The following is a 227,147-nucleotide window of genomic DNA, read 5'->3' as shown; positions in this document are numbered from 1 at the left end:
GGTGCACAAATACTACAGTTTCCTGGGCCTTGCATTTAACAAATGGTGTCATGGAATTTTTCAGCCCTAGACTGACTTGGGACTCAATTATTGTAGGTTAGATGCCCATATTGTGAAAATTATTTTGGAAAATGAGCATCTCATTCTAATACTGTGCAGAGCAGCCAACTTCCTATTTAACTAAAGACAAAAAAAAACCTGCAAACAAATTTCACGTCACATGCCGGTGATAATAAACCTGATTCTGATTCCGAGATGCTGGAAATCCAAGCAACACCAGTGTCAGTGAAGTGGCCAGCCACTTCAATTTTACTTCCCATTCCGACATGTCATTCCATGGCCTCCTATACTGCTGCAATGAGACCACACTCAGGTTGGAGAAGCAAAACCTTATATTCCATCTGGATAGCCTCCATCCTGATTGCATGAACACCAATTTATCGAATTTCTGTGAATTGCCCCCACCCCTTACCATTCCATTCCTGTTTCCCTCTCTCACCTCATCTCTTTACCTGCATGTCAACTCCCTCTGGTGCTTCTCCCCTTTTCCTTTCTTCCATGGTCTTCTACCCTCTCCTATCAGATTCCCCCTTCTCCAGCCCTTTATCTCTTTCACCTATCAGCTTCCCAGCTCTTCACCCCTCTCCCTCTCCTGGTTTCACCAATTACCTTGTACTTCTTCCTCTCCTGCCCCCCCACCTTTTTGGTCTAACTTCTTATCTATTTTTCCCAACCCTGATGAAAGCTCTCGGCCCAAAACATCGGCTGTTTACTCTTTTTCCATAGATGGTGCCTGGCCTGCTGAGTTCTTCCAGCATTGTGTGTGTGTTGCTTCCTATTTAACTAGTGGACATTCAAACCAATAAGGGAGCTGCTGGTAAACTTATTCTTCCCTCCTTTCCTCCTTCTCTTTCTGATCACATTTGAAGTACTGCATTCAAATCTAAGCTCAACATTTTAAGACTAATTGGAAATGGCCTCCTAAGAATGCTAAACGCAATCGATTCTAAAGATTTTGGAAATCTTGAGCAACACACATAGATACGCTGGAGGAAACAGCAATTCAGGCAGCATCTGTGGAGGGAATAAATGGTCAATGTTCCGGGCTGAGACCCCTCATCAGGACACACTAATAAGTCTTGATAAATAGTCTTGGCCCACAATGTCAACTGATTATTCTTTTCCATAGATACTGCCTGACTTGCTGACTTCTTCATATATTTTGTGCATGTTGGTAAATGCTGTTAGATGTAAATAGGTTGGGTTGAATGTTTACTTTAGATTGTAGATAGATACTGTTATTTTTGTAGCATTGTTATATTTAGTATATTGTTATATTTTGTGTTACTGGTATACTTATTAAAATAAAGATACTGACAAGCTAAATGACTGGTCGGCCTGACTGTTCAGATAATTTATTCAACTTATCATCATACCAACAGTTCATGAAAGATGAGGACTTGATGAAGAATAGTGCCCTTCTTAATGGAAGAAATGGGTATCATAATTATAATTTTACTGTACAGGATAGATTATTTACATTAGGTTAAATGCTGCAATATAGAGCCAGGCATTCAGCCCAACAGTTCTCAACCAGCAAGAGAAAATCTGTAGATGCCGGAAATCCAAAGCAACACACATGAAATGCCAGAGGAGCTCAGCAGGCCAGGCAGCATCTGTGGAAAAGAGTGGACAGTCGACGTTTTGGGCCGAGACCCTTCATCAAGATTGAAAAGGAAGAGCTCAGTGTAAGAAGGTGAGGGAAGGAGAGGAAGAAGTACAAGGTAGTAGTTGAGTGGGAGGGGTGAAGTAAAGAGATGCATATGCCTCCTCCTATTTAGTTTAATTATCTCAGTATTGCATTCTAATTTCATGCAAACTTGTTAAACCACAAATGCTCATTACAAGTTTCCCTCAAAATCACTTACTCAAAAAATAGTTTAAGTATTAATGCCAAATGAATAAATTTGGTAAGTGGCTTTAAGAAGTAATTGATGTTATGCACTTGGATTTAAAAAAAATCATTTGTCATGTAGGAGATTCTCACTCAAAACCAGCTCTGGCACTGACTGCAATAAATTTGCATGAATTAAAAATTCATGAAGAATAAACTGAAAGGACCAAATAATCCAATCCTATCCTTCCGGTAATATCTTTTGGAAGCATTTACCAGTTAAATGTTCTGAAGAATGACACTGTCATAATGAAACACAATTTCCACTTATTCTGTTTATGAATGGAGGTTTATCTTATGAATCTAAATGTCCTCAAAGTTGATTCTTTGCACTACTTGGAATTAATATTTAATTACTAGTTCTTCGTATATTAAAGGTTGACGAGTTCACGTCCGCATGTCTCAACAGTGCGCATGCCTCGATCAGCGCGGCGTGACATAACGGGGGGGCGGGGTCGGTTGACGGAGTCGGGCGGAATACACGTGATTTGCGCGATGACGTCACTCGCCAGCGGGTAAGATGGCGTCCTGCAATGAAGCAGGAAATAATGTCAAATTTGTCTAGTTTCAATACCAAAAAGTTATTATTTTTCGGAATATCGAATCAAACGTGCCAGAAGATAGAAAACTCGTGGGTGAGTGTTGGGTCTGCTGGCAGTAGGCGTTGATTGTTTGGTTGTGAGGAAGTGCAGCCTTTACCCTGTCGGTTAAAGGTACAGAGTCACTAGTCAACGGGTAGAAGTAAACTTAAACCCGCAGACCGTAAATACTGCGATCTAGTCTTGAAACCGCCCTGCAGTTCATTTCTTCAGCGTCAAACACCCCTCTTAGCACGGTAGTGTCCCAACACTGGAGCTTCTGTTATTGATTGGGATACGAGGCCCTTCGAAACGCCCGTTGACACTTCGCAGATCGTTTCATCAGCCAACATTAGAAAAGGGATTAACAACCGATCACTTTGGGTAATCTATAATTATGTCCTAAATATTACGTTTTTATTTAACACTCTGTCTGGATTGCCTGAAATACGTAAGTTTTCTATTTTTCTCCTTTCGTCTGGTTCTTAAATATATTATGGAAGTGAAGCAAGTGATAAATCATAATTGAAGGAACGTTTCCAACAAAATAACATTTTTAATTGCTAGAAAAGTTATCTCGATTATGTTTTGATGATGATCTTTTCAAAGTTTCATTTTGTAGATTGCTGCAGTGCGAAAAGTTTTTTACGTTGATGTTCCTTCTTTTTTCCCCGGTATCTCCCTATATAGGTGACAGAATTTTGAATTTTCCTTTAACAAGTCTCGCAGTTTCTTTGTAAATGTTCTTTGAGAGGGATTTAAATTGCTTTCTCACAAGTTCATAAACCTTTATTAGGTCGCTGCCAGGAAATACAATATTGGATTTCTAATAGCTTGACTTCTCTTTTTCCCTGGATTTAAATCTCACATTTGGTTAGGGTGTTGGGAGCCACAGGATCCTTTGCAGTGGGATTTCACCATTAGTTAGTATCTTCAGAAGAGGGATAATTACATTCTTTTTTCCTTTCTATCTGCATTTGATTTTTTTTCTTTCTTTTTTTTGCTTTTTACTTATTTTAACCACATTTTATCTTTGTCTCCTTGTGATTATTTATTTTACCTGGGATTTTATTTATTCTTTATCTTTCTGTTTTTCCTTGGTTATCTGATACTAGCATAATGCATTTTTTTTTGCATTTTCATGGTTCAGTTCCCATAGTGATAGATTAAGAATAATACGTTTATACTTGATTTCTGTATTGCTTTGTTTCTTATTTTCAAAATTTTGGCAATCCATTATACGGAATTTATATATAGGAAAACCATTACATGATTTATTGGAAAGGCACACAACGGGTGATGAAATCATTGGTTTTGGGAATTGGATGAGCTTTGATATTTTCAACACACTGTACTCATGCTGTTAGTCTATTGTGATCTGTATACTGTAATGGGAAAAATAATTGTGGTGTAACATCGTCAATGAAACAGTTGTAAGCATAGACTAGACTGAGCTTACAGCTAGGTTGACATTGCCCATTATTGAAGTTATCACCCCAGTAGGAAATTTAAGAGTTGAGGCAATTCACAGTGTTAATTAATATTAATTCCACTGTCAAGAGTGCGACCTACCGACTGCCTATTTACGCTGCTGGCATTTAGATCCTCCTCTCCAGTGGTGTTCGGGGCTTCCTTCATCATGTCAGTAGCTCGGTTTTTGCTGCTGTCAGTCATGCAAGGCCTGCATGGAGGCCTAGGAGTACTGTCACACGCAGATGTAGAGGATTCTTTATTGCTGTTTCCATAACAGGTTTTTTCACCAGTCAGGGTTGTAAACTGTGAGCTGAACTCCACAAACTTGGTGGACCACTCTTCGCCTGGCCTCTACCCTTTCACCTGTTTGACATGGGTGACCCTACCAAGAACCAAAGCATAACACCCTGACTCCAACCACCATAGCTGTCTGGGTCATTGAAGCACGCAAGCCTCCAAATCCTACGGCAAAGTTGTAGTCCTCTTGGAGTTCGAGACTGTGAAGTAAAGAAATGAAGTTATGATAGTGTATTGTGTCTAGGAACTCTGCAAAAAAAAAGATAATGTATGCATTGAATATCTGTGATTTACAGTAAAGCAATGATTGAAGTGAAAAGGGTAAAGTGCCACAGAATATACAAGCTAATATTTCCATTAAGAAGTCAGATGCATCTTATTAATGAAAATCTTTTTCTTCCAGATAACTCATCACTTGTTTGTCCAGCACCATACCACAAATGGAGCAAATGCTGATGTAAAATGCAAATTGTATAGTTTGTGAGTTAATGGAGCATTTTAGTCCAATTGATTGAAGACAGAGCGGGTACACAATTCACACTGAATAATCAAAAGTGTAAGATAATTCACCTCTACTAATTGTGGATATTTGCATTTTTATATATGTGCAGTTTTTCAAATAAGAAAATTGCATTAATCCAGATTCTCAGTAACTCAATGGCTCAATTTAATTCCTGAGAATGTATAATATACAATCTGAAATCCTCACTGTTCACAGTCATTCATGAAACAGAAAAAAAACAAAGAATAAATGACAGAAGATGTTAGAACCCCGAAGTCCCCCTGTGCTGTCCTATGCATTAGATACAGCAAGGCATCAACCCTCCCCCGACCACTTGCTCCAACAAAAAGCATCAGCCCGCCCCAACCAACCATGCGAGCAATAGCACACCCCCAGAGACCATGATCTAGAGTCCATCAAAAACTACGGACCATCCCAACACTTCGACTTCTTAACAGGCTCTCTCTCTCTCTCAAATGAGGGGGAGAGAGAGAGAGATCACTCCAGCCACAGCAAGAGGGGAGGGAAACAGCTCTCTGTTTCGATGCTACAATCTTTATTCAAGTTCCCTTGACTTGAGACTCACCATGGAGACAGTGATCACTCGAGTACAGAGGCCTCTGACTGCTGTATCAATCTTTAACAGTGCTTGCCAGAGCAAAGGGCACACATCAAAAGCATTAGCTGTAAAGCATTTGAGGATGGAAATGGGTTTATTATTGCCACATGTACTATTGTACAATGAAAAACGTTGTTTTGCATGCCATCCATACAGTTGATTTCATTATGTCAATATATTGAGGTAGTGCAAGAGAAAAGCAGTAACAGCATGTAATAGTTACAAGAGAAGTGCAGTGCAGGCAGACAATAAAGAGCAAGGTCATGACAAGATCGATTATGAGGTCAAGAATCCATCTTGCTGTACAAGGAGACCATTCGATCATCTTATAACAGAGGGATAGAAGCTGTCCTTGAGCCTGGTGGAAAGTGCCTTCAGGCTTTTGTATCATCTACCCCGGGAGAGTGTGAAGAGATAATGTCTAGGGTAGGTGGGGTCTTTGATTATGTTGGCTACTTTACCAAGGCAGTGAAAAATGTAGAAAGAAATGCAAGCTATGAAGAAGAGGCTAAACTGTGTTTGAATAGTTTTTATTTTTTTAATTTTATTTAGCGATACAGCACTGAGATTTAGAGATTCAGGAACAGCTTCTTTCCCTCTGCCATCCGATTTCTGAATGCTCATTGAACCCATGAACACTACCTCACTGCTTTTTTATTTCTGTTATTTTCACACTACTTATTTAACTTAACTATTTAATAGATATTTATATACTTAATGTAACTCAGTTTTTTTCTATATTTATCATGTATTGCATTATACTGTTGCCACAAAGTTAACATATTTTGCGACACATGCCAGTGATACTAAACCTGATTCTAATTCTGAATAATACGCATAAAATGCTGGATGAACTCAGCAGGCCAGGCAGCATCTATGTGCTTTTTTTCCATAAATGCAGCCTGACCTGCTGAATTCCTCCAGCATTTTATGTGTGTTGCTTGGATCTCCAGCATTTGCAGGTTTTCTCTTGTTTGTGATCTGTTTCTGAATAGGCCATTCCAGCTGCACTGCCCAGCAACCCGCAATTTAACCCTAGCCTAATCGTGGAACAGTTTAAAATAACCAACTAACCTACTAACTGGTATGACTTTGGACTGTGGGAGGAAATTAGAGGTCCCAGACGAAACCCATTCCTTCCAGAGGAAGGACATATAGACTCCTTACAGATGATGTCGGAATTGAACTCCAAACTCCGATGCCCAAAGCTGTAATGTCATCGTGCTAACTGCCACACTACCATGATCAGAACTTTTCTTGGCATCATATTTTGCTTTGAAAGGGTTGAGAGAACCTAGTTGTTTCTAAACTTACTTGTCTGGTTTTCTCGGAATGCACTAAACTTAGTTTGGCAGCTTCAGAATAGTTTCTGGGGGGATAAAAATGCTAATTGCTTTAGTTGAGAATCGAAAAGGGCCAAAATATGTCCATCTTGAAAAGTTGCCAGCTGAGTTGATGACTTGCGTTTCACCCTTTGGCTGTTGGAGCCTTGTATAGGCAACATATGTTGGACCTTTCAGTATTTTAAGTCATTGTTTTCATGTAAGCAGAGTTTAAAATAATTTATTCATTTAGTGATGTAGCATGGAGTAGGCCCTTCTAACCCTTTGAGCCATGCCACCCAGCATCCCCCAACAACTCCGATTAACCCTAACCTAATCATGGGACAATTTCCTATGATCAGTTAACCTATACGGTACGTCTTTGGACTGCAGGAGGAAACTGGAGCACGTGGGGAAAGCCCACACATTCCATGCAGAGGACATACAGAGACTGCTTTCTGGAATTGAACTCTGAACTCCAGAATGCCCCAAACTGTAAGAGAGCCGCACTAACTGCTATGCTAAAGGCACCAAATAACTCAAATTTAAGATGAATAGTTTTCACCTGAGGGAAACTACCGATCAGAATCTCATTTAAGTGTTTTGTATTTAACAAAAACAATCTAATGACTTGCAAATGTGTGGCAAGACAATGATGATATTTGTACTCTACTTCAGGGTATATAGGTAAGACGAGTGAAGGGGCAAAAGGCAAATGGAGTTTCATGTAGCAAAGTGTGAGGTCGTGCACCAGTAGAATTCAAAAGGTAGACCGTTACCTAAATAGATGCTGCAAATGATTGGGCGCAGAGGAATCTATGTATTCTTGAGGAAACTGACTATGCAGGTGCAAACACGAGAAGGTCTGAAGATGCTGAAAATCCAAATGGAGGTGTATTATTTCAAATTTACAGAATGCAGCCTCATCTGAAGTACTATGTAAAGTTTTGGTCAACTTATTAGAATCTGAATACAGTACAGTTATATTGTCGACAGGTATGGATAATTTTAGTTATAGGATTGCATTCTAGATAATTCTGAAAAATGTGATGGGCTTTGTGTGATCACTCTTATTCTACTAAGCATAACAAAATAGGGCTGTTGTATGGAAAATGAAAAATAATTTCAAATATATAAACTTGGCTACAGTTGCCTTACTCCTGTGGTTTTAAAGAAAGGCTGTCAACAAAGGTTTAATGTTTCATTACTTTTTATTGCTACTAAAATTCTTTTGAAAAATGTATTTTTGAAGTAATATTAAAACGTGTTGAAGGTATTCTTCTCTTCAAATTTTTTGACACTTTGAAGCCTCTTCTTTTAAAAAAAAGTAATTGGTACAGGAACATTCCTTTCAGCCAATGATGTGTGTGATGACTAGGATGCCAAGTTAAATTAACCCCACCTGCCTGTTTATGTGACTGTCTAATTTCCAATTGTTTGCTATTATACTCCTTGTAGTACTTCCCCTTGTAGCATATTCCAGAGACAGTCTTTGTGTAAAAGAAACTTGTCTTAAATCTGCTTTAATCTTGCCCCAGCCCCTCTCTCCAGCTTTAATGCTGTGCCCTCTAGTATTTTCACTCATGCCATTCTAGGAAAAAAAATTACTTATCTATCCAATTTTTGCTTCTCAATTATTTTGTTTTGTTCTCAGTCATCTCTCAGATGTCATGTTTGCCTGGTCCTTTGATTTTCCTCCTTTTGAAGTGACCATTCCTGAAAGTGAAGCAATATGCCTGAAATGTTCCCTTTTTTTTCCAGAGAAAGAGAAATTGCAGTTTCATAAAGCTATTCAAAGTTCAAAGTGAACTTGAACCGTAGTGTAGTGGTTAACACAACGTTTTACAGTACCAGCAATCTGTGTTCAATTCCCGCTGCTGTCTGTCTGTTCTTCCTGTGGCCACATGCATTTCCTCTCACAGTAGGGTAATTGGTCATTGTAAATTCTCCCATGATTAGACTGATCAAACTGGGGGATTGCTGGGCAGTGTGGCTCAATTTTTTAAAAAAATAACTAAGTTTGTACAATATGTCACCATACACTACCGAACAAAGAAATACATTAGAATCAATGAAAAACTCAATTAGTTTAATATGAGAGTCATATGTTGTGAAATAGATTTTAAAAAAACATAGTGTGGTGGCGTACAGAGGTTCATTGTCCATTCAGAAATCTGATTGTGAAGGGGAAGAGGCTGTCATAAAATGTTGAGTGTATCTTCATGCAGTTGTACTTTCCTCCCTGATGGTAGCAATGAGAAATGAGCATGTCCTGGGTGATGGAGTCCTTAATGATGGATGCTGTCTTTTTGAGACATCGCCTTTTGAAGGTGTCCCGGATGCTGGGGACACTAGTGCCTATGATCAGGCTGGCTGAGTTGACAACTTTCTACAGCTTTTTCCAATCCTGTGCAGTAGCCATTCCATACCAGACAATGATGCAACCAGTTAGAATGCTCACCATGGTACCTGTAGAAATTTGCGAGTGTCTTTGGTGACATACCAATTCTCCTCAACCTTCTAATGAAATATGGCTGCTGTACAGGATAGATTCGAGTACAGGAGCAGGGAGGTACTACTGCAGTTGTACAAGGCCTTGGTGAGACCACACCTGGAGTATTGTGTGCAGTTTTGATCCCCTAATCTGAGGAAAGACATCCTTGCCATAGAGGGAGTACAAAGAAGGTTCACCAGATTGATTCCTGGGATGGCAGGACTTTCATATGAAGAAAGACTGGATGAACTAGGCTTGTACTCGTTGGAATTTAGAAGATTGAGGGGGGATCTGATTGAAACGTATAAGATCCTAAAGGGATTGGACAGGCTAGATGCAGGAAGATTGTTCCCGATGTTGGGGAAGTCCAGAACGAGGGGTCACAGTTTGAGGATAAAGGGGAAGCCTTTTAGGACTGAGATTAGGAAAAACTTCTTCACACAGAGAGTGGTGAATCTGTGGAATTCTCTGCCACGGGAAACAGTTGAGGCCAGTTCATTGGCTATATTTAAGAGGGAGTTAGATATGGCCCTTGTGGCTACGGGGGTCAGGGGTTATGGAGGGAAGGCTGGTGCAGAGTTCTTTGTTGGATGATCAGCCATGATCATAATAAATGGCGGTGCAGGCTCGAAGGGCCGAATGGCCTACAACTGCACCTATTTTCTATGTTTCTATGTCATGCCTTCCTTATAATTGCATCAATATGTTGGGCCCAGGATGATCTTCAGAGATGTTAACACCCAGAAGCTTGAAACTGCTTGCCCTTTCCATTTTTGATCCCTTGATGAGGACTTGTGTGTGTTCCCTTGACTTACCCTTCCTGAAGTACGCAATCAATTCCTTGGTCTTGTACTACACAAAGACTGACAAACAGCCAATGAGCAAATTAAATAAATAATAATGAGGACAGCACTTGAAAGTCCTTGAAAGTGTATCTGTAGGTTGTGGAATCAGTTCAAATTTGAGGTGAGTGTGGTTATCTGCTCTGGTTCAGGAGCCGGATGGATTAAATATAATAACTGTTCATAAACTTGGTGGTGTGGGACATAAGGCTGTTGTACCTCCTTCCCGATGGCAGTAGCGAGAAGAAAGCATGATCAGGGAGGTGGGGGTCCTTGTGCTGTTTTCTTGTGGAAGCACTCCTTGTAGATGTGCTCAGTAGGCAGAGGAGAGCTTTACCTGTGATGGACGGGGCTGTATTCACTACTTTTTGTAGGTTTTTCCATCTCAGGCATTGGTGTTGCCATACCAGACTGTGATACAAGCAGTCAGGATACTTTCCACTGTGCATCTATAGAAAGTTGTCAGTTCAGTTTGCCATTCCGCTGCATATTGCTGCTATAGTATACAAAACATGGATACCCTCTTGCTTGCTGTCTGTTTCCAGCTTTTTGTTTTGAACTTAAGCTGTAATTTGACTTTTATTTCACTTCCTTTAACAAATCTAGAAACTCTTGTACGATATCTAGACTAAAAAGTTTGTTTCGGTTGATTTGTTTATCTGCAATTTCTATCTAAAATTTTAAGGGGAATATGAATGAAATGCTTCACTTTCTGTTTCACTTTTTGTTTCACTTTGTGTTCGTGCATTATTAAGATTAAGTTTTCATATGTTGGGTATAATACTAGAAAGAACATCAATATTTACTTAACTCGTAAACTTTTCAGAACCATTTTGTGTGATAACGAAAGTTCAGGAGAAGTTTTAATCCTGCCATTTCAGCTTCATTTCAAAACATGGCCTGCAGCAAAAATAAACTGCATCACTGATTTCTTTTTTTTTAAAAAAATATACATCATATTAAGGATAATTGGTTTAAAATACTTTCAATATGCAATTACGTTGAATGTTGATCTCTGGTAGAAATGTGCAAGTAGACAGTGTATTTTTCCTCTTTTACACGCTGAATTTGTAAACGTATTTTTTACTTGGGTACAATGTGGAACAAGTGTTTCCAGCTTGGCAAGCTGCACCACTCAGCAACCACCTATTTCCACTAGCCTGATCACAAGACAATTTACAAAGACCAATTAATCTACAAGCTGGTACCTCTTTGGATTGGGCGAGGAAACTGGAGCATCCAGAGCAAACGCACGGTCACAGGGAGAACGTACAAGCGCCTTACCGATGGTGTTGGTATACTAGTTAATTGAGTGAAATTTGTAAGATTTTGTGGAGACAGCAGTAGTGATATCTTTCAGTGCCTTGAGATGGTCCAGGTCTTAGAAATATATTGGAGAACACCAACAATGCCTGTTAAACTATGAGTTTTGTGCCAGCTCTGAATTCATTTTCAAATTCCCTTATCCTTCTCAATCAAAGACTGGCATGCTGAAGTTGGTGGACAACACTGATGCCCACCTTTACCAAGAGATATTTCCTGAGCTGTGAAAAATGGTCTATGTTTTCCAAGGTGTTGCCTGAGCCTTAATTTTTGCAAGACGTTGTGGTGTAGCAGAGCAGATTAGCAGAACATCTTAGTCTTGCAGACGTTGATTGTAAGTCTCAGCCTCCCGTATATATGCTTCAGTAAAAGCATCAGTGATGGCCTGGAGTTCACCTCCTAGCATGTGCAAACAAGGGTCATCTGCATTTTGCAGTGCGGGGATGCTGTGGAGGAGAGGCAGAGGGTGCTCAGTGTTTGGCTCTATGCTAATTGCCTGAGTCAATCAGCAATGTGGGCAACATGGCAGCTGTGACTATAGGAAGGATAGTGTGTGTTCATCGTATCTTTTTGGCAAGATGGCTGGATTGCGGCTTTAGAACAGGCATAATGTATTTCGGTATCAAACTGGCTACTTGGATCTGTCGAGGATGAAAAGTCATGACAAATCCAGTACAATTCAGGTTGGAATCGTACCTGACACAAAGGAAGATGGTTGGAGGCCAATCATCTCATCCTCAGGTGTTCCTCAGGGAAGTGTCTCAGGCCCAACCATCTTCGGCTGCTTCCTCAGTGACCTTCCTTCCATCATACGGTCAGAAGCGGGGATATTCACAGATGACTGCACTATGTTCTGCACCATCCTCAGATAGTGAAGCAGTACATACCCAAATGCAGCAGGACCTGGACAGCAATTAGGCTTGGGCTGACAAGTGGCAAGTAACATTTCAGCCACACAAGTGCCAGGCAATGACCGTCTCCAACAAGAGAGCCTCTAACCATCGTCCCTTTACATTCAGTGGCATCTCATCACTAAATCCCCCTACCGTTAACATCCTGAGGGTTACCATTGACGGGAAACTGAACTGGTCCAGCCATATAAACACCGTGGCGACCAGAGCAGGTCAAAGACTAGGAATCCTGTGGTGTGTAACTCACCTCCTGACTCCCCAAAGCCTGTCCACCATACAAAGCTCAAGTCAGGAGTGTAATGGAATACTTGCCACTCGCCTGGATGAGTTCAGCTCCATCAACACTCAAGAAGCTTGACGCCATCCAGTACAAGGCAGTCCACTTGATTGATACCCCTTCCGCAAGCATCCAGTCCCTCCACCATCGACGAGCAGTTGCAGCAGTGTGTACTATCTACAAGATGCACTGCAACAACACAAAGTTCCTAAGGCAGCACCTTACTGACCCACAACCACTACCATCTAGGACAAGAACAGCAGATACCTGGGAACACCAGCACCTTGAAATCCCCCTCCAAGTCACTCACCATCCTCACCTTCTTTGATTGGGTTTCTTTGATCATCGTTCCTTCATTGTCACTGGATCAAAATCATGGAATTCCCTCCCTAACAGCACTGTGGGTGTACCTACACCTCAGGGACTCAGCGGTTCAAGGAGGCAGCTCATCACCACCTTCTCAAGGGCAACTAGGGATGGGCAATAAATGCTGGCTTAGTTGGTGACGCTCACATCCTGTAAGTTAATATATTTTTTTAAAAATATGCTTTGACTGTCTTCACACAACCACGAAAACCATGGAACCCGATCAAAGAAAAACATCAAACCCCCTAACACTCAAAAAGGGAAAAAATTGGCAAACAGCAAAAAAAACAAGCAAAAAGTACAGAATATAAAACACTGAACCACAAAGTCACCGAAAGAGCCCAGTGTATTCAGTTTAGTTCAATCTAACACTGTGTTGTTCATTATCTGCAGACCGCAGAGTCAGTCTGACCCGATCAAAATCGCACAATTACGTGTTATTGGCAATAAATTTTTAACTTTATCATAACAAACCCATTATAGTACAAACATAAGCACTAAATCTTGCATTTGACACAGTATATAGCATAGTGTGTTTGCTTTGCCACACTATCGTTTCTAATGAGCATTACTTTTTTTCCCAGATTCTAAATGGCCTCTAGGAAATCAGGATCAGATTTTCAGAACTCTGGTAAGTTTTTAATTGCATTGCCTTTAACAGGGCCTAGTTTTTTCTCTCCCCCCCCCCCCCCCCAGCATTTAAGTAAACTATTGCTAACTGAATAAATGTTAATAATTTCTTCAGCAATATACTTTGATAAATAGTTCCACAATTTAATGATTCCTCTCTCTATTTTTAAATTTTTTTCTTGAGTTCCTCTTTTTTTTCAGTGCAACTTTTGTTTCCATTTGGTCATAGGGTCATAGAAAAGTACAGCACAGAAACAGGCCTTTTGGCCCATCTAGTCCTTGCTGAACCATTTAAACTGCCTAGTCCCTTTGACCTGGACTATAGCCCCTACCCAAATTTCTCTTAAATGTTGAAGTTGAGCTCACATGCACCACTTGTGCTGGCAGCTCGTTCCACACTCTCCTGACCCGCTGAGTGAGGAAGTTTCCCCTCATGTTCCCTTTAAATTTTTCACCTTTCACCCTTAACCCATGATCTCTCGTGGTAGTTCCATCCAACCTGAGTGAAAAAAGTCTGCTTCCATTTACCTTATTAATACTCCTCAAAACTTTGTATGTCTCTATCAAATCTCCCCTCAATCTTCCACATTCCAAGGAATAAAGTCCTAACCTTTTCAATTTTTGCATATAACTCTGGTCCTCAAGTCCCAGTAACAACCTTGTACATTTCCTCTGTACTCTTTTCAACCTTGTTTCCACCTTTCCTGTAGGGAAATAATGTGATTCTATGTCATTTACGGCATTGGAATAATCAAATTTGAAAAGGATAAGCAAATGTATGTAGTCACATATCAACCACTTTGTAGGAGAAGAGAAATCTACTCTTCTTATCCCTGAAATATTTCCTCTTTTAAATATTGATTCAGCTCTCTTTAAGAGGCTACATTTCAATTAGCATCTACCATCTTATTTTGCTGAGCACTCTAAACCATAACCACATATTGTTTGAAGGTTTTTTTATCTTTGTGTTTTCTCTGGTTCTTTTGTGAATCTCATCCTAAAGCTCCAGCCTTTGGTTATGGGCCCTTGAGCCAATGATTACATGTTGATTTCTAACTGCTTTTGTTAACATGGCCTGAGACTTTGAAGATTTGTGCACAACCAACCCACATCTCTGCACTTACTTTTGAAACTGGGCAAGTTTTATTGAAAAAAGTTTTGCTGTGGTAACTTTTGCCCCACTGGCTTTAATTTTCCTGACATGTGGTACTTCGCAAAATGCCTTGTGAAAATTCAACTCTACATTTTGTGTACCTGTTACCTCATTTAAAAACACTTATTCCTTAACAATATATGCTGGCTCTTCTGAATTAGTCGAAACTTGAGCAAATGGCTACAAATTTTCTCCCTAATTGTTGCCTGATCTTTGCTCTTTACCTGATGTTCTGCTGTCTATCAATTTTGATGACCGGCTTAGGGAAATACTTCAATTGGAGAGTTTCTATTTGAATTAAGGAACCCTTGAAAGTGATCCGCAGCACCCAAAACATTCTCAATCAATCGTCTTGAAGAACCCCCACAGAAATGCAGAATACAAAGCAGAAAGATTTTTGACTAGCTGATATTAGCTTTATTTCTTCAAGCGTTTTAGTTGAATTTAAAGACTAAGAGTACATTTATTATCAAATGTGTTTTTAATGTACATCCCTGTGATCAGAATTAGCTTTGAGAGCCAAGATGTACAAACTACTGATGCATACACTTTGCTGCTTTTACTTACGAATTGTCTTTAATGTGCTGGTGAAAATTATTTTGCTTACATTACATGAGCGGTACATTACTGTACAGCAGTCTTTGGCACATATACAGTATATAGCTAGAGAGCCTAAGACTTTTACAAATACTGTGGTAATGTTATGTATTTCACTGTGCTGCTGCAGAAAAATAGAAATTTCATCACGTAGGTGAGTGATAAATCTGTTTCTGATATCGGTCTGTATGGTGGACTGAAAGTTGGAAGGGGGCAGACAGAGAGGAATCATGGTTGGGAAAAGGGGAAGGGAGAAGGAAGGGAGCAGGAAGCACCAGAGAGATTCTGTAATGATCAATAAACCAATTGTTTGGAATCAAATGACCTTGCCTGGTGTCTCAGAGCTGAGTGGGTTTGAACCCTCGCCACCCTCTGCTCTTGGCACTCCTTCTCTGTATCTCTTGTTGCACTCCATCCTCACCATTCCCAGCATCCTTTTTTTCTCGTCAGATTTACAAACTATATATACCTAAGACTTTTGCACAGTACTGTATGTTTCAAAGTTACTTCATTAAATATACTATGATAAACTTTGGTTCTTTGCTGGTTTTAATCCATCAGAGTGAAGGAGAGTAAAGATCGTGGCCATTTTTGTAATCATCTTTTTAAAACAAAGGAAGATATTTTCTTAAGTAACTTTACTGGTTAAAGTTAGCTTTGTTCCTGAAGTGCAGTTTTACAATGGCAGTCTAAATTTAGCATTTTCAATGATTGCAGATGTCCTTCTGTCAAAACTCCAGACTCCTCCTATATCCTGCTAAATGAATAGAACTGTCTGTGTCTTCATTATACTTGTATTATGAAATAAAATAGCTTCTGATAGCAGCATGGTGACATGGGACATGTTTATTTATAAATAAAATTAAATTCCTTAAGGCAATTCAGCAAATTAGAGCAAAGGCCCAGATTGTGTAATAACTAGCTAGCAAGTAAATAGAAAACTGATGGCTAACTACTTGGGTAGATTTCTGCTCCTCACTGTGCTGTGTGGAACTATGAAGTATGCTGGAAGTCAGCAGATCCAGTTTCTCCCTCTGAACCAAGGAGCACTGTAATGGTCTGAGCTGAAAGATTACATACACTCCAAATCTGAAAGCAAATTTAAAAGAAAACTGCAGATGAGATATAAACAGGAAACAACTTTGTTGGAGAGAGAAAAACAGGAGTACTGCTTCAGGTCCTTTCAGCAAAATAGTCATTTCATATCTGGTGCATGTAGCATTCCTCCATTCACTGCCGTTCATTTAAAAAGCAAGTAGTTTGACGTTCTACTTGAATAATTTACCTCAGTTAATTAGTCGGCCAGTGGTGAAGTGACATCAGCACCAGACTTCGAGGCAAGTGATCCCGGGTTCAAGTCCAGCCAGCTCCTTGCATACTTTCCATCCGTACTGGATTAAACATCGAGCTAAAAACTGTGCCTCAAAACAAAACAGACAAAATGCTAAAGAAACGGCAAGGTTGCCACCCGATACACCTCAAGGTGCAGCAAGGAAAAATAATAAATTATATTTTTAATTATTTTTCAACTGTTTCTGAATGCCTTTGATCTTCATAAACGTTTAGATTAGTTTATTGTCATATACACCAGGGTGCAGTGAAATTCTGCATTCCTGTGAAGCTCAGAAACACTATGTGACAAATGGAAAAATGGCAGAATGATGGAAAGATTGCAGTTCAATCAAAAGTGGTGCAACAAAAAAATACCAGATAGCCCACCTCTCCCAGAAGTTCTGGGAGTCTCCCGCATATTGATAGCGGCTCCCTGATGCCCGCAAATTATATACACTATCCCGGAAATCGTTTTTTTTTATTTGAGCGAGAGAGTGAGCACGAGATAGAGAGAGAGTGCACGCACGCCATGGCAGAGTGTTCCAAAAAAAAAGACAATATAAAACATACGTCATCCCAGACTACACTAAAGTGTACCCCTGCCTAATAGGGGTCAAAAATAATGACAGTGTTGCTCGCTGCACTGTTTGCAACAGTGACTTTTCTATTGCCCATGGTGGGTTAAGACTGTAAAAGACATGTTGAAGTGAGTTTAACAGGTGTCATTTGTTCATTAGCATAGCTAACATTATTTAAACTAGCTGTCTAGCTGCTAAGGAGCTACTCTTATTGCAGACATCTCACTTCTCCCGGAAGTTCCAGGAGTCTCCCACAAATTGATTGTGCTACCTCCCTGAAATGAGTTTTTGCAGGGTGGGATGTCTGAAATACTACAGTAACATGTACAGTATAACTTAAAACTAAGAGTACAAGAATGTATAGCCACCACTTGGGAGGGGTTGGTGAGGGTGAAACTGATGATTGGTTCAGAGAATCTCAATGAAGTGACTTGGAAGCAATAAATGAACCTTGTCAAAACACCATCAGAGCTGTACGCACAAAATGATTGAGAAACTCGGCCGGTCAGGCAGCATCTGGATCAGGACCGATGAAGGGTCCCGGCCCGAAACATAGCCTGTTTATTCCTTAACGTAAATGCTGCCTGACCTGAGTTTCTCCAGCATTTTATGTGTGTTGCCCTGGATTTCCAGCATCTGCAGAAACTCTTAATTTACCAAGGCGGTGATGTGTTTTTACAGACCAACACCAGTATTGCTTATGGCCCACTCTGCCTCATGGACTGAGTGCAGCAGTGAGGCCTTGAGGACTTTGAGACTTGCTCACCTCCTGAAGCTTCTTTCAGCTGCGGGGCTAGAACACAGTAATTGCGAGGTGCATGCTAGGTACAGTGCAATCTGTGTTCCTGTTGAATATGAAGGAACCTGAGACAACTTCTCCTAAGTGCTATCCCAGATTACAGAAACAAATGGCGATACAGATGACCCCACTTTACAACTAAGTGTTATGAAAGTTTGCTCTTGAGAATCACTACCTAAAAGTTTGACGTGCAGAGTGAAATTCACTCTTGTGGATTTAGTGTGGAGGGGAGAGGGGAAGTAAATAGATGAACACCAGTATTGTTTTTCAGCTCTCCCTCTTGATGCATTACAGAAGCTGTAGCTTTATATTACAGAAAATCATGACATAGTCTGTTCTCTAAGAAAGCCTCCTCCATATTGTGGGAGTCTGCTGTACTATGTTGTGAATTGAAACTGTCATTTTAACTACTACCCACTACCCAATGTACAAGGTTAAAAGGATAAAAAGGAAACTAATTGAATTCTTAGGCATTTGGATAGATTAATACCAATGTATATGCTGGTGGGAATGGAATACAATTAAATTAGAGATGTGTAACAAAGTGTTTATGGAATTAAGGTGAATTTAAAGATGTTCTTCCATTTCAGAAACTTAAATTTATGAACTCACGTCAATGATAAGAAAAACAAATACAAGTACAAATACTCTGGTCAATTTTGAGGAAGAATAAATATCAGTTTGAATGCTTTATTAGCATATGATTTTTTTTTAAACAGGTGCAGGTGTTAGTTATTTGGATGATGTCACATTTAAGATTGGTGATAAATTCAAGATTCCAACCAAAGTGGGATTTCCTATTGGACTTTGTATACCAGACTACTCTACACGACTTGGAGAGTTCCATGTAAGTATAACAAATCTTAAGTTGTTTTATATATCTGATTTTCTGACCTGAATACAATACCAATATTTATATTGTAAAGAAGGCATTCTTTTTCAGACTAGTATTGATTTGATTGTTTTGTGCAGCTTTCTATTTTAAAAGATCCAGCACTAATATTGCTTATTAAGTGTAGAAATAGTAGATTTCTTTCATTGTCTATTTTTGTACAGTTGACTAAATGTCAACTTTCTCCTGTTCTCAAGTTGTAATGTCTTTGGTATAGTCATAGTCATACTTTATTAATCTCGGGGGTTTCACTGTAGCTAAACAAGACTTGCAGCATAGTTTAGCAGAGGAGCATAAAACTTGCATGTGTAAGTCTCTGTCTTAACTGGATCAGATTTCTGAATGGACAATGCACCCATGTACACTACCTCACTACTTTTTCTCCCCTTTCTGCACTACTTATCTAATTTAATATGTATTTTATTGTAATTTATAGTATTTTAATGTATTGCACTGTACTGCCACCACAAAACATTAAATTTCTCAACCTGTGCCAATGATATTAAACTTGATTCTGATTCTAACTGCACTGTTCAGCGGTTTATTTGTTCCTGTTGTCACAGTTTACCTTTAAAATCTATTATTCCTCATCATTAGCTATTTCAGTATATGTAGTATTTAGTATTTTAAAAATTAATCTATGAAGTCTGTCTTTTTACACAATCTGTTTAATATTTCTACTGTTCACAGCTACTACTGCAGATTTAATTCTTCCCTGTTTGACTCTATATTTGATAATTTGCATCAAACGAAACTATTTAAATCAGAAAACTTAGGGTATCTGGGACAACTTACTAAACAGTTATCTCAGCATAATTTCTTATTTGTTGTGATGTTTATTCAGTGATCATTTTCTGATCCATTCACGTGGCCTTGAATGCCTCCCATGTAAAGTGAGATTAAATACAAGAAGTACAATTCTTCAATGTTTTTGACAGATTAGATAATAATTTGCATGTGGGAGCTAGATATCTATTTGAAAATTTTTAATTTGCAGGGCACTTGGCAAGCAGCAAGGTGACAGGATTAACCAGTCACGGCTCTAATGGTCAATATTTTACTTACTGTGCTTCCTGTAATTTTAATTCCAGTTTGTAATGTAAGCTTTGTTTGTCTGAAGAAAATTGTTCTGATTTTTGTTTTGTTTTAAAGACACTCGAAACAAAGTGATCCAATAGAGGTGTTTTTTTTTTTGTCCTATGAAGCTTTGCTACACCAGAGTAAGGTGATGAAGTCTATTGTCTAAATGGAATAACTTAAAGTAATACCAAATATCAAAAGAAATACAAGAAATCTGTCATTAATGTGCATTTTCAAAAGCAGTGAGGAAAAATCTAAAGATCAGACAGCATCTGCAGAAGGAAAACCTGAGTTGATGTTTGGTGGATGGAGCAGAGGTCAAGCCAAACATTTTAATTCTTGATTCCTATTCCCATTCTGACATGTCAGTCCATGGCAGCCTTTTGTGCCAAGATGAGGAAACTCTCAGAGTGGAGGGGCTGCAACTTGCATTCCAATCTCCTGTCATGAATGTCGATTTCTCCTTCTGGTTTAAAAAAATTCCCTCCTCCTCCCCTCTTCTTCTATTTCCTATTCTGGCCCTTTACCTCTTCTCACCAGCCTATCACCTCCCCCTAGCTTCCCTTCTCCTTCCCTTTCCCCTATGGTCCTCTCCAGCCCTTTTACCTTTCCTATCCACCTGGCTTCACCTATCACCTAGCTATCTCACTTCTCTCCCCCACCCCCCAACCATTTTATTTTGGTGTCTTCTCACTTCCTTTCCAATCCTGAACAAGGGTCTTCCGATCCCAGAGGTTGGCTCAGCTGGCATAGAGGAGATCAGTGAGCCCTGATTCGAAGGTCTGTATGGGTGGTAGGCATGAGGATTGGGACCTCCTAGAGGTCTGTGCAAGTCCAGAAGTCAAGGCCCGAAAGTCAAACCCATGATCAGCAACTCCTGAGGTCAAAGACCAAAGGTCAAACCTGTGATTAGCGAGTCGATACCCAGAGATCAGTGAAGTCGAGAGGGTAAAGCTGAAGGTTGAAGTCCAGAACGTGGTGAGTCCAGAGGAAGGAGCCTGACTGTCAAGTCTATCAGTCTGGTCCATGGACTGGCAGTTGGCAGCCTAACATCTGAGAGTCTGGTACCAAGGACTGGAGATCCAGAGGTGGCCTGTTTGTGTGGAAGGGTGGGAAAGAAGCTTCTTTTGCCTCTGTTGTCTTTTTTTTTTGTTGTTGTTGTTGTTGTTGCTGCAGCTTGTATGTTACTATTGAACATTCTGATCATGCTCTGTTGGTGCCAGAATATGTAGCAACACTTGCAGGCTGCTCCCAGCATGTCCTTGAGTGTGTTGATTGTTAATACAAGTGGCACATTTCACTGATTGTTTCAATGTACATGTGATAAATAAATCTGAATCTGGTATACCGGAAAGATAAAATTGTTGAGATTCTTAGCAAAGAAGATACTATTTAACTTCATTTCTGTTTGCATGCTGCTAAGTATGGGCAAATTTGTTACCAGAACTGGAGGTTTGGAAGCTAGTTTTGAACCTATATGTATTGAGGAAGTGATTTTAGATAAATTCATCCTGAAAGTTGAAAATGTTTCATGACAGAAATCCCCAGAAGTATTTATTTTCTGACATAACGAATACAGGTCTGAATGTGTTATTTTTGAATGCTCACAATATACGGAATGCAGTAGATGATCTTGTATTGCAGTTAGAGATTGGCAGGTATGACATTATGGACATCACTGAGAAGTGACAGAAAGAGGATCATAGTTGGGAGCTTGTATTGAAAGGACAGGAAGGTAGGCAGAGGGTTGAGGTGGTTCTTTTGGTAAAATTAAATCATACCCTTTGAAAGAGGTGGCTTAGGACTGTAAGATATAGAATCCTTGTGGGTAGAATTAAGAAACTGCTGGGGTAAAAAGATATTGAGGGGAGTTATGCATGAGACCCAAACAATAGCCAGGATGTGAGATATAAATTTCAACAGGAAATAGAAAAGGCATGTAATGAGAGCAATAGTCATGGGGGATTTAAATATGCATGTGGATTGGGAAAATCAGCCTTTTTTAGAGCAGCTTGTGGATGAGCCCACTCAGGGAGAGGCAATTCTGGACTTGGTGTTGTGTTATGAACTGAATTTGATTTAGGAGCTTTAAGGTAAAGGAACCCTTGGGAGGCGGTGATCATAATATGATAGAATTCACCCTGCACTTTGAGAGGGAGAAGATAAAGTCAAATGTGTCAGTATTACATTGGAGTAAAGGGAATAACAGGCATGAGAGAGGAGCAAGTCAAAGTTGATTGGAAGGGAATATTAGCAGGCGTGATGGCAGACAGCAATGGGTGGAGTTTCTGGGAAAACTTCAGAAGGCATGAGACAGATGCATCCCAAAGCTGAAGTAGTACACTAAAGGCAGGGTGAGTCCATCGTGGGTGACAAGACAGCATAAAAGCAAAAGAGAGGTCTTATAGTATAGTAAAAATTAGTGGGAAATTAGAGGATTGGGAAGCTTTTTAAAGCAATAGATGCAACTTAAAAAACCCATCAGGAGAGAAAAGATGAAATATTAAGGTAAGCTAGCCAAAAATATCAGAGAATACCAGAATATTGGACCACTGGAAAATTCTGAGTTCCTCCAGTATTTTATGTGTGTTGCTCTGGATTTCCAGCACCTGCAGAATTTCTTGTTTATGTCATGAATTTGTTGTTTTGCAGCAGTGGTATGGTGCAAATTACACTATATATTACAAAATAAATGGTGCAAAGAATAATGAAGTAGTGTTCATGAGCTATTCAGAAACCTGCTGGCAGATAGGAAGAAGCTATTTCTGAATCAATGAGTGTGGGTCTTCAGCTTCCTGTACCACCTCCCTGATGGTGATAATGAGAAGAAGGCATATCCTGGGTGTGGAGGGTTCCAGGAGGTGGATGCCCTCTTCTTGAGGCATTGCCTGTTGAAGATGTCTGCAGTAACAGGGAGGGTTGTGTCTGTGATGGAACTACAACCCTTTGCAGCCTCTTGCAATCTCGTACAATGTCTGAACAATAAAGAATAAAGCATGAAACTAACAATTTTTGTTATAATTTTAAAAAACCATTTACACCACTAACTCTCCAACATATTCACGTCTACTTTGTAAAGCTTATACATTTATCCTGGTTAATATTCTGATTTGACTATAAATTGTAGGTCAAAAAAATTGCAAGTCTGGTTCCCTCAGTTTGGCCTGCCTCTCCCTTTAATTCTCTACCCCATTTCCACTTTCTTTTGTCCTATTCATCTCTCCTCTGTTCTGTGTCAGCTTTATTCTGACCTTACTTTGTCTCAGTTCCAGTTCTAATGGAGGGTCTTTACTAAAAATGATCACCTCCAACACCCTCCCGCCCCCGTTGCTGCTTGACCTGCTGAGTATTTCTGTCATATTTGTCCATGTTGGGTGTATAGGCCAGCTCAGTTAGACTGCTTTACAGTGAGTTTAAAGCTGGAAATTGAATGCAATTAAACCATAAACAGAGTGCCAGTCAATGAGGCTATCATAAGGGGAATTCCATGTCTTGGGGGAAAAAAAACTTTTCTAAAATTCACAGTGGTTGATTCACATTTCCTGTATAATTATTTTATTTTACCTGGGTAATTTTCTTGGCTGGTTTAGCAAAGGGATTGTCAGCTATGTTTTAAAGTTATTTACTGTTTTTAATCGTGCTGTTTTCTCTCTTATTTTTGTAGTACGATTTCTCTTTGGAGAAGCGAACAATAAAATGGGCTGAAGAGACAAAACGGATTAAAGCTGCACAAAAGGCAGCAAGTTTAAACAGGGAAGCTCCTTCCATGACACCTGAAAGTGAGGTATTCACGGGGAGAAAAGGTGAAATCCAATCCACTGATGGATCACACTCTTCAACGGTTCCACTGCCTTTTAATCCGTTATTTGCCGGCTTAAGGCACAGCAAAATTTTAACTCCATTGCCAGCTAACAGCAATATGGTGAAGCAAAAAGATCCAAGTCCCCCCTACACAAGTAAATTCAATATTGCAGACTTTGAAAGTGAAGAGGATCCTTTTGATAAACTGGAATTGAAAACACTCAATGATAAAGAAGAACTCAAAAATATTCTCGCTGTTCAAGCAAGTTCACGGCCAATGATCATTCCACAATTGAATAATGGCCTGGACGTGCAGATTGTGGGACACACAGATGCACTACCAAGCCCAGAAGGGCAGGCCTCGTCTGAGGAGGCTGTCTCAGATTTCAAATCTCTTCATAAGCCAAATGGCCTCATCAATTTGCCACAGTTGGAGAGCTGTGAAAAAGTGCCCTTTACTGCCAAAGTATCTCTCCCACATGCTTCATCTGTCAGCAATATCAAATCTTTGTCCTTTCCTAAATTGGATTCTGATGAAAGTGAGCAGAAGACTGCTAAGCTTGCTGGCACTTTCCACAGCACAAGCCTACCCAATGGCACTTTGTTTAGTTCAGTAAAGAACTGTGAACAGTACAAAGGTAGTGGTTTGAATGGACATGACCTCCCTGTTGTATCCACGCGTTCCTCGTCAAGTTTTGACCTCGGGATTGATAACATAGCAGCGTCGTCTTCCAAATGTGGGGTTCCGCCGGTTATTTCAACAACTGGAACAGAGCAGTCCTCTCAACATGTAGCAAAAGTGGTAAGAAACTGTTTTCAAGTTAGCTTTTAACTCTGATTGTTGGTTCCTCAAACAAATTCTCAGTTGTTCACAGGGGTGCAGGGGTAGCCGGAGCACACCCAGCACACCTTTAAGAAAAAAGCCGAAATAAACAAACTAATTAATTAGGTGCCGCCCGGCACGTAAATGTCAGCCCAGATCAGAAGCGATTGCCGATTTCGCTTGCTCTACACGATGTTCACTCCTCTTTCCAGGGCGCTGGAGCCTTTAGCTGTTCCATTGTTTGGTCAATTTAATCGCCAGCACAGACAGGCTGAAAAGTCAGGGCTGTCAGGATCGAAGTGACATGTTGAATCTACACAAACTTCTAATAAAGTGTAGACGCTGCCATGCTTTCTTTGTAATGACAGTTACGTGCTGGTCCCAGGACAGATCCTCTGACACTTTTCAGAGAGAGAAACGTCGATCCTTAATGCAGAAGAATTTAAAATTATTGACCCTCTCCACCGCAGTTCCTGTAATGAAGACTGGCTTCTGGGCGGCACCTAATTAATTAGCTTGTTTATTTCGGCTTTTTTCTTAAAAGATGTGTTGGGTGCGCTCCGGCTACCATCTGCACCCCTGGTTGTTCAAATCTTTAAGAATAGTGACAAAAATATTTTGTTTCCTGTTGTACAGTTCACTGCAATGAAGTTGATTGAATCAGTTAATTTTTGAATCTAACATAGTTCTTTCAGAACATTAGTATCCTATAGTCCAATTACTGTTCTTGGCTTTTGCCTGCCTGAAGAAGATGCTATCTATACATTCAGCATTGCACTAGAAAATGGATATTTTGTACTACACTTTCCTCCACACATGACCCTCCACAGGTTTATTTTAATTTGGTAGTGTACATGAAACAAACCGCTGTTTGTTTCAGTGTTGCATGTATATATTTACATTGAATCACATCAGTGCAGTAAGTTATATTTTCCACCCAGTTGATTTGTGTTAATGTTATGGATGTGTTTCATTTTATTTAGGGATACAGTGTGGAACAGGCCCTTCTGGCCCAACAAGCCACACCGCCCAGCAACCCCTATTTAACCCTAACTTAATCACAGGACAATTTACAATGACCAAATTAACCCAACAGCAGGTATGTCTTTTGAATGCAGGAGAAAACTAGAACATCTGAAGAAACTTGCGAGCTCACGGGGAGGACCTCCAAACTCATTACAGACAGCATTCAAGTTGAATTCCGAACTCTGATGCCCTGAGCTATAATAACGTTGCTTTCAAAACTCGTTAGATTCTGGACTAGTTCCTAAGGATTGGAGGGTGGCTAATGTAACCCCACTTTTTAAAAAAGGAGGGAGAGAGAAACCAGGGAATTATAGACCGGTTAGCCTAACATCGGTGGTGGGGAAACTGCTGGAGTCAGTTATCAAAGATGTGATAACAGCACATTTGGAAAGCGGTGAAATCATCGGACAAAGTCAGCATGGATTTGTGAAAGGAAAATCATGTCTGACAAATCTCATAGAATTTTTTGAGGATGTAACTAGTAGAGTGGATAGGGGAGAACCAGTGGATGTGGTATATTTGGATTTTCAAAAGGCTTTTGACAAGGTCCCACACAGGAGATTAGTGTGCAAACTTAAAGCACACAGTATTGGGGGTAAGGTATTGATGTGGATAGAGAATTGGTTAGCAGACAGGAAGCAAAGAGTGGGAATAAACGGGACCTTTTCAGAATGGCAGGCAGTGACTAGTGGGGTACCGCAAGGCTCAGTGCTGGGACCCCAGTTGTTTACAATATATATTAATGACTTGGATGAGGGAATTAAATGCAGCATCTCCAAGTTTGCGGATGACACGAAGCTGGGTGGCAGTGTTAGCTGTGAGGAGGATGCTAAGAGGATGCAGGGTGACTTGGATAGGTTGGGTGAGTGGGCAAATTCATGGCAGATGCAATTTAATGTGGATAAATGTGAAGTTATCCACTTTGGTGGCAAAAATAGGAAAACAGATTATTATCTGAATGGTGGCCGATTAGTTAAAAGGGAGGTGCAACGAGACCTGGGTGTCATTATACACCAGTCATTGAAAGTGGGCATGCAGGTACAGCAGACGGTGAAAAAGGCGAATGGTATGCTGGCACTTATAGCGAGAGGATTCGAGTACAGGAGCAGGGAGGTACTACTGCAGTTGTACCAGGCCTTGGTGAGAGCACACCTGGAGTATTGTGTGCAGTTTTGGTCCCCTAATCTGAGGAAAGACATCCTTGCCATAGAGGGAGTACAAAGAAGGTTCACCAGATTGATTCCTGGGATGGCAGGACTTTCATATGAAGAAAGACTGGATGAACTAGGCTTGTACTCGTTGGAATTTAGAAGATTGAGAGGGGATCTGATTGAAACATATAAAATCCTAAAGAGATTGGACAGGCTAGATGCAGGAAGATTGTTCCCGATGTTGGAGAAGTCCAGAACGAGGGGTCACAGTTTGAGGATAAAGGGGAAGCCTTTTAGGACTGAGATTAGGAAAAACTTCTTCACACAGAGAGTGGTGAACCTGTGGAATTCTCTGCCACAGGAAACAGTTGAGGCCAGTTCACTGGCTATATTTAAGAGGGAGTTAGATATGGCCCTTGTGGCTACGGGGATCAGGGGGTATGGAGGGAAGGCAGGTACAGGGTTCTGAGTTGGATGATCAGCCATGATCATAATAAATGGCGGTGCAGGCTCAAAGGGCCGAATGGCCTACTCCTGCACCTATTTTCTATGTTCTATGTTTCTATGTTTAATCGCTACAGTACTGTAGGGCCTATTCATTCCTGAGGAGTAGCATCACTGCAAAACTTTTATTAACCATTCCCAATTGCCCCTAAGAACATGGATGCAGCCTACCACCTTGAACAGCAGTAAATCAGATCTTGTGGTGAGGGCCCTCCCGCAGTTCCTTTTGGGTAAGGAGTTCCAAAGTTTTCACCAAGCCACAATGTGTCACCCGCCATCGTGTTGTATGGCCATACAATCTTGATTAAAGTAATATTGCAGAACTGTCAGCTAAAAGCTGGGCACACATGAGGCACTGTGGCAGTGAAAGAAATGAACACTGCTACTATTGGCACCAACGTGGACAGGCATAACCTTTGCTCTCTCATTACAGTGAACACTAGTGCAATGAAGAATGCAGAGGGGCATGCTAGGAGCAGCACCGGCATACCTACAAATAAGCTGCAGCCGTCTTCTGACAAGAGGGCTTGCTAGTACCACTGGAGACTGAGTCGGCTGAATGTCACAGCAGGCAGTGAGCACATCAACACAACAGATAAATGTATAATAATTCATATGCCCATGATTACATTAGTAGAAATAACACATCACACAGTTCATCAGGTGACAGAATCCCCTCTTCATACTGAAAACACTTTCCATCGTGTTGTGTGGCTCGATTACCATGCTTAGATGAGTAAAATAGAACCATCAGCTGAAAACCGTGCTCTCAGGAGGCACTGTGGCAGGAGAAGAAATGAACGTGGCCAACATTGGCAACCATGTAGTTTATCATTCATTCTACTGATACACTCAACACTGGTTTAATGAAGCGAACAGAAGGCAATGCTAAGAGCAGTCCTTGACAGACCTGCTGCAAGTCTGATGTCAACCCGATGAAGCTGCAGCTGGTGCTATTACAGAACCAGCAACCCAGGTTCATTTCTGTTGCTCTGCAGGGAGTTTGCATGTTCTCCAGTTTCGTCCCGCAGTCCAAAGATGTGCGGGTTAGTAGGTTAATTGGTCACGTGGGTGCAATTCGGCAGCGTGGGCTCATTGGGCTAGAAGGACCGGTCACTGTGCTATATCTCTAAATGAACTAAATTTTTAAAAAACTAGGGTTTCAGATCAAAGCTCAATAGTTTCTCCCACATCTAGTTGTGAATGATCATAGACACTTATGGGAGGAGTGAGCACCAGGAGTATACCCATTCTTAATGAAGTCAGGGTCCATGTGAATGCTAAAGAGGGCTAAAATTTCCACAACAATGATTAACCAGAAGTGTGAGAAGCCATTTTGCTTTCCTCCTGAAACCTAACCATCGTAGAAGCCAATTAGATTCATACTATGCAATTTGAGGGGTGGGAAAAAAAAAGGCTGATGGCATTTGATGCAGGAAAATTTATGGAAGCAGTTATTATCCTAGCTGTAGCATTGAAGTCTTTTACTCCAGAATTGACTGTACCGGTCGACAAACTGTTCCAGTTCATTTAAAAGACTGGCATTTGCCTGACATTGTGGAAGATTGCCAGAAATACATCCAATGGGACAATTAACTGCCACAAACAGTCTCATCTCAGTCATCGCTCAGTAACAAGTCAAAGTCAAGATAAAATGTATTACTAGAGTACATACTAATTCTAATCCTAACATCAATGTTCAAAAAGCAGAAAGGAATGAATACACAACCATTTGTATGTTCCCTTTCAGGCAGTGCAGCATTTTGACTTGAAATTACAACACTGTTCCTTCATCTTGGAACTCCATACTCAACAGTCTTTTTGAGAATTTTTCACAATAAGGACTGCAACAGTTCAAAAAGTTTGCTCACTACCTCTTCTCAGGAGCTGTTGGGGTGGAAAAGACATAGATAACATTGGGGTATGGCTGATGAGTAATAAGAAACATTTGCTCCAAAAAGTGAAAAGCCATAATTATTATCTACAATAACCCAAATGATTATCTGAACACTTGTTTTTGACATTCAGCACCAGTATCACCTATATAACAAAATGAAAAATACCATAGTCATTGTCCTTCTTGGTTAGCAGGGGGCCAATAAAAAGAAAGGAGGTGTTAGCAGAGCAACCATTGTATGAGTGGGGCAGTATTAGAGTGGTCTGGTTTTGGCTCAAGAGGCTTAGGTGAGAATAGGCACAGGCAGAGGTTCTAAGTAAGTTTTTAGAAAGTTTTTTTTTAATGTTATTTCCTAGCTACTGCACTGAGAATAGGTCTGGAAGTAGTGGTATTTTCTTTCTGTGAGATGTGGGAACTTTGGGAGACCTTCAGTCTCTCTGATAACTACAAACATTTGTACATCTGCATGAAGTGCATTGAGCTGCAGCTCGATGACCTTTGGCTGATATGGGAAACTGAGAAGGTGCTAGGTGGGAGCTACAGGGAGGTAGTCACCCCTAGGTTGCAGGAGGCATGTACCTGCATGACTGTCAGGAGAGGGAAAGGGAATAGGCAGCCAGTGCAGAGCACCCCTGTGGCCATTCCCCCCAGTAATAAGTATACTGCTTTGGATAATGTTTGGTGACAACTACCGGGTGGAAGCCACAGCGACTGGGTCTTTGGCACTGAGTGTGGCTCTGTGGCTTAGAAGGGCAGAGGGAGAAGAGTAGTGCAGTAGTGATAGGGGATTCCATATTTAGAAGAGCAAAAAGCAAGTTTTGTACATGTGAACGAGACACCTGGATGGTATGTTGCTTCCAAGGTGCCAGGGTCAGGGACGTCTCGGATCAGGTCCACAGCATTCTAAAAGGGTGGGGGGAGGTGAACAACCATAAGTCAAAGTACCAACGACATAGATTTAAAAAAAAAAGGAGGAGGTCCTGAAGAAAGAATATAGATAGAAAGCTGAAAAGCATGAAATCCAGGGTAGTAATCTCTGGATTGCTGGCTGTGCCACATGTCAGTGGGGATAAGACTAGGATGATTTGGTGGATTAATTGGTGTGGGGGGCAGGGTTTCAGATTTCTGGATCACTGGGATCTATTCTGGGGAAGTTATGACCTGTACAAAAAGGATAGGTTACACCTGAACCCGAGGGGGACCAGTACACTTGTGGGCAGGTTTTCTAGAGCTGTTGGGAAGGGCTCAGACTAATTTGGCTGGGGGCTAAGAACCAGAGTGATAGGGCTAAGGATTGGGCAGTTGGTGTACAACTAGATTCAGTGAGGAAGGACAGGCAGATGATATGGCAAAATAGCAGTTAGTGGGATGAGTTAAAGTGTAACGGGGGCCAATATCAAAAAGTGTGATGAATACAGTACTGAAGGTATTATATTTGAATGCATGCAGTATACGGAATAAGGTAGATGGTCTTGTACCACAATTAGAGACTGACAGGTATGATGTTGATATTTCTGAGTGGTGTCTGAAAGTTCATAGTTGGGGGGGTTCAACATCCAAGGATACACAATGTATTGAATGGATAGGCAGATAGAGGGGTGGAGTGGCTCTGTTTGGGGGGGGACTGAAATCAAATCCTTAGAAGGAGGTGACGCAGGATTGGAAGATATCGAATCCTTGAGGGTAGAGTTAAGAAACTAAGGGTTAAATGGCCGTGATGGGAGTTACGTACAGGCCTCCGAACAGTAGCCAGGATGTCAGCTACAACTTACAATGACAAATAGAAAAGGAATGCTGTATAAAAAGGCAATGTTGCAATAATCATTGGGGATTTCAATAGGAAAGTAGATTTGCAAGTAAATCAGGTTGGTGCTGCTAAATCAGGTTTGCAAGAGATGGAATTTGTAGAATGCCTATAAGGTGGCTTTTTAGAGCATCTTGTGGTTGAGCCCACTAGGGGAAAGACAGTTCTAGGTTGGGTGTTGGGTAATGACCCAAATTTGATTAGGGAGCTTAAGGTAAAGGAATCTTTCAGAGGCAGTGATCATAATATGATAGAATTCACCTTGCAGTTTGAGAAGGAGAAGCTAAAATCAAATGTATCGGTATTGCATTGGAGTAAAGGGAATTACAGAAGCATGAGAGAGGAGCTGGCCAAAGTTGATTGGAAGCAGATACTGCCAAGGATGACAGCAGAACAGCAATGGCAGATGTTTCTGGGGGAAATTCGGAAGGTGCAGAAATTATACATCCCAAAGATGAAGATGTATTCTAAAAGGAGCATGAGGCAACCGTGGCTGACAAGGGAAGTCAAAAATAGCATAAAAGCAAGAGGGCATATATTGCAAGAATTAGTAGGAAGGTAGAGGATTGGAAAGCTTTATATTTAAAAAAAAAGACGGCAACTAAAAAAGCCATAAACAGAGAAGATAAAATGCTAGTCAATAATGTAAAGTAAGATACAAAAAGTTTTTTTCAGATTACTTGTATACAAAGAGTAAAAGAGATGTGAGAATGTATATTGGACTGCTGAAAAATGACACTAGAGCAATATTAATAGGGGACAAAAAATGGTGGACAAATTGAACAAGTATTTTGCAGTAGTCTTCGCGTTAGAAGTCACTAGCAGAATGCAAGAAATGTGAGATTGTTAGGGCAGGATTGCTTTTACTAAGGAAAAAGGTGCTTGGAAAGTTGAAAAGTCTGAAGTTAGATCAATCACCTGGACTAGATGGACGATATCCCAGGGTTCTGAACGAGGTAGTTGAAGAGATTGTGGAGGCATTAGTTATGCGCTTACAAGAATCTCTAGATTTTGGAGTGGTTCCTGAGGACTGGAAAATTACATATGTCACTCTACTCTTTAAGAAGATAGACAGAAGAAAGGAAATTATAGGCAATTAGCCTGACTTAAGTGGTTGGGAAGGTGTTGGAGTCTATTACTAAGGATGGCTTTTGGGGTACTTGGAGACACATGACAAAAGAGGCAAATGTCAGCATGGTTTCAAGGGCAAATCCTGCCTGACAAATCTTTTTGAATACTTTGAGGAAATAACAGGTAAGTTAGACAAAGAAGAGTCAATAGATGTTGTTTATTTGGATTTGCAGAAGTCATTTGAAAAGATGCTGCCCATGAAGCTGCTTAACAAGATAAGAACGCATGGTATTACGGGAAGGGTAGTAGCAGAAGGACAGATGCTTTGAAATGATAAAGCTGATGAATTTAATGTTTCTGAGCCTTTCCACCTCATATCCCCTGATGAGGACTAGCTCATAGACTTCAGTTTCCTCCTCCTGTAGTCAACAATAAGCTCTTTGGTTTTTCTGACATTTGAGTGAGAAGTTGTGCCACCATTCAGCCAGATTTTCAATCTCCTTCCATCTGCTAATTCGTCGCCCCTTTTGATTCGGCAAGCAACAATGGTGTCATTAGCAAATTTAAATATGATATTAGAGTTGTATTTAGCCTCACAGTCATAAGTAAAAAGTGATCGAGGTGTGTAAGATGTTAAAGATTGATAGAATATACAGCCAGTGCCATTTTCCCAGGATGAAAATGGCTAATATGAGAGGTCATAATTTTAAGGTGAATAAATTTACAAAGTAAATAATAAATTTTCTTTGAACTTTAAAAAGGCAATGGATCAATTACTGAGCTGTATGCTACTTTTCCTTGAATAAAGTAGATTTATTTTCTAAATGCGTGTATGTTACTATAGCCCACTTTGAGATTCATTTTCTTGCAGACATTATGGGATAAAATAAATACAATAGAATTTATGTACAACTATACATTAACCAGCAAAGACTCTCAAACGACCAATGTGCAAAAGAATGTTTAGAACATGAGTTGCAAACAGTTCTTGAAAGTGAGTCTGCAGTTTGTAGAATCAGTTCAGAGTAATGGTATGTGAAGCTATCCACATTGGTTTAGGAGCCTGTTTGTTGTAGGGTAATAACTGTTCCTGAACCTGAAGGTTGGATCCTAAGGCTTTTGTACTTCCTGCCCGATGGTAGTCATGAGAAGAGCGTCAAGCACACTGCCCTATGCAATTCCTGCAGCTGAGATTTCCTGAATTTAGGATTAATTGACCTCCACTAACCCCAGTCACAAATCACAGATTGTGGACGTGGTTTGGGACCAAGTTGCAAATTACAGTACATGTATCACATACGACACAAAATAATAACATAATATTAATAGATAATAAAAGTATTCAATAGATGTACAAGTTGACAGAGTGCACATACAACATGCAACAGTATTATTATTATTACTGGCACCGTCATATATACTGTGTACAGGGTGGTAGCAGGGTGTTCATCAGTCTCACAGCTTGGGGGAAAGGAGCTGTTAGCCTTGTTCTTGTACTGTGGTACCTTCTGCCCAACAGTAGGACACTAAAGAAATTGTGAAACGGATGAGAGAAGTCCTGGATAATGCTGGGGGTGCTGCAAACGCAGCGCTTCTGGTTTCTGGTGGTGGGGGGTGACCCCAATAATTCACTCAGCAGTCCTCACAATCTATTGCAAGGAGGTTTTGGCATCAACTGCCTTGCAATTCCTATTCTAGAGGTGATTTAGCTGGGCAGGACACTCTGGATGGTACTCTGGTAAAACGTGGCTCGAATGGGGGGGTGGATGAAACCAAACCACAATGTATATTGGCAAATTTACTGCTCAGTATTTTTTAATGTTGCTAATTCCTTTCCAAAATTGAAATCGGTTGACTGCAGTTGAGTTCTCCATAAATGGTCATTTGTTTGGCCTGTTGGTGTCCAAAAATACTGATTGCAGAAATCTGAGACTTGCTATTTATTCACAGAAGTAGTGTGATCACTCAAGTTGTGTTCTCCGAAGGGGTTGTGTATTGGTGGCTGTAGAGGCCACTCTGGGATCCGCATAGGTACAGTGTGGACATAAGTAAGTGGTGGTTGTGGTTAGTGGTTGGGTTTTTTGGTTGTTCATTCTCTCCTTTTGCAGCTGTCGCTTGTCCCTCTCAAACAGATTTGCTCCAGGTGCATCTATTGAGTGCAATGTCTTCCCAGCTTTTAGACAAAATGTTGACTTTCTTCAGGCTGATTTTTGATGTAATCCTTGAATTAATTCCTTCGCCCACCAAGGGTCTCTATGACCTTCAACTGAGAGTAAAGGATCTGCTTGGGGATTCTTGAGTTAGGCATCCAAATGGCATGGCCTATCCATCGGAGTTGGTGTTGCAACACCAACTCCAATTTTCTGATGACTGTATTCAGGTACAGTCATGGGAATAAAAAGCCTACAAGGCCTTTATACTGGAGCCACACTAAGTTTCAATTGACTGTCATTTCATGGGATTAAAAAAGACAAAATAGTACTTCAAATGGAAATGAATTCAGTCAATGCTATCAGTACTCAACAGCTCAGTCTTCATCTGTGGGAAGAGAAACGGGGCTAACAATTCAGGCTGCATGTCAGAATTGAGAAGAAGCTCATCAGACATGTCCTCCACGCACAAAAGGAAACAAAAAGAGAAAGACACAAACAGGCTGATGTCAGATGATGCAGACAGTGGAACTGAGCTACCTGAAGTTGTGGAATCTAGTGTGAGTGTAGAAGGCTGCACCTTGCCCAAAATAAAGTTGAGGTGCTTTTCTTCAAGTTTGTGTTGACCCTCGTTGTAAGTGTTCTCAGCAGGCCACAGATCAATCTACCAGAGTTGGATGGAGAATTAATGCAAAGCTCTGGATCAACACTGCAGTTCAACCTACCTTCAGGATTGACGATCATTTGCTGTTAGTAGTTGACAAGGTTTCAATATGTTGTGCTAAAATAAGCTAGATTTACTAGAGAATCAGAATCAGGTTTATTATCATTGGCATGTGACGTGAAATTTGTTAACTTAGCAGCAGTTCAATGCAATACATAACAGAAAAAAAACAATAAAATAATAATAAATAAATAAATTGCAGTGTATGCATATTGAATAGATTAAAAATCGTACAAAAAAAATAATATTTTTAAAAAAGTGAGGTAGTGTCCAAGGGTTCAATGTCCATTTAGGCATCGGATGGCAGAGGGGAAGAAGCTGTTCCTGAATCGCTGAGTGTGTGCCTTCAGGCTTCTGTACCTCCTACCTGATGGTAACAGTGAGAAAAGGGCATGCCCTGGGTGCTGGAGGTCCTTAATTATGGACGCTGCCTTTCTGAGACACTACTACTTGAAGATGTCCTGGGTGCTTTGTAGGCTAGTACCCAAGATGGAGCCGACTAAATTTACAACCCTCTGCAGCTTCTTTCGGTCCTGTGCAGTAGACCCCCCACCCCCATACCAGACAGAGATGCAGCCTGTCAGAATGCTCTCCACAGTACATCTATAGAAGTTTCTGAGTGTATTTGTTGACATACCAAATCTGTATGCCTAGCCACACAGTCATGGGTATATAGAGACTGGAGCAGTGGGCTAAGCACACACCCCTGAGGTGCACCAGTGCTGATCGTCAGCGAGGAGGAAATGTTATCACCAATCCGCACAGATTGTGGTCTTCCGGTTAGGAAGTCGTGGATCCAATTGCAGAGGGAGGTACAGAGGCCCAGGTTCTGCAACTTCTCAATCAGGATTGTGGGAATGATGGTATTAAATGCTGTGCTATAGTCAATGAACAGCATCCTGACATAGGTGTTTGTCTTGTCCAGGTGCTCTAAAGCCGTGTGAAGAGCCATTGAGATTGCGTCTGCCATTGGCCTATTGTGGTGATAGGCAAATTGCAATGGATCCAGGTCCTTGCTGAGGCAGGAGTTCAGTCTAGTCATGACCAACCTCTCAAAGCTTTTCATCACTGTCGATGTGAGTGCTACCGGGTGATAGTCATTAAGGTAGCTCACATTATTCTTCTTAGCCACTGGTATAATTGTTGCCTTTTTGAAGCAAGTGGGAACTTCCACCCGTAGCAGTGAGAGGTTGAAAATGTCCTTGAATACTCCCGCCAGTTGGTTGGCACAGGTTTTCAGAACCTTACCAGGTACTCCATTGGGACCTTCTGCCTTGTGAGGATTCACTCTCTTTAAAGACAGCCTAACATCACCCTCTGAGACAGAGATCACAGGGTCATCAGGTGCAGCAGGGATCTTCACAGCTGTAGTTATATTCTCCATTTCAAAGTGGGCATAGAAGGCATGGAATTCATCTGGTAGTGAAGCATGCTATTGGGTTTCACTTTGTTGGAAGTAATGCTTTGCAACCCTGCCAGAGTTGTCGTACTTCCGATGTCACCTCCAACCTCATTCAATATTGTCTCTTAGCCCTTGAAATAGACTCCCGCAAATCATACCTGGTTTTCTGGTACAGGCCTGGGTCGCCAGACTTGAATGCCACAGATCTAGCTCTCAGTTAACAACATACCTCCTGGTTCATCCACGGCTTTTGGTTTGGGAATGTATTACTATTTTTTAGAAAAATCCTATTTCATCTTTGAAAAATCAAGCATGAACATTAATATCAAAGGCAATTTCTTTTTAAGCTTTTACTCAAATATCTGTAGATTGATCATGGCATACTCTTTAAAAACCACGATAGATCTTATGCAGGGTTATTTTGAAATGGTTACTTGACTATTTTCAAGAGTCAATATTGTTTAATGTCATGATAAGATAAGATAAAACTTTATTTATCCTGAAGGAGATTATTGTTGCAAGATTGCTCAGTCAGAAATTGATACTTTAAAATACAAAATGTAAGCACTGAGGTATAAAAAAGAATACAAAATGTGCATTAAACAGTAATGGTGCAAAATACAGATGTGCAATGAAACCATCTACTTATATACTTGAGTAGGTGGAGTTGTAGAGTCTTATAGCCATAGGGAAAAAGGATCTCCTGTGGCATTCAGTGGTGCACTTCGGTGGAATCAGTCTGTTACTAAAGGTGCTCCTCTGTTTGTCCAGTATGTCATGGAGGAGGTGAGAGAGATTGTCCATATTACTTCAAAGCTTCTGCAGCATCCTCCTCTCAGACACAACCACCAGGGAATCCAGTTCCAGCCCCAGAACAGAGCCAGCCTTCCTGACCAACTTATTGATCTTCATGGCGTCAGCCGCTCTCACCCTGCTGTCCCTGCAGACTACAACGTAGAATAGAATGCTGGCCACCACTGAGTTGTAGAACATCTGCAGCATAGTACGGCAGACACTGAATGACTGAAGCCACCTGCGGAAGTACCATCAGCTCTGTGCCTTCTTGTACGGAGCCCCTGTATTTTTAATCCAGTCTAGTTTATTGTCCAGGTGAGTTCCCAGGTATTTGTAGCCCCGGACGACTTCTGCATCTGTTTCCTTGATGGAGATGGGAATGCAGGGCGTTTTCACCTTCCTGAAGTCCACCAGCAACTCCTCTGTCTTAGTGACGATGAGCTGCAGGTGACGCAGCTCACACCACTCAACAAAGTTGTCCACCATTCTTCTGTACTCAGCCTGTTGACCCAGCCCACAGCTGCTAAATTGTCCAGAAACGTCTGCAGGTGGCAGGACTTTGAGTTGTATCTGAAGTCAGAGGTGTAGACGGTGAACAGGAAGAGGGACAGGACAGTCCCTTGAGGTGCCCAAGTGTTGTTAACCACAGTATCTCATACACAGCTCTACAATCTCACATACTGTGGCCGTCTGGACAAGTACTCTCTAATAATGTCGCATCCACCTGCATCTCTGTGAGCTTACTCTCTAGTAAAGCAGGTCACATGGTATTAAAAGCCTGGCTCATCCAGATGGGTGCAAGCCTGTTGAAGCAGGAAGATAATGGTGTCCTCAACTCCAATATGTGGTTGGTAAGCAAACTGCAGAGGGTCCAGTGATGGATTTACAATAGTCCGGAGGTGTGTCAGGACCAGTCTTTCTAATGATTTCGTAACTTGTGAGGTCAGTGCCACTGGTCTGTAGTCACTGGTGTGGTGGGACATGTGTTCTTGGGCACACAAGTATAATCAGCACAAAAAGCACAATAAGATAAAAATGTTACAAATATAAAAAAAAAATAGCTTAGTACATAGATTGTCCATAAAGTGGCTCTAGGCACTGTATACAAGGTGCCTCTGATGGGAAATGATAAAGTAGTGGTTGGGGAGGGAGTGTAGAGGGGTGGGTTAGTAGGTGGAGGTGGTGATCAGCCTTTGTGCTTGGGGAAAGGAACTGTTTTTGAATTTGGTGCTCCTGGTGTGGATGCTCCGAAGCCGCCTCCATGATGGGAGTGGGACAAACAGTCCATGAGCAAGGTGGGTGGGATCCCTCCTGATGTTACTGGACCTTTTCTGGCACTTCTCTGTATATATGTCTTTGGTGGGTAGTCTGGTGCCAGTGATGCATCGGGAAGTTCTGACTATCTGTCGTAGAGCCTTCCTGTGCTAACTTTAAAAAATTGCACTTCTAGCAAATAGTGCCCTTCTAGATTTTTGTAGCATTGCACAAGTTAAAGTGATGCTCATTTCTGCACAGCTACACAAGGCTGGTCATATTGAATGAATGCAGAATTCATCCATTTTGTATTAATGATGTGACACAGTGAACAGTTGCAATGGCCAAAGTTCCAAACTCTAGTATCATAGTAACATGTGCTTCATCAAAATGAAGAATTGGCATTGGTATTTTCAACACATAAACCATTGCTGTGCTCAATCATGGATCACTTGTCAGCGGGTTGAGCTTTGCTTGCATTGCACAAAATGATCAATGCTGAATGAGATCCATTGTGTCAGCAGTTTGTTCAGGAGTGAGACTGGAACAGCAAACAAATCTTATAAGCATGTCTTCAAAAGTATTTTCATAATGTTGGGACTCACTGGAAGCCAGTATGTCTCATCTACTTGGCACCTATGGCTGATGTATTTTCCCCATTGCATGCTAGTCTCTGCAAATATTAAGGATGAATATACACAAGAGTTCACCTAGCCATCTTAATTGTCCACTTGGAATTCTGCTGCAGGGCAGACTGTTGATATCATCCAATAGGTTCTAGGTTGCTTAGCTCTTTATAGTTTGCTGCTTGTATTGTTGAGCATGCATGTAGCTATGTGTTGTAGTTTCACTAGATTGGTACTTGTGCTTAATATCTGATTCTATACCTTTAAAGCTGAGTTGGTCTGCTAGCTTGAGGGATGGACAGGCTAAGTGGATAGGCAAGTTGGAATATAATGTGAGGGAGTGCAGCAGAGATTCACTGGGTTGATGTCTGGAATGGAGGCAATTAAATGGACCTATTATTCTGCCCTTGCTCAAGAGTTGTCCCATTTTATTAAGCTAGGCAGATGGGTAGATTGCAGCCCTGTGTAGTTGTAGTTTGAAGGCAGTTTTGTTATTCACCGGTACATTATAGTACGCAAGGATCTGAGTAAAAAGGCAGTACTTCTCTGTGTTCTTATGAAAGATAGATTCAGATATTGATTAAAATTCCTTTGACTCCCAACAAAGTGCTTCAAACTAATAGTGACTAAATATATAAAGGATATAAAAGTGGCCTGGCGACGAAGGTTAATTTCTTAACAGTCAATAATAAATAGTCAACAACAGCTATGAACTTACAAGTAAGCAGTGAGATCTAGTAATTAGAAACAAAATAACAAACCATATCAGTAAAGACATAACACCTATATTCTTAACTTTGGAAAAATGAGAGGGAGGTCTCATTGATATGCTGAGCAGAGATTTGACACAGTGGATGTGAAGTTAATGTTTTCGTACTCAGCTGTCAAAGTAAAGGTTTGGCCAATCGAGAAATTGGGAAAAAAATTCTTTAACAAAAGGGTGGTGAATCCTTGGAAATCTCTTCAAGAGAACAACAGATATTGAGGAAGAATTATTAGATGTCAAGGGGTATGAAGTTCATGCAAAAAAGAATGCTTAGATAAAAGATCAACCATGAACTTACTGAATGGTGGTGCAGCCTCAAGAGCCCAAAAGGCATGCTTGCTTCTGGTTCTTATATTCTTTATAAAATTTAACTCTGTTTTACACTAACCTTGGAGAGTCTTGAATTTGACAGAAGGGAAGACTGTGATGATTCTGTATTAAATTAGTTTGGGTACCCTGAGTTTGCCTATGGTATAAAATTGCTGATAATTTGAAAAGCAAGCTGACAATTTCATTTATAATGGTAAAAAAGAATATACAATAAACTTATTTGGTCTGTTCTTTTTAGGCTGCAGGAAGGCTTAGTATTTAAGTAACTTAATTCCATGTCTCCTTTGAACAAAACGAATATCGAATTAGGTTATAAACACAAGAAATTCTGCAGATGCTGGAAATCCAAAGCAACTTGCACAAAATGCTGGAGAAACTCAGCAGGTCAGGCAGCATCTATGGAATGGCCAAACAGTCAATGTTTTAGGCCGAGACCCTTCTTCAGGACTGAAAAGTTTTATTAGGTTTATAGGTTTGAATTTAATTAGGTAAATAATTTTCTTCAGATTGTATCAAGCAAAGTGCTTTATTTTGCTCTCCCTATAAATATTTTTGCTTAAATTTCAATTTTGGAGAGGTCTTTAGAAATGTATCCAAATATTTTGTAATTCAGCTATATCAAACTGTATTTTGGTTATCTCTTTATTGTCTTCTGAATAGGTTAGTTCTCAAGACCATCCCACTGCAGAATTGTTCACCACAAATGTTGGAGATGCCTCAAAGAGACTGGAGTGTGTTGATCCATTTCAAACATTAACTCCAAGTGAGAGGCAGTGTGCAGAAACTATAGTTAGCATGGGATACTCCTGCGAGAATGTAATAAAAGCCATGCAGAAAAAAGGAGAAAACCTAGAACAGGTAAGGACATGCATCTTTTTTCAAGGTTCAATGCAGGACAAATTTTATCTCTGTATTCTTTTCAAATAACAGCTGGATCAATTTGTTGAATTAATTTACGTCAGACTTGTTTAGAGTTTCAAATGAATCAGCTCATAAGGGTGAAAGTGATTCTCTTCATTTAGGTTCTCTTTGTTGATGGAGATGGAAGTTTCCAGTTTTTAAAGGAAATTGACATGGTTCAATAGTCTGTTATATGTGTTTTGAAGTAGGTGGATAGAGTATCTGCTGTAGATATATTTGATATATCTTCCTGCAAAGATTCAAGTGGGTTTTCATGGATGAACAGATTAGGAGTAGTGCTGGGTCTTTAAAATTCTGTTGTAACTTGCATTAAAAGAATTGTAAACTAACTCTGTAATGAAGAAAATATTTGGCTTATGATCACTATTCCATTGATACTTCTAATGGACCTGTTGTGTGAGGTGCAGGTGTATTCATAATTTGAATTTCCATAGGAAATTTATTCAAATATCTTGAGCATTTTATTATATTATTGCTCAATTAGTTAAAACTGATCACAAGCTTATTTCTGAAGAATTCCTTTTTACCACATGAAATTGATAAAAATGGTCAGGTAAGTTAGCCTGTGTTTGTCCTGTAACACATCACTTGTGATAAAATAGAATTGTTCCAATGTTCTGAAGAAGGTCATTTGCTTGAAATATCAACAATGTTTCTGTCTTTGCAAATACTCCTTGTCCTTTGACTATTTCCAGCACCTATAGTAGTATTTTGTTTTATTCCCTATCTATATGTGAGGTTCAGCTGAAACAGCCTGTAACCCACTCTTACACAGCACCTTATTTAGATTATTTATCAATGCTGATGAAGGGCCTCGGTCCAAATCATCAACAGTTTATTTCCCTCCATAGATGTTGCCTGACTTGCAGAGTTCCTCCTTCATGTTCGAGGTCTAGTACAACTTTATTGTCATTCAACCATTTACATGCAGTACTGTGCAAAAGTCTTAGATCTCAAGTCCAGCCGTGAGACACCAAACAAGGTCAATTGGTTTGTTGATCATTACAGAATATCTCTCTGATGTTTCCTGCTCCCTCCCCTCTCATTTCCTCTTTTCCAACTATGATTTCCCTCTCCCTGCCCCCTTCCCACTCTCAATCCACAATAGAAACCCATATCAGAATCAGGTTTTAGATTATGAGAACACTCAGTCCTCTTTTATTGTCATTTAGAAATGCATACATGCATTAAGAAATGGTACAATGTTTCTCCGGAGTGATATCACAGAAAACAGGACAGACCAAAGGCTAACACTGACAGAACCACATAATTATAACATATAGTTACAGCAGTGCAAAGCAATACCGTAACTTGATAAAGAACAGACCATGGGCACAGTAAAAAGAAGTCTCAAAGTCCCGAGTCAATCGATTCCCGAGTCCCCGATAGCAGGCGGCAAAAGGGAGAAACACCCTGCCATAAACCTCCAGGCACCGTCAACTTGCCGATACCTTGGAAGCAGCTGACCCCAGCCAACCCCGAGTCCATCCGTCGGAAAACTCCGAGCTTCTGAGCAGCCTCTCTGATACAGCCTCCCGAGCGCCATCCTCTGCTGAGCACCTTCGACCTCTCCCCGGCCGCTGAAACACGCAAAACCGAGGATTTCGGGGCCTTCAACTCCGGAGATCCCGGTTACCACACAGTAGCAGCGGTAGCAAAGCAGCCATTTCAGAAGTTTTCCAGATGTTCCGCTGTGCTCTGACATCTGTCTCCATCAAATCAGGATTGTGCACGGTCCCCTACTTGACAGAGTAGGGTTTTTTTCATCACTCTCATATGTCGTGGAATTTGTTGTGTGTTTTTTTTTGAAGCAGCAGTACAGTGCAATACATAAGATTATTACAGTTCTGTGCAAAAGTCTTAGGCTCCCCTGCTAAGACTTTTACGAAAGTCTTATGTGCCTAAGACCTTTACAAAATAAGTCAAAAAGTAAACAGTACACACTACTGACACTTCATGTGTGATGGGGTGAAGGGATCTGGGTGGTGCCAGGAAGTTCAGTAGTCTTACAGTCTTGGGAAAGAAGCTGTTTTCCATCAAAATAGTTCTTGTCTTAATGCTACAGTACCTCCTGCCTGATGGTAGGAGTACAAAGAGATTGCTGGACGGCTGGGAGGGCCCATTGACAATGCTAAGGGTCCTGCATTATGTAGTGCTTCTCATAAATATCTCGGATGGGTGGAAGAGATTATCCATTCAACAGATGATCCTCACAATTAGTGTGTATTTTTCCTTATTTAGATTATTCTCTTTAGGGAGAGACAGAATTGGCAGTAATTCTAAATTAAGTCTGATAATTACTTAAATATTGAAGAGCCAAAAGCATTTTGTCTTTACCAGAACTGGCAGTCGTGCAGTGCAGAAAACAGGCCTTTAGGCCAACTATACCCAGGCAAACCAGTGTATCAATCCAAACAATCACATTCACAGCACTTGGGCTCTGGTCTGTACTTTCCAGAATTCATCAAAATATTTACATAAAGTAGTAGTATAGCAAAGGAACAGGTACATCATTCCACAGGACCTTTGCCAAAATAGACTAATCCTGTCTACACATAGAATATAAGAACAGACCGTTTGGACCACAACGTTGTGCTGAACCAATTAAATAAGTAATCAAATGGCCAAGTAGGCAAATCCCTTCTGCCTACAAAATGTCCATATCCTTCCGTTTCCCTTACATTTTAAACTTCTCTTAAAAGCCCTAAATGTACCTGCTTCTGCCACCACTCCAGGCAGTGCATTCCAGGCACCCACCACTCTTTGTGGTAATTAAAAAAACAACTTGTCCCTCACATCTCCTTTCAGCGTAACCTCTCTCACCTTAAATGCATGTTTTCTGGTTTTAGATATTTCAACCCTGGGAAAAAGATACTGTCTGTCTATTCTATGTGTGCATCTCATAATCTTTAAAACTCAATCAGATCTCCCCTCAGTGTCCGCCACTCCAGCAAAAACAACCCAAATTTGTCCATCCTCTTGTTGTAGCACTTCTAATCCAGGCAGCATCCTGGTAAATCTCTTCTGCATCCTCTCTAAAGCCTCAACATCCTTCTATAATAGGGCAGCATGCTACATACCTTCCTAACCACCCTATCAACCTGTGTAACCACTTTCAGGGAGCTATGACCTTGGACCCCAAGATCCCTCTGCTCATCATCTGTTAGAGTCCTGCCCTTCACAGTGTACTGTCTCTTTACATTTGACCTATCAAGGTACAACACCTCACATTTGACCAGGTTCAACTCCACTTTGCCGTTCCTCCACCCATATCTGCAGCTGATCTGTATCCCACTGTATTCTTTGTTAGTCTTCGACGCTATCTACAGCAGCACCAATCTTGGTAAATTTACAAACTCACCCATCTGCATTTTCATCCAGCTACTACTTTATTGTCGCCAAACAATTGGTACTAGAACGTACAATCATCACAGTGATATTTGATTCTGCGCTTCCCGCTCCCTGGATTACAAATATTAAATATTAAAAATAGTAAAAATTAGTAAATATAAAAATTTAAATTATAAATCATAAATAGAAAATAGAAAAATGGGAAGTAAGGTAGTGCAAAAAAACTGAGAGGCAGGTCCGGATATTTGGAGGGTACGGCCCAGATCCGGGTCAGGATCCTTATCACAGTTGGAAAGAAGCTGTTCCCAAATCTGGCCGTACGAGTCTTCAAGCTCCTGAGCCTTCTGCCGGTGGGAAGAGGGATGAAAAGTGTGTTGGCTGGGTGGGTCGTGTCCTTGATTATCCTGGCCGCACTGCTCCGACAGTGTGCGGTGTAAAGTGAGTCCGAGGGCGGAAGATTGGTTTGTGTGATGTGCTGGGCTGTGTTCACGATCTTCTGCAGCTTCTTCTATACCAGGTTGTGATGCACCCTAGAAGAATGCTTTCTATGGTGCATCTATAAAAATTAAGGTTTTAGGGGACAGGCCAAATTTCTTCAGTTTTCTCATGAAGTAAAGGTGCTGGTGGGCCTTCTTGGCAGTGGACTCTGCTTGGTTGGACCAAGTCAGGTCATTTGTGATATTGACCCCGAGGAACTTAAAGCTTTTGACCTGTTCCACTTGCGCACCACCCTAATGCAAGGTCATTTATATATCACAAACAACAGAGGTCCCAGTACACCAGTAATCACAGACCTCCTGCTATAATTAGTCCCTTCGACCACTAACTTCTTTCTTCTATGGGCAAACCATTTCCAAATCCAAACAGCCAATACACTGAGTCTCATGCATCTTAATCTCCTGGATAAGCCTCCCATGACAGACCATACTAAAACCTATACAACAATATCATATCTATTTCCACTGACCCTGCCCCACAGCACATTCCAGGCATCCACCACTCCCTGTGTAAAAAGACTTGCTTTGCACATTTCATTTAGACTTCGCCCACTAATTAGACTGGAAAATGGACTGACAACCTATCCTTTCTATGCCCCTCATAACTTTATATACTTCTGTCCAGTCACTCCTTAGCCTCTGACACTCCAGAGAAAACAATTGAAGATTGTCCAGCCTCTCCTTATGGATGATGCTTTCTAAATCAGGCCACATCCCAGTGAACCTCTTCTGCACCCTTTTCAAAGCCTCCATGTCTTTTTCATAGTGCAGCAACTGCATAGTACTCATCTGTGACCTACCGAAAGTTTACACAAATGTAACATAACTTCCTCACTGTTATACTCAGTGCCTTGACTGATAAAGGCCAGAAAGCTCTGTGCCTTCTTTATCACACTATCTGATTGTGTAATCACTTTCAGGAAAGTACCCAAGATCATCCTGTATATCAGTGCTCCTAAGGATCATGCTACCTTATATGTGTCCTTGCGTATGACTTTCCAAAAAGCAATATCCCAATCCTTGAACTTTGTACTAAGCTCAACTCCTTAGCACTTTATCGTCCATTATGTATGCCCTGCCCTTATTAGTTATTCCAAAGTGTATCACGCTCTACATATCAGGATTGAATTCCATCTGCCTTTGCTCTTGGTGCCAGAATGTTGACAATTCCTTCCCCACCCTCCATCTGCACTTACATTGCTGCTACTTGACCCACTGTGTTACTCCAGCAGTTAGTTTCTTGCTCTAGATCCCAACATCTACAGTCTTTTTGTCACTGATATGCTCTGCTTCATATTACGGAGCGAATTTGGAATCCAATTTGCTAACTTGCCTTAGGTCTCATGGCTCTGACCTTTTTGGATATGTTTCTTAGGTGGGACCTTGTCAAATTCCATATCAGCTGCACTGCACTCGTTAATAAATGTTCGTACCTTATTAAGCAGGTTCAGGAACAGTTATAAACCCCCTCAACCATCAGGCTCTTGAAGCAAAAGGGATAATAACTTCATTTTCCCATTACTGAAATGTCCCCACAACCTATGGATTCACCTTCAAGGACTCTTCATTTCATGTTCTCAATATTTATTGCTTATTAACCATATAACAATTACAGCATGGAAACAGGCCACCTCGGCCCGTCTAGTCTGTGCCGAACTCTTACTCTCACCTGGTCCCACCGACCTGCACTCAGCCCATAACCCTCCATTCCTTTCCTGTCCATATAGCTATCAAATTTAACTTTAAATGACAACATCGAACCTGCCTCAACCACTTCTGCTGGAAGCTCGTTCCACACAGCTATCACTCTCTGAGTAAAGAAGTTCCCTCTCATGTTACCCCTAAACTTTTGCCCTTTAACTCTCAACTCACGTCCTGTTGTTTGAATCTCCCCTACTCTCAATGGAAAAAGCCTATCCACGTCAACTCTATCTATCCCCCTCATAATTTTAAATACCACTATCAAGTCCCCCCTCAACCTTCTACGCTCCAAAGAATAAAGACCCAACTTGTTCAACTTTTCTCTCTAACTTAGGAGATGAAACCCAGGCAACATTCTAGTAAATCTCCTCTGTACTCTCTGAATTTGTTGACATCTTTCCTATAATTCAGTGACCAGAATTGTACACAATACTCCAAATTTGACCTTAACGATGCCTTGTACAATTTCAACACTACATCCCAACTCCTATACTCAATGCTCTGATTTATAAAGGCCAGCATACCAAAAGCTTTCTTCACCACCCTATCCACATGAGATTCCACCTTCAGGGAACTATGCACCATTATTACTAGATCCCTCTGTTCTACTGCATTCTTCAATGCCCTACCGTTTACCATGTATGTCCTATTTTGATTAGTCCTACCAAAATGTAGCACCTCACATTTATCAGCATTAAACTCCATCTGCCATCTTTCAGCCCACTCTTCTAACTGGCCTAAATCTCTCTGCAAGCTTTGAAAACCTACTTCATTATCCACGGCGCCACCTATCTTAGTATCATCTGCATACTTACTAATCCAATTTACCACCCCATCATCCAGATCATTAATATATATAACAAACAACATTGGACCCAGTACAGATCCCTGAGGCACACCGCTAGACGCTGGCCTCCAATCTGACAAGTTATCCACCACTACTCTCTGGCGTCTCCTGTCCAGCCACTACTGAATCCATTTTACTACTTCGATATTAATAACTAACAATTGAACGTTCCTACCTAACCTTCCGTGTGGAACCTTGTCGAAGACCTTACTGAAGTCCATATAGACAACATCCACCGCTTTACCCTCATCAATTTTCCTAGTAACCTCTTCAAAAAATTCAATAAGATTTGTCAAGCATGACCTTCCACACACAAATCCAAGTTGACTGTTCCTAATCAGACCCTGTCTATTCAGATAATTATATATACCATCTCTAAGAATACTTTCCATCAATTTACCCACCACTGACGTCAAACTCCCAGGTCAATAATTGCTAAGTTTATTCTTAGAACCCTTTTTAGACAATGGAACAACATGAGCAATACGCCAATCCTCCGGCACCATCCCCGTTTCTATTGACATATGAAATATTTCTGTCAGAGCCCCTGCTATTTCCACACTAACTTCCCTCAAGGTCCTAGGGAATATCCTGTCAGGACCCCGAGACTTATCCACTTTTATATTCCTTAAAAACACCAGTATTTCCTCTTCTTTAATCATCATACTTTCCATAACTACCCTTCTTGTTTCCCTTACCTTACACAATTCAACATCCTTCTCCTTAGTGAATACTGAAGAAAAGAAATTGTTCAAAATCTCCCCCATCACTTTTGGCTCTGCACATAGCTGTCCGCTCTGATTCTCTAAGGGACCAATTTTATCCCTCACTATCCTTTTGCTATTAATATAACTGTAAAAACCCTTTGGATTTATTTTCACCTTACTTGCTGCCAAAGCAGCCTCATATCTTCTTTTAGCTTTTCTAATTTCTTTCTTAAGATTCTTTTTACATTCTTTATATTCCTCGAGCACTTCATTTACTCCAAGCTGCCTATATTTATTGTAGATCCCTCTCTTTTTCCGAACCAAGTTTCCAATATCCCTTGAAAGCCATGGCTCTCTCAAACTTTTAACCTTTCCTTTCAAGCTAACAGGATCATAAAGATCCTGTACCCTCAAAATTTCACCTTTAAATGACCTCCATTTCTCTATTACATCCTTCCCAGAAAACAAATTGTCCCAATCCACTCCTTCTAAATCCTTTCACATCTCCTCAAAGTTAGACTTTCTCCAATCAAAAATCTCAACCCTGGGTCCAGTCCTATCCTTCTCCATAATTATATTGAAACTAATGGAATTGTGATCACTGGACCCAAAGTGCTCGCCAGTACATACCTCTGTCACCTGCCCTATCTCATTCCCTAACAGGAGATCCAACACTGCCCCTTCTGTAGTTGGTACCTCTATGTATTGCTGCACATTTTACAAACTCCAAACCATCCAGCCCTTTTACAGAATGGGCTTCCCCCCAGTCTATGTGTGGAAAATTAAAATCTCCCACAATCACAACCTTGTGCTTACTACAAATACCTGCTATCTCCTTACAAATTTGCTCCTCCAATTCTCGCTCCCCATTAGGTGATCTATAATACACCCCTATAAGCGTTACTACACCTTTTCATTCCTCAATTCCACCCAAATAGCCTCCCTAGACGAATCCTCTAATCTATCCTGCCAAAGCACCGCTGTTGTATTTTCTCTGACAAGTAATGCAACACCTCCCCCTCTTGCCCCTCCAATTCTATCACACCTGAAGCAATGAAATCCAGGAATATTTAGTGGCCAATCACACCCCTCCTGCAACCACATTTCACTAATAGCTACAACATCATATTTTCAGGTATCAATCCATGCTCTAAGCTCTTGTACCTTTCTTACAATGCTCCTAGCATTAAAATAGATGCATTTAAGAAACTCTCCACCTCTTACTCTCTGTTTATCCCTAATGGTGCAAACCTTAATCATTCAAAACAATCATTACTGATCTGTTCTCCGTAGCGAAAATCTCACGCAAGCGCTGTTGGCTAAAACACTCTCTCCAGTAACCTTTAAACTATGAAGCTGCCAAATCATACCAAATAACACGTAAAAATACACGGCCAATATAAAGTAGAAATAATGTATGTACAGTGTAGTATCACGAGAATCGGGAAGACAGCTTGCCGAGCACACTGATGATGGTGTGTTAGACTGAGTCGTTGCAGATTGGGTGGTGCAGTGGCCCCTACCCTCCGGGCCGCCGACCGATACATTGCCGCGAAGCACGCAGGAATGCAGCAGTAGCCAGGAGGCACACAGCACATCTTTAAGAAAAAAACCGAAATAAACAAGCTAATTAATTAGGTGCTGCCCGACACGTAATTGTCGGCCCAGATCAGTGCCAACTGCCGATTGCATCGCCTCTGATCTGGGCCAACAATTATGTGTCGGCGGCACCTAATTAATTAGCATGTTTATTTCGGCTTTTTTCTTAAAAATGTGCTGTGTGCCTCCCGGCTACAGTTGCATTCTCTGCAAATCGGTATCTGTCCATGGCGTGGGGGTTGGGGTGGTGGGACACTGGGGTGTCGTCTGTTTCTATTAGGGCAGGCAGCTCATCTTCTACCTCTGCCCACCTTGATGTCGAAGGTCGTGGTTCATTGTCTGCTGTGGCTGATGTGGAAGGCTTGCTTGACTGCTGAGCCTCGCGCATTTTTCTATCACACAGTTCTTTGTAAGGACTCAAACCATCCTGCAAGTATCTCCTAAACCGACGTACCCTTTCAAAATTAAAGTCGTACTTTATCATTACTCATTCGGTTTCGATTGTTATCCTTTTTTCTTCCAATTGCATCAGCTCTTCATCTGTCAGTTCTTGGTCATGGGATGCCAAAACCTCTTCAACATCATGTTCGTCAGCTTCCACAAGCCAAACTCACTTTGTCCTTATTTTGTTCACCATGATCAAAACGCTTAATTATGTCTATTTTTACGCTAAGTGTAACACCCTTACGAGCTCTTTCAGGCTTTTCGGATACTTTAGATCTCATCTTGTAAACGGCTGCTCACAGGCTCGTGTTAAAGCAGTGCTGTTCCGAATCCGGGGGGGAGCGGCTGCTTGGGGCGCGCGCTGCCTTTTATCGCGCGCTGATTTTTTTTTCGTAACAGTGAAAACACCTTCTGAAAGCGAAATCGGTACTAATGTAGGTCTTTCGTAACAGTGAGGTTTCGTAAAGCAAACATTCGAAAAGCGGGGGACACCTGTACTATAAAACTGTGTTTTAATTCCTAACAACTTATCGACAGAGGAATTCATCCAGTGTATGCCACTGTGTTCTTTTGAATGACTGTAAATGAACAAAATCGGCACAGACACCTAGTGCAGATAATGGACTGCCTTCATACAATGCCTTCTACAGATGCATCTTCCCAATCTTCATTTTCATTGCAACGTTCCAAGATGATTGTCTGTATCTTCAAGGTTTTTGAAATTCCTAACTTGCTGAAGAAGTAAAATTGTTTCATTTTCACTCCTATCCGTTTCTGGCATTTCGAAGCCTGAATGCTTGAAACCTCAGTGTTGCAAAACAGTTCTGAATCGTCCTGCTGCTTATTTCTTGCCATCCATCAGTGACAAAAATCACTGCTTTTTGAACACAAACACACATGACTAACACTATTTTAAAACTGTTTGCTATAACAGCTGCACAAATTTATACAACTGGCACTAGTTAGAAACTGTTTGACAACAGTCTCCTGTCCCAATTAAGTGACTTAGTGTCCCAAATAAACAAAGTGAATCCTGGCTATTTTCTTGATTAGCTTTTGTTCTTTAAGAGTTGTCCCAAATAAGTAGCTGTAACTTGCCCACTACTGACATTAGGCTCTTTGGCCTATAATTTCTCAGTTTATTGTTGGAGACTTTCTTAAACAACAGATTAACATTAGCAATCTTCCATCCTCTGGCACCTCACCCATAGCTAAGGATGTTTTAAATAGCTCTGCTAGGACCTCTGCAATTTCTGTACTAGCCTCCTGCAAGGTCCAGGGGAACATCTTCCTAGGGCCTGCAGATTTATGCACCTTAATTTGCTTCAAGACTGCAAGCATCGCCTCCTCTTTATACAGTCATGACCTCAATGCTGTTTTAGCTCACTTCTATAGACTCTGTGTCTGTCTCCCAAGTAAATAAAGATGCAAAAAGATCAATTTATGGTCTGTCCCATCTCTTTCAACTTCATGAATAGATGACCATGCTGATCTTCAAGAGGATTAATTTTGTCCCTTACTATCCTTTTGCTTTTAATATATCTCTAGAAGCCCTTAGGATTCTCCTTCACGTAGTCTGCGAGAGGAACCTCATGCCTTCTTTTAGCCTTCCTGCTTTCTCTATTAAGTGTTCTCTTGCATTTTTATACTCTTCAAGTACTTAATTTGTTCCTTTCTGCTTGTACCTCCTTTTTAACCAGAGTCTCAATATATCCCAAAAACCAAGGTTCCCCTAAGTCTGTTAGCCTTGCCTTTCGTTCTGACAGGAAAATTACCAACTCAATGTGGAACAAAGTTTCACTAAGCTGATATTACATTGAAATAAATATGTCAGGAAATCCTAATTAGACATCTTAAATTTCATGTCAATTTCTAGAAAATCTTTGTTTAACTGTGTCATCTAAATCATTTAACATGATTTATATATTTGTTGCCCTTGCTCTGTATCATTTCAAAACTCTGTTGAAAAGAAGTTCAGCTTTGAGTTTTTGCCTCCTCTTAAAAATTCTGTCATTTTTAGAGGATGTGACAGTCACTGAAGTTTGAAAAAGAAATTTAAGATATTAGTAAGAGTCAGTAAAATTCCTTCAATTGATTTTAATGTGAAATTTGTGCTTACAAAACATTTCTGTGATTATGGAACAATTCTTGAAAGAAAATAATTTTGGTTGGTGTTCCTCTAAAATTTATTTTCACCTTTCCAGGTCCTTGATTACTTGTTTATTCATGGACGACTCTGTGAGCAAGGCTTTGAACCAACACTCGTAGAGGAAAGCCTAGAAATCAATCAGTGTTCAGAGCCAAAGGTCAGTTGAGCTTTTCCTTAATTGCTTATTGTATTTATTTTCATATCTAATAAGAAACTTAAATTTGTTACAAGTTAGAGGCAAGGGTCCCATGCCATATGCTGTAAAACTGAATTTGTTAAATTTAGTTAATTCATGGCATAGAGGGCATACAGGAGTGAGATATATCAGCTAGTTCAGTGGTGTCGTAGCAATAATCTTGCAGTCAACATCGGTACTTGCCACTACTCGAATTCGTATGATGCTTTAAAGTAGTTGGACACGTGTTGTGCCTTGGATAAGTAACCAAAACTAATCCAAAAGATCGACTTCAAGGAAGCTTTTGATATTGGAGGTTACTATGGGAACACTTGAGGAATTTCCAAGAATAGGAAAAATATACACAATTGTCTGATGTTAGTTAGCAAGGGCAAGGATTGGATCTCTTGTGAGTCACTGATAAAATCTGGCTGCGTGGTGCATAACAACAACCTCTCACAATGTCAGCAAGACCAAGGAGCTGATTATCGACTTCAAGGGAAGGAAAAAGAGGTCCATGACTCTGTCTTCATCAGGGGATCAGAGGTAGACAGGGTCAGCAACTTAAAATTCCTTGGTGTTATTATTTAGGAGGATCTGTCCTGGACCCAGCATGGAGGTACGATTATGAAGAAAGCACAACAGCACTTGTACTTCCTTCGGAGTTTGCAAAGATTCAGCATGAAATCTAAAACTTTGACAAGCTTCTATAGATGTGTAGTGAAGAATATATTGACTGGCTGCATCACTGAAGAGCCTTAGCAATTCAAGTCAGAATAACTGATGCGAAGAGTAAGGAAGGCATTTTTGTTGGTGCACAAATCAAACAGGTTATTAACGACAGGCAATTTGAAGAAGTTCTAGAGGTACAAAGAGGGTTTTTTTTTTGGTTTCTCAGGTAACTTAATTCCTGAATATTCTCACTTAATTCTTGTGTATTCTATAGATGTGCAGTAGAGGTGCTTGATTACTATTAATTGTCTAGTGTGAAACCTGTTCTATCACCTTTCACTTGCCTTGCATCTTTTTCAGACCCTGGAATTTCTTCACCTCATGACTAAGTTCAGAGAAATGGGCTTTGAGCAAGGCGTTATTAAAGAAGTCCTCGTTGTTCACAAAAACGACCAGGAGAAAGCTCTGGAAGACTTAATGACCCGTGCAGGAGCCAGCTGAAAGCATCTCTTCTATCTCAGCTTCATTGAGGGTGTAGAGGGGAAAGAAGTTCATCCCACATACGATTCATTTTCCAGTTCTGTTTTATACACACGGCTGTGTATTTCTTTATTTTTATTTGGAATGGGATTGGAAGGGATGGGCAGGCATTAGGAAACAAACTCTGCTTTATAAGGAAGTCTAAGCTGAAGAAGACACAAGTACAGGATGTCTGTGGTAGAACTCTTAATGTTTTTACAGCTTCCCTGGATCAAAGGAACCTGAAATAGTACGGCTGAAGTATTTTTCACTCGTCTTTCCAAACATAAGAGATCAATATATTCAATGTTAAGTTTTTCTGAGTTCTCCACCCCATCCAAATTCCCTTCCAACAACAATACTACAAATTGTGCATTGCCATTCTCGCAGTGGAGTTTAGTTTGGTATGTGGAAAAGCTGGATAATAATTTTCTAAGGTTAAAGCTGCTTTTTTTGTCCTTTGTGAAAGGATACATTTACTGGACTGTAGGCTATTTTAAAGTTGTTTATGATTACATACCCTATAGTGCAATAGGAATTAATAGATTGGGACTAGTCTGTCATCTGTCACTGGCTGGGTGTTGCGTTACTAAATGAATGGGCAGAGAGAGCAAAACTCTCATTCTTAACAAACAAACAACAAGAAAATGAGCAAACCCAGCAGTGATTTGCGCTCCATCCCTGTGTGGGTCAAATTCACATAGATTCCCTTATAGGAAATCTATTCCTAGACTCTTAAAAGAATTGCAGCGTGAGGTAAATTTTACATCTACTTTAAGCACTTTCTTTAAATTGTCTTGTTGCCGCTGCACTTGTTTCATTCTCACTGTTGTCAAATGTTACATTATGTCTTCCTCACCGCTGTAGTTCTGGAGTGTTTCCTTTACTATTAATCTTCATTATTAACAGCAACAAATTAATTTTCTTTTCATATAAGAACAGAAATCACATTGTTCTGTATTTTACATTTCACAAGACTTCAAACATCGGAAGCATTTCTGAATCTTAAATGCTAAAAAGTTTGATTCTGCAGAAACAGGTACTAATAAAACTTCAAAAATGTGTTTCACTTCTTTGATTAAAGTTTTAACTCTGATTATTCTAACTTTCAATGATTGAACAATTTAATATAACAAATTAGGTTTTGATCAAACTTCAAACTGAACTCTAGGAAAGGATTTTTTCTCATAGATTGGTGGAGTATTTTTCTGTTCTTGGTGAAACTAGTTAAATTGCAGTCTTCTGGAAATATTAGATTTCTGCTGCAGTTTTTTTTTGGCCCAGGTGGTAGCCAGGTCATCCCTCAACCTCTCAACACTGTGCATAACCCACTCACTTCCCCCCCCCCCCCCCGGAGCTGCCTGCAGATGTTAAGTGTTTGTGACAAACAAGTTTTACATAGTTTATCAATCCAAGCGAATATGCCTCATGGTGTTTGCAAATTACTATAATGAACAGAACATCAATTCTACATTTTTGGAATTTTCTCAGTCTGGTCTGCATTTTTTATATGTTTGGATTCTCAAATTTACTTGTGCTCTTTTAACAATTATTCTTGGTAAGAATTCACATTAATTGAGTTAGAATGTTAATATAGGTAGGTTGGATGCTTTTGCATCTGCAGAAGATGCAAGTGTGTACTTTAGAAATAACTTTCGAAGGACAATCATTTTTATAATTGGATCTGCTCAGTTCATAACTTTTTGAATGGTTTCTGTTTCCAGATACCTTCTGAATCAAACCTTGGCTTATCCAAAAGGCTGTTGTTTCTCCATAATGCCCTGCATTAGATTTTATTGACACATAACCCAAGCCTTGTTGACCTTTGCTAACTCAAATGCACACAAAGCGTCGTCTTTAGTCGATTGCTTATTCCATTCACCACTCCGGGTTTCTCTTCTAGTAACAGTAATGTGTTTACATGGCACCTTGCACATAGTAAAGTTTTATAAGATGTTTCACAGGTATAGCAAACCAGATTTGACACTGAGACCCTTGGGAAGTATTTCCATCATTTTCTGTTTCAATTAGTAGCACCATGTCTTCTGAAGCCATTGGCACCAATGAGGAAAAATTAAGAATTGCCATGACTAATCCAATCTTCATGTACCAGCTCCAGAACCTGTAGCTTATTGCTCTTCAAGCACATGTGCAAAGACTCCAGTATTTTGAAGTTTTTTGTCTTGACTACATTTTCAGTATATTTCTGATCTCTACCACTCACCTTAAACACTTAATGGATGCTGCATTTAATGGTGTCTTAAGCTACTAATTTTTAAAAAATAATATCATTATCATTTTGAAAGTTATTTTGGTATTAGGGAATTAAAGTTTTTGGCTGAGCTGCTTTGTCGCTGTGGAGTTCCTCTTTTGATGGGTTATCCTCATAGCATTGGTCCATCTATGGAAAAACCTAAAGCTCCTCTCCTTCCATTTCCCTCTGAGTGTAAAGAACTCTTCAAACCCCACCTTTTCTTAGTTCAGTTGTCTTGCACCTTGCCTAAATTATTTGCTACATGAACCATAACTCGCTATTGTTCATCTGAGAAAAGTTTGATATACTGTCAGCAAACAAGTATGAATTATTAGTAAACTGGAATCTTATGCACATGAAACATGTCTTTTGGAATCAAATTGTGGATAGACCAACATAAATAAAGTTCATTTTTCTCTCTTTGAAGCTAATTCAAAGTATCAAACGTCACAAATCAGTTTGTGGTAAATTGGATGTTTCAATCCATTAGTGGAAGTCTAATTTCAAGATAACTTTTTAATTGGATTAATGAATGCTTTAGGAAAACCTGCTTCATTATTTAGTGGGTAAAATATTCTAATATGCCTATATATACATACTCAGTGGCCGCTTTATCAGGTATGCCTTTACATCTGCTCATTAATGCAAATATCTAATCAGCTAATCATGTAGCAGCAACCCAGTGCATAAAGGCATACAGAGATGGTCAAGAGGTTCAGTTGCTGTTCAGACCAAACATCAGAATGCGGAAGAATGTGACTTTGACTGTGGAATGATTGCTGATGCCAAACAGAGTGGTTTGAGTATCTCAAAAACTGCTGACCTCCTGGGATTTTCAGGCACCACAGTCTCTTAGAGTTTACAGAGAATGGTGCGAAAAAAAATATCAATTGAGCGGCAGTTCTGTGGGCAAACACACCTTGTTAATGAGAGCGGGCAGAGGAGAATGGCCAGACTGGTTCAAGCTGACAGGAAGATAACTAACTCAAATAACCACACATTACAACAGTGGTGTGCAGAAAAGTATCTCTGAATGCACAACACATCAATCCTTGAAGTAGATGGGTTACAGCAGTAGAAGACCTCACTGGATCCAACTCCTAAACCTAATAAAGAGGCCCCTGAGTGTATGTAGTATACTGTCACCAGTGGAGGGTATCAATCAAAGATTCTAGCTTCATACCTCACTCTCCACTGCTTAAACTTACTGATAGAATAGATTTTGTTGACATTCTGCAAGAATAAATGAATTTAACTCTACCAATATCACTCAACTGGAAAGTTTGTGAAATTCACATTATGAATATCTTTTCAATGTTTTCCAAATAAGTCAAAGTTGACAGTAAAACTCTCTCTACGGCTATCATCAGGATTTTTGGTTGTTAGCAAGACACATAAAAAATGCTGGTAAGCGCAGCAGGCCAGGCAGCATCTATAGGGAGAGGTACAGTCGACGTTTTGGGCTGAGACTCTTTGTCAGGACTAACGGAAAGAAGAGGATGCTGCCTGGCCTGCTGCGTTTACCAGCAGATTTTATGTGTGTTGCTTGAATTTCCAGCATCTGCAAATTTCCTCGTGTTTTGGTTGTTAGTACAGTTTTGATTGTATTTTCAATTCTGTTCTTTTTCTAACTTTGGTTGAAATAAAACAATATATTCTTACCCACCCAATACATTTGCTACTTCTGGGGGAAAAAATGTGGGGAAACATTTGGCAAGGAGTTTCATATTTTCCCTCACACTCTCTTACTTTGGTAATCCTGTATGATAGATGGAAAAAGACTGCAGAGAGACTCGTGAGACAATGTAGGACTGGGGATAGGAGAGACAAAGGAGGTGTGGTTTCATATAAGGGCTTATCAATTTAGGGTGAGGAGAATGTCTTCTCAAGGAATAGCAAATCTTTGGAATTCTCTATCTCTGAGAGTCATAGAAGCTGAATCATTGAATATATTCAAGGTTGAAATGGACAGATTGGTGATCTACAGGGGAGTTGAGGGTTATATATCATGGGTCCAAGTTTACACAAGTCACAACCTGAATGAATGTTGGAGCAGGCTTGAGAGGTTATATTGTCAATTCCTGCACTTACCATAGTCATAGTCTTGGAGCCATACAGTATGAAGTCAGGAAATTCAGCCCGATTAGTTCACACCAGTCTCAGTCCAAAACATTAACTGTTCATTTCCCTCAATAGATGCTATCTGAGTTCCTCCAGCATTTTATGTGTGTAGTTCATACTGAGCAAGGTTTTAGTTCAAGGGTTCCCAATCTGAGCTCCATGGACCCCTTGCTTAAATATTGGTCCTTGGCATGTAAAAGGTTGGGAACTCTTGTTTTAATTAGTCTTATTTCCTACATTTAGCACTTTCCTATTCTGTGTACTGGTCCAAATGCTCTTTAAACTTCACTGTGGTAGTGTAGCGGTCAGTGCAATGCTATTACAGCTCGGCTGTCAGAGTTCAGAATTCAATTCCAACGTCGTCTATATGGAGTCTGTCTGTCCGTCCGTCCGTCCTCCCCGTGGAATGTGTGGGTTTTCTCCAGGTGTTCCGGTTTCCTCCCACTGTCCAAAGTTGTACCAGTTGGTAGGTTATTTGGTCATTGTAAATTGTCTGTGATTAGGCTATGGTTGAATTGCAGGTTGTTGGGGCAGCACACTTCAAATGTATGGAAGGGCCTTTTTTGCGCCGTATCTCTAAATTAAAGAAAAATAAACTTTGTAATTGTACCTGCCTCCACCACCCTCTGCAAAAATTTGCCCTTCAGCTTCCTTTAAATCTTGCCCTCTCATCTTAAAGTTGTGAATCTTTCCTGTACCCTCCAGCTTAATCACAACAATATGGCCCAGGACTGCACAAAATAATCTGGGTGTGGCCTTGCCAATGTCTTGTAGAGCTATGATGTCCTTATACTTCTACTCTATGCCCTATCTGCTGAAGACAAGCATGCCATGTTTCTCTTCCACCACCTTGCCTAACTGTATCATCATTTTTCAAGGAACTCTTTCTTTTTATATCCTTTCCCTATCATTCTCTGTACATTGTGCCTTAGTTCAGCTTCCCAAAATGTGTCACTTTGTACCTGTCCAAGTCAAAGTCCATTTGCCAATCCTTTGCCCACTTTTCCAGTGGATCTAGATCCTGTTGTAACTGTTCTCACTGTCCACCACACCACCAACTGTGGTGTCTTCCGCAGTCTTACAAGCCATTCCAACCACATTCTCATCCAAGTTGTAAATATGGATGACAAACAACAAAGGACGCAGCACACTGAGTCACAACCCTCCACTTCCACTCTCTAACTCCTCCTACGTATGTCTTATGGTCCTGTGATCTGGTCTGCAAATTTTGCCAGTGTTGTCTGGTTGGATATGGGCCAATTAACATATCTACAGATTTGTTAAGAGCAAATTGATTTCAAAGGACCAGATTGGTCCTCTGGAAGTTCAGAATGGCTGTCTATGCCAAAAGAGATGAGGGAGATATCTTAAATGGACTATTTACATTTGTATTTACTTGGGAGGTGGACACAGGTCCATGGAAGTGAGGCAAAACAGCAGCAAGGTCGTGGACCCTATCAGTTTTTATTTATTGACATACAACATGCAATAGGCCCTTACGGCCCTTCAAGCCACGCTGCCCATTAACCGTCGATCTAACCTCAGCCTAATCAAAGGACAATTTACAATTTCCAATTAACCTACCAACAGGTACGTCTTTGGACTGTGGGAGGAAACCGGGGCATCCGGAGAAAACCTAGGCAGCCACAGGGAGAACGTACAAACTCCTTATGTGCAGCTGCGGGAATTGAACCTGGGTCGCTGGAACTGTAAAGTGTTGTGCTAACCATACGCTTTGCTGTCCTGAGGCAAATCAGGATGGACAAATTCCCAGGGCCTAACAAGGTGTTCCCTTGGACCCTGTGGGAGACAAGTACAGAAATTACAGGGACCCTACAGAGATATTTAAATCATCCTAAGCAACGGGTGAGGTCCCAGAAGACTGGAAGATAGCTAATGTTCTTCTGTTGTTTAAGAAAGGCTCTAAGAATAAACCAGGAATAGACCAGTGAACCTGACATCAGTAGCGGGAAAATTATTGGAAGGTACTCTAAGGTCATTGGGTATATGAGTATTTGGATAGACGTGGACTGATTAGAGATGGTCAGCATAACTTGGTCATGTCTAATCAATCTTGTAGAATTTTTTTTCAGGGTGTTAGCAGGAAAGTTGATGAAGGTAAGGCAGTTAATATTGTCTACATGGACTTCAGCAAGGCATTTGACAAGATCCCGCATGGGATGTTGGTCAAGAATGTTTAGTCACTTGGCATTCAAGGTGAGGTAGTAAATTGGATTAGACATTAGCTTTGTGGGAGAAGCCAGAGAGTGGTAGTGTTACTAGTAGTGTGCTGTAGGGATCGGTGTTCTGTGGTAGAACGAAGGGAGCTGGGAATACAGGCCCATAATTCATTGAAAGTGGCGTCACAGGTAAATAGGGTTGTACAGAAAGCTTTTGGCACATTTGCCTTGATAGATCAAAGTATTGAGTACAGGAGTTGGGATGGTATGTTGAAGTTGTATAAGACATTGGTGAGGCCTGATTTGGAGTATTGTGTGCAGTTTTAGTCACCTACCTAAAGAAAAGATGTAAATAAGATTGAAAGAGTTCAGGAAAATTTACAAGGATGTTGCTGGAACAGGAAGACCTGAGTTGTAAGGAAAGATTGAATAAGTTTGAACTTTATTCCCTAGAACATAGAAGATTGAGGAGAGATTTGATAGAGGTATACAAAATTATGAGTGGCATAGATAGGGTAAATGCAAGCAGGCTTTTTCCACTGAGGTTGGGTGAGACTGCAACTAGAGGTCATGGGTGAGCGTCTATCGGAAGTCATGGGGGTAGTTCTAGTGCTGGCTTCTTTCTGGCTGGTCTACTTTAGATTTAGCTTTGGGGTCACAGGGGAGTGGTGGGAGGGGCTTCACTTTTTAGTTTTTTTCTTCTTGGGCTACTTACTTTACCGAAGTATTGGTCGTGTTCTCCTTCCCGTTATCTCTTGTTTGTTCTGTTCCCTTTCCAGGTTCGTGGGTCGAACCTATTGTCAATCCTTTTTTTTGCGGGTTGACTTTAGGGTTTATGGAGTCTACTATTAATTTTGCCTCTTGGAATACTAACGGTCTTAACCATCCAATTAAAAGGAAAGAAGTTTTTAAAGTATTCAGGAGACTTAAAGCACATGTCTTATTCTTACAAGAGACCCATGTGCGGAGGGGGGACAGACTACATCTTTTTAAATTTTGGAAGGATCAACACTTCCATTCGAATTCTAACGCTAAGATTCAAGGAGTTTCTATTTTTATACATCCCTCAATCACTTTTGTACAACACGATATTATTTCTGATCCAAATGGTAGGTTTCTATTGGTTAGTGTTCTACTCTTTAATAAGAAGGTAGTTTTGGTTAACATCTATGTTCCTAACATGGACTGTCCGGAATTTTATAAATCATTATTTAATCTGTTCCCAAATTCGAATGAGTTTTCACTAATCTAGGGCGGGGATCTTAATACTTGTTTATCCCCAGCTTTGGACCGTTCGGCTCCTTTACTGACCTTACCCAATAAATCTGCAACCTTGATTAACTCATTCCTTTCAGATTCCGGGTCGACGGACATTTGGCGTTTTTTGCATCCTCAGGAAAACGATTTTTCTTTTTTTTTCACATGTTCACTGTTTCTATTCAAGAATTGATTATTTTTTTATTGACTCTCGTTTTATTTCTTCAGTGGTTAAATGTGAATATGACTCTATAACCATTTCGGATCATGCTCCACTTAAGCTTTCTAATAAAATTCAGGCCAATACACAAAATAATAGACAATGGTGTTTTAATTCGCTGTTGCTTCAGGACTCGGATTTTGTTAACTTTATGAATGAACAGATTGATCTCTTTTTTACAATCAACTATACAGAAGATATTTCTATGAACATCCTTTGGGATACTTTTAAAGCTTATATTCGTGGTCAGATCAACTCGTACTCTGCTGCTTTGAGGAAGAAGCTGAAGCAGGAGGAGCAGCTGGTTATTGTGGACAAGATTAAGGAAATTGATAAGACATACACTACAGCTCCCTCTGAGAAGTTGTATAAACAAAGAACTGAACTTCAAATGGAACATAGTTTATTACTTTGTCCTCAATTGCAAATCAATTAATGAAAACAAGAAGCGAATTTTATGTACATAGTGACAAAGTTGGTAAACTGTTGGCTAATCAGTTGAAGGCTAATTATACTAAATTTCAAATTAATCAGATTTATAATCAAAAAGATCGACATATTTGATCAAGCTGAGATTAATCAATCCTTTTTTGATTTTTATTCCTCCTTATATCAATCAGAGTCTCCACGAGACTCTAAATATATGTATGACTTTTTAGATAACCTAGATTTTCCTAAGATTTCACAGGATATGTCTCTATGCTAGACACTTCCTTTACCACTGATGAGATTAAGAATGTTATTTTCTCTATGAACCCGGAGAAAGCTCCTGGCCCTGATGGGTTTACAGCGGAATTTTATAAATTTTTTGCATCCTCATTAATTCCTTGGTTATTTAGGATCCTGGAGGCCTCATTAAAACTTGGTAAACTTCCCGAATCCCTCTATATTAGAACAATTATCTAACAAATATAATTTATCAAGAACACATTTTTTTAGATATCTCCAAGTTAGAAATTTCCTAAGTACTATACTCTCTTCCTTTCCGACGCTACCTCCTACATATATTTTAGGTACTATAATTAACCTTAATCCATGTCAGAAAGGTGTAACGGCTATTATTTATAATACTATTATGAAACTTAGGAAAGCTCCATTCGATAAGATTAGGTCAGATTGGGAAAAGGAATTGGGCTTTATTATTTTGGCGGATGACTGAGCGTATATTTTACAACTAGTCAATACTTCCTCTATCTGTTCTAAACACTCCCTAATTCAATTTAAGGTTATCCATAGAGCACATATGTCTAAAGATAAATTAACTCGTTTTTATTCTCATATTAATCCTCTTTGTGACAGATATCATGGGGAGATAGCCTCCTTAACTCATATGTTTTGGTCCTGTCCTACTCTGGAAACTTTTTGGAGAGACATTTTTAATATTATTTCAAAGGTATTGAATATAGATATCTCTCCCCATCCTATTACTGCTATCTTTGGATTACCTAAAATTTCCAGTAACCTTTCTCCTTCAGCCCGTAGAATGATTGCATTTCTTGCTTTAATGGCAAAAAGATGTATTTTACAACATTGGAAGGAGACTAATGTTCCAACTACATTCCTTTGGTTTTCCCAGACGATACTATGTTTAAATTTGGAGAAAATTAGAAGTAATCTTTATGATTCTTCAGCTAAATTTGAACAGACCTGGAGATCTTTTATTCAACATTTTCATTTAATGTAATTTTTTTTCTCTCTCGGTCCATATTTATATTCCCTTCTTGCTTTTTAACTGTTTTTAAAGGAGGTCGGGTTTGAGGACGTGATTGTTTTAAGTTGTTTAACTCTACTTGATACCTAGTTAGCCCATTGCTTTGCTTTTTAGATTAGTTGCACGGTGGGTTTTTTTGGGGTTTTTTTTTGGTTTTTTTAAAATTTCCTTATTGACATGTATGAAAATTAGTATACTATTATATTACCCTGTTATTTTATATCTAAACTGCACTGTTTGTACTAATTTTTTTGTGTATTAATATCTCTTGTAAAGTTATATTGCAACAGTGTATTAGTGCCTATATGGTTTACCTTTTGTGTACTAATTCAATAAAAAGATTTAAAAAGAAAAGTACATAGGAGTCCCAATGAGAGAGCTTGTGATACTAGATCTGCTATGAAAGAATGAGACAGGGCAGGTGACAGAAGTTTGTGTAGGGGAAAACTTTGCAACCAGTGACTACAATGCCATTGGTTTCAAAGTAAATATGCAAAAAGATAGGTCTGGTCCATGGGTTGAAATTCTAAATTGGAGAAAGGCCAATTTTAATGGTATCAGAAATGACCTGGCAAGTGTGACCAGAAAGGCTATTTTCTGGTAAAGGTGTACTTGGAAAGTGGAGACCTTCAGAAACAAAATTTTGAGAGTAGAAACCTTGTATGTGCCTGTCAGAAAAAATGTACAGATATCAAGGGAAGGGAACCTTAGTTTTCAAGAGATACTGATGCCCTTGTTAAGAAAAAAAAAGGAGGTACATAGTAGGTATAGGTAAGTAGGAACAATTGAGGTGCTTATGGAGTATAAGATAACACTTTAAGAAAAAAATCAGGAAGGCTTAAGAAAAGAAGGCAAGAAATTGCTCTAGCAGATAAGGTGAAGGAAAATCCTAGGGGATTCTACAGATATGTTAAGAGCAAAAGGATTGCACAGAATAAACCTGGTCCTCTGGAACACCAGGTATGGCAATCCATATGTGGAGCCGAAACAGATGGGTGAGATCATAAATGAATTCTTGGCATCTGCATTTACTTGGGAGATGGATACAGAGTCTAACAAAGTGAGGCAAAGTGGAATCAACTTCATGGACCCTGTACAGATTACAGAGATGTTTGCTACCCTGAGGCAAATCAGGGTGGATAAATCCCCTGGGCCTGACAAGGTTTTCCCTCGGATTCTACAGGACGTAAGTGCAGAAATTTAAAACACCAACAAGAGAAAATCTGCAGATGCTGGAAATCCAAGAAGCACACACATGAGATGCTGGAGGAACTCAGCAGGCCAGGCAGCACCTATGGAAAAAAGTACAGTCAGGCTGAAACCCTTTGGCAGGACTGAAGAAAACAAGCTGAGGAGTACATTTGAAGCATACTTAAAACATCCTTAGGTCATGATTAACATCTTATAGTGTTGTTTCAGGAAGTTACCAGGAAAGTGGATGAAAGCAAGGCAGTGGATGAAAGCAAGGCAGTGGATGTTGTCTACGTGGATTTTAGTAAGGCATTTGACAAGGTCCCGCATGGGAGGCTGGTCAAGAAGGTTCAGTCGCTCAGCACTCCGGATGAGGTAGTAAATTGGATTAGATATGGCTTTGTTGGAGAAGCCAGAGAGTAGTAGTAAAGAGATGCCTTTCTCACTGGAGGCCTGCGACTAGTGGGGTGCTACAGGGATCAGTGCTGGGTTCTTTGTCATCTATTATCAATGATCTGGATGTTAATGTGGTTAACTGGATCAGCAGATTTGCAGATGACACCAAGAATGGTGTGTAGTTGACAGTGAGGAACGTTATCACAGCTTGCAGAGGGATCTGGATCAGCTGGAAAAATGGGCAAGTTGGAGTACTGTGCGCAATTTTGGACACCTACCTAGAGGAAAGATAGAGCACAGAGAAAACTTACAAGGATGTTGCCGGGTCTGGAAGATGTGAGTTATAAGGAAAGGTTAGGAATGTATTTTTTAGAACATAGAAGACTGAAAGGAGATTTGCTGGAGGTATACAAAATTCTAAGGAGTATAGATCGTGTAAATGCAAATAGGCTTTTCCCACTGAGGTTCGGCAGGAGTGCAACCAGAAGTCATGGGTTTAGGGTGAAAGGTGAGAAGTTTAAGGGGAACCTGAGGGGACACTTCTTCACTCAGAGGGTCATTAGAGTGTGGACTGACCTGCAAGTGGTGCACGCAAACTGAATTTCAACGTTTAAGAGAAGTTTTGATAAATATATAGATAGTAGGGCAAATAGAGGACTACAGTCCTGGTGCAGGTAGTTGGTGAGGCAGTTTAAGTGGTTTTAGCATGGATTGGATAGGCCAAAAAGCCTGTTTCTGTGCTGTACTTTACGACTCTATGCAACCTTGTGTGCTAAATGCTCTTTTCACCATCCTGCCTACCTGTAGTGCCACCTTCAACAAACTATGACCTTGTACTACCTTATCCTCCCCAGTGCCCTACCATTCATAGCACGTCCTGCAGTAGATTGACTTTCCAAAATGCATCACATCACAAAAATCATCTGCCTTATTCTTTAACCTTAATATTTTAAATTATTTTTCTTAATTGTGCTAAACACTTCATTTCAAAATGAAGTGGCCGCACTGGAAATATCATCGACCACTATATCCTGTGTGCTGCATGTGACCGTACATACTGTGTTTTGAACCTTAGGTCACCACTCCCACCCCACCCCACCTCACAAAGGAACCCTGTTTCTTTTAGCTTTACAGTATATATGTGTATGGTTGAATGACAATTAAACCTGAACTTGAAATTTGAGTGTATTATTCCAAACTTATCCACATTAACACAGAGGGTTGTAAAGAAAGCTTTTGACACATTGGTGTACAAAATCAAAGTATTGAGAACAGGAAAAGGGATGTTACGTTGAAATTGTATAAGACATTGATGAGGCCTAATTTGGAGTACTGCATGCAGTTTTAATCACCTACCTACAGGAAGGATGTAAATAAGGTTGAAAGAGTACAGGGAAAATTTATAAGAATGTTACTGGGTCTGGAGGACCTGAGTTATAAGGAACCATTAAACACGTTAGGACTTTATACTTGGAACGTACGATATTGAAAGGAGATTTGATAGAGGTATACAACATTAAGAGGGAGATACATAGGATAAATGCAAGAAGACATTTTTCCACTGAGGTTAGGTGGAACTACAATGAGACATGGGCTAAGGGTGAAAGGTGAAAAGTTTAAGGGTAACATAAGGGGAAACTTCATCACTCAAAGGGTGGTGAGAGTGTGGAACGAGCTGCTAGCATAAGTAGTGCATGTGAGCTCGATTTCAATGGTTAAGAGAAGTTTGGATAGGTACATGGATGGTAGGGGTATGGAGGGCTATGGTCCCAGTGCAAGTTGATGGCATAAGGCTGTTTAAATTGTTATGCATGCACTAGATGGACCAAAGGGTCTGTTTCTTTTGTGAGGGGATCCAGGAGTGCCCCTATTAACTGTTTGAAGAGAGACAGAGAGAGACATTTATCATTGATGGTTTGTTTGGAAAGGAGAGAGAGAGACCAAGATTGACGGTTGGACTGACACGGGAGTTAACTTTGGAGTTTTACTTTGGAGATAAAAACTGAGCAGCTCGAAGGTTGTTATGGTGACCAACAGGACATTATTGATGTTACTTCCAAGGATTTGTTGCCTGCTCGCATTCCTTTACAGACAAAGGAGGGACTCTTTGAATGACAGGTGATGCTCAGCCTGGTGAAATAAATGGGAGGTCAGATGATACAGACCTCAGGACACATGATCGGGACACTGAATGAGCATTGTTGTGCCCACAGAGAAAGTGGGTTTTGGAGGATCGATCCAAATTGCTAATCCAGCGGTGAAGAAGGGGTTGACTGGTGGGGAGTTGTCTATGTGTCCACCCTTGCTGGGGTGATAGCTCCACCACAGGAAAACCGGACCCCTGGTTAAAGTCACAGTCGGTGACTCGTAAAGGATTTCGGAGGACGACGAGAAAATCGACAGCATCAGCTCACCTGAAGACTCAACTCACTCTCTCTCTCTCTCTCTCTCTCTCTCTCCATCACTACTCAAATAAATACCACGAACTCAACTGAACTGAACTTTACTCAACATCATAAGACTGTACCTTTTTACCCCTAGACTTAAAGAAGTTTGGTTTTCATACATATATATTCCACACTTACTTTTATATATAATCATTGCTAACCTGTGTGATTTATTTACATTGATATTACTGCATTGCGTAGTTACTAATAAATATTATTAGTTTATAGCAATACGAGACTCCAAAGTGTTTTCCATCTCTGCTGGTTCTTTATCCCCGTCACAGGGTCCGTGACACTTTGTTGTATTTTTCTATGACTCTAACCATCATTTGGTCATTTAGATGATCCAACTTCCTAGTTACATCTATACCTATTTACTGATACTCCTAATTATTTTATATTAAACTACTAAATTTTGTTTCTTGGTCCATCAAACTTTACAACATTCAGTAACTCTATTGGTAAATGTTCAATTACAATTGTGATTTAGCATTTATTCAAATGCAACCAGTGTACTTTAAATGAAAGAAGCAAACTTTGAACAGAAATACAATAACATTAAGTTTATCATTAGTTGTGATTTCCAAAATAGATATCATCAGGAAGAACCTCAGTTCCAGTCCAGTTGCCTGTCATTTTGAATTGAATGTCAAAGGATTATTGTTTGTCATAATGTTTCTGATGGAGTTTAAACAAACTGAAAATATTTTTGAAATTGGTGTAAATATAAGAATTTTATTGACCATGAGGTTCTTTGTTACACAAAGCATAGCAGTGATATAGTAAGTTCTGCTTCTGCATAGATACATTTATTAATGCTCTACAGTTAGAATGCCTTTAAACTACTTAGTACTCAACACATTTTGAAATGCTAAACATGATATCTTTAAGTTTTGGAAGTGACACTGAATTTTAATTACTAATCTGCAGTCAATTTTAAGAAGGCAAACTTGCAAAAATGTTCACTTTTCAGTTTATTTAAAATACAATTAATTAATCAACATTTTCATTAAACTATCCATTACAAACTTCAAACTGCAAATACAAGGAAATTACACAAATGGAGGTGAACAACATTCAAAGGAAGTGCATAGGTTCAATACAGTAAATGGTTTTTCTTTCACTGCTTGTCGTGTGTGCCCATATATAATTTAATGAAGTATTGCATTTTTGAAATAGCAAGACTTGGTTTAATCAGTTATTACTTGCTAATGATTCTTGCTTATCGGGTGGGGGAGGGGGTAATTTCTAAGTGCAGGTGTTGGAAATTTTGCACTTCCCTGATGGAACTCTAATAAGGAATATCAGATTGCGGTAATTTATGTCAAATTTCTTTTAAAACAATTGTCTGTATTAGTGTGTTTTGCCACAGAGATAGACACAAAGCTTTAATTTTGCTCTGACATTCAAGGATTGCAATATTAGCATTGTTTCAACAGTATATTAACATATATAATAAAGTGAAAACAAGGGAAGTTGAAAAGTGAAATAATGCCTTTGATTAGTTTGGATTATTCAGTGAATAGTCAAGAAACACAATTTGACATTCTTTTTTCCCAGACAAAGGTCAATGAGGACTTTGGTGAAGAAGTGATATTTATTGCTCGGGTGCCATGTTTCTAAAATTAGTAGAATCACTTTCTAATGTTCAGTAATCCTCAATCACTGCAAAATAAATGCAAGCTTACATCTCCTTAAAATGGAGTGTGCCTGCATACAGTCCATTATACTGATACATTTAAACTTGTCACTGCACAGCCTAGCTAACGACTGATTGACAAAAAAAAGACATTTACTTAACAATATTACGATATTTGCAACTTATTAAAACATTTCTAATTGTAGGAGAAAATATTAGTTTGCCTTATATTGTAGTGTGTCTGCAGGAGTACACACTACAAGTGAGAGGAAGGATCTTTGACTGAATTACGAAGTTGTGCACCTCCCAATCAATCAATGCAATGTCCTCACTAAGTGGTATGGAGTGCATGTTAACCCACCTAAATCAAAGATCAACTACTGACTCAATTCCAGTTTTCTTCAGATAGGTAATGATGAGCAAGACTATTCCACCACTCAACAATTCCATTATTTACTGTTCCCAGTGTTTGGTTTCACCACTTCATCTGGGTTTTTTTTCATGTTTTTACTGAAGCAAAATTTCAAGAAATTAATTCCAAATCTAAGTCTTATTCTCAGTTTATTTAAAAATGCATATTTAATGTTGCATATTGTTAATTAATCTACCACTATAATATAACCTTAATATTTTGTTTTCTTTCCAAATGTGCAATCTATAACTCATTTACCTAATACTCTTAACACTGGAATCAACCCCTTTTTAAGGACTTATCTTTTCTGTATCCAACCTGAATTGGCGTTGAGACTGTTTGGTCTGATTGTGTGAATTTCTGACATGGTACACCCTTTCTGAGTTTTCATCCTCTCTCTCAATGGCAGAACAGCTCCCTCTTTTGTGCGTAATTCACCAGTTTATGACTGTACAATAATGATTGAACATACGAGTCAAGCCTGTTAAGCATTATGACCCTGATGCGAGCATGTATTTTTCCTCTGTAATCATTACCTGGTGAACACATAAATAATGAACACTTGCATAGGATCCAGACAGAAGCAACCATGAACAGAGTTGAGAGGGGAAACTGTAATCTTCAAATTATATTGGACTGTACCCACACAGAAAGTTCAAAATTAGATTTCAGAATTAAGAAATATAAAGATTTATTTTTGTATCTTGTATTTAAATAATAATTGCTCCGAAACTTATAGAAAGGTCAGATATATGCACGGATAGTCTCTTGCTTTACCACTACAATTTACACTAAAGCTAAGATTCAGGATCATTAAATTATTGCTTTGTCCTGGGAGGATTATGATACTTATGGATCTCGCCTTGCAGATGCTGGATGCTTTTAGCTTTTAGCATCAGGATCTCTTCTAGTTGTGTTACATAATCATTGAAGTCCTGCCAAGTAAAAGAATTCTTTGTTCAGGCAATTTTAACCACATTGAAAACAATTATTAGCAGTATTCATACATCTAGTATATATCAGTGCAGTGTTAATCAATTATCTATAAACATCCCTTAAATATCCATATAAAAACAGCTAATCCACCCAACATTAACAATGTTTTTCATGGAACTATAAGGAATCTATTCATCCACTCATTATTGATTTTCTGTAACTTCTCCAACATAAGAAATTAAGGCTATTGTCTATGATTTAATCTGCCATGTGTTGTATTGCAAATTGATTCAGAGTTACACCCCACAGAAATAGGCTGTTCAGCCTACTGAGGTTTACACTACCAAGCACCCATTTACACGAAAGCCACACTAATCCCATTTTATTCTCCCCAATCTGCCATCGATGGCATAGTGATTAGTGAAACAGTTTAAGGTGCTAGCAATCTGGGTTCAATCCTACTGCTGCCTGGAAGGACTTTGTACGGTTTCCTCATTGCAGTGTGTGTTTCTTCCAGGTGCTCCAGTTTTCTCCCACATTCTAAAGACATCGGTTAAAGTTAGGGTTAGTAAGTTGCAGGTATGCCATGCTGGCACCAGAAGCATGGTGACACTTGCTGGCTGCCCCCAGCATATCTGCAGATTGATGCAAAAGACATATTCCACTGTATGTTTCGATATACTACATATGTGACAAATAAAGATAATCTTTAACATCCCATTCTGACATGTGATCCATGGCCTCTTTCCTCCACTGCCACGATGAGGCTCCAGATTCCACCATTCACCCACGCAATGGGCAATTTACAATGAGAAGAATAATGCAAATTAATTTTAAACTTCTATATTTATTTACATCTGCTGAAATAAGGACCTTCAAAAGAATTGTTTGTTTAAGCTAAAAGTGCAAATGTGCTGAAAGCATTTAGAACACGGGTTCCCAACCTCTTTATATGCCATGGACCAATACCATTAAGCAAGGGGTCCATACATCCCAGGTTGGGAATCCCTAATTTAGAGGTAAGCGAACTTAGGACTGTTAACAAGATGATAGAACAACAGTGACTATCTGTGCACAATAATTATAGTCCGCCAAATGCACATCATCCTACCAGTGACTGATCAAATGAAAGACATGGATATGTGATGATGTGCATAAATCTGACCGTGTCTCAATGCTCCCAGACACTGGCTGGGTAACAGCCAGGATAACAGAGACCACCTTCTGTGATCTATTTCAGAGAAGAACCGGAAACAGAATCATGAGGTTTTTAAGGGAACAAATCTGGTCCAGAAGTTCGAAGAGGTTTTCGTTCCATTCCAGATGTTTGACTATATGTTTGACTATAAGTCACAATCCAAGCTTAATTCTTAAATTAAGTGAAGAATAGGTCTTTTCAAAGTTTGTGTCAATAAAGGAGATTTATAACTGAATTTTCCAAACTCCACCCTCCTCCAGTCGGAGTAATCCACTCTCTTCATGTTGACCAACCTCCAAAGTGACAATGTATGTTGCTCATGTGCCTCCCCCTTTGGCTTTGACAGCATGAATTCCATAATTCCCAAGTTCAACCTACCCCGTTTTAGTGGTGCTAGGAAGTTTGTGAACCCTGTAGAATTTTCTCTATCTCGACATAAATATGACCTAAAATGCAATCAGATCTTCACGCAAGTCCTAAAACTAGATAAAGATACTCAATTAAATAAATCTGTTCATTTATTTATTGAGAAAAATTATCCACTATTACATGTGTAACCCTGAGGTTTGGCCAGCATACATTTGTCTAGGGTAAGATAGCCTCCGGCCCAGCCAAACTGCGAAATCTTGTTAGTGTGGATGCTGCATTATGTGTTGCCCAATTACAAATCCAAACCGCAAAATATCAGACAGTCAACCATATGCAATTAAACGATTGAAGTTTATAAATCTTAATCTGACTATAGGAGCATAGAAAACCTACAGCACAATACAGGCCCTTCGGACCACAAAATTGTGCCGAACATGTCCCTACCTTAGAAACTACTAGGCTTACCTATAGCCCTCTATTTTTCTAAGCTCCATGTACCTATCCAAAAGTCTCTTAAAAGACTCTATCGTATCTGCCTCCACCACCGTTGCCGGCAGCCCATTCCACTCTCATCATCTTATACACCTCTATCAGGTCACCTCTCATCCTCCATCGCTCCAAGGAGAAAAGGCCGAGTTCACTCAACCTATTCTCATAGGCATGCTCCCCAATTCAGGCAATATCCTTGTAAATCTCCTCTGTACCCTTTCTATGGCTTCTACATCCTTCCTGTAGTGAGGAGACCAGAACTGAGCACAGTACTCCAAGTGGGGTCTGACCAGGGTCCTATATAGCTGCAACATTACCTCTCGGCACCAAAATTCAATTCCACGATTGATGAAGGCCAATACACCATATGCCTTCTTAACCACAGAGTCAACCAGCGCAGCTGCTTTGAGTGTCCTATGGACTTGGACCCCAAGATCCCTCAGATCCTCCACACTGCCAAGAGTCTTACCATTAATACTATATTCTGCCATCATATTTGACCAACCAAAATGAACCACTTCACACTTATCTGGGTTGAACTCCATCTGCCACTTCTCAGCCCAGTTTTGCATATCAATGTCCCACTGCAACCTCTGACAGCCCTCCACACTATCCACAACACCTCCAACCTTTGTGTCATCTGCAAACTTACTAACCTATCCCTCCTCTTCCTCATCCAGGTCATTTATAAAAATCACGAAGAGTAAGGGTCCCAGAACAAATCCCTGAGGCACTCCACTGGTGACCGACCTCTATGCAGAATATGACCAGTCTACAACCACTCTTTGCCTTCTGTGAGCAAGCCAGTTCTGGATCCACAAAGCAATGTCCCCTTGGATCCCATGCCTCCTTACTTTCTCAATAAGCCTTGCATAGGGTACCTTATCAAATGCCTTGCTGAAATCCATATACACTACATCCACTACTCTTCCTTCATCAACGTGTTTAGTCACATCCTCAAAAAATTCAATCAGGCTTGTAAGGCACAACCTGCCCTTGACAAAGCCATGCTGACTATTCCTAATCATATTATACCTCTCCAAATGTTCATAAATCCTGCCTCTCAGGATCTTCTCCACCAACTTACCAACCACGGAGGTAAGACTCACTGGTCTATAATTTCCTGGGCTATCTCTACTCCCTTTCTTGAATAAAGGAACAACATCCCAACCCTCCAATCCTCTGGAACCTCTCCCGCCCCCATTGATAATGCAAAGATCATTGGCAGAGGCTCAGCAATCTCCTTCCTTGCCTCCCACAGTAGCCTGGGGTACAACTCATCCGGTCCCGGCAACTTATCCGACTTGATACTTTCCAAAAGCTCCAGCACATCCTCTTTCTTAATATCTACATGCTCAAGCTTTTCAGTCTGCTGCAAGTCTGCACTACAATCACCAAGATCCTTTTCCATAGTGAATACTGAAGTAAAGTATTCATTAAGTACCTCCACTATTTCCTCCGGTTCCATACACACATTCCCACTGTCACACTTGATTGGTCCTATTCTTTCACATCTTATCTTCTTGCTCTTCACATACTTGTAGAATGCCTTGGGGGTTTCCTTCATCCTGCCCACCAAGGCCTTCTCATGCCCCTTCTGGCTCTCCTAATTTCATTCTTAAACTCCTTCCTATTAGCCTTATAATCTTCTAGATCCCTAACATTACCGAGCTCTCTGAACCTTTTGTAAGCTTTTCTTTCCTTCTTGACTAGATTTATTACAGTCTTTGTACACCACGGTTCCTGTACCCTACCGTAACTTCCCTGTCTCACTGGAACGTACCTCCACACAAATATCCCCTGAACGTTTGCCACATTTCTTCCGTACTTTTCCCTGAGAACATCTGTTTTCAACTTAAGCTTCCAATTTCCTGCCTGATAGCCTCATAATTCCCCTTACTCCAATTAAACACTTTTCTAACTTGTCTGTTCCTATCCCTCTGCAATGCTATTGTAAAGGAGATAGAATTATGATCACTATCTCCAAAATGCTCTCCCACTGAGAGATCTGACAACTGACCAGGTTCATTTCCCAATACCAAGTCAAGTACAGCCTCTCCTTTTGTAGGCTTTTCTACATATTATGTCAAGAAACCTTCCTGAACACACCTAACAAGTTCCACCCCATCTAAACCCCTTGTTCTAGGGAGATGCCAATCGGCATTTGGGAAATTAAAATCTCCCATCATGCCAACTCTGTTATTATTACACATTTCCAGGATCTGTTTCCCTACTTGCTCCTCGATATCCCTGTTACTATTGGGCGGCCTATAAAAAACACCAAGTTATTGATCCCTTCCTGTTCCTAACTTCCATCCACAGAGACTCTGTAGACAATCCCTCCGTGGCGTCCACCTTTTCTGCAGCCGTGACACTATCTCTGATCAACAGTGCCATGCCCCCACCTCTTTTGCCTCCCTCCCTGTCCTTTCTGAAACATCTGAAACCCGGAACTTGAAGTAACCATTCCCGTCCCGGAGCCATCCAAGTCTCTGTAATGGGCACCACATCATATCTCCAAGTACTGATCCATGCTCTAAGCTCATCCGCTTTGTTCAAAACACTCCTTGCGTTAAAATAGACGCATCTCAAACCTTCGGTCTGAGGACGTCCCTTTTCTATCACCTGCCTATCCTCCCTCTCGCACTGTCTGCAAGCTTTCTCTATTTGTGAGCCAACCTCCTCTTCCCCAGTCTCTTCAGTTCGGTTCCCACCCCCCCAACAATTCTAGATTAAACACTCCCCAGTAGCCTTAGCAAACCTCCCCGCCAGGATATTGGTCGTCCTGGGATTCAAGTGTGACCCATCCTTTTTGTAAAGGTCACACCTGCCCCAAAAGAGGTCCCAATGATCCAGAAATCTGAATCCCTGCCCCCTAATCCGGAGGAAAGCACACAGAGGGGGAATCACAAAGCCAAGGAAAGAGGACCGAGTCGAGACAACACAGACCTTTGGAGAAGAGGAGTTCGGTGGGTAATACCGCTCCGCCTGACCGGAAGTTCACCGAGAGCAGTAAGCGGCGTGAAGGAGTGGGGTGCTTACTGTTCTGGCTAACAACGGATGGTGAAATCCGGGGTATATTACGATCGAGGAACGTGTTTGCAGACTGGATATTGAACTTTTTACTGTTGGACTTCGGCCTCATTCCACCGTGATACAACACTTGGCGGCGCGGGAGGTCGTTCCTGCCTGTGGCCATCGAACGTGCAGCTCCTCCCGTGGAGGGTCAGACACCCTGAGCCAATAGACTGGTCCTGGACTTATTTTCCATCTGGCATAGTTTTGCATTTTGTTGTTTGATTGTTGGGGTTTTTTGTATTGCTATATTTACGCTCTATTCTTGGTTGGTGCGGCTGTAACGAAACCCAATTTCCCTCGGGATTAATAAAGTATATTTATCTATCTATGCTCCAATCCCTCAGCCATGCATTTATCCTCCACCTCATTCTATTCCTATATACTCACTGTCGCGTGGCACAGGCAGTAATCCCAAGATTACTACCTTTGCGGTCCTGCTTCTCAACTTCCTTCCCAACTCCTGTACTCTTTTTTCAGGACCTCTTCCCTTTTCCCACCTATCTCATTGTTACCAATATGTACCACGACCTCTGGCTGTTCTCCCTCCCAGTGCAGGATATCTTGGACACAATCTGAAACATCCTGGAACCTGTCACCTGGGAGGCAAACTACCATCCGAGTTTCTTTCCTGTGTCCACAGAATCGCCTGTCTGACCCTCTAACTATAGAGTCCCCTATCACTACTGCCTTCCTCTTTCTTTCCCTACCCTTCTGAGCCACAGGGCTAGACTCTGTGCCAGAGGCACGGCCACTGTTGCTTCCCCCAGGTGGGCTGTCCCCACCCCCCCCAACAGTACTCAAACAGGAGTACTTATTGTCAAGGGGTACAGCCACAGGGTTACTCTCTCGAACCTGACTCTTCCCCTTCCCCTTCCTGACTGTGACCCACTTGTCTGTCTCCTGTGTCCCCGGTGTGACCACCTGCCTATAACTCCTTACTATCACCTCCTCGCTCTCCCTGACCAGGCGAAGGTCCTTGAGCTGCATATTCAGTTCCCTAACTCGGTCCCTTAGGAGTGGCAGCTCGACACACCTGGTGCAGCTATGGCTGTCCGGGAGGCTGGGAGACTCCAGGGCCTCCCACATCTGACACCAAGCACAGAAAACTGGCCTCACACAAATACTTCCTCCTTTCCGCAAATAACACCAGTAAACCTACCTCGCCTCATCCCGTTACCGCCAAAGCCCGTTGAGCCAAAGCCCTAATACTCTGCTGTCTCTCACTCCACTGCCCACTCCGAACGCTGCCTGCTGGATATGCCAGTCTTCTTTTTAAACCTTTTGTGCTCTACTGGCTGATGTCATGCGCCTGCGCAGTCTTGCCTTTCTTTTACCCTGAGTGGTAAAAAACTGCCTTGGCTCCGAAAATCAGCCGTTCACTTGCAGCCTTCTTGCTCCGAATACAGGGTTAGTAAAGAAAATAAGAAGAAAAAAGGCCCATTTTAATGAAACAGACTAAAGTGCACATTGGAGCTCACAGAATCGTCCATTCGTCCCCCATCAACTTCCTCCAAGCGTCACTGACCGTCGGACCCTCGCTTTGAGACCACTCCGTCCGGTGGCCTACCAACTCTTTCCATTCGCGTCTTCTCTCTTCATCTCTCGCTGACAAAAGACCACAAAATCCCTGCTCCCAGACCCATAAGACAGAACAATGCCTCTCATTGGCTAGCATACATTCCAAAGCCCCCGTTATCTCTAGTCATAACCCAAACATTGCAGCTACAGAGAAACCATTACCTTAGCAGTGAAACATTACAGACAGGTCATTGCATCAGCAGTGAAACTGTACAGTGCGTTACACATGTATTTGTTGGGAAAAGGATGTGACTCTCTGGGGTACTGCCTTCTACAAAAGCTATTTGGAGTCAGGTGTTCCAATCAATGAGATGAGATTGGAGTTGGGGATTGTAGAGGTGTCCTGCCCTATAAAGACACACAAAGTCAGGTTACTGACAGAGCCTGCTCTTCTCAAAAGATCTGTTTATGTGCAGCATGTCTTGATCAAAACAACTTTCAGAGGACCTTAGAAGAATTGTAGAGATGCATGAAGTTGGAAAAGGCTATAACAGCATTTCTAAAGATCTGAGTGTTCATCAATCCACAGTAAGAGAAATTGTCTAGAAATGGAGGAAACTCGTTACTCTCCCTACAAGTGGGTATTCTGCAAAGATCACATCAAGAGCACTGAACAAGAATGATGTCCGTGAAAGGACACAATGGAAGAAACCACTGTTCTCAACAAACAAAAAAAAATACTGCATGTGTCAAATTTGCAAAAGACTACCTGGACATTCTACAATGCTTCTGAGACAATGGTCTGTGTACAGATGAGACAAAAGTTGAACTTTCTGGCAGAAATGCACATTGCTATGTTTGGAGGAAAAAGGGCACTGCACACCAACACCAAAACCTCATCCCAACTGTGAAGATTGATGGAAGGAGCATCATGGTCTGGGCTGCAATGTTGCCTCAGGGCCTGGACAGCTTGCTATCATTGAGGGAACAATGAATTCAAATTGTATCAAGACATTTTACAGGAGGATGTCAACGTAGCAGTCCATCACCTGAAGCTCAATAGAAGTTGTATAATGCAACGAGACAACAATCTGAAGACAAGAGTAAATCAACAACAGAATGGTTTAAAAAGAAGAAAATTTTGTGTTTTGGAATGGCCGAGTCAAAGTCCTGACCTTTATCCAACAGAGATGTTGTGGAGGGACCTGAAGCAAGCAGTTCATGCAAGGAAGCCCATCAACATCTCAGAGTTGAAGCAATTTTGTAAGGAAGAATGGTCTAAAATTCTTCCAAGCAGGACTAATCAACAGTTACCGGAAATGTTTTGCTGAGGTTATGGATTTACAAGTTACTGAAAGCAAAGGTTCACGTACTTTTTCTAATAAATATATGTAACCTCCCGGGAGGGGGGAGAAGATGGCGGCGCGACAGCAGCGCGCATGGTCACTTCAGTGATGATATCTGCTATCTGTCAAGTAGGGGACAGTGCACAATTCTGATTTGATGGAGACAGACGTGAGAGCACGGAGGAACATCTGGAAAATTTCTGAAATGCCCGCTTCGTTGCCGCTGCTACTGTGTGGTAACTGGAATCTCTGGAGCTGAAGGCCTCAAAATCCTCGGTTTTGCGTGCTTCCTCGGTCGGGAAGAAGTTGAAGGCGCTCGGGAGGCTGTATCAGAGAGGCTGGTCGGAAGCTCGGAGTTTTCGGACGGGTGGACTCCCTGTCGGCTGTGGTTGGGTGCTTCCAAGGTATCGGCAAGTTGACGGTGCCTGGAGGTTTATGGCAGGGAGTTTGTCCCTTTTGCCGCCTGCTATCGGGGACTCGGGAGTCGATCGACTCGGGACTTTGAGACTTTTTTTTTAACTGTGCCCATGGTTTGTTTTTCATCAAATTATGGTATTGTTTTGCACTGCTGTAACTATATGTTATAATTATATGGTTCTGTCAGTGTTAGTCTTTGGTCTGTCCTGTTTTCTGTGATATCACTCCAGAGAAACATTGTACCATTTCTTAATGTATGTATGCATTTCTAAATGACAATAAAAGAGGACTGAGTGTTCTCATAATCTAATAGTGGATCATTTTTCTCAATAAATAAATGAACAATTATAATGTTTTTGTGTTGTTTATTTAATTGGGTTCTCTTTATTTAAATTTAGGACTTCTGTGAAGATCTAATCACATCTTAGGTCATATTTATGGAGAAATAGAGAAAATTCGACAGGGTTCACAAACTTTCTAACACCACTGTATTTAGTCCTAGCCTAATCACAAGACAATATACAAAAACCAATTGAGTTACTAACAGTATCTCTTTGCACTGTGGGAAGAAACCACAATACCCGCAGGAAACTCACACAGTCATGGGGAAAACGTATAAACTCCTTTCAGACGATGCTGGAAACGAACTCTGAACTCCAGAACACCCACGAGCTGTAATAGCATTGCACTAACTGCTACACTAACGTGGTGCCCATAATTTATCATTTCACTTTGAAATTTTATTGTTTACCAAATTATATTTTATTATGTCAGATTCTTGCAATCAAAATTCTGGAGCCCCTGTTTCTGCACTGAAAATAAAGGAAAAGCTTTTTCACTTATCCCAAACTTTTACTGGAATGTAATCCTTGTGCAAATGAATGGTATTTGTATTAAAGAATATATTTGTGCAAAAAAAACCCAAAACAACTTCTAGTTTTTGGATTATTAAGAAAATTCTTACCAATATCGTTAGTTTGTTGAGCAGATATTCTTCTTTTTCAAAAAGAGCTAACGTTTCTTCTAGCTGTTTACAGTGCGATTGGACAACAAGTTTCCTGCAGTGCAAAGAACAAAATGGTTTGTAATTTACTGCAAACCTCTGTGTAAATTTGAGAAATTGGATCTCATCCTCTAAATCTGTTTGGTACACTCTTCCAAACTCTATGAATCCAATTTTAGATAATCTTTTCTAGGTTGTGTGGGAACTGGCCAGCTCTGAAGTAAGATTTTTAGGCAGACTGTTACAGATTCCCACATCAGCAGGTTTTTCCATCTCCCCAACAACCTTCTGCCAATTTAAATCTATATCTCCTGGTGTTTGAACAACCCATTGAGAGAAATAGGCTCTTGCTCTTTATACCACCTTGACCCTGATAAGCTTCTTTCAGCCTCCTCTGCTCATGATAAAGAGTGCTGGGCCTCTTAAGGAGCAGTAAGATGGATAAGTCCCCAGAGCCTGATGGGATATAATCCAGGTTATTGTGAGAGGCAAGTGAAGCGATTGCTAAGGCCCTAACAAATATCTTCATGTCCTTTCAAGGCACAGGTGAGGCTCCAGAGGACTGTTGACTAGCTAATGTTGTTCCAATATTCAAGAAGGGAACCAGGGATAACCCTGAAAAATATAGAGCAGCGAGTCTCACATCAGCGATAGGGAAGTTACCTGACAGAACTTGAAGGAAATTTTTGACACGGTGCTGATGGTGATTGATGAAAGTAGCTCTATGGATGATGTTTACGTGGATTTTAGTAAGGAGTTTGACAAGGTCCCTTATGGAAAGCTCATCCAGATTAAGATGCATGGGATCCATGGCAAATTGGCCTTTTGGATTCAAAACAGATTTGCCCATAGGAGACAGAGGGTGGTGGTCAATGGGACTAATACTAGCTGGAGGTCTGTGATTAGTGGTATTCCACAGGAACCTGTGCTGGGACCTGGGTGAAAATAAACGTAGCTTGGTAGGTTAGAAAGTTTGCAGGTGATATGAAGATTGGTGGTGTGGATAGCTTAGAAGACTGGCACAGAATACAATGGGACATAGGTCAGTTTCAGATAGAAACCATAGAAACTACAGCACAGAAACAGGACTTTTGGCCCTTCTTGGCTGTGCCGAACCATTTTCTGCCTAGCCCCACTGACCTGCACACGGACCATATCCCTCCATACACCTCCCATCCATGTATCTGTCCAATTTATTCTTAAACGTTAAAAAAGAACCCGCATTTATCACCTCGTCTGGCAGCTCATTCCATACTCCCACCACTCTCTGTGTGAAGAAGCCCCCACTAATGTTCCCTTTAAACTTTTCCCCCCTCACCCTTAACCCATGTCCTCTGGTTTTTTTCTCCCCTTGCCTCAGTGGAAAAAGCCTGCTTGCATTCACTCTAACTATACCCGTCATAATTTTATATACGTCTATCAAATCTCCCCTCATTCTTCTACGCTCCAGGGAATAAAGTCCTAACCTATTCAACCTTTCTCTGTAACTGAGTTTCTCAAGTCCTGGCAACAACCTTGTAAACTTTCTCTGTACCCTTTCAACCTTATTTACATCCTTCCTGTAATTTGGTGACCAAAACTGAACACAATACTCCAGATTTGGCCTCACCAATGCCTTATACAACCTCATCATAACATTCCAGCTCTTATACTCAATACTTTGATTAATAAAGGCCAATGTACCAAAAGCTCTCTTTACGACCCTATCTACCTGTGATGCCACTTTTAGGGAATTTTGTATCTGTATTCCCAGATCCCTCTGTTCCACTGCGTTCCTCAGTGCCATACCATTAACCCTGTATGTTCTACCTTGGTTTGTCCTTCCAACGTGCAATACCTCACACTTGTCTGCATTAAACTCCATCTGCCATTTTTCAGCCCATTTTTCCAGCTGGTCCAAGTCCCTCTGCAGGCTCTGAAAACCTTCCTCGCTGTCTACTACACCTCCAATCTTTGTATCATCAGCAAATTTGCTGATCCAATTTACCACATGGTATAGGTGGAGAAATAGCAGATAGAATTTAATCCAGCCAAGTGTGAAGTGTTGCACCTTGGTAGGTCAAATGTAAAGAGACAGTATACCGTTAAGGGCGAGATCCTTAACAGTGTTGATGAGCAGAGGGATCTTGGGGTCCAAGTTCACACCTCCCTGAAAGTGGCTACACAGGTTGATCGGGCGGTTAAAAAGGCATAGAGCATGCTTGTCTTTATTAGTCAAGGCACTGAGTTCAAAGTTACGAGCCTGTGTTGCAGTTTTATAAAACTCCAGTTAGGCTGCATCTGGAGTATTACATACAGTTCTGATCGCCTCATTACAGGAAGGAAATCAAGGCTTTAGAGAGGGTGTAGAAGAGGTTTACCACAATGTTGTCTGAGTTAGAGAGCATGTGCTATCATGAGAGGTTGGACAAACTTGGGTTGTTTCCTCTGGAATGGCTGAAGGGAAAATCTGCTAAGATTATGAGAGGCATACATAGAATAGACAGACAATATCTTTTTCCAAGGGTTGAAATATTTGATACCAGAGGGCATATATTTAAGGAGAGAGGGGATCATTTCAAAGAGATGTGAGGGCCAGGCTTTTTGTTATACACAGAGTGTACTGCCTGCAGCGTGAGTACAATCGAAGGATACAAACATTGTGTAGGCAGAACAGAGTAATTTAGTTAACCATTTGATTACTCATGTAATTGGTTCGGCACAACATTGAGGGCTGAAGAGCCTGTTCCTGTGCTGTACTGTTCTACGTCCTATGTTCTAATATCCCACGGGCTTTTATTTTTGACCAACCTTCTAAGTGGGACCTTGCCAAAGGACTTATTAATATCCATCCAGACTACATCAATGCTCCTCTCTTCTGTCCACTTGGTGTCCTCCTACCATGCCATAACTTTACAAATCAGAATTGTCCTCCTGTGAAGTCCATTACAAAATATTCAATAAGAATATTATCTAAATACTCCACAACCATGCACAGGTGATCTTTTTGCACTCAAAAAAGCCTATATAATTATCTCTTTTACTGTATATTCTTGCTCATTATATATCAATAAAGTATCTTCAGACTTTTGGATTTTACTTGCCGTCTTTTTCATATCTTTACCTGGTCATTGGGCTGGGGGAGGGCTCTCATCTGCCAGTCTTTAATGGACTGTTTAACATGAAGTTCTCACAGAAAGTCTCTCATTGCTCTGAGAATGCTTTGCTCTCAAGAAGTTCTTGCCAGTCCATCCATGGTCTCAATTCATGGCCCTTTTCATTACTCATTCAAAAGCTCAAATTGAACTTATTATCAAAGTATGTACAGTTGAAGTCAGGAGTTTAAATATACTTTAGCCAAATATATTTAAACTCAGTTTTTCACAATTCCTGACATTTAATCCTAGAAAACGTTCCCTGTCTTAGGTCAGTTAGGATCACTACTTTATTTTAAGAATGTGAGATGTCAGAATAATAGGAGAGAGAATGATTTATTTCAGCTTTTATTTCTTTCATCACTTTCCCAGTGGGTCAGAAGTTTATATACACTTTGTTAGTATTTGGTAGCGTTGCCTTTAAATTGTTTAACTTGGGTCAAACGTTTTGGGTAGCCTTCCACAAGCTTCTCACAGTAAATTGCTGGAATTTTGTTCCATTCCTCCAGACAGAACTGGTGTAACTGAGTCAGGTTTGTAGGCCTCCTTGCTCACACACGCTTTTTCAGTTCTGCCCACAAATTTTCTATCGGATTGAGGTCAGAAAATGATGTCCAGTCTGGTTCATCCTTGGGAGCAATTTCCAAACTCCTGAAGGTACCACGTTCATCTGTACAAACAATAGTACGCAAGTATAAACACCATGTGATCGCGCAGCTGTCATACCGCTCAGGAAGGAGACGCAATCTGTCTCCTAGAGATGATCGTACTTTGGCGTGAAAAGTGCAAATCAATCCCAGAGGAACAGCAAAGGACCTTGTGAAGACACTGGAGGAAACAGGTAGACAGGTATCTACATCCACAGTAATACAAGCCCTATATCGACATAATCTGCTCAGCAAGGAAGAAGCCACTGCTCCAAAACCACCATAAAAAACCAGACTACAGTTTGCAGACAAAGTCCTCACTTTTTGGAGAAATGTCCTCTGGTCCGATGAAACAAAGATTGAACTGTTTGCCATAATGACTATCGTTATGTTTGGAGGAAAAAGGGTGAGGCTTGCAAGCTGAAGAACACCATCCCAACTGTGAAGCATGGGGGTGGCAGCATCATGTTGCGGGGGTGCTTTGCTGCAGGAGGAACTGGTGCACTTCACAAAATAAATGGCATCATGAGGAAGGAAAATTATGTGGATATATTGAAGCAACATCTCAAGACATCAGCCAGGAAGTTAAAGCTCGGTCGCAAATGGGTCTTCCAAATGGACAATGACCCCAAGCATGCCTCCAAAGTTGTGGCAAAATTGCTTAAGGACAACAAAGTCAAGGTATTGGAGTGGCCATCACAAAGTCCTGACCTCAATCTGATAGAAAATTTGTGGGCAGAACTGAAAGACCATGTGCGAGCAAGGAGGCCTACAAACCTGACTCAGTTACACCAGTTCTGTCTGGAGGAATGGAACAAAATTCCAGCAATTTACTGTGAGAAGCTTGTGGAAGGCTACCCAAAACGTTTGACCCAAGTTAAACAATTTAAAGGCAACGCTACCAAATACTAACAAAGTGTATATAAACTTCTGACCCACTGGGAAAGTGATGAAAGAAATAAAAGCTGAAATAAATCATTCTCTCTCCTATTATTCTGACATCTCACATTCTTAAGATAAAGTAGTGATCCTAACTGACCTAAGACAGGGAATGTTTTCTAGGATTAAATGTCAGGAATTGTGAAAAACTGAGTTTAAATGTATTTGGCTAAGGTGACTGTAAACTTCTGACTTCACTATATACTTCCTTGCAATTCATTTTCATGCAACCATTTACAGGAAAAAATAAACAAATACAATAGAGAGTCACAGAACAGTACAGCACAGAACAGGCCCATTGGCCTAGTGCATGCTGAACCATTTAAACCTAGTGCATGCTGACTCCAATCAATCTGCACCGGGTCCATAACTCTTCATACCCCTACTATCCATGTACCAACCCAAACTTCTCTTAAACATTGAAATCGAGCTCACATGCACCACATGCTGGCAGCTCATCCCATGCGCTCATGACACTGAGTGAAGAAGTTTCCTCTCATGTTCCCCTTAAACTTCTCACCATTCACCCTTAAGCCATGACCACTAGTTGCTGTACCACCAACCTCAGTGGATAAAAGCTGCTTGCATTCACCCTATCTATAGTCCTTTGTAATTTTGTATACCGCTATCAAATCTCCTCTGAATCTTCTACATTTTAAAGAATACAGTCCTAAACTACTCAGTCTTTCCTTATAACTCAGGTCCTCTAGTCCCAACAACACCCTTCTAAATTTTCTCTGTCGACCTTGTTTACATCATTCCTCTAGGTAAGTGATGAAAGCTGCACACAATACTCCAAGTTAGGCCTCATCAAGGTCTTATACAATTTCAACATAACATCCCATCTCCTGTACCCAATACTTTGATTAATGAAGGCCAAAGTGCCAAAAGCTTTCTTTACAGCCCTGTCTACCTGTGACACCACTTCCAATGAATTATGGACATGTATTCCAAGATCCCTTTGTTCCACCATACTCCTCAGTGCCCTACTGTTCTCTGTGTAGACCTACCTTGGTTGGTCCTACCAAAGTGCAACACATTGCACTTAGCTGCATTAAATTCTTTCTGCCATTTTTCAGCCTATTTTCCCAGCTGATTCAGATCCCTCTGCAAGCCACGATAGTCTTCCTCACTGTCCACTACACCCACAATCTTGGTGTCATCTGCAGATTTACTGATACAGTTAACCACATTATCATTCAGATCATTGATATAGATGACAAACAAAGGACCCAGCACTGATCCCTGTGGCACACCACTAGTCACAGGCCTCCAGTCAAAGAAGCAACTCTCTACTACCATGCTCTGGCTTCTGCCACAATGCCAATGTCTAATCCATTTACCACTTCATCCTGAATGCTGAGTGACTGAACCTTCTTGACCAGCCTTCCACGAGGAACCTTGCCAAATGCCTTACTAAAGTTTATGTAGACAACATCCACTGCTTTGCCTTCATCCACCTTGCTTGTAACTTCCTCAAAAAATTCTATAAGATGGGGTCGACATGATTGACCAGGTACAAAGCCATGTTGATTATACTTAATCAGTCCATGACTAACTAAATACTTATATATCTGGTCCCTTAGAATACCTTACAATAACTTTCCCACAACTGATGTCAGACTCACCGACCAATAATTTCTGGTTTATGCTTAAAGCCTTTTTTAAAGGGCGGAACAACATTGGCTATCCTCCACTCCTCTGGTACCCAAGGATGTTTTAAATATCTCTGTTAGGGCCCCAGCAATTTCTGCACTTGCTTCCCGTAGGGTCCAGACCCTGGGGGTTATCCACCTTGATTTGCCTCAGGGGAGCACACACCTCCTACTCTGTAATCTGTACAGGGTCAATGAACAGTCGATATTGTTCTATCTCACTTCTATAAACTCTATTTACCCAGGAGATGGACACACAGATTAATTCATTTAAGATCTCCTCCGTCCATTTTGGCTCCACACATAGATTACCATTTTGGTATTCCAGAAGTCGAAATTTATCCCTTGCAATGCTTTTATTTTCAAAATATCTGCAAAATCCCTTACGATCCTCCTTCACATTGTCTGCTGGAGCAACATCATGTCTTCATTTAGCCTTCCTGATTTCTTAAGTGTTCTCTTGCATTTCTTATACTCCCTAAGTACCTCATTTGTTTCTACTTGCCTATACCTGCTATGCACTTCCTTTTTTCTCTTAACCAGGTCCTTAATATCTCTTGAAAACCAAGATTCCCAACACTTGTTGTCCTGATCTTTTATTCTGGCAGGCACATACAAGCTTTGTAATCTCAAAATTTCATTTCTAAAAGCCTCCCACTTTCGAAGTGCACCTTTGCCAGAAAACAGCCTGTCCCAATCCACACTTGCATGCAACAAGATCTAGACAACATTAACAAATAGACTGCTAAATGGCAAGTAACATTTGTATCACAGAAGTGGCAGCCTCTGACCATCAACAACAAGAGGGATAAAACCAGCCAAAGGGATTCAGTGTAATTACCACTGTTTTAAGTACATAAGGGGTAAAAGAGAGCTGGGGGTAGACATAGGACCATAATAAAATGACGCTGGAGATATTCTAATGAGAGATGCAGAGATGGCAGAGGAACTGAATGCGTATTTTACATCAAACTTCACAGTGGAAGATGTCTGTAGTATACCGGACATCCAACAGTGTCAGGGAAGTGAAGTTTCTGCAGTGAAAATTACGACTGAGAAGGTGTTCAGGAAGCTTAATGGTCTGAGGGTGAATAAATCTCCTGGAGCTGGAGAGATTACAGAGTCATTAACGAAGATCTTTCAAGAATCCAAAGATTCTGGCATTGTGCTGGATGATGGGAAAATTGCAAACGTTACTCCACTATTTAAGAAGGGTGGGAGGCAGCAGAAAGGAAACTATAGACCTGTTAGCCTGACATTAGTGGCAGTATAGACAAAGGAGATACAGTAGATGTGGTGTACTTGGATTTTCAGAAGGCCTTTGACAAGGTGCTGCACATGAGGCTGCTTAGCCCATGGAATTACACAGAAGTTACTAGCGTAGGTGGAGCATTGGCTGGTCAGCAGAAAACAGAGAGTGGGAATAAAGGCATCTTATTCTGGCTGGCTGCCAGTTACCAGTAGAGTTCCACAGGGATCCGTGTTGGGACCACTGCTTTTTACGATGTGTGTCAATGATTTGGACTACGGTATTAATGGATTTGTGGCTAAATTTGCCGATGATACAAAGATAGGTGGAGGAGCGAGTAGTGTTGAGGAAACAGAAAGCCTTAGATAGTTTAGGGGAATGGGCAAAGAAGTGGCAAGTGAAATACAATGTTGGAAAGTGTCTGGTCATGAACTTTGGTGGAAGAAATAAATGGGCAGACTATAATTTAGATGGGGAGAGAATTCAAAATGCAGAGATGCAAAGGGACTTGGGAGTCCTTGTGCAAGATACCCTAATAGTTAACCTCCAGGTTGAATCAGTTGTGAAGAAGGCAAATGCAACGTTGGCATTCATTTCTGGAGGTATAGAATATAAGAGCAGGGATGTGATGTTGAGGCTCTATAAGGCACTCGTGAGACCACGTTTGGAGTACTGTGTGCAGCTTTGGGCTCCTTGTTTTAGAAAGGATATACTGACATTGCAGAGGGTTCAGAGAAGATTCACGAGAATGATTCCAGGAATAAAATGATTACCGTATGAAGAGCATCTAGCAGCTATTGGGCTGTATTCCCTGGAGTTCAGGAGAATGAGGGGGGATTTCATAGAAACATTCTGAATGTTAAAAGGCTTGAACAGATTAGATATGGCAAAGTTATTTCCCATGGCAGGGGATTCGAGGACAAGAGGTTTAGAACTGAGATGTGGAGAAATTACTTCAGTCAGAGGGTGATAAATCTGTGGAATTTGTTGCCACGAGTGGCTGTGAAGAACAAATCATTGGGTGTATTTAAGGCAGAGATAGATAGGTTCTTAATCAGCCAGGACATCAAAGGGTATGGGGTGAAAGCAGGGGAGTGGGGATGACTAGAAGAATTGGATCAGCCCATGATTGAATGGTGGAGCAGAATGGATGGGCCGAATGGCCTACTTCAGCTCCTACATCTTATGGTCTTGTGGCTGAGTGTCTCCCCCAACTCCACCAACCTGAGGTCACCAATGATCAGGCACTCAGCTCCAACAGCTATAAAAATAATGTGGACACAAGTCAGGATCTTGGGATCCTGTGGTAACTCACCCACACAAGAGATTTTGCTGATGCTGGAAGTCCAGAGCAACACACACAAAATGCTGGAGGAACTCAGCAAGCCATACAGCATCTATGGAGGGAACTGGGCAGTCAATGTTTTGAGCCGAGACCTTTCATCAGTCCTCCAGCATTTTGTCTATGATGCTTGTGTCTAATTCAACACCTGACACTCCATTGCCTTTCCTCAATCTCTAACGGACAAGCCAAGAATTTGCTTGGGTGAGAGCAGTGCCGATATCTTTCAAGAAGCTTCAAACCATCCAGAACAAAGCAGCTCGCTGGACTGGGACCCATCCTCCACACTACGTATTCATGTCCTCCACCATTTGCTCCCAGTGGAGGATATGTGTGGAGTATCTACAAAATGCACTGTAGTTACTCACCCAAGCTAACTGGAAACACACCTCAATCCCATAACTTCTACCAGAAGGGCAAAGAGATGCTTTGATAGGCACATGGATGAAAGAAAAATGGAGGGATATGTGGGAGGAAAAGGTTAGATTGATTTTGGAGTAGGGTAAAAGGTTGGAACGATGTCATGAGCCAAAGGGTCTGTATTATGCCCTACTGTTCTATGGCAACATCACTATCAGTAATTTCTCCTCTGAGTCATACACCACTCTAATGTGGAACTGCATCACCACCTTCATTGCTGGGTCTGAAGCATGGAATTCCAACAGCACAAACAGTATGGTTCAAGGCAGCAGCTCACCACTACGTTCAAGGACAATCAGAAATGAGCACAAGAAAAGAAATGTTGTCCTTCTCAGCAACACACAAGTTTCCAAACACAGTTAAGAAACCCTGCCAAGCAGTTGTATGAATAGCAGAACCATTCCAAGGAAAGGATTCTTGACCATGGTAAGGAACAGCAATTCTGGCCTGTGCAGGATCCCCCACCCCCTCCCCAGCTCCAATGCCCCAGGAGAAAGAACAAGCAGGAGTTTGAGAGAGTGGACACACAGGATTGGTGAAATCTCCAACAAAACAGAGGGACACAGGCTCAGTCAGAAAAGAGGGGAGTTTAGGAGAACAGGCACAGCTTGGTGAGGAAGACTGAGACTCTGGAAAAACAGTGAGACATGCTTAGTGACCTGGGAGTACAAGTACACAGTTTGCTGAAAATGGCCACACAAATAGACAGGATGGTGAAGAACAGAGTATACAAGCGTAAGTCCACCTCCAAATGGAGTCACAGTCAGAGAGGATAAAGAAAGATAAAAAAATGATGAAAACATTTCACATTAGGTTAGTATAAGGATTTTAAATTGCTGTATTACTGTTAAATATACTGAGATACGTAAAAAATACCTTGTCTTGCATACTGTTCACGCAGATCAATTTATTGCAACAGTGCATTGAGGTTGTACAAGATAAAACAATAACAGAGGGCACAATAAAGTGTCAGTTACATGAGAGAAGGAAATGAAATAACTAAAATTAATATAGATGAGTAGTAAATCATTACTATTAATAGTAAATTAAATCAATAGTATTTATTGATTAAATACTATCGAATACAGATAGTATTTATTTATAACATACTATTATAAATAATTTATACTATTTAATAGCATAAATAATAATATGAATATCAGCATTCACTTTGAGTCCAGTGCTCAGAAATTAATTACTCTTAAAATTGGATAAGAATACAACTGGTTCACTGGTTAAGGTCCTGAACAGGGGTTGAGCAAATTTTGGAGCCATTAGGCAAAATCTTGTGGAGATTAAGACAGAAGTTAGGGGGGAAAAGTCCAGATAAATGCAAGGTATTGTATTTTGAGAGATCAAACAAGCAGTGAATGGTGGGACACTGAAGAATGTTATGGAATAGAGGGATCTAGGCATGCAAGTGTATAGTTCACTAAAAGCAGCATCAAAGATAGATAAAGTGGTGAAGAAGGCATTTAGCATGCTGGCCTTCATCAGTCAGGGCACTGAGTGAAGGAAATAAGAAGTTATGTTTCAGTTGTACAAGATGTTGGTGAGGCCACATTTAGAGTTTTGTGTACAGTTTTGGTTACCATGTTATAGGAAATATGTTATTAGAAAAAGAGTGCAAAGAAGATTCACCATGACATTACCTGGGGATGGGAGCTGGAGTCCAAAGGAGAAGTTGTGAAGCTTAGGACTTTAGTCCCTGGAATGCAGGAGATTGAAACATGAGCTGATAGAGGTTTACAAGATCATGAGGGACTTAGGTAGGGTGAAATACCGTCTTTTTCACATATGGTGTGCTAAAAACATGGGGACAAAGATCAGAGACAAAAGATTCAAAAACAGAAAACATCAGGGGCAGCTTTTTCCACACAAAGGGGGGTGCATATTTGGAATGAGCGGCCAGAATTAGTGGTACATTTAAAAACAATCTAGCTAAGTAGGAGGGGTTTAGAGGGCTATAGGACAAACTCTGGCCCAACTTGTCCATGCTAAGCTCGTCCCATCTGCCTAAGGCCCTATTTTCAAGCTGTATGACTCTAATACACAGTAAAGACATTTCACGCTGATAGTTTATTACTATACTTCTGTGCCTCTCTTCCTCCACCCCTACAGAAGTGACACCTTAACTTTCAAACCAAATATCAAAGGTCGTCAAGAGGAATGTTCTGAGAACGTGAGATAAAACTTTGCATATTTAAGTACTTCTAAATAAAATATTTTGCGGTATTAAATTCTACCTATTTTTGTCTCAAACAGAAAAAAATACCGTATTCTGGATTTAATGAGCAGCCAGAGAATTATTTCAATTAAGTATTGATGTGATTAAAGATTATTACAGTATTGTCCAATTTTTAACATGAGGAAATTCTTTAAGTTTGCTGTTTTCATACTTACTTTGATTTTTTCATTGTCTCTAGCTGCTGGGCAATTAAATGCTTAGATTGGTTACCATCTGTCACAAGTCCACATGCTTTGTTACTGTTTTCACTGTGGCTGACAAACACTTCAATGGGAATTGAATTGTCTTCTTCATAAAGATGGTTTAATATATTGTGCAGTAACTTTTCTTTAATTAAGTCCTTATCAATGGACTTGCAACAAGGCTGAAACCCATCTTCATTACGGCAGTTATCAAGCATCCCTTCAGTACAGCTTCTAGCCACCAAAACCTCCGTTTTTTCTTGTGATTCTCTAATTTCGGAGATGTTAATTGGTTCTGTTATTTTGCTAGAAGCGATTCTACAATTAGAAATGCCTTTCTGCCTACTCACTTGATTAAGAAGCATATCTGTAGAGCTCTGGTTTCCAGTATCTGAAGCCTCAGCTTCAATAATGGACATTACACCGTGATGCAAGTGTAAAATTGAAGAATTAATTACAGTTTCTTCAGTACCTGAATCATAAGGTTCACTTTTCAAACGTTTAATTTCTTGTTTGTAATTATGACATTCACTCGTCTGGCTGATGGCTTTAGAGGGTAGACTTCCACTCAGTGGTTCGTCCTGCTTCAGACCATGCTTTGGTGGATTCAGAAAACCTGTACAATTACTAGTTGGCAAATCGGTAGTTAAAATGTTGACATCTTTATAAGTAGGCTCTACACGGTTAATATTTGAACAGTGGTCATTTTCATCTTTTGCAACTGTTTGCTTTTCAGTTCCATCATTCAAAATAAGGCACTGATCGTGACTAGCACTTTTTGTACTGACAAAAAGATCATCTGATGAAAATTTCTGAATTTTATCAGAATCAGTTGCGAAATCCTCCATTTCAGCAAAGTACTGGTTACATGAGATTGTCATTCTTTGGTCAGTAAGAAGTGTATTTTGAGATAGTGGCCTCTCCATGGAAAGACGAGCATCAGAAACATTCATCAAATCTTCAGAAATACAGTTAGTGGATCGAAACATATTACTGGAGATTTTACATACCTGCTCATCTTTTGCTACTTCTGTTACAGAATTCAAATGGAGATCCATATTACTGTTAGATTGAAACAAAATATTGCTTCCAATTTTCACACTTTTCAAATCTGTAGCAATAGGGAAACTATTGTCCATTTGTGAGATCTTTGAAATAGCACAGTTATCTTGACAATCAGCTGAATAATTCTGCAAACTGTTTTTTGAATCAAATGATAAGTACCTTGGCTTCATTTGAGCATTATCACTATTATTCTGAGAGCACAACATTTCTGTGCCATGATCTCCTGAAGAACAGTGACTTGCGCATTCTTCTGTACTCCACAGTGAGCTACAGAAACTGCCATCTTCTATCCTTGGGTTACAGCTTTGATCTTGAAAACAGTGAAAAGCTTGCACATTGTTTCCTCCATTCGCTCTTTCTATTTCATACAGGGAATTGTGATTACAGGTTTGATTCTGTGTGTCATCCATGCTTTGGCAGACAGAACACGGATCACAGCGATAACTGTATTCGGTCTGAACATCTGACTTTTGGACTGCAGGTTCCAGTGAGGAAGTGTGATCATTTCCTTCATTGCTCATTTCAATTTTATGTTGATAAAATTGCCTGAGGAGCTCCTTTAAAGGTTGATAAGTTAGCTTCTTCTGCAATAATGGTGGCTGCTGAAGTTGTTGAAGCTGCTGGTGATAAAGACGCAAGTGCTTTTCCCTTTCCTTTTGGAGAAAAAGTTCATTCTCTGGTGACTTGGGACTCTTTTGATATTCACTTTCAAAATTTTTATTACTATTTTCTTTATTGGGAGAGTAATTTTTTGTCTGTCTAGTAAAGTGAAATCCATCTCTTGGAATTACTTCTTTTTGAATGGGATGAACTGCTTGAACCTTCACATTTTTATTTACTTGTCCACGATGCATTCTTCTGGGTGTTCTAGATTTATTCAGAAATGCCTCTTTTGTAATAATGCCCTTCCCAGTTAGCCTTTCATCTGTCGTGTTCTTGCTGGCATCTGAGCAATTTTTCTTAAACACCCCTTTAAGAGGAGTAGAATGATTTTGCCACACAAATTTTGAGGTAGTTGGAGAAAAGACATTTTTATTCGACATTCTTGGTGTGGAAAAGGGAAGACCATTATGTGGACGCAACACTACTGGTGAGAATTTAGGCTGGGTTGCATTTTTATCTGAACATTGGGATTGTTCTATTCCTGGCTTTACTTCCTTTGGTACGGATTTGTCCCCATATGCTTTGGTTTGTTTTGGAGATGGGCTTCTACCTCCTTGACATCTTGAAAGGTTTACGCTGGATGTTTTGGAGCCTCTCTTTATTTCTTTTACCCTGAGGATAAATAACAGATTTGCTGAAAAGAAACCATTCTAATTTTTTAAATGATGTGATTCAATCCATTTATCTATTTATTCATTTACTTATTGGGTTACCACACTGAATAGGACCTTCCAGCCCTTCAGGCTGCACTGCCTGGCATCCCGCAAATTAACCCTAGCCTAATCACAGGACAATTTACAATGACCAATTAACCATCAACTGATACATCTAGGGACTGTGGGAGGAAACCGGAGCACCTGGAGGAAACAAACACCACGCGGTCACACAGAGAATATATAAACTCCTTACAGGGAATTTAACCCAATCGCAGGTACTATAGTGTTGTGCTAACCACTATGCTACTGTATTTTAAAGCTGCCAACATGAATAACATTTTTCGCTTAGCTAGGCACATAAATGTGAGAAAAATGGAAGGATATGGGCCTTGTGTTGGCAAACCAGATTAGATTAGATGGCCATTTGATCACTTATTTAACTGGTTCAGCACAACGTGGGCCGAAGGGCCTGTTCCTGTGCTGTACTGTACTAAAATTAATTCTAAAGACATAGAATAAACCTATTTTATTTATTAATGGACATGAGGAATCATTGGCAAAGGCATCATTTATTGCTGTGCCCTGTTCAGTTACATGAAAAAGGTCCAGGGCTGTACTTGAACAGACAGTGCCTGCTATGGTGCTTCCGGACAGATACCATAACCTTAAACCGGCAATGACGAATAAACAACAGTTTGTGGCCTTCTATATATTGGCGAGACCCGACGCAGACTGGGAGACCGCTTTGCTGAACATCTACGCTCTGTCCGCCAGAGAAAGCAGGATCTCCCAGTGGCCACACATTTTAATTCCACATCCCATTCCCATTCTGACATGTCTATCCACGGCCTCCTCTACAGTAAAGATGAAGCCACACTCAGGTTGGAGGAACAACACCTTATATTCCGTCTGGGTAGCCTCCAACCTGATGGCATGAACATTGACTTCTCTAACTTCCGCTAATGCCCCACCTCCCCCTTGTACCCCATCTGTTATTTATTTTTATACACACATTCTTTCTCTCACTCTCCTTTTTCTCCCTCTGTCCCTCTGACTATACCCCTTGCCCATCCTCTGGGCTCCCCCCCCCTTGTCTTTCTCCCCGGACCTCCTGTCCCATGATCCTCTCATATCCCATTGCCAATCACCTGTCCAGCTCTTGGCTCTATCCCTCCCCCTCCTGTCTTCTCCTATCATTTTGGATCTCCCCCTCCCCCTCCCACTTTCAAATCTCTTACTAGCTCTTCTTTCGGATAGTCCTGACGAAGGGTCTCGGCCTGAAACGTCGACTGTACCTCTTCCAATAGATGCTGCCTGGCCTGCTGCGTTCACCAGCAACTTTGATGTGTGTTGGTTGACTAAATTTAAAAGTCTTGATAGTGTGTAAATTGTAGAATAGTAACTTAGCTCTTCTGCATCAATTCTCTATAGCAGAAATGCAGTTGTCTTACTGTTTCTTGGAGGTGAATTGCAAGTAATAAAAATTTATTGTTTTTTTTTAACTAGTATGCTTTCTTTCCTTTTTGAACTGATCGATTTGCACCTTCTAACCTGAGATTGATTGATTCAGTCAGCTGTCAGCATGGATCAACTGGTAGGACTGTCACAATCAAGACAAAAAGCAGTAGATCATGATCTATCTCAGAGGCTTGAGCAAAAAGAAAATCTAGGCCTCTTCAGTTGAGTACTGAAGGAATGCTGCACTGTTACAATTGCATCCCAATCTACTGTAGCTCAGTAAAAATCTGATTATCAACAAGTCACTGAATAAAGATGAGAAATATCACTAAATACTTTTTGCTTACCACTCTACTGCCTCAAGAAAATTGCAGTGTTCTACTTAATCCAAATTAACTGACTCATACACTGGGAGCTACCAGTTAATGTAACTGAATTATTGTCCTAGATGCAAGAAAATAAGTTCAAGAACCATAAGGTGAAGTACCACAAAAAATGTGGTTTTATTGGCTTTGGTCACATACTGTTATTGTGGTGCATTCTGATTTCACTGACAGGAAAGTACTCATGGCAAAGACTTGAGTAAAGATTTACATGGGATCTCTAAATCATAGCTAAGTATGGCAGCAAAAAGATTTTCCCTGAAGTTAGGATTAATGTTTACTTTTATTTCACAGGAAGAAATGAGACATTAAACCAGGGCCTTATCAGATATTTTTTGTAATCATAACACATTCAAGAACAGCTTTTTCCCCTCCATCATCAGATTTCTAAACACTCCAACAACATTACCTCATTATTCATCTTTTGAACTACTTACTAATTTTTGTAACTTATGGTAATTTTTATCTTGCACAGTACTGTTGCCACAAAACAACAAAACGAACGACATACATCAGTGATAATAAACATGATTCTGAACAGATATGACACCATTTGAAAAACAAATGCAAGAGGTTTATTCTCAGTATCCTGGATATCTCTTTCATTCTTGAAATGCCAAAACTTAATTTCTTTCAGCATTGCTCATTAAGGTCTGTAATGTATTTAATCATTCAGCTCTCCAAATTAAATTGAAAACACATACATAATTTTTAAAAAAGATTTTATAACTATCCAATCACAATATTAAATTATTTCACTAACTATTCCAAGATGGTTACTTCTAATATGAAGTAAATTCTGGTTGAATCCCCAGGTGAAGAAAAAGTAACATCTTTTTCATGGATGCAAAGTGCAGAAACAGGCCCCTAAAGGACCATTTCATCCATGCTGACTGTAATACCCATCTACACTCATCCCAATTGCCCACATTTTGCTCACATCATTCTACTCCTTTCCTGTTCAAGTACCCGTCCTAATGTGTCAATATGGTTGTTGTGCTGCATCTAGCATGGCAGTGTAGTGGGAGCAGTTATTGCTCTCACATTCAGCTTCCACTGCTGGCTAACAGTCTTGTGAAAAGGAGAGCTGAATGTGTAAGTCTCTCCCTGCCAATACATAGCCTCTCCAATAGCAAGCCTCATGTACTGCCTTCTTGCCGGCGACACACAGAGACTGAACAGGCTGAACTACAGAGGATGGGGAGGAGATCTGGCCCCTGCACAAGTAGCATGCAGGCCCACTGGTGTGTGGACACACCCAGATGTTTGTGAACCAGATTCCCAGCTATGGGTAAATAGCCTCATGGCCTTGCGGCTATGGGAGTAAACACAGACGGCAAATCTGAAGTGGAGCTGCCCCTAAGGCAGCTGGACGTCTTTAAACATCCTTCCGGCAGCTCCTACAGCCAAGCTGGTGCCAAATGCATTGCTTCATAAACTTTCCTTTGGACTACCCCGGTGAGGCCGAGAGAGGGTTCTTGATGACTGGGCATCTCAGGATCTCCATACCTTCCACCCAGGCTTGTGATGATCATCATCACCACCAATTGTCCTTCGAGACAGATGGATGCCAACAACCTGTCCTAATGTATTGTAAAGTATCTACCCTCACTACCTCCTCTGGTGCTCTTTCCAAATATCCACTGCCTTCAGTGTCAAGAACATACCCCAGAGATCTTCCTTAAGTTTTTCCTTTTCGCATATAAACTGTGCCCTCTAACTCTAGGTTCCCCTGCCCTGGGAGAAAGACCTGTGATAATTTTGTAAATCTTTACTGGTGACACCTCAGTTTCCTTTGTTCCAGTAAGAATAAACCCAGTCTCTCCTTACAACTATAGCTCTCTATTCCAGGCAATATCCTGGCACTGGCAAATCTCTTTTGCACTCTCTCTGTTGCTACCACATCCTTCCTGTAATGTGCCCACCAGAAATGCACCCAATACTCGCTGGCAGCAATGAAGGTTCTCTATCTCAGTCTGTCCTTGGCCAACTTCTCTATTGTGCCCCAGGTGTAGTTCAGGGTCCTCATTATGGTACAGTGTGTACATTCCAAAAGTCAATTTTGGTAATGGTCTTGGTGGTGTTTAGGGCTTCCTTCATCATGCCAGTAGCTTCCTCTCCTTTTTCACTATTGTCAGTCATGCAAGTCCTGAGTGAAGACTCAGGAATACTGTCACACATAGATATAGAAGGATTCTTCATTGTTGTTTCCGTAACAGTCTCGGTTAGCACTGAGCTGAATCACCGAATCTGGAAGACCATGGACCACTCTTCCCTCTGACCTGTTTGGCAATGGTGAGCCAACCAAGAGCCAAAGCACAAGGCCCTGACTCCAATCAACATTGTTCTCTGGTTCATTGAGGCACGCAAGCCTCCAAACCCTGCGACAAAGTTGTGGTCCTCTTGGAGGTCCAAGTATGGATTCTGTGCTCCTTAATCTTCTGGGTGACCATGAAGGATTAGATTATTAGGACACGCAGCCCTCTTTTATTGTCATTTAGTAATGCATGCATTAAGAAATGATACAATGTTTCTCCAGAATGATATCACAGACACACGACAAACCGACTGAAAAACTGACAAAAACCACATAATTATAACATATAGTTACAACAGTGCAAAGCAATACTGTAAATTGATAAGGACAGACCATGGCACAGTAAAAGTCTCGAAGTCTCTAGAAAGTCCCATCGTCTCATGCAGACGGTGAACCTCCAGCGCCGCAAATTTGCCGATGCAGCATCCTGGAAGCATCCGACCACAGTCCGACTCAGAATCCATCCGAAAACTCCGTGCCTCCGACCAGTTCTCTGACACCGAGCACCGAGCACCATCTCTGCCGAGTGCTTCGACCCCGGCCCCAGCAACAGGCGATAGGCAAAGCCAAGGATTTGGGGCCTTCCCCTCCGGAGATTCTTGATCGCACAGTAGCAGTGGCAGCGAAGTGGGCATTTCAGAAGTTTCTCCAGCTATTCCTCCATGCTTCTCAAGGCTGTCTCCATCAAATCAGGATTGTGCACGGCATCCTAGTTAACACATACGATATCATTCAGAACGGTCGTGCACGCTGCGTCGCGCCGCCATCTTCTCCTCCCTCCTCCTAGGATCGTATCAAATTGGAACTAACTCAGAAAATGTGTAGCTTGTGTGGTTGATTGTTGGGTTGAGTTGTTTTCTGATCTTGGCAACCCATTTTTAACGTTTTCTCACATACGAGTAGACATCACCAAGTCCTTTTATACAACATCCACTGCCCTATCCTCAACAATCATCTTTAAAATATCTTTGTTGTTATACATGGCTACAATTCCTGAGATCCTGTGGTTTAAATTGCCCATCATTTAATACAACAATTACAGTAAAAAAAAGAAATTGTTGCTCACCGGTCTGCATAGCGCAAGGTGTTCAGTGTGTGGTCTGTGGCCGTGTGGCTAGGTGAAATATTAGCAATCATACAAGTCTTAGAATTCCCAATAAAAGAGTCTTTCAATACCTCAAAAAAAACATACACAAATTTTACATACAAAATGCAAAAAAGCCACAAGCACAAGAAGAATAAAACTTTTGTACTTACTATTAGAAAATGAACAAGGAAAGTGTATTTTGTAGTCCCAAATAATTCAATTGATTTGCATTTTAAGTTCAAAAGGATTTTTAGATTAAAATGTGATTAAGATTACTATTTTTCATTCTTGTTTACTAATAAACAAGGAAAACATGAATTATAGTCTAAAATTTTTAGATTAAAGTTCAAAGATTAAAATTCAAAGTAAAATTTATTATCAAAGTACATACATGTCACCACATACAACCCTGAGATTCTTTTTCTCCGGACATACTTAGCACATCTATAGACCAGTGATTGTAAACAGTAAACATCAGGAACTGTAAACTGAAAATGAACTGTGCAAATGCAGATATAAATAAGCAGGATTATATAACAAGCAAGTGAAATAACAATATAACAGAGTCCTTAAATGAGTGTAGCTATTCCCTTTTGTTCCAGAACCTGACGGTTGAGGGGTAGTGACTATTCTTGAACCTGCTGGTGTGAGTCCTGAGGCACTTGTACCTTTTACCTGATGGCAGTAGCGAGAAAACAGCATGGCCTGAATGGTGAGGATCTTTGATGATGGATGCTGCTTTTCTACAGGAACATTTCATGTAGATGTGCTGAATGGTTTGGAGGGTTTTACCCACGATGTAATGGGGCGAATCCACCAATCTTCGTAAGATTTTCTGCTCAAAGGCCTTAGTGTTCCTATACTAGGCCATAATGGAGCCAGTCAGCGCATGTTCCACCAGACATCTATGTAAGTTTGCCAAAGTTGTTGATGACATGCCAAACCTCCGCAGACTCCTGAGGAAATAGAGGCGCAGTCATGCTTTCTTCACAATAATATTTATATGATGGGTTAAATGCCGAGCTGTAATCCATAAAAAGCATCCTGATATATACATCTTTGCTGTCCAGATGTTCCAGGATTGTGTGAAGAGCCAACAAGGTAGCATCTGCTGTAGACCTGTTGCTTCAATAGGCAAATTGGAGCAGATCCAAGTCACCATTCAGACAGGAACTGATGTGCTTCAACACCAGTCTCTCAAAACACTTAACCACTGTGGATGTAAGTGCCACTGGGTGATAGTCATGTAGATAGGTTGCCACGCTCTTTTGGGGTCGCGGTAGAGCGAGTGGCTGAAGATATCCGTGAATACACCAGCCAGTTGGTCGGTACAGGTCTTCACTACTCAGCCAGGTATTCTGTCCAGACCAGATGCTTTCCTTAGATTCACTCTCAGATAATGTTTTTATAATAATAAAAAGCGGAAAATGGTTTCTAAAGTGAACAGAGGTCCCTTGGAGGACCAGAAGGGGGAATTAATATTGGGTATTGAGGAAATAGCCAAGGTTCTGAATGACTACTTTGTGTCAGTCTTCACTCTCCTGAAGATACTAAGACCAAAGGATTATCGGGAAACCTGAGGCTGCTTGATGGTTCCTCCCTGTTCTGGTGATTAAAACGAGCATAGAAGGCATTGAGCTCATCTGGAAGTGAAACTCTGCTGTCCCCTATGTCGCTGGATTCAAACCCTGCCACAGCTGTCGAGCATCCCTCGTGGATTCCAGTCTAATCCAGAATCTCAACCGCCCAAGAGATGGCTTTCCAGAGGTCATGCCTGCATCTCTTGCAAAACACTGCCTCATCCAATGTTGACATTTTGAGAACAGATTTTTCAAACAGATGTGCTTGGTTGATATATTCCCTGGAATTCATAATACAATCTCTATTTCTCACTATTATGGTAACAAACCAGCATTTCTTTATATCCAACAAAAGGCAAGATATTTATACGCTTTGTTGCCATTACAAGTGGGAAAGCCTAGCAAAGCTAACATTACAACATTCAGACAAAAAGCAGTAAATGAAGTAAAGGGACCTAAAATACTAGAAGAGATTAAATACTTTTTTGTATGAAGCATATTACAATTTTAATAATAATTCAAATACCAAATTACAATACATATAATGAAAAAGTGATCCTTGTTGTTTTATTCCCAATTGAATGAACAAGAAATTTATACTTTTATTCATTACTAAATACAACATAGGTACAAACAAATGTATTGAAGAATTCAGGAGAAATATCTTTACCCAATCTGTTGATACCATGTGGAACCTGGTACCACAAGCCACAATTGAGTAAAATAATAGAAACACGCTCAATGGAAAACTAGATATGAAGGAGAAGTGTTGTAGGAAATTATGCTGAAATTGAAGGATGCATAGGAAGAGATATTTTGAATGTAAACATTGACAAAGACCAAATGGGTCAAATGCCAACAGCAAACAACATGGTTGTTACCACATTTCACTCCAAAGGAGAAAAAATAACTTTCAATGCAAGACACTTAAACAAGTGGTATTGTACTTTTGACTTTCTAGGCAACCGTATTTCCCACAAATACATTATAAGACCATAAGACATAGGAGCAGAATTAGCCCATCTGGGCCATCAAGTCTGCTCTGCCATTCAATCATGGCTGATCATTTTTTCCCCTCCTCAGTCCCACTCCCCGGCCTTCTCCCCGTAACCTTTTGCCATGTCCAATCAAGAACCTATCAATCTCTGCCTTAAATACACCCAACAACCTGGCCTCCACAGCTGCCTGTGGTAACAAATTCCACAAATCTACCACCCTCTGGCTAAAGTAGTTTCTCCGCATCTCTGTCTTAAACGGATGGCCCTTTATCCTGAGGCTGTGTCCTCTTGCCCTAGACTCCCCCACCATGGGAAACATCATCTTCACATCTACTCTGTCTCGGCCTTTCAACATTCACAAGGTTTCGATGAGATCCTCTTCATCCTTCTAAATTCCAGCAAATACAGACCCAGAGCCATCAGACGTTCCTAGTATGATAACCCTTTCAAACCAGAAATCATCCTTGTGAACCTCCTCTGAACCCTTTCCAATGCCAGCACATCTTTTCTTAGATGAGGTCTTTGACTGGACATGACAACAAAGGTTACAGTCCACTTTTATCTCTCTTTTATCGTTTACACACTTGAAAATGCTTTTACTATCCACTTTGATATTGTTTGGTAGTTTGCTTTAATATTTCATATGTTCTAATAATTCTTTTAGTTGCTCTCTTTAGGTTTTTAAAACCTTCCCAATCCTCTATCTTCCAGCTAATTTTTGCTTTTACATTCGCTTTGACTTCTCTTACCAGCAACGATTGAACTATTTTGCCATTTGAGTATTTCTTCATTTTTGGAATACATCGATCCTTCACCTTCCTCATTTTTCCTAGAAATTCACACCATTGCTGCTCTGCTATCATCCCAGTCAGCATCTCTTTCCAATTTACTTTGGCCACTGTAGTTTCCTTTACTCCACTGAAATACTGCTACATCAGACTTTACTTTCTCCCTATCAAATTTCAAGTTGAACTCAATCATATTGTGATCACTGCCTCCTAAGGGTTATTTTACCTTAAGCTCCCCAATTGCCTCCGGTTCATTACATAACACCCAATCCATTATAGCTGAACCCCTAGTAGGCTCAACAGCAAACTTCTCTAAAAAGCAAGCTCTTAGGCCTTCAACAAATGCACTCAAGATCCATCACCGACCTGATTTTCCCAATCTGCCTGAATGTTGAAATCTCCCATGACTATCATAACATTGCCCTTTTAACATGCCTCTTTTATTTCCCGTTGTAATCTGTGATCCACATCCCAGCTTTTGTTGGAAGTTGTATATATAACTGCCATCAGGATCCTTTTACCCTTGCAGTTTCTTAACTCAACCCACAAGGATTCAACATCTTCTGATCCTATGTTACATCTTTCTGCTGATTTGATGCCTTTTTTTTCACCAGCAGAGCCTCACCACCCCCTATGCCTACCTTCCTATCCCTCCGATACAATGTACACATACCTTGGACATTCAGCTCCTAACTATAACCATCCTTCAGCCATGATTCAGAGATGGCCACCACAACATCATACCTGACAATCTGTAATAGTGCAACAAGATCATCCACCTTATTTCTTTTACTCCATGCATTGAGATATAACACTTTAAGTACATTTTTTTTGATTTTGAGTCCTCATTTATTGTCATTTAGAAATGCATGCATTAAAAAATGATACAATGTTCCTCCAGAATGATATCACAAGAAAAACACAGGACAAGCCAAGACTAAAACTGACAAAACCACATAATTATAACATATAGTTACAACAGTGCAAAGCAATACCATAGTTTGATAAAGAGCAGACCATGGGCACGGTAAAAAAAAAAGTCTCAAAGTCTCAATAACCTCATCATCTCACGCAGGTGGCAGAAGGGAGAAACTCTCTCTGCCATGAACCTCCAAGCGCCGCAAACTTGCCGATGCAGCACCACTGGAAGCACCCAACCGCAGCGGACTCTGAGTCTGTCCGAAAACTTCGAGCCTCTGACCAGCCCCTCCAACACAGCCTCTCCAAGCACCATCCTCTGCCGAGCGCTTCAACCCCACCCCGGCCGCCGAGCAACAAGCAAAGCCGAGGACTCGGGGCCTTGCCCTCTGGAGATCCTGGACCACACAGTAGCAGCCGCAGCGAAGCAGGCATTTCAGAAGTTCCTCCGTGCGCTCATGTCCGTCTCCATCAAATCAGGATTATGCACGGCACCCTACTTGACAAATTGCTGCTGCGAGCTGCGTCGTGCCGCCATCTTCTCCTCCCGCCTATTTACTACCCTTTTTGATTCTGCATCCTTAATGCACTGATACTCACCCTGCTGGCTGCAATTTTGTCCTATCATCTGCCTGCCCTTCTTGACAGCCTGACTGCACACCACCTTTGCTTTTTTTAAATCTCGGGACAGTAAGACTGCTTGTCACATTTCTTAAAATTGTCTGATTATTGCAAGAGGAACTAAATTAATCCCTTTCATTTTATCACTTGGCTGGACAGGAAGAAATTATATGCTGATATTGGTAAATTTCAGGCTAAATGTATTCCTCCAGTTCTTTAATAAACAGGATGAGTTCATTTTCCACTTCACTCTGTTCATGCAGTTTTGCAGGTGGGTGAGATCCTACTTATTCTATAAATAAGCACACTTCTCATGCCCGTTAAAAATACCAATAAGTATTTACATTGGAAGTGAAATCTTGGTGACACTGCTGCAGCTGGCAAGGCTACTACCTTACAGCCCCAGCGACCCAGCTTCAATCTTGACCTCTGGTGCTGTGTGGAGTTTGCACTGAGATCACTTGGGGTTCTTCTGGTTGTCTTGGTTTCTTCCAGCAACTGTATAATGTGCAAGCGACCAGGTTCATAAACCACTGTATGGCCTACTCATGGGCCTCTAGTGTGAGTTATATTCTGGTGGAGAGACAGCAAGTAAGAGGAAATGAAAAAGAGTATAGTTGATGTTTCGGGTCAAGACCCTTCAGAAGAGCCGCAGCCCGAAACGTTGATTGCACTCTTTTCCACATATGCTGACCGGTCTGCTAAGTTCCTCCAGCATTTTGTGTGTGTTGCTTGGATTTCCAGCATCTGCAGATTTTCTCTTGTTTGTGAAGTAAGTGGAAATGATGGGATTGTGGTTAGAATAGGAATAGTGTAAATGTTCTTGATGAAACTGTCAAAAGATGGAATACATGTAAATAGAAAATTTTCCTCGATTTAAATTGACTTCTTGGAGCATGGATAACTTCAAAATAAACTAACTCAGTGTGGACTATGCTGTACCCAAATTAAATGGGATTTTTCTACACATTCAAAGGTTTGTATGCATTGTTATATCGAGATATATTTGAAGTTCTGTATTGTTTTGCAGTACAATTTCATCAGGTAAATCACTTATAGATTAAAAAGGCACACTTTAGGGTCATATTGAAGTTTAATGCAATAAGGTCATAATCAGGCAAGGTTTGTTTGTTTATTTATTTAGATACGAAATAGGCCATTTTGGTCCTTTGAGCTGCACCACCCAGCAATCCCCTGATTTAATACTAGCTTAATCACAGGACGATTTACAATGACCAATTAACCTCCCAACCTCTTTGGGCTGTGGCAGGAAATCCACGTGGTCATGAGAGAACACACAAACTCCTTACAGGCAACGTGGGGAATTGAACCCGTCTGCCTATTCTGTAAAGTGCTGTGCTAACCACTACACTACCGTGCTGCCACCCCTGTGTTACCTCTAGATCTGTTTTTCCCTTCCTACAACAGAACTTAGCAATTCAAACTGGTTCTCTGATGTTTTATTTTTACACATTAAGTTTTCAAATTAATAATATTGTGGATTGCTGTCCCTATCTGCAAGTACTTCACATGAACATATTGTAAAGGTTTCTGAAAACAAGGCTGGTCTAGTACAAGTTATGCCTCTTAGAAAGAAATCACTGTGTGCAAGGCTAAGTTTTACAAAGAAAAACAGTATAAAATCTTATAAGAAACTAAGAAGTTACCAGCGTAAGCCTGCTTTGTCTGAAGGGTGTATGAGCATGTTCCTGGTCCAAAGCACGAATACATTCTTTAAGCTAAAATGGAAAGGAATTGATATTAGCTTTATTCATCATGGGCACATCAAAGCATACGTAAAATGAGTTGTTTGCATCAAATCCAATCAGCAAGGATTCTGCTGGGGGCAGTCTGCAAGTGTTGCCACTCTTTTGGCAGCAACCTAGTAATCTCATATTTTACTAACCCTGACCACAAGTCTTTGGAATGTGGGAGGAAACTGGAGTACCCAGAGAAAACGCACACGTCATGGAGAGAACATACAAACTCCTTGCAGACGGCGACAGAAATGAATCCTGATCAGGGGATCATTGGTAGTGTAAGGGCGCCATGGCAGCGTAGTGCTTTGTGCAACACTATTACAGCTCGGGGCATCGGAGTTCAGAGTACATTTCTGGCACTGTTGGTAAGGAGTTTGCACATTCTCCCTGTGAAAGCATGGGTTTCTGCCAGGTGCTCTGCTTCCCTCCCATATTCCAAATATATACCGGTTAATAGGTTAATTAGTCATTGCAAATTATCCTTTGATTGGACAGGGGTTAAATATATGGATTCCTGGACAACCTGCTATAAATTAAATAAATAAATATTTTTTCTTTAAAAAGCAATTGTATGAACCACAATGCTACCACAAAGAGCAACTTTATTACAGAATATCAAGTGTCCATTTGAAATGTGAATAATCATGGTTGTTACAACATAGAATCTACTTCTTCACACAGATTAATAGTGCCAACTTAATTCTTCACTATAAATTCTAGTTATAAATAGCTAACATGATTCTAAAGATTTCCAAATTATCTGTCTTAATACTGGCTATTACTCTACATATGGTTGTGGCAGGAGGGGAGGGGAAAAATAAATCACAATTTCCATCACAATATCACTGAATGCTGATCTTTGATCACTTTAAATTCAAAGAATCAAAATATATTTATTAATAAATCTTTATTAATTTTCCAAGACCCATAAATAAACTCTGCTGTCCAGTTCATTTACTTTGTTCACACTCAGTTTCTAATTCATAACATGGCCCCAATTTCTTTCCAAACCCAAATTATCTTGGTGCAGGTGGACAGCATCGAGGCTTTGCAATTTTGGCTGACCCAAATTAAGATACTGGCTGAAGAGCAAATAAGCCAATATGGAAAAGAGTAAACAGTCAAAGCCTGAAACATTGACTGTTAACTCTTTTCCATAGATGTTGCCTGGCCTGCTGAGTTCTTCTAACACTTTGTGTGCTGTTTTTTTAAATTTCCAGCATCTGCAGATTTTCTTGTGTTTGAAATGAGCCAGCAGCTAAAACCAACAAGGTTCCCAGAGACTTTCAGGCAGAAAGCCAGTTGTCATACTTTGGGTTCCTTTCTGGGAGTATCATTCCACTATTCCATAATGTTGAATCTTCAGATATGCTTCTCCTGCCCAAATATACATCATAAACTTAGAAACAAAACTTATTTTTGTATTCACTATACAAGACCATCTATTAAAAAAACTTACAGCCAAAAGACTCTGATTTATTTCTGCTCCTTCTAATTTAGCATGCTTGTCGGAATCTCTGGCATCAGCGGCCCGCTCGCTACCAGCAAGATCAATGAAGGAAATTCTAGATAGAGAATTATCATCATCATCAGACATTGGAGTAATATTTGTAAACCTGACTTTGATTTCTGATTTAAAAAGATTAAAATTTCCTGAGAACCTTTCAAGTTTGTTCTTGAGGTATGGACAGCCACATTTCTCTTCTCCTAATTTCTTGCTCCCCCCACCCCCAGTCCCAGTCCCATTGACTCAAAATAACAACTGTCCATTTCCCTCTACAGATACTGCCTGACCTGCTGAGTTCCTCCAGCATTTTGGGTTTTGTTTTGGTCCAATTTCCAGGATTGCAATTCCTGGCTCTCTATCAGAAATAAGCATTTGTGTGCACGTATAAATGAATGAAAATATGGTGCCCAGAGTCCGCTTACCCCAAGGACAGGTTTTAAAACAAGTGAGTTGCAAATTTTCATGTTTCTTTAAAATAAATGTTTCCAAATCATAAATTGCAGGATTTGCGGAATTTGATTGTACAACTATGTGATTTGAAGTCTATTTTTCTGGGTACAAGACCAAACAAACTACACCCTATCCTCGTTATATGCAGGGGATACATTCCTCAAAGTTGACGCATAATGTGAATAATTATTTAAATGGAGAAAATAGGGATGCATTCCAGAGGGCTTCCTAAGTATGTTTTACCTGTAATTTATTCACATTTTCATACCAATACGACACAAAAGCAGTACTACAAGACAACATTAGTATTATATTTCATCAATTTAAGGTAATATTCAATGTAATAAATCATAGAAAGTTAACATCTGAGGGTGTACAGTACTCACCAACAGTGGCAGGTGTGTTCGCTCCAGGAGATAAGTGGTTGTTGTGGTGTCAAGCAGCTTTACATAGATAAGGTGGATGGTTGTGGTCGTCAGGATCATATCAAGCACAGCAAGGGGTGAAGGAAGACTCACAGAACTCTTAGAACTGCCGGCAGCAGAAGGTGTTACCGATTTGAATAAAGTGGTGAGGGTTGTTTGTTTGGCAGCATTTTGTTTTAAATTTGCTTGTAGGGAAGAAGGGTTGACAGCAGGGAACGACTGAAGTGCTGACTCCGTTCTAAACGTGGGTCCATGTCCATCGCCATCTGTGCCAAGTGTTCCGACTTCCACCATTCCCTCACCGTTGGTAAACTCCCGGGATTTTCAAAATCTTCTGTTGCTTGCAGCATCTGAGAGATAGTTCGCGGTAAAAAAAATACATACGCCTTGAATGTGGATTTTACACCTTGGTTGAGTGGTTGAATCAGCGATGTTGTGTTAAGCGGCAGGAAACGCACTGTCATGTTAGGATGAATGCTGTCCAAATGTTTAGGATGGGCTGGCGCATTGTCAAGCAACGAAAGAACTTTAAAGGCAAGATTCTGTTGCCGGCAGTAGTGTCCCAGAGCTGTGTTACCTTCAGCTGATGCCGCACTGTTTATAATTTCCAACTCTCTTTCAAGTGTTAAAGTGGTTCTCTGCTGCTCGGCTGACGGTCCAGGACATGACATCGGACGCTTAGGAGGCACAATTAAATATTTCAAGCGCAAAATCACTGCACTGCAGGTAAAACCAATAGAAGTTTAAGAAGGCGCATCCACACCTTGCCAAAACCAATGCGAGAGTGGTGGGAGAGAGATTGTGAGGTGCACGCACCTGATTTGTATTGGCAGGAAAGTGGTGCTTCTCGTCCCAACAGTGAGACCGTGAGGTGTGCGCACATGACTTGTATAGGCGGGAAAGCAGTGCACCTCGCGTAACTGTGAGTTTTGGACACACATAACGAGACGTTGGTAGAAATAGGTTCCTCGCATAACAGTGAATCCACATTGTCTGAAGATGCATATAATGAGGATAGGGTGTACCTTATTGTACCAATAGCAAATCTTTGCTTTATACTATCGCTAATTTCCAACTGAAACACATTTACTCAGTTCACAATAGAGTCCTCTCGTTATTCTAATAGCATTCACATGACTACCATCCAGTGGCAATGACCTCAACAATTATGAAGTGCTTTGAGTGACTGGTTATGGATTGCATTAAATCTCATCTTCTTGCTGCATTCGACCCTTTCCAATTTATTTATCACTCAAATCAGTCCACTGATGATGCCACAGCCTCTGCCCTCCACTCTGTCCTGTCCCACCTGGAAAATCATGCCTTATATGCCAGGATGCTTTTTTTTTTTTTACTTCAGCTTAGCATTTAATACATTCATCTCTCAGAAGCGAGTGGATATACTGTCCTTGTTAGGTCACATCACATCTTCCTGTAAAAGGATCCTGGACTTCTTCACAGAAAGGCCACAGTAATTCCGTGTTGGCAGAAACATCTCCAGCTCCATCACTCTGAGCACTGGCACGCCCCAGAGTTGCGTGCTCAGCCCAATGCTGCTCATGCTGCTGACACAGGACAGATCTAGTTCAAACTGAACCATCAAGTTCACTGACACAACAGTGGTGATGAAACGGCATAGAGAGGAAGTAGAGTGGCTGGTAGAATGGTGCAACCACAATACCTCGAACCTCAACGTGGACAAGACCAAAGAGATGATTGTGGACTTTAGGAAGGTGCAGGCTGACCACTCCTCACTACACATACATGGCTCCTCCGTGGACAGAGTTAGGAGCTCCATGTCTCTAGGAGTGCACATAACGGATGATCTCACCTGGTTCCTCATCACTTCTTTGGTCAAGAAAGCACAGTAGTGTCTCCACTTCCTGAGGAGATTGGGGAAAATGAGGCTCCCCATGCGCCACCCCCACTCCCCAAATTTTAACCAATTTTTACAGGAGCACCATGAAGAATGTCCTGACCAGCTGCATTACTGTCTGGTACAAGAATTGGAAGGCAGTTCAGCACAAGTTCCTACAAAGGATTGTGAGGACTACTGAGAGGATCACCGGGGTCTCTCTTCCACCCATTAGAGGTACTTATCAGGAGTGCTGCATTCGCAGGGCCCATAGTATTGTTAGTGACCACTCCCGTCCGTCCAACAATCTCTTTGACCCTGCACCATCAAGCAGGAGGTACTGTGGAATTAGGACAAGAATTTTTAGGACGGTAAACAGCTTCTTGCCTCCGGCCACGTCTTCTGAACTCCCTGCCACTACCCAGTCTCATTGTATAAAGTGCCAGTAGCGATAACCTATTCACTTTTTAAACTTGTATCATATATGCACCTTACTATTTGCCAATTTATTTGTGGTAACATTATTTTATGTGTTACATGTGTGAGTTATATGTACTTTGTTGTGTAACTTGGTCCAGAGGAACATTGTTTCGTTTGGCAGCATACATGTGTACAATTGAATGGCAATAAAATAAACTTGAATTTAAACTTGGATGTCAAACCTTCACTGCCTTGTGGCTATATCCACTCATGGGGAAGCTTTCAGGAGTAAACCATGAGGAACAATCCGGAGCTGAAATCTCTAAGGCAGTCCAATGTCAAGTTCAATGCTGACTGCCAACTCCTGCGAAGCCGCTGGTGCCAAACTGTATCAGTCTGTGCCTTTGGATTCATCAGCTGCATGGAGGGAGAGACGGAGTCTCCTACATAGGCAACTGCCTGCTCTCCATATTGTATCATCCTGGCTTACGTACTGGCTAGTGTATGACAGCTAGGACGCAACATCTCTGGTTGACCCTGCCCAGCAGAGGGCCTTACCTGATCCTTACAGCAAAATCATTATTAAAAGTAACAAATTATTTGTTTACTAGAATTAAATACAAAACCAATGTGCTTATTATAGTTTATAACTTACACTTTTTAAAAATTATTATGAATGTACTAAGAACTACTTTACCTTCCAACAACTGTTTCAGCTGGATCCTTAAGCTGGATTTGAATAACAGCATGTGAACGTGAGGAATCTGTATTTATCCCTGAGGCACCTGTACTCCTTGCTTTACTGCCCCAAGAAATCACCTGAAAAGGAAGTCAAAAAGGCTGAAGTCATCAAGAAACTTACTTTCCGTTAATACTCAGGCCAAAAATTTGCAGGAATATATAAATACTATCTTTTGGTTAATATATTAGGGTAAATATTTAGCATTGGCCTTGGCCAAACAGTTTAATAGTCTTACAAATCAAAAGCTATTTTAACTAAATTTATTTACTTCATTTATTTATTTATTGAGATACAGAACAGAACAGGGCCTTCCGGCCCTTCGAGACAGCTTGCAATGACCAACTAAACTACCGACCGGCGCGCCTTTGGACTGCAGGAGGAAACCACACAGTCACAGGGAGAATATACAAACTCCTTACAGATAGTGGCAGGTATTGAATCTGGGTAGCTGACACTGTAAATTGTTCTGCTAACCACTATATTAACACTAGTTTATAAATATATAAAATATGATTAGGAATCATGGATCAAGATTGAGAAAAAAAAATCTGAATTCCGCAAAGGAAGATGACGCTTTAAAAAGGGAAAGTAGACTACAAGCTCAAGTTCAATTGTCATTCAACCATACACATGTAACAGCTAAACGAAACAGCATTCCTCCAGGGCCAAAATGCCAAAACACAGTATATACAGTCACTCATAGCACACAACAAATAGCACATATACCTGTAGTTAAGATTGCACATACAGTCACAGAAAATACATAATAAAAATAATAATAATATTAGCCCCAAGTTTCTAGTGAGATGGTCTGAAGATTGGCATGGGATGTTATTTTCAAGCTATGTTTCTGCAAGGACAAGTATGCAGCAATTCCTCATCATTCGCTAGTGCAGCTGCAAACAAACACAATTCATCTTGTCTTTTATTGAGCAAACACTGCAGCAACACCAATGGGAGAGGTCAGCCCACAACCCAGCACGGACTCCTGCACGCCTCTGCTCTCTCCCACACCACCTCTGGTTTCTCCTTTCTCGGGTGGCTGCAACAGGCGACATGTGGCACGAATGCCTGGTTGGTGCATCAACCGAGGTCACACAGCCTTCAGACTCAGCAATCAACCAATACAAAAGTAGGTTAGCAAGTAACATAAAAAAACAAACACTAAGAATTTCTATAACTATGTACAAACAAAAAGTTAGTATGGGTCCCTAGACTGAAATGGGAAAAATCTTAGAATGTATCAAAAATGCAGAGAAATTAACCAAATATTTTGTGTCCTTCTTAAAGGACAAAGAGTGATTGCAATATCTATTGTAGGTAAAGTCAAATTAACTTAACAGTAGGACAATATAGTTCAACCTGGAAAATTGTGAAGTGATTCACTTTGTAAGGTTGAATTTGATAGCAGAAAACAGGGTTAAAGGCAAGATACTTAGTAGACTGAAGGAACAGAGCAATTTTGGGGACGTCTGTAGATTCCTGAAAGTTGCCACTCAAATTGATGGGGTTGTTAGGAAGGTGTATAGTGTGTTGGCTTGACCCTCATTAGTTGGGGGATTAAATTCAAGAGCAGGTAGGTAATGTTGCAGCTCTATAAAACCCTGGTTAGATGACATTTGGAATATTGTGTTCAGTTCTGATCACCTCAGCTTTAGAGAGGGTGCAGAGGAGATGTATCAGGATGCTGCCTGGATTAGAGAGCATATCTTATGAGAATAGGCTGAGAGAACTATGGCTTTTCTCTTAAATGTGTAGGAGTATGAGAGGTGACTTGATAGAAATGTACAAGATAAGAGGCTTAGAAGAGGCATAATTTTAAGGAAGAAAGTATGGAGTGATGTCATAAGTACGGTTTTCTTTTTAAACAAAATATGGTGGGTGCATGGAACACACTGCCAGGGGTGATGGTAATAGCAGGTACATTAGGGACATTTAACAGACTCTTATATAGGCACATAGATGATACAAAAACAGAGAGTTATTTGGGAGGGAAGGGTTAGATTGATCTTAGAAAAGGTCGCACAACATCATGGCCGAAGGGCCTGTATTTATTTTGAACTTTGAAATTCATATCTGGGATGGCAGGTCTGTTAGATAAATGCTCTTCTGGAGCTATATTCTCCCTGAGAATATAAAAACAAAGATATAGAAAATGACAGGAAATTTCACTGAAATGTACAATATTCTTGAGGTTTAAGAGGGTATATGCCAAGATGTTGTTTCATTTGACAGGGGTAACTTGAACAAAGAGGTACAGAATCAAGAGGGGTCAACATTCAAAGTTAAAAGTAAAAGTACATATATATCACCATATATTACTCTGAGATTCATTTTCTTGTGACCATCCACAGTAAATATGAAGAAACACAATTGAATCAATGAAAATACACATACAAGACAGATGAAACAACCAATATGCAAAAAGACAACAAACTGTACAAATACAAGAAGGAAAAAAATATATTAATAAATAAATATCAAGAACACAAGGTGAAGAGTCCTTGAAAGTGAGTCCACAAGCTGAAGGAACAGTTCAGTGTTGGAGTGAGTGAAGTTATCCCGTCTGGTTCAAGACTTGATGGTTAAGGGATAATAACTGTTTCTGAACCTGGTGGTGTGGGTTGTGAGGCTCCTGTACCTCCGTCCTGATAGAAGCAATGAGAAGGGAGCATGGTGGGGATTCTTAATGATGGACGCTACTTTCTTGAGACAGCACTCCTTGTTGACGTGTTCAATAGAGGGGAGGGCATTACCCATAATGGACTGGGCTCCATCCACGACTTTTTGTAAATGTTTCCATTCAATGGCATTGGTGTTTCCATACCAGGCTGTGATGCCACCAGTCAGTCACCATTCAGTACAGGGATAACAAGAAATTCCTTCATCCAAAGGGCAGCGAACCTTCAGAATTCTCTTCCCAGTGGGAATATGGAGGCTCACTTTGTGAATATATTCAAGACACAGTCTTTGACAAGGGAGATAGGTCTAGATATTAGACTCATGAAATCCAGGACAAGTTGATTAATTGGATCCAAAATTGGCTTGGTAACAGGAAGCAGACAGTGATGGCAAACTATTTTTTTGTATATTGTAAGCCTGTGTCCAGGGATCTGTACTTGAACACATTTTATTAGACATGACAATATCAGAAGCATCATTATAAAGTTTGCAGGCATAACAAAATTGGAGGTAGTATAGTTAGTATATTGCTTAGTCTGAAGGGTGTCAAGTTTTTTCCACAGATGTTTGAGTTGCACTCATCCAAGCAAGTGCACAGTATTCTCCTGACATACATATTGCAGATAGTGGAAAGGACAGTGAGATCATTAAGTGCTAATCCAGCCACTGGAGTGTTTTCCCTTTTGTGCTCAATGCTCAGTTTTATAAGGGCTCTTTATATTTGGTCAATTACCTTCTTGATGTAAACGGCAATCTCAGTCTCACCTCAAGTACATATTTTGTTCCTACACATTTACACTGAGGTTGTGATGAGTGGAAACAAGTTGCTGGAGTGAAAACAAATCCAAAGAGCCAACAGATCTGCTTGGTAGCACTATTAATGCTACCTTTTCTCATTGTGACCTCTATTGGCCAGGGCAAGGGTAGCAGGCATACAAGAACATGATTAGGCTCCTTCCAAATCAGTTTGAAATACAGTGGCAAACACGAGGAATTCTGCAGATGCTGGAAATTCAAGCAACACACATCAAAGTTGCTGGTGAACGCAGCAGGCCAGGCAGCATCTCTAGGAAGAGGTACAGTCTCGTACCCCATCCGTTATTTATTTATATACACACATTCTTTCTCTCTCTCTCCTTTTTCTCCCTCTGTCCCTCTCACTATACCCCTTGCCCATCCTCTGGGTTTTCCCCCCTCCCCCTTTTCTTTCTCCCTGGGCCTTCTGTCCCATGATCCTCTCATATCCCTTTTGCCAATCAACTGTCCAGCTCTTGGCTCCATCCCTCCCCCTCCTGTCTTCTCCTATCATTTTGGATCTCCCCCTCCCCCTCCAACTTTCAAATCTCTTACTAGCTCTTCCTTCAGTTAGTCCTGACGAAGGGTCTCGGCCCGAAATGTCGACTGTACCTCTTCCTAGAGATGCTGCCTGGCCTGCTGCGTTCACCAGCAACTTTGATGTGTGTTGCTTGAAATACAGTGGATTCCGGTTAGATTATGAGAACACTCAGTCCTCTTTTATTGTCATTTAGAAATACATACATGCATTAAGAAATGATACAATGTTCCTCCGGAGTGATATCACAGAAAACAGGACAGACCAAAGACTAACACCAACAGAACCACATAATTATAAAATATTGTTATAGCAGTGCAAAACAATACCATAATTTGATGAAGAACAAATCATAGGCACAGTAAAAAAAAAGTCTCAAAGTCCTGAGTCGATTGACTCCCGAGTCCCCAATAGCAGGCGGCAAAAGGGAGAAACTCCCTGCCATAAACCTCCAGGCACCGTCAACTTGCTGATACCTTGGAAGCACCCAACCACAGCCGACCCTGAGTCCGTCCGTCCGAAAATTCCGAGCTTCCGACCAGCCTCTCCGATACAGCCTCCTGAGCGCCATCAACCTCTCCCCGGCCGCTCAAACATGCAAAGCCGAGGATTTTGAGGCCTTCACCTCCGGAGATTCCGGTTACCACACAGTAGCAGCGGCAGCAAAGCATGCATTTCAGAAATTTTCCAGATGTTCCTCCGTGCTCTCATGTCTATCTCCATCAAATCAGAATCGTGTACAGTCCCCTACCCGACAGATAACAGATATCATCAACCAAGTGGCCGCACACGCTGCTATCGCGCCGCCATCTTTTCCCCCCTCCTGGGAGGCTTAATTGGAATACATTGGGATAAGTACATTTTGGCCCAATTAAGCAACTGCCCAATTAGCCGAAGTTTCATGGAAATAGTTAAAGAGGTATAAAAAATACAGACTGAGTAACAAATTATGTGTTTTAATGAAATACAGAACAAATTAGAACACTACCGATACTACTGTAATACTATAAAACTGTGCATCAGTTCCTAACAGTTATCAACAAAGGAATTCATTCAGTATACGCTGCCATGTTCTTTTGATTTACTGTAAATGAAAATCACAGTGGCATCTTGGCAAGGATTTGAAATTTTTTAAAGTCAAAATAAAAAAACAAAATTATCAAAAAACACCACTTTTTGATTTAGCATCCATTGGCCCATATGAATAACATAACTCAAGCACATGCAACTGGCACTATTTTAAAACTGTTCGCTCTAAGTACAATGTAGTATCTAACAAGTGCAGGAAATGAACGCTTGTTAGAAGCTGTTCAGCAACAATCTCCTGCCCCAATTAAGCAGAACAGTGTCCAAATAAACGAAGGGAATCCAGGCTACTTTCTCGATTAGTTTTTTATTCATTAAGAGTTATCTCAAATAAGCAGCTGCCCAACCAATGGCCAAATTAATCAGAAAATACTGCACGTCACTGTTCACCACTGAAATTCTCTTCCCGCCAGTACTGTTGGAGTATCTTCACCAGATACTGGTTCAACAAAGTGAGTTACCACCACAACTTCAAGGTCATTTTGAGATACAATTGTTTCTTTCTGCAACAATTAAACTCCAAAATAAAACAAATGAATAAATAAAATTCACTAGGTTGCACTTGGCTAGCTTTGGTTTTTATGTTTAGGATACACCCAAATAAATTTTCACATTGTTTACTAGTCTCCAGTGTTGTAACTGGGCTGGGACTGCTGGACTTGAGGTACAGCTAATTCTTGGGCTCACATTTTCAGTGCCACTGCTGAGGTATTATGTGGCCTCATGATCTTTATTGTGTCCCAGTGCTCTTGGATACTTCTTGATATAACTTGGAATAAGTCAACAGCAGAAGATTGGTTTTCATCTCAATGGTGGGGATATCAAAAGGAAGCTGAGGTAGGATCTTTCCACTTAGCAATCTTGGTTCAGAGTGGTTGCAAATGTTTTAACACTGGCAATCACCTGTTGGGTTTTCTCACTGTGAAATCCATCTAGCTTATTGGTGGTATCACACAACATGTTGGCAATGATCATGGAGCTGCCCACTCTCATTAGCTGTCCACTCTCATTAGCTGTCCACCATTATTCATGAGTACATGTCTCAGGACTGCAGAACTTTGATCTAATCTATTTATCATGCCCGCACGTAGCACTGTCTTTTGCATGCTGATTTTTACAGTTTAAGGTGCAGGTTTGGCAGCTGCTAGCACACAGTTTTGCATTTTTCATTAAAACAGGAATGATCTCTGGCTTGCCAAGGTTCACTGTTCAAAGAAAACTTATTATCAATGTATTGTTCGTTGACAATTATTCGTCCCCTTGGGGAATCTGTCCCCCCATTCAGCTCTATCATATGGGAGGGCACACCCACTGATAACAGCTGACGTACCTCCGTTCTCAACTCTGCCACAATCTCCTCTACCACTTCCCGGGGTAGGCTACCTGTGGTCACTTCACCACAGGGATTACTACCGAGGACTGTACCCTGCTGAGTCCTCCCACACCTCCACCGCGTTCTCCTCTTCCCGTACCTCTCTGATCAGCTCAACCAAAGGTGGAGGGGGGCGTGTCTTACGAGACTGTCGGAGACCCCACACAATCAGGTCATGGGACTGGTTGCCCCTAGCCATCTGGTCCATTCTTAACTGATCCACCTCAGCGCCTGAATGACCCCTCTGCGCCGCAAGCAATTTAGCTGCCTCTCTAGCGGAAAGATAAAAGCAGAAAGCTTCTCCCCCTTCTCCTGACGCATGTTTTGAAACCCCACCAGGAATTCCATTGGGCTTCCAGTCAGACCAAAAGCATTGTCCAGTGCTTGCAGATAATTGACAGCTGTCGCTACAGGATAATTTAACCTGACAGTTCTGACGTCAGCGGCTCACCCATTCAAACTTTCAGCCAACCTCTGTCGCTTTTCATCATCCGAGCACTGCCACTCATCTAACAACTGACAGGTCCACTCCGCCCAGGTCTCATATTCCTCCTCCCCTTCAGGGGTGGGCATTATTCCAGAGAAAAGGCGGAGCCTGTCATAGCTGGGACTTTGAATCTAATTTTTCCATTTATTCGCCAGAGAAGTAAGGGCGGATACTACCTCAGAATTCTCACTCTTCACCGAGGGACGTGAACTAATTAGACATTCCAAATATGACCACTCTTTCCTCTTCACTCCTCAGAAATGATAGAACCCTGTCTTTGAAATCTCCGCCCCCAGCTACCTCAGCACTGGTCTGCATTAAAACGAGAGCTGCGCCCGCCATTTTATCAAACCTCTGCTCACAATCGCAACTTTAACAATACTTAACAGTGGAATTAACAATTCATCCGGAGTACAAATATCTGTCCCACTGGTTCATTGCTCAGGGTAATCACATAGCATCCAACGGAATCAATCCTGAACGTAGCCCCCACAATTGTAACACTCACTTCGCCCAGCGGCTTAATAGAGGGGGTGATAACCCCCTGCCGGCCAAACTTAAGAAACCTCATTTGGGTGGATGCTGCGCGATGTGTCCCCGTTACAAATCAGTACCCCGAAATAACAAACAGTACACAATATGCAATTTAACGATTAAGCTTGATAACTCTTACTTTGACTATATGGTTAGTAGAGAAACGAAATATATTTTTTTTAAAAAGGGCCCAAATCTTAGTAAACAGTCTGTGCACAAAGTTGGAGCTCACACATAGGCCAATTGGTCCCCATCGACCTCCTCTGATCATCGCTGCCCTTCAGACCCTCACTCCGAGTCCACCCCATCCGGCAGTCTACCAAATCTCTTCATTTGCATCTTCTCTCTTCATCTCTCTCTCTCTGTCTGGCAAAAGCCCACAATATCAGCTGCTTCCAGATTCACAAGACAGGGTAACAAAGTCCTGATTGGCTAACATGCATCCAAAGTCCTGATTGGCTAACATGCATCCATAGTCCTGTTATCTCCAGCCATAACCCAAACGTTGCTACTACAGGGAAACCGTTACTTCAGCAGTGAACATTACAAGAAAACCACTACATTAGCAGTGCAACCTTACAGCGTGTTACATAGGGTAATAACTATTCCTGAAGCTGGTGATGTGGTATCTAAGGCTTCTCTACCTCCTGGTAGTAGCCAGAAGAGGGCATGGTCTGTCATGGTATGGGGAGGGATATGCTAAGCCATGGGGTTAAGCTGTGAGTGTACACTTCAGCTGTTGTTGATAATTCATAGTACCTTCTGGTTAATTAGTTTTGCAATGGAAAATCTGTTCTAGATTTCCAATAACACTACTGGTTTACTTTTCTATATCACAACAGTGACTACACTTCAAAGGTAATTTGTTAGATTCGAAGTCCTTCAAAATTGTGAAAGGTGCTACATAAAATTAAAAGCTTTATCTTTGGAATATAGATTTGTTAACTTTCCACTTGTGTAGCACATGATATTAAATAAAGCTTGGGAGACAGGAGTAAAACATTGTAAAGATGGTGCCAAACCACCGTTTGCAAATTCGTAAAAGAAATTTCCTAATAAAGTACAGTTAAATTAAATATGCTTAATACTTTATTGATTTTAAACTTACCTCTAATAAAGATTTAACTCCTCCAACACAAATTTCACGTAGCCCCACAATTTGAACTACGTGGTTGCCATCTTCTCTGGCAAACAGTCTAGAAGTAAAAATACAAAAGGGCATGAATACATATCCTCCTCACTGACGATCAACACTGGTGCACCTCCGTGGTGTGTGCTTAGCCCACTGCTCTATTCTCTATATACACATGACTGTGTGGCTAGGCATAGCTCAAATACCATCTATAAATTTGCTGACAATACAACCATTGTTGGTAGGATCTCAGGTGGTGACAAGAGGGTGTACAGGAGTGAGATATGCCAACTAGTGGAATGGTGCCACAGCAACAACCTGACACTCAATGTCAGTAAGACGAAAGAGCTGATTGTGGACTTCAGGAAGTGTAAGATGAAGGAACACATACCAATCCTCATAGAGGGATCAGAAGTGGAGAGAATGAGCAGTTTCAAGTTACTGGGTATCGAGATCTCTGAGGATCTAACCTGGTCCCAAAATATCGATGTAGTTATAAAGAAGGCAAGACAGCGGCTATACTTCATTAGGAGTTTGAAGAGATTTGGCATGTCAACAAATACATTCAAAAACTTCTATAGATCTACTGTGGAGAGCATTCTGACAGGCTGCATCACTGTCTGGTAGGGGGTGGCTCTGGCACAGGACCAAAAGAAGCTGCAGAGGATTGTAAATCTAGTCAGCTCCATCTTGGGTACTAGCCTACAAAGTACCCGGGACGTCTTCGGGGACAGTGTCTCAGTAAGGCAGCATCCATTATTAAGGAACTCCAGCACCCAGGGCATGCCCTTTTCTCACTGTTACCATCAGGTAGGAGGTACAGAAGCCTAAAGGATCACACTTAGCGATTCAGGAACAGCTTCATCCCTTCTGCCACCCGATTCCTAAATGCACATTGAAACCCATAGACACTACCTCACTTTTTAAAAAAAATAGAGTATTTCAGTTTTTTGCACTTTTTGTTACATCTGCGTGTTCGTCCATCGTCGACGTTGATGAGGAGCTCAACACCATTATGATGGTGTCGAGACTAGCGCGTGGTTTGGATTTAAGTGAGGGATAGTTGCGCAGCGTCAGCCTCACTCTCTCTTCCCAATTCCCATCTGGATCCAGTGGCAAGACCGAGTCGAGACGGCTGGAGATGAGACTAGGTGCAGTGGATGACCAGGACGCCTTCTGTGTCTTGTCCTGCTCTACACGTACCATGACGCTTGCAGAGACCGCCTTCTTGACCGTTGGACCTTTCATTGGTCTCGTCCGCTCAATCCGTCAGAGTCTGTCTTCACATGCTATTCAATATATGTATACTGTAATTGATTTACTTATTTATTATTATTTTTATTTCATTTATTATTTTTACCTATATCATGTATTGCATTGAACTGTTTGCTTTAACACACTTAAAGCAAAACGGGAGCTGAAGGCAATGAAAATGAGTGTAATGCTCGGATTAGAAGACCCAAGGGCAAGACTGGTAATTGAGAACTATTCGAACACTGAAGACTCAAAAAGAATCATCAGGAGAGGTACAGATTCAAGTTAAGTATCATGTGCAATAAATAACATTGATATCCAGATCCTGAAGGGCACTAGTTCTCTTGTCAGCCTCAAAAGTGTCTCTTTACTGAAACCTTCTGTTGTCAGTTTTGTACCCATTTTTCAAACAAATCTACCTTGTCCACCTTAGCTTTGTGGCACCTTATCAAAAGAACTTCTGAAGGTCAATATATGACACGTCCATTACTTTGTTCTTGGCTTTCAGACATTCTTGCCATAGAGGGGGTACAAAGAAGGTTCACCAGATTGATTCCTGGGATGGCAGGACTTTCATATGATGAAAGACTGGATTGACTAGGCTTATACTCTCTGGAATTTAGAAGATTGAGGGGGGATCTGATTGAAACGTATAAAATTCTAAAGGGATTGGACAGGCTAGATGCAGGAAGATTGTTCCTGATGTTGGGGAAGTCCAGAACGAGGGGTCACAGTTTGAGAATAAAGGGGAAGCCTTTTAAGACCGAGATGAGGAAAAACTTCTTCACACAGAGAGTGGTGAATCTGTGGAATTCTCTGCCACAGGAAACAGTTGCCAGTTCATTGGCTATATTTAAGAGGGAGTTAGATAAGGCCCTTGTGGCTAAAGGGATCAGAGGGTATGGAGAGAAGGCAGGTATAGGGTTCTGAGTTGGATGATCAGCCAAGATCGTAATGAATGGTGGTGCAGGCTCGAAGGGCCGAAAGGCCTTTCCTGTACCTATTTTCTATGTTTCTATGTTTCACAACAAGGAAAATGTTAGGTAGCAGGTGATGATGACCTGGAATGCATTGGCTAGAAGTGCAGTAAATGCAGAATCAATTATTGCCTTCAAATGGGAATTTAGTACATTTTTGAAGGTATCTATCTCAAAAGTAGCACAATAATCTCTAATGATTATGAGCTTCTCTGGAAGTCCGTTGGAAAAATATTAGTTAAAAGAATTCAATTTTATTGAAAAATCCATAAAAATACAATTTTGCATTAGATTGAATCAGAAATATTGAAAACAGCAAATATCTTTTTCTAAAATGGCTATTGTTTTCACTATTGTATCTTCAATAAATATTGCAGATTGCAAATATTTTCACTGTCTTCGAAACCTAGCTTTGCATTTTTGCAACTTTACCTTTTTCGACCATTAAGCAGATCATAAAGTTGGCCACAATATATCTCATAGAAGCTTATCCAGATGAAAAGTGCTCTGCATGGTTCTGATGTCTGAAGATGTATGAAGATGTCCTCAGCAGCAAGTGCATACAACCCTGGATTTCGATAAGTTCCAATCATTGTATGAGTTTTTCCAGCTCCGGTCTGCCCATATGCAAAACAAGTTGCCTTTCCACTAAGGGGTTAAAATTAACATAAATAGAGAAGAGAAAAAAATATATAAATTTATATTCATTCACACAAATAGTTTATTTCTCCTTTATCCCCAGTAGGGACCATACACTCTCCCCATATGAACACCCAACTTACTTGTGTCAATATCACTCAGAGCCAACTCAGTCTTAAAGATGTTGATGTTCTTTTGTGCTTCTATTGAAGATAATAAATTTACAGAGGAATTGAACCGCGACTTGCACTGATGAGTGGAACCAAAAACTGGTATTCTCACTTGGTACAATAATAAATTTCTCTCTCAAAATAGAATTTCAGTAACTAGGATTCCTGTGGCTGCAGCAATTTCAGGAAAATCTTTCCTCTGGGGGAAGTAATCAACAATTCTGAAAAATTTACTTTTAAAGACAGATTTAACTATTATTTCACACTGGGTTTGAGTATTATATCAAATTATTGATTTAAGTTCTATCTGTTCAGCTGTTAGCTAAAGCTCAGCACCAGACTGTTGTTCAACAAAGTGTCTATCTATTCTTTGATGATATGGCTTCCTTCCATTCTATAACTGCTCTGTGATCTACAGTATGTCAAAATTTACAGTGGTACCAATAATGACTCTCAAGGTCACCACTGGTGTTGGTAAGAATAAAGGAATCAGGTTAGATGTCAAGATATTGTTTCTCTTGCAGAGAGTCATAACAACACAAGAAATAGGAATAAGAATAGCTACAAGGCTATTTGAGGTTCCTCTTCCATTCAAAAAAGTCACAAATATTCCCATCTTTCACTCAATACCCATATTCCTGCTTGTTTCCCATGATTCTCAGCCGCTGTATTGAGAAAATGCTTTGATCTTGAAAGCACTCTAGGATTACATTTCGAGGGCTCTCTCCGGTAAAGAATTCCAAATATTCACAAATCTCAAGAGATATTTCTTAAGTGGACAACTTATTATTCTGAAATTAAACCATCACCATCCTGCCCATTCCAAGTTTTGTATTCTCCCACAAGGAGAAACATCTCGCATTCTACTCTGTAACATTCCCACAGGATCTTGCATTTCATAAAATCGCCTCTTTTTTTTCTAAGCTCAAAGCTTCCAAACAGTAGTCACAATATCAGGAATATTAAGGTTAATAACTCTCTTACATATAAACTAATCGCATTCAAAGGAAAATGAGGAATTTCATGCGTTACTCTTGTTTTCTTTCTCTTGTTCGTTGCCTCTCAGATCCTTCGGTTACAAGTCAAGAAGGGATTCGATGGTAATCATGGTATTTGGGTGCACCATGAGAAAACAGAGCAGACAAAGGTCAACTCCTCATTACCTCATGCCCAAAGTTTTGTGGATGCTAGTTGCTTAACAATTGATGCAATTCAGTCCATTACCACAAGATAAGGAACAAGACAAAGATGAGTGAGCTCATCTGTCCTGTCCTAGCTACTCCACATTGGCTTTCTGTATCCTTTAGATTGACTTTAAAATGTTCTTGCTTATTTTTAAAGTTCTCAGTCGTCTGGGACCATAGTACATCACAGAATTGCTTTCATTTTATAATCCTGCTCGAGCTCTCAGGGCTTCTTCCGCCGGTCTCTTAAATTTAACAAACCCCCTCAAGATAATTGACAGGTCAGCTTTTTCGAACTGTGCTCCTAAACTGTGGAATTCAATACCTAAAATTATACAGGGATGCAGACTCAATTGACACTTCTAAACACTGGTTCAAACTCTATTTAACCTTGTTTTAAATAACATTTTTAGTCTTTTATTTTCATGTTTGCACTTTTATCCCATTGTAAAGCATTTTAAAAAGTGCTCTACAAATAAGTTATTACTGTTATTATCATGTTTATTCCCATATCACAAGCAAGGACCAGAGATCCCTTTGCCATTTGTTGGTTTCTCCCCAGCTTAGAGAGAAAAGACTTTTTTTCCATGCAAATACTGTATTCTCTGCAATGTTACCTCTTAATCTCTCACCATTTCTATTCTGCACTGCTCCATCTTCCCATTCTCAATTCTTCTATCCACTGCCATTGTTCTCCTCAACTCTGCTACAATCAACAGACTCGTACTGTTCTTTAAACTGTAAGTTGCACATTTACTACAATACACTTACCACTGCTCCCTTGAACTACAATCCTGGTGCTCGATGTTCATTAATTTTGATATATCCATTCAAGTGTTTCCACAGCCCTGCCAGTAGTACCTCATTTCAGCAATCTGCATAAAATTTTCAGCACTATAGTATAATCCACGTATCCCAACTATTTTATACAATTCTAATACCTGTTACCTTATTTCCCCAGACACCTAGATCTATTAGTCTCTGTGTTCTTCTCTACCTGCACAAGTCTCCCACTTTTTGAAACCCTCAGACCCACAACCCTTATCCAAACACTGTCATTCTATTTTTCCTGATGTTCCCCATCACATACAACATGAACCATCTTCCCTCTGCTTCCTGTCCTAAAAACGGAACACGTGATTTAACAAACAGATTGACTGAAATACAACAATATATGCCTTAAATACAAAATTTCAATAAAAATACATTCATAATCTCAAGCTAAATAAAAAAGTACTTATAACTTTATATTAGTATAATAATCTTAACTGAATTATTTAGACGCAGAAAGAAAATATCTGGCCTAATACATCAGCAGAGTAAGGATTTCATGTCCTATACTGTATACATTCTCTGAAGCTAATTTGAATCATTAAACATCAGTATGAAATAGCAGAATGTTTGACCTACTACGAATAATGCCATCATAGATTTCATATGACAATAGTGATGAAATGAATGTAACATACCCATTGAAAATATGCTGGATGAGTGGATAAGCAGTCTTCAAGTAGACATCATGATTGGTACAAGTCTCCTCAAATACTTCATCAAAATAAAAAACGTGCTGCAAAACATGCAGAAAATAAATTTTTAAAAATAAAAATTAAGAATGATGAATGAATGGTTCTCGAGGATTTCAAATTCAGAATGGTAACTATAAGGGATTAATACTGCTGCAGGTATCTGATAATGAGATCAGATTAACATTAAAATAAGACAAAGAAAATAGATTTAGGAATAGCCCTTATTCAGTTCAAAGTTCTTATGAATTAAATAAACATTATCCCTTACATCAATGTGAATTACCGAGTATTCTATGGAATTGTTTTTTTTAGCAAGGACAAAGTGTTCTTCATAACCCCATGGAAAGCTAGAATGGGCCAATCCTGTGCTTTAAATCTGATGGGTTCTATCGCTGCAATTTTGTGCAGAATTAGCCCACCCATCAATGTTATCAGAATAAAGCCCTAGGACAAATTGAGCAAAAGCAAACTTTCCTTTTATGCTTACTCACTTTTCAAGGATCTGAATATTGCTGGCATGGCTAACGTTTACTGTCCATTCCTCATTGCTTTTAAGAATGAGAGTGATTTGCCTTCTTGAAGAGGTATTGGCCTTTTTGTGTCGCCACAAAGTTTCTTAATACATGTTCTTGATCTGAAGCATAACGTATTATCTGCTGGTCTGAAATATGATCCAGTCTTAGTGTAGAGTATGTTTTTACATCCTGTACTCACCAGTTTACAAAGTGACTGTATTCAAAAGAACCTTCAGCCATACCTTTTAGATCCCAAAACCTCAGATGAGGTACTATTAGAGATGCTAAACATTGCAAGGGCAAATGAAGTAGAGAAAAATAATAAACAGAAGCCAGCTGGGTCAGTACGCACTGCCACTACTAACTTTGCACAGTTAGAGGAACATCCTGTCAGGTACAAGTATCGGATGGAAAGGATTCATATAGATCTAATGTCACAGTTGAAAACACTTAGTGAAGACGTTGCACAGGTCAAAGAACAACTTCAACAGCCCATACCTGTGCATCAACAATGTTTCTCAGTTTCAAATAAAAAAATAGGAGGCAAGAGCAAATCCTCCTCAGCCGCAGGACCTAGCACAGAGTTACCAACGACTGCCAGAGTAGGGTACGAAGAAGTCTGAGCAGTCCATGGGACAAGACATTGTCAGGTCTGGAGTCCAGGGAGGGCCAAGCTTTGAACAAAAACAGCAGTGGAAAAAGCAAAACCAGTTAATTGAACCAGCTCTGCCTCAATCATACCCAGTCGCACAACAAAATTCTCCCCCATTTCAGCAGTATGTAATGGTATCATATGCATTGCCGTCTGAGGTTCTGCAGCCATGTCAAGTAGCTCCACAGAATTACTCATATTTATCACAGCAGAATGGAGTTGTACAACAGTATCCACTCCCAATATGGCTGCAAGCTGGCCTGTCTCAGTGGCTTTGTTTACCATGAACTAGAAAGTGTTTCCACTATCAGCAGTCAGGGTGTGAGGACCTTTGCACCCACTGTTACAACTGTGGTAGCAGCAATCACTGCTTAGCAGGATGTAAAGCACAAGGAATAAGACAGTCATCCACCAGTGTTTTAGTTGCGCAGTGTCAAGTCAATCAATGCTCGTCTGTAACTTCACTAGTGGACAGACAGTGTCTTGTGGAATGCCACTTATAGGGATATCAAAGCAAATGGATACGGCACACAGGTTCACAGGTTTGCATCATGGATGAGCAGTGGAGAATGAGGCACTTACCTGGAGTTAAACTGAGGGATGTTTTGGAGGCAGTATGGCTGAGGCATTACAGCATGCCATATATAGAATGGATTGAGATCACTTTCAAGCTATCTTCACCTGGTGCAAAAGTATTGATCGTACCGGTTCCAGTTCTGAAAGGCAGGCTCATCCCTTACCCTGTTTCATCCCATCATTGGATTCAACATGATTGAACAGATGATAAGGAAAGTGAAGAAAGAAGACTTCAAGACATGGAGGAAGAACCTTTGTATGAAACAATCAGTGCTACATTTCCTAGCCTTCAGAGAAGCAAAATCAAGACATTTATCAATAAATAAATGAACATATAATGTTTTTTGTGTTATTTATTTAATTGGGTTCTCCTTATCTAGTTTTAGGATTTACTTGAAGATCTGATCATATTTTAGATCATATTTATGCAGAAATAGAGAAAATTCTACAGGGTTCACAAACTTTCTAGCACCACTGTATATATCTTACTCTGGGAGGCCTCCTTGTCACCAACTGTGACTCTGGCATCAACTGTGGTGTCACCAACAAATTTAGGGATGATGTTAGAACTATGCTTAGTCACATAGTTGTAGGTAAAGAACGAGTATAGAAGGACACTGAGAACACAGCCCTCAACCATACCTTTGTTGTCCTCTCCAATGGTGACTGGTACAGTCTCTGCCTGATACAGGAAGTAGAAGTTCAGCCAAATGGTCAGGTTTCCCGGTGTGGGCTCAGGAGGGCCCAGTGGGCACACTTGGTGGTGTAATAGTGGTCAAGTGTGTTGGGTCCTCTGGAACGAAGTAGTAGTTTGACAAGGCTTCAAACTAGCCTGGTTGAAGACCCTGTGATGAAGGTGGCACTGGGATATGCCATTTCATGCCTGTTAATTATGGTGCTCAATCCCTCCACCTTTAGCCCGATGTCAGCCTGGGGTGGGAGAAATCCCTCAGTAAATAGTGCAGATAACATTTGACAGCCAGATGTTCCAGGATGGGAAGCAGGATTGAGACACTATGTCTAGGCACCATGTCAAAATTCAAAGCTCAAAGTAAATTTATTATCAAAGTACATATATGTCACCACATACAACCCTGAGATACATTTTCTTGCAGACATTCACAACAAATATAAAGAAACAAAACAAACAAACAAATAAATAAATATCAAGAACACGAGATGAAGAATCTTTTAAAATGAGTCCGTATGTTGTGGGAACAGTTCAGTGTTGAGATAAGTGAAGTTATCCTCTCTAGTTCAATAGCCTGATGGTTGAGAGGTAATAATTGCTCCAGAACCTGATGGTATGGGTCCTGAGACTCCTATACATTCTTCCTGGCGGCAGCAATGAGAAGAAAGCATGATCTCGTTGGTGGGGATTGTTGAAGACTGATGCTGCTTTCCTGTAACAGTGGTTCATGTAGATGTACTCAACAGAGGGGAGGGCTTTACCCATGATGGACTGGGTTTTATCCATTATTTTTTGTAGGCTTTTCCATATCAAGTTTTCGATGACATGCTGAATCTTCGCAAACTTTTAAGGAAGTAGAGGCACTGCTGTGTTTTCTTTGTAATGGCACTCAGGTACTGGACTCAGGACAGATCCTCTGAAAAGATAACGCCAAGGAATTTAAAGTTGCTGACCCTCTCCACCTCTGATCCCTGATGATTACTGGCTCACAGACCTCCAGTTTCCTCCTCCTGTAGTCAATAATCAGCTCCTTGGTCTTGCTGACATTGAATAGGAGGTTGTTGTTATGGCACCAATCATGCAGATTTCCAAGCTCCGCCCTAAAAGCTGATTTGTCACCACCTTTGATTTGGCCAATAATAGTGGTGTTATCAGCAAATCTAAGTATGGCATTGGAGCTGTACTTAGCCTCACAGTCATAAGTACAGAGTAAGTAGAGCGGTGGCTAAGCGCACAGCCTTGTGGTGCACTTGTGCTGATGGAGATTGTGGAGGAGATTTTATTGCCAATCTGAACTGACTGGGGTCTGCAGGTAAGGAAGCCTAGGATCTAGTTGCAAAAGGAGGTATCTAGGCCTCGGTCTTGGAGCTAATTGATTATTTTTGAGGGGATGACAGTATTAAATGGTAAGCTATAGACAATGAAGAGCATCCTGATGTATGTATATTCACTGTACAGATGTTGCAAGGTTGAGTAAAGAGCCAATGAAATGGCATCTGCTGTTGATGCGATGGTAGGCAAATTGGAGCGGATGTGTTACATTGCCAACCTATCAAGTTCATTAAGAAGCAAACACTGCAGTACCCAATGCTGGTATCCAATCTGGGCAGTGGATGGTGAAACCCTTGGGCTGGAATCCTGTGTCCAAACTGCAGCATGTCTCCATGAAACAGAGTACACAGCAGCCTCTCATGTCTCTGATACAACAGTCCTGCTCTAAGGACACTAATATTGTTTTCTAATGAGTGCATAGAAGGAGGACTGAGTGATGGTGTCAAACTTCAACACTTCAGTCTTACATGAAGTCCTCCCTAGCATCCACATTTTCTGGCACAATGGAAGGCCTTCCTGACATTTCCAGGTGGTGAACTTGCCTTCTGGGTGGCCTGTTCTGCCAGGTTTGGCTACCATTCTTAAGATCGCTAATGCATTTACATGATTTGAAACATTTATTGTTACTGCAGACATTGTGACTGCAAAGTTCAGCTTTAAAAAAGTAGGAATGGGAATATTTTATTGTTCCTTTGGCAACTGGCAACAAAATGCCCCATCCTACGTCACCATCACATGCACTGATTTTTGGCAAGACTGCCGATTCATTTGAAGCCTCTCTGAAAGTCCTAATGGAGGAAATAAGCACAAGATGCAACCATTTCTCTCAAGAAGAAATAGTGATGACATCCTCAAGTCCAGAACAAAGCAGATCTGAACCACTAACAATTCCAGTTTGAATTAGGAAGTGTTTAGATGTTCATATCCAGAGCAACACAAAACAAAATGCCGGAGGAATTCAGCAAGTCAGGTAGCACCTACAGAGGGGAATAAAGAGTTGACATTTTGGGCTGAGACGCTTCATCAAAGATGTTCACAAGAACTGCATGGTTGAGTAATATTTTTTCTATGATTTTCTCAAGAGTACTTTACAACAGTGTCTTCAGTCCTCTATATCGCTTGGAACTTCTTTAGCCTTCAAACAAAAACACTTACTATAGGTAATTTCCTTTCCATTTCAAAGACATTCCTCACTTCACACCAAGCACATCATTTCTCACATACAGCAGTTTTCACAAATTGCTGGAGGAACTCAGCAAGTCAGGCAGCATCAATGGAAATGAATAAACTGTCAACATTTCAGGCCAAGACCCTTCATCAGGACTACAGGTCCCCAAACTTTGAAGATGAAGGATCTCGGCCCAAATGTCAAATGCTCATTTATTTCCATAGATGCTGCTTGACCTGCTGACTTACTCTAGCATTTTGTGTGGGTTGCTCTTGCTTTCTAGCATCTACAGAATTTCATGTTTATCACTAGTTTTCACCACATCTTCAGTAATTCACATCACACATGGTTTCCTTTGTGTCGATTATTGCTCCTACTTCACCTTGCTTCTTCATGCCACACAGGTTATCTCTGCACCAGTTTATCCAATACAGTAATATTTGTTTAGCATGCCACTGAGTCATCTATGTAGCCAATTTATAATGATTGCTTGAAAAATTAACATTATGATCATGGCAATAATAGTATTTAATAAGTTTTATTTTGACAGAATCATTAGTCTGTGCAATATGAAATATAACTAAAAGCTGTCCCATAACAAAACTATTTTTCCTTGAACAGTGGTAACCATGTAAGGACAAGAAGGAAAACAAAACATCAAAGTGACATCAGCACTGTTTTCAATGGAGACCTTAGGGAGAAAACTCCCTTTGAAAAAGGTTGCCATGGTCAAAGATATATTTAATAGAGACAAGTGAGAAATGTACAGTACATATATAAATATTTGACTAAATGAAAGCATAGATGTGTTACCAATAGTAATATCAACAGAAAAGCATTGCCTTATCATCCAACCCTATTATTTACTGAATTCTAAACTGCATTATCCATAATAATGCCATTCAACATTTGTTTTTAACTAACTGGAATTAATAACGCTTCAATTTAACAGACAAAAGGAGTTTACTGTAAACTCAGCTGAAAATCCAGAGAAACACATACAAAATTCTGGAGGAACTCAGCAGTTCAGGTAGCACCTATGGAAATAAATAAACAGTCAATGTTTCAGGCTGAGACCCTTCATCAGGACTGGAAAAGAAGAGGGATGAAACCACCCTGATGAAGGGTCTCGACCCAAAACATCAACTGCTTATTCCCCTCTCTAAGTGCTGCCTGACCTGCTGAGTTACTCGAGTCTTTTGTAGGGATTTACTACACATGTAGTAATCCACATTTATAGTTGAAAAAAGATGAACAGAAATAAAAATGAAATTACTTGTTGGAGATAATGTGTCAAATCAACTGCTTCCTTTTTTTCACAAACAAGAATAGATTTTTCTCCTTCAACTTTTGCAATATCAATTTCACCACGTCGTATTTCTCGTACTCTAAGAGGTCGCTTTCTTACACACACGTGGATTTTTTCCAGCTCAGTCCAAGTCTGTTCTTTCACATGGTTGGTATGCCTAGGATTAAGAATATGAAAAAAATAACAATGTTAATAGAAAGCACAGATTTGGAGTATTGTGTCCAGTTCTGGTCACCTCACTATAGGAAGGATGTGGAAGCATTGGAAAGGGTACAGAGGAGATTTACCAGGATGCTGCCTGGTTTAGAAAGTATGCAATATGATCAGAGATTAAGGGAGCTAGGGCTTTACTCTTTGGAGAGAAGGAGGATGAGAGGAGACATGATAGAGGTGTACAAGATAATAAGAGGAATAGATAGAGTGGATAGCCAGCGCCTCTTCCCCAGGGCACCACTGCTCAATCCAAGAGGACATGGCTTTAAGGTAAGGGGTGGGAAGTTCAAGGGGGATATTAGAGGAAGGTTTTTTACTCAGAGAGTGGTTGGTGCATGGAATGCACTGCCTGAGTTAGTGGTGGAGGCAGATACACTAGTGAAGTTTAAGAGACTACTAGACAGGTATATGGAGGAATCTAAGGTGGGGGCTTATACGGGAGGCAGGATTTGAGGGTCGGCACAACATTGTGGGTCGAAGGGCCTGTACTGTGCTGTACTATTCTATGTTCTATGTTCTAAAATCCATGACAACAGTGACTGTACCTGTACTTTATTATCAATATTAAAAAACAAGTCAAAAGGCAACCTGTTGTTCTGAAATAGAAAACTCAGCTAATTAGATGGTGTTAATTGAGAGAGAAAAATAGACCAAATGCTTCAATTTGATGAACTCAGTTGTCTTCAGAAAGATTGATGAGAAGTTTTTGATATGAAAGTTACTCTGGGTTCTTTTCCCCATAGATACAAGTTTACCTCCAGAGCACTTCCAATATTTTCTTTTCTTTCCCAGGTTTCCAAATTACCTTAAAAATTATGGGCTATACACTACCAGCACTCCCAGGCAAGAAAGAACAGAGAGTAATTGCACTCATATTTCAAGAACAAATTAAAACAACATTCCAATGAGCACTTGTCACTTTTTCGGCACAAAGAACTTTATAGCTTTGGACATCAGAGTGGTTTATCAGTCAATGAAAGCAGTTCATATTGAACAAGGTGATGTCTGCTTAAAAAAGTCCCCAATGTGAAACATGCACTATTTGGTCTGACATCAGTAACCACAATGGGAGAATGGAAATTCTGCCCTACTCAGGCTCGAGAGTGCATCTGAATCCCAAAGGATTTCCTGCTTGCTGTGCTGCATGAGTAAGCAGAGTTCTCACTTTTAATTAAAATACTCAAATGGAGACAAACTAATTTCTACAGATTAAAAGGTGATCTCACCCCCAAATGAGCTGAAAGCAGGTGAAATAATAAACAAGAAATTCATGATTTCAGATTTCAGCATACCTGTAACCCCACAAGTGGAAAACAAAAGATACAATACCTTGATAGTTAAACCGAGAGATCAAAGTAAAACATAAAAGAGAAAGCTTATCACCCTATAGCAACTGTCTCCAACCTTCATCTTCCTTCTCACACCTCAATTCATCTGCTTCTTATTCATTCCCTGCATTTGCCTGTTTCCATTTATTATCTACATCAGGCAGGAGGTGTAGGAGCATTTGGTCCCACACCAGCAGGTGGCTGCCTCAGAAGTAAGCATTGAAGCACAAGGAGAACCTGGAGAAGAGTGACCCATCTTTCACATGTGCTGAAAACTCCTCCCAAGGGAAACCAGGTATTCCACCATATTCACGTGTGATCTTACATTAACTTTGTTGGGAATAACAGATGGTATGTCCTAGTGCCTACAAAAGGCACTCATCACCCCTCAGTATGGGAGCGAGATCCGGGCTGCCAGGATTCACACTGGACAATAAGTACGGAGCTATTATTGTGATTTCTTGTAGAAATCTTTTTGTAAATATCGGCATTTTTTCACTATTTTCACAAATTTTTGATGCAACTAATAAACATTCTTGTATGAAAGTGTAAGTGACTTTAGCCATTTTTTCTTCGGGGAAGTTAAAAGACATAACCCATGTCTTTAACCCCACCAGGTTCAGGACAGTTATTACACTACAACCATCAGCCTCCTGAACCATTGTGGATAACTTCACTCACTACAACTCTGAACTGATTACACACCCTACAGACTCACTTTCAAGGACTCTACAACTCGTGTTCTCAATATTTATCTGCACAATCTTTTGCACATTTATTTGTCAATCTTGATTTATGCACAGTTTTTCATAAATTCTATAGTATTTCCTTATTTTTCTGTGAATTCTTGCAAGGAAATGAATATCAAGGTAGTATGGTAACATAAACGTACTTTGATAATACTTGACTTTGACAATACCTGACTTTGACATGTTATTGTCTCCCAACTCCAATCTCCCTCCCTGGCAGAATCTGGCCACCATCTTTCATCCCTCCTCAGTCCACCTCAGGTTCCTGTCACATCACACCCAACGCTTTATACTGGACATCTCCCTTCTTCGCTCTCAATCTAGATGGAAGGCTTCATCCCAAAATGTGAACATTTCCTCCGCCTCCCCCAAAACACTCTGCTCAACCTGCCACGTTCCTACAATAGATTGCTTGTTGAGCCAGCTCCCCATATCTGGAGTATTTTGTGTCTACAGTCTAAAGGCTGATTTCATAAGCATTCCAGAAACTCATCTTCTACATTGTTAGTATTAATTGACTTGCCCAATCTACATGTAGATTAAAGTCTATGATAGTTCATAATATCATATTACTGGGTATTTTTTCCCTCTCTGCACCTCGTGGCACATCAGGCGGCAACGTTGCCTTTTCTTTAGTGTTTGTCTGTTTTTTTAACAAGGCTAAGTTGCTAGCTGGACACTCAACCCAGCATGGATGGAAAGCGTGCAAGGACCTGGCCAGATTCAAACCTGGAACCGCTCGCCTTGAAGTCCAGTGCTGAATGCACTACACCACCACCCAGCCAATCACTGGGTATATGCATCTCTAAATTCTACTTTTGCACTGTGTCCTTCATCACAACTAATTCAAGATTCAAAATTGTTTCATGTAATTTCCAGTGTAAAGGAGAACAAAATAATTGTTAATCCAGATCTGATGTAGCACAAAAAAAACACAATAATGAAAAAATACTATATACGTAGATTAATTGTTTAAGCATAAAGTGACGTTAGACACAGGAGTGTCTGTACATAAGGTGACTGACAGAAAATGTTAAAGTAGTGGTGGATGGGGATGTGGAGGGGTGGGTTAGTGGGAGAAGGTTTTAATCAGCCTTACTGTTAGGGGAAAGTAACTGATGGTCTTGGAGTTGATCCTATGTCACCTCCTCCGTGATGGGACAAACAGTCCATGAGCAGGCAGGTAGGATCCTTCATGATGTTGCTAGCTCTTTTCCAGCACCTTTCTGTATATATACATGTCCTTGATGGTGCAACTTCCATCAATATTTTCTACCTCCTGCTGTTGTTCAGCTCCACCCAATTATATGAAATTCTATTGTTACCTGCCATGCCAAGATCTTTACTAAGTACTCTACTAATGATATTCTTTAAAAGGCAACATCCGATTTCTTGTTTGCTTGCAATTCCCAATTCAAATATAGCAAGTTCAGTAGACAAGCCAGGCAGTACAATGGCAAGGATAGACTGATGGACTAAATTGCATTTATTTCAATGCACAGGGCCTGACAGGTAAAGCAAACGAACTCAGGCATGGATAGCTATGTAGGACTGGGATATTATAGCCATTGCAGAAACATGAGTAAGGGAGGCATAGGACTGTGCTGAATCTGTTATTTTCTGATACTTAGGGTTCCTCCAGGAGTCAAGAATGGCGAACAATCTCAATTCTTAATGATCACTTATTTAAAAATTTAACAAATATACAAATACTAAGTAAAGAGCTGAGAAATGAAACAGATGAATGAACAGCAAATTAAGCAGAGATAAAAAGAGAAAAAGATGTCACCTCTGAAAAATCGATCACTTTTACACTCGAACTAACAGAAAATTCCTTAGATAAGCATAAACCAATCACTGGTTGCACAATTACATCACATGGGTCATGTGCTAACACTTAGCCAATGAAAAAATTAGGAAGTTGATAACTATTAGTTTAACTGTTGACAAGAGAGAATCTGCAGATGCTGGAAATCCAGGCAACACACGCAAAATGCTGGAGGAACTCAGCAGGCCAGGCAGCATCTATGGAAAAAAGTACGTTGACATTTTGGGCTGAGATCCTTCGGCAGGACATACCGCTTTCTGCCAGTAAGTGGAGACCAACCAGCACATTCTGTGAAAAATACAAGAGTTTGCAAATGCTTAAACTACAACTTTAGTCCTGTATTAATTCATCTGATATCTTGTAAAAAGTATTTCTAAAAAACTGGTTTCCAACAACTGACAGCTAGGCATTGCAAGGTGCAGATGCTATAGGTACTGGAACGTGGGGGTGTTTGGGTTGCATTTCTGATTAAGAAGAACATCACTGCGGTGGTCAGAAATGAAATTATTGAGGAATCACCCAGTCTTTATGGATGGTACTGAAAAATAAGATGAGAATGACCACCTTGTTGGGATTGTACTGTAGGCTCCCTAGCAGCGAATGGAAATTAAAAGAGCAAAATATGCAGGCAGACTGTAGAAAGTTACAATAATTAGGGTTGTCAGAGCAGCAAATTTAAATTTCCTAATATAGACTGGGACCGCCAACAGTGCTGTTGTCTTGGATGGGGTGGAATTTGTTTAGTGTGTTCAGGAAAGTTTCCTCAGGCAACATATAGAAGGTCCTAGAATGAAGAGGGAAAAGCTTGACATACTCTTCAGAATTATGGCAGGGCAAATGATTGAAGCGTCAGTGGAGGACTACTTTGGGACCCATGATCATAGCTCTATTAGTTTTAAGTTAGTTATGGAAATAGGCAAGTTAAAATTCTAAATTGGGCATAACACGTTTTGTTAGTATTAGACAGGAACTTGGGAAAGTTGAATGCAGTAAGTTGTCTGCAGATAAAGAGGCATCCAGTAAATGGGTGGTTTTAAGAATGAAATAACTAGAGTTCAGGGTCTGCATGTTTCCCTTTGGAGAGAAGGGCAAAGCTGGCAGGAATAGAAAACACTGGATGAAGAGAGATATTGAGGTTCTCATTGGTAAAACAGAGGTATGGCTCAGGTACAAGCAGTTGGGGTCATGAACCCAAAGAGTTGTGGATCTGTGGAATGCTCTGCCTCAGAAGGCAGTGGAGGCCAATTCTCTGGATGCTTTCAAGACAGAGTTAGATAGAGCCCTTAAAGATAGTGGAGTCAAGGAATATGGCGAGAAGGCAGGAACGGGGTACTGATTGGGGATGATCAGCCATGATCACAGTGAATGGTGGTGCTGGCTTGAAGGGCCGAATGGCCTACTCCTGCACCTATTGTCTATTGAATCCCTGGAAGAATAGAGGGGATGCAGGAATAGAGTTAATAAGGAAGTCAGAAGGGCAAAAGGTGTGTGTGGGGGGGGGTAGGTGTGTGTGTGGGGGGTAGGGGTGTGTGTGTGTGTGTGTGTTGGGGGAGGTAGGTATGAGATAGCTTTGGCAAAGGAGATTGTCTTTTTAAGAGGAAGGAGTAGCTAGGCAAAGCACAGGGCCTCTCAAAGACCAAGGTGGACAGATATGTGTGGACATGCAAGAAATTTGGGAGTCTGCCAATGGATATTTCTCTTTTTTTTCAACTGCAGAGAAAGACATTAAGTCTTTAGAATCTGAGACAGTTGACAGGGATGTCTTGAGGATAGTCCACATTAGAGAAATATGATACATCTGAAAACTGTATGGAGATATAAACATCCAGGCCCTGATCAGGTACATCCAGGAACAATGTGGGAAGCTAGAGAAGAAATCGCAAGACCCCTGGATGAAATATATGCATCATCATTAGTCACATATGCAGTGCCAGTGGTTAATTGTGCCCTTACTTTAGAATGACTGCAAAGAAAAATCTGGGAACTTTGGACCAGTAAGCTTAACCATCTCATTCTCCCCATACAATCAGGCAGGAGGCACTGTAGTGTTAGGACAAGAACTGTTAGGTTGGGAAACAGCTTCCTCCCCCCCACAGCTGTGAGACTACTGAACTCCCTGCCACAACCCAGGTCTCATCACATATGAAGTGCCAGTAGTATTATACTGTTTACTTTTTAACTTGTGTTGAAGATGCAACTTGTGTTAATTGTCAACCTACTGGAATATATTTCATTCTTTGTGATTTATTTGCAGTAATATTACTTTATGCATTAAGTGTGAGTTATATGTACTGTGTTGTGCATCTTGATCTGGAGGGATATTATTTCATTCGGCTCTACACACTTATATACAGTTGAATGACAATAAACTTGAGCTAACATCTGTGGTAGGCAAGTCACTGGACAAGATTCTCAGGAATAAGATATACATACATTTGGAAAGACAGGGTTGATTAGAGATAGTAATCATGGCTTTGTGCATGGGAAATCATATCTCATGAATTTGATTGAGATATTTTTGAAGTAATATCAAGAAAGTGGGTGTTGTCCGTATGGACTTTAATAAGGCCTTCGATAAGGCCGTTGATAATATCATGCACGGTAGGCTGCCATGGAATGATGTATCACATGGGATGCAAGGAGAGCTAGCTAATTAGAAACATTAGCTAATTGCTTTGAAGAAGTTACCTTGAGGAAGCAGAGGGTGATGGTGGAAATTTGTTTTTTTGAACTGGACACTTATCACCAGTGGTGTTTCCCAGGAGGCACTGCTAGGCCCCATTGTTATTTTTCATTTACATCAACAATATGGAAAAGAATTCGGACTCGCGTTCAAGGACTCTACAACTTATGTGCTTGATATTTATTTATTATTAATTTTTTGTTCTGTTTTGTATTTGCACATTTTATTGAATTTTGCACATTAGTTTTGTTCAGTTTTTCATTGATTCTATTGTGTTTGTACTTACAGTGAATATCCCAAGAAAATGAATCCCAGGATGACAGCTATGTACTTTGATAACAATTTTTTCTAAGATTATGAGAACACTCAGTCCTCTTTTATTGTCATTTAGAAATGCATACATGCATTAAGAAATGATACAATGTTCCTCCAGAGTGATATCACAGAAAACAGGACAAACCAAAGACTAACACTGACAGAACCACATAATTATAACATATAGTTACAGCAGTGCAAAGCAATACCATAATTTGATAAAGAACAGACCATGGACACGGTAAAAAAAGTCTCAAAGTCCTGATCGACTCCTGAGTCCCCAATAGCAGGCGGCAAAAGGGAGAAACTCCCTGCCATAAACCTCCAAGGCACCGACAACTGCCGATGCATTGGAAGCACCCAACCACAGCCGACACTGAGTCCCTCCGTCCAAAAACTTTGAGCCTCCAACCAGCCCCTCCAATACAGCCTCCCGAGCGCCATCCTCTGCCAAGCGCCTTCGACCTAGCCCCGGCCGCCGTAACAAGCAAAGCCGAGGATTCAGGGCCTTCTGCTCCGGAGATTCCAGTTACCACACAGAAACAGAGGCAGCGAAGTGGGCATTTCAGAAGTTTCTCCAGATGTTCCTCCACACTCTCACGTCTGTCTCCATCAAATCAGAATTGTGCACGGTCCTCTACTTGACAGATTACAGATATCATTCACCGGAGAGACCGCGCGCACTGCGTCGCGCCATCTTCTCCTCCTCCTCCTCTGAACTTTGAAGCCATAGTTAGTAAGTTTGCAAATGATACTAAAATAGGTTGTTGAAGATGGTTATCAATAACTACAGCAGATCTTGATCATCTGGGTAAGTAGGCCAAGAAATGACAAATTAGGTTAAATTTTAATGTGCAAGATGTTACATTTTGGGAGACAGATCAGGGTAGAGTTTTCACGGTGAACAGTAGGATCCTGGAGAGTATCGTAGAACACAAGTACTTGGTTCTCAGGTAGATAGCGTGGTGAAGAAAGCTTTTGGCATGCTAGCATTTACTCAGAGCACTGACTATTCAAGCAAGTTGGCATGTTATGTTGCTGTTTTACAAAAAGCTGGTGAGGCCACATTCGGAATATTGTCCAAATTGAGAACCTGGGATCCTCAGTTAGTCCTGACGAAGGGTCTTGGCCTGAAACGTCGACTGCACCTCTTCCTACAGATGCTGCCTGGTCTGCTGCGTTCACCAGCAACTTTGATGTGTGTTGTTCGGAATATTGTGCTCAGTTTTGGTTACTCTGCTATAGGAAAGATGCCATTAAACTAGAAAGAGTGTAGATTTAAGGATGCTGCCAGGACGTGAGAAACTGAGTTACAGAGAGGTTCAGCAGGCTAGGACTTTATTCATTGGAGTGTAGGAATATGACAGATGATCTTATAGAGATGTACAAAAATCATGAGAGTTGTAGATAGGGCACATACACACAGTCCTTTTCCCAGGAATCGGAGGGCATAGGTTTAAGTTGAGAGTGGAAAGATTTAATAGGAACGTGAGGGGCAACATTCTCCCCCCACCCCCACAGAAGATGGTTCCAATATGGAATGAGCTGCCAGAAGTGGTTGAGGCAGGTACATCGACAACATTTAAAAGGCACTTGGACAGGTATGTGAATAGGAAAGGTATAAAAACGATGTGGTCTAAATGAAGGACGAACTTAAATGGGCATATTGTTTGATATGGAACAGTTGGACCAAAGGGCAGAAATCCATGCTGTGAGTTGTTGCCTCTTAGTCACACTTCTGCAATGGTGACTGGATCACCAGGTCACTGTGCCACTAAATTTGACCTTTTAATATTTTTCCACATTTAGTCCTATTTTCTGTTTGACACTGTTTCAACCGCCTAGCTATTCTGCATAACGTTTCTAAGTTCATCTTCCAGCTGTTTATTTTCTTTCAAACTTTCTATGTTGAAAGCCCCTCCTTGGGCTCACTAATAAATCCCACCATAAGGATATTGGTTCCAGTGCTGTTGGCACATAACACACCTAACTTGTATGGGTCCTATGAGCTTGAGAAGCAGTGCCACCATTTCAGAAATCTAAAAACCACCAAACCACATCATTTGATGCATTAATTTATTTATGTGCTTCTTCTGCACTTGAGAGCATGTAGCACTTGGATTACAGTAATCACAAGTCAGAATTACTGTCTTTGAGTTAATCTTTCTCCCCTGCAAAAACCTGTTTACAAAACTTCATCCCTCCTTCCATCCATGTCATTTGTACCAACATGCCTGGATGAGAGCAGCTTCAACAACAGTCAAGAAGCTAGACGCTATACAGGGCATAGCAGCCATTCATTCACTCCACGACGCACAGTTGCAGCAGCTTGTACCATCACCAAGACTCCTTTGGCATCAACATCCAAACCCAACACTTCCACCAACTGGAACAAGAAGGGCTAAAAAAGCATGGAAACACCATCACCTGGAAATTGCTCTCCCAGCCCCACAACATCCTGACATGAAAATACAATGGATTCTCATTAACTGGGTCACATCGGGACCAGTACCATTTGGCCCAATTAAGTAGCTGCCCCAATTAGATGAAGTGTCAAGGAAATAGTTAAAAATGTATTAAAAAAAAGGACAAACCACCAGTTAATCGAGTAACAAATTATGTATTTAAATTAAATCCAGAATAAATTAAACACATTTTTACTGCTACAGTACCATAAAAATGTGTATTAGTTCCTAATAGTTACGACAGATGAGTTCATCCAGTGTATGCTGCCACGTTCTTTTGATTGACTATAAATGAACAAAATCATTGCAGTAGCCTGGTGCAGATAATGGACTGCCTTCATTGCCTTCCTGCATGAAGTAGCATTCACTGCTTTTTAATTCGGTGTCTGCCAGTCCAAATGAATAACATTACACAAGCACATGCAACTGACACTATTTAAAAACTGTTCACTTTCAGCACAGTGTAGTCTCTAAGCCACATAAGTGCACATAACTGACTGTTCAGCAACAGTCTCCTGTCCCAATTAAGTGGCATAGTGTCCCAAATAAAAGAAGGAAATCCCAGCTATTTTCTCGATTAGTTTTTGCTTCTTAAGAGTTGTCCCAAATAAGCAGCTGCCATGATTGGCCATTGGCTCAATTATGCAGAATTCACTGTACATGGCCGTTCCTTCACTGTTACTGGGCTACTGTTACTCCCTCCTTAACAGCATTATGGGTATACCAAAGGACTGCAGTGGTTCAAAAAGGCAACTCACCAACACCTTCAAGAGTAACCAGAGACAGGTAATTAAATACACACTTAGCCTGTGAAGTCACATCCTTTGAATAAATATTTTTTTAAAAACAGACCACAGCTTCTAGTTCTTTGGTAGACTCCTCAGCTCACTCAGTCATCCTTGCTCCTGACACAGGAGTGGCAATGTCACATCTATGATTTGTCACTATCTGTCTGAGTCACATCGCAGTCGCAGTAATGCCCATCTCCCAACTACTGAATCCCTTAAAACTAATGCACTCTCATTGTTCTTCTCGTCCTAAGCAGCCAACTCACTCAGTGCCACATTCACAGCTCTGGCCTTCACTCTCAATGGTACATAAAAAAAAAGGGGAATTAATCTGCTTACTGAACAAAATCAACAGAGTTGATTCTTGTCTACACACTCTTGAGCTGCACTGTGACTTCCTCCTTAAAGGAGCTATCCACGAGGTTCTCAGGCTCACAGATATGCTAGAGCTACTCATGCACCAAACCCCGACATCCAGCTGGAGACATTAACTGCACATATAGCTGTCGAGGTCACTGGAAGTGTCCATAACCTCCCAAATGGCACAGAATAAGTGATCTATTCAGCTGTGCTGCTTTGCCTCACCTCCACACACAATATCAAAAACTTAATAGAAAATACACTCCAATCAGCAACGTGCCCTAACATCATTTTTGAACCATGGCATCACACTTTCAAGAGAATTGTATTACTACATTGAACACCAAAAACCAGTATGCTCCAGAAGGCCACAAATTTAAGACTTCCTTAGGAGTCTGCGGAGATCTGACATGACATCTAAAACTTTGACAAACTTCTATAGATGTGTAGCGGAGAGTGTATGACTGGCTGCATCAGAACCTGGTATGGAAACACCAATGCCCTCGAATGGAAAGTCCTACAAAAAAAAATAGTGGATTTGGTCCAGAACATCACAGCTAAAGCACTCCCAACCATTGAGCACATCGAATGAAGCACTGTTGTAGAAAAGCAGCATCCATCGTCACGGATCCTCACCACCCAGGCCATGCTCTTTTCTCGCTGCTGCCATCAGGAAGAAGGTACAACACCCTCAGGACTCACACCACCAGGTCAAGAACCGTTACTACTTCACAACCATCACGCTCTTGAACAAAAAGGGATAACTACACTCACTTGCCCATCCATTGCGATATTCCCACAACCAATGATCTCACTTTAAGGACTTTTTATCTTGTTGTCTCATGTTCTTGTTACTTCATGTTTTAATTATTCATTGCAATTTATTCATATTTGCATTTGCACAGTTGTCTTCTGCTTGATCTTTCACTGAACCTAAAGCTATTCCATAAATTTGCTGATTATGCCCGCAGGAAAATGAATCTCAGGGCAATATTTGGTGACAGGTATGTACTTTGATAATAACAATTACTTTAAACCTTGATACTCAAGAACCATGAGCCAAATCTCTGATAGTAATAGGCTTACAAAAACAGATGTCCTTCTTCCCCCACACCATAAACCTGCTTGTTTGCCACTCCAGTTGAAAACAACAAAGATAATGTTGAAGTAAATTCAGAAGATTTAACAAAATAACTTAAAATAAACTCTTCATCCTACTCAAAATACACAGAGGACTATGCATTCAGAACTTGAGCTCAACCTATTTTCTAACTTACTTCACAGAATACCAACAGTCTGCAGACACCTGTCAGTTAGGTTCAATGAAAAATGTTTAGTATGTTGATTCATTATATTTTATGACATAATTTTCCACACTATTACATATTTGTCTGTATTTTGATTTCACTATAAAATTATTTTGTAGTTCTTAAAAATCTAAAATAACAAGTGCATAATCTAAAGTTCAAATATTAATTAAAATACCTTATGGCAGCATGTGGCAGTCCATAATTATATCCAGAAACGTGTAAAATCATTCGTGTGCTTTGTATCTCATCAGTGCTACAATCCCTTGTGTGGTTTGGCAAAAGTATTGTTGGATGTCCAGTTTCTCTCCCAGGAAGTGACTGTGTATCCTTGAGACAAAATCTGGTAGATAATTGGTCAACTGGTGAAAGAGATTTCAACAACCCAGAAGGTGTATCTATTTGCTGATTTACACAGGAGGATAACTTTGGATAACCACTGGAGATTGGGACACCATTGACACTCGACAAGGAATCAAAGTCCAAATGTCGTCGTGGACCAGGCTTAACTTTCTCCACATTTAAGTTATCTGAGTTTGCTTGAGTATGTTCCATATTTGCAATATGATCACGCTCCTCTTCCTCTACAGCTTTAATGATTTGTATAAGCTGGAACAAACGCTTTTGATCATGCATATTGCAAATCCCCAGCGAAGAATAATCATTCATGGTCAGTTTAACCAGCTCCTGAGACTTCAAAAAACCCATTGCAGTAAAATGTGTGTAATACTGCTCCAGTCTTGCTTCACACAGACAATCGTAGAGACACGAAGACATCCTAGCAAATTTATATGACCACTAGAAAAATAAAAACTTGTTAGATCAATCACTTGGCATAGCAACCAGAATATCCAGAACACAAAATTAAATCTAATTGTTGTCCTTTAGTGTCCTCATCAGCAATCAGTGTTAAGGATATAATAATCTTTCTTTCAGTGATTTGAACATTCCAATAAAAGGCTTGGCAATATTGAACTTTCTAATCCAATATGTCTAATTAACTGAGTTCTTTACCAAAGCCATGCAAATTTTGTCACTCATAACTGAGAGAAAGAACAAAGGTCAACAGTCCTTCAGCCCACCCAACTAGTCCATACCAACCAAGATTCCCATATAAGCTAGTCCTCAACTGTTTTAGTTTTAACTTTGACTGTTTCATCATTTCAATTTTTTATGTCTCGTATTCAAAAAATACTGTTTGTAATACTGTTTCCTATCCTTGCATTATCTGTTTACCTTATTTAAACTTGAGTTAAGCCCAAAACATCGTACAATGCGAAATCCTCCTTCTTTAAAGGCACTTTTATATTGTTCATCTTTGAATACGTCAAGTCATTACAGCCCTATAATTTTACCATTTTTATTTCCAATATTTGTTATAACAAACTCTAATAAAGCAACATTCCCGAAAACGTAGAGTATTTACAATTACCTTTATCCGATCTGAATGTTCTACTCTATTATACGGTAATTTAATCTCTTATTTTATGCTATCATCCTTCTTTATTTCCCAGCTGCACTCTTCAATAATTTATAACCAAAAGCACTTAACTCTGCTCCTGCATCTGTAGATGATTTTTAGATTCGTTTCTTAATTTACATTTTAACTTTTAAATAACAATCATGAAAGAAGATTCAACATCAACTTTACCCAATGCACATTTTAATTTGAAATTCTGGAACAAATGCGTTCGCCTTAATGAGTATTTTGCGATATAAACAATCAGGATTAAAGCATAACGCTAATATTTCTAACATTCTCCCTACCATTCAGTTCGGCCACTAGTTTTACAAAATCTCGTAGACATGAAATAAAACATACGATGATGCTGCGCTGAGCACCAACACACCGGCCTTGCGGCCCTCTCCCGGTACTGTCCTGCAGTCAGGCACCGCGCCGCCGAAACCCATGGCAACGCCGAAGGCCGTTTCAAAGCCACGCACCGAAAACCCGCGCTACCGGCCCGCGCCACCACTCACCAATCAGGTAGCGGGAAAGGTGGGCCCCGAACCCTCACTCTGACCAATCAGTGTGGAGGGATCGGCGCACGTCCGATCTCGACCAATCGGAAGAGTCAGAGGCGCCGACTGATCAGAATATTCCTAACTTCGCAGGCTTTGTTTCAGAAAGGCTGAAAACGTTTGGGAAACCTGATCAAATGAAGCACAAGAAATAACAGTAAGCTGGACGCATCATAGTCAAAACCCCTGTTAACTTTACACGTTAGTTGTTTGAGACGCGAACCTACACCAATCCTCAGCAGAGATGTTCTGCAGATGCAGGAAATCCAGAGTAATACACACAAAATGCTAGAGGACATAAAACGCTGGCAGATACCTGACCCGGTGAGTTCCTCCAGCATTTTGGGCGTGTTCGCCAATCATCTCCGCCCCTTCCAAACCGTGCCCTGACTCGGCGTTCATTGGTCGACGTGACTGCCAATCATGCAATGCTTCCTGTTTGTTTCGGATCTGCCATTAGAAATGACTCTCCGGGCTTGCGGATTGATCGTTTTCAGGAGATTGAGCGTGGGAAAAGCTTCCAACCCCAGGGTGATCGAGTTCCTACTTTTGCAGGCTTCTTACGGGCAGCATCACTGGACTCCTCCTAAAGGTGGGGCTGGGTTCCTCCTTAAACACAATGTGTTGGAATCTGGAACAAGAATCTGAACGCTGCGAGACCTTTGGCTGGTTAAGCATTATTTAGGGGGGGCCAAAGGGACTGATTCGGGTCGTGACCGTGTATCAGAGTGAGAGGAGAGACTGGAGTACCACGGAGGGGTAGGACCAGATGAGGGGTTGGGGGAAGATGATGAACAGGTCGAACTGGAGTGGGGAGGGGTAGCAATGATAAAGTGAACAAACGACGAAGAAACCAGGGTGGTAGGCGACTGTGTGAGGGAGAATAATTCAGGGGATGTGTGTGACCTGAAACTGGAAAATTTGGTGTGCATACCATTGGGTTGGTAGCCACTCAAGCAGAATTTCAGATGTTGCTAGCTTGTTCTTCCAATTTATATTTGGCCTCAACGCACGGAGGCCACATTGTGAGCAATGAATGCTAGTGCAGGTGAATCTCCTCACTTGGAAGGGCTGTTTAGTTCCCTGGATGGTGGTGAGGGGGGGAGGTGGAAAGGCTAGTACATGTATTACTCCTCTAATGGTTGCTGTGTTCAAATGTTGCTTTGTCCATGACCACTGTGTTTTTTTTTCCTGTTGTGGAAATCTAAGATTCTCCGTGTCTTCTTCCCCATTTTGAGTGGCTACAGTCTGAGGATTTGAAGAAGCTAGTGAGAATGGATAGGAATCTATTAGCTTTTATTGAAACAGATCTGAATATTCTTTAAACTTTTTTTTTGCTATGAGTAGAATGCTCATTTATAGAATTTGGCGTGTGGCAAAATGTTGTGACCAGTCCAGAGGAGCTGGTTGAGTGGTCAGACCCTCTATGGTGGCCTCAGATAATAACATTAGTTTTGCCTGTTCTGCTGATTCGGAGAGATTTTCAGAGATCATCTTCACGTTAATCATCCAGTGATTTGAGAAGCCTACGGTAGATTATCCTTGAGTCGAACATGTACGTAAGTGGTTGCTTGGTCCACTACTGCTTGGTAGACCATGAATTTGATTCCTGGTTTAACGTCTATCTCTTTGTTAATCCAGAATCAAAACCCTTTAGTTTTTAATAAATTATTACAAAGTACAGAATGAAATGGGAATCACAGAAATTAAAATACTATGGTTAAAGAAAATGTAATTATTATTGTAAAGGTCTTATCATTTTAAGAGTATTTAACCCTCAGTTGTAGAATTTGCTTATTAAGGCCATAGAGTTTAAACAACAAATGTGACTTTAAACACTGTTCATAAAATATGTCATTCAACAGGACTCAACAGTTTCATAAACCATAAGACACAGGAGCAGAATTAGGCCATCTGGCCCATCGCGTGTGCTCTGCCATTCAAATATGGCTGATCCTTTTTTTTAATCTCCTCCTCAACCTCAGTTCCCAGCCTTCTCCCCATAACCTTTGATGCCATGTCCAATCAAGAACCTATCAATCTCTGCCTTAAATACACCTAACAGCCTGGCCCTCACAGCTGCATGTGGCAACAAATTCCACAAATTCACCACCATTTGGCTAAAGAAATTTCACCACATCTCTGTTTTGAAAGGGAGCCCCTCTATCCTGAGGCTGTGCCCTCTCGTTCTAGGCTCTCCCACCATGGGGAACATCCTTTCCACAATTACTCTGTCTAGGCCTTTCAACATTCAAAAGGTTTCAATTAGAACCCCCCCCCCCCCCATCCTTCTGAATTCCAGTGAGTACAGACCCAGAGCCATCAAACATCCCTTTCATTCCTGGAATCATCCTTGTGAACCTCCTCTGGTCCCTCTCCAATTTCATCATATTTTTTCTAAGATGAGGGGCCAAAAACTGTTCACAGTACTCAAGGGTGAGGCCTCACCAGTGCCTTATAAAGCCTCAGCATCACATCTTTGCTCTTGTATTCTAGACCTCTTGATATGAATGCTAACATGGCATTTACTTCCTCACCACCGACTCAAACGGTTGTACCAGTAGAATAATTTGTAAATAGGTGATGTGCTCATCATTTCACTGATTAAGGTTCAACAGTGTAATCTGTTAAGGTGCAGAGAGTTACCACGGACATAAACTTGATTTTGGTGTTAAATTGGCCTTGCACATATCTCAGAAATGGTCTTTGTATTTTATTTATTGTAACAATGATAAATTCCAGACAATGACACTGATGAGCAACAGTATTCCTGTTCACTGAACTCCTTCCAGTGATGTTATGGGAGCCTGGAATGGACGCATGATACCACCAAACCCCAATACAGTTGTGTCAAGACTTCCCTAGCCTTTATACTCATCCACCTTTGTGATAAAGGACATTTATCTACCTAATTATTTGCTGTACTTGCCTGCTAACCTGTGTTTTAGGCATGGGGACATTCAGAATCCATGTATTGCAGCATTCCAGTTAATCACTGAAGTAGTGTAGTAGTTAGTGCAATGCTATTACAGCTTGGGGCGTCGGAGTTCAGAGTTCAATTCTAGCGCCTTTCGTAAGGAGTCTCTGTAGGTCCTCCTCGTGGAACGTCTGGGTTTCCCCCGGGTGCTCCAGTCTCCTACCATAGTCCAAAGACGTGCCGGGTAGAATAATTGGTCATTGTAAATTATCCCGCAAATTAGGGTGGGTTAAACCGGGGTTGTTGAGAGTTGCTGCGGTTGTGTAACTACCCCCGACAACCCTAACTCAATCATGGGTTAGGTGACCCGTGATTAGGTTGGGGTTAAATCGAGCTTAGTCTGCGCTGTATCACTAAATAACAATAAATAAATACAGGAGTAGCACACACAGAATGCTGGAGGAACTCAGCAGGTCAGGCAGTGTCTAGGGAAATGTATATACAGTTGATGTTTTGGGCCAAGACCCTTTACCTGGGTCTTTTTTTTTTCTGTTCTTTCTACGGAAGTTGATAAGTTCACGTTTCTCCACACTGTACTCCATCTACCAAATTTTCACTTGCTTCCTGTCTTCCTCACAACTTGCTTTCCCACCAATCTTCATACTGTCATCAAAAAGAGCAACAACACAATCAGTCCTTTTATCTATCATTAACATGGTTTGTACATTGTTGAAGTCCCAGCATAAGTCCTTATGACACCTCACCATTTATATCTTGGCAATCTGAAAATTATCCATTTATTAATGGCTTTTGGAGGTAGAGCAGAAGAGGGTCACCAGGCTGATTGTGGAGAAGAAAGGGTTAACCTATGAGAGACTGAGTTGTCTGGGACTTTATTTGTTCTCAGAAGAATGAGAGGGAATCTTATGGAAACGTATAGCATTTTGAAAGGCAAGCAGAAGTAGGAAAGTTGCTTCTCCCGGTGAGACTAGGATAAGGGTGCCTCGACAGTGTGGTGGTTACAGCTGGGGGCCTTCCAGCGTCGGAGTTCATTCCCCGTGCCATCCCAGTTTAGACATTCTTCCCATGAAAGCACGCGTTTCCTCCGGGTGCTCTGGTTTCCTCCCACAGTCCAAAGACATACTGGGTAGTAGATTAATTGGTCACTGTAAATTGTCCAGTGACTAGGCTGGTGTTAAATAGGTGGGTTGCCAGGCAGTGTGGCTTGTTGGGCCAGTACGGCCTGTTCCACACGGTATCTCTAAATAAATAAACGAGGGAACATAGCCTCAAGATACAGGGGAATAGATTTACAATGGAAGTGAGGAGAAACTACTTTCCCCAGAGAGTACTGAATGTGGGAATTCTCTTCCTCGGGAAACAATTGATGATACTTCATTAAGTATATTTAAGCCACTGTTGGATAAAATTTTGCACAGCAGGGAAATGAAGGGTTATGAGTAAAAGGGAGGTGGGTGGATCTGAGTCCATGGGCAAATCGGCCATTATCTGGTGAAGCAGACTCAATGGACCAGATGGCCTTCTGCTCCTGTTTCTTACACCATCAGAGATAAGAGCAGAATTGGGCCATTCAGCACATCGAGTCTGCTCTGCTCAACCCAACCCCATTCTCCTTCCTTCTGCCTGTAACCTTTGACGCCCTAACTAATCAAGAACCTATCAATCTTTGCTGTAAATATACCCAATGACTTGGCCTCCACAGCTATCTATGGCAATGAATTCCACAGATTTGCCACCCTCTGGCTAAAGAAATTCCTCCTTGTTCCTTGTTCTGAAGAGACTTCCTCTAGTTCTGGGGTTGTTTCCTCTGGTCCTAGACTCCCATTCCATGGGACACATCCTCTCCACATCCACTCTATCTGGGCATTTCAATATTTGATCTGTTTTAATGAGATCCCCTCTCACTCTTCTAAACTCGTGCAAGTTCAGGCCCAGAGCCATCAAACACTCTTATGTTTTTGTTACTAATTGAAGAGCCTCACTGTTCTGGTCCATGGACACCCATAATACACAGTAAATGGCACCAAACTCAAACAGAATAGATGATTGAAATCTGAGAGTAGGTACAGTACTGTGTAAAAGTCTTACGCACATATATAACTAGGGTGCCTGAGACTTTTGCATAGTACTGTATTATCAGTGTGGAATGGAGAGCGAGTTTGTAAATCAGGCGGGAGCAAACGTAGGGAATGGTGAGGATGGAGCACTGCAGGAGGGGTATGGGACAGGTGGCACAGTATGAGCGCCAGGAGCAGGGGAAGTCGCGGGTGCAGGTACACCCAACCCTGAGGCACCAGGCAAGGTCATTTGATTCTAAACAATTGGTTATTGGTCATTACAGATTGTCTCTCTGGTGCTTCCCACTCTCTCCCCTCTTCCTTCCCCTTTTCCCAGCCATGCTTCCCCTCTCCCAGCCCCCTTCCCACTCTCAGTCCACCATAGAGACCCATATCAGAATCAGGTTTATCGTCACTCACATATGTCATCAAATTTGGGGTTTTTCTTGCGGCAGGCAGTACAATCCAAAACACAGGATTACTATAGTACTGTGTAAAAGTCTTAATCACCCTAATCTAGGATGGCTAAGATTTTACACAGTTCTGTAATAATTTTGTGTTTTGCACTGTACTATAAGTGCGACATCACTTTTTGTTTGCAGCTCATGAAAAATCTCAGCTATTGTTTTCATCACTAGAAAGAGAAATTCACAGCTGTAAATGATGGACAAGAAAATTAGTGCTCACTCCTCTGTTCGCTCACATTGATGTTCTTTCATTCTTGGTTATTCAAGCAACCTTATGTTATTGTAAATAAGTCTTGAGCTGATAGGAAAGCATTATTACATTAAATTTGATACTGAACTTGAGTAACCTGGCTACAGTATAAACCTCAGGACTTAACAATGTCAAATAATCAGCTTGTACCAGAGTTAACTTTATCAGCCTATAACACTAACTTTGATTCTCTTGCCATTGATGCTACTCGACCTACTGAGAATTTTGAGAATTATCTCTTCTAATTTAAAATAAAGATGTTTTGAATAACAATTTAGTGAGCAGTGAAGAAAAGATCTCAAAAGCACTTTCCCCAAGCAGTAAGGCTGATCAACACCTCCACCCACTAACTCCACTACTAATTTATTTCCTGTCAGTCAGCATATGTACAGTCTGGCATCACTTTGTGCACATACAGTCAATCTGTGTATATAAGCTATCTTGTGTATTTATCTGGGTGGCGGGGTGGAGCTACGTCTCTACCAAAGGAGGTGTAAGGTGCTCCTTCCCTCTGCTAGCTTGTAGGTCGCCCCTGCACATGGTGCAGCACCTGCTTAGTCCCTCCTCCCACTCTGCCCCCCCCCCCCCGATCAGGGTCACATGAAGCCGTGGGAGCGGGTGGTAGGTGGTCAGATGAGCAGCTGGTGCAGATCACAAGCCCTGGTTATGCGACCACTGACACCAGGCAGGCAATCTCTGAAGAGTATTGATAATGGCTGGGGTCACCCATCTTGTAAAACACTGCCCAGAAGAAGGCAATGGCAAATCACTTCTGTAGAAAAACTTGCCAAAGTCATGGAAAGAACCTGATTGTCCACATCATATGACATGGCTCACAATGAATAAATAATATATTTATATTTATTGTACCTTTTATTGTTCTTCTGTTCTCTGTCTTTTGTGAGGGTTTTTTTGTGCTGCATCACATTTGGAGTAACAATTCTCAGTTACACTTATGTACTGGAAATGTCATTAAACAATCTTGAAACTAATATACCTTTATCTTAGGGCATGTCGATCGGGGTGAAGACGACCTTCAAACGGCACTTCGTGAAACTGAAGAAGAAGCAGGACTAAAGAGCAAAGATTTCACTGTGCTGGAAGGGTACAAAAAAGAATTGAAATACAATGTGAAGAATGTACCTAAAACTGTTATCTATTGGTTGGCAGAAGTAAAGGACAATAATGTGGAAATAAAACTTTCGGGTGAACACCAGGCATTCCGCTGGTTAAATGTAGATGAGGCTTGTAAGCTTGCTAAGTATCAGGAAATGCAGGAAGCTCTGAGAGAAGCTCACCAGTTCATCTGTACGGAGACCATTAAACCTAAATAAATGGGCTTGAGTTATGTTATTGCTTGTTTGCTTGCATTTCTTTCTAATTTGTTCTTGAAACCTCAAAGCACCAATGCAGTATCACAGGCTATGTTCCCTCTAAGCTGTGCGCGTGCGCGTGCACACGCGTTTTTCGACCAGCGCACAAAGGAAATTAATGTGCGCACAAAAGTTTAGTTACCTAAAATAATGTAGTAATTAATAATTATACTTATAATCTTTTAGCTAAATATGTATATATTTAGTATATACATTTAGTATTTATTTAGTTAAATATGTATGTTATTTTGTTATTCTGTGCAGTTTTATGTCAAATATTTTGTAAACCTACATAAACTGTGCCATGTGTGCATTCAGTGCGCACATATTTTTGTCGCAGGAAAAAAAATTGCTCAACATAAGACTTTTGCGCACACTGACTACTAAAAATTAGAGGGAACATAGATCACAGGTATCTCTAAACCTTCACGAGATTGTTAAATTCATTGTTCAGATATTGGCATACAAGTAAGATGGCAACATGAACCAACCTTGCTAAATTTTCACGTTTTTTCAATGTGACTTATTTCTAACTACACTGGACAAGAAGTTTTTTCAAAACTGTTGCTTCCTCAGATTTTTAAAATTTTTTATTTATAATAGACTGCGTGAAGCTGAATCAGAAATATAATTTCAGACTCACAAACACGAGAAAATCTGCAAGTGTTGGAAATCCAAGCAACACACACCAAATGCTGGAGGAACTCAGCAGGCCAGGCAGCATCTATGGAAAAGAGTACAGTCGACATTTTGGACTGAGACCCTTCATCGGGACCCCTGATAAAGCGTCTCGGCCTGAAACGCCAACGTTTCCATAGATGCTGCCTGGCCTGCTGAGTTCCTCCAGTAGTTTGTGTGTGTTGCTATAATTTCAGGCTATGTGTATCACGTAGGAATTCGGAGAAACAAGAAATTAACTTTTATTGAACATAATACTTTTAATTGCCTAACAGTGTAGTGCTTTGCAATAATTCAACTAAGCTAAAGTGTTTTGTTGATGATTTTCATTTGTGCTCAGTGCTTGAGGCTTCCCACTTGTGTGTCCAACAATAATCAGCCAGCATTGGTGGATTCCAGTTTGCCCTGATACCATTTCTCCATGACCGCAAAGTCCTGGTGAAACCTTTCACCATGCTCGTCACTGACAGCGCCAAGAATTGCAGGGAAGAAGTCTAAATGGGAATGCAAAAATGAATCTTTAATGACAAGTTATAGTTCATGGTTTTGTATGGTTGGAGCATCTTGTCAACTAGCTGCACGGAGTTTGGTGCTCTGCAGTTGCTAAGAAAATTTTCAGCAACACCTTTCCATGCGATTTTTCCCTGGTCCCGCTAGGAGTTCTACAAATTGCCTGTCATTGATGACCTGTTTGATTTGTGGACCAACAAAAATGTCTTCCTTAATCTTGGCATATTGTTTTAACTTAAATTATGAATTAAAACAACAAATATAGGTGATTTCAAAAAATGGTGCATGATAGGGAAATTCCATGGTGATTTTCATGATTAGCAGCCCAAAATTCAGAAGGTACACACATAAGTAATAAGGAAGAATACCTTTGTTGTCCAGTGCTATCAACAAGGAACTTGCTGGTGATTGGGTGAAGAAGGAGTTTACACGAACAAAATATTAATGCAGGAATCTGACGAGATAGATCCCAAACTGTGAGAAGTGCAAATTTTTAAATGCTGTCCACAGAAGTTATGCCAAATATGGGATTGAATCATAGACCACTACAGCACCTAAACAGGCCCTTCATCCCATGCAGTCTGTGGTGAACTGTTGTTTTATTTATTTGTTTATTCATTTACTCATTTGGAGATACCACGTGGAACAGACCCTTCTGGCCCAGCAACCCACCTATTTAACCCGAGCTTAATCACAGGACAATTTACAATGACCAATTAACCTACTAACTGGCATGTGGGAGGAAACCCTCACGTTCACAGGGAGGATGTATGAACACCTTACAGATGGCACCAGAATTGAACTCTGAATTCCTGACACCCTGAGCGCACTAACCGCTACGCTACTGTGGCGTCCCAGTCGTAGTCCCAACCTGTCTAGTCCATCAACCTGCACCAGACCATTGCCCTCCATATCGCTCTCGTCCGTGAATCTATCTAAATTTCTCTAAATGTAGAAATCAAATCTACATCCACCAGTCCTGTGAAATCATACAAAAGAGTGAAACAGACAAACCCTGGAGGAGATGAGGACATCTCTACATAGTTGGTAACTCAAGGAGTGCCCTGTAGTTAGTGAGATATACCTTCCAGTTTCTTAGAGGACATGATTGAAGCTTCATTATGCTCTATACGATTTAATCTGCCCATTATCATTGTAGGTGCCATGTATCTGTTCTCTATTTGCTTTGTATTCTGTGTTACACTTTTATTGCAGTAACTAGTCGCATTGGTCGGGGTGTGCTAAAAGCAAAAGGAATAAGTTCCGTATTCTTGCTTATTTTGTGGCAGTTTGTAGTCTGGGGCTGCCAGAGGTCATATCTTTGCTGACCACTTAATGTTGCTAAGATAACACAATATCGCTTCAAGATTGTATGTTTGCTAATTGCTAATAAAGGATCGAAATAAGGAATTCAACTCCTTGGAACAATCATTTCATTAGAGCTGAGGGTGTTTCATGCAAATATAACAATGCTATGGCAGTCGCAAGCTAGCGGCAATTGTTTTAATTTTGGATTAGTTTTGCCACTACAACCATGGACCTAATGTTACGTGACAGACAAGATGGAAGTGTAGTAAGGCATTATAAGTTGAAAAGCACCTCCCTTACAGTGACTGGAGTAAAGTTTAGGGGAGATATCAGAGGTAGATTTTTTACATGGAGTGTGGTGGGTGCCTGGAACACACTGCCAGGGGTAGTGTGTAGGCTGATGCATTGAGGACATCTGAGAGGCACATGGATTTAAAAACAAAATGGAGGGTTGTGAGCTGTATAGGAGGGACGGGTTACATTGATCGTGAGGTAGGTTTATATAAACCGCCACAATCTCGTGAGCTAAAGAAATTAGAAGAATGAGATTAGCTTTATTGGTTATTTGTCAAAAATATATATTTACACAAGAAGTGGTAGGAGCCTGGAATCTGCTGCCAGGGTGATGCTGGAGGCTGATATAATAGATACATTAATAAAGCTCTTAGATAGGCACATGACTGTGCAGGGTATGGAGGAATATAGATGATATGCATAATCATAGGCATATGATGAAATCTGGAGTTACCTGTGTGATCCCATTTACCCATTATGTACTGCTCTGCTTAATTCAGCTTCAAGAATGTTTAATGTCATTTCCAGCACACAAGTGTAAGTGAGAATGAAATAATTGTTATTCTGGATCCAATGCAGCACAAAATAAAGCACTATGATAAAAAAACACAATAAAGATATACAGTATACATAAGATAGCGTGTGTGTGTGTGTGTATATATAATATATATATATATATATATATAAATATATAGAAATGTAGATTGATTGTATGTCTGTAAAGTGATGCTAGGCACAGGAGTGTCTGTACATCAGGTGACTGACAGGAAATGATAAAGTAGTGATGGTGGAGTGAGTTGGTGAGTGGAGGTGTTGATCAGCCTTGCTACTTGGGGACAGTAACTGGTTAGTCTGGTGGTCCTGGCATGGATGCTATGTAGCCTCCTCCTTCTTGGGAGTGGGACAAACAGGCTATGAACAGATTAATGATGCTGATTGTGTATCTTTATTATCTCTAGATAGAAAAGAGGATTTGGAGTAATGCCTTTTGGTAGAACAGACTAATGAGGTGCTATTTCCATTAGAATAATGATGCATCATTGCCAGAATGATTTCAGTTTTTTCTTCTACTGTATTAACCCCATGAGTTGGTGCATGATTTCAGTCAGTTAATAGAGTGGCAATATGCTACAGGTTTTCTCCACCCTGTTCCATTGACAAAGATACATACTCTCACTCTCTCTCACACACACACACACACACACACACACACACAATTCTATTTTGCCTCATATGGCTGCGTTCTAGTCTCCTTTAATATAGTATTCAAGTATCTAAACACATCTACCACTTATCACTTAATGAACTCATAACTTGTGTGATTACTCATAATTTGAATGAACCATATATTGATTGACTGGTAGTTTTATTAGATGACTATCTTTCATTCTCTTAGAACTTACAGGCAATTATGCATTGTACTGAAATGCCTAGTCTCATAATCATCCAGAATGAACTGGGGGCAGCTTTTTGAAAGGCACATGGAATAGGGTCACTGAAATGACCATAAAGGAAATACAAGGAAAGTAAATATTAGATGACCACTCATTTCACAAGCTGCGAATAGCCCAATATGCATTCCCTTTCCAATGTTCCACAAAGATTCAGGATTTGCTTGCTGTACCCACAATTGTGTCCTTTTTGCTTCTCATAGTCATAGTCATAGTCATACTTTATCGATCCCGGGGGAAATTGGTTTTCGTTACAGTTGCACCATAGATAATTAAAGAGAAATAAAACCATAAATAGTTAAATAGTAATATGTAAATTATGCCAGGAAATAAGTCCAGGACCGGCCTATTGGCTCAGGGTGTCTGACCCTCCAAGGGAGTTGTAATGTTTGATGGCCACAGGCAGGAATGACTTCCTATGACGCTCTGTGTTGCATCTCGGTGGAATGAGTCTCTGGCTGAATGTACTCCTGTGCCCAACCAGTACATTATGTAGTGGATGGGAGACATTGTCCAAGGTGGCATGCAACTTGGACCGCATCCTCTTTTCGGACACCACCATCAGAGAGTCCAGTTCCATCCCCACAACATCACTGGCCTTATGAATGAGTTTGTTGATTCTGTTGGTGTCTGCCACCGTCAGCCTGCTGCCCCAGCACACAACAGCAAACATGATAGCACTGGCCACCACAGACTTGTAGAACATCCTCAGCATCGTCTGGCAGATGTTAAAGGACCTCAGTCTCCTCAGGAAATAGAGACGGCTCTGACCCTTCTTGTAGACAGCCTCATGTGTTCTTTGACCAGTCCAGTTTATTGTCAATTCGTATCCCCAGGTATTTGTAATCCCCCACCATGTCCACACTGACCCCCTGGATGGAAACAAGGGTCGCCGGTACCTCAGCTCTCCTCAGGTCTACCTAATTAGGCCTACCTTAGGTCTCAACTAATTGACTAACCAGCTTGGAGGGGCGGGGTGGGAGTGGGGGAGAGTGGTTCCACAGTAGTGTAGCAGTTAGCGAAACATTATTTCAGCTTGGCCATCAAAATTTGGAGTTCAATTCAGCACCATTTGTAAGGAGTTTGTACATTGTCCTCATGACTGCGTGAATTTCATCTGGGCACATTGGTTTCCTAGCACGGTCCAAAGACATACCAATTAGTAAGTTAATTGATCATTGTGAATTGTCCTGTGATTAGGCTAGAGTTAAATAGGTGGGTTGCTGAGTGGCACACCTTGAAATAAGTAAGTAAATAGATTTGTATAAAGCTTTACCTAGTTAAAATTATTTGATTATTATATGTCTGATTAGAATTTTATCTGCTATATATCATCATGGAAAATTCATACAGTTTTAGAGCACTGAAACATACCCTTAGCACCTTGCTGACTATCAAGTAGATATCTACGCTACTCCATAAGACTATAAGATATAGGAGCAGAATTAGGCCATTTGGCCCATCGAATCTGCTCCAACATTTCATCATGCCTGATCCATTTTCCCCCTCAGCCCCAATCTCCTGCCTTCTCCCCGTATTCCTTCATGCCCTGACTAATCAAGAATCTCTCAATCGCTGCCTTAAATATACCCAATGACTTGGCCTCTACTGCTGCCTATAGCAATGTATTCCATAGATTCACCACTCGCTGGCAAAAGAAATTCCTCCTCATCTCCATTCTAAAAGGACACTCCTCTATTTTGAGCCTGTGTCCTCTGGTCTTAGACTCCCCCTGCTTTCGGAAACATCCTCACCACAAGCAGTTTATTGAGGACATTCAATGGTCAATACGTTTCAACGAGACCCCCTCCCCATTCTTCTGAATTCCAGTGAGTGCAGGCCCAGAGCCATCAAACACTCCTCATATAATAAGCCTTTCAATTCTGGAATCATTTTCGCAAACTTCCTTTAAACTCTCTCCAATGTAAGCACATCCTTTCTTAGATAAGGGGCCCAAAACAATAATCCAAATGAGGCCACACCCATGCCTTATAGAGCCTTAACATTACATCCTTGCTTTTATATTCTAGTCTTCTTGAAATGAACACTAACATCGCATTTGCCTTCCTCAGCACTGATTCCCATTTACCACCGCTTGGTCTGTAGTCTTCTGTGCCTTGGCAATTTAAATGCTCATCGTGATACTTATGAAATATCATAAGACTCGTCTTTGATAATGAGTTAAGTTTAAGGCATCCGTTAGTCTTGCGAGACCATGGATCTGCACCTGGAAAGTCTTCACTCTCCGGGGCGCAGGCCTGGGCAAGGTTGTATGGAAGACCAGCAGTTGCCCATGCTGCAAGTCTCCCCTCTCCACGACACCAATGTTGTCCAAGGGAAGGGCATTAGGACCCATACAGCTTGGCACCAGTGTCGTCGCAGAGCACTGTGTGATTAAGTGCCTTGTTCAAGGACACAACACCTTCCCTCGGCTGGGGCTCGAACTCACAACCTTCAGGTAGCTAGTCCAATGCATTAACCACTTGGCCACGTGCCCACATGTTAAGTACCTCATCCCATTTAGCACATCATTAATTCAGCTCTTTGAAGTTTAAGTGCAGATATTCTTCCCTTTGGAGCACACCACCCAAGCAATTTACCCACCCCTAGAGGAATATCCTAATCAGCTATCCATGAAGTGGCGACCAACTTACACAGAAAAGCTTTGATACTTCTGTTGAGACTATTCACCAGTAATAAAGAATATTTACTTTCCTTTCTGTATTAGGCTAGGGAACAATCCAATCTGAGCAACACACACAAAATACTAGAGAAACTCAGCAGACCGGGAAGCATCTATGGAAAAAAAAACAGTTGATATTTCGGGCCAAGACATCGACTATACATTTTCCATGGATGCTGCCTGGCCTGCTGAGTTCCTCCAGCATATTGTGTGTGTTGCTTGGATTTCCAGCATCTGCAGATTTTCTCTCATTTGTCATTGAATCCAATCCAAGTGGATGGACGGCCATGCCCTCCAAGTCTCCGTGTTATTTCTCTGCTGTTGAGGATGCTTAGTCACACTTACCAAACTACTTCTACAAAAACGCTGAAAATCATCTTTCAGTAAGGGTTTTTCTTATGCATTTTCATATGCCCACTTCTGGATTGCTTCTGGTCCAGTATAAATGGCCTGTGAGCAAGTTACATAAATTTTTCCTGACATCCATTGGGCAAAGCAACTTACCTATTTAAACACAAGACATCCTGTAGAGGCTGGAAAGCTTGAGCAACAAACACAAAGTCTGAAGGAATTTGGGGCAGAAGCCCATTCCCCTCTCCCTCAGCAACCCACCTTCCTCCTTACCTGGTTTTGTCTATCACCTGCTGATTTATACTCCTTCCCATGCCTCCACCATCTAATTCTGGCTTCTGCCCCCTTCCTCTCCAGTCTTGTTCAAATTTAATTTTCATTCAACCATACATGAATATAGCCAAACAAAACTGTGTTCTTTCCAGGGCCAAGGTGCAAGGCAGATTACAAATAGCACACAGCACACTGCACATAGCACGTATGGTTACGGTTTTAGAAAAATGTACAGTTACAAAGAAAAAAATATTATAACCCAAGTCCCTGAGTGACATGACTGTAGACATGATGGGAAGTTGTCCTGCTCTAGCTTGTTTTTGCACCGAGTGAACAGCAGAGGGCAGCAACAAGCAAACACAAGAGGCCAGCACTGATGAGAGCGGCCAGACCCCTACACAAGTATGGGTTCCAGTGTGCCCTACAAGGATACTCCCACGCCACGCTGGCATCTCCTTTCTTGCTCACTTGCAATAGGCGACCCCGCAGCCTCGGCCTAAACTTCGCCACGACCGAGGCAACACAGCTCCCCGCTGTCAGTTTCACCAATCAACTAGTAAATGAAACTAGAATAGATTTGCTGTATTCTACGCTACCAATGTCCAGCAGGGTCTTGGGACCACAATAAAGGTGACCAAAGCAATCACTCACACTGCGCATTGTCCAAAGGTGCACGTCAAATTCAGGCGACAACACAGCAAGGATACATAGTAAGTCCAGCTTCTTCGTCAAGCAACTCGCTGATGGGATATTCCTGCAGTATTTGATGCTCTTAGTGTGCAGCAGTGACGGGTGATTGTAAAAAAGACTTACAAGACAAACAAATACACCTTTGATTGGACCCAGAGTGGCCGCTGCATTCGAGAGTGCCCCCAAGCCATGTGATGAAGAGTCTCGGCCCTAATCATCAACTGTTTAATCCCCTCCATAGATACTGCCTGACCTGTTGAGTTCCTCCAGCATTTTGTGTGTGTTGCTGCCTATTTAAACAGTGCGCCTACCTTCATCCCACATCCTGGACATCAGAAGGTCTCCTTGTGGATAGATTTTTCAGTACATCTTGCCGCACTGATGTGTCTGGAGGTCTGGTAACGTACACCATTTTGTATTTCTTTACGATGCGGAAGGAGGCCATTTTGACCCACCAAACCTATGCCGGCTCACATAGCAACCTCATCGCTCCAACTAGTTTTCTGAGTCACAATTTTCCCCAAGTTCCAGTCAACTCCTCCCAGACTTTCCCCTCCACTAGCATACTAAGGGAAATTTACAATGGCCAAATAATTGAAAACCTGCACCCCTTTGGGACATGAGGGAAACTGGTTCACCCAGGGAACACCCACGTGATGACAGGGAGAATGTGCAAACAGAGGACTGAACCGGGGTTGCTGAGCTGTGAAGCAACATCTCTACCAGCTGTACCATTGTGCCTCCCTTTACAGATCCATGTGAATCCCACAGAATTCCAATTTCTGTAACTTATGTACGAACTTCAACTTTCATAACTTGTGTACGAACTTATCCCAGTCCCAGCTAATTAATTTGCTTTCCTGTTTTCATTATGTAAGTTGCAGAGAGTTGTAAAACTAGTCAGCTCCATCATGGGCACTAGCCTCCGCAGTGCCCAGGATATCTTTAAGTAGCGACGCCTCAAAAAGCCGGAGTCCACCATTAAGGACCCCCATCACCCAGGTCATGCCCTCTTCTCATTGCTACAATCATGGAGGAGGTTCAGGAGCCTAAAGCCACATACTCAATGTTTCAGGAACAGCTTCTTCCCCTCTGCCATCTGCTTTCTGAATGGACATTGAACCCATAAACACTACCTCACTACTTTTATATTTCTGCGGTGGTTTTTTTTCCTATTGTCATTTATTGCATTGTACTGCTGCTGCAAAGTTATCAAATTTCACAACATATGCTAGTGATATTAAACTGGATTCTGATTCCTTTCCACTTAACTTCAGCCTTTGAATGAGTTTATATTTGTAGTCTTCTTCTCCTCTCCGCTGTGTTGGCCACTAATGGTCTGCAGCCTGACAACCTAAAACCCCTTTCTGTCAAATACCCCACAGACCGATTGCATACCGCCTTAGACTATTTTCTTTTTCTCTCCCTCACTTACACTGCCATTAATCTTATTTTGGTGTGTAACTTATGTACGAACTGTGTCATTTTAAATTTAAAATAATGTTTGTGATGTATCGTGTAGCTCTGCCACAGACGTTTCCGAGGCCAGCTGCGAAAGGAGAAGGGATGGGCATTCAGCTTGCAACTCCATCCCATAAAAACCCAGAGCTACAGAAACAACAACGTAAGTTCTAAAGACATCATCCCTGGGAGAGGAAGAATCTTCGCTGGAAAACATACAAAGCCATTTGGTGAAAGCAAACGATCTAAAACCAAATTGTTATGCCATGGAGTTTGTCCTACCAGATGATTGAAGCTAGCCGTTCAGCTGGCTGAGCACTAAAAAGGTGGTGAATAATAAAAACATCAATAATATCCTTTTCCGGAGATCAAGAATCATGGATCTCATTTTCTGTTACTTTTTTTTTTACAAAACTAGATCCATCTGTAAGGATGTCCCTCTGCTCATTTCACACACTTAGTACTTCCACTGTACAGGTCTGGAGATTTTCCCTTGTTGTTGAGTTTAGCTGTCAGCTTTGTGTCACTTAGTGTATTCATCAGAGCATCAATTCCATCTTAAAGAAATGTTCACTTACTATATAAATTGGCTGGGCTGTTCAAGCACTGACTGGCAAAACCCTCTTAACTTTCATATTTAGGTTTGTCACTCAAAAACCTCTATAGATGTACCAGGGAGCAGGAAGCACAGAATCGAATATCGCTATGATGATTGTACGTTCTAGTATCAATTGTCTGGCGACAATAAAGTATAAAGTATGAAGAACAATCTGACTGGCTGCATCACTGTCTGGTATGGGGGGGGGTGGCTACTGCACAGGATCAAAGTAAGTTGCAGAAAGTTGTGAAATTAGTCAGCTCCATCTTGCGTAGCATCCAAGCCATCTCCAAGGAGCGGTGTCTCTTGAAGGCAGCATCCATCATTAAGGACTGCAGTGCCCTCTTCTCATTGTTACCGTCAGGTAGGAGGTACAGAAGCCTGAAGGCATATACTCAGCAATTCAGGAACAGCTTCTTGCCCTCTGCCATCCGATTCCTAAATGGACATGAACACTACCTCACTACTTTTTAAAATTTATTTCTGTTATTGCTCTACTTATTTTAATATACTGTTACGTACCCCGTAACTGGGTTGCCAAACCAGCAGAAATGGAACACTCAGTTGGAGTCTGGATTACTGGAACTAAGAAAGTTTTATTAAAGAAATAAGCAACACAGTACTCTAAATGTAAGGATATAAATGCAACAGGTTAGCACTGAATAAACACACATGTACACAGAACTAGGATAATAAGGTCAATCAAGCTCTATCGCAGTCTAGGGGTAAGATGATCAATCACAAGTGACAGAGTTCAGTTTAGTTCAGTTCGCAGTAATCGCCGTCGTGCCGTTGGAGAGAGAGAGAGAGAACGAATGAATATGCAAGTCGGATTCCAAACAGACCTTCGATATTCCTGGCAGTTAGCTTTCGGGCAAGCCCTTTGTAATGTCTTCTGAGGTCACCAACTGTGACCCCCTCCATTCCAGACACGATCGTTCTTCAGCGGTGAACCCGGCACCCAGGCAAGGGCGGACACACAATAGGTTCCCGCCGACCATATCTTTCCACCCTGTGCATCTATGGCTGGTCCCGCAATCAGACCTCCAAAACTCCCACCGACTTGTGGGGGCGCACCGCTTCCAGGGTGTCGTTACCTCGTGGTGTCGTGTGTGGTGTCTGTTGCCCTAGCGAACCTGTCCCTTTTTATCCCCCTGCTGGGGTATCGCCTGTCCATCACACTTCAAACAGTTCAGGGTTCAAAAGGAGCCGGTCTTGACAATACTCAGACCGGTGTATCCTTCCGTTAAACTCTCTCGTCTCTTCATTAACATTTCCAAATGCTGCTCCATTGTCTTACTTATCTCTCTCTCCTGAAGACAGGTGGCAGATCAACTGTTGATCCCACTGGTGCTAGCACAGGACAGTTAACATCTTAGTCTATGTGTACTTTTGTAACCCTCTTTCGTCACAATACATACATATTCTTATGTAATTCAGTTTTTTCTATATTTATCATGTACTTTGTTGTACTGCTGCTGCAAAATTAACAAGTTTCATGAATTATGCCAGTGATATTAAACCTGATTTTGATTCTGATTATATCTTGAGAGCCTTTAAGGAGCATCACTTTAGCTAGTGGTTAGCACAACACTAATTCCAGCTTAGGGCATCAGAGTTCCGAGTTCAATTTCAATACCGTCTGTAAGAAGTTTGGACGTCCTTTGAGTGTGTTTCCTCAGGGTGCTCAGGTTTCCTCCCACGGTCCAAAGATGTACCGGTTGGCAGGTTAATTGGTCACTGTAAGTTGTCCCGTGATTAGGCTAGTGTTAAATAGGTGGGTTGCTGGGCAGTGTGGCTCATTGGGCCTGAAGAGCCTGTTCTGCCCTGTATCTCTAAATAAATAAATATTATTGTTCCAGAAATTGTGTTGTAAGGTACATAAAGACAAACTACTACATTCTATAAACTATAAATTTTATTGCCAGTTCTTACAGGAACTATTGTTTTCAGAATTAATGACATATTCAGAAATCTGGACATATCTTATAAAAGTGTAAAACATTTTTAGTTTTTCACCTCAGTTATATGTTCAAAAGATTGTTATTTTCTAATTCAGGTTTATTGGTTTGCAGCATTTCTTATAACACATTTGTACAAGTCACCCAAAGTATATCATAATCCAGCAACACAGCCCTTTTCCTTATTTAGAAGATAACATTTTTTTATTTCTAAGTATTTTTTTTACTAGATAAGCATTTGAATTGTCTTTTTCTTTCATATTGAATACGTGAAACTTTTTCTATTTTCTTACATAAACTCAACCTGTGTTATAGAGCCATGTGCTGGAGGAATTCTTGGTTCAGCTGTGTTCTGTGCAGTGGCTGTGAGGTGCTCCCAGGGGGTCTGGTTCTGCGTAGTCCAAAACTGTAGGTGTGTCCCATCCCTGGAGGTTACCACGTGACTCTTGTTGGAGAAAAATAACTGAACACAGAGCAGAACTGTAATTCCCTTTCTTTCATACCAGTGTTAAAGATTAAACAACAGAGATTTTGCAGATGCTGGAAATCTTGAGCAATGCACACAAAGTGCTGGGGGAGCTCAGAGGGTATTTCTGGAGGGGAGTACACAGTTGACGTTTTGAGCCAAGACCCTTCATCAGGACTGGAAAGGAGGGGAACAGAAGCCAGAATAAGAAGGTGGAAGGAGAGGAAGGGGTACAAGCTGGTGGATTATAGGCGATACCAGGTGAGGGAGAAGGTAGCTGGGCGGGGGAGGGGGAATGAAGTAAGAAGCTGGAAGGTGATTGGTGGAAGAGGAAAAGGGCTGAAGTAGAAAGAACCTAATAGGACAGTGGGCCATGGAAGAAAAGAAAAGGGTTGGTAGGGGGGGAAACCAGTGGGAGGCGATGGGAGGTGAGGAGAAAAGATGGGGCAAGAGGGCAACCACAGTGGGAAATGGAAAAAGATGGTGGTGGTGGGAGGGGAAGTTGTTGGATGTCAGAAAAATCGATGCTATTGCCATCAAGTTGAAGGCTACCCAGATGGAGTATGAGGTGTTGCTGCTCCAACCTGAGTGTGGCCATGCCATACATGTAACTTGTTCTGTAATTGATTCTTCAATAAGATACAGAGAGAGGGTACGATACTTTCTGCTCTCAGTATCAGACAACGATTATTAATGCAAAAAGGATCCGTGTTAGGACCTCTGTTATTCAAGACCTCCATAATGATATGTGGGTACTATTCACAATTCAGCAATCAAAAGCCCTCCAAACCATTGAGCACATCTATATGAGACGTTGCTGTAGAAAAGCAGCATCCATCATCACCCAGGCCATGCTCTTTTCCTGCTGCTGTCATCAGTTAGGAAGTACAGGAGCCTCAGGACTCACACCACCAGGCTCAGGAACAACTACCACCCCTCAACCATCAGGCTCTTGAACAAAAAGGGATAACTACACTCAATCTATTTCTGGTGTTCCCACAACCGATGGTCAGGCTTTAAGGACTCTTTATCTGGTTATTTCATACTCATTATTTATTGCTACTTATTTATATCTGCACTGGTACAGTTTGTTGTTCATTGATCCTGTTTACAGTTACTATTCTATAGGTTTGCTCAGTGTGCCTGCAGAAAAAAGAACCTCAGGATTGTATGTGATGACGTGTATGTACAGTACTCTGATAATAAATTTTACTTTGAACTTTGAAAACAGATTCATGTCCTGTTAGTACCCTCAATGAGAAAGAAAGATGACAAGTTTGCATCTGACAGATATAATTTAACGTGGAATAATGCGCTGTCCATGTCATAAGGAAAGCTAAAACCAAGCATTGATATTAAAAAAAGTTACAGCAGAATTTTCTGCAGAACTATGATTAGTGCTGAGGTTATTCTAACTACAAATAAAAATTCCAAAATAAAACAAGAACCAATGTTCTTGCACAAGTTTCTGACACCTGGAAGCACATGATGCCAAGGGCAATAATGTAAGTTAATTAATCTTGGATTTAAATCAGGAAGGTCTATTGGAAACAGTCTGGGGCCAGGACCTACAAACCTGGTTGGTTATGCTGTGATTGTCTCCAGTTACTTCTGGCCTTTATTGTCAAGAACCAGCAGTATGATTATCATCAACAACACACACAAAATGCTGGAGGAACACAGCAAGTCAGGCTGCATCTATGGAAATGAAAAAGCAGTTGATGTTTTGGGCCGAGACCCTCCATCAGGACTGTAAAGGAAAGGGGAAAACACTGGAATAAAAAGGTGGGAGGAGGGGAAGGAGGACAGCTAAAAGGTGATAGGTGTGGCCAGGTGGGTAGGAAAATAAAAGGGCTGGAGAGGAAGGAATCTGATAGGAGAGGAGAGTGGACCATAGGAGAAAGGGAAGGAGGAGGGGACCCAGGGGGAGGTGATAGCGGGTGAGAAGAGGTAAGGGGTCAGATTTGGGAACAGAAGTGGGGAGGTGGAGGAAACATTTTTCTTACAGGAAGGAGACATCAATATTTACGCCATCAGGTTGGAGGTTACCCAGATGGAATACAAGGTGTTGCTCCTCCACTCTGAGGGTGGCCTCATTGTGGCATGAGAGGAGGCCATGGACCAACATGAGAATAGGTATTGATAATAAAATGTCTTTATCCTCAGCCTGGATCAACGATTTTCAATTTTTTTTCAAAAAAATGATTTTGAAAAATCATTGATTCACAGAATGTTACTTAAAACTTGTGCTTCTCTATATTTGTTAACTCCTCCGTTCCTACCCCAGCCACTGAGAGACATTGACTACTTTCTGTAGTTCCAAGACCACTGGTGGATTGCTCCTTTTGGTGCCTGACTCAGATGCTCCCTGTTCACATGTGAACCTTGGCAATAAGTACTAGCAGATTAAGGGAGGCATTATAATGAAACAAAATCTCAACTGATGGATTGCTAAAAATTAATCAGTCGTAGGAACTACGAATAAGCATAATCTCCTTAAAATTGAAACAAATGGAACAACTGTTAACGCTCAAATTACTCCATCAAACGAATCTTTTCATCTCAGGTACTCAGTCTGTGAGGTTTTGTTGGACTTCGCATATTTTTAATTTGCGATTTACCATTGATAGTTTCACTAATATGGGAGTTAACAGTTCTCCCACACTTTAGGCTGGGCACGGTAGTAGTAATGGCACAGTCAAAATGACTCACACTTTCTGCTCTGTTCCTTCTACATAGAAGCAGACTCGATGGGCCAAATGGCCTAATTCTGCTGCAATGTACCTTATGTCCTATGTGATACGGTAAGGATTATTTTTAAAGAGTTAAAAATCATTCTCAATAGTCGCGTAAACTTAAATAACCCATTTCAATTTTTTTCCCACAACCTATCCCCCACTATAGAAGTGAAATAGTAGACTCATTCTTCAATGTCAATCAGACAATATGGGCAGAATACATTTTCACACAGTATGGATTCTGTAGTTTAAGGCATTAATCCACCAATGGTTGACAATTTCATCCAAATGTATACAACAACTCTCCCTAATTCTAATTAAGCTAACAATGATCTCATTTGTCATCAAAAAGGGATGTTATCTTGCCATCTTTCCATTCAATCAGTATTTCTCCGTGTCTTAAAGACGGGGAACGAGAAGCACCATGTTGGAATTTGTGTCCTGCTGTCAACGACGTTTTCTCATCTGGGTCAGCAACGATTTGAGCCTTTAACGTTTTACTGTTCAAAGAAGAAATATGTGTTTAAAATATTAATTAAATACACAGATTGTGTAATTAAGAGTTAGGTTCGACCACAGGTCTTAAAATCTCCAATGAATCTGATTGAAATTATGAAATTAAAAACAGGTTACCATCTTAATATTTAAATTATCAAATCATACAATAAGTTTTAAAGTAAGTTTAAGGTTGTTTAATGTCATTTCCAGTACAGAAGTGTAAAGGAAAACAAAATAACTGTTAATCCAGACCTGATGCAGCACAAAGAACACAATAAGGTAAAAATACACACTAAATAGAAATACATAAGATAGCTCATATACATAGATGATTTGTACGCCATAAAGTGACATTAGGCACCAGAGTGTCTGCACATAAGGTGACTCTGACAGGAAATGATGGAGTAGCGGTGGTTGGGGGTGTGGAGGGGTGGCTTAGTGGGTGGAGGTGTTGATCAGCCTTAATGCTTACAGAAAGTAACTGTTTTTGAGTCTGGTGGTCCTGCTGTGAACGCTACTTAGCCTCCTCCCTGATGGGAGTGGGACAAACAGTCCATGAGCGGGTGGATGGGATCCTTCATGATGTTGCTGGCCCTTTCCCAGCACATTTTTGTATATACGTATGACCTTGATGGCGGATAGGCTGGTGACGGTGGTGCAAGCCATTAATCTGCAAATAAATGTTATTGTTTTTGGGGGTTTCCTTCATTAAAAATGAAACCTGGAAGGAAAGCACCGTATTCTTCTGTAGGTGGTGCCAAAGGAACAAGAATTGTTGCTCACATCTGCTCTGCAATTCAGTTGATCTATATGTCAACTCCATTACTTACCTTTAAATACCATTATCCAACAATATTCTTTTGATTCCAGTTTAGAAAGTTGTTCGGGCATCCCTCTTCTTTGGAGGGAGAGTTCCAGAACTTTACTCCTACTGGTATGAAAGTATACTTCCTGATTTCCCTCTTGTGTGGCCTAGCTCTATTGATTTCACAGTCAGAGGAAGGAGTTCTCTCTATCTTCAAACTCAAATCCGATTAGCTTTATGAATATTTGAGTTTGATCATCCCAGGTTTTCAAATTAAAGGAGATTCAATTATATGCCAGCTTCCTCAGAATCTTAACTTCCAAGCTTTGGTATCCTCCTTCTTAGTCCCTATCCAGAAAATGCTGAATTTGTAAGAAAGACATCACCAAGTTGGAGAGGAGGTAGAAGAGATTTACGAGGATGCTGCCTGGGTTTAGGAAGAGACTGGCCATGCTGGATCTCTGCTTTGAGGGTGACCTCACGAAGTTTATAAAATCCTGAGAGGTATGCATAAGGTAGATGGCCACAGCTTTTTCCCCAGGGTTAGAGAGTCGTTTTGGAAAGGTACATTGAGTTCAAACTGAACTATCCAAGGCCAATAACACGTGCCAGGATTGAAAGGGCAAAACACGTTTGGTTATGAACGCTAATCGTTGGGGAATTATGGTGGCTTCAGCATTGAAATCAAGTTTAATATCACTGGCATGTCATGAAAGTTGTTGTTCTGCGGCAGTGGTAGAGAGCAATACATAATTTTTTAAAACCATAAATTACAATAAGAACAGGGCTGTGCAAAAATAGCTAAGATTTTTGCACAATATTGTAGTAATTTCATGCACTGCACTGCGGCCAAAAAAAAGATTCATGACATACGTGAGTGATGATAATCCTGATTCTGATATGGGTCTCTATTGTGGACTGAGAGTGGGAAGGGGGAGTCATGGTTCAGAAAAGGGGAAGGGAGAGGGAAGGGAACAGGAAGCACCAGGGAGACATTCTGTAATGATCAATAAACCAATTGTTTGGAATCAAATGATCTTGCCTGGGTGTCTCAGGGCTGGGTGTGTCTGCACCCACACCACCCCCCCGCCCCAGCACTGCTTCTCGGCCACCCGTCCCACACCCCTCCCACTGTTCTCCGTCCTTGTGATTCCTAATGTCATTTGCTCCCATCAGATTTACAAATGCACTCTCTGCTCCATGTTGACAAATACAATACTGTGCAAAAGTCTTAGCTACCCTAGCTAGATATGACAAGGTCCTGAATGGGAAGTTGGTCAAGAAGTTTCAGTCACTTGCCATTCAAGTTGAGGTAATGAATTGGATTAGACATTGGCTTTGTGGGAGAAGCCAGGGAGTGGCAGTAGAAGTTTGCACCTCTGACTGGAGGCCTGTGACTAGTGGTGTGCCACAGGGATCGGTGCTGGGTCTATTGTTGTTTGTCATCTATATCAACAATCTGGATAATAATGTGGTTAACTGGATCAGCAAATTTGTGGATGACACTAAGATTGTGAGTGTAGTGGACAGTGAGAAAGGCTATCATGGCTTGCAGCGGGATCTGGACCAGCTGAAAAATGGCAGACAAGTGCAAGGTGTGGCACTTTGGAAGGACCAACCAGGGCTGGTCTTACACTGTGAGTGCCAGGGCACTGAGGAGTGTGGTAGAACAAAGAGATCTGGGAATACAGGTTCATAATTCTCTGAAAGTGACATCACAGGTCGGTAGGGTCATAAAGAAAGCTTTTGCACATTAGCCTTCATAAATCAATGTACTGAGCTCAGGAGTTGGGATGTTATGTTGAAGTTGCACAAGATGTTGGTGAGGGCTAATTTGGAGTTTTGCGTGCAGTTTTGGGCATCCACCTACTGGAAAGGAGTAAATAAGGTTGAAAGGGTACAGAGAAAATTTACAAGGATGTTGCTGGGACTGGAGGACCTGAGGTATAAGGAAAGATTGAATAGGTTAGGACTTTATTCCTTAGAACGTAAAAGATTGAGAGGAGATTTGATAGCAGCGTACAAAATTATGAAGGGTATAGCTAGGGTAAACGCAAGCAGGTTTTTTCCACTGAGGTTGGGTGGGACTACAATCAGAGGTCATGAGTTAAGGATGAAAGGTGAATAGTTTAAGGGGAACATGAGGGGAAACCTCTTCAGTCAGAGAGTGGTGAGAGTGGGGAACGAGCTGCGAGCACAAGTGGTGCATGCGAGCTTGATTTCAACATTTAAGCAAAGCTTAGATAGGTACATGGATGGTAGGGGTATGGAGGGCTCTGGTCCTGGTGCAGGTTGATGGGAGTAGGCGGATTAAATGGTTTCAGCATGGCCTAGATTGGCTGAATGGCCTGTTTCTGTCCTGTATTTTTCTGTGGCTCTATATATGTGCCTGAAACTATTGTACAATACTGTATATATATTAAATAAGCAGTGCAAAAAGAAAGCAAAACAAAATCGCGAGGTAATGTTCATGGGTTCAGTGTCCATTCATAATTCTGATGGCGGAGGGGAAGAAGAGGTTCCTGAAACATTGAGTTTGTGTCTTTAGGCACCAACTCCCTCGTTCATGTTCAGTGTGCAACTGACATGGGGTCAGACGACATTCTGCAGTTACTTAAATGCTGTTCCAGCAAATTTTCATCATAGAGCCAGCATTAGAATTTAACCCAAAATCTTCTGATTTGTTATGCTCAATACTGATCACATCCACTTAAGTATAGTGATCTTTATTAAAGAAACAAAAGTTAAAAAGTAAATAGAATATAATTCTATTCACCAAAAGTATATAGTAACTTCACTTCATTAATAATCAGATGTTATATGTTAACATTAATAAGAAATGTCTTTCTAGTAATAGAGGATTAAATGGAGACAGCTTTAAATTCCATTCATTAATTTCTCATTTAAATAATAATGACAGTTTTCTCAATAACTACGGGAAGTAACTGATCTTTGACTGTGTCTTTTACTTTCACAAGAGGTGAGAACTTATTTTTGTTCAGTTAGAAAACAGGCAAGGACAATATATATTGAGTAAACAATGTGACATGTGAAATGTTGCCAGGGTCACATGACCTCCCCACACAGCTTGGCAGTCTGCTGAATGAGCCATTTCTTTGCCCCCTTCATCTATTTTGTTTGCAGAGAACTGAATTTTATTCTCTACCCATGGCAGATTTTCAATCCTTGTTCGGAGTGATTGGAATAGAAATAATTTGTTTCTTTGTCCAAAATGTATCAAAAGCCAAAATGTACTCTGTGTGCCATTACAAAGGAAAACTTTTAAGTTAGGACTTCTGTACAATCCTTAGTGTTGGAGGACAGTAGGCTTTATAAATCCACATTCCTAGTGCTGATTATTGGGAATTAGGATATGAATCAAAGTATTAGATTATTGACTGGGCTTGTATATACTGGAATTTAGAAGGATGAGAGGGGATCTGATCGAAACATATAAGATTATTAAGGGATTGGACATGCTAGAGGCAGGAAACACGTTCCTGATGTTGGGGGAGTCCAGAACCAGAGGCCACAGTTTAAGAATAAGGGGTAGACCATTTAGAACGGAGTTGAGGAAAAACTTTTTCACACAGAGGGTTGTGGATCTGTGGAATGCTCTGCCTCAGAAGGCAGTGGAGGCCAGTTCTCTGGATTCTTTCAAGAAAGAGTTATATAGAGCTCTTAAAGATAGCGAAGTCAAGGGATATGGGGAGAAGGCAGCAACAGTGTACTGATTGTGGATGATCAGCCATGATCACAGTGCATGGTGGTGCTGGCTCGAAGGGCCGAATGGCCTACTCCTGCACCTATTGTCTATTGTCTATTGTCTATTATAGGGTGTATAGTCTGCCACCCCCACTGGAAAGTTCCACACTTGGACCGAAAATCATAAATTTACATGATGTTTTCGTATGCATGCAAAAAATGCTCAGAAGTTCAAGTGCTTTGTACAGTTGAAAGATATTGCACTGCAATCTTTAGGAGGGTAAAGCTTAGAGTGCAGTCAGAAGATTAGACCATAAGACCAAAAGATATAGGCGCAGAAGTAGGCCATTCGGCCCATTGAGTGTGCTCCACCATTCAATCAGGGGCTGATCCAATTCTTCCAGACATCCTCACTCCCCTGCTTTCACCCCATACCCTTTGATACCCTGGCTAATCAAGAACCTATCTATCTCTGCCTTAAATACACCCAATGACTTGGCCTCCACAGTCGCTCGTGGCAACAAATTCCACAGATTTACTATTCTCTGAGTAAAGTAATTTCTCCGCCTCTCAGTTCTAAAAGGACGTCCTTCAATCCTGAAATCATGTCCTCTTGTCCTAGAAACCCCTACCATGGGAAATAACTGCCAAATCTAAAATTAGGAGGTTTATGCCCTGCAACTGAATCGAAAATGTCTCAGATAATTTCACTGGCTTTAATAATTATTATTAAGCAATTCCTCTTATTTTAAAGTACTGTCAGAACATTAAAAAAAGGAAATACTTCCCTGCTACTGAATTTCTTTTGAAAAGTAATCAATGCTGTAAGAAATGCTCAAATCAATATACACACAGCAAAGCCAGGAGATAGCAATAAAGTGCCAGATTAGTTTTCAGTGAAGTCTTCTGAGGGACAACACTGGTTCTTCTACCGGGAGAATCTTATTTTCTCATGGCAACATACTCCATCTTGTTAGGATACCACCCATAGTGCCTTCCCCTTCCTGACTGTCACCCAGCTTCCCGTACACTTTGGGTGTTACTACCTCTCTATATATCCTATCTATCACACACTCAGACTCCCGAATGATCCGTAGTTCATCCAGTTCCACCTCCACTCCTTAACGCATTTTGTTAGAAGCTGCGGCTGGATGCACTTCTTGCAGGTGTATTCATCAGGGACACTGGAGATTTCCCCACCGTCAAACATCCCAAAAGAGGAACATTCCACTACCCTGCCTGGCATCCTATTTTCTCATATTTGCTTTCTATCCAATGATCCTTTGGTCTTGGTATCTGAAGGAGACGTACAGGCTGCCTTGAAGAGAGTGAAATCCAAGGAGAGCATCCGGTCCAGTCAGGGCACTTAGCAGAGTACTGAATACCGATGCTGACCAACTGGCTGGTATATTCATGGATATCGTCAATCTCTCGCTCCGGCAGCGTGTGTTACCCACCTGCTTAAAGCAGGCTTCAATCAAACTGGTGCCCAAGAATAGCGTAATAACCTGTCCAAATGAGTATCGCCCAGTGGCATTACATCCACAGTGAAGTGCTTTGAGAGGCTGGTGTTGAAACACATCAGCTCCTGTCTGAGTGGCAACTTGGATCTGCTCCAATCTGCCTACTGAAGCAACAGGTCTAGAGCAGATGCTATCTAGTTGGCTCTTCACACAACCCTGGAAGATTCGGACAGCAAAGATGCATACATCAGGATGCTCTTTATCGAGTTACAGCTCAGCATATAACACCATCATCAACTCAAAACTAGTCAGTAAACTCCAAGACCTGGCTTCAATATCCCCTTGGGCAATTGGATCTGGGATTTTCTCATTTGCAAATTCCAGTCAGTTTAGATTGGCAAAAACATCTCCTCCACGATCTCCATCAGCACAGGAGCACCTCAGGGATGTGTACTTAGCCCCCTGCTTTACTTGCTTTACACCTATGACTGTACAGCTCCAACACCATATACAACTTTGCTGATGACACCACTATTGTGGGCTGTATCAAAAGGGGTAACGAATCAGCATACAGGAGGGAAATTAGCTGAGTGGTATAATAACAACAACCTCTCACTCAATGTCAGTAAGACCAAGGAAATGATTGTAGACTTCAGGAGCAGGAAACCAGATGTCCATGAGCCAGTAATCATCAGAGGATCAGAGGTGGAGAGGGTCAGTAACTTTAAATTCCTGGGTGTCACTATCTCAGAGGACCTGTCCTGGACCCATCATGTAAATAAAATTGTGAAGAAAACACAACAGCGCCTCTACTTCCTCAGGTGTTCGCGGAGGTTTGGCATATCATCGAAAACCTTGGCAAACGTCTGTAGATGTGTGGTGGAACGTGTGCTGACTGGCTGTACTACGGCCTGGTATGGCAACACCAATGCCTTTGAGTGGAAAATCCCGCAAAAGGTATTGGATTCAGCCCAGTACGTCATGGGTAAAACCCTCCCAATCATTGAGAACACCTACATGAAGTGTTGCCATAGAAAAGCAGCATCCATCATCAAAGATCCTCACCACTCAGGTCATGCTCTTTTCTCGCTGCTGTCATCGGGTAGAAGGCACAAGAGCCTTAGGACTCGCTCCACCAGGTTCAAGAAAAATTACTACCCGTCAACCATCAGGCTGTTGAACAAAACGGGACAACTACACTCATTTAAGGACTTTTTATCTTTTTATTTCATGCTCATTATTTATTACTATTTACTTATATCTGCATTTGCAGTTTGTTGTCCATTGATCTTTTTTGCAGTTACTGTTCTATAGATTCGCTAAGTATTCTTGCAGAAGAAAGAATCTCGGGGTTGTATGAGGTGACATGTATGTACTTCGATAATAAATGTTACTTTGAACTTTTCTACCTTCCACCCTTTTACTCGCATGATAATTTCCTAATAAATAAAATTAATACATCCTTAACCTTCTGTGTAAATAAAATAATTAATTTTCTGAGGTTCAGCACAGAAGGACAGAATCTTGCTACCAGATTATACCTCAGAAATATAGAAGATTTGAAAATATAGATGCTAACTTTTCAACCTTGCCCACCGAAGGCTACTTTTCTCTCTATTTCAGATGTACACAGAGAATTTTCTATTTATGACTCATGACTGTGCGGCCAGATTCTGCTCTGACACTATTTCCAAGTTTGCAGATGACAATCATTGTAGTCGGACTTATGAAAGAGATGACTGGAAGGAGATAAAGAGCTTAGTGGCAAAGTGTCAAGACAACAACATCTCCCTCAATGTTGTAAGAACAAAAGAGCCGGTCAATGACCTCCTGAAGCATGGCAGAGTACACACCCTGCCAATATCGAGAGTGCTAAGATGGAGATGGTTGAGAGCTTCAAGTTCTTGGTGTAAGTGTCCCCAACAATTTGTCCTGGTCCAGCCATATGGTTGTGCTGGCCAAGACAGCACATAAAAACCTTTACTTCCTCAGAAGACAAAGGAAATTCAGTACGTCCCAGATGACTCTCCCTAATTGTTACAGATGTATCAAAGAAAGCATTCTATCCAGACGTATCACAACTTCATATGCCAACTACTCCAAGAATTCTGAGCATAACCCAGTCCACCCCTTCCATTGGCTCAGTCTACACTTCCCGCTGCCTTGGGAAAGCAACCAACATAATCAAGGACCATTGTCACCTTAGTTTTCTCCATCTCCCATTGGATGGAAGATACAAAGGTTAAGAACACATACCACAAAGTTCAAGGACAGCAATTACAAGATTCTTGAACAGACTTCTAATGTGTTCATGTTGAACTTTTGATCCCTCAAGTTCAATTTTCATTTATTCACATACATGAATATAGCCAAATGAAAGAGCATTCCATCAGGGTCAAGGTGCAAAGCACAGTACTAACAGTCACGTGCAGCACAAGACACATATCATCATCATCATCATCATGTGCCGTGTCATATGACGGAGGTGATCATGGTCTAATAACCATGATTGTTCTTGGCAATTTTTCTAGAGAAGTGATTTGCCATTGCCTTCTTCTGGGCAGTGTCTTTACAAGATGGGTGACCCCTGTCACTATCAATACTCTTCAGCGATTGTCTGCCTGGCGTCAGTGGTTGCATAATCAGGACTTGTGACATGCACCAGCTGCTCATACGACCATCTATCACCTTCACCCATGGCTTAATGTGACCCTGATCAGGTGCTACACCTTACCCAAAGGTGTCCTGCAGGCTAGCAGTGGGAAGGAGCACCTCACATATCCTTTGGCAGAGACGCATCTCCAACCTGCCACCAGAAAGGCACGTATAATTACAATAACAGTATAACGTACAGACACAAAACAAAGATAGAGCCCAAGTCCCGAGTATCATGGCCAGTAGACTGATGGTGCATGGGATGTTGTCCTGGAGCCACGTTTCTGCAAGAACAAGTGCGCAGCAATTTCTCATCATGCATTAGTGTAGCCGCAAACAAAGGCAATCCAGCTTGTACTACACTGAGCAAACACTGGAGGGCAGTACTAATGGGAGGGGCCAGCCACCAAACCAGCACAGACTCAATCTATCCGGTCATGGACTATTTTGTCTACCTGTGCAGGTTTTTTTGTACCAACGTACATCTGTATGGTATAACCAGTGTGGATGGCACGCTAAAACTTTTCACCGTATCTCAGTAAATGCGGCAATAATAAACCAATTATCAATTAATGGTTGGTTTCTACCAACTGGACATGTGGAACTTCGGTAGTAAACTCTTGCTCCTCTGTGATCTAGCTCTTTGGACGTTAGTGCAAACTCTTCCATAATTTCATAATCTGAGAAAGGTTCCTTTAGTGATTAAGTCTTTAATCTACAGTTAAGTGTCTGATCACTTTTGACCATTTCTGCCCAGAAATGCATGATGTAATTATTTTAAAGTGTATTTTTTAAAGCTGTGCAAACAACATAATTGTTTTGAGAAGGAACTATTTAGGGAGACTATCTCAAAACTTGGAGTTCATGTTGTTCATGAAACAAAAGCAATTGGAGAGACACTACAACCAACTCTCTTTCAGAGGTTCAGGTTGTCACACTCGTGATACATCTGATTTATTGTGAATTTAAATCAACTGTTTGCACAATGCAGTGAATACTCATTGATAACATTAATATTTTCGTACTTACTTGTCATGAATGATATTGAGAATCAGCACAGTTATTCCGAGAACCAATGTTATCCCACCCAGGACCACCATGACAATTTTCCAAGTAGCTCCTTAAAAGACAGAGTTATATTAGGTTAACAACACTTACGTCATCTATAGAAAGTAACACGTGTAGCATGAGACAATCTCTATCAAGCAGGGTCCTTAAGTATAAATAAGGAAGATAAAGAAGAATTCTTGATAAGCTTGGGGGATGAAGAATTGCTGCATATAAAGTAGCAATGCAATTGAGGTTATAATTGTCCATGTTGTTGTGGAACATGCTAATTAGCCTGCTCCTCTCCTTATTTGTCCTGCATATTATTTAAAATTAAAATAACATGATAAGCAAAAATAAAATGTAATATTAACTTGCTAATTTAAAGATTAATGATCGATCCTTTATCATGCTCAGAAAGACAGTCAAGCATATGGTGAGAGGCAAATCGTGACAATATCAGAGACAGATCAAGGACATGACTGACACACCCACATTTCACACTCTTTTGTTTGTCATATTGCTCTTTAACTCCCTCAATTGGTCATAATTTATCTCCACTACATTTCTCAACCTATCACAGCTATTCTGTTCATCCTAAACACAAGAGATTCTGTAGATGCTGGAAATCCAGAACAACGCACACAGAATGCTGGAGGAACTCAGCAAGTCAGGCAGCATCTGTGGAGGAAACTAAACAGTCGACATTTTGAGCTGAGTTCCTTCACTGGAACTGGAAAGGATGGGAGTAGAAATTCTCTTAGTCCTATCTATATCCCACCCACCCACCCCTCCATAACTTGAACTAACTCATTCGTCTAGTTCTGATGAAGGGTGTTTTATCTGAAACATTAGCTCTGTCTCTCTTCCATAGATGCTTCCCAACCTGCTGGCTATTTCCAATATTTTCAGATTTTGATCACCTGTAGATTTTTTTTTAATTTCCAGGAAACAAAACAAACATTGGATGTTAGGCTTCTGATATGAGGCATTAATAACATTAGAAGTATTGAAATAAATCCTGTTCCTACAATTATAGGGACAGAATTTTTCCAAAGGTCATAAATGCACTCCCATGGCTTCCCATAAAAGGTAGAGTGGAACAGACAGTGGTAACCTGTGCTGCTGACATCTATCTTCAAGTGAGTGGTAGTTACCTCATCATTGAAATAGGCCTGGACATGCTACTGCTATGGACTCAGAGCACTTGATAAATGATGGGCGGGAAAAATGGATCTGAACGTGCTGGCGGCAGTTGTCAGTCTCCACGCCTACAAGTGGATCGTCCTGACAAATTTCAATCATGGTCAGTCTGACAGGCAAAAATCCAGTTTCCAGACTTTCTCGCTCAAGCCCAGAGGCCTTGCTTGGTTCATCACTGACCTAGTTTGTGCACCAGGTACAGATGACCCAACACTAAAACGATATGGAGTGAGGAAATTATCATTTTCAAGCCCAATCATATTTACCTCATGCGTTTGAGGTAAAAAAATAGTTCACCCCAAATAATAGTCATGAGTGAAATTTGTTTTCTGTGTGCACTCAGGTCACAGCTAATAGTTAAGCAAATCTTCTGCTCTCTTAAGAGTTGGACTTCATGTGTGGCTTAGCTACTACACCAGGCTGAACCATTTCTACTGACAGGAGAAGGGGCAAAGGCGAATTACTGGCGTCTTAAGACCAGTTGCTTTGGACAGATCGGGTTTGTCGGCCACGACTGGCATCTCATCTTGGAGAAGGAGAACTCTGATACCAAACCTCCACTATACCCACTCATGGGGAAGGCTTTGGGAGTTAACCCTGAGGAAAGTTCCCAAGCTGGAGTCCCTATGGCAGTCCTACACTGAGCTCAGCGCTGACCGGCAACCCCTGCAACGCAGCTGGTACCAAACCGTGTCAGTCTCTGCCATTCCTTTGGATTCATCAGCTGTGTGGAAAGGGAGAGCCTGCTGCACGGACAGCTGCTTGTTCTCCACATTGTACAGCCCTGGCTTGTGCTTTACAGCTGGGATGCAACATCCATTGGTCAACCTCTGCTCTCATAGACAACAGACATAGAATTACTCCATTTAGGTCACAGGTTTTCACAACTAGTAAGACATTTCCTGAAAGCACTTTTTTTTTGAAAGCAAAACAATGTGTCTTACCATTAGTGTAACTAAATGTCACTGTTTTATCATTTTCGTTAGAGTACGTGAAGTTCTCAAACATCGCATTGAAGGATTCTGAGGTATAATTAGTTGTTGGGATGTTCGTTGATTTTTCAACTTTTTCTGTCTGGGCTTCCGAAACTTGAACATGGTTATCTGAAAATATAGTAAACATCAGATTCCACTTAGGCTGAGGAAAGACAGAAGGTTTGATCTTTGCTGCCTGACATAAAGACCTGCTTGTTTGAATCACAGGAACTGTAGTGGTTACTTGAAAACAAACCAAAACCACTCCCTTAGGAGTTGGACTTCATGAGTGGCATAGGTACTGAGTACGGGAGTTGACACTGTATGACACACTGCCAGATAATGAGTTCCAAGTCGAAAAAGTACGTTCGATCCTTTTTTATGCAAAGACAAAGGATCTTAGCGATAAAACACTAACAAAACTAAATGAGCGATATAGTGAAATAAATAATTAGAGTTTGAATTAGCAGTCAACAAAAAAAAATCATCCCCCAACTCATCTAAACTAAACTAACTAACTAGGACAAAGCGTGAATATGTAACTATACTCATTTGCTTCTACTATATCCCACTCCACGTGACAAATTATCACAACCCACAATAAACACGCAACACAAAATACAATACAGACAGGAAATAGATACACGGCTCCTACAGGGACCAATGTTAGCTGGAGAGTAAGGTTACTTATGGACAATCAGGCTGGTTATGTTACTGTAATGTGATCCTTCCTGTCCAATTTCACTGACTGCACTCAGACCAGGGGCTTATTTACATTGATCACAAAAGGTTAAAAAATTCCTTCATTATTCCCAAGCAGGGAAATTAAGGATTTTGGGGGAAAGGAGCTGAAACTACAGTCAGAGCAACAGTAAGGAAGAAGTTAAATGTGATTCCTCCTTGGTATAGACTAAAAGAAAATTGAAGACACTAAGACAAAGTGCTGTTAGCTTGGGAGGGGTTGTTTTGGAAAGTACCAGAAAACAAGTCCACAGCAATGATTTAAGAAAGTTATGGCTGGAGTACATGTCTATAGCCATAACAGTGGAAAATAGTGAAAAACATGTTTTTTTCATGGGAAGGCAAGGTCATGGTGCCAAATGCATGGAGAAGTACCAGGGTAAGGGTTTTTGAAGGGTATGAAAGGGGCACCTTCTTGGTGCGGGGGGGGGGTTTCTTTAGCTAAGCTACAGCTGAAAAAAGGAGCAATATGTTGAAAAAGTAGGAGTATGGGGAGGGGTGTTGGGGGAGGCTGTGTGAAAGTCTGCCGACATTCCGCAGATCAGCTCATTTGGAGATGATAAGTATTATTTGGATTTTTGTACTGCTACTCCTGTAAACATTTGCTTTCTTTCTGTATTGCATTTGAACTAATTCTAATAAGGTGTTTTCATGTGGCCTTGAACATGTGTTTTGTGTCCTTTGTTTGCAAATACGTATGTGACTCTGAGCTGAACCAGGAAAGCACACATAACGAATTTTAGCGACCATGATCTTATTGAATGGTGGAACAGGGATGGCCTATTCCTGCCTCTATTTCTTATGTTCTAGTACATACAGTGGTGCTCTCTGGAAATATAGCTGTTTAAGCACATACAGCACATGCTGCTGGTTCTGTTCAGAACTGCTAGTGGGACCCAGCCCAATGCTTTAAGATCACCTTTAACTTTTCTCATTAGCGCTATAGAAAGAGATTTTTAATTTGCATTCATGGTGCTGGTGGATTGCAGACACCACTGCAAATAAAACAGACTGAGTAATTGGGTCCTCATTCTAATGAAATGGTAAGCAGTTGACAGACTTTTCCCCAAACTTCATTCATTAAATCTGAAACATACTGTATAACCATCCATATCACATCACTTCATTCACATCACAAAGGTATATTAATCCAGTGCTTACATTTCTATCAGATTAACAGCAATTTATTTTCCACTTGTGTTCCATGACCAATTCAGTCCAAAGATTTTTACCCATGTTCCCTCTGATTGCAGTGACAGAACGTTCTATATTACACCACAAAAAGGAGGAGAAGAATTATGCCATTTGGCCTATTGAGTTTGCTCTGCCATTCCATCATGGCTGATTTATTATGCCCCTCAACTCTACTCTTCTGGCTTCCCTCCATAATCTTTAACACTCTTACTAATTAAAAAACTATCAACCTCTGCCTTAAATATGCCCAATGACATGGACTCCACACTTGTATGTGGCAAGGAATTCCACAGATTCGCCACCCTCTGACTTAAGAAACTCCTCCTCATCTCTGTTCTAAAGGGACGCCTTGTCCCCAACGAGCCATGTGTTTGTTGTACTGAAATTCATTGTGTCCTGTAGAACATAATTCTGCCCTATGAAATGTAGCAGTCTGCAACATTTAGTTGTGGACATCTTGTAGTACTGGAGTCCAACAGATTTTGGGCAGACCAAAGTCTGCCTGTGATTGGTTTTGTTAATGTTCCAGGGCCAATGAATGTTTGACTCAATGTTCCTGCAAACAGCAGGGTGAGCATGGAGACCTGCGTTTTAAAACCATTGATTAAAACGAGCAGGCATTAGCACTGGTGGAGGAACTGAACTCCAAGATGAAAACAGAAAATGCTAGAAAAACTGTAGAAACTGTTCTCACAAAGCATTGCAGACCCAAGTTGTTGATTGCTTCTCTTTTGTCCGACGCTACCTGACCTGCTGAATTTTCCCAGCATCTGGTATTTTTTTTTCAGATTTCCAGCACCTGCAGTTTTTTTTGATCTTCGGGAATGAAATCCAATGTTTCTTCCCTGAATCCCAGCAGGCTGACACATTGAAGGGAAAGTACAACAATTGGCCAAAGGGTACAATAATGCGAGTGGGTAGAGCAAACATTCACAGTCCTTCCAGGCAAAATAGTTCAAAAGCTTTATCTTTAATACTCACAAAGCGTCTAATGGCCACAGATTGGAGCAGTCAACCCATGCACACAGCCTCATTATTTTTGTCCCCTCTCTTTTTGCACTAATTGGGCCATCATTTAATTGGGGCAACTGCTTATTTGGGTCAACTCTTAAAGAACAGAAACATCTAGCATCAGTCGCATACACTTGTGTGGCTGTTAGACACCACACCATGCTGAGACCAAACAGTTGCATGTGCTTGTGCTATGTCATTCATTTGGACTGGCAGATGCCAAATTAAGAAGCAATAATTTTTGACACTACTTTATGCATGAAGGCAATGAAGGAAGTCCATTATCTACGCTAGGTGTCTGCCCTGATTTTGTTCATTTACGGTCAATTGAAAAAGCACAGCAGAGTACTCTGGAGGAATTCACCATTGATAAGTATTAGGAACTAATACACAGTTTTATAACAGTGTAGTAGTATTGGTAGTGTTCCAATTTGTTTTGTATTTCATTTAAATATAAAATTTGTTACTCAGTTAAATCGTAGTTTGTCTATTTTTATACCTTTTCAACTATTTCCATGAAACATTGGCTCACTGGGGCCAAAGTGTACTGGTCCAGGTGTATCACAATTAATCAGAATTCACCGTGTACGGAATCCATCGTGTAGCGTGGATTCCAGTTAATTGGGCCATCGGTTAATCGGGACAGCCGCTTATTTGGGACAACTTTTAAAGAACATATTTTTAAAAATCGAGAAAATAGCTCGGATTCCATTCGTTTATTTGGGACACTATGCTGCTTAATTGGGACAGGAAGCTGTTGCTGAACAATTTCTAATTAGCATCATATGCGTGCACTTTATGTGGCCATTAGACGCAACACCATGCTGACAGCAAACAGTTTTTAAATAGCATCATTTGCATGTATTTGTATTCAAAAAGCTGTGATTTTTGTCACTGATGGTGAAAGATAAGCAGTGAGACAATTCCGAACCGTTTTGATCACTACAGTTTCAAGCATTCAGGCTTGGAGATGCCTGAAACCGCTGAGAATGAAAATGAAACAATTTCACTACTTCAACAAGTTAGAAACTATGAAGAATTTGAAGAATCAGAATCAGAATTAGGTTTAATATCACAGGAAAAGTACAATACAGGATAAATATAGAAAAAAAAGAATTACAGTAAGGACTGTAAATATACTGTCTGTATATCAAATAGTTGAATTAAAAATAGTAGTACAAAAACAGAAATAATGCAAAAAAGTGAGGTAGGGTTCATGGGTTCAATGTCCATTTAGAAATCAGATGGCAGAGGAGAGGAAGTTGTTCTTGAATTGCTGAGTGTGTGCCTTTATGTTTCTGTACCTCCTTCCTTCCTGTATCAACAACCATCTTGAATGTTACAATGAAAATGAAGATTTGGAGGTTGAAATCATCAAAAGCATTGCACGGAGGCAGTCCATTACCCGCACTAGGTGTCTGCGCTGATTTTGTTCAATCAAAAGAACATGGCAATGTACCCTGGATTAATTTCTCCAACAATACTATTAGGAACTAATACACAGTTTTATAGTACTGTAGTTGTATTGGTAGTGTTCTAATTTGTTCTGTATTTCATTTAAATACATAAATTTTGACTCAATGGTAGTTTGACTTTTTTATACCTTTTAAACGATTTCCATAAAACTTCAGCTAATTGCGGCAGTCGTTTAATTGGCCCCAAAGGAGGGAGGAGAAGATGGTTGCCCGACGCAGCGCGCGCGGCTGTTCCGAATGAATATAGTATGTGTAACTAGGGGGGCCGTGCATCAATCCGGATTTGATGGGGACAGCCATGAAAGCACACAGGAACATCTGGAGTAACTTCTGAAATGCCCGCTTCACTGTATGATTGAGAATCTCCGGAGACGAAGGCCCCAAATCCTTGGCTTTGCATATCGCCTGTTGCCAGGGCCGGGATCGAAACGCTCGGCAGAGATGGTGCTCGGTGCTCGGTGTCAAATAGGTGGTCGGAGGCCAGAGTTTTTCAGATGGACTTGGAGTCGGACTGTGGTTGGATGCTTCCAGGATGCTGCATCGGCAAGTTGGCGGCGCTGGGGATTTACCATCTGTGTCAGATGATGGGACTTTCGAGACTCTGAGACTTTTACTGTGCCATGGTCTGCTCTTATCAAATTATGGTATTGCTTTGCACTGTTGTAACTAACTATATGTTATAATTATGTGGTTTTTGTTCGTTGTTAAGTCGGTTTGTCATGTGTTTTCATGATATCATTCTGGAAAAACATTTTTATCATTTCTTAATGCATGCATTACTAAATGACAATAAAAGGGGACTGTGTGTTCTCAAAATCATATATGTACTGGTCCAGGTGTGTCCCAATTAACCACAGTTTATATTTCTTACTGTAATTCACAGTTTTATTATGTATTGCACTGTACTGCTGCCACAAAACAACATAATTCGTGACATGTGATATTAAACCTGTTTCTGATTCTGATTCTGTACTTAGCTCATTCAGCACATGCAGTGTGGACTTCACCGAGGGAAGATGAAGATTAAAATGGAGTATCAATCATGGCTTGCTATGCTGCTGTAAATCTATTAATGAGACCATCCCTGTTTCTGGTACAGCTGTCCCTACATCATCATGATGGAAATATACTGTTAATCCTCCATTACACTATCATTGGAAATAAATCCTGGATCTCCCTACCCAACAGACTGTAGTAGTGCCTTCATTAGAAAGGACTGTAATTAATTAAGCCAGCAACTCTCCACCATTGATAATTAGGGATAGACATAAATTCTGGCCTTGTCACTGACATCCACATTCCATAAGTAAGTAAAGAAATACCTCATGTCTCATGTGCCCAATGATATCAATTGAATTTTCCAGGCCTAAGTGCTTTCAAGAGGTGCATGCAAGAATGACAGCGTAGTGGTTAGCGCAACGCTTTACAGTACCAGTGACCCAGGTTCAATTCCCGCCGCTGCTTGTTAGGAGTTTGTACCTTCTCCCTGTGACCGCATGGGTTTCCTCTGGGCACTCCAGTCTCCTCCCACAGTCCAAAAACTACCGGTTTGTAGGTTAATAGGTCACTGTAAATTGTCCCACGATTAGGCTAGGGTTAAATCGGGGGTTGCTGGACGGTACAACTCAGAGGGCTGGAAGGGCGTATTTTGCGCTGTATCTCAATAAATAAATAAATTAAAATCTTATATCACTGACCCTTGTCTGCTGTGCAGTGCCATTTCAGTGTTTTCTAAAAATATAAAATGGGCTAGTATAAACTTATGGGTGACAAGGTGGAGATACGTCTCTAACAAAGGAGGTGTAAGGCACTCCTTCCCTCCGCTCACCTGCAGGTCACCCTTGGGTGAGGTGTCACACTGATCAGGGTCAAGTGAAGCCATGGGAGCAGGTAGTGGATGGTCGTATGAGCAGCTGGTGCATATCACAAGTCCTGGTTATGTGACCACTGACGCCAGGCAGACAATCTCTGAAGAGTGTCGAATATGGCGGGGGTCGCCCGCCTTGTAAAGACACTGCCCAGAAGAAGGCAATGGCAAACCACTTCTGTAGAAAAATTTGCCTAGAACAATCATGCTCATGGAAATACCATGGCCCCCCACATTCAGATGTAAAGATTGTAGAGCTAGTAACTGATGTTCAATTCTTATCACTGTCTGTGAGGAGTTTCTACGTTCTCCCCATGACAGCGTAAGATTCCTCTGGGTGCTCCACTTTTCTCCCACAGTCCAAATACACATGGGTTAAGATTACTAAGTTCTGGGCTTGCTATGTTGGTGCCAGAAGCATGGAGATACTTGAGGGCTGCTCTCAGCACATCCTTGGACTGTGTTGGTTGTTGACGCGAACAATGCATTTCACTGTATGTTTCAATGTACATGTGATAAATAAAGCTAATTTAAATCTAATCTAAAACTTTAGCCAAATGTAACTCACTTTAGGTAGAAAAGTCACACAACTAGTTTTAAAGCATTTGAACCCTAAGTGCACTAGTGTGACCAGAGGAGATTCTCAATCAAAAACTCATGTCACTATCCTTGAAAAAGTTCCATTTCGTGTACATAAAAAGCAACAACAAATATAAAGTGGATTGATTAACGTCAGGGGACTTAGGGGCAGAAATTAAAGATCAAGTCATAAATTTATAAGGTTAAGATATGTTGGTCCATGTTCTCCTCTACTGCCACAGTGAGGCCACACTCAAGTTAGAGGAGCAACACCACATGTTCCGTCTGTTTAGCCTACAACCTGACAGTATGAACATAGATTTTTCTCACCTGGTAATTTCTACCCTCCCTCTCCTTCCTTCTTTCTTTTTCCATTCCCCATCCTGGTTCACCTCTGACCTCTTCTCTTTTCAACTCCCAGCGTCTCCCTCTAGTGCTCCACTTCCTTCCCTTTCTCCCTTCACCCACTGTCCTCTCCTATCCTCCTTCTTCTCCAGCCCTTTACCTCTTCCACCTATCCCATCACAGCCAGATGAAACAGCATTATTCTGTGGCCAAGCTGCAAAACACAGTACTAACATTCATGTACTCAGCACAAGGCAAATACTGCACATATAAGGTAGCAAGCACATATAAAATATCAGTAAAGTACAGTCACATAGTCCAAGTCCCTGAGCCTATGAATGTTGCAGCAGTCAGTCGAACACAATACAGCTTCTCTTCCGCCAAGCCAACACTAGAGGACAGCACTGACTCGCGCCTGGTCGCTGCGCCACAATGCCTCCTTGCTATGACTGAAGCCATGCAGCACCCCCACTGTACACTAATCGCACTTGCAGCATTCCACGTTATCAATGTCCTACAGAGGCTTGTGATCACAAGAGAAGCAACTAAGACTATCTCTCTCTGTCAGGCGGCACCCAGCCTTTGTGCACTGACTCCTCTGATGCCTCTTTGAAGCAGGCAGCAGTACAGCCACACCAAGTCCAGCCCCTTCTGTTTCTCCACCAATGAGCAACTTGCTGATGGGGTAGACCTGAGTACTTTATGTTCTTAAAGTCCAGCAGGGACTTGTGATCATAAAAAATACATTTACAAAAGATAATATCGCCTTTTGGTTGCCCCTCGAGAGGCTTCTTCGTCAGAGTGCACCGCCATCTTACTTTTACTTTCTCCCCCCACCTATCACCTGCAGCTTGTACTCCTTCGACCACCCCCACCTTCTTATTCTGCCTTCTTCCCCCTTCTTTTCCAGGCCTGATGAAGGGTCTCAGCCCAGAAATGTCGAGTTTATTACTCACCATAGATCCTGCCTGACTTGCTGAATTTCCCCAGCATTTTGCGTGGGTTCCCATAGGTTGAGACCAACATCAAGTCCTACAGGCAGATCACCAGCTCCGTGAAAGATACACTTTAGGTAGCCCAACCGCCATTGGTATTGGTTTATTATTGTCACGTGTACCATGATAGAGTGAAAAGTTTGTCTGGCGTACTGTTCATACAGATCAATTCATTCACAGTGCATTGAGGTAGAACAGTAACAATGCAGAATAAAGTATAAACACTACAGAAAAAGCACTGTGCAGGTAAACATTAAAATGCTGGATCATCTTGTTGGATCTGGAGATGATATTGTCTAGAAAGCTTTCTTTGGAAGTCAAGAATCAGGCATAAATCTTATGGGTGTATTAGATATTCATCATAGTACAGGTCAGACGGAGTCAGTTTGTCAGCAAGTAAGAAGGAAATAAAGAGAAACAAGGCAAGTAACAAAGGACCACAGACGTTGTGTCCTCCCTTTACACTGCAAATTAGCTGAAGGTAGTTAGGTAATGGAGTCTTCTCTGAAGAAAAAGGACAGTCTCCGATGAAAAAGTCAGGTCTGTGAAAAAGGGCAGCTTTGACTAATGCTGCCATGGCATCTCAAACTCACAAAAAACTAATTTATTTGTGAGTTTCAGATGTCAAATACACAGGATTGGTAAAAGCGGCAGCAAGTTACAAACTCAACCAGCTCCATCGTAGAAAAGAGCTTCCTCAGCATCGAGGAAATTTTCGAAAGGCGATACCTTAAAAAGGCAGTATCTGTCATTAAGGGCACCTCGCCCGTCACCCAAGGCATGCCCTCTTCTCATTGCTACCATCAAGGAAGAGGTTAGAAGCCTGAAGGCACACACTCAACATTTTAGGAATATGAGAAGGTCTATAGATGCTGAAAATGCAGAGCAACACACACAAAGTGCTGGAGGAACTCAGCAGGTCAGGCAGCATCTATGGAAATGAATAGACAGTCGATGTTTCGGGCCGAGAACCTTGTTTGGGACTGAGACGGAAGGGGGAAGATGTCAGAAGAAATAGATGGGAGGAGGGGAAAGAGGCTAGCTGGAAGGTGATAGGTAAAGCCGGGAGGGTGGGAAAGGTCAAGGAGTGGAGAATAAAGATTGTGATAGGAGAAGAGAGTGGATCATAGGAGAAAGCGAATGAAGAGGAGATCTAGGAGGAAGTCACTGGCAGGTTAGAGAAGTAAAAGGTCAGGGTGGGGAATAGAGGAAGGGGGCAAGTTTGTTTACTGGAAGGAGAAATCGATATTCATGCTGTCAGGTTGGAGGGTACCCAGACAGAATATAAGGTCTTGGTCCTCCACCCTGAGGGTGGCCTTATCTTGGCAGAAGAGGAGACCGTGGAACGACACATCAGAACAGGAACGGGATTTGGAATTACAGTAATATGTTTGGCTAAGGGGAAGTCCCGCTTGTGGTGGAAGTTGCGGAGGTGCTTGCAAGAGCGGTTCCTCGATTTACATTTTAAGGACAGCATCCTCCCCCTCTGCCATCAGATTTCTGAGTGGGTATGCACTCTACCTCACTTTTTTCCACTCTTTCTCACTACTTATTTAATTTATTTATATTTAGAACCATAGAGCCATAGAACACTACAGCTCAGAAAACAGGCCATTTGGCCCTTCTAGTCTGTGCTGAAACATTATTCCGCTAGTCCCATTGACCTGCATCCAGTCCATAACCCTCCAGACCTCTCCCATCCATGTACCTATCCAATTTATTCTTAAAACTTAAGCGTGATCCTGCATTTACCACGTCAGATGGCAGCTCGTTCCACACTCCCACCACTCTCTGAGTGAAGAAGTTCCCCCTAAACCTTTCCCCTTTCACCCTAAAGCCATGTCCTCTTCTACTTACCTCTCCTAATCTAAGTGGAAAGAGCCTGTTCACATTTACTCGGTCTATACCCCTCATAATTTTGTAAACCTCAATCAAATCTCCCCTCATTCTTCTACGCCCCAAGGAATAAAGTCCTAACCTGTTCAATCTTTCCCTGTAACTCAACTCCTGAAGTATATGTATAGCTTGTGGTAATTTATCATTCTTTATTATTATGTATTGCAATGTACTAATGCTGCAAAACCACAATTTCTTGACATACACCAGAGATATTAAACCTGATTGTGATTTTACACAGAACCAACTGTACCGCAGGCTACTGAAATCTTATAGACAAACAGGTGATTATACAATCATTTACGCAAGCATAAAGAAAGTTAAACTACAAGGTAAGTAACAATTAAATAGTAAATTAGTCCCTAATCCAACACTATACAAAGAGGTATCAGTCAGGAAATGCTGCAGACTGGCATGTTGCAGTCAGCAGGAGGACTTGCTAGAGATGCATTGAAGCTTGGTGCAGCCAGCTCCACAGTTTTGTGGTTAGGGATTGCAGTTGAAAGTCCTTCTGTCACAAAACACCGAGAAACCAAGTCAATGTAGGTTGAAGTTTTGTATCACCTATGAAGCTTTCTGTGAAGCCTATGAAGTTTTGTATCACCAAAAGGGAACTACATGGGTTGCAACAGTACTCTGATACACAGCATGTTCACACTGCAAGTGTAGAGACGCAATAACACTAAGAATGTATAGACTAAACACCACTATGAAAGTGAAGATTTTTTCTATATTTTTGCTTACATTTTTATGAATAAATTTACATGATTTTAAATGCCGTTGAAAGGTGTCCTGATGTGGAGGGAGGAGAAGATGGCAGCGTGACGCGGCTCGCAGCGGCCACTCTGGTAGTGATGTCTGTTACTGTTATTTGTCAAGTAGTGTGCCGTGCACAATCCTGATTTGATGGAGACAGACGTGAGAGCACAGAGGAACATCTGGTGAAACTTCTGAAATGCTTGCTTCGCTGCTGCTGCTACTGTGTGGTCCAGAAACTCCGGAGGAGAAGGCCCCGAGTCCTCGGCTTTGGAGGGAAGGGGTCGAAGCGCTCGGCAGAGGATGGTGCTCAGAGAGGCTGTGTCAGAGGGGCTGGTCAAAGGCTTCAAGTTCTTGGACGGACTCAGAGCCCACTGCGGTCAGGTGCTTCCAATGGTGCTGCATCGGCAAGTTTGCAGCGCTTGGAGGTTCATGGCAGAGAGAGTTTCTCCCATCTACTGTCTACGTGAGATGATAAGGCTATTGGGACTTTGAGACTTTTTTTAACTGTGCCCATGGTTTGCTCTTTATCAAATTACTGTTGCACTGTTGTAACTATATGTTATAATTATGTGGTTTTGTCAGTTTTAGTCTTGGTTTGTCCTGTGTTGCTTGTGATATCGTTCTGGAGGAACATTGTATCATTTTTTAATGCATGCATTTCTAAATGACAATAAACGAGGACTGAGTGTCCTCATAATCTAATACAGAAACAATTTCAGCATATAGTAGGAATAAGGTTTAATATCACTGGCATATGTTGTGAAATTTGTTGTTTAGAGGCAGCAATACATAATAATAATAAAACTATAAATTACAATAAGAAATATATATAAATAAAGTAAGTAAGTAGTGGAAAAAGAGAGCCCAAAAATAGTGAGGAAGTGTTCATGGGCTCATTGTCCATTCAGTAATGGATATATCTTTTAATCACTTTCTGTAATTCCAGATCATTTTTGTTCTTGACCTGGGATGAATTTTGCATTGCTAATCTGAAAACAAAAAATTCCTGTGAGTCTTTAATCTTGGTGGAACTATCTCAGGAATACAATTTGAAAAGAAACTTTGATTTTAAGGAAAGATTAACTTTAAATCTAGGAAAATAACTGGTAGATTTAGAAACAAATCACATTTATCAGACACTAAAATTTTTAAAAGTTGATAAAATATTTAAACTCATCAACCTACAAATAATATTGTGAAAACTACACACTTTGAAAGCAGTTCAGCAAATTATTGCCACCAATGCAAATCTAACTTTAGAACTGGAGGAAAGTTTACATATCTTCATGTGTCTGAGGGGTCAGGCGTGGAGGGGTGGAAAGGGTGAGCACCTTCAAGTTCCTCAGTGTCAACTTCTCTGAGGATCTATCCTAGACCCAACATATCAGAATCAGAATCAGATTTAACATCAATAGCATGTCATGAGAGTTGTCTTTGCTGTAGCAGTACAATGTAATACATAATACCAGAAAAATGTGAATTACAGTATATATATAAAATAGTTAAATTAAGTAAGTAGTGCAAAAAAAGAAATTAACCAAGTAGTGAGGTACATTGGGTTCAATGTCCATTCAGCAATTGGATGGCAGAGGGGAAGAAGCTGTTCCTGAATCATTGAGTGTGTACTTTCATGCTTCTGTACCTCCTACCTGATGGTAACAATGAGAAGAGAGCATGTACAGGATGCTGGAGGTCCTTATTGGTGGATGCCGCCTTTTTGGGGCACCGCTCCACAAAGATGTCTTGGATCCTATGGAGTCTAATGCCCATGATGGAGCTAACAAAGTTTGCAACTCTCTGCAGCTTACTTCAATCCTGTGCAGTAAGCCAACCCTTCTTCCCCCCATACCAAACGATGATGCAGCCATGCAGCCATTGATACAACTATGAAGAAGGCAAGCTAGTAGGAGTTGAGGAGATTTAGTATGTCACCAAAGACTATAGCAGATTTCTACAGATGTACTGTGCAGAACATTCTGACTGGTTGCATCACCATCAGGAATGGAGGCGCCAATGCGAAGGATGGGTCAAAGTTGCAGAGGTTGGTTGGTAAGCTCAGCCAGCTCCATCATGGGCACCACCCTCTCCACCATCGAGGGCAGCTTCAAAAGGCGATCCCTCACCATCTGCGACTGCCCTCTTCTTACTATTACCATCAGGGAGGAGGTACAGGAGTCAGAAGGCACGCACTCAATATTTTAAGAATAGCTTCTTCATGTTCATGATCAGATTTCTGAACAGTCCAGGAACCCGTAAACACTGTCTCACTATTTTCCTCTCTGTTTGAACTACTTATTCATTTATTCATCACTAAATGAGAGGAAACTTAAATTCCAGGGCCATGTCATCAGAAAGGGAGAAATAGAATGCCTTGCATTACAAGGCCGTATGCCCGGGAAACGCAGAAGAGGAAGGCGAAGAAGAAAATATACGGACACTGTGAAAGAACTAACAGATCTAGGTGTGAGAGATATCATTGACGCTGCAAGGGATCGTTCGATGTGGAGAGCCATGAGCCATGATCGCCCAAGTGTGTAACACACAAGGCACATGAAGAAGAAGATTCATTTTTTGTATTTATTTCTCATTATAACGTACAGTAATTTTGTTTTATTCCTATGTTTTGCACTGTACCAGTGCCCCAAAGCAACAAATTTCATGACGTATCTCAATGCTAATAAACCTGATTCTAATTACATCTGTTTCCTCAGGTGCTTTGAATTCCTCCCACATTCCAGAACAGGCCTGTTTGAAGAAAACTCTGCCCAATTGTCACCAGCACATAGCCTGTTGCACCAGAGGCTTGAATGCACTAGACCACGGCTACACTACGATAAGGAGTGCCTGTCGTTCGTTTGAGCCCATTTGGCTGTATTCCTACTACCTGAATACAGACAGAGCTGAAAGCGCAAGGCTCCAGAGATCAAGACAACCTAGAGGTGGTCGCGCGAGGCTGAGTAACAGTTACAGGATTGCCTTGAGTCAGTGGACTGGGCCATGTTCAAGAACACATCTGAGGATCTGAATGACTACACCAGGGTCATTACAGACTTCATTAAAACAGCTGTGGATGAACGTGTCTCCACAAAATCGTTCAGGGTTTTCCCAAGTCAGAAACCCTGGATGAGCAATGAAATCCGGAACTTGCTGAGGGCCAGATCAGAGGCATTCAAGTCTAGAGATCAAGAATGTTACAAGAGGTGCAGGTATGATCTCCGGAAAGCTATCTCTCAGGTGGAGTGGAGATTCCAGACTAGAATTGAATCAACAAGGGATGCTCGACAGCTGTGGGAGGGGTTGAATGTCATAAACTCCTACAAAGTTAAATCTTGCGACAAAGGGGACAGCAAAACTTTGCTTCCAGATGAGCTCAACGCCTTCTGTGCTCACTTTGACCACCAGAACAGGGAGGACCATCACGCACCCCCATGTCTCCCAATGATCCTTTGGTCTAATTAGCTTAAGATGGCGTGCAGGCTGCTTCATGAGAGTGAACCCAAGGAAAGTATGCAGCCCAGATGGATTACCTGTCCCAGTACTTCAGACCTGTGCTGAACAACTGGCTGGCGTACTCACAGACACCTTCAACCTCTCGCTCTGGCAGTGTGTGCTACCAACCTGTTTCAAGCAGGCTTCAGTCATAGCGGTGCCCAAGAAGAGCACTGTAACCTGTTTAAATGAGTATCACCCAGTGGCACTTACATCCACAGTGAAGTGCTTTGAGAGGCTGGTGTTGAAACACATCAGCTCCTGTCTGAATGGCAACTTGGATCCGCTCCAATTTGCCTATTGAAGCAACAGGTCTACAGCAGATGCTGTCTCGTTGGCTCTCCACACAACCCTGGAAGATCTGGACAGCAAGGATGCGTACATCAGGATGCTCTTTATCGAGTTACAGCTCAGCATTTAACACCATTATCCCCTCAAGACTAATCAGTGAACTAGAAGACCTGGGCTTCAGTAACCCCTAGTGCAATTGGATCCTGGATCTCCTCACTTGCAAACCCCAGACAGGTTCAGATTGGCAAAAACATCTCCTCCACAATCTCCATCAGCACAGGAGCACCTCAGGGATGTGTACTTAGCCCCCTGCTTTACTTGCTTTACACCTATGACTGTACAGCTCCAACACCATATACAACTTTGCTGATGACACCACTATTGTGGGCTGTATCAAAAGGGGTAATGAATCAGCATACAGGAGGGAAATTAGCTGAGTGGTATAATAACAACAACAACCTCTCACTCAATGTCATTAAGACCAAGGAAATGATTGTAGACTTCAGGAGCAGGAAACCAGATGTCCATGAGCCAGTAATCATCAGAGGATCAGAGGTGGAGAGGGTCAGTAATTTTAAATTCCTGGGTGTCACTATCTCAGAGGACCTGTCCTGGACCCATCATGTAAATAAAATTGTGAAGAAAGCACAACAGCGCCTCTACTTCCTCAGGTGTTCGCGGAGGTTTGGCATATCATCGAAAACCTTGGCAAACGTCTGTAGATGTGTGGTGGAACGTGTGCTGACTGGCTGTACTACAGCCTGGTATGGCAACACCAATGCCTTTGAGTGGAAAATCCTACAAAAGGTATTGGATTCAGCCCAGTACATCATGGGTAAAACTCTCCCAACCTTTGAGCACATCTACATGAAATGTTGCTGTAGAAAAGCAGCATCCATCATCTGAGATCCTCACCACCCAGGCCATGCTCTTTTCTCACTGCTGTCATCAGGTAGAAGGTACAAGAGCCTCAGGACTCGCTCCATCAGGTTCAAGAACAGTTACTACCCCTCAATCATCAGGCCGCGGAACAAAAGGGGATAGCTACACTCATTTAGGGACTCTGTTATATTACTATCTCATGCTTGTTATTTATTGCTATTTATTTATATCTGCATTTGCAGTTTGTTTGCAGTTTACAGTTACTGGTCTATAGATTTGCTAAGTAAGCCTGGGGAAAATGAATCTCAGGGTTGTATGTAGCGACATGTATGTACTCTGATAATAAATCTTACTTTGAACTTTGAACATGCAATTGGAAAATTAATTTCTTCTGTAAATTGGCCCTAATGTTTAGGTGAATGTTAGAAACAGAGGAGGCTTGATAGGATGCAAGGAAATTGGGATTAATATTGAATTAGTGTCGGTAGTGTTTGTTAGTTGGCATGGATTCAGTGGGCAAAAAGATCCTGTTTCTGCGCTACACCACTGCACAATTTAATGAACTAGCAAGTTACATTTAACTCCAAGTGGTATCTTAAACAGTTATGCATCTCACACTACAAATAAAGCATGAAACCTCAATAATTTTCACAGAGATTTCTTATTGGTTATAATGTCAAAAATTTCATTGTGGTTCACTGTTTGCAAAGATTTTAAAAGGGAAGTTATTCAGAATGAGATACAAATTCTTTCATTTGAAAACCAACGTAGTGTTAAATAGAACATTGCCATTATTCACCAGAGGGAGGACATCTGAGAAATGTTTCATAAGAATGTGCTTTCTCCATAGCAACAAGTAGAACAAAGTGAGTGGGTCTAATAAAGCAGTAGTGGCTTTAATAGGGTCAAATGAGAAACACCTACAGAGTGTTTCTTCTTCATCTTAATGAGGTTGGTTATAGAAATAATAAGCTGAGACCATGAAGAAATCTCAATTTAGCATGAGAGCATAAAACCATAAAACACAGGAGCAGAGTTAGGCCATTTGGCCCATCAAGTCTGCTCTGCCATTTCATCATGGCTGATCCATTTTCCTTCTCAACCTGTCTCCTGCCTTCTCCCTCTGATTTAAATATACCTAAAGACTTGGCCTCCACAGCCACCTGCGGCAACGAATTCCAAAGATTCACCATTCTCTGGCTGAAGAAATTCCTCCTCATCTCCATTCTAAAAGGGCACCCCTCCATTCTGAGGCTGTCCCCTCTGGTCTTACTCTCCTACCGTAAGAAACATCCTCTCCACATCCACTCTATTGAGGCTTTCAACATTCAATAAGCTTCAATGAGGTCACCCATCATTCTTCTGAATTCCAGTAAGTAGAGGCCCAGCCCCATCAAATGCTCTTCATATGACAAGCCTTTCGATCCCAGAATCATTTTTGTGAATCTCCTTTGAACCCTCTCCATTGTTAGCACATCTTTTCAAAGATAAAGAGCCCAAAACTGCTCACAATACTCCAAGTGAGGACTCACCAGTGCTTAATAAAGCCTCAACACACATCCTTGCTTTTATCTTCTAGTCCTCTTGAAATGAACACTAACATTGCATTTGCCTTCCTCACCACAGACTCAACCTGCAAATTAACCTTGAGGGAATCCTGTATAAGGACTCCCAAGTCATTTGGTGCCTCAGGTTTTTGAACTTTCTCTCCAATTTACAGAACTAGAAAATATAATACACATCAACAATAACATGAAAATCATCTACTTCTCTTGGAATCAACAATCCAATTTTGCCCTCACGTGAGAATAAACCTGATTTGGAGTCTGATGCTAAGACTAATAATGTTCATTGCAATCTATGCAGAAATGATCCAGCAACTTCAGGAGAGTAGATGTACAGTTAAAACAGAAACACTCTGTGTAAGAGCACCCCAGTGCCAAAACATCTTCCTGCCAGGCACTTGAGAATTGGAAGCCACTGAAGGGCACAACGTTGCAGTATTTGTGACGTAGCTACAGACTAGATTACTTCCTCCTTCAGGGATGTACAGATTAAAACCAAGAGGTGCAAATTGTGTATGAATGTAGCTAGAAAGTCAAGTGTTACCCAGCTCAATGCGATAAATGCTATTCCCTCCTGATTAAACTCCAAGGTACTGAAAATCAACAATAGTGGAGTTTCATTCCTCCAGTTATTAGTTATTGAAAATTTGAAAGTGTAAAATTTAAAGATTTTAGCCTTTTGTCTCTCTTTCTGCACCCAACTTGATAATGGATTCATTGACTCTAAATTACAGAATCTTCTCACTTCTTGAATTGTTTATCTCACAATGTTATTGGCAAAAGAATATAACAAACCATAATTAGTGAAAACTACAGTTAGAATTACTCTAAATTATATTGAAATTGCAATTACATTCAATCTACATAAAATATCATAAAATATATTACCTTACTTACGCATATCCTGGATGTCACTGTCCTTGAAACAGTATTATTAGTTAAACATTACAGCTAAAATCTGGGAAGACATTGCACTCAATGGTGGAAATCTGTTCAAGTGGGAGCTGTGCTACATGAGAGTGACCTGCACTATGCTGCAGAGGACAAACTGAAGTTGCAAAAGGAGAAAATGAACAACCAAAAGACCCAACTTTTAACCACAGCCACCACTTACTGGTGTGCCTCAGGGATCTGTTCTAGGACCCCTACCCTTTGTGATTTTTATAAATGACTTGGATGAGGAAGTGGAGGGATGGGTTAGTAAATTTGCTGATGACACAAAGGTTGGAGGCGTTGTGGATAGTGTGGAGGACTGTCAGAGGTCACAGCAGGACATTGATAGGATGCAAAACTGGGTTGAGAAGTGGTGGATGGAGTTCAACCCAGATAAGTGTGAGGTGGTTCATTTTCGTTGGTCAAATATGATGGCAGAATATAGTATTAATGGTAAGACCCTTGGCAATGTGGAGGATCAGAGGGATCTTGGGGTCCATGTCCATAGGACACTCAAAGCTGCTGTGCAGGTTGACTACGTGGTTAAGAAGGCATATGATGCATTGACCTTCATCAACTGTGGGATTGAGTTCAAGGGTCGAGAGGTAATGTTACAGTACAGCTGTATAGGATCCTGGTCAGACCCCACTTGGAGTACTGTGCTCAGTTTTAGTCACCTCACTACAGGAAGGATATGGAAACTATAGAAAGGGTGCAGAGTGGATCTACAAGGATGTTGCCTGGATTGGGGAGCATGCCTTATGAAAACAGGTCAAGTGAACTCGGCCTTTTCTCCTTGGAGCGACAGAGGATGAGAGGTGACCTGATAAGATGATGAGAGGCATTGATCATGGGGATAGTCAGAGGCTTTTTCCTAGGGTTGAAATGGCTAACATGAGAGGGAACAGTTTTAAGGTGCTTGGAAGTAGGTACAGAGGGGATGTCAGGGGTAATTTTTTTTACACAGTGAGTGGTGAGTGCGTGGAATGGGCTGCTGGCAACGGTGGTGGAGGCGGATACAATACGGTCTTTTAAGAGACTCCTGGATAGGTACATGGAGCTTTGAAAAATAGAGGGCTATGGGTAACCCTAGGCAATTTCTTCAGCACAGCATTGTGGGCTGAAGGGCCTGTATTGTGCTGTAGGTTTTCTATGTTTCTATGTTATTTCATGCTCGTTATTTATTACTATTTCTTTATATCTGCATTTGGTAGTTTGTTTACTGTTTACAGTTACTGTTCTATAGATTTGCTAGTATGCCAGCAGAAAAAGAATCTCAGGATTGTATGTGGTGACATGTATGTACTCTGATCATTTTTTTACACTGAACATTGTTTGACTTCCTGTGTACTTTGAACATTTTTTTTATTTCTAATTTCCAACATCTTGATACTTTTGCCCTTCTGATAAATACCTTGGGACTTCAAGGGAGGGAGAGAACAATATAAAAATGCTAGTCATTTGAATATCACTGGTCAACTATCGCAGAATTAAAGAGAACTTTGTTGATAATAAGCAGAGTGTGACCAATGATAAGGAAGAGTACAGGAGAAAAAAACCATCATAGAGCTTCCTTTAGTTGTTCTCCTCCTGTCTCTGCATCTTCGGACTTGTTAGTCATTATCTTTATATACATTTATTTAGAGATACTGAGCCACACCGCCCAGCAACCCACCCATTTAACACCAGCCTAATAGAACATAGAACATAGAATAGTACAGCACAGTACAGGCCCTTCGGCCCACAATGTTGTGCCGACCCTCAAACCCTGCCTCCCATATAAGCCCCCACCTTAAATTCCTCCATATACCTGTCTAGTAGTCTCTTAAACTTCACTAGTGTATCTGCCTCCATCACTGACTCAGGCAGTGCATTCCACGCACCAACCACTCTCTGAGTAAAAAACCTCCCTCTAATATCCCCCTTGAACTTCCCACTCCTTACCTTAAAGCCATGTCCTCTTGTATTGAGCAGTGGTGCCCTGGGGAAGAGGCGCTGGCTATCCACTCTATCTATTCCTCTTATTATCTTGTACACCTCTATCATGTCTCCTCTCATCCTCCTTCTCTCCAAAGAGTAAAGCCCTAGCTCCCTTAATCTCTGATCATAATGCATACTTTCTAAACCAGGCAGCATCCTGGTAAATCTCCTCTGTACCCTTTCCAATACTTCCATATCCTTCCTATAGTGAGGTGACCAGAACTGGACACAGTACTCCAAGTGTGGACTAACCAGAGTTTTATAGAGCTGCATCATTACATCGCGACTCTTAAACTCTATCCCTCGACTTATGAAAGCTAACACCCCATAAGTTTTCTTAACTACCCTATCCACCTGTGAGGCAACTTTCAGGGATCTGTGGACATGTACCCCTAGATCCCTCTGCTCCTCCACACTACCAAGTATCCTGCTATTTACTTTGTACTCTGCCTTGGAGTTTGTCCTTCCAAAGTGTACCACCTCACACTTCTCCGGATTGAACTCCACCTGCCACTTCTCAGCCCACTTCTGCATCCTATCGATGTCTCTCTGCAATCTTTGACAATCATCTACACTATCTACAACACCACCAACCTTTGTGTCATCTGCAAACTTGCCAACCCACCCTTCTACCCCCACATCCAGGTCGTTAATAAAAATCACGAAAAGTAGAGGTCCCAGAACAGATCCTTGTGGGACACCACTAGTCACAATCCTCCAATCTGAATGCACTCCCTCCACCACCACCCTCTGCCTTCTGCAGGCAAGCCAATTCTGAATCCACCTGGCCAAACTTCCCTGGATCCCATGCCTTCTAACTTTCTGAATAAGCCTACCGTGTGGAACCTTGTCAAATGCCTTACTAAAATCCATATAGATCACATCCACTGCACTACCCTCATCTATATGCCTGCTCACCTCCTCAAAGAACTCTATCAGGCTTGTTAGACACGATCTGCCCTTCACAAAGCCATGCTGACTGTCCCTGATCAGACCATGATTCTCTAAATGTCTATAGACCCTATCTCTAAGAATCTTTTCCAACAGCTCTCCCACCACAGACGTAAGGCTCACTGGTCTATAATTACCCGGACTATCCCTACTACCTTTTTTGAACAAGGGGACAACATTTGCCTCCCTCCAATCCTCCGGTACCATTCCCGTGAACAACGAGGACATAAAGATCCTAGCCAGTGGCTCAGCAATCTCTTCTCTCACCTCATGGAGCAGCCTGAGGAATATTCTGTCAGGTCCCGGGGACTTAACTGTCTTAATGTATTTTAACAACTCCAACACCTCCTCTCCCTTAATATCAACATGCTCCAAAACATCAACCTCACTCATATTGTCCTCACCATCATCAAGTTCCCTCTCATTGGTGAATACCGAAGAGAAGTGTTCATTGAGGACCTCGCTCACTTCCACAGCCTCCAGGCACATCTCCCCACCTTTATCTCTAATCGGTCCTACCTTCACTCCTGTCATCCTTTTTTCCTTCACATAATTGAAGAATGCCTTGGGGTTTTCCTTTACCCTACTCACCAAGCCCTTTTCATGCCCCCTTCTTGCTCTTCTCAGCCCCTTCTTAAGCTCCTTTCTTGCTTCCTTATATTCCTCAATAGACCCATCTGATCCTTGCTTCCTAAACCTCATGTATGCTGCCTTCTTCCACCTGACTAGATTTTCCACCTCACTTGTCACCCATGGTTCCTTCACCCTACCATTCTTTATTTTCCTCACCGGGACAAATTTATCCCTTACATCCCGCAAGAGATCTCTAAACATCGACCACATGTCCATAGTACATTTCCCTGCAAAAACATCATCCCAATTCACACCCGCAAGTTCTAGCCTTATAGCCTCATAATTTGCCTTTCCCCAATTAAAAATGTTCCTGTCCTCTCTGATTCTATCCTTTTCCATGATAATGCTAAAGGCCAGGGAGCGGTGGTCACTGTCCCCCAGATGCTTACCCACTGAGAGATCTGTGACCTGACCCGGTTCATTACCTAGTACTAGATCTAGTCTGGCATTCCCCCTGGTCTGCCTGTCCACATACTGTGACAGGAATCCATCCTGGACACACTTAACAAACTCTGCCCCATCTAAACCTTTGGAACTAATCAGGTGCCAATCAATATTAGGGAAGTTAAAGACACCCATGATAACAACCCTGTTATTTTTGCACCTTTCCAAAATCTGCCTCCCAATCTGCTCCTCTGTATCTCTGCTGCTACCAGGGGACCCATAGAATACTCCCAATAGAGTAACTGCGTCCTTCCTGTTCCTGACTTCCACCCATATTGACTCAAAAGAGGATCCTGCTACATTACCCACCCTTTCTGTAGCTGTAATAGTATCCCTGACCAGTAATGCCACCCCTCCTCCCCTTTTTCTGCCCTCTCTATCTTTTTTAAAGCACTGAAATCCAGGAATATTGAGAATCCATTCCTGCCCTGGTGTCAGCCAAGTCTCTGTAATGGGCACTACATCATAATTCCATGTATGTATCCAAGCTCTCAATTCATCACCTTTGTTCCTGATGCTTCTTGCATTGAGGTACACACATTTCAGCCCTTCTACCTTACTGTCTTTACACCGTTTATTCTGCTTCTCTTTCCTCAAAGCCTTTCTGTATGTTAGATCTGGCTTTACTCCATGCACTTCTTTCACTGCTCTATAGCTCTGGGTCCCATCCCCCTCGCAAATTAGTTTAAACCCTCCCGAACCATGCTAATAAACCTACCCGCAAGGATATTGCTCCCCCTCGAGTTCAGGTGCAACCCATCCAATCTGTACAGGTCCCACCTTCCCCAGAAGAGAACCCAATGATCTAAAAATCTAAAACCCTGCTCCCTGCACCAACTCCTCAGCCACACATTCAACTGCTATCTCCTCCAATTCTTACCATCACTGTCACGCAGCACTGGCAGCAATCCTGAGAACGTCACCCTTGATGTCCTGTTCTTCAGCCTTCTGCCTAGTTCCTGAAACTCACACTTCAGGACCTCATCCCTCTTCCTGCCTAAGTTGTTGGTCCCAACATGTATCACAACTTCTGGTTGCTTTCCCTCTCGTACCAGGATGTCGTGCATAGGACAATTTACAACCACCAATTTTCCTGCTAACCACTCTGTCTTTGGATCCTGAGTGGAAACCGGAGGACCTAAAGGAAGCAGTATTCGACATCAGGGACCCCCATCACCCAGGTCGTACTCTCTTCTCACTGCTGCCTCAGGACTCACACCACCAGGTTCAGGAACAGTTACTACCCCTCAACCATCAGGCTCTTGAACCAAAAGAGATAACTTCACTTGCCCCATCACTGAACTGTCCCCACAAATTCTGGACTCGCTTTCAAGGACTTCTCATCTCGTGTTCTCCACATTTTTTGCTTGCTTATTTACTTATGTGTTCATTCATTTATCTATCTATCTATTTATTTATTCTTTTTTGCTTTCTTTTGCATTTGCACAGTTTGCACACTGGTTGTCCACCCTGATGGTGTGGTCTTTCATTGAATCTATTATGATTATTGGATTTATGAGTATTCCTGTAAGGAAATGAATCTCAGTGTTTCTGTATGGTGACATACATAAGTACTTTGATAATATATTTACCTTGAACTTTGAATTTTTAAACTTTTGATCATCGAGAACCCTTCTGACTGTTATCTCCCCCGTCTACTTTTATTTCTAAAGAGCACAATTACCTTTTCTTCCCAAACCCATGTTCAGTTCAACTCAAAGTGCCTTCCAGAAATTATTTACAAATTAACTGAACTTTCACATCGCCCACACTCTCATGTTGCTTTCCCTCTCCTCATAGTCCACTTAGGCTCTCTCTCCTTTTGTTCACTTTTCCTCATTTCCACCTTCCCGTCACTCACATACCTATCCATCTAAGTTTCTTCTCCCCAGTCTACTCTCCCTATCCTCTCTTCCACCTTCTTCCATCTGTCCATTCTTCTTCCTTATCCGGTTCCAGTTATCAACCTGCATACTCTGTCTCCATCTGTACATTGTTTACTAAATCTGTTTTCACATATCACCCACCAGCTTCCATCTGTGAACTCCTATCTCGTTTGACCGGGTTTCAGCTAACACCAACCAGCACCTGCCCCACCCTTCCTTCTCACCTCTTTATGCTAGCTATCTTCTGCCTGCGCTCTGAGTCCTAATGCAGGGCCATGACCCTACGATTCTATGAGTATGTGCATATATGAAAACAGATGTATAATACACAAGGTATCATTTTGATTTTAATAGCTCACATTCGGCTTACCACTCCTCAACCTTTCACCTCATTTGTTCTATCTTTTGTGAGACAAATAACTGGAATTAGTGTTGGCATATTATTGTACTGAGATACACTGAAAAACTTTGCTTGCAATACTGTTCGAACGGATTAAATCATTGCAGCTATAATACAGCTGAGAACTCATTTCCATATCCCCAAACCAGAGTTGGAATAGCACGTCTCTAATATAGCACCAGATCCCACTAAGTGCCTGGAGAGCATAAAATCCCAGTGTAGGGAATATCCAAGAAATAGACTTGCCAGATGGGTTGTGGTACAAGCCCAAATGAGACCATCTGGAAGCCACATACCCTGTATTGATATTAAACATACAATCTGAATACTGTAGAAAGTTTGTGATATATTTATGTTCCTTCTCCTCCCCTCAATTTTATTGGGAATTAATATTAAAATAAATTATGGCTAAAAATGAGACTAGGAAGTGGGAAACTTTTATTTGACTGGCAGGAATACAATGGGCCGAATGGTTTTATGCATTGTAAATTTTCTGTAATGCCAGGCAATTTTATTTACCTGGAATAAATAATCTATACTAAGACAAATTTCAGAAACTCATCTACATTTGTAAATCCTATACCAGGAATATACAAAAATTACCAGTAGCTTTCTTATCCACTAACTTAAATCATATTTTAATCCCGTTAAAATATTTCCAAAATGTAGCAAAATAAGAAATTATAACATTTTTAAACAAATCAAGATTTTAAAAAAGAAATAAGAAATAAAGATTTTTTTTAAATTTAAAATTTTTCTAATTTTTAATTTGAACGCTGTGAGATCTCATAGTTTGATAAAAATCTGAACTTGAATTTGAACACATGGCAGAGATCTACAGGAGGATGGATGAGATATGGTTTTCTGTAATCCTCTTATGATCAAGCCCCTCTATTTTGTCAATGTTCCTCCATACCTGTCACTATAATTGATTGTAAGACAAGAATATTTGGTGTACCTTCATGCTGCAAAACTTGATTGGTCTCTGTACAAATGATTTCATCTTTCAATGTATGCCACTTGTTTAATTTGCCTTTCTCATGGGAAACATGCACCTTCTTTGTCTTGTGCTTTATATTAAGATGTAAGCTGTAGCCCTCCAGAGTTAAATGGCCACGTTTGCTGCACTTCCATGCCTGAGCTTGTTGATCACCACAGGGCTCCAGTTTCACAGCTCCAAATTCATTAGGTTTAGGAACTGTCAGGCATTGGTTGGTTTTAATGCTGACAATGTAGTTTAGCTGGGAATCCCATCTCCAGAGCTGCTGTGTGGAATCTTGATCACACTCAGTGAGAGAAACTCGACTGTTCTCACTGTTTGCCTGGATACATTTGCCCAGACGGACATTCTTGATGTTGAAGCCTGGAATCTCTAAGAAAAAGAATATAAAAAGACATAAGATATTATTGTGGCATGATCCACATACAAATATATTCGTGCAACTTGGTCAAGTCATTAAGTATTGTTAATTTTCCATTTGTTCCTTACCTGAAGTGTTTTTGTGCAATTTGCAGCTTGAATGATAACAATTTACATCTGGCTTAATCTATCTCCTTCAGCTAACCTCCTTCCCCTCACCCCACCATTTTATTCTGGCATCTTCCTCCTTTCTTTTCAGTCATGACAAAGGGTCTTGGCCCGAGAAGTCAAAGGTTTATTCATTTCCATAGCTGAGTTCCTCCAGCGTTTTGTGTGTGTTGCATATACATCTGTGTTCATACTTAATTATTAATTCCCTTTTGGTGATACAACAACGTGCCTCCATTTCGAAAAGCATGACAAACCAAATATGGCTTCTTCAAATTTTGTATGTTATAATCATAGCAAATTTACAGATTATTTTTGTAAAGCTTTCTTCTGTCATTATTAAATAACCATGTCTATTTGACTGAATTTATAATTCTATATATTTATACAGTAAAAACATATGAACAAGGTATCATTTTGATTTTAATAGCTCACATTTGGCTTACCACTCCGCATCTTTTCACCTCATTTGTTCTATCTTTTGGAGGACAAATAATTGGAATTAGCATAGGCTTATTATTTTCAAATGTACTGAGCTACAACGAAAATCTTTCATACGGATGAAGTTATTGCACAGTGTATTGAGGTAGAACAAGATAAAATGGCAACAATGCAGAATAAAGTGTAAACGCTACAGAGAAGGTGTAGTGCGGGCAAACAATAAGGTGAAAGATCACAACGAGACAGACTGAGGTCAAGAGTCCAATTTATCCTACTAGGGAAATTTTTTTAGTCTTATAATTGGGGTAGAAGCTGCCCTTGAGTCTTGTGGTACATGCTTTTAGGCTTTTGTTTTTATTTTGCCCAACAGAAGAGAGGAGAAGAGAGTGTCTGGGTTAGGGTCTTTGATTCTGCTGGCTGCATTACTGAGGCAGTGATAAATGTAGACAGAGTTCATGGAGGGGAGGCTGGTTTCCATGATGTGGCGACCCTTGCACTTTGCTCATAAAGGCAGGTTGCCAGCACTACCAAGATTTTCAGACAGCAGCAAGGAAGATAGGATTCTCACCTCCACTTCATAGTCAGCCATCACCATACTGTACATTTCCTGCAGAGGGAAGGCCATCAAACTAATGGGGACTTGTCAGATGGAGTCAAAGGAGATAACAAAGAGGTAGAGTGTGGGACACGAACGTAAAAATATAAGGAAAAAAACATGAGTTTATCCAGTACTCATACTTTCTCTGCTATTCCACAAAGTCACCACTGATCTTGAACCTCAATACCACTTTATTGTACTAACTCCCTACGAGAATCAGTCAGGTTTACCATCACTGACATACAATACTGTGCAAAAGTCTTGGGCACCCTAGACTTTTTATGGTTTCAGATCGGATGGCCTCTACAGAGACATGATCTCAACATCATTGAGGCTGTCTGTGATTACCTGGAAGGACAGAAGCAAGCAAGACAGCCAAAGTCTGCAGAAGAACTGTGGCAAGTTCTCCAAGAGGCTTGAAACAACCTAACAGCCAATTTTCTTATAAAACTGCACGACAGTGTACCTAAGAGAACTGATGCAGTTTTAAAGGCAAAGGATGGTCACACCAAATATTGATTTGATTTTGTTTTTTACTGTTTACTGCTCTTTATTGTATTTTTTTGATATTTAGAAACATTTCATTTCATTATTTTTGAAAACATCTTTGCTTTACAGAATGTTTTATATGTGCCTCCAAGAGGGAGGGAGAATGATGGACCCAATCAGACGGATACAGTTAATTACAGGGAACGACTACGACCAAGAGCTGGGATAAGAGGCTCTGAGTGTCCAGTGTGTTGGTGTGGGAGAGTGTTTTCCAGCATTAAAGGTGTACGAATCCACCAAGCAAAGTTGAGGTGCTATTCCATCCCAGTGGATGAAGATGAGATTACTTCACCAAGCACAGATGATGTGGTCTTTTCAACACCTGATTCACAAGCCACAGCGATTCGCTCTGGAGAGAGTCATCCAGGTCAGACAAGAGATAACTCAGGTCAGGTTTCAGACCACAGTACCCAGGTAGATCCTTCGCATGATGGCGGTGGTGTGGAGGTAGAGAAGAAGAGGAAGGTCAAGTGGAAAGCAATGGCAGATGAGAAGGCTTGGCGTGTGTTTGATGAGGATATCAGTATGATGTTGGAGAACACTCTCAGGGGAACATCAAAGAGAAAGTTGGAAGTGATGGATGATATGATTTACGATGTTAGAAAGTACAGATTTGGTTTGGTTGAGTTGAAGAAAGCAAAGCCTACACAGCAACCAAGCAGGCGCCAGAAGGAGATCAGTAGGTTGAGGAGAGAGCTCAGATCGTTGAGACAGAGGTGGAAGGTAGCAAGTGAGGGTGACAAGCCAGGGCTTGCTGATCTCCGAGAGCATTTTCGAATAAAGTTAGCGTCACTCTGTCGTGCAGAGTCACAATGTAAAAAGAGAAAGGAGAGAGAAGGCAAGAAAGACATTCTTTGAGAGCCCTCACGAGTTCACAAAGAAATTGTCTGAACAAAGTAAGAGCAGGCAGCTTATCACCTTTCAACAAGAACTTGAGGATCACCTGGCAAGCAGCTACTCTAACGAACAGCGGGAGGCTCCTTTGCTTGACATTTTGGGGCTTGTGAAGCCTACCAAGCCAGGAGTGAAGTCCGATCTGTCAGAACCCAAATTGGCAGAAGTCGAATGGTTCATCAGAAAGGCAAGGTCAGGCTTAGTGCCAGGACCTAATGGAGTGCCGTATAGGGTGTTCAAGAAGTGTGAAGAGCTGAGGAAATACTTGTGGAGACTGTTAAAGGTGGTGTGGAGACAAGGTGTTGTTCCTTTGTCATGGAGTGAGGATGAAGGAGTATACATCCCGAAGGTAGAGAATTCTTCTACATTGAATCAGTTCCGACCAATTTCACTCCTGAATTTAGAGGGGAAGATTATGTTTGGCATTTTGGCAGAAGGAGTATCTTCATTTGTGATAGAGAATGGATTAGTAAATACATCTGTGCAGAAGGCAGGAATACCAGGCTTCCCAGGATGTCTTGAACATTCTAGTATGATATGGCATACCATCCAGGAGTCAAAAAGGTTGAGAAGAAACCTGGCTGTAGTTTGGCTTGATCTGGCAAATGCGTATGGTTCTGTTCCCCATGTCCTGATTGAGTTTGCGATGGAATTCCTATAGATTCCTGCTAAGGTGAGGAACTTTGTTATGCAGTACTACAACGAATTCCAGATGAGGTTTTCCACTCAGCAGTTTACAACTAGGTGGCAGAGCTTGGATGTTGGAATCCCAATGGGATGTGCAATTTCACCCAGCCTTTTTGTGTTAGCCATGGAGGTTATTGTGAGGGCTGCAGAATCAGTGGGACCAGGTGTCGCACTTGATGGTGGAGGGAAGTTACCGCCAATATGAGCGTTCATGGATGATCTCATCTTTTTGGGTCTCAGCACGGAGGCAGTGGAAGATGTACTATCTAGACTCAAGGAGCTAATGAATTGGGGAAGAATGAAGTTCAAGACCAAGAAGTCAAGGAGCCTTGTTCTTAGGAGAGGAAAGCTGGTTGACTTTCATTTCATCCTTTGTGGAGAGGAGATTCCATCCAGTCAGGCCCAACCAGTTAAGAGCCTCGGGCGATGGTACACAGAGGAGCTGAGAGACACCAAGAGGGTTCAGGAGACAGGACAACAGATCAGCAGAGGTCTGATGTCTGTCGTCAAGTGTGGCTTGCCTGGCAAGTTGAAGTTGTGGTGCTTGCAGTACGGACTGATGCCACAGATAATGTGGCCACTGACTGTCTATGAAGTGGCAATGTCGCATGTTGAGGCAATGGAACGGAAGATCAACAAGTATGTGAAGAAGTGGCTTGGAGTACCGAGCAGCCTCACCAATGTTGCAATCCACAGTAGCCAGACAAAGCTTACCATCCCAGTGCAATCCCTTATTGAAGAGGTCAAGGTTGCCAAGGTAAGATCATTCTTGATGCTTCGAGACTCAAAAGACCCTGTCATCAAGAACACCCAGCCGGATGTGAGATCAGGCAGGAAGTGGTCAGCCCGTGTAACAGTTGATGAGGCAGAGTCTAGATTGAAGCACAAGGAAACGGTTGGGGCTATCCAGCTAGGCTGCCAGGGACTTGGGTGGACAACCCACAAATGGTGGTCATCTTCTACAGGTAAGGAGCGCCGTGAGCTTGTAACACAATAAGTACGAGAGGTGGAAAAGGAGAAGAGGTTAGCTAAAACAGCTGGCCTGGCCAAACAAGGGGCTTGGACCTGGTGGGAAAGTGTTGAACAACGACATCTATCCTGGAATGTTCTGTGGCAGATGGAACCGCTCCGCATTTCTTTTCTATGCAGAGCAGCGTATGATCTGCTCCCGACACCTGCCAACCTCAGCACCTGGGATGAAGATAAGACAGACAGGTGTGCTACTTGTGGTGAGAAGAGAACACTTCAACATATTTTGAGTGCATGCAGAGTCAATCTTTCCAGTGGCATGTACACTTGGAGACATAACAACGTTTTCAAAGTTGTAACAGAAGCAGTAGAGCAGAGAATACTGCAGCACAACTTATCTCATGCCCCATGCTGCACAGAACATCACATATCATTTGTGAAAAAAGGCTCCAAGTCAAGAGTGTACAGCACAGGCTCACGATCAAGCATACTTTCTTCAGCCAATGATTGGTGTGTCAAGGCTGACCTGGATGGGAAAGGCAGTTTCCCGGAGCAAATAGCTTTCACCACATTGCATCCAGATAGAATCGTATGGTCTGACACCAGTAGAGAAGTGGTTATTGGTGAACTCACAGTCCCCTGGGAAGACAACATCGATGAAGCCCATGAGCACAAGTTAACCAAGTATGCAGAGTTAAGATCAGAGTGCAGAGACAGAGGGTGGAAGGTCTCATGCTACCCATTCGAAGTAGGCTGCCGTGGGTTTATTGCGTTCACTTTCCAGAAGTGGCTGCGTGACCTTGGCTTCACTCGAAGAGAGATCAAGTCAACCAGCAGGGCTGTAGCTGAGGCAGCAGAGAAAGGATCAGCATGTGTGTGGACCAAGTATGTCCAGAGGGGCAGATAGTCAGATAGTGTATACATATCTTGCAAGCCCTTCAATAGTTGCATAGACACCTGAAGAGCAGACTATCTGTTGGATGGAAGTGACTGATAGAGGCAGATGCCAAGTTTTTAAGCTCACCAGTGGGAGGTGGTGCTTTAGCACTGCTGGCCCACCACCTCGAGGGAGTCTTGATCATAAGCGGGCCAAAACTCCTGAAGACAGGTGGCAGATCAACTGATGATCCCACTGGTGATAGCACAGGACAGTTAACATCTTAGTCCACGTGTATTTTTAACTCTTAACTCTTGCATAGTTCTGTATATGGTGAAATTTGTTCTTTTGCAGCAGTAGCACAGTGCAATACATAATAATAAAAATCTATAAATTACAATAAGAAATATATATATATAAAAATAAATTAAATAAGTAGTTCCAAAAGAGAGCAAAGAAAGAATAACAATAGAGAGATAGTGTACATGGGTTCATTGTCCATTCAGAACTCTGATGGCAGGGGGAAGAAGCTGCTCCTGAAACCTTGGTGGTGTGTCTTCATACTCCATCCCTCCTCTTTAATAGTAGCAACTAGAAGAAGCATGTCCTGGGTGATGGGAGTCCTTAATGACAGACGCCACCGTTTGGAGGCATCGCCTTTTGAAGGTGTCCTCAGTGCTGAGGAGGCTGGTGCCCATGATGGAGCTGGCTGAGTTTACAAATTTCTGCAGCTTTTTCCAATCCTGCGCAGCGGCCCCTTCATACCAGTTGGTGAGGCAACGAGCTAGAATGCTCTCCACAGTACATCTGCAGAAATTTGCAAGTCTTTGATGACATTCCAAATCTCCCCAAACTTCCAATGAAATAAAGCTGCTGTCGTGCCTTCTTTGTGATTGCATCAATGTTGGGCCCAGGCTCGCTCTTCAGAGATGTTGACACCCAGGAGATTGAAACTGCTCATCCTCTCCACTTCTGATCTCTTGTTGGGACTGGTGTATGTCCCCTCAACTTCACCTTCCAGAAGTCCATAACCAATCCCTTGATTTTATGGACATTGGTTGTTGCTGTGACATCACCTCGTCACCATCTGAAATTCTGTCAACAATAAGTTGTGTCATCAGCAAAGTTATAGATGGCGTTTGAACTGGGCCTAGCCACACAGTCATGGCTGTAGAGAGAGTTGAGCAGTGGGTTAAGCACACATCCTTGAGGTGTGCCAGTGAGGAAGAGATGTTATTTCGGATTGGCACTGACTGTGGGCGCCCAATGAGGAAGTTGAGTATCCAGTTGCAGAGGAAGATATAGAGGCCTAGGTTTTGGAACTTGCTGATTAGAACTGAGGATATAATTGTGTTGAACGCTGAGCTGCAATCAATAAATAGCATCCTGACTTAGGGAATGCTGCTGTCTCAGTGATCCAAGGCCAAGTGGAGAGCCAGTGGTATTGACTGCTATAGACCTATTGTGGCTCTAGGCAAGTTGCAGTTGGTCCAGCTTCTTGCTTTGGCAGGAGTTGATTCTGGGCGTGACCAACATCTCAAAACACAGTGGATGTGAGTGCAACTGGGCAATAGTCATTGAGGCAACTCCCCCTGCTCTTCCTTTGAAGCTGGTGGGAACCTTTGACTGTAGCCGTGGGAGATTGAAGATGTTCTTGAACACTCCCGTCAATTGGCTGGCACAGGTTTTCAGTGCCCTACCAGCTACCCTAACAGGGCCTGACATCTTGAAAGATGTTCCGATGTCAGCCTCTGAGACAGAGGTCACAGATGCTGCAGGGATTCACACCTGTAGTGTTATTCTCCTTTTCAAAGCATACATAAAAGTCGTTAAGCCCATCACAGCCACTCATGATGCTAGGTTTTGCCTTGCAAACCCTGCCAGAGCTGATGTCCATCTGATTCCATCTCTAACTTCAATCAGAATTGTTTTTCACTCTCGAAATAGGTTATACCTGTGCTTCTTGCATAGATCTGGATCAGCAGTCTTGAATGCCACAGACCCAGCCCTCAGCAAACAACAAAACTCCTGGCTCATCCATGGTTTTTGTTTTGGGAATGTTGAGTATGTTCTTGAAGTCCCACACAGGTCTTGATGAAGTCAGTGACAACAGTGAGATATTCTTTCAGACTCAAAGATAAATCTCTGAATATTGTCTCGTCCACCAACTCGAAGCAGACCTGTAAGTGCTCTTCTGGCCTCCCTTGACAGTATCTTCTTGGACCTCACCACTGCTGATGCTGTCTTTAATCTCTGCCTATGCACTGAGAGTAGAAGTACAACCAGGTGATCAGACTTTCCAAAGTGTGGGCGTTGGGATGGCACGGTAAGTGTTCTCGATGGTGGTACAACAGAGATCAAGTGTGTGGGCTCCTCTGGTCCACAGGTGATAAACTGGTGGTAGTTGTTCTGAGATTTCTTCAAGCTGCCCTGCCTGGTTGACATCTCCAGAAATGACAGGGAAGGCATCTTAATTATAAACAACAGGAATTCTGCAGATGCTGGAAATTCAAGCAACGCACATCAAAGTTGCTGGTGAACGCAGCAGGCCAGGCTGCATCTCTAGGAAGAGGTGCAGTCGACGTTTCAGGCCGAGACCCTTCGTCAGGACTAACTGAAGGAAGAGTGAGTAAGGGATTTGAAAGTTGGAGGGGGAGGGGGAGATCCAAAATGATAGGGGAAGACAGGAGGGGGAGGGATAGAGCCAAAAGCTGGACAGGTGATAGGCAAAAGGGGATACGAGAGGATCATGGGACAGGAGGTCCGGGAAGAAAGACAAGGGGGGGGGGAACGAAGAGGATGGGCAAAGGGTATATTCAGAGGGACAGAGGGAGAAAAAGGAGAGTGAGAGAAAGAATGAATTATAACAATTTTTAAAATCTATCATTTCTGTCTTGAACATTCAGCACTGAGTGACCTTACCCAGCCCTGCTGAGTAGTTCTGAGTGTAAGAGTTATTGCTGAGGCGTGGCAATCAGTTTAATTCTGGTGCTGTCTGGAAGGAGTTTGTATGTCCTCCCTGTGAACATGTGAGATTCCTCTGGGTGCTCCAGTGTCTTTCCACATTCCAATGACCTACCAGTTTGTAGGTTAGTTCACAACAACGTTCCTTTAAATACCGAACCAACAGCCTTTCAAGCTCCCACCATCTAAAAACTTATTTCTATTTTAGTGGATGACCTCATTTTCCCATGTTATATTCTGTGTGCTATAAACTTTTCACGAATACTTCCTTATCGGCTGAATGTTTACAAGATTTTGTGTTTTTAAAAAAATTCATTCTCCACTAATTGTAGTTTTATGATTTTTGGTTTGTAATTAACATTTGATTAAGCATCACATAATGCAGATTTTATCAAGTTGAATACCGTAGGATTACAGTGGGAGCCATAAGACATAAGACCATAAAATATATCAGCAGAATTAGGCCATTTGGCCCAACAAGTCTGCTCTGCTATGGCGACTCCATTTCCCTCTCAGCCCCAATCTGCTGTCTTCTCCTCGCATATCTTCATGCCCTGACTTATCAAGAATCTATCAACCTCTGCCTTAAATATACCCAATGACATGGCCTCCACAGCCGCCTGTGGCAACAAATTCCACAGATCCACGAATCTCGGGCTGAAGAACGTCGAAGTGAAAACTGTTTCAGAATGCAGAAAACAGTTAACTTTATTGGAGAGAAATGAACAAAATTTTAGTACTTGTACCACGCCTACTTTGACTTGGTTTATTGTACTGAGATTATACTTTCAAAGTACGAAAATGAAACAAAACTTAGTAAACTGTGGGGAAGTTAATAGCAGAATTTCGGTCGCTAATGAATGACAGAGCGTGGCTGACGAAATTCAACAGGCAAAAGCGCGATTTAGTTTAGGAAACAAAAAGAAGATGCACGAAATATCAGTTCAAAACTTCAAGGTAAATTTATTATGAAAGTACATATATGTCACCATATACAACCCCGAGATTCGTTTTCTTGCAGGCATACACAGTAAATCCAAGAACCACAATGAAAGACCGCACCTAATGTGCAAAAGCAAGCAAACTGCGCAAGTACCAAAGAAAAAAATAAGCAATAAATATGGAGAATATGAGATGAAGAGCCTTTGGAAGTGAGCCCATAGGTTGTGGAAACAGTTCAGTGATGGGGCGAGTCAAGTTAAGCCCCTTTGGTGCAAGAGCCTGTTGGCCGAGGGGTAATAACTGTTCCTGAACCTGGAGCAGTGAGAGCGGGTCTGCGGCGCGAATCCAGTGCTGCTGTTTGGAATCTTAATGACACTTCGTGACACTTTGTTCCTTTTGCATGGATATATTTATTGGTTTAACAATGATCTTTAAATGATTTTTATAGCCCGCATCTCAGACACAAAACTTTCTTGCAATTAGTTACCTTTCAAGTTTCCGCCTTCCCAGTATCCAGTCCCCATTACACTCAACTATGGTTTATTTTTGACGCAATGCCAGATTTCAGATATGAACCACATTGATTGAGAAAACGTTCAAATCTCGCATCCTCCATGAAGGTAAAATATTAAAGGGGAAGTTCGCCTTACCTTTAAATGAAGTTACTTGAGGAAAACAGGCGGCAAGCAGCACCAACGTGACAAGCCTCATCTCAGCTTCTGTCAGGCTCCCTAATGAGTAACGTCTGCGGGTAAGCAAACACTATTCTGCTGTCGCGATTATGTCGCAGAAAGAACACTCAAATGTTTTTTGCACCGATCTGAATCTTTCCTTCGCTTCGCTAAAATAAGTACTAATCGGTCATTTAAAGCAGACTTCTCTCTTTAAATTTATCTAAACAAGACATCACATATCAAGTTGTGCCATTAACTCCCGTCTCAAGGTTGGGAAAAATTGTTAAGTTCTGCTTACTTGAAGATAAATCGGACTGTCTGCTGGAACTAGCATGCTAAAGTTACGTGGACAGAATTATTGAATAGGTTGGTTGAGTCAATTCTGGAGAAGGGGTGGACAAACTCGAATAGACCCTTTTATTGTGATCGGATTGCTTTAGATCAACTAGGTTTGACGTCCCTGAGATGATATTCCTACTATGCAAAATTAATAGCAACAAACGTTTGACGCGGTTCACTAATCTAACACATAAAGAAAGTTTTGGAAATAAATCTAATATATGGAGAAGAAGACTGCGAGTTTATTTTTCAGTTCTGTCGGTCCCTTCAGAACAGCGATGAGGAGAAAGTTCTTTAGCCAGAGGGTGGAGAATCTGTGGAATTCATTGCCACAGACGGCTATGGAGGCCAAGTCATTGGGTATTTTTAAAGTGGAGGTTGACAAGTTACAGGCAGAAGGCGAGAGAATGGGATTGAGAGGGATAATAAATCAGCCATATTGGAATGGAGGAACAGAGTCGGTGGGCCAAATGTTCTAATTCCACTCCCATGTTTTATGGTCTTAGATTCATAGAACTCTACAGCACAGAAACAGGCCCTTCAGCCCATCTAGTCTGTGCCAAACTATTAATCTGTCTAGTCCTACCAACCTGCACCAGACCATAGCCCTTCATATTCCCCCCCCCCAAATTTCTCTTAAATGTTGAAATCAAACCCGAACCCGCCACTTCCGCTGGCAAACACGAGGAAGTCTGCAGATGCTGGAATTTCAAGTGACACACATAAAAGTTGCTGGTTAACACAGCAGGCCAGGCAGCATCTCCAGGAAGGGGTACAGTTTTGGGCCGAGACCCTTCGTCAGGACTAACTTCCGTTGGCAGTACGCTGCACGCACCCACCACCCTCTGAGTGAAGAAGTTCTTCCTCATGTTCTTATGGTCTAAAAGTCAGGAGGCACACATCCCTGATTGCCCCTGGGAAGGTGAACTGCCTTCTTCACCTGCTGTATCCTTCTGCTGTTTAACAACTGCCCTCGGATGGAACTGGAAATGTGTATAACTGATGAAACAATAAACATTACTATGAATGTAATAGGGACAGGGGCTTGTGATGGATTTTATTTGATGGCTCTGGGCCTTTACTCATTGGAATTCAGAAGAATGGTGGGGGGATCTCACTGAAACCTATGGAAAGGATTTAAACTTTTGAATACTGTATACCTGTATACTGTTTATTTCTTATTGCAATTTATAGTAATTTTTATGTACTGTACTCCACTGCTACCACAAAACAACACATTTCATGACAACGGGCAGCACGGTGGTGTAGTGGTTAGCACATGTTTTACAGTACAGGTGACCTAGGTTCAATTCCCACTGCTGCCTGTAAAGAGTTTGTACTTTCTTTCTGTGATGGTGTGGGTTTCCTCTGGGTGCTCTGGTTTCCTCCATCCAAAGATGTATCTTTTGGTAGGCTATTGGTCATTGTAAATTGGCCTGTGGTTAGGCTAGGATTAAATCACAGAATTGAAGGGCCTATTCCACATTGTATCCTGATAAATAAATAAATAAATGTCAGTGACACTAAACCTGGATCTGATTCTAATTCTGCTAATTTAAAAAGTTGGGTTTAAAATGCCTGAATTGTTTGCGAGTAGAGGCTGGTGAGGTAGCGATCATGGTGACTAATAAAAGGTATTCCACATTGGCATTTTGATCAATTACTTTATAACAGAATGGGGCAGGTAATGTTTCATATGTACAGATAAGACATGAACTACTTGGTAGTGATTATGGGCTAAGTTTTAAGTTAACATGAAATTACTAAAATTTACAACCAAGCTTCCTTTTGTAAACTGAAATTAGTAGTTTGATTAACACTCAAGATGCGGAACTGTTGCAATTTGTGGATTTTGTGTCCAAAGCAACAACAATTATGGTAAAGTCTGTGGTCTGAGGAAATTTGGTGTTCAAAGTTCAAAGTAAACTTTATTATCAGAGTCACTACATACAACCCTGAGATTCATTTCCTGTGCCATTCTCAGCAAAACTATAAAATAATAACTATAACAGGATCAATGAAAGATCAACCAGAGCACAGAAGGCAACAAACTGTGGAAATGCAAATATAAATAAATAGCAATAAATAACAAGAATATGAAATAACAAGAGAGAGTCCTTAAAGTGAGATCATTGGTTGTCATCTCAATAGATGAGTGTAGTTATCCTCTTTCGTTCAAGAGCCTGATTATTGAGGAGTAGTAACTGTTCTTGATACTGGTGGCGTGAGTTCTGAGGCACCTGTACCTTCTACCTGATGGCAGCATTGCCTGGGTGGTGTGGATCTTTGATAATGGATGCTGCTTTCCTACGACAGTGTTTCATGTAGATGTGCTGTATGGTTGGGCGGGCTTTACCCGTGATGTGCTGGGCTGAATCCACTACCTTTTGTGAGATCTTCCATTCAAAGACATTGGTGTTCCCAAACCAGGCCATGATGCAGCCAATCAATACCCTCTCCACGACACATCTATAGAAGTTTGTCAATGTTTTTGATGTCATGCTGAATCTCCACAGACTCCTATGGACGTAGTGACATTGTCGTGCTTTCTTTGCAGTTACGGTTATGTGATGGGTCCAGGACAGGTCCTCTAAGATAGTAATGCTTAGGAATTTAAAGTTGCTGACCCTCTCCACCTCTGATCCTCACTGGACCTCTGGTTTCCCTCTCCTGAAGTCTACAATCAGTTCCTTGGTCTTGCTGACATTGAGTGAACTGAGGAGATGGAGTCTGATCCGTAAATGTTACAAGATCATCTGATGAAAGGAAAGGTTACCAAGAGATTTTGCTCCAGAAGACAGATAAGCCCCTTAGAATAACTACATTAGAATTGTGGTCACCTGCAGGAGGATGGAACTGTGTGAGGTGTACTCAAGGATCCAAGATTTGTAATAATGCAGGGATCAACATCAAACAGGAGATTGGAGATAACAGGAGATTGGAGATAACAATCTACATAGATTGACAAAAGACAATCAATATGAAGGGTCTTGGCCAGAAATGTTGACTGTTCACTGTTTTCCATAGATGTTCCCTGGCCTGCTGATTTCCTCCAGCATTTTGTGTGTATTACTTTGTTTTCCAGCATCTGCAGATTTTCTCTTGTTTGTGAATACTGTATATTAAAAGGATTTGGTTGCAGGAACAATTTAGATAAGGCCCTTTTCCTCTTTGGAGTGAAGGAGAATGCGAGGTAACTTGATAGAAGTGTACAAGACAAGAGGCATAGATCAAGTGGACAGCCAGAGACTTTTTCCCAGGGTGGAAATGGCTAACACTAGGGGGCATAATTTTAGGTTGATTGGAGGAAAGGGGATGTCACAGGTAATTTTTCTTTAAACAGAAGGTGGTGAGTGCATGGAACACCCTGCTAGGGGTGGTGGTAGAGGTAGATATATTAGGGGCATTTAAGAAATTCTAAGATAGGCACATGGATAATAGAAAAGTGGAGGGCAATGTAGGAAGGAAGGGTTAGATTGATCTTATAGTAGGTTAAAAGGCTGGCATAACACTGTGGGTTGAAGGAACTGTACTGTGCTGTGATGTAACATTCTATGTTCTTCGGGTATTATTTTCTAAATTTGCAAATGACACAGAGCTGGGTGGAAATGAGTTTTTCAGGATGCAAGGTGATTTGGACAAATTGAGTTATTAGATAAATATATGCCAGATGCAGTTTGGTAGGAAAACAGAAAGACACTGTATTATTTAAATAGAGGCAGACTGGGAAATGTTCATGTACAAAGGGACTCCAGTGTCCTAGTAGATCAGCCACTGAAAGCAAACATGCAAATGAGTGCAACAAGTAATAAAGAAGACAAATAGTGTGTTGGCCTTCATTCAAATTCAAGTTTATTATCATCTGACTGTCCATAAAAATGGTATAACCAAATGAAACAACGTTCTTCTGGACCACAGTGCATCCACAAAACATATATCACACACAGCACGTAAAACAAAATATTACTACAAATAAGTGAATAAAATATAATTCAAACTGCATGTTGTGTGCATGCAGTTTGTAAACAGCAAAAGGCTCGCTATCCTAGGGAAAAGACCTTGCTGTTGGCAAGGCATTAATTAGTCTCACAGTCTGATGGAAGAAGCTGTTATCCAGTCTGGCAGTCTTGGTCCTAATGCTCCTGTACCTCCTTTCTGATGGTAGTGGGTCAAAAAGATTATGGGATGGGTGGTAGGGATCCCCAGCAAGGCTTCACACCCTTTGTATACAACGCTCCTGGTAAATGTCACAGGTAAGGGAGATCGTGGCAAGGCAATTAATGCAAAAATGTCCTACTACAATTATGCAAGGTCTAGGTGTGACCTTACTCAGACTCCTGTGGGCTGTTTTGGTCTCCTTAGCAAATGAAACATACAGAGATATGCGACGAAGGTGCACTGGACTGCTTCTTGTGTTGGTAAGTGTATTGTGGAAGGAGAGATTAGTTTGGCTAGATTCATATTCCCTGGAATTAAAAATAATGAGTGGAGAAAGTACACATTAAAAAACACCAAAAATCTGATCGTGCTAGACCAAACTAGATGCATAATTTTTCCTTTAGTTGGGAAAAGGTGCAGTATTGAACAAGGAGCCTCTCTCAGGATATAGGGTAGGAAGTGAGGTGAGGAGAAATTTGTTCACTTGATGTGTAGCACACCTGTGAAATGCTTTATCCATGTAAAGTTTTCTATCCACGTGCCTGTCCAAAAGTCCTCATCTACAGCTTCCTCCGGCAGTTTATCTCCCCTCTGCCCCTGAGGTCTCTTAAGTTTTTTCTCCCTCTCACCTTAAATGTAGTTTTAGACTTCCCTACCCTGGGAAACCTGGCAACTTAGCTTCGTTTCTATCTATTAATGACAAACACAAAAGAGTCTGCAGCTACTGGAAGTCCAAAGCAACACACACAAAATACTGGAGGAACTCAGCAGGTCAGGTAGCATCCATAGAAGTGAATAAAGAATCAACTATTCAGACTGAGACTCTTCTTTAGGACTATTAATAGTGTTGGAAGCTAATTCACTGAATATATTTAACAAGGAGGTGGACAGATTTCTAGATACAAAAGGCATCAAGGGAAATGAGAAAATCTGCAGATGCTGGAAATCCTAGCAACACACACCAAATGCTGGAGGAACCCAGCAGGCCAGGCAGCATCTATGGAAAAGAGTACAGTCGATGTTTTGGGCTGAGACCCTTCATCAGGATTGGAGCAAAATAGATGAGGAGTCAGATCAAGAAGGTAGAGGGAGTAGGAGGAATGTTGAGATGGAGGATTAGCCATATTGTACTGAATGATCAGAAATCTCAAAGGACCAAATGTCCTTCTCCTAGATCCTTCCTCATCCTGAAGTACTAGAACCTTTCTCATCCTTCTCCTAATTTCCATGTTTCTGTGAGGACAAAGGCTGGGGTTAAAGGGCCTTTGAAATTCTATGAAAGGCCATTTGGAAACAAAGATCTACTACAGACTAGTTCCAACTTTTATTGGGTAGCCATTCTGGGGCAACACGGTAGCATAGTGGTTGGTGTAACATTATTACAGAGCAAGTGACCCGGGTTTAATTCTACCACTGTCGGTAAGGAGTTTATACGTTTTCCAGATAACTGTACAGGTTTTCTCTGGGTGCTGCAGTTTCTGCACACATTCCAAAAATGTATGGGTTAGTAGGTTAATTGGTCACATGGGTGTGATTGGGCTGCGCTGGCTTATTGGGTCCGATAGGCCTGTTCCATGCAGTATCTCTAAGTAAAATAAACAAACATGGAGGATACTTGTGCCACTTGTAAAATAGGTGGCAAGCCCATTACACAGAAGGGAAGGACTTGGCTGTTTAGTCGTGGCACAGCTTTAAGGAAACGGCTAATAAATCAGAAATTTATTTTTGGAACCTCAGAGGAGGCCACTTTCCGAGTGGCTGGCTTTCCTGTGACAACAAATTGTTCTAATTAGAGGTTAGGAAACCCTCATTAAGACATGTAATATCTAGAAATAAAAAAAAGCAAGTACCACATTGGAAGACTTGCCAACCTTACCTTTTAGTCTGCTTTTGTGCAGCAAAAGAGCTTGATAAAGGTAGTCTAATTCAGTCTTGGTACTGAAGAAAAGCAATCAATTGAAATATTTTACAATGGGGGAATAATTTGTTAATCAATAGAATCTACAAGATGGTACAGCAATTGTCAACCCATTAGTGGCAGTAAGATACCAGCCAGGTCTTAGCTCACTGTCTTAATGCCTAGAGATAGGAGTCATAAACACTAAGTTTACAGATGATATAACCTCATAAACACAGTGACTACCAAAACAGAAAAGGATGAGCAAAATAGGAAATTCTGCAAACAAATAGCAGAGTAAGTTTGTTTATACACTTTTAAGGTTTCTGCTGGCAAAGTCTTTGGTTATTGCTCATTACAAATTGCCCCGGCCACAACAGTGCCCTTCAGAAGGTGATGGCGTGCTTCCTTCTGGGGACTACTGCTGCTTCAAAGCCCCAGCAATGCAGGCTTCAAGAGACACAAGAGATTCTGTCAATGGGAGTTACCCCAATGCAAAATGCTGAGGGAATTCAGCAACTCATGATCATCCATGGAGAATCTCAGCTGCAGCTATGGAGAGGAATAAAGAGTCATTGTTTCGGGACATTGAGCACATCTACAAGGAGCGCTGTTGCAGGAAAGCAGTATTCATCATCAAGGCCCACCACCATCCAGGACATGCTCGCTTCTCCCTGCTGCCATCAATTAGGAGGTAGCAGAGCCTCAGGACTCACATCACAAGGTTCAGGAACAGTTATTACCCCACAACCATCAGGCTTTTGAACCAAAGAAGATCACACACTCCAACACTGTGCTGATTCCACAACCTATGGATTCACTTTCAAGGACTCTAAAATGTTTTTTTGTGTTATTTAATTGGGTTCTCTTTATCCAGTTTTGGGACCTACGTGAAGATCTGATCATATTTAGGTCATATTTATGCAGAAATAGATAAAATTCTATAGAGTTCACAAACTTTCTAGCACTACTGTATGTACTGTATTCTGTAGCTTGGTCCAGAGGAACATTGTCTTATTTGGTGGTATACACGTGTACGGTTGAATGACAATAAACTTGAACTTGAACTGTAGACTTGCTTCAGAAGTAGGCAAAACGCAGTGGGTTAAGGCTGTCAGGGAGCCTGGAGTTAATGCATGCCATGAGCAGCCTGTCAAAACACTTCAAGATGGTGGAAGTTAGAGCCACTGGCTGGTAGCTATTAAGGCACATTAACTTGGGTAACAGGATGATCGCAGTCTTCTTAAAGCATGTCAGCTGGATGTCGGGAAAAGTTAAAAATGTCTGCAAATACCCGGGCAGCTGATCTGCGCAGGATATAAGGATACAAGCCAGGCCAGATGCTTTATGTGGGCGAAGTGAATTGAAAGCTGGCATAAGCTCAATGGATTCAATAGCCTTGCTCTGTCTCTAATTTCTCAAAGAGGGGGAAATACATGATGGAATACAGTACACAAGATAGATTGTTCAAAACTCCTTTCAAAAATGTGCATGACTCTTACCTTTGTACTCACTTAACTGATGAAGGTCTCAGACTGAAATGAAAACTGTTAATTCATTTCCATAGATGTTGCCTGGCCTGCTGAGCTCCTCCAGCATTTTATACGTGTTAACCCACTTCACTAGTTCTTTTACAAAGTTCTTTTAAGTGAATGCTCACCTTTTAGGAAGCTGGCTTCCCCAAAGCAATTTTCCCATGTATCCCTGCACGGGTGGGAAGCACATCGCTGAATATGGCATATAACCAACCCTGCAACTTTCTTTGTTTGGAAACACTAAGGATACCCCAGTGCTTTGGAGACCGGATTAATTTCCTCATTCTGAATTGAAAGGATGTCAATTTGTCCACTATTTTGTCATTCACTCTTGTCCTGATGTCACCAGGTCACAGGGAGCCACAAAATTATTTGTGGTTTACTGTCAAACAACACAATACTGTGCAGAAAGATGTACAAAGTTCCCTCTATTCCAGCAATACACACACAGAATATGCTGGTGAACGCAGCAGGCCAGGCAGCACCTATAGGAAGAGGAACAGTCGACGTTTTGGCCCGAAACGTTGACCGTACCTCTTCCTATAGGTGCTGTCTGGCCTGCTGCGTTCACCAGCATTTTGTGTGTGTGTGTGTTGCTTGAATTTCCAGCATTTGCAGATTTCCTCGTGTTTCCCTCTATTCCAATGTCATTTTAAGATATCTAAATATTTACAAGTTTTGCAGAATTATTGCTTTCTATTGAATTGTTTATACCAAATTGCATACAACACAATACTCAAAGGATCAAACACTGCATTTATTAGTAATGGGATAATGAAAATACATAATTTACCAGGAATAAGATTACAGTGAAGAATAATGATGCAAAACCCAGCACCTTGATGTCTAAAGCTTTTTCTTCTTCTATGTCTCATGTAAGAGTTTTGCTCATGATACATCAATAAAAAATAGATTTCATTAATTTCACATGTTCTAGTCATAAAATGCCAGATACAGGTTTTCTACTGTGACTCATTTTACTTGTCATTCCCTTTTTTCTTGTAACCAAAATGCTCAATACTTTCAGATTTTTCTCAGAGCCATGGAAATAGTAATAAGAAATAATGTTAATTCTTAGTGGCAGCTCCCCCAACACTGAATTGATTCTACAACCTATGGAGTCACTTTCAAGGACTCTACAACTCATGTTCTCAATATTTCTTTATTATTTTATTTCTTTCCTTTTGTACATTGGCTGTTTGTCCTCTGTCATGTATAGTTTTCATTGATTCTATTATGTTTCATTCTATTTACTATGAATGCCTGTAAGAAAATCTCAGAGTAGAATAGTGACATATATGTACTTTGAAAATACATTTATTTTCAACTTTTAGACTTTGATCCTTAGCTGTGTTGACTTCTAAGTTTTAAAGTCTGCGAACACTCATTATTCTGCAGTCTGGAACAGATCAGGTAACAAATAAATTACTGGAACAGGGGAGACAAAGTGATGGAAGTTTTCATCAATAAACTTTATAATAATTCCAAACATATATTTTGAAAATGTTATTAACAATGAAATTGGTTTAGGAATGAAACAGTCTGAATATCAATTCAAACAGGTTTCAATTATACCAGTGCCCAAGAAGGAGAATGGGGTTGAGAGAGAGAATACATCAACCATGTTGGAATGCATAGCAGACCTGATGGGCCAAATGGCCTAATTCTGTTTCTATGTCTTGTGGTTGAAGAATGTTGTAATCTGGCTCAATGATTATTGACCAGTAGCACTCACATCCACTGTGATGAAATGCTTTGAGATGTTGGTGATGAAACTTACCAACTCCAGCCTTGGGACTGACTTAGATCCACTTCAATTTGTGTTCTGGCACAACAGGTCCACAGCAGAAATCATTTCATACGATCTCACAGTTGTGTATGGTGACACACAACTTACTTTGGACTTTTGATATGGTAATCCAGCACTTCCATTAGATTATTTAAACAAATGGCTATGATTAGACTTTAACAGCTAAATATGACTGCATTTAACATGAACTGAAGATTGTATGTGAAACATTGCAGGTAAGGCCATAAATGATAAACTTTCACTAAGAAAGTTAATTTAAACTCTCTTTACTTTGGGAATGCAACTTCTGTTCTGTGTGTTCCTTGTAACATGAGAAACTCAGATCTGATTGTCCCATAGTGATTCGGATTATCAATAGACAAATTGAAGTCTTTTCTGAACATATGCATTTATAGTTACAAATCTGAACAAATAAAAACTCCAAAGTCTCTTGTAAACTGGATTTTATTTGTATACATATGAGTGAAAAATTCATAAACACAAACTGGTGATCATCTGTGGTTATACAAGAGCCTGGATTTTGTGATGCTTAGGGATGGACAGTATCTGTCTTTGAAGAAAATAACCTGTGGAGACTTCCCCAAGCCTCTGGTGATGATTTCCCCAACTCCAAAGTGACTTTTAGTCTGTTGTTCTAAAACAAGGAACCTGTAGTATTCAGGATCAGTGATACCGGGCAGGCTGAGAACTCTTAAAGAGAATAAACCAGAAAGTAATAACCACGGATTTATAATTAATCAAAGATAAGCATGGGATATTTCCATGGAATCAAGAGGGAATTTGAACCATTTTATTACAGAACCAAATAATCTATATTGTTAAAAAAGTATAATGCAGGGAATAACAACTTTTGTAAAATAATTTCAGGGTTGGTATTTGCACTGCAATAATTGTGACTTAAACACTATTAAACCTTGTTGAAAAAAGGGAACCTACTTTGCAATTATTTTTACAGTTACTGTAAAGCTTTTAAAAAAAG

At 41.1% G+C, this 227,147-nt stretch overlaps 4 protein-coding genes across 9 annotated transcripts; 2 read left to right on the top strand and 2 right to left on the bottom strand.

Annotated features, from left to right (window-relative positions):
• Window positions 1–2,456: 2,456 nt before the first annotated feature.
• Window positions 2,457–57,641, top strand: ubap1 (ubiquitin associated protein 1). 4 transcript variants are annotated; one of them, XM_072252314.1, is made up of 8 exons: window positions 2,457–2,589; window positions 4,706–4,858; window positions 13,543–13,589; window positions 18,767–18,894; window positions 23,684–24,622; window positions 40,804–41,001; window positions 52,415–52,516; window positions 53,567–57,641. In XM_072252314.1, exons 3-8 carry the CDS (start codon window positions 13,550–13,552, stop codon window positions 53,705–53,707), a joined length of 1,548 nt encoding a protein of 515 aa, XP_072108415.1. In that variant the 5' UTR covers window positions 2,457–2,589; window positions 4,706–4,858; window positions 13,543–13,549; the 3' UTR covers window positions 53,708–57,641. The 4 variants fall into 4 exon arrangements, with proteins under 4 accessions (XP_072108415.1, XP_072108414.1, XP_072108416.1 ...); XM_072252315.1 differs by lacking the exon at window positions 2,457–2,589 and adding an exon at window positions 2,597–2,916; XM_072252313.1 differs by lacking the exon at window positions 4,706–4,858.
• A 10,647-nt stretch (window positions 57,642–68,288) lies between these two features.
• Window positions 68,289–146,422, bottom strand: LOC140194919 (kinesin-like protein KIF24). Of its 3 annotated transcripts, none has more exons than XM_072252309.1 (14): window positions 146,317–146,422; window positions 146,052–146,222; window positions 144,250–144,869; window positions 132,003–132,192; window positions 125,736–125,833; window positions 122,706–122,921; window positions 120,019–120,106; window positions 111,372–111,493; window positions 107,477–107,582; window positions 105,925–105,996; window positions 99,332–99,441; window positions 91,697–94,063; window positions 79,869–79,962; window positions 68,289–70,488 (listed from the first exon to the last, which is right to left on the bottom strand). In XM_072252309.1, the coding sequence occupies exons 3-14, from the start codon at window positions 144,846–144,848 to the stop codon at window positions 70,372–70,374; spliced, it is 4,179 nt and encodes a 1,392-aa protein (XP_072108410.1). In that variant the 5' UTR covers window positions 144,849–144,869; window positions 146,052–146,222; window positions 146,317–146,422; the 3' UTR covers window positions 68,289–70,371. The 3 variants fall into 3 exon arrangements, with proteins under 3 accessions (XP_072108410.1, XP_072108411.1, XP_072108409.1); XM_072252310.1 differs by having other exon boundaries at window positions 146,321–146,422; XM_072252308.1 differs by lacking the exons at window positions 146,052–146,222; window positions 146,317–146,422 and adding an exon at window positions 145,839–145,975.
• An 89-nt stretch (window positions 146,423–146,511) lies between these two features.
• On the top strand, window positions 146,512–153,158 carry nudt2 (nudix (nucleoside diphosphate linked moiety X)-type motif 2). Its single transcript, XM_072252312.1, has 2 exons — window positions 146,512–146,685; window positions 152,814–153,158. Exons 1-2 carry the CDS (start codon window positions 146,517–146,519, stop codon window positions 153,137–153,139), a joined length of 495 nt encoding a protein of 164 aa, XP_072108413.1. The 5' UTR covers window positions 146,512–146,516; the 3' UTR covers window positions 153,140–153,158.
• Window positions 153,159–165,404: 12,246 nt separating this feature from the next.
• Window positions 165,405–216,727, bottom strand: LOC140194544 (uncharacterized). Its single transcript, XM_072251760.1, has 5 exons — window positions 216,406–216,727; window positions 206,265–206,678; window positions 180,961–181,119; window positions 178,796–178,886; window positions 165,405–169,140 (listed from the first exon to the last, which is right to left on the bottom strand). The coding sequence occupies exons 1-5, from the start codon at window positions 216,464–216,466 to the stop codon at window positions 168,975–168,977; spliced, it is 891 nt and encodes a 296-aa protein (XP_072107861.1). The 5' UTR covers window positions 216,467–216,727; the 3' UTR covers window positions 165,405–168,974.
• Window positions 216,728–227,147: the final 10,420 nt, after the last annotated feature.

This window comes from Mobula birostris, chromosome 3 (assembly GCF_030028105.1).
Source record: "Mobula birostris isolate sMobBir1 chromosome 3, sMobBir1.hap1, whole genome shotgun sequence".
Classification (NCBI taxonomy): Eukaryota; Metazoa; Chordata; class Chondrichthyes; order Myliobatiformes; family Myliobatidae; genus Mobula; species Mobula birostris.
Note: the sequence above shows the minus strand (reverse complement) of the source record. Positions and strands in the feature narration are given on the sequence as shown.

Excerpts from the sequence above, each read along its gene's own strand:
- ubap1 (XM_072252313.1), top strand. The coding sequence starts at position 13,550 with ATGGCCTCTAGGAAATCAGGATCAGATTTTCAGAACTCTG. Across the intron at positions 41,002-52,414 it reads AAGGAGAAAACCTAGAACAG|GTCCTTGATTACTTGTTTAT; the intron begins GTAAGGACATGC and ends TCACCTTTCCAG. Across the intron at positions 52,517-53,566 it reads ATCAGTGTTCAGAGCCAAAG|ACCCTGGAATTTCTTCACCT; the intron begins GTCAGTTGAGCT and ends CATCTTTTTCAG.
- LOC140194919 (XM_072252308.1), bottom strand. Across the intron at positions 120,107-122,705 it reads CTGCTTAATGGTCGAAAAAG|ACTGTTTGCCAGAGAAGATG; the intron begins GTAAAGTTGCAA and ends TTTTACTTCTAG. Across the intron at positions 94,064-99,331 it reads ACCTTGCGCTATGCAGACCG|GGTAAAAGAAATAAAGAGAG; the intron begins GTGAGCAACAAT and ends ATTTATCCTCAG.
- nudt2 (XM_072252312.1), top strand. The coding sequence starts at position 146,517 with ATGCAATGCTTCCTGTTTGTTTCGGATCTGCCATTAGAAATGACTCTC. Across the intron at positions 146,686-152,813 it reads TCACTGGACTCCTCCTAAAG|GGCATGTCGATCGGGGTGAA; the intron begins GTGGGGCTGGGT and ends CCTTTATCTTAG.
- LOC140194544 (XM_072251760.1), bottom strand. The coding sequence starts at position 216,466 with ATGAGGCTTGTCACGTTGGTGCTGCTTGCCGCCTGTTTTCCTCAAGTA. Across the intron at positions 206,679-216,405 it reads TCAAGTAACTTCATTTAAAG|AGATTCCAGGCTTCAACATC; the intron begins GTAAGGCGAACT and ends TCTTTTTCTTAG. Across the intron at positions 169,141-178,795 it reads CTCAATATCATTCATGACAA|TAAAACGTTAAAGGCTCAAA; the intron begins GTAAGTACGAAA and ends TTCTTTGAACAG.